The following is a 287543-nucleotide window of genomic DNA, read 5'->3' as shown; positions in this document are numbered from 1 at the left end:
TTCATATTATTGATTTACGGTTTGCCCTCTTCTGCACAGAGGCTCTGGGAACTTAAGAGAGGAAAAATACTTTAAAATATTTTAAAACATTACCAGCCGGAGTAGTTCTCAATCCAGTGTGTGTGTGTGTGTGTGTGTGTGTGTGTGTGTGTGTGTGTATTGCTTCATCCCTTTTCCTAGGTCCAGCAGAAGTGTGTGTCAACTTCTTATCATGACCAGTTGTCACCTCAGTTTAAATAGGAAGCCTGGTTGCCGGAGCTGTGGAGGAAGCAGTCTGGGAACAGCATGAACCATAAGATATTCTCTCTCCCTTCTCAACCAGTCCCTCCATCACCTGCTTTGAAAGGAAGTAATGGCTCCTGCCTAGGAGGCTTCTCCTCTCTCCCACGCTTTTTTGGGCAGGCAGGTTGATGCTATTCCTGGACTGGGCCTCCAAGTGTTGGAAGTGTGGGGGCAATCTTATTCCCTTCTGGTATCTCACCTGAAACCCAAAAAATGTCCTAAATTTCAAAGGTGAGGGTGATAGGAAATTCCAAAACCACGGATCACAGGGGTCTTGATATGTACCCTCTATAAAACTCCAGCAGATTATTTACTAGGCCTGTAAAAACTTCATATTGTATCTTAGCATCCCCTAAAATCTTTTCCTAGAGAGTTACGAAGGCTCATGCCGTGTGCAGAACTTCAATAAAGTCTGTTGAAACAAACAAACATAATTATGGAAGGGCCCCGGATTCCTGCTGTTGGAGTTTAGGGAAAGGTAGAGAATGGGGAGTCTGGGCCAGGCCTGACAGTGCTGCCTGCGAAGGTGATGCCCAGGAAGGGTCAGGCCAGGCAGTAAGGGCTAGACACAGCCTGCATCATGAAGTAGGTAATGGAGGAGGAAGAGTGTTCAGTGCAGGGCCTGAGATGGGGGACCTAGCACCCCATAGACAGGTGCAGACCAGAGCAGAACGCTCACAGGTGTTGCCAGGGGGTACTTGCAGCTCCTAGGCGGGAAGTGGAAATGACCAGAAACCAGTAGAATCTTCTCAAAGTAAGTCATGACAAGTTAACCTGGTTTCTTTTGTTGTCAGGGTTACTAGATTGTTGAAACAGCAACATGCTACAGGTACAGGGTTTCTGAAATTCAGCAAGACATCTGACCGGGTCTGTCCTGGAGTCTTCATGGAGGAGTGTGTGGTATCAGCGACGTATGGGACAATGAAATCAAAAGAGATTTGACCAAGGGCAACTCAAAGGGCATCTTCAATGGACTGCCACCCTGTCTTCCTCCCACTGCTGGTCATTTTTATTGCCAGCTCACACCAGGCTCTTGAGAGCATGCTGATTGGATGACACAGCACTGGGAGGGATAGGTCAGAGGCCACCCGACAGACTCAGCAGTCAAGAGGGTCTCCCTGGGAGGGAGCGATGGGCCAAGTGATGGTACATAATAGAAAGTCAAACTCCTGATCTTAGTTTCCAGAAACCACTTCACACGAATATTCTGTTTTGCTGCCCAAAGTATGTGACTATGTTTTTTGTCTTGTTTTAAAGATTTTATTTATTTATTCATGAGAGACACACAAAGAGAGGCAGAGACGCAGGCAGGCTCCCTGCAGGGAACCTGATGCAGGACTCGATCCCTGGACCCTAGGATCACAACCTAAGCTGAAAGCAGACGCCCAACCACTGAGGCACCCAGGTGTCCCAGTATGTGGCTATGTTAACTGAAATTTACTTTCTTTCTAAATGAATAACATTTTTGTTTGTTTGTTTCATGCTGGATAACTAAAATAAATTAATTTTACTGTAAAAAGAAAAAACAGAAAAGGCTGAACTTTTACAAACACAGGAGGAGGAAGAAGTGCTTAACAGTACAATGCATGGGAAAGATTGATGAGTTGGAAGAGGCCTGGCCACCATCATCACTGGCCACATTAATGGAGGTAAGGAGTTCAGAGGAGGGGAGGAGATAGCCCCACTGCATTTTGTCATGAAAACTCAGTTACTTGGGAGATACCCAGACACATGTAGACAAGTGACAAAAATGCTAAGGCAGGAACTTCAAACCACATACCAAAAGGAGCATTTGAAGGAAGTGGGAATGTTAAGATCAAGAAAGAAGATTTGGAGGAGCATCTGATAAGTATCTTTAAACAATTGCATTGTCTTTATGTGAAAGAAAAATTGGCCTTTTTTTTCTACCTCCGGGTAGAAATTAGAGGGAGGTATATTCTAGTTAGAACCCTGCAACCATTCAGTGAGGACAAGTTTTTTTTGTTTTTGTTTTAGTTTTTTCTTAAGATTATATTTATCTATTCATGAGAGACACACAGAGAGAGAGACACAGGCAGAGGGAGAAGCAGGCTCCCTATGGGGAGCCCAATGTGGGACTTGATCCCAGGACCCCAGGATCACACCCTGAACCCATGGCAGATGCTCAACCACTGAGACACCCAGGTGTCCCTGAGGACAAGTGTTTAAAGGTTTTTAAAGACAGCTGAGGGAGAGGGAGGGAGACGTTTCTAGAGGGCTGCGGAGACTCCCCTGGGCCAATGTTGGGCAAATACAGCCTTCAGCAAGAGGCAAGTATGCATGCCAGTTCCTGAACACTCTAGCAGCCACATAGGCCACTCCTCTCTCTAGGGGGAAATTGTGCCTACTGAACACCTCTTCATCTTAATGAAAAATAGCTACTAAGAAGGCAAACATTTATCAAAACCAATGCCATGGATCAGAGCACTGTTCCTGCTGATTGCCAGGGTTAAAGACAAAGGAAAAGGAAAGAAGAAAGTCGTTGTCATTGCAAAGATGCTGAAGTGGCCTCTGCTGCTTGTGGGGCTGGTGTCACAGTTCCGGTTCGATGCTAGGAAGGGCCGTGAAGTTTTTCGTGGAGCTCACAGATGACCAGCCAGACAGCAGGAAAATGCATCTGTGTCCCCATTGTGGAAACTTGAGCAGATTGGTCTGACCCCTGGAACAGCAAGCACGACAGCAACCAAAACAAAAAGGAAAACAAAGTGTAGCCTAAGAGCTTACAGTCTTCATTCCCTGGAGGTGTGGTGGTGGGGCGGTGCCAGCGGTGGTGGCAGAATGACAAAAGCCCCAGATGAGACACAAAGAACTGAGGAAGAAAGGAGCCCGGATCCCAGGGCCTGTCTAGAAGTGAGGGACACAGAGCAAGACTGCTGACTTTGGGAGGACTGGCCTGGACTTGATTTTGAGGGAGAGGCCTCAGCACTGGGATTTTCTCTGGGAAGTGTGATATAAATTCCCCCCTCACAGTCCCCTTCAAACAACCTTCCGTGAAGCCTTGCATTATTTCAAATGGATTTGGAGAGGGGTGGCTGCTAAAATGTATGGAGCATTTAGCGCCTCTCATCGATTGTCTCATTGAATCCTGTGAATCTGATACTAGTATCAACCTCGTGTTACAGGAGAAAAACGAGACTCTCAGAGAGGTTAGTACACTTGCCCAAGATCCCACAACTAGTTTGAATGGTAAAGCCAGTTGGAATATTGGATATCTGACTCCAAGGCCTGAACTCCTTGCACAAATACCTCTGGGAGAAAAACATTTCAGGGTTGCTTGAAATGTCCCACAATAGGAAAATCTTTGGCTTTGAACAAAGACCAAAGGGGTCAAAGTCTGAAAAAGGTAAAAAACACAGACTATGAAATATTTATTCGCTAAGGTTATTCTAGGATGTAATTCTTCAATTCGTTCTATACAACTGTCTTAATGTTTCCTGTTTCTTTAAAGCTTCATTACCTGATTAGACAAAATTAAAATAAATAGATACATACAAATAAAAAAGGCAGCCAAGTTGGAGTATGAGAATATGCACAGGAAACAGTGCTCCTAGACAGACATGAGATTCATGTGATTTAGGGACCAAGCTGGGAGCCTGTATAAACAATTCTGATACTGAGAATGTGAGGACACATGTGGCTCTCCAAATGGATCCCTTACAAACCTCAAGGATTTGCTTTAATTCGTGCTGTTTAAAAAGACACTGGTTGCCCAGAGAAATGAAAAGCATGTGTTGAAACAAAAATCTGCACATGACGTTCACAGCAGCTTTATTTGTAATTCCAGCTTTCCCAACGGAGCTGGAATCAGTCCAGATGTCCTTCAGTGGGCGAATGGTTAGATAAACTGTGGCACATCCACACTATGGAATATTCCTCAGCAATAAAAAGGAACAAACTTGAGGCGTGTGGGTGGCTCAGTTAGTTAAGCGGCCAACTCTGGATTTCAGCTCAGGTCATGATCCCGGGGTCCTGGCTCTGCTAAGTGTTACAAGATTGATTCAATGCCCACATTGATTGTTCGGAGAGCTCCCCCCCGCTCCCACAGCCATCAGAGCTGCTGCCAACAACAGGTTTCTTGCCGCCGTAGCTTCACAGTCAATTCTCAAACAGAAGACTGAGATGATGTTATTCCTTTTGCAGAAGCTCTCAACATAGAGAGAACATAGCAATTTGGAAAACAAGGCTTGTTTCTTGAATTCAAGAAAAATCATGACCCAATCTATCAATTTTTCCCTGGTACAGTCTGCCAGAATGCTCTGAGAAGATTCTTTGTCTGTTCCTACCACGTGTCTGGGTGAGAGGAAAGGAAGGGTGGAGAGGGGCCAGCGTACAAACAGGCTCAGCAGGGAGTCTGCTTGAGGAGTCTCTCTCCCTCTCCCTCCACCCGTCCCCCAAGTGCTCTCACATGCTCCCTCTCTCTCTCTCTCTCTCTCTAAAAAATAAGTAAACTCCTTAAAAAAAAAAGGAACAAACTATTTGCAACAAATTGAACAACTCTCTAGGAAAATATGCTGAGTGAAAAAAGCCAATTCCCCAAAACAGGATTCTACTTCCATTAACATTTTTAAAGTAACAAAATTTTATAAATGGAGGACAGATCAGCAGTTTCCAGAGATTGGGGACGGGTGCCAAGAAGGAAGTGGGTATAGCTATGAAAGGTTAATAAGAGAGATCCCTGTTGTGCCAGAACTGTATCTGGACTGTGATGGCAGATACATGAACCTACACAGGTGATGAAGCTCAGACACAAAGTACAGGTAAAAATGGGGAGAGTAAATAAGATCACAGGTCGTATCAATGCCAATGTCCTGGTTGTGCTAATACACCATAGTTTTGCAAAATGTTACCGTTGGGGGAAACCAGGCAAATGTACAGGAATCTCTCTATATTGTTTGTTATGAATGCATGTGAATCTACAGTGTCATCAATCAAAATTTCCGTTTTTAAAAAATGGACTAGTTCCCTGTCACTGAAGGATTCAAGCTCTTGTTAACAGTTCTAACACAGTTGATGTTGGGGGATTACTGCATTGGGTGGCCCCTGTGGCCTGCAACCCTGCAACTCTCCTGAGGTTCTATGGGGAGTGAGACCCTTCAGGGTGGTGACAGGGAAGCTGACCGTTATGTGAAAAGTCTTCTATTTCTGCTGGTCACAGGCACAGAGTGAATCAGGGAGAACCAGAATGCCTTCCACAAAGAGAATCAGATTCTCTTGTTCCAAGAGGAAGAGGTGATCTGAACTGCTCTGAAGGCATTTGGCAACGCCATCTGCTTCTCCCTAACTCTGGGGCTCTCCTGGGATCTAGGAGTTCAGGCCATTCCACTGACAAAAATGAACATGAATTTTCATACTGCTACTAAAAAAATTAAAAAAAAAAAAGTAAAAATCCTCCCCCAGGGTGACAAGGAGCAAACATGCTCCAAATAGAGGGACATTCTAGGTGGAAAGTGGACAGAAACATTTTGAGACCTAGGAAAGATGTTGGATGTTCAAGGAGGTAAAGGAGGATTTTTGAACATTATTCTAGAGATGCATTGAAATGCCCTAGCTCCTAAGTGGAACATTTCCCTCTCAGATAATTTCACGATCAGTTGCACCAGAAAATTATCCTCATATGCACCTCTGGAACAGTGCAATGGAATACTGTGACCTGTCCTTAGTCCCCATTTCCTCCATAGGATGAGGCCAAAGAGCCACTCCTTAGGCTGGCTTGCAGAGACAGTCCCTAAGGTTGGCTGTGACTTACCTGTGCAGCCAGACAGGGGCCTGCTGAGCCTGGTAGTGTCTCAGGACTTCCTGGCCCAAGGAGTCTCCTTCACTGTCTCTGGGATCCCCACTCACCGCTTGCCCTGTGTCCTCACATCCAGGACCTGATACCGTGTGTGTGATGGCAGGCCCAGGGTGCTCTGACCCAGGCACCAGCTTCTAAAGAGTGGCCTGAGTGCTGGACCAACCCCGGCGGAGCCAGCTCTCACCAGGCCCCAGTGGACACCTCCTGAAACTCCTGTGAATGAGCAAGTGACTGATGCTGACACAGTGTGCCTGCCCCCTGAATACCAACCCCAGGGCATTTGCATGTCTCCCCCACCCCACTCTATCTGCAGGTGCCCTCCAGCTGCAAGCCTCACCCTCCAAGAATAGATTTCTCTTGCCTGGGTGGTGTCCACATGCGTGCAAGAGGCTCTGCCCACACAAAGGGACTTGGAGTTCAAGTTTTCAGCTGCTGAACACAATACTACCTGCAACTGCCTGAAAATCCATTTTCAAAACGCAGCTAGGAAAGCTGAAGGAAGGGGAAAAGCAGGGCCCCAGTTCAGCCCCGGAGGCTGCATTGTTCTCTGGCCGCCGCTTACCCAGAAGGCCCCCACAACCCCTGGGGAATCGAATGGGATTGTTTTCCCAAGATCCAGCTCTTCAGGTGTGAGATGCAGTTCTTGGACAACAGCTACTGTGGCATTTCTGCAACAGGAAAGAGGAAGGAACTTCGGAACTGTGAGCCATGGCATCAACAATGTGCGCCCCCAACCAGCCGTCAGCGGAGAGGAAAGAGCTCAGTTTCCATAGTGATAAATCACGAGGAAGCCGGTGAGGGATGGGCCGCAAGAGGATTTTTCCCTTCCCCTGGTTCCCTGCAAACACATTCCCAACGCCAGAGTTGGTTAGATGCCTGGCGCCTCTCCAAGCTGAGCCTCCAGAACTACACAGGTAGAGGAGGAAAGAGGAGGTCTCCGCCAGAGGGAAATCCACACCCCAAACCCCTCTGCTACTGAGAGCTCCAGGGAAGGGGTTTGGGCTTTTCTTACAGGCGTTACATGGGTCACAGGTAGCTGGACCAGTCAGCAGGCCCAGCACTGCATCACATCTGGATGGCCACGGGCTATCTTTTTTTTTTTTTTTTAAAATTCATGAGAGACACAGAAAGAGGCAGAGACATAGGCAGAGGGAGAAGCAGGCTCCCTGTAGGGAGCCCGATGTGGGACTTGATCCCAGGACCCTGGGATCATGACCTAAGCCAAAGGCAGACGCTCTACCACTGAGCCACCCAGGTTCCCACCTGTGCCACCTTTAAAGCCCTTCAGTATGTGCCACCTCCATTATTCTGTTTCATTGCCTTGCATTATGGCCCACAGGATGCCATGCTCAGTTATGCAAGCCCCCAGCACAATTACTATCAGCCTTTTTATCACAAAAGAACAAGCCCGGTGAGGGAGGGAGATGGGCCAGAGACAACACATCAAGTTAAAACAGCAGCTGAAACGGAGTGTCCTGTTTCTGGCTTTTGGCTGAATTTCAGCTGTATTTGTATTATGCTCATGTAAACATTTGCTATGTTTTTATCAATATGTAGAGTTGTGCAACTATCACCACAATCTGGTTGTCGAACGTTTCCATAACCCCCAAAGTTTCCTCTTGTCCATTTTCAGCCAATCCCTGGTCCCTCCCCAGGCAATCACTGGTCTTCATTCTGGCTCTACAGATTTAATGGAGGCTGTTTTTAAGTGACGGGACTCAGCTGCTCCGCCACTTAGTTTAAAACCTAAATCTTGGCACAAAGAGTTTGGTTTCATTTTTCAAGTGAAACCATCGGAGAGACTGGCTGCCCAGCATGGGGTTTGGTTTGTCTTTTGTCATCTGAGCAGTCTGTGGGTTGCAGGTGTATGTGTTATTCGAATCTGTTAGTGTTTGCAGATTGTATGGGCAATGCAGCTCTCATTAGGCTGAGGGCCTCTTAGCCCAGCACTGAGAGTGGAGATACCTTCCAGGTGTAGCCAGGGTAGGGCAGGAGGTTGGGAAGGGCTCTCAGGCAATCGGCAGGGGCCATGCAAGGACACTGCCTGCGGCACTGGCGATATGCTGGTCTTTGGCCACCTGGACCCAATCTTGGAGTTATCTGACTGAAATATTACACGTCAAGGTGCCTAACACTGTGCCTGGTGCATAAACAGTGGCTGGAAAACAGCCTTACGTGAATTCAGAGTTCATTTGACATAATGGCATCTTCATCTGAGGATATGCATGAAAGATGGTCTTGCTTTAAGAAAGTTAATTCTTGGGGCACCTGGGTGGCTCAGTGGCTGAACGTCTGCCTTTGGCTCAGGTCGTGATCCTGGCATCCTGGGATCAAGTCCTGCATTGGGCTCCTCACAGGGAGCCTGCTCCTCTCTCTGTGTGTCTCTAGTGAATAAATAAATAATCTTTTTAAAAAAGAAAAAGTTAATTATTTAACAGCTAACATTTACTGAGCACTAATTGTATGCCAACATTTTCAAAGTGCTTTATTTTGTGTTAACATTTAATCATCACAAACACTACCAGGCATATACTATTATCCTCCCTAACTTGGATTTGAGGAAGTGGAGGCTCAGAGAACTTAAGTAAATCCCCCAAGGTCACACAGCTAGTCTGGGCCTAGAAGAGTCTTTTTTTTTTTTTTTACCACTATTACGTTGTCCACTATATGTATAGTAAGTTCTGGGAGAGCCTAGAAAGCCAGGGATCTGAACCACGGAGAAGGAAGGGTCAGGCATCTCTAGGAGGGAGTCAGCTGATCAAAGAATCAGGAAACAGCATTCCAAGTAGAGCGAATAGCGTATGCAAAGGTAAGAGGCCAGAGAACATGGCACGATGAAGAGTGACTAATGAGGCTTAGGACAAATGAAATTTCAAAAAAAAAACTGGAGTTTTCCTCGGGGAAAATAGTCTGATTTTGGCAACAGAAAGAGTCTCAGATAAGAGTCCTGAAGATCTTAAATTTAAATTTCAGGCAAGTAACAAATAATATCTTTAGTGTAAGTATGCCCCACATATTGCATGGGACATACTTACACTAAAAAAAATTGCTGTTTATCTGGAATACAGATTTAACTAGGCATCCCATATTTTATCTGGCAATCCTAACTAAAAGTCATTGAAACTGAAATGTACACTTCTAAATGGCTGAATTATACAGTATGTAAATTATCCTTCATCATAAATTTAGCACAGTGCCCAGAATAACATTATTGCCTAATGAAAAATAAAACTTTTCCTTCTGCACAACCTCTCCATTCTCTCCACATCGCTCCTGGCAAAATACAATTATAAAAACCACCAGGAACTCATAGAAGTCACCAGTGTAGATTTAAATAGTTGCCACAGGTTCATTTTCCTGGGGCTTAGGGGCTTCAGAGGGCCAGAATTCAAGGTCAGAAACACCACAAGGCAAAACAGGGAGTTTGGAGTGCCCCTGGGTGTCTCATTGGTTAAGCATCTGCCTTCAGCTCAGGTCATGATCCTGGGGGTCCTAGGATGGAGTCCTATGTTGGACTTCCCCAACAAAGCAGGGAGTCTGCTTTTCTCTCTGCTGCTCTCCCTGCTTATGCCCTCTCTCTCTTTCAAATAAATTAAATATTTAAATAAAATTTTTTTAAAAAGTGGAGTTTGGACCAGGCTTCTGCTTGCTGGGTGCTCCAAATGCCAAAATCACTCCCAACCCTTGCTAATTGCTGCCCAGAAACCAATTCTTATGGGCTGGGAAGGCACTGAATGCCCTACACAGGCTGGGCAGGGGGCTACCAAAATGAGTATGCACTTTCCTGCTTTTAAGGAGGTACCATCTTTTTTTTTTTTTTTTTTTTTTTTTTTTAGGAGGTACCGTCTTAAGAATTGCATGCCTAGCCCACATCCGCACATGCCTAGCCAACACACACACACACACACACTCACACATCAGCATCACGAAGAGAAAGATTCCTCCTCTGTCCCTTCTATGGGGAAGAAACTTTTTCCTCCAACAAACTTCCTCCACTTCCATACACTTTCCTGTATCTGTGGAGTTTGCTGATAGAATTGCATTTTGTAATCAATGAGAGAATATTACTTTTTTAGAATTAGCATAGTGGTACTCCCCATGGTAAACACAAAACCACCTGCTGGTAGGTCAGGCTTCAAGCCAAATTCTGACCAACCGTCAAAATTATAATCTGTTCTTTAAATTCACCGCTTCTGAGATCTGCAAATGGACTTTTTTCTGGAATGAAAAGGACTTCTCAACGTTCCACTCTGTACTCTTTACTTTCAGGGTTCCATTTCAGTCCTAGAGGATTTCACAAAAACTGCCCCCCAAACAGTGGATACTTCAGTGACAATTTGTACTTTTATAGACCTAGGTATTCTGTTGTTTAGCTCATCAACTCTATAAACAGGGCGATTTGGGCATTTTGAGTAGCAGAGTGAAGCTCTGTGGACATTATCACCGTTAGCCCAAAGGTAAACCTAGACCAAGGGGTTCCCAGCTTGAGGGTTCTCAGGGTGAGCGGCCGGCGGGTCAGAGGAAGATTCCAAGTGGCTGCCTACGATGATGAAGCAGCACACGTTGAATAAGATAATAGTAACTGGCCTTTATGGTAGTGAGCTAAGTGGTCTTACATGCACTATGGCTCACCCCTGTGTCAGCACAGCTACAGGAACTCGCCCACCATGCCACAGTTGATCAGGGGCCGACCTCAGGGCCTTTGTTCTTACCGCCCAATTCAAATTCCTCCTGCTTTTAGCTGGAGCTACATCAACTTAGCAAGGGTGTCCCTTGTCCATTAGGAACTTTAATCAATCAAATCCCTACACACATATATAGCAAAGAGAAAAATCATTAACTACTTAATTAATGCCATTTGGGTAACATTATCCCGGTAATGAGATTGGTGAAATAAAAATAATGGAAGGGTTGTTGATGGTAAAAAAGGTAGGAATCCCAGCCTGCTCAGAATTAACAGAAAGTTCCAAAGTAGCAAACAGCATTTTGCATTTCTGATGATCAGTGTACCAATGGTGAATTTTTACAGGACTCAGGGAGAGTAACTTTGACTATTTTTCTTCTAATGACTAAATTCTTTTACTAAGCATTCATTTCATTTACCCCACGGGCTTGAAGTCGTAGGGCATTTCTGAAGGGAGATTTAACTGGTAGCCCCCCACCCCCATGACTTAAAAGAAAAGCAAGCAGTAATAAAACCAGTTCTTAGAGGCAGAAAGTTAATGAGGGCCACCTGTCCATCCCCCGCCCATTTAAAACTACAGAAATTTGACAATGGCGCCATCTAATGGAAGATTAGGTTAGACACAAAAATCATTTATTTTTACTTTGAAATTTATCAGTAACAGCTTCTCCTAAGGCCCCTCTGTATCAGCTTTGGACACCCCCGTTGCTTATTTCACTTTTGATTATTATTTATAGTAAAAACATATAGTTGATGCAAAAAATTATATAAAATACGTAGCGTAAAAATAGTATATAGAGGAGCCTTGCTGGCTCAGTTGGAGGAGCATGAGGCCCTTGATCTCTGGGTGGTGATTTGGAGCCCCCGCTCCGTGGCATACAGAGATTAGTTAAATAAAAAATTTTAAGAAGTATATAAAAACGTGTTCAAAATAAAACTCCCAGGGATGCCTGGGTGGCTTAGAGGTTGAACGTCTGCTTTTGGCTCAGGTCATAATCCTGGGGTCCTGGGATCGAGTCCCACATCGGGCTCCCTGCAGGGAGCCTGCTTCTCCCTCTGCCTATGTCTCTGCCTCTCTATGTCTCTCATGAACAAATGAATAAACTCTTAAAAAAAAAAAAAACTCCGGGGATCCCTGGGTGGCGCAGCGGTTTGGCGCCTGCCTTTGGCCCAGGGCGCAATCCTGGAGACCCGGGATCGAGTCCCACGTCGGGCTCCCGGTGCATGGAGCCTGCTTCTCCCTCTGCCTGTGTCTCTGCCTCTCTCTCTCTCTGTGTGACTATCATAAATAAATAAATAAATTAAAAAAAAAAAACAAAAACCTCCAAGACATAGTATTCTATGCATAAACTGAATAAATATAAACACAAATACAGAGATATGTATATATATGTATATATAGTACTATAAATATGATAATTTGTTATATATTTGTGCAGCATGCTTTTTTGCACCTTTTGCCCATCATGAAAATATTTCCATTTATCTAGAACTACATTTGAAACAATTTTTTAAAAAGATTTTATTTATCTGTTTATTTATTTATTTAGAGATTTGGGGGAAAAGAAGGGAGAAAGAATCTCAAGCAGACTCTGTGTAGAGCAGGGAGCCCAGCTGAGGGCTTGCAATCTCTTGACCTTGAGATCCTGACCTGAGCTGAAATCAAGAGCTGGATGGATGTTCAGCCAACTGAGCCACCCAGGTGCCCCTAGAATTACCTCATTTTTAAAAAATGTCTCCAAAGAATCTCATCGTGTATGGGAATTCTTTTTGGGATAATAAAAATATTCTAAAGTTAGATTGTGGTGATGGTTTCAGAGCTTTGTGATTATACTAAAAACCACCTACAAATTAAATTAATTAATCAAATTACTAATTAAATTATAATACTTTTAACTTTATGGTATGTATATCTCAATAAAACTAATAAAAAAACAAGATGTCAAAAAATATAGCATTGTAAGAAATGCTTGTGATTTAAACTAGTTTCTAATCAATGAGCACACAAGTATTTGCAGTTTTTCATGATTACCAGCAAAACTTCCAGGGATGCCCTGTGCCTATCTTTGCACACTTACAGATCTAGAGGGAAAATTCTAGGTCTATATGACAGAGCTCTGGATGTAGGGATTCTGATGTTAGCTGGTATGGTAGGAGCCACTTCAAATTTCTTCCAAGAATATAAATATTTTAATACAGGCTAAAGTAAGTTCTCCGTTGAGGGCAGGCCTATATTCCCCAGTGATCGTAGGTAGGGGAGGAGGGAGATGTGGTTTAGTCTTCTCATGACAATCTCCCATAGCTAGGTATAACTAGGCATCCTGGTTAGTATCCCAGATCTGCCTCTACCGGCTGGAGACTTAGCTCTGTCTGTTCCTGAATAGTTTTTCCCTCTATAAAACAGAACAGCTCACAGGATTATCATCCAAATGCAGGGAGCTGGCCCATCTTATATACCGTTGGCATGCTAGATCCTTCCCGTTGGTTCTCGACAGACTCTAAATGTGCAGCAAACTCAAGAGAGGGAGGACAGACCCTGGTGGGTTCAGGCACATGATGCAGCTCCTGAGTGGTGAACCCCACAAGTGGGAGAGGTCACCAGCCCAGTCCAGGCCTGGATGCCAAAGCTCACTTATACATAGCTGTGAATAGATGGAGTGAGTCCCAAGAAGACTCAGAAGGAGGGCAAGGCTAGCAGCTGGCCTTGTGAATGGACCTTATCTCCCCAGAATTCTCAGCAGTCCCTTCCCTCAGAGGGGCTAGGGGGTCAGCTGACATCACTCCAGGGCCCAGAGATGAAGCTGCCTCCTCAGCAGAGCCCTGGATACTGGAGAACTGGACAACAGGCAAAATTACTAGAGTGTCTTCCTGACCCTGCCTCTACAAGGAATATAAAGCCTCCTTCTTATAGAGACACCAGGATGATTGAATCTTAACTTATTACATCTGCAAAGACCTCACTTCCAAATAAGCCCATTTTCTAAGGTTCTGGATGGATATGAAATCTGAGGAGCACTATTCAAACAAATACAAATCATGGAAACAAATAAGAAATGAAATAAATGAATTACAGTCCAGAATATCTGCTATAGGGGCCCAATCAGAAGCGCTCCCAATGTCTTTTTATACCATACAAGAAAAGCACAAAATAAAGTAAATTATTTCTATTTCTGCAATGAAAGATAATTAGATTATCATAACAAAAATATGAATAGCACTCAGAGGTTGTGAATAAATGAGGCTCAGAAGTTACAGTGTGAAAAGCTGAAAATAAACCCTCTTACAATGTTGGTGGGAATGTGAAATGGTGCAGCCACTCTGGAAAACTGTGTAGAGGTTCCTCAAAGAGTTAAAAATAGACCTGCCCTACGACCCAGCAATTGCACTGCTGGGGATTTATCCCAAAGATACAGATGCAATGAAACGCCGGGACACCTGCACCCCGATGTTTATAGCAGCAATGTCCACAATAGCCAAACTGTGGAAGGAGCCTCGGTGTCCATCGAAAAATGAATGGATAAGGAAGATGTGGTTTATGTATACAATGGAATATTACTCAGCCATTAGAAACGACAAATACCCACCATTTGCTTCAGCGTGGATGGAACTGGATGGTATTATGCTGAGTGAAGTAAGTCAATTGGAGAAGGACAAACATTATATGGGCTCATTCATTTGGGGAATATAAAAAATAATGAAAGGGAATAGAAGGGAAGGGAAAAGAAATGGGTAGGAAATATCAGAAAGGGAGACAGAACATAGACTCCTAACTCTGGGAAACGAACTAGGGGTGGTGGAAGGGGAGGTGGGTAGGGGTGGGGGTGACTGGGTGGGGGGCACTGAGGTGGGCACTTGACAGGATGAGCACTGGGTGTTATTCTGTATGTTGGCAAATTGAACACCAATAAAAAATAAATTTATTATTAAAAAAAAGAAAAGCTGAAAATACTAAATATATTTAATCAGAATGGCAATCATATGCTGACAAAGTTCACCGCTTTAATAAATTCCACACTCTCAGTGAGCAAAATAATGAAAAGAATACCTTAAATCTGTCTCACACAGATATTTGAAATAATAAAAATTCTGGAAATTTTCTTTTTTTTTAAAGATTTTTATTTATTCATGAGAGAGGGAGAGAGACAGACAGACAGACACAGGCAGAGGGAGAAGCAGGCTTCATGCAGGAAGCCTGGTATGGAACTTGATCCCGCCCTGAGCCAAAGGCAGACGCTCAACTGCTCAGCCACTCAGGCATCGCAAAATTCTGAAAATTTTCAAATCAAAATTGTATCTATAAAGCAAGTGAGGATATTCACAAAATGCTATCAGAATTTTTAACACAATTTAATGTGTAGTTTTAAGTAATTATTTTTAGACATAAAATTAATAACATTTCAGCAAAGAATAAAAAACATGGGCGTATCACTGTGACCCATTATCAATGGCCCTGCTTGTAAAATGTAACTATTGAAATAAGAAAATGAAAAAAAAAAAAGAAATAAGAAAATGAATTTTGGAAAATTTCTAAATTAAGGCAATAAAATTTCTGTTATTTTTCCCAAAGCTCCAACTATTTCCATGATGTATATTTTTAGATTTCTTAAAATGTAAAATTCAAGATTTTGAAAGTAGTTTGTTGGTTTTGTTCATCTCTTAAAGGGGAAGGAACCACAATTCTATATCCAGATTTTATTGTCAGTGCTTAAGAAATACGATTTCAAGGTTGTTTCATGAAAACTTTACTGGACTTTGTACAACATAGGAGCATTAGAGCAGGATACAGAGGAAACCTGGCAAATCTGACCAAGATTTTAGAATGTGTCAAGTGTCTCTTGACTCTTTAGTTTGGTGGTAGGTATGGGCTGTTGGGCAGGCCCAGTTCCCCTACCCAGACTGGGTAGAGTGGCTCATTATCTCTAGAGGACAGCCTGTCTAGACAGACACCTGGCTGGTTCTATGCCTGTGAGCCAGGGGTGTAAAAATCCAGCTCTCTTGTCAAAAGAAGGATCAAACCCAGTGATACAACTCATACCCCATCCCTCCCTGTGGCAGCCCTTGTCCTACCCTACTTCCATCTGTCACTCTCTCAATTCACATACACATGAATCCTATCTCACACTCTGTTGCTCAGAAACCTAACCCAGGGCAGGTGAGTGGTGTCTAACTCTTCCGAGTCATTTCTGGGTGATGTCATTAAAGATGTGAATCACACTGATCACTTAACTTGTGTGCCTGATGAACTTTGTTTTTTACCACTTTTCATCAAAAAAACATCATCTCAATACTTGGGAATGAACATCATGAAGACTTGGAAGACTCCTGGCCCCTGTGGAGGCTGGTAGCACTATAGCATCAGAGACAGTTTTGAAATTATGGAGTCTTGCATGTTCATTTTATTAATTTTTTAAAGATTTTATTTATTTATTCACGAGAAACACAGAGAGAAGGCAGAGCTTTAAGCAGAAGGAGAAGGAAGGAGCCCGAGTGGGGACTTGATCCTGGGACTCCGGGATCATGTCTTGAGCCGAAGGCAGATGCTCAACCACTGAGCCGCCCAAGGGACACCACATGTCCCTTGCATGTTCATTTTAATGGAGATGGCAAAATCTTTGGAAAATGAGACATTGTGAGGAGCTTCATTCCTAATGATATTCTAACAGAGATATTACTTTTAGATTTACAAGATGAATTTGATGAAAGACAAGGAGAAGATACTAGAAGAATGAAGAAACATGGCACACCACTCATAACAAAACAAAATAAAGAATCAATTCCAAGAGAAAAAGTGCAGTATTTTAAAAATAATTATTATATGAAAATGCACTTGCTATCTGGGGGCAGAAGTGAAAATAAATGAATTCTAAAGTCACTTACATTTATTGAATCCCATTACTTTACCAAATGGTATTTGTAAAGTTCTACGGAAGGATAAATATTACACCAATGGATTAAATGACTTTTGTGATTTAGAAATATAAGATAATAGAAATATTGGATTTAAAAAAATTACAAAAATCATGATTAGGGCTAGGATATTTTAAAACTTAAAATTATTATTGCTTACCAGAGGTTGAAGATTTAACGCCATGAACAATATTCTTGATGTGAAGAGAAATTCTCTATTTATTTGAGACTACACGTTATCCAATGGCCATCTATTTCAAGGAATTTGTTGGAAAAGTTCAGTTCAAAATTTTGGAAATTACGGGAATGATTTGATTAACAATTTGCATACAAACGTGTATGGCTTAGTTTACTTAGAGATAAAACAGGGGTGGTGGTGGGATATAGTTTAAAATTTTTGATCTGTTAATTGAGTTATGTATTTACATTATTCTGCTGGTTGTTTTTTTGTTTTGTTTTGTTGTTTTTTGTTTTTGTGTGGGTTTTGTTTTGTTTTGTCTTTTGGTTGTTAAATATTTTTAATACCTCTGCATACCTCATAGAGATTTTATAAGGATTAAATGAGATTATCAGTGTAAAGCTCTTAGCCAACAGAAAGGAATATAACTAACTTTATTCTTAGTAAACGTAACAGGTCCATGGATAAACTTCTTTTTTTTTCCATTTGAGACTTCACTCTTGATTTATTCTGTAACCTTCGACAAATTACTTTCTTTTTCTGGTGTCTCGCTAAAGCCCTCCTAGCAACTAGTGTTTGCTGGCAGCTGTAAGTAGCACTTCCTCTGCTCTGGTTTTCTCTGCTCTCTTTGTGTCCAAGCTGTGGTCTGCAAATTTCCTGACCCAGCTGAATTTCACATGGGGAAAATGCCCCAGACACATCAGCTTTTCTGAAAGTCCCCCCTTAATCACCCCCCACCTTGTTCCTTCTGGGCATTAAAGTTCCCCAGGGCTAGCCCCGCCGCCCTACCCAGGCAAGGATGCAGAAGATGTTGGTGAGAAAGTGGCAAAGCAGCAATGCCTACAAAACTTCCAATTTCCTCTGGCAAAAATTCTGATATTAAGGATCACTCCCCCGGAGATTCAACTTGTGAGGTTCTTTCCCTCCCACTCTTTAGTGAGAGAAATTATCACCAATATCATATTCTCATGTGAAAAATCACTGACAATCACTGAGGGTTGTGCTTTTTAGAAGAGTAGGTGCTGAAACAGTAACCTTTACTGTCAGAAGGGAAGAAAGGCCTTCTAGGCACTAATAGTTACCCAATGATTTGCCTCTAGACAGTGGTGGCCGAGTGGCAGACCGTGGCTTTGCTCAGTCCCCCAGCGGTGGCCAGGTATGGACCTAGAATGACTGACCTCCAGAGGATGAGATCTAGAGAGCCCAAGCAAGGAGTAATTCTGTGAGTGAATACAGGAGTTTGGACAATGTCCCAGAAGAATATGTACCTGGGCAGGGAATTGGCTTCTCCGCAGAGAGGATAGCTGTCCACAGGAAAGTGCAAGACCTATAGGGTAGGCCAACAGAAATCATTACCAAAGTGACCTGGCTAGGTCATAGCTCCTTCCACTTGGGAAGCCCCTCAACACTTTCCATTTTCCACTTCAGACTGGTGACACTGGAATATGTGGCTTTACTTCTGCATACATATCACAGAGCCAGGGGAATTCTAGATTGAGTAGAAGTGAATCACAAGCCCCTCTGGATTGTGATGTAGAGACTCTGATACTGCTAGGCCCTTCTTATAATTCAGAGCCCCTGGTTTTATCTCTATTAAGTGTGGAGTGGGGCCTAGGAATCGGCATGTAACAGGCATTTCTGATGCCTTGTTTGTGTATATCTACTCCAGACAGTCAGTATTTGCTTCCCAAAACTAAACCAAACTTCCACTAAATTCTTTTTGATATAGGCCGAATCCAGAGAGAGATGATCAGAGACATCTGATTCACAAAGACAATATCACAGTCAAATTTTTCCTTCTTCTTCCCACTGTCCAGCTTTCCAGACAGCCAGAGTTAGGGCAACCTATCACATCTCTCTCTTTTTGTATAAGAACTCATTGAGGGAACACAGGTTGGTCAAACCACCCAGTCATATTGTTTTAAGCTTGTCCCAGCAACTCTAATTTCTTTAACTTGGCCAAAAAAGAGGAAGTCCCTGAATGACTCACCACCCTGGGGCCACCACGCCTCCTTTGCCCCCCTCTCTGATTTCTTCTGACAGAATGTGGAGTCATTTGAATAAACTGTTCTTTTGGGGCTTCTTTTCTTCTCCCACATGTAAGGCTTATTTACCATTTTGAAGCTTGCATCTCCAAACCAACGTGATGTGGAAAAGGAGTTTTCTCGCGTTCCTTTTCTCTCTTTCACTTCAAAAAGCTGCTCTGGATTGTGAGACAAGAGGAATAAACAGTAAGTTTCATTTACTTCCTTCTCTCTTTTACGGAAACCATTTTCACCGACACAGTGGGGATGGTCAACTTTCAACACGACTGTTCATGAATAAGTCTTTCTATGCTTTTAGATGAGCAACCAGAGTCAAGTCTTCTCAAAAACCTACAGTTTAAAATGATGAGATGTGAAGCAGGGAGTTGAAGCCTCTTTCCTGAGATTTGAAAATAAATATTGAGATTGTTTTTACAAAGAAATATTTTTCTTTCTTTCTAGGTTGTTTTTTAAAGATTTATTTATGTATTTTAGAGAGAGTGTGTGTGTGAACAGGGAGAGGGGCAGAAGGAGAGGGAGAGAGAAAATCTCAAGTAGACTCCCCACTGGAGCACAGAGCCGGATGTGGGGCTCCATCCCAGAACCTGGAGATCATGACCTGAGCCAAAATCAAGAGTTGTCAAGGTTAACCAACTGAACCAGCCAGGTGTCCCTGCTGTTGTTGTTTCTTTTAATGTAGAAAATCAACACGTAATCATTGTAAAATAATTCAAGCAACAAAATAAAAATATATACTGAGAGGCAGTTTATCATCATAGAGCTAGACCAGCCAGGGTCATGGTCCTAACCCTGGTTCTACCATTTTCCAGCAGGAAGCCTGGGTGCATGATGCAACCACTTAATCTCTTTCCTTTGTGATGTTGGGAAAATAAAAGCACCTAGGGGAGGGTTCTTGTCAGGACTGAGTGAGACAAGCCATGTCCCTCAGTACAGTGTTTGGTGTATGGTGAGCCGTCAATAAATGCTAGGCCAGGTTGTTGTTACTATACGAAATATGAAAGTGCTGTGATACCCTACAGTTCTCTTCCACTTCCAGAAGCAACCACTATTAACAGTCATTCATTCTCTGTTCAGTACCATAGTAAACAAACCCTTCATGACTTGTCCTTTTTTTAGATAACAATAATCACAGACATCCTTGTAAGCAGTAGATGTAGACTTGGCTCCTTTTTCATGGTGCTTGGTAATATGACTCAGCCATAGTTGATGTAACCATCCCCCTTACTGATTGTTCCATTTTTTTCTTTGTAATGTAAACAACACTGCAATAAACATCATCGTACAAAACATCCTTTGCGGACTCATGAGAGGATGAGAGCATCTCTGGAGATTAAAATCCTAGAGGTGAAATTGCCAGGTCAAAGGCCATGTACATCTGAATTGCTAGGTTGCCCTCCCAACACTCTGAACCCGTCACCATGACTACTCACATAAGCAAGTGTTTCCCATGCCTCTCCAACAGCAGAGACAATCCATTTGTAAATGTGTCCCAATCTGATGAATAAAGACCAGTATCTCAGTGTCGTTGTAATTTGTAGTTGTCTCATTACTTGTGAGGTTGAGCATCTTTTTCATGTTTATTAGTCATGAACACTCAGTTCCACAGAGAGGAAATGGAAGAGAGGAGACTGTGTCTTGAAGCTAAGTTATGTAACACTGAAAAAATGTTAGTGGAAAGGGAGGTATCCATGGCATTTCTGAGGGGCTTAAGCCCCTTCTCCACCCAAGTCATCCCTTGGCCCTCACATATTTAATGGCTCTCTGCATTCATTCTTCTGGGAATTACCTATTCATATTATTTATCCATTTATTTGTCTTTTTCTTATTCATTTGCCATTGACTTACATGTATAAAAAGAATCCTTCACTTTCATTTATGTGTTAAGTATTTCTTTTTAGGCTGTCACTTGTCTTAATTTTGCCATAGGGAAACTTTATATTTTAGTCAGTTTTTCAATGTTTTTGTTGTGCCTTTAAATTTTTGTGCCTTACTTGGAAGAACTTTTCCCCTCAGATGATATAATAACTTTTTATTTTAAGATTTTATTTATTTACTCATGAGAGACACACAGAGAGAGGCAGAGACACAGGCAGAGGGAGAAGCAGGCTCCCTGCAAGGAGCCCGATGTGGGACTCTATTCAAGATCCCGGAATCATGCCCTGGGCTAAAGGCAGATACTCAACCACTGAGCCATCCAGGCATCCCTATTTTCTAATATTCTCTTAATTCTTTACTAATTTTATTCTTTTTACATTAGTTTTTCTGATGAGTGTTATTTTTCCCTTGGCATTTTAAAATAATAAAATACAAATACACAAGCACTCAAAGACTACTGGGTAGTGTCAAAAGGGCTCAGGAGGGGTGCCTGGTTGGCTCAGTTGGTAGAGCATAGGACTCTTGATCTCAGGGGTGGTGAGTTGAGCACCACATTGAGCATAGAGCCTACTTAAAAACAAACAAACCCTCTGCTTCTCCCCCTGCTCGCTCATGCTCTCTTCCTTCTCAAATAAATAAATAAAATCTTAAAACGAGCAAAAACAAAGCAAAAAAAGGTCTCAGGAGTTGGTTTAGAGTTGTTTCCCATGGTCAAAAAATGGCACAATAAAAATAATAATTGCAATGGATTGAAATACATTAAATATGTTTAAACTATGAGTTTATAATGATTCTTAAACAAAAAATAACAATAATGAAAGAAGAACATCCCACTGTTACAAGATGCTAAGACACCAACTCATTATTTTCAGAACTGGTCAATAAATGGAGTGATCCAAGCATTTATCCTGCCTTTTCTATGTAAATCATATCTCAGTATAACCAAAAAGTTGATGGGGCAAGCTTCTCTTTATAGAATTATTTCAGATAATAAATGAAAAAAGAGGGATAGAGTTAGTCTAAAACCATTTTGCAACCTCTAATGAAATAATGCTTCCAAGTGATTATTGTCAAAGCCAACTAAGAAACAAAAAGAGAGATGATCAGACATTATATACCTCCTAATGGAAGTACACTCTACCACCATGCATTCTTGCTAAATAAAAGCTAATCTGGATTTTATTAAGCCTTTGGGCAGGGGACAGAGGAACATGGTAAAGGATACCATGGCATTGTGATCAACAAAATCCAGATCGTGGAAAATGCTATAGAACAAACAGCTTGCCATTTTCAACAAATAAATTGCAGGGGGAGAAAAAGAAAAGAGAAATGGAAATGTCTATAGATTTAAAAAGATGTAAGAAAAAGAAAATAAAAGGGACCCCTGGGTGGCTCAGTTGTGGACCTTTGGCGCAGGGCATGATCCTGGAGTCCCGGGATGGAGTCCCACATCGGGTTCCCTGCATGGAGCCTGCCTCTCCCTCTGCCTGTGTCTCTGCCTCTCTCTGTGTACCTCTCATGAATAAATAAATAAAATGTTAAAAAAACAGACGTAAGAAATATATCAACTAATTACAGTGGGTCATTTTGAATCCAAAACAATGACAACAGCAGACAATTAGGGAAATTTGAACACTAACTAGATGTTTGATGATATTTTAAAAGTGTTATTAATTTTTAGTGGGATAATAGTACTGTTATGTTTACGTCAAAAAAGTCCTTATCTTTTAGAGATATGAACCATCAATTAATATTTCTAAGTCAGAATAGCAAGTGTTAAAAGAGCGCACTTCACTAAATTGTACATCTGAAAGTAATGTGTCAATTAACTGGAATTTAAAAAAATTTTTACTTATTTATTTGAGAGAACAAGTGCATGTGTATGAGAGAGGGTGGGGAGAAAGAGAAGCAGGCTCCCCCCTGAGCAGGGAGCCTGACGTGTGGCTTGATCCCAGGACCGTAGGATCATGACCTGAGCCAGAGGCAGACACTTAACCAACTGAGCCACCCAGGTACCCCAACTAACTGGAATTTAAATTTTAAAAAAGAAAGAAAAAAAATCAGAGTGTCCACTTCAAGTTCTCACTGGCAGAAGAGGTGACAAGCATGAGAGAGCTTGTCAGGGCCCCCCATGCATCACTGGGAGGAGCTCTGGTATTTGCCAAGGCTTCCTCACACACTCGTAAGCCTAGCTGTACAGGCAAGGTAGAGACCAGTGTCTCTACCACCTTGACCCACAAAATGTGGCTGGATCACCAGTTAGTTATTAAGGGACATTAACAAAGACTTTTTCTTGTGTTACTGTTTTCCAGAACTCCTTTCTCCAAGTTTGGACTCAGAAACAAAAGCAGTAAGGAGAGGTCAAAATGTATCACTAATTTGTTCCAATCAGAACAAATCACTAGAGATCACTTATTTTTTGTTTCGGAATGAGAAACACCTGAGAACCCAGAATGGAAAAGGTGAACCCATGATTTTTAACCTAAGCATCTCAGAAGCCCATGAGTTGGGCCCCTACAAATGCAAAGCTCAAATTTCTAACTGTTCAATTAGCAAGTACAGTCGTGAGTTCAACTTCATATTTGTTGGTAAGTAGAGCACTCATTCTTGGGGGATCCCTGTGATTTACCGGATTCTTTCCTGTTCTACAATGGTCTCTCTGCTCCCCTACAAATACTCACTCAAGAGCCTGGAAAGTATGTCACTGAGATCATTATTCTTAATAATTCTATTTTACTTTCTCTTCTAAAGACTACTTTTAAATGATTAATAGAAGATTTATCTAAACAATAATACATAGAGTCAGCATTGCCAGACTTAACATGAAACATTAAATGTTCGATCCAATTTTCCTTCCTGAATAAGCTTTGGGTTTTATTTTCCTACCCTTGTCAGTTTTGAAAACATAATACCAGAAGAAGAGGGGCCCACTTTCAAACAGAGCTCCTAAGAGTGAGGTCCTGGGAGTGAGTTTGAAATTGGGATAGATATTTGCTGATCTTGTACAGGTCTACAAATCAAGGCAGGATCTTCACTGAGCCCTCTGTAGCTGGGGTTGTTGTACTGAAGCAAGTACTCTCATTTAAGCTGGGATCATGTGACCAACTGCTCAGCTTGTGTCTTCCAGGCTTGCAGAGATATGCTGTATTCAGCTGAATGGAGGATAGTGGGTAGAGTGGCCAAATGCAATGGCTTGTAATTGGGGGAATGACATCTTGGCAATCCCTCATACCTCTTCCAAAGACTTCTAGCTATTTCAGATAATAATAGCCTGATTGCCTTAGACCAAAAGTCTTATCTGAACAATTTGGGAAATTGTTGAGATCTTTTCTAGATGTTTTACTCTAGGATTCCCATCATGTAGGCAAAAATTACTTTTTCTCTGAAGATTCAGGAAGTCTTAGAATCAGTACTGGACACTGTGGCAAGGGCCTTCAAAGCCCCAGGTCTTTCCCACCTTCTCCCCTTTACAGTGACCATCCATCGGGTACCGCATCAGCCAGCACATCTTATAACTGCTATATTTTTCTTTCCTATCTTTCCACCCTAAGCCTCTCACAACCTAGCATTAATGGTCTCATTTATAAAGATGACCTTGATAATGGATTCCTGGGAGAAGGAGAGAGGGTTTCCAGCTAATATGTGTGACTTGTACCTGGAGGTTTCTAAACATAGGAGCTCTGACTTACTGATCAAATCCTTGAGTGATCTTTAGGTCTGCATTCTCAAGCACTAGTGGCTAGACCACTAGCCACATGTGGTTAATTACATTTAAATCCAAATTAATTAAAATTAAATGAAATAAAAAGCTCACTTCTTAGTCTTATTAGTCTTATTTCAAGTATTCAATACAGCCAGCCATATTAGACAATGCAGACAGAACATTTCCATCATTACAAAAAGCTCTATTGGACATCACTGCTCTAGCTCAATGCTTTTTAGCTTATTAGGTTATAACCATCTTAATAATCAATGATAGTGATGGGTACTTTCCCTGAGAAACATTCATGAGATTACATGCAAATTTCTGCACACGGCTTTAGGAGATCCAAGTTAAAACCAACCATCATAGGACAGTTTTGAACACAAACTGAATAGAAGCCATATTGTAAAAGAAGTGCGAAGAGGGGAGAAAACACCTGTAAACATGGTCTTGGGATGTTGTGCATAATGTGAGGGCAGTCCCCCAGCTGATAATATTCTCTGGTGGTCAGTGTAGGCCACCAGACCGGACTGGGCAGTGGTATTGCAGAAAGAGAAATGGGATGAGCATGGGGGAACCTGTGTACCATCAGCTTCCTGTGAAACTTTGGTTATTCCCTTTCATTACACCTTTGATATACCACCAGTCCTCAATTGTTAAATATGAATTGAGAAGATAGGCAGTACAATGCTAACATTGGTTTTAACTCTGATTGAGTCTCAGTCTATTGTGTGCAGAATGGGGTGAGGAGAGTAGTCACTCACTTTGCAGGGAAAGCATCCAAATGCCCTTCAAATTACTGAGATTCAGCATGAGAAAGGATGGCAAATCCCACCACTGGTGTGGGTTTCCTCCATTTGAATAACAGGGGCCTACACTTCGGCAAGGAATAAACCCTTACAGGGCTTATTTTAGATGACTTATGAACTTGATGGCTGAAGCTTCAAATTAGCTGATTAATAAACCTCAAGTCTTCATTTCCTGAGCTTCTGTCCCACAGATATGTATAAAATTGTCCCACATCCTGCCTTCCAAGTAAATGCACACATTTCCTGCAATTTGTTACAGTAATCGCACTGTCCTGTAGAACTTTTTTTTTTTTTTAAGATTGTATTTATTTATTCACGAGAGACAGAGAGTGAGAGGCAGAGACACAGATAGAGGGAGAAGCAGGCTCCATGCAGGGAGCCTGACATGGGACTCGATTCTGGGTCTCCAGGATCAGGCCTTGGACTGAAGGCGGCACTAAACCACTGAGCCACCTGGGTTGCCCGAACTGTTTTGATGGATTATAAAACTGTTTTCTCTTCATTTAGATCAGATTAGTAGATATCTATTGAGTGCTTACCCAGATGCAAGTAATTTGTTGGGCGTTGCTGGGGTTTCAATGATGCCTAAGACATGTTCTTGTCCCCAACTCAATAGGGATATAAACCATGAACACAAATTCATTAATCATTGATTCACTCATCAAATATTTAATGATATCTCAAATGTGCCAAGCTCTGGGATATACATTAATTTCTGCCCTGGTGGAGCTTCCAGTCTAGTTGGGGAGATACAAAACCCAAGTACCCAAACAAATTCGTAATCACAAACTATGGTGATTGTTATGAAGGAAAAGTAAAATGGCACAGTGATGAAGAGAAGCAGAGGACGGTGAAGCAATCTACTTAGATAGGGTAGTTAGGGATGGCTTTACAAAGGGATGACATTTAACTAGAGTCCTGAAGAATGAGAAGGAATTAGCCATGTGAAGAAACAGGGAAAGAGGGCTCTAGTCAAAGGACAATAGCCTGTGCAAGGGTTCCAACTTGGGAAAGATCTTGGCTGATTGGGATGGACCTAAAAAAGGAGGCTGGTATGGCTGAAAATCAGATGAGGGGAGTGTGACCTCAGGTGAGAAGGGAGAGGGAAGGGAACAAGTCAGGGCCTGGCACCCAGTTTATCGTCTTCAAAGTTATTCCATTCTAGGTGAGGCAGGGCAAGAGTAGGAGTTGGGGATTGGTTGAGAGGCTTTTGCAGTCATCCAGGAGACAAACAATGGTGAGGATGGACAATGGAGATGTAAGTGGATTCAAAGTGTATTTTGGAGGAAGAAACTGTAGGACTTGTTAGATTATTAGATTTGATTTGGGTTCACAGGTTAGTGAAGGTGAAGAAGGAATCAAGAATGACTTCCAGATATCTAATATGATCAGCCGATGGGAAGTGGTGCATTTACTGAGATGGGGAAAACTGGAAGAACGAGGAGTTGGGGAAAATGAAAATTGTTTAATGGGTATAAGGTTTTGGGTATGCAATATGAGTAAGTTCTCCAGATCTTGCGGTACAACATTTTGCTGTACATAGTTAATAACACTGTATTGAGCACTTAAAAATTTAAGAAAGTAGATCTCATGTTAACTCTTCTTACCATAGTAAAATAAGTGAATGGATGGATGGATGAATGAATGAATATGTGAATAAAAACATTTTTTAAACAATTGGATTTTAGTATATGTTTATCTACCTATTGATTTTTCAGTAATTAGCAGATTAGCTAGAGTTCAGTTTCAAACAGGTTACATTTGAGAGGACCATAGACATCCAAGTGGATCAGATAATAAAAGGATGGGAAGCAGAAGAGGAAGTACTTCAGCCTAGAGGATTTAGGAAAGGTCTTCTGGGAAAGGTGACAGCTGAATGAGTCTTCACGGATTCCTTGAAATTTGTAAAAATATAACTGGTTTAGTGAAGAGTAGCAACTCTCTTACTCCAATCACTATGATGCTATGATCCCCTTGGCCAGTCCTTTTACAAACTCTCAGGAAAGTTTACATTTTTCCAGTCAATTGAGATATCAATCCTTGGTCTAGTTTGGATCATGTCATCTCAGAGAAGAGTCCATGTTTCCTCAAGTATGTTTCAACTGCTCTTTCCTGAAAATTACGGGATGTAGACTTCAGTTCCATAGGAAGAATGAATTATTGGTGCTGTTGGTGCTCTTCCCCAAGTTGCGTTCCAAGGCCACCATCACTGTTCCCAAAGTTGTTCTCTGAGGCCACTGTTGCCAGGTACTGCTCTGTCAAGGATGCTGCCCCAGGGATTCCTGCTCAAGGGAGGGATGGAATAAGGAGATTCTAAATTATTTTCTTTGATTTTACTTATACTTTGGTCCCTGTATTTCATTGTTTCTGTGCCAACCTGATATTGTTTAAAGAAAAAATCTGCTTGGGAGTTGGCCCAAGCCAACTGGATCTGCTGTTTACTAGCTGAGTGACCTTGGACTAATTTCTTAACCTCTGAATCACAGTTCATTCACTGGTGGAATGGGCATGGTACTACCTTCCTTGTAGTACAGTTGTGATGTGAAATGAGGTAATGTGAATAGCAAGCCTGGTACATGATGGATACTCAACAATTATCCTTCCTTTCCTATAATACTGCTTTATTAATAAAATATATATATTTTTTTATTTGAGAGAGAATGAGTGAGAGAGAGAAAGCACAGAAGTGGGGGGGCGGGCAGAGGGAGAGGGAGAAGCAGAGTCCCCATTGAACAGGGAGCCTAACATGGGCCTCGATCCCAGAACCCCAGGATCATGATCTGAGCCGAAGGCAGAGGTTTAACCAACTGAGCCACCCAGGTGTCCCTATTAATGAATTATAAAGTAAATAATATAGCTGGGTTCTCCCACAAAATAGGATATGATTTGACAGAGTCTAGCAGACCCAAAGACTGCCTTCTGAAAAGTTCCCTTGAACCTATTTACCAGGGTTACTTCCTGCTTGTGGGAAGAAGTAAAAGATAACTGTAGAGATGAATTCTATAAATAAAAATATAGTTAGAAGAGATGATATTTTTAGATTTGATTTAAAAAACCCACTGTAGCCTTATAAAGATTAGAAATAAAAGCACCTCTCAACTTCATACTTGGAACTAGATCTTTGAAAAAACTATACTCATTCTCAGCAACAGATTGAGACTTCTGATGAAAGACAAGTTTGTGCTCTGATTCCTCAAAGCAGAGAGACAGCCTCCACCCTCTGGCATTCTCAGCACCTGGCTTGTGCCACACTGAGTGGAGCTAACCACATATCATCAGTCTTTCTCACCGGGATGCCAGCTTCTTGACTTTTCAAGAAGGGGTGTCATTCATCTTTGGGTCCACAGTCGGGAACAGAACAGGGGTTCAATCCATTTTGTGGACTGCGTGAGTGAATCCAATTTGCTTATCCCTTTAACACACACTTTCATTTTTCTAGACCCAGTGATCACACCAGTGCTGAACGTTAATGTTGTTAAAATAGAAACAGACCGACATATAACACTACGTTGTATCTCCTTCAATGGCTCTCTGCCCATCACTTATACTTTCTTTGAGAAAAATATTGCCATATCACCAGCTATTCCCAAGTATGTAAGGGAGCCTGCTGAATTCAACGTAACCAAGAACAGTGCTGGAGAAATGGAGGAGTATAGGTGCAAAGCTAAAAACGAGTTGCCTGATCACACAAGATACAGTCAGCCAATCCTCATCAATCCCCAAACAGGTAAGGGCTATGGGAGCTCTTTCCACAGGATCTGGATTTGCTTCCAGAAACTGCAGCTACTCCTCCCATCCCTCTTTCCTTGCTGGCCATCTGCATCCAAATTCCTTTCTTTTGGGAGGTTCTACACCAACTCTGATTGGGGGTTTCTTTCTGCCATGAAAAGGAAGAAGACAAGCCTAGAAACTAGGTCAGAAGGGGATCTTGTATGGAGACTTCCCCACTTGACCGTGCTTCCTGCTTGATCTTCCACTGGCCAGGTTCTAAGCAATCATATCAGAATTCACATTTCTCTCAGAGTTGCCGGGATTTGATTCTCTCTTGCTTTTCCGTTGATTTCTAACACCTCTGCTTGCCTGCTTGACTGTTTACCGCCCACTGCTAAGGGTTGGTGAGTGTAGACCGCCAGGACCACCCTTGGGGTGAGAAGGGCTCCTGTCCTAGTCCTGTGTTTTAGAGGGCATTGCTCTGGTGCTTCTTGGCCATGCATCTTCCCATAGGCTGAGGAGTCCAGCATATTCTCATGTCCCCACCTGGACCTTGTCCCACTTTCCTAAACCATATGCTGGGTACCTGGACCTGAATTTCCCACCCAATCAGATCAGAACCCCCTTCCAGGGCCTACACAAGTCTCATTCCCAGCTTATCCTCCCAAGGTTGTACTACAGAAAGGAAGTGAGCATCCCTGGACCCAAGTAAAGGGGCTGTTTGTGGGGGGGGCATGGACAACATTTGTACATACAGCCTAGAGGGTCCATGTGCACGTGAGACCTCTAGGCTGCATAAGAAGGGCCTTACGAAAGGACACTTGTTGAGGTAGAAGGATAGAACAAAAAAGAGGTTAGCTAAAGCAGTAGGCATGCTTGGGTTTGGACACTTCACCCACCCTTATCTTCTGAAGAATAGAGCCCATGCCCTGGCGATCAGTAAGTTCTAACAAATGAGGCAGCCTGTTGAACTCAGGCCCCAGAATCAAGCTTTTGCCTACAATCACAGCTCTTCCACTTACTAGCTGTGTGACTGTAGGAAAGTCATTTAACCCCCCTGAGCCTTACTTTACTCATTTGTAAAATGAGAGTAGTATCAAGGAGATAAATTAGGCAATGCATGGAAAGTACCTAACACAGTGACCGGTGTGCAGTTAATAATGAATGGTGGCTATTTAGGCAACATAAACTATGTCAGAATGACTCAGGGCTTTGCCCAATAAATAAGTGACTGTTCTGAGCCTTATGACCCTAACGATGCCACCAGGAATCAGTCTGTCAAATACTCCGCTGTTTTTCTCTTCCTTGTATGACTCCTTGTGGAAGATGTACTTGGTCATGACTTCCAGAACTTCACTGACTCACAATTTAACTCTCAAGAGTTGCAGCTGCCTATAGGAATCTGGGGACCGGGGTGCACAGTACATTAGCTAGCTTCAAAGACAGTGGTAGTCACCTTTTCCAGAACATTCCATAGCTCATTGTCATTGGAAAAGAAAGCTGTGTGGTGACCAGTGAATGCCATCTTCTTCTAGGTGGATACAGCTGTCCTTTCTGCCTGCAGCTACTACTTCCAGGGTTATTGCTGGTGGTAATCATAATAATCCCAATTCTGGCATTTTGGATACGACCAAAGTACAAAGCAAGTAAGTTCTTTAGTGGCTTTCTCATTATTTGCCATGATGTTGGGTACAGAAAGCAGGAGAGAAGATGAAGAGGAAGGGAAAGGAAATACAACATTGGATACAAGGAAAACAAAGAACGAAGGAAATGATGCAAAGGGGGAAGGTAAATGAAGCAGACTTCCTGCACAGCTCACGCCTAGGCTGGTTCTCACTTCTCTGGTGGAAGCCCTTCTTGTTTAGATCACTTGGAGGTATGTGACCTGTGTGGTCACACAGGGGGCCCTCACTAAGAAGAGCCCTATACTAGGTTTCATTCTCTGTTGTCATTGTCTTGAAATTCTGAATCCTTTTTTTTTTTTTTTACTCTTTTTAAAATTATTTATTTATTATTTTTTAAGATTTTGTTTATTTATTTATTCATGAGAGACAGAGAGAGTGAGAGGCAGAGACACGGGCAGAGGGAGAAGCAGGCTCCATGCAGGGAGCCGACACGGGACTCGATTCCAGGTCTCAGGATCAGGCCCTGGGCTGAAGGCGGCTCTAAACCACTGAGCCACCCAGACTGCCCTAAATTATTTTTTAAATTTTAAAATATACATACCAATAAAATTTGCCATCTTAACCATTGTTAAGTATACAGTTTCATGGCATTAAGTGCATTGTCATCGCCATCATCCATGCACAGAACTTTTCTCATCTTGCAAAACTGAAACTTTGTCCCCATTAAGCTCTCCCCATTGAGCCCCCCACCGTCCCAGCCCCTGGCAACCACCACCCTCCTTTCTGTCTCTATGAATTTGGCTACTCTGGGGACCTCGTACAATGGGCTCATACGATATCTCTCCTTTTGTGACTGGCTCATCTCACTCAGCAGAAATGTCCTGGAGATTCATCCATGTTGTGCATCTGTCAAAATCTCCATCATTTCTCAAGCTGAAGAATATTCCGTTAATGACAGATATGTAGATACAGATAAATATATACACTAAGTTTATCCATTCATCTGTCAATGGGCCCTTGGGTTGCTTCCACCTTTTGGCTGCTGTGAATACTGCTGCTACGAACATGGGTGCAGAGATCTTCATAATTTTTTAACAAGAGGCCCTGCATTCTTGCTGTGCACTGGGCCCTGCAAATAAGGTAGTGGGTTCTGACTGCCAGCTGCGCAAAGGCAAGAGCTTTTTGCCTTGTATTTGTCAGCATCCTAGCTCTGCCACTCTGAGGAAGCTCAACAAGAGTTTTATTGCTCTATGCCTCACCTTCAGTCCTGCATCAAGCCCCAGTCACTGTTTCTCGCTATATTCACCTCTTATGACCACTTCTACTTAAAATTTCAAAATGGCCTTTTCGGGGGATCCCTGGGTGGCTCAGCAGTTTAGTGCCTGCCTTTGGCCCAGGTCACAATCCTGGAGTCCCGGGATCGAGTCCCACGTCAGGCTCCCGGCATGGAGCTTGCTTCTCCCTCCTCCTGTGTCTCTGCTTCTCTCTCTCTCTGTCATAAATAAATAAATAAATAAATCTTTTAAAAATGGCCTTTTCATTTGGCATGGAAGTAATAGACGAATATCAAGATACGCACAAAGAACAGTGTGTCTAAGCACCAGCACCCAGCAGTGAGCTGAGGGGCGTCAGGCAGGCTCCTTCACTTACCTGAGCCTCAGCATTCTGACCTGTAGAATGGGGAGACACTGTCACAACTAGGGTGAGAACCAAGTGATACTTGTTAGCCTCCTGTGCCTGAAGTCAGAAACTCAGTTGACATAAAACTTGAAAATAGATGTCAAAATGTATACACTTTATACATTTTTAAAAACCTATCTTTCCTTCCTACAAAAAGTCTTGCAAAAGCAGAATTAGTATTCTTGATTACTGGCCAGGGCTAAATAGAACTCAGCTGGGTAATTTATGATGTCTTGCAGATATTACAAAGCTTTTTATAGGCTGTTCTTTTCAGTGAAGGAAAGAAAATGTGTCTCTGGCCACCTCAAGTGTAATCTGATAAGAGGATGTTCCTTGCAGACCCAAGAAATTAAATCAGATGGGCTTCTGGCTTGGAGGAGTGGGTGCTATGGATTCCTTTCTGAGTCCATGGTTTTCCTTCAATAGACAGCAGTGTAGGCTATTGGAGCAAGTGATTCTTTGTTTCATGTCTTTGGGGGATTCTGCTCCTTAGCAGAGGAAATGAGAAAAATGTGGCTGAATTGGTTTAATTTAATAATTATGCATCAATTAATGTAGGAAAAGCTATGAGAGATAAGGCACCCAGAGACAATGGAAATACGGCCATGGAAGTTGGAATATATGCAAATATCTGTGCAAATCAAGCAGGTAAGAGAACTTTATTGGGTATTTTGATTGGTTTGGTTGGTTGGTTTCAGGTTTTTGTCTTTTTTATTTAAGGTTGTACAGATACATGGGTTAAAAAAAATGAAAAGGAACAGAATACAATGTCTTTCCCTCACCACCTGACGTCAATCCCACTTTACAGGGGCAACCAACCAGTTTTTAAAATATCTCCCATAGATACTCTATGTGGATGCTAGCAACTAAACAAAGGGTTAGCAGATCATTCTATGCCTTGATTTTTTTTCATTTAACAACATACCTTGGAGATTTTTTTTAATGTCAGTTTGGAATGGTCCACACTGTATTCCAGAGCCTCTGCCCTCTTCATGCAGGCATCATACACTGCTTTATGGTAAATAGACTCAAGGTCTTGGTAACAATAAGAACAAGCCCAACACTGCCTGAGGGCTGGCCCTGTTCCATGGTGCTAAGCAATTTGCCTGCCTTGTCTATGCAAACACCACTAAGTCCTAATTTATGTTGTTCCCATTTTACAGGTCAGGAACCTGTGCCAGGCTTGGAACCACGGCAGTGTGTTCCCACAGCCCAAGAAGGTCAGTGTTCCCTGCTAAGTCCAGAGGTTGCACATCATTTTGAGGGTGGCTGGCTAAACCACTATCCCCAAGTGATCAGAGATTCAGATTATAGGACCAATAACTCTGTTCTTTATCTTTCACCCCAGGAATCAGACACCCCCAGGAGATCCATTATGCTACTCCCATGTTCCAGGAGGTGGCACCAAGAGTTCATGGTGAGCCACAGTTTGGGAAAGAGATAGTATCAAAATGAGACCACAGTCTTTGTAAGGCCACCATACTCTGGGGCTTTAGATGCCCAAGGATGGGGTAGATGGGGACGTCATGCACACCCCCAGAAAACCAATAGCAACCAATACCACAGCTCCTAACAAATCTCATCAAGAGATGGGTGGGTAGGGAGTAGGGAAGAATGTGACACTGAGAGTATCATATAAAAAATCCAAAGAGAAGGAAGGATGCAGGGGTACTTTAAACCATTTTCAAGAATAATTTATTTTTATAGTACAGGAAAAAACACTTAATACATGGTTCTGTCAGACCATCCCGCTACTAAAATGAGGGGTTTTTGGGGGAGGAGAGGGTGCTTTTAGAGTCTCTATGGATATATGTTCTAATTTTACTGAATTATTTTCTCTTTTATATTTCAGAAGCCTGTAACGACCATAAAACTGGCTATCTTTATTCTGATCTCATCTTGTGAAATCTAAGTTGTGAAATAAGATACATCTCAGTGTTAGATCCTTTTTATAAAGCTGATTTACATGAAGCAAATGTGATCAATACTTAAAAATACCTCACTGGTGACCTAAAATGAATTACTATTTTTCATGATTAGCACTATTCCTTTGGCCTATTTGTGTACATCCAATCCTGTCATCAGACAACAGTTTTGTCAGGTGGGATCCTGACTGGTGACAGTTTTTAAATGCTTCTGCTATTTTTAGGTATGGACCATTCTCCCCATTGCCATATCATTTAAAGAGTAATTGCTAGACCACTGTGCTCTTGATAAGTGCATCCTAGAAGCAGTATAGTGATCATCTTTCCAGTGTCCCCACCACCATGCCCACTGAAGGTTCAGAAGAAAAAATCATGTCTAAATTCTAAAACAAAAATTGGTAACTTTGAAAATGTGTCTGAAGAGTCCCTGTAGTTACCATAAGAGTAAAGTGAGATTACTCACTGAGTACACATTTATTATCCATTACCATTTCAATTTGCTCTCAGATTTTGGAAGGCTGCAAAAATATTTACATTGATTTTCATGGATGTTCTCAGTCTTTAATACTTAGCTAATGTCAAAGGCATGCCTTTATGTGCTACATTTCCTATCAGCGTTCTGTAGAGAGGACAGTGTTCTGTGGAAGAAAGGAGAATAGATGACTTTGCCCATCTGAACAAATCACCACAAACTGGTGGCTTAAAACAATAGAGATTTATTTTGTCATAGTTCTGGGGCCCAGAAATCCAAAATCAAGATGTCAGCAGAGCTGTGGTCCCTCTGAAGACATTAGGGGAGAATCCTTGCTTGTCTCTTTCAATTTCTTATGTTTCCTGGTGTTCCTTGGCTTATGGCAACATCTCTCCAATCTCTGCCTCTGTCTTCATATGGCCTCCTCTTCCTTTTCTTTCTTTCTCCTTTCTTTCTTTTCTTTTCTTTCTTTCTTTCTTTCTTTCTTTCTTTCTTTCTTTCTTTCTTTCTTTCTTTCTTTTTTTTAAGATTTTATTTATTTATTCATGAGAGACAGAGAGAGAGAGAGGCAGAGACACAGGCAGAGGGAGAAGCAGGCTCCATGCAGGGAGCCCAACGTGGGACCTGATCCTGGGACTCCAGGATCACGCCCTGGGCTGAAGGCAGGTGCCAAACTGCTGAAGCTACCCAGGGACCCCCCCTCTTCCTTTTCTTTTATTTTTTTAGATTTTTAAAATTTATTTGGGGGAGTGGAAAGAGCACAGAGGGAGAAGCAGACTCCCCACTGAGCAGGGAGCCTGATGCAGGGCTCCGTCCCAGGACCCTGAGATCATGACCTGAGCCAAAGGCAAACATCCAACTGACTGAGCCACCCAGGCACCCCTCTTTGCCTTTCTTTTATAAGGACGCTGGTTATTGGATTTATGATCCTTCCTCCCCCCACAGGATGACCTACCTCATCTTGAGATCCTTACTTATATCTACAAAGACCTTTTGTTCTTTTTAAAGATTTTATTTAGGGATCCCTGGGTGGCTCAGCGGTTTGGCGCCTGCCTTTGGCCCAGAAGGCGATCCTGGAGACCCGGGATCGAATCCCACGTCGGGCTCCCGGTGCATGGAGCCTGCTTCTCCCTCTGCCTGTGTCTCTTTCTCTCTCTCTCTCTGTGTGTGACTATCATAAATAAATAAAAAATAAATAAATAAAGATTTTATTTATGTATTTGAGAGAGAGAGAGCTGAGGGAGGGGCAGAGGGAGAGCAAGAGAAAGAATCCTCAAGCAGACTCCCTACTGAGCACAAGGCTGACACAGGGCTGGACTCTGAGATCATGACCTGAGTGGAAATCAAGAGTCAGCCATTTAACCAACTGAGCAACCCAGGTGCCCCTGCAAAGACCTTTATTCAAATAAGGTGACATTCACAGTTTGTAAGAGTTAGGACATGGACTTAGTTTTTAATTAATTAATCAATTAATTAATTAATTTTTAAAGATTGTATTTATTTATTCATGATAGACATAGAGAGAGAGAGAGAGAGAGGCAGACACAGGTAGAGGGAGAAGCAGGCTCCATGCTGGGAGCCCAACGTGGGACTCGATCCTGGGACTTCAGGATCATCCTGGGCCAAAGGCAGGCGCTAAACCCCTGAGCCACCTAGGGATTCCCCGCCCCCCCCCCTTTTTTTTAAGATTTTATTTATTTATTCATGAGAGACAGAGAGAGAGATTGGCAGAGACACAGGCAGAGGGAGAAGCAGGCTCCATGCAGGGAGCCAGACGTGGGACTTGATCCTCAGACTAAGGATCACACCCTGGGCCACAGGCAGCACTAAACCGCTGAGCCACCTGGGCTGCCCTGGACTTTCCTTTTTGGGGAGCCACCATTCAGACCACCTCAGAGGTCAAATTGTATCTAGTTTAAATCTCTCATCCTAGGAGTTATTAGTAAAGTCCAATAAAAGCAAAGAGGCATTTGAAGGGCTCTAGACAAACAAAACAACTTGGCCAAAACTTTTCTGCTCTGCTCTTCTTCTGGGGGTTGCCTGAACCGGTCTTAATTGTTCCCAACAGTGGATCTCTAACTAGAAAAATCATAGCTACTGATTAGACACTAACTATATAATATCCTACAAGGGCAATATTTGTTTCTTAGATTCAGATGGGTTAAGTAATTTTACAAGGTCACTCATAGCTTAGTAGTAGTGGTTGAACTGGGAGTTAAATCCTAGCAAAGATCAGCAGAAGCACTGGCCATGGGAATGCCTCTTTAGGGTGGGAAGGGATACAACGCACACAGATCCAGATTAATTTGAGGATTTTGTTGCCATAAAGCAGCATTCATGAGCATAATTTCTGCCCTTTCTCTGCTGACATTTTTTTAAAGACTTTTAAAAATTTGAGAGAGAGGGACGCCTGGGTGGCTCAGCAATTGAGTGTCTGCTTTCAGCTCAGGGCATGATCCCGGGTGCAGGGATCAAGTCCCGTATCAGGCTTCCTGTGAGGAGCCTGCTTCTCCCTCTATGTCTCTGCCATTCTCTCTGTGTCTCTCATGAATAAATAAATAAAATTTTTTAAAAAAAATTGAGAGACAGCACCAGCAGGGGCATGGGGCAGAGGGAGAAGCTCTCCCCACTGAGCAGTGAGTACAATGCAGGGCTTGATTTCAGGACCCCAGGATCATGATCATCTGAGCTGAAGGCAGATGCTTAACTGACTGAGCCACCTAGGCACCCTCCGTTGACATTTTTATTTGGGAGGGAATCAGTGTGTCATAGAGATTAAAAAAGTAAGGGTTCCAGAGTCAGACAGACTGAGCATAATTTAGGCTCAGTTATGTCTTAATTGTGTGACTCTGGATAAGTTAAGTGTTTCAGTTTTTTTTCTTTTGGGGGGCAGAGAAAGGGGGGTAAATAATAACTGCATTATAGGGCTGCCATGAGAATTAACTCAGGTAATCAATGTAAAGGTCTTGGAACAGGGCCAGGTACATAATAATTCAAAAAAGGCTAGTTATTTGAGGTATGATACTTACATTGAGGCATACGAATTGGCTGCTCCCCTTAAAAATCTTTAAGTCTTTGAGGCCATAAAGTTGGTAACTTGGTCACCATTGGCTGCTTCTTCTGTCTTGAATTCCCTCCTGAAGCAGAGCCTGAAACAAGGACTTAGATGCAGGTAGCCTATATGGCAGGTGACCTCAGACAGCAGGAGTTGGGGGCAGGGCCGTGAAACAAGAGGAAAAGTCAACACAGGGTTGGGGAGGGGCTAGCAAGCTCCAGACCATAATGGTAATTGGATTTGATCCAGTTAAGACCTTCTGAAGTTTTAAAGTCCAGAAATGCCTCTAAGTTTCACAGCATGCCCTGAATCAATAGCCTTTCATTTTCTCCTTGCAAAGCTTTTAAAGCAGTTAGTAGAAGCCAACCAACTCCACAATCCATATAATTACCATTGCCCCATGCCTTTGAAAGTGCTAAAGCCACTGCATACTCAGCCTCCTTCCCCACTGTAGGGGAAGGTCTTAGTAATTGTAAAGTAATTGTGAAGCTATGGCTGTAGTGGTTATCACCACCCTCCTCACTACCCCTTAGAACATCGCCTGTTGCTATCCATCCAAGCAGTAATTCCATTTCCCAGGGCTGCTTTCTAAGGTCTTCTGATACCCTGTCTTATCCTGGGCTAGCCCTGAAAGCAAAGCCTGACATAAGGCCTTCAGTGCAAATAATTTATCTGAGAAGTGACCTGCGGGAACAAGTGTAAGGGACTGAAGGAAGAGCCAGTACCAGGGCATACTGTTGAGTTGGGCCCTTCTATGGGCAACTGGGGCTTGATCCCACTTGGAACCTTCGGAGCAATGAGAAAATGTCTCTCCAAACTGTCCTTGAGGACCTCTCCATTGGCTTCCACCCCTATTGACTGAGGGTTGTCCCAGGAGGTGATGCCTCCCCCACTTCTAGGCTGTGTATATGGACATTCCACATGGGCTTCCACTGGCATCTTACTGCAAAGCACCAGGACAGAAAATGAGTGGCATGTGTTGTACACTTGAAACAAGAAGTTGTCAACACAAAGTGAGTGAAGTCTCAGAGGCAGCTGGAATCAGAGGTGAGGCTCAGGGGATGTGACACAAGATACAGAGGTGGCGGGTACTCCATCTCCCAAGAATTCCTTTGTAACGACAATAATAACTGCCACACGTGGAGCACGTACCAGGGTCCAGGTGCTGTTAAGTGCCTTGTGTACTTAGGCTCACTCCTCACCCAGCTGCAACTTCCTGTGGCTTCCCATTCTACTTTATCCCCTACACAGACGGTCAGGCTTTTGGATGGAATTGTTCAGGAAGGGAAGAGGAGGAAAAGATTTACTGAGTTTTCATTTCAATAGCTACATTTTTTTTTTCATGTCTGTTTAAGCTTCACTTTGGTTCTTTTTCAAATCCATATATTCTTTGTTTTTTGTTGTTGTGAAATAGAGCACATGTTATGTGAAAATGTGTAAAAATAGATATGTGCTGTGTAATAAGTTAGACCAAGAGAACACTGCCAGCCACCCGGGAGGCCCTCTGCATGCCTCTTCCTACTCAAAACCCTCCCTTCCCTACCTTCACTACTCATTTATGGGAATTAATTCTTTGCTTTTCTTTATTGCATTCCTGAACCACCAAGTATGCATATGAACATTGTATTTTTGCCTGTTTTTGAGTTTAATATAAATGGAATCATAGAGCATTTATTCTTGTGTTGGGCTTTTTTTGCTCAACATTTTATTTGTGAGATTTATCCACGTTGGTGCATGTAGTTGTAATTATGTATTCCATTACTAAATAGCATTCCATTGTTTGAATATACCATAATTTATCTATTTTATGGCTGACAGATATTTGGGCTGTTGCCAGTTTGGGGCTATTACAAATAATGTGGCTATGACCACTCTTCAGCTAAGAACATGTCTGCTGCTTCCCAAGTGCATGCAATTATGTTGAATATGTGTAGGAATACAATGGGTCATGGGGTTTATCCTCAATCTAAGTAGATGATGCCATGATATTTTCCTAAGTGGTCCTATCCCCTTTTCATTCCCTTGAGCAGTATGAGAGCTTCCATTCCCCTACATCTTCAACACTAGCACTGTCATTTTAATTTAACAATTCTTGTGGGCATATCATGATATCTCATTGTGATTTTATTTTTTTTTTATTTTTTATTTTTTTAAATTTTTTTTTATTTATTTATGATAGTCACAGAGAGAGAGAGAGAGAGAGAGAGAGAGGCAGAGACACAGGCAGAGGGAGAAGCAGGCTCCATGCACCGGGAGCCCGATGTGGGATTCGATCCCGGGTCTCCAGGATCGCGCCCTGGGCCAAAGGCAGGCGCTAAACCGCTGCGCCACCCAGGGATCCCGTGATTTTATTTTTTAAAAAGATTTTATTTGTTCATGAGACACACAGAGAGAGAGAGAGGGAGGGGGAGAGAGAGAGAGAGAGAGAGAGAGAGAGAGAGAGGCAGAGACACAGGCAGAGGGAGAAGCAGGCTCCATGCAGGGAGCCCGACGTGGGACTTGGTCCCAGGTCTCCAGGATCACACCCTGGGCCGAAGGCAGGCGCCAAACCGCTGAGCCACCAGGGGTGCCCTCATTGTGGTTTTAATTTGCATTTCCCTGAGACTAGCAAGGTTGAACACATTTTTCTATTTATAGATCACTTGGATTTATTTTTTAAATATTTTTTAAGATTTATTTATTCACGAGACACACACACAGAGAGAGAGAGAGAGAGGCATAGGCAGAGGGAGAAGCGGGCTCTCTGCAGGGAGCCTGAAGTGGGACTCGATCCCAGGACTCCAGGATCATGCCCTGGGCTGAAGGCGGTCGCCAAACTGCTGAGCCACCCAGGGATCCCCAACCATACTCTTTTAAATAAGTTTTGATAACTGGAAAAGGAAAATTTCCCAACTTGTTCTTTTTAAGAATGTCTTGGCTATTCTTGACCTTTTTGCATTTCCAATTAAGTTTTAGAGTCAGCTTTTAAACAAAAAAAAGACTCAGCTTTTCATTTTTTTAAAGGAAAAAAAACCGCTGAATCTTATAGGGACTTTGATTGATATTGCATTAAATTTATAGATCAATGGGGGGGGAACTATTAACATTTTTAGAATAATGGGTCTTCCAAATTACAAATATCTCACTGTGTATGTCTTAATTCTCTCGAGTGTTTTATCATTTCCTGCATAAACATCTTATATATCTTCTGTTAGATTTCTAGGTACTTGATATTTTGATGCTATGATAAGTTGTGTTTTTATTTTATGTTGCTGATATATAGACACAATCAATATTATTGAGCTTGATTGTGTATCCCTTAGCAACTTCACTAAACTCTCTTCAACTTTAATAATTTACCTGTAGATTTTCTTACAATCTGGAGACCAGTAAGCTACTGCCGTTACTGTTACCATTGTTGCCTCTGTCACCATAGCCTCAGGCTCAGAAACTGGAGGTCAGACACGGAGTGTGGAACTCTACCACCTTAGTTACTTGCTTCTCATGACAATCACTAACTCTGTTGTACTTTCTAAATCCCATGCACACGCATCCAATTGGAAGATATTCACCACCATACCTACCCTGGCAGTAAGGGAATGGTAATGTTTTTAGGTCTCCGACGCCGCCAAGTAGAAGAAGGGTTATGATGAGTTTGAGAGAGAGCCACTCAATATATCTTCCACATTAGCCAAAATTTCAATCAAGATTGAGGGTGAACTAAAGATGTTTTAAGACAAAGACTGAGAAGGAGGTTTTTCCATCATGTTTTCACTGAAAGAACTACACAATGTACTTGAACAAGAAAACTGAACACAGGGACACCTGGGTGGCTAAGTGGTTGAGTGTCTGCCTTTGGCTCAGGATGTGATCCTCGGGTCCTGGGATTGAGTCCTGCATCAGGCTCCCTGCAGGAAGTCTGCTTCTCCCTCTGCCTGTGTCTCTCATGTATAAATAAATAAAATCTTCAAGAAAAGAAAAAAGAAAAGTGAACACAGATAAAGAGTAGAGGATTCAAGAAGCATATAGAAAACATAAATGACAGAAAGCAGGGGGAGAGGGAGAGAGGTGTGTGTGAGGTTTAGAAACATTATAAAGCTACCATGATGTTTAAAGTGTGATATTGGCATACATAGTACTGAACAAGTAGAACAGTGGAATGGAATAAAAAGTCTAGATATAAATCTAAACACACATGGGAATTCAGTATATGAAAAAATATGGCATTTTAAGTCAGTGGGGAAAAGATGGATCATTCAACATACTGTAAAAACTTGAGAATCACAATAAAAATTTGGACCCCCTACTTCATTCTCTACAACAAAATAAAGTCAGATAGATCAAATATTAAAATACCCAAAAATGAAGCCATAGAAGTGCCAGAAGAAAACAGGAGGAATTTAAAAATAATCTTTAAGAGGGGAAGACTTTTCTAGGTATGACTCACAATTCAGAAGACATAAAGGATTCTTTAATTATATGACTCATTTAAAAATTACATTTAAAAATCATAAGCTAAGCCAAGAGCATAACTAGGGCAAATATTTTGAACCCACCATCTCAGATAAAGTTTGAAGTTCCATAAGCTATTATAAATTATTGGGGAAAAAACTCCCACCAATAATCCAAGAGAAAATTGGGAAAAGATGGTACCTGCAGGGTTAACACCGGAGCAGCACAAAAGCCTTGTTGGGATGACCAGCTGTCCCTTCTAACTGCCTTTTCTCAGTGATGCTTCTCAGGAAGGATATAAAGGGGAGACCTAACCAGAGGAATGATCAACAGTAGTTCTGTGATGCCTGAAGTTCAGTTTCCTTCTCTCTCCTTCCCACCCTCGAGGGACATGGACTATGCCCTTGACCTTTCCCCAATACTATCTACCAGAGGTTGTTAACTGATTTGCAGGTTATAAAAATTAGCCACCTAAGGACTACAATGATCTCCAAGCATGCCTCCTTGGCGCCTCAAACATCCCATTGGGAAGGACGCAGACGAAGGGCCAGAGCAGAATGCTCGAAGACAGGGCCCAGTACAGGGGGTTCCTCTTGCAGGCCTAAGAAGGGTACTGCCGTCTGCTTGTCCTGGCCACCATCACCTGTCAGCGTTCCTTAACAGGTCTCCCTGCTTCTCTTCTGCTCTTCTACATTCCATTCTACAGCGATCCTTTCAAAATAACAGTATGTCCTTTATTTATTTAAGCCATCCCCTCCTGCCTCAGTGGCTTCCAGAAGACTTGCTATGGCTGCCATGGCTCCAAGTGATGTGGGTCCTGACCCTGTCTGATCCCATCCACTACTCATCTCACCTCTGCTCACTTACTCCAGCATCCTCTGGCCTCTTTTCTGCTCCTCGATCACTCCACACCTTTTCCATCCTAATGATCTTGGCACTCGCTAGTCCCTCCCCCCAGGATGTGCTACCCCAGATCTTCACACATCTGGGTCCTTTGCATCATTCAGCCTGTTTGAAGGTCACATACTCTGAGCTTCTTTGACCACTTATGCAAAGTACATGATCTAGCACATAATTCTATTACCTACAACACTATCTGAAATTACCTGTTATTGTCCATGTGCCTACCTGCTTAGTGGCTGTCCCCACCTGTCTACTAGAAAGGCCTCTTCTATCTTGTTCATCACTACATCCCCAATACCTACAGTCCCTGTGAGTTAGGTGCTCAAAAAGCCTTTTTGAATGAATAAAATGAACAAATAGATAACACATATAATAACAGGCCAGGAGAAGTACACTATCTGAGAGAAAACTCTCCCATGCTTCCTTACAGGAAGATGTGCTATAACAGCAAACAAAAGCCTTCAAAAAAAAAAAAAAAAAAAAAAAAAAAAGGCCTTTAAGAACACTCTTACAGCAGGGACACCCGGGTAGCTCAGTAAGTTAAGCCTCCGACTCTTGGTTTCTGCTCATCATCTCAGGCTTGTGAGATCAAGCCTTGCAGCGGGCTCTGCACTCAGTGCTGAGTCTGCTTGGGATTCTTTTTCCTTCTTTCTCTGCCCTCTTCCACTTGTACACATGCCCACATCTCTCTCTCAAATAAATAAACTTAAAAAAAAAAAAAGAACACTCTTATGGCTAAATCAATAATGAGTTTCATAGAACTATTTCTAATGACATCTTTCAATATATATTGGAGTCATTTAATACCTAAGAAGGGTATTTGGTAAGAAACTTTATTAAAAACAACCTGGATTGAAAAAAAATAACAATAAAAACTGGATTGGAGGGAAAATCTATCAAAACCATACCACCCAGGCATGCAGCTCTCTGATAAATTTAATGGCGATTATTCCTGGGTGAACATCAGAAATCACCTGTAAGTTTCAAAAATATACTTGTGTGAGCCCCACTGTCAGAGACTGTTACCAGTAAATAGGGCTCAAGTATATTTAAAAAGTTCCACAGGATTGGGGTGCCTGGGTGGCTCAGTCATTTGAACAACCAACTTGATTTTGGCTTAGCTCTTGATCTCAGGGGGCTAAGATTGAGCCCTGTGCTGTGCTCTGCACTCAGCAGGGAGTCTGCCTGAGATTCTCTCTCCCTCCCTCCGGAGGATTCTGCTCCTCCCAGGGAGAGGATTCTGCTCCTCTCCGGCTTGTATGCTCTTTCTCAAATAAATAATCTTTATTTATTTTTTTTTAAAAGATTTTATTTATTTATTCATGATAGACACAGAGAGAGAGAGAGGCAGAGACACAGGCAGAGGGAAAAGCAGGCTCCATGCACCGGGAGCCCAACGTGGGATTCGATCCCGTGTCTCCAGGATCGTGCCCTGGGTCAAAGGCAGGCGCTAAACCGCTGCGCCACCCAGGGATCCCTCAAATAAATAATCTTTAAAAACAAAAAAAAACAAGCGCTAGAGGAGATTCCGATGTAGAACTCCAGCTAGATACATCTAATCTGGATAAACCTCCATAAGTATCACTGACCTCACCTGCAGTGTCAACATTCCAAGTTGCTAAATACTGCAGATGCCTTAGCAGTTACTGCGGATACAATCTGCAGTCAGACCAGGAATACAATCCTTCCATGAAGGCTGAGGCTTCTAAGAAGACAAGGTACCTAAATAAAAGTAGCCGTGGGCAGGACTGGGGTTTTCTTTAGAAAAATGCTTTAAAGGGCACCTGGGTGGCTCAGTTGGTTGAAAGTCTGCCTTTTGTTCGGGTCATGATCCCGGAGTCCTGGGATCAAGCCCCACGTTGGGAGTCCCTGCTCAGCAGGGAGTCTGCTTCTGCCTCTGCCCCCACCCTACTCTTGCTCACTCTCTTTCTCACAAATAAATAAATATTTTTAAAAAATGAGTTCACTTTTTAAAAAAAGAGAAAAATGCTTTAAAACTTTAAATATTGAGCCCCAAACTCCAAAAATGAAATTTAAATTTTTAGAAAGATTTTATTTGAAAGTGAGAGAACATATGTGAGTGGTAGCAGGGAAAAGGGAGAGGGACAAGCAGATTCCCTGCTGAGTGCAGAGCTGGATGTGGGGATCAATCTCGCCACCCTGAGGTCATGACCTGACCTGAAATGAAGAGCAGGCTGCTTAACTAACTGACTGAGCCACCCAGGTACCTCTGAAATGTAAACTTTTAAGTAGACATACAGTGGTCATACTGGTCCGGCAATTCTGAGACTGCCATAATGAAGATGAGATCAAGCAAATGAGCAGTTGTGGGGCATGGCTTTCTAATTTTATCATCACCCTCAGTATTCTTGAGAACTGGGGTTTTGGAATGAGAAGAAATACAGATACATGATAAAAGAGATTCAGTAAAAACCCTGCAGTCCTAAAAAGGCAGGAGGGGACATTTTTTGGGTGACAAGAAATGTTCTCTATTGTCACTGTGGTGGTTACACATTTGTAAAAACTCATCATTTATACATTTAAAGTAAGTAAATATATTGAAATAAATTTTATCTCGACAAAGCTAATTAACACACACACACACACTGCAGTCTTGAATTTGAATATAAAGTATTGGTGTGGATTCATGACTTTTTTAATTCAGGGGGAAATACACAAACACACTTACGTATTTGCTAGTACTGAACACTGAAAAGGCCTAGAAACAAAGATCACCTTCTAACAATGAGCAGCCCCAGTACCCAGATACAGCTTCCAAATACTGTTTTCCATTAAAAGGAACCAGGGCTTCTTAGAGAAACTCTGAAATATATATCTCTGTGTAAGACATTAGATACAAAGGAAGCTATCAAAGACTACTAAGTTGTCAAAAGGACTCCAAGCCAACTCTAAGAGGCTCCCACTGGCTAAAGATAGGACAATTTGAACATCAAAGAGAACAACTTCAAATCTGCATTTATCCTACCTCTCTCATACCTCTATGCAAGTAATAGATGTTTTTCTTCACAGAAGTATTCTAGTTAATGAAGAATCAGAATATCACCGTTTTGTCAGCTCTAACGAACTGACTGACCTAAGCACTGATCAATGATTGCTAGCATCCCCAAAGAAAACCTACCAGGCATTACTCCACCTGATGGGAGAATACAACAACCTAAGAAAAATCTTGTTTCCCAGAATTAAACTTGAAACTGATCAAGGCTTTGGATTCAACTTCCAAATCCATAGGAAATTATATATAGAGAGAAACAGGTTAAACCATCATGGGGATGCAATAAGCAAAATCCAAAGAGTGACAAACACTGTAATAAACAGCCCAATTTCTTAAAAAAAAAAGAGAGCGAGCTTGAGATTAAAAGACCTAACCATCAACTTCAAACAATTTTAAGAAATTATGAGACAACTGAAAAGATATCTGATTATTAAATAATTGGTTTTTAAAAACTTTTTATCATGAAAATTTTCAAACACACACAAAATACAATGGACCATCATGTACCCATCACCCAGCTTCAACAACTCAGAAATACTATTGTTTTTTAATCTATATTTTACCATTTTTATTTTATTTTTTAAAAGATTTGATTTATTTATTCATGAGACACACACAGAGAGGGAGAGACATAGGCAGAGGGAGAAGCAGGCTACCGCAGAGAGCCTGATGAGGGACTCAGTCACAGGACCCTGGGATCACAACCTGGGTCAAAAGCAGATGCTCAACTACTGAGCCACCAGGTTCCCCTATTTCACCACTTTTAAACTAGAGAATTTTAAGGCAAGTCTCAGATATCATATAATTTCACTCCAAAATATTTAAGTATATGTCTATCAGATTTTTTTTTAAAAGGCCCTAATGCCATTATCACACATCCAAGGAAATTGTCAATAATTCCTTAATATCACCAAGTGTTAATTTTTAGGAATGATAAAGGTTAACAAAAGACACTTAACTGAAACACTTACACATGAAATGAGAGCTGCAATCTGCCTCAAACTGATGGAAGGATGAGGCAAGATGTTCACAGGTGATAGTTACCGGTGCTTGGTGAAAGCACTTAAAGAGTTAATTATACTATTCTTCGTATGTTTGGAATTTTTGTCAGGTAATGACAGTATAATTAACACAAACATAACCAGGTCATAAAAGTTCAAAGATTTCCTTCAAATATATCTATTAGAACCAGATACAAAAGAGACTATAGTATTAGATTATGCCACCTAACATTTATTTTTTCTTGCTGTTCAGAAATCAATAAATGTCCTAATTTTTTAAAGTTTAGTTTTAGGTTAACCTTCAACATTTGACAGTATACATGTGGCAGATTTTTAAAAAATATTTTATTTATTTATTTGACAGAGAGAGAGCACAAGTAGGGGGACAGCAGGCAGAGGGAGAAGCAGGCTCCCTGCTTAGCAGGGACTTGATCCCAGGATTCTGGGATCATAACCTGAGCCAAAAGCAGATTCTTAACCAACTGAGCCACCCAGGTGCCCCATGCGTGTGGCAGATTCTATAAAGATTCCTTCTTTCCTGATAATAAAAGAGAGGATAAGAGACTATCAAAACCCTAAAGCTTAAGTTGTGTTTGATCCAAATAAATCATATTCTCATTCCCTTAGGCAGTGATTGGCCTTGGGATGACTAGGTGACCCAGTTCTGACCAATGAAATATAAACGAGCCTTCTGATTGGGATGTCTCGGAAAGTTTTTACTTTCCCAATTAAAAAGGGGAAGTAGGGATCCCTGGGTGGCTCAGCAGTTTAGTACCTGCCTTCGGCCCAGGGTGTGATCCTGGAGTCCTGGGATCGAGTCCCACATCAAGCTCCCTGCATGGAGCCTGCTTCTCCCTCTGCCTGTGTCTCTGCTTCTCTCTGTCTCTCATGAATAACTAAATAAAATCTTTTTAAAAATAAAATAAAGCAAAATAAAACAAATAAAAAGGGGAAGAATTTTGGCTGGTTAGCTCTTTGACTTTCTTCCTAACTAGAATGTGGACAAGTCTAGAAATACAGCAGCCACCTTGTGACCACAAAGCAGCAAGCATAAAAATTAAAGCCAACACACTAAAGATGGTAGAACAGACAGGCATCAAGAGCCTGGGTCCCTAACTCTAGAGGAAACAATTATACCAGCTCTGGGCAGTCTACCCCTAGACTTCTTATAATGAGAAAAACAAACTACAATTTGCTTAATCCAGTATGATGGAATTTTTGTTTCTCTGGCTGAACATATTTCTGATAGAATGGAATCCATTAAGAAATATAAGTAATAAAAACTTAATTAAAAGCACCAAAAATGTCCATAAGAGTAAAGGGGCTAAGAACAAATTTAACATAAGACAGTCAAATTAGGAAAGGAGAATATTTATTACACAAATATTTAAAGCTATACATTCTTAGCTGATGATATGTACTTGATTAAAAAGCCTTTTACTTTGGATATATGCATCATTTCCTTCATTGTGGTATCTCTATTTCTCAGATGTATTAACCCATTCTCCAAAGTAGTTTCAGTAATCAAAACTGTGAACAGGATACTCATTTCATCATATCTAAGGAAAAAAGTAGTTAAACAAAATACATGAGCACAATTATAAATTCACCATATTACCAGCTTTAATTACTTTAGAATCCAGCCACTTTCCAGAGTCAGAAAACTCAAAAGCAGGGCTTGAGAGCTGGACCAAAAAACACGTTTTTAAAGTTTTTGAACCATATTCAAAATAAACTTTTCAGAAAGTTTCTCTCTTATTGTAATACATAAAAAGTCATAAAAGAAAATAAAATCCAAGAAATAAACACTGGTACCTCAACACATTATTTGGGGTGAAATTAGGGATGAACCTCAGATTCTTGGTTTTGGCTCAAGTCATGATCTCAGGATCATGTGATCGAGCCTATGATGTGCTCAACACTCAGTGTGGAGTCTGAGATTTTCTCCCTCTCCCTCTTTGCCTGTGTATGCGGACCCTCTCTCTTTCTCAAATAAGTAAATAAAAAATGTTTTAAAAAATCCTCTTAAAAAAAAAAACATAGTAAGTGTGCTTAATAAATATTTCATTAAAGATACACTGGGACCACAAAGTCTTTACCATTCAAAAAACAACTGTAACTTGATAATGTTCACTCAATTATCCTTTAATGACTCAAAAGATAAGATTCTAGAACTAAGAGGACTGGAGAGTTCAAGCACCACCATCCCTTTGTTTTATATACAATGAAACCATTAATTGCTTTATCTATAGAAACCTATTTTTCCTCTTATATCATCTGAAAGGTGTATTTTAACAAGTTACTAGAGAAGAGAAAAACATAAAGCTTCCCAACTTTTCACCCAAAAGACAGATATTAAACACAACATTGTGTTTAGTAATATAATGTTACTAAAGATAACAAAATAAGCCCAAAGGAGGGAAGAATTGATTACTTATAAAATGGAAGTTAATGAAATAGCAGGGGGCAAGACTGGAGACAGAGCAATCAGGAGATTATTCCAAGAATACAACCAAAAGGGATGCCTGGGTGGCTCAGTTGTTGAGCATCTGCCTTCGGCTCAGGGCATGATCAGGGGTTTCAGGATCGAGTCCCACACTGGGCTCCCCATGGGGAGAGCCTGCTTCTCCCTTTGTCTATGTCTCTGCCTCTCTCTGTGTGTCTCTCATGAATAAATAAATATATGAATCTTAAAAAAAAAAAAAAAAAAAAAAACAAACAATCCAGCCAAAGGACACTGGTGACTTTAACATGGGTAGTGCAGCGAGGATGGAGAAAGATAGATCTGATACTATTTAGGAGACAGGGTTGAATTAGTTATCAACTGGAGGTGAAGAAGAAGGAGTTAAGAATGATAAATACAGGTAGCAGTATGGAGCACTAGATGAACAGAAGTGCTCATCATTGAAACTACTGCTCTGTTCTTTGTCGGGGATGGAATTATCTTCCACTCAGCCTTAGAATGAACCAAGCACCGGCAAGGAAAAGGCACTCCACTCGTTTTCCCTCAATCCTGATTCCATAAACGCATCCAATATACCAATTGTATCCCTGATAAAATGAGAAACTCAGGTACACATACCACATAACATTAAGTCTTGAAGTTGCATATAATATGTACTTAGATATACTAATGAATATTGTTCCCTGCTGTAGCAATTAACTAGAGGCATATGGTTCTGTAAACGGGAAAGTTAGGAATAATTTTAGACTGTATTTTACATATATATATATAAAATATATATATATATACACTTAGAAGAGTATTTAGAAGAAATTTCCGTTACTCTTGGTTCTGTAAACGGGAAAGTTAGGAATAATTTTAGACTGTATTTTACATATATATATATATATATATATTTTATGTATATATATATATAAAATATATATATATACTTAGAAGAGTATTTAGAAGAAATTTCCGTTACTCCTAAAGAGTATTTAGAAGAAATTTCCGTTACTCCTAAAGATCAAAAACTCTGATCACATATCTTAGTGACAAGAAAGACAATTCTTACTTTGAATAAAGTTGTTCCAATGAGGACTGCACAGTTTCCATATAACCAGGCCACACAGAAATACCATTTTCTAGTAATTCATTAAATAACCCTTGACAAACCTGAGGAAAAAATATACACAATTCAAATATGAAGGAAGTAAAAGTAGCTAGAATGATTACCCTGTTTTTGTGAAACCACAAACCACTTTTTTCAGTCCTTAAAATGGGGCATAAATTCTTTTACCAATGTGGCAATATTGTTTACAATTCATATACTGTACACTTGTAAATTGCATACTTCCACTGAAAATGAAGAAATCCAGCACCTCAAAGCTGAATACTAAATGCAAATCTTCCCTAAGAGAAAATTTTATAACAAATACAAGAATTATCATCATCATTGCCATTCAAAACATCAACAAAACCAAAACAGATTCTGTCAGAGAAAAACCTACAAGGATCTTGGGGAGGCGGCCAGAACCCCAGGGGGAAAAGTGGAAATTAAAATTAAATCACTACCTTCCCTTCCACTGAGTGCACTTCCTTCCCAAGGAAGGAAGCTGGGTGAATCTTGTTAGTGTCCTCACTCAGGTACTGGGTGGGTCTGAGTCACCTGGACCCAGCATGACTGCTGAGGGGGTTTCTGGAAAGAAACTAAAACCACTCTCCTGGCTTTTCTCAAGAATGTTTAATTAGACCAGACAGGTTAGAAGAACCAAAATAAGGTATAGATCTGGAACCTGTGCTTATACCAGGAAGTATCAAAGGTGTTAATTAAACATGTAAGTGGGCAAGAAATAATTCACTAGACATCTGTACAAATATTCAATTACCAAAACTATGCATAGTCATTTGAAAAATGCAACTATGACTAAGCCTAACTTTAACAGCAAAACCCACTGAACTGTATGCAGCTTCTTTTATATATTTCAAATTATCTATAATAAGCCATACTATTTATCCGCAGCTATTTAAATTTTTAAAAAAGCAAATGAATCAAAATACAAATTTAAATGGCAAGCTACTAATTTATTTGAAATAATGGTTATAATTAAAATCATGACACTAAAACTCATTTACCCACCTGTCTTAGTTCCACTGTTGGGCCTCTTCCCACATCCAAAGCAACCTTAACAGGGGCTAAACAAGGGTGAAGTTTAAGTACCTAAAGCAATTTAAAGAGGGAAAAAAAAGGACAGCACATTTTGTTTAAATCTAACACAAGTACTTTAACAAACACGGAGATTCTAAAATAGATTTTGTGTGAAAATGGAAGCTAGCTGAGGTCATAAAAAATCATGTAATGATGTATTCAGCTGGCTATATCAAGCTGCTCATTGATTTCTCCACTTAAATGTTCTGGAGAGATAAGTTCAGTTGATATTTTCTTGTTTTCTGACAACTCCATTTTCCCTCAATCAAAATGTCCCTTTCTGGTATTACTGCCTTCCCCACCCAGCCCCAACTGTGGGGCTTATCATTTAAACTTTCTCTTACCAAAACCTACCACTCTTCTTATTCATCCATCCACTCAACAAACATTTGAATGGCTCCTTGTTTTAGGTACTAGGGACAAATGGTAGGGATAATAGAAAATAAACAAGTAAGTAATATATTTGAATGTGGGAAGTACTAAAAAAGAAGTGGGGGGAGGAGAAGATAGGAAGTGCTGGCAAGGGCTGGGTTGGAGAAGGCTGTTTGCAATTTTAAATAAGGTGGGTCACCTCTCGGAGGTGACATTTGAGTGAAGTCTTTATAAAGGTGGTTGTGGATCCTGGAAAAAGAGCATTTCAGGCAAAGGGGAGAACAAATGACAAAGTTCTGAGCTGGAAGACACTGGCATGTTCTAGAAACAGCAAGTGGTCTGTGCAGGTGGAGGAGGAGGTCAGAAGGGTTTTGTAAAAAACACTTTAGGGGCTTTGCCTTTTCCTCTAAATGAACTGAGGAGCTTAGTGGAATGTTCTGAGTACAAAAAGTAACATGTACCTTTTAAAAGGGCCACTCAGTGCTAGTGGGGAGGGAGGAGAAGTGGTAAGAAATGGTCGAATTCAGGATATATTTTGAAGACAGAATCAAATGGCTTTTGCTGATGGTTTGGGTACAGGGTATAAGAGAAAGAAAAGATCCCTCATTTGCTATATATCCTATAAATCCCAAGCCTTAGAACAATTCTATAATGTGACTTTCTTTATAGGAATATCAGGCTAAATGAACACAGTGTAATAAATCATTCAGTTATTTAAAGTGGTATTACAAACTCAAGGTTTCCAATCCCAGTTGAGTACTCAACATGTCGAAACTTTTGATCTGGGGCAGCTCTCTTTCACATTTAAGGGAAATATTAATAAATTCTTGCCACTTAAACCCCTACTTCTCCATGTTTTAAGCTAATAATCTTGCCTTCTAATTTTCTAAGAAAATAGAGGGTATGAGGAAAACTTCCTTCAAAGGCTAACCAGCCCTGGTAGCCTATTTATTATCTATAGCATCATTTCTCTCCTCCCTGGTTTTTCAAATAACTCCTTTTCAAGACCAATCCCTCCACTGGTGTTCCTGATTCTGTCTTGACCCCTGTTTCTTCCAAAATCTTGCTCCATTAGTCATTTACTTTCTTTGCTATAGCTTCAATCCCTCTTCCCTCTTGATTTTGAGCCCATAAAAATGTTGACCCAGGCCCATAGATAGCTCCTGTGATCTAGTGACTTGGGGTCAGACTAGAAGCAGAGAGGTCAATACTACAAGTCTTCTAGTCTGACATATTCCCATTCAACACTCTAATACAAATGGAAGCCACCAAGGGAAAAAGGCTCAGGGGCTAAGAATCAGAGATTGTTCTCTCTCTACCTGTCTCACAGGATCAAACAGAAATGCCTCTGGGATTACCCAATAGGAATGCCTTGTTCTATTCTGTGAGAACATGCTTATTACTCCTGCGGCCAGATTCTAAAACTGAAAAATGGTAAAATAACTTGCATTAAAAGAAATTTATTATTCACAGTTTGGATTAAAAACCAAGCACACTAACATATGAAGGAAAAACATATATTTTTAGTTTCCCAAGTTTATCTCTGAAATATTAAAAGCACCTTTCTATGAAGATTCTTCTTTCTTGTAAAGGAGTTCTCCGTTAGCTGGAAAGAATCATAGAGGTAAGCCAGCACACCTCGGTCTAGATTGCCATTAATAGATAAAACATATGGAACTACATTTTTCCGTCCATCTCGGCCCTTTACAGAAAAGCAGAAAAAAATAATCATTTAGCAGAGCTATCTCACTATAGATTTACAGAATCAGAACACAAACTTACTAATTCATTTTACAAAGCATCCACTCCAGGCCAAGCCTATGCTAGGCACTGGACTCACAAAGATGGTTATGACATGTTCGCTGCTCTCGGGGAGATCAGGGTTTAGAACAGTGAGTCTCAACTGGCGAAGTATTAGAATTGCCTTGAATTTTAAAACATAAAGGTTTCATGCCTAGGCTCCACTCTCAGAGACTCTGAACTACCTGGACAGGAGTGGGACCTTATTATCACTATTTTTCCAATGCTCCCTAGGTGGGCACTGGAAGTATTATAATAAAGATGATAATATTATATAAAGTTTGGCAGGGCCCTTAGAGAAAAAAATTAGTATGCTTAGGGATAGGAATTTGGAGTATAGTCTCTGGAAATGTAGTTTTTATAATAAGCAAACATCTATTAAAAATCTGGTTTGGAGGGATGCCTGGGTGGCTCAGTGGTGGAGTGTCTGCCTTCGGCTCAGGGCAGGATCCCGGAATTCTGAGATTGAGTCCTGCGTTGGGCTCCCTGCATGTAGCCTGCTTCTCCTCTCTCTGCCTATGTATCTGCCTCTCTCTGTGTCTCTCATGAATAAATAAATAAAATCTAAAAAAAAAAAAAAGATCTGGAGTATTTACTTTAAGGCTATAATTAAGAATGTAAAATATACCATAATGTATGATATAAATCAGGGATTGATAAAGAGACTTTCAAACTGAAGAATCATGTTGAATTTTTTTCAGTGTCAATTCTAAAAATTTAACAGGTTTTGCATATAAACAGTTCTACTTTGATTTTTCTTTTTTTTTTTTTTACCATTATCACTGCCATCTGTAATTCTCTAATACTTAAAAAAAAACGTTAATCCTCAGCTTCTACTAATTAGCCACAGTCTTCATTAATACATATGTATTGGCATTTTAAACCCATTTTAATGACCTATAGTACTATAGATTAATGTAAATTTGTCCTCAAAAGGCAGTACACCTAAAATAAGACATTATCAGAGAGTGAGACAAACCATAAGAGATTCTTAACTATAAGAAACAAACTGAGGGTTGCTGGAGGAGAGGTGGATGGGGGGGCGGTAACTGGGTGATGGGCATTAAGGATGGCACTTGATGTAATGAGCACTGGGTGTTATGTGCAATTGATGAATCACTAAACTCTACCTCTGAAACTAATAATACACTATAAGTTAATTAACTAATTTTAAACTTTAAAAAAGGCAGTACATTTCCTGAAATCTGGGATTCTATCTAACTTTATTACTTGATGTCTTTCACACATTTATAGAACTGATTTTTTTTTTTTTTTTAAATTCATGAGAGACACAGAGAAAGAGACAGAGACACAGGCAGAGGGAGAAGCAGGCTCCATGCAGGAAGCCTGATGTGGGACTTGATCCCAGGACTCTGGGATCATGCCCTAGGCTGAAGGCAGGTGCTAAACTCCTGAGCCACCCAGGCTTCCCTATAGAACTGATATTTAATATAACACTGAGGCACTGCAAGCTTCTGCGGTGCCATCTGAATAAAAAAAAAAAAAAAACCCTGAATAATATTGAAATATTAAGACTTTATTTTACTTTTTTAAAGACTTTTTTTTATTCATGAGACAGAGAGGCAGAGACATAGGCAGAGGGAGAAGCAGGCTCCCTGCATGGAGCCTGATGTGGGACTCAATTCCAGGACCCCAGGATCATGACCCTAGCTGAAGGCAGGTGCTCAACCACTGAGCCATTCAGGCGTTTGTTTTTTATTTTTAAGATTTTATTTTTAAGTAATATCTACACCCAACATGGGGCTTGAACTCACAACTCTGAGATCAAGAGTTGCATGCTCTACAGACTGAGCCAGCCAGGTGTCCCTACTGTTTTCTAATTCTTTCAATGTTGGATATCCAAGGATGCTGAGGTATCCAATGGCAAATTCTCTTAGCTAGAATATCTGATTTCTCATACCATCCAGAATGAATTTCTTTCTATCCTAACTCTGTTCTTTAGACTTTACAGATCTGCTTCACCATTCTCTAAAAATAAAGAATATATTTAGATATTAACTGTAAAACTTACTAAAAACTAATACAAAATAGCCTAAGAAGTCTTTCAAAAAAGTATACTAAATGGCAGAAATTCTATTATTTTATAACATGGTCAACTAATGAACAATTTTGAGAACTATGGAAATGGAAAAGCAACAACTAAATGGAGTAAAACTGCAAAATAAAGCTTTTCATTGAGATAGTGAAAGTTACCACAATAATGAACAAAATAAGAGACTAGTAACAGTCACGACAAAGAGATCATCTTTAAATTCCTACTCATAAGATTAGGGTGCCTGGCTGACTCAGTGAGAAGAGTGTGGGATTCTTCATTGCTGCATCCTGAGTTCAAACCCCACACTGGGTGTAGAGAGTACTAAAAATAAATAAATGAGCTTAAAAAATAAATTCTTAGTCACAAGATTGGCTTTTAACTATGATAATGATTATTTAACTAAAATGACTATGATAACCAAGTTTCATATGAGCTGAATATCCCAAAATGAAATGTGATGGTGTTGGGGTAATGGGAAAATATTCATAAATAACTTTAAAATTTTTCATGGTCTTATTTATATTTTAAAATTAATCTAATTATGTGAGAACTACTATGTTTTCATTATTACATTTTCAAGTTTCAAGTGCCTTTTTTTCACTAAGGCTCTATTAGTCACCAAGTAGCACATAAAACTCCACCTGTGGCCAGTCAGAAACTCTAAACATTCAAATCTGGAATTGCTCAAGAATGGGTCAGTAAAGAGGACTCAGCCACAATTCTATACATCCACAGGGCTTCTAAAACTTTGCATCCATGGGGTACCCTGAGAAACATTACAGCCATTTACACAGTACTCTGTGGGATGAAAAGGCAAGCTTCCTCCTCTAAAAAAATTATATCACCTATTTAAATTTTTGAAAACTCTATTTAGGAAGTAAATGAAGCACTTCTTCCCTTTAGTCAGGCCTGAGTTTTTGGTCAGCTGGCTAGTACATCCAACCTGGGTTGATCCAAAGCCAAACTTTTGGTCAGTGGGACTGGTAAAGGGGATACTGAGGTTCAAGACCAGGCTTTCTAACATTCCCCCTTCTCTATGATCTGGTCAGAGCACCTAGTGAGGGGGTCTATAAAGAGAGGGGGCAGCAGAATGTCCAAGTCAAGTTCTCTAATTAGTCTTTCTTCCTTCCTCCCCCTGGTTCAAACACTTATCTAGAGTGTCTGGTGGGTGGGACAAAGGGTGTATCAGGGCTGATCTTTGTGTAAGAATGGTAGGGAGTTTGGTTACATATAAGAAATGAAAAACCAATACACTGAGGATACTGGGAGCCAGGTTTCTCACTGTCACAGGAAAGAATTGTAAATTTGGAAAGAGAAAAAGCTAGAATAAACCCTGTGGCAGTAGACTAGAACTTGAAGAATGGTATGAACTCCTAGTTTTTAATAATAGGTAAATATAAACACAATTACAGAACTCAGTATGTAAACATATATGTAACATAATTGCCTCCAAAGATTTCCTAGCTGTGTCCAGTTAGGGCTCAGAAGCAATGATACCCATGTACAAGAACACCTAGTAGCAAAATCTCAAGATTTTTTTTTTTTTTTTTTTTAATTTTTATTTATTTTATGATAGTCACAGAGAGAGAGAGAGAGAGGCAGAGACACAGGCAGAGGGAGAGGGAGAAGCAGGCTCCATGCACCGGGAGCCTGACGTGGGATTCGATCCCGGGTCTCCAGGATCGCGCCCTGGGCCAAAGGCAGGCGCTAAACCACTGCGCCACCCAGGGATCCCGATTTTTTTTTTTTTTTAAAGATTTTATTTATTTATTCATGAGAGACACATACACAGAGAGAGAGAGACAGGGAGAAAGAGAGGCAGAGACACAGGCGGGGGAGAAGTATGCTCCCTGCGAGGAGTCTGATGAGGAATTTGATCCTAGGACCCCAGGATCATGGTCTAAGTGAAAGGCAGATGCTCAACCACTGAGCCACCCAGGTGTCCCAAAATCTAAGATTTTTTTTTTAATTTAAAGATTTATTTATTCATGGGAAACACACACACACACACACACACACACACACACACACACACACACACACAAAGAGGTGCAGAGAGAGAAGCAGGCTCCATGCAGGGAGCCTAATGTGGGGATTGGAAACTGGGACTCCAGGATCACATCCTGGGTTGAAGGCTGGCGCTAAACCGCTGAGCCACCCAGGGATCCCCCTCAAATCTAAGATCTTAAATACATTTTCCTCCAATAAAAACTAAGGTTCCTTAGAGAAATGGCTGATTCCACAGCTAGGCCAAGAAACAAGATGATCCTGGGACAGTTTGTTGCTACAAAAAGTAAGGAAGTACTCAGACAATGAAGGAGATATGTCAAAAGGACACTGGCCAAGTCCAGGACAATTTTAGCATCAAAATAAAGAATGCTAGTAACAGATTATAACCTTTTGAGAAAAACAGGAATCTGTGGGCACACAGAAAGAGAGGAGGAAAAAACTTGACCCCATAGTATTCCATATTTATTTGTTGATAAATAAATTCAAAAGAAATAATGAAGTGGGACACCTGCCTGGGGCTCAGCAGTTGGGTGGCTGCCTTCAGCTCAGGTCGCGATCCCAGGATCCAGGTTCCAGGATCCAAGATCGAGTCCTGCATTGGGCTCCTGCAAAGAGCCTGCTTCTCCCTCTGCCTACGTCTCTGCCTTTCTTTCTCTGTCTCCATGAATAAATAAATACATCTTAAAAAAAATAAAATAAAATTAATAATAATTTTAAAAATGACCCCATTTGGCAACTCTCATAATAATCACTGATTTGCACAAGAATCAGCAATGTATGCTGCAACTGGTAGGTCAAAATGTATCTGCCCACAAGAGACTTATTAATTACTCACTAATTAATAAGTACAAAATATCTGTCAGCTTTATGTTGGAGAAACCTGGCAGCACTATCATAACCAGAAGATAAAAGTTAACATCACCAGTAACAAATTTAGTATCATATGCCTTGTGATATGATGCACTGAGAAGACAACAGCACCTTTCTGTGGTATTCTTAGGAAAAAAAATACATAAATCACAAGGAAATACGGAAGAAACTCAAACTGAGGGACACTCTACAAAGTAACTACAAAAGCCTCTATCCTTTAAAAATGTCAAGGTCATAGGATGTCTGGCTGGGTCAGTCCGTAGAGCATGTGACTCTTCAATTCAGGGTTATAAGTCTGAGCCTCATATTGGGTGTAGAGATTAGTTACAAATAAAATCTTATAAAAAAAAAATGCCAAAGTCATGAAAGACCAAAAGGAATTGTTCAGTTGAAGGAGACTAAAGAGACAGGACAACTGCATGAAATCCTAAATTGGATACTGGACCTATCAAAGGGCCTTATTAGGATAATTGGTCACATCTGAAGGATTACATAATTAGATGATAATAATGGATTATTAGTACATTCTCGATTTTGACGGCTGTGTTGTGGTTATGTAGGTGAGTGTCCTTGCACCTCAAAAATACAGACTGCACTTTTAAGAGGTCATGGGGCTCCGTGTTTGCAACTTTTTCTCAAATGGTTTCATAAATGATCAGAGAATCTGGGTAAAGGATATACAGGAGCTCAAAGCAAAACATACGTGTAATTGAGACTCATTTCCAGGATACATGTGTAAAAGTTCATGGTCTCCTAGATTCCATAGGGTCTCTATTGGCTCCTTTCCCCAGGGGAAATTGTAGTAAAGCTGGTTTCCTTTTCGTCCCTCTTCATCCTGACAATCGCTGCTGCTGAAGTTAGATGGACTCACGGCAAACTGGAAAAGAAAGTTTATTAGTTTATTAAAATAAAAGTTAAAAAGTTGCCAAAGACTTTTTATGCGGCAACTCAATGAAACTGGTTAGGTCCCAAATAAAAATTATGAAGTTCAGTTAAATATGAGTGAATATATTGCTAAAAATACTGTTTTTAGTCTGAAAGACCTACAGAGAAAAACTGTTAGTGTGATCTAGCCTTTTTGTGGTCAGTTAAAAAGAGTGGAAGGTGACCATAAACTAAATAGGACAGAGAGGAAAGTGTATACTCATCATTACTGTCCTCTAAGAAGAGTGTGATTATTTGTAATTATTCCACTTAGTTGAAGTGGGCATTTGGGGATTTTAAGAATTGGGAGAAAGGTAAGACAATGGTGAGCCACAAATGCCTACTCTTTCCTCTTCAGCATGTACTAATACTTGATGATAAGTCACAGAACCATTTTGATAAATATACAGAGTTTGTGGAGGCAGGGAGCAAAAGCTGAAGCTGTAAGGGTGTGCAAGGGTCAAACTCCACACCAGCCAGGAATGCCAGGTGAGGGTACCTCAAATGCAAAGGCTTATCAACAAAAGCTTCTGAGCAGAGTGACATCAACAGATTATCTTTACTAAAGTAACTTTTTATATGAAACAATGAAAATCATTACAAAGAGGCTTTTATGTGTGTTAACTGATTTGTTAGAACTGCCTCTTACAAAAAAAATAATCACATCAAATAAAATTTCATTTTATTATAGAAAGTATTATCTCTGTCACACTAAGACATTTTACCTATTATTAAGTTAAGGGTACCTTTCTCCACCACAGGAGTCGATGACGTAACCAGAAATCAAGCCACTGGCCTGCAGTTCTTGCTGAAGTAAACCAAACCAGTGAAGCCTCAGTCTTCTCACCGATTCTTTGGATATCAGAAAGATCAGATTGTTACTTAGTTGAAGATTACATAACCTATCCCAAAGTGAAAGTGACTGGTTCTTGATTACTTAAATACGAGATCAAGTTATCTGCCAATTTTTGTACCTTTTAACACCATCAGGTGTCTGCTTAGTATCAGAAACAGGATGAAAACATACTCCAATCTGAGCAAGGCCGTAAGGTAGCCTCTTGTTTACCAGATCCAGGCAACTAACATAGTGCTCCAAAGCACCTGTCAAAAGATAAATTTGTCATTGTATAAATCTATTCTATATACCCAAGTCATAAGGGTCAGTTTATAAACAAATTAATAATAACACTAACACAGCAGTACAAGTAGCATGGAACTATTAAGGCAGATATTGATTACTACTGAGTTTCCCCCCAACTTCTTTTTTTTTTAAGATTTTATTTATTTATTTATTTATTTATTTATTTATTTGAGACAGAGAGAAAGAGAGAGAGAGAGGCAGAGACACACGCAGAGAGAGAAGCAGGCTCCATGAAGGGAGCTCAACATGGGACTTGATCCCAGGTCTCCAGGATCATGCCCTGGGCTGAAGGCAGCACTAAACCGCTGAGCCACCCGGGCTGCCCTCCCTCCAACTTCTTAATTTTTCAAATCTATGAGAAAGTTGATAGTATAACAGTGTAAATAAACACAATAAACTCTTCAGCTAGATTCACCAATTGTCAACACTCTGCCATTTTCTTGTTTATCCCAAAACATTTCAGTATGTGTCTAAAATTATTCTCTGTATATCATTATTATACCATAAAACTAATCATAATACCATAATTTCATCTACCATATGGTCAATATTCTATTTTCTCCAATTGTCACTCAAAATGCCATTTATTGCTATTCTCTTTTTCCCTAATTAAGCCTCCTGCTCTGCATTTTGATTGGGCCTTTTTAATCTCTTTTAACCTGGAACATTTCCCCTTACTCCTTCCTTTTCTAACTTTGTTTTTAATGAAATATTGGCTTTTTAAAAAGATTTTATTTATTTATTTACTCATGAGAGACACAGAGAGAGGTAGAGAGATAGACAGATGGAGAAGCAGGCTCCTCGCAGGGAGCCTGATGCGGGACTCAATCCCCCAACCCAGATCATGCCCTGAGCCAAAGGCAGATGCTCAACCGATGACCCACCCAGGCGTCCCTGAAATGGACTTCTGAGTCCAGACCAGTCACAGTCAAGATTTAGCTGATTGTTTCATTGATTTGGGTAAATCATTTTTAGCAGAAATAAATACTACATAGTTGATGTATATGTCTTCTTGTATTTTAACAGGAAGAATACAATATCAAATTATCTCATATTAATGAAATCAAATTTGATTACCTGGTTAGGTAGCAAATATCCATTCCCCAACAATATCCTGCTCAACAATCTTCCATCAAACATTTTAGAATCCACTGATGTTCCTGCTTGAATCAATTATTATACTGGACATTACAAAATCATAAAACGGTGATTTTTCTGTGTTCCTTCTACATTTATTATGTAGTTTCTGTAAAAATATAAACTTTCTCCACCTCCTTCCCCTACCAGCAGCTCAACTATTTAGTTTTTTGATTGACACTATAATTTTTTTTAACGTGTTAAGATCCATTACCATTAATATTTAATATTCAGTCTGTCTCAAATTTAGCCAGTGGGAGTCTTCTTCAAGCCAGCATCTGCGTCCTTTTGACATGACCCAGCTAGTCTTCAAGTAATTCTTTGCTTTCTAGCACCATAAAATGTCCCAAACTCACCTTGTACTTCCATGCCCCAGACCTGGGATGAGACATTTCTCCAAGCACTGGTTCATTTTAGAAATCAAAAACTGTGTACTAAGTGTGTTCACTGCTATTGACTGTCATTACTTCTAGGCCCTTTCAATGAAGAAAGTTAAGAAATAATATTTTTTAAAATATGAGGTCATACTGACATTGCTGATTCAAATTTAACATTACAAAGTTTATCCTTATCTTATTTTTATATCTCTTTTTTTCTTATAGTGAAAAATTTTGGTTCCTAATAACATTATTCATCTATTTGCTTTATCCTATAACATATGAAATAGCTTCAGAATTATAATTCCAATATTTCTATTTGGAATAAATCTTAGTTCTTTATGAACTTGAATTATATCCCACTAAATGACAGCACTGTGTTTAAGTTACTTGAGATTTCCACTTCTGGTAGTAAGTATAGATCAGAAAGATAAGAAAAGCTGGTCAAGAAACTTAAAAAAACACCTGCTTAGAGACTAAGCTATCAAGGCAGTGAGGACTTGAAGGTCCAAAACATGGAGAGAAGGGAGGAGCAGAGAGGTGAACCCAACATTTAGTGTCTCTTTTTCTAATTCTCAAGTAGCAGAGCTGAGAAGTTGAAAATGCTGAGCAAAGCTTCCTGACATCTTAGGGGACTGGGAAGTACAAAAATTGTAGTTCCTAGCTCCTCAAGGAGGGGCGGCTCTGGTAAACACCCCAGTCTTTCACTAGGGACACTCAAGGGCTACACTTGTAGAAGCGATGAAAATACTGAAGACTAATCTCCAATAAATTTAATCCCAGATTGTATTAAGAAAATATGCTCCCACTCTATGGGGCACCTGGGTGGCTCAGTCAGTTAAGTGTCTGACTTCAGCTCAGGTCACAATCTCAGAGTCCTGGGATCAAATCCTGAATCTGGCTCCCAGATCATCAGGGAGTTTGCTTGTCTTTTTCCTTCTGCCCCTCCCCGTTTGTGTGTGCGCTCTCAAAAAAATAAATATATTTTTTAAAAAAGATATGCTCCCACTCTGGCTGCCTGCCAAAAGCAAAGTAATTCCTCCCAGAAAGAAGGAAACATCACCTAGAAGCTCAATTTACCTCTACAATTTATACACAAATTACACAGAATATCAGGAGTAAAGTCCAAAGGACCAAAGGTCCAGAGAAAAACAAACAGTAGAAACAGAAATACCTGAGTTATTAGATGCAGACTTTAGGAAAAATGTGATTGTGTTCAAGAAAGTTGATGACAAAAAAAAAATAATAAAAATAAAAAAAGTTAAAAAATTAAAAAAAAAAGTTGATGACAAGATGAGTGAAAGATCTAACATATGTAATTTGTCACAGAAGGACAGGAGAGGGGATCCCTGGGTGGCGCAGCGGTTTGGCGCCTGCCTTTGGCCCAGGGCGCGATCCTGGAGACCCAGGATCGATTCCCACGTCGGGCTCCCAGTGCATGGAGCCTGCTTCTCTCTCTGCCTGTGTCTCTGCCTCTCTTTCTCTCTCTGTGACTATCATAAATAAATAAAAATTAAAAAAAAAAATCTTAGAAGGACAGGAGAGAATGGAGCAATAACAATATCTGGAAATATAATGACTAAGATTTTTAAACAACTATTCATAAGTAGAGGCTACCAAAGTAGTTCAGGCATGAAAAAAAAAGAGCAAGGAGTCTGGGAATAGGAAAAAGTCGCAAATTGGGTAACTCTAAGCTAAAAACACTATAGTCAACTAAAGGATTCTGCAAAATAAGTGGTTTTAACATTTCTGAAAGGAAAGAAAATGTCTGGTGTATCAATAGATGTTTTGATGAATGGATATCTAAGCAAGCTAAATTTCATCTTCCTAATAGGGAAAAGATTGATTTGCTTTAGACATGGTAACAAGCAGTGATTTAACTTGCCCAAAATACAGACATTATGGAATAATTAAAGTAGTACAAATCAAAACTCACAAATATTCACCAGTTTGCTTTAGTTTGCTGTATCTTATTAAGGAAGTCTTTAAAAAGCTATAATGTGGGTACTAATTTTCAGAGAACCATGGACATTGGATAAATTACTTGGTAGTGCCACTTAGTTAAAATATAGTAAGGATGGCATTTTGCAAAGATGAGATGCTGTGGCAGCAAGTCTGTCTTGTAAAGAACTTGAATCCCCACCCCCACCCCCAAATCTCTGCAATCATGTTCTATTTGACTAAAGGCAAATAAATGGTGGGGGCGCCTGGCTGGCTCAGCCAGATACAGCAAGCAGCTCTTGATCTCAGGGTTGTGAGTTCCAGGCCCACGTTGAGGGCAGAGATTACAAAATAAACTTTAGAGGCAAATGATACCCCAGAAATTTCTGTGTGTTTACTCAAGAATCAGTTACAAAGCTTGATTAGTCCTATTATTTTTTAGTCAACTCAAATACCACTTAAAGGGCTCTTCAAACAGTGTAGATCGGTTTTCTGTAGGAAAAACTGGGAAAGGCCGATTTATTTTGCTCCAGAAAAACGAGCTCTTGATAAGTCTGTTGTGTGTAAAATTAAAGAATAACTGTGGAAGTATTTACAAACACTTTGGTAATGACGAACAAATGATTCAAGGGACTTAATTTACCGCTAATTCTAGGGCTGCTCAATTGAACTCTAGGGTTGCCCCATAAAATTGAGAGCATCACCTGGTCTTTCAGCCAGATAGTTTAAGAAACTGTAACTATTCCATAGGCCAGTTTTCTCTCCGGTAGAAACACTATCAATATACCCAACTACTTCAAAGAGGAGACCCGATAATTGCCTTTCCACGTGAATATAGGGCCAGTTGCAAATCGCGAAATCTCCAAGACTGCCTTTCCACCCCATCAATTTTGAAGCATGAAAAGCATGAATTTTGTAGCATACCGTGAAGAAGGTTCTCCCGTAGTTTCCCAGAAGTTTTTAATAAGTTCTCAAGAAATGCTACTAGCTGTTCCTTACTCAGCTCTTTGTCTTGCAAGATTTCACGTAGAGTTTCTGCTGAAACTAACCTGAAGGCACTGTCCCCGGGCAGCGTAGGGCCAGGCTCGTGATGGAGGGCATCCACCGGGAAGACCTGCTCCCTGACCACCACCACCGAGGACCACCATTCTGCTGCCAGGTTCTTCCGCAACTCTATGCCCAAGGGGCCAAAGCCGGAGTGGCACCCGTTCAGAAGAGAATGTTGGCTAAGCTGCCGCTTGCTGCCGCTGAAGAAATGCCTTCTCCGACAGATCTCTACCAGCTCCTGGCTCCCCTCACCGGACTCGGGGGCTTCGGGCGGCTCGCTCCCCCCGGGCGGCTCTGCGTGCGACCTCAGGGGCACTCCGAGGGAGCCGCTCCCTTCCACCGACAGCTCGGGCGGCCCTCCGTCCACTCGACCCCCAAACCCAGACAACAGGCACCTGCAGACTTTCCGGCAGGCCCTGACCGCCGCACCAGAACGCATCGTCCGCGGGCTTCAACAGCGGTCTCCTCTTAGCTGGTTCATCCCGGCAAACAGCCGCAAACGTGAGGCTGGCGGCCAACGGCGCAGGCGCGACGGAAGTGAGCGTGAGCGCAGCCGGCCACGCCCACGGAAGCGCGTCACGGCGCTGCGGCTGAAGCCGCGGGGGCCCGGCCAAGTCGCTAGGGCCGACGCAGACCCCCTATCGTTTCTTGCCTCCATTAAGCCCGGCCCCTCCCGTCTTTAGCACCCGCAGAGGTCATCCTCCCCTACTTTTTATCATCACGCTGTGTACTAGGAGTCGTTTTTGCTTCACACTTCGGCGTTCTCCACCCTTCATGTTGGTTCAGAGACCCAGGCCTTAGTTCTCTGTAAACGCTGCTGCTATGGTTCTGCTCACAGGAGTGATGGAGGTGTGGCGGCGAACGGGGATGGGCTTTCCATAGTGGGGGGTAGTTCGGTCAGTGCTGCCTGCACCCCCCCCCCCCCCCGAACATTTTGAGAGGAACCCAGCCCTCCAGGTGAACGTGGAGGCATACTGATAGCTCTGAAGACAAGCTCTCTACCAGAGAACCTTTCTACAAGTCCTTCAAAACATTCAAAACGTGATTAAGACAGATCCAGGATTACCTGAACAGGCACTTACGATCTCTTTTCCTTCCCACACTTGGAGCCCTCAGGAATTGCCCAAATAGTGCAAAAGTGGCACAGCCCACAAGAGAAAACTGTTGTTCCCAAAGCCCAGGATTCTTACTTCTAGCTTCCCTTAAAGTGTAGTTAGGGTAACCATTAAAGATTATCGCAGATGAGAGAACAAGCTACTGGATTCTACTAAAGTAACAAAGGACAGTTAAAGAAAGGAAGATGCAGCCTAGCAGACATAGTTAAAATTTATCATTACACGTGTATGTTGCAAGACAGGCTCAGAAAAAGCACACGTGCAGAAACTTTTTAAAAAAATTCAGTATTGGTGGGAAACAATTTTGTTAAAAATTTCTATTTAAAGCTCTACTTAAATTCTATTAAAAGCTGGACTCTATCATCGTGTTTTCCAATCAGGAAACACACCAGGGAAGAGGCCTATACACAAATAAATAAAAGCGAGAATGGGGAGAAAAATCACATTTATTAGTTCAGACAACCACAGGCTGGACACAACACACATGCTAAAAAGTGGACTGTCTTAAAACTTACTTCAAAGGTAAATAGGTAAATGTTTTCCACAGCCCCACAATCATTTCAGTAAGTGTTTACAAATTAAAAGGCCGTTAGACATTAAACAGTAAAATATGTAATAAATACTCCAACCTACCCCAAAAGCTTCTTATAAGTTAAAAGTCATAATGAATTTGACTAACCATGCTATTGAAAACTTTTCAGTCACTAGAGGCTGAATCAGTTTTCAATGTATTAGTCCTAAAAATACCACCTCCCCTGTCCCCCAACCCCAAGCAAACTCTAGTAAGATTTTACATTTTAGAGATAAGGCATTGACACCAATTAAAGCCTGTTTAATAATCAGAATTTAAATGAAGTCTCATAAAGACCTCTCCTCTCCTGACAAAAAGGAACATATATACCAGACTCTCTGGGAAGACATTCAGACCTATTTCTAGTCATTATTGAAATGAGGTGTTAGAAAGATCGGTGAGCCAAAGTTAAATCTAAAATAATCCATCGTCCCCTGACCTTTCTAGCAATAAAAACCCATGTTGACCTAAGACGACTTGTATAAGTCACTGTGCTTTTGGTTATGTTGCTTCCTCTTGGTTCATCATTCATTTACTTTCACGGGGTTTTGTTTGAATATGAATAGACCCTCCAGTTTTTAAACTCCTCTAGAGTTCCCTGAATTATGGTAAAGACATTCATGATTCCCAGTGTCAACTACAGTTAAATGTCCCAAGAGCCTGAAGACTACAATCTGTATAAATTTAAAGTCTTAGCTTTGTTCACCATTTTGCTAATTCACATTAGAGCCAAGAGCAAGACTATAAACTGTTCTGAAAAATCAAGTTATTTGGAGCTTTTCAAATATAAAATTTTGCGAAGAAATAAAGTCATCCACGTTGTTCTCACACTAAGCAGTTTGAGGGTGGGGCTATACAGTTGATTATGTCCTATTTTAATCTCACTTCCCCATTCTGCTAATAAATAGGCTATTAAATGACTCACCTGATGAGGTACTGGCAGAAAGCCTTAATACAACTTAGCCTACAATTGTAAATTTACTTAATCTCATTTAATTCTTGCAATATAAATAGATCATTTTTAAGAAGGGCCTTCTGTTCTCCCCACTTCCCAAACCTAAATCATAGAAAGGAGCAGTTAATTTAGTTTTTATGGTTAAAAAAAAAAAATCAAACCAGACCATCTAAGCAAAGTTTTACATGACATTATAGATGTAAAATAAAGTACAATTTCCACTTAATTCAGTCTTCAAATATTTTTTATTGGAAGGCCATGCGTTGCCTTCATTTATTGTATTTCAAATCACTGTACATTTACTTTTGTGAAAACACTGCCTGCATTTTCTAGTACAAAAAAAACCTAAAAATTGTTTCAGGAATGTAGAGAAATATCCAACTTAAATAGCGAAAAAGTGCACCATAATTACTGCTGCACTGCAGTCATTTCTGCATTTCCCATGTTTCTTAAATAACTATCTTGTCTGATAACACACAATATAAAGAGCAATTATGAAAAACAGACATTTACATATACTTCTAAAGTCTTATTGAGAATATCCTGTTGGCATTGGATAACCAATCATAGGCGCAGCTGCAGTAGCAGGATATGCATATGCCTGTTGGTTCATACCATTGTGCATATTGGGAACATTACTTCCATATTGCTGAGTGCTATCGTAACCATTCTGGTAAGTCCCTGTTGGATTACCAGTCCTAAAACTGGTCTGTATACCAGCAGACACAAAATTACTTCCAAAGCTCCCATTGGTGTAATTTGCAGCACTGTAAACACCATTCTGAGTTTTTGCCCCAAAATCTCTCTTAAGCAGACTAGAGTAACCTCTGTCATAATTTTCCCTGTCTCTAAAGGTATTAAAGCCACCCCTTTTGCCCGCAGAGTATCTGTCCCGACGGTCATCCTTCATGCCTCCTCTACCCCTGGAACGACCTGTCAAAAAAAAAAAAAAAAAAAAAAAAAGAATTGCAAGCTGATTATTTCCACAGCACAAATCATTACTAGTACAGAAAAAATTAGAAAGAAGCTCTATTCAAAGTTTAAAGTGTTTTCTCAGTTTCATATGAAGATTTTACTCACCTGCCAATCCCATTTAATGGATTTGCAGACAATCATGTGACCCCAAATCACCAACATTTCTTAATGAAGGTTAGTCTTACCTGAACCTCTGTCTTCGACCAACTGAAGCAACTTTGGATTAATTGCTTGATTAGCTTCACGAAGCACAGAGATAAGGTCGCTCACTTGCTTTATGTTATTAGGTGTAAAGAAAGTGTATGCTGTGCCTGTTTTGGTACTGCGAGCAGTTCTTCCAATTCGATGAATATAATCCTCTGAGGAGTTAGGGTAGTCATAATTGATGACAAATTTCACATCTTCCACATCTGTAAGGTGTTGCAGTGTGGCAAAATAGCAATGTACGGAGTTTTGCACACCACAACAGCCAGACCAAAAATAAAAAGTTAGACAATTGTATTCCCAAGAAGGTACGGGCTGCAAAAAATACAGTTAAAATGGTTATCCATTCCCTGTAGGAATACCATTGAGGTTGGAAGGAAAAAAAAAAAAAAGCACACACCATCTACCTGTCTCATTGCCCACCCAATGACAGAGCACCTAACAAAAGGACGTGTATTCTCTAACATATTCCCAAACCAGCAAGTCCCCTTACAGATCATCAAGTGACATCTGAATGCTTCTGCGCAGTAGGGCCACTTAAAGGTTCACAGCAACCTCTTCATGTGCTCATTTTGAGGACCTTTAAACAAAAATGTACATGGTCCTTTGCATTACACACTCATCAGAAGTTCAAAATTCTGGCCACACTGCTTGTCTTGCCAAGACCTTACAACCGCAGCTGCAAGAAAAACATACCTGTCCCCCAAAAGTTGTTTTTATGCACTGTGTCTCGTCTAGGCAAGCGCTTCCAAGAAGCCAGGATTCACTTGAGAATGTGTCTCTCTCTGGCAGGTCTCGACATGACGACTACTGTGTAGGTGAGGGAGGAACTTTCAAAGCACTGCTTTCTTTTCCCACTGACTAAGTGTGAGAAGTTGCTCCTGCTCTAGATCTCATGTGCCAGTACTCACCAATTTGTAAAAGGCTTAGTACCTTTTAAAGCTGCTCTCTCCATTTCAAACTTGAACAAAAATTTCATTGAACATTGAAGTTTGGAAATATTTCTTCAACATTTCAGCAAACTCACTGAAACTCAAAGACCCACAGATCACAGTAAACAGTTTGAAACAATGCTGTACCATGGCAGTCATGCAAAGCATGGGACAGAAGAAATACCACGGCAGTGAACTGTGAGGATAACTTCCATTTTTTTCCCCCGGAGAGAACAGTTTACGGGGCAGAGGTGGTATGTTCTGCCTTTTGAAGATTACTGGCACACTTTCAGCTTTTCACCTCTCTAATCGACTGGAAGCAGCCAGCCGATCACTAGTCCTCCATCCCCCTCGAGTCCTCCGATTGTCATGCCTAGGCCTTGCCACAAAGACTGCACCTTTATATGAAAAAAACTTAGAAAAAATGCAGAGGTTAAAGAAAGCAATAAACTTTCTTTAAAAAAATTATATGGAGATCTTCTGGGAAACCAAGCCACGAATTCGAGTTTTTACTAACCTAGCCCTCTGGAGGCCACATCTGTAGCAATCAGAATAGGAGCTTTTCCATGTTTGAATTCTGTGAAAAAGAAACGATCATCAATAATCTGAGAACTCCAGGTTCTGAGGGAAAAAATTTTTCATCTGACTTACCATTTAGAACCCAGTCACGTTCCTGTTGACTCTTGTCACCATGGATACCCATGGCGGGCCACCTACATTCAAGAAAAATTTTGTCAGTAGGCTTTGCATTTAAAGCCTGATAGGTTTTACTTTACTGCCTATCTAGTCACTAATTCCTTTAACTTCACCTGACCCATGCAGTTTTATTTATACCAGGTAAACTTATCTATGACATTCAAATCCACTTGCCCCTTCCCTTAAATTCAGCTCTCATATACTTGCTTTAATGGAAAAAACTCACATACCCGTCTCTCCTCATTTTTCTAGTAAGCTCATCACATCTTCTTTTGGTTTCAACAAAAACAATGGTTTTATTCTCCTTCTCACTCATGATCTCTTCCATTAGACGAATAAGTCTTGGAGGAAAAAAAATAGTGAATTTTAAAAGAAGTCCATGATTATGGCCACACATTTATAGTCACTCAAGAACTATCTTCAATTTACATGGCTATGAATGAAAAAACACCTGCTTGAACACTTATCAAGCAATTCTACCTTTGGTCCTTAAACCACAAAACAGGTTCCTCTCCTAAAAGAAATGTTACCGATAACCAATTTTGTGAATGAAGGAAATATTGCTAAGATTGACAGGATTTTAAAAGAACACGTTCACATTCTACCCTATGTAAGTTTCTTAACTTCTAAATTTGTACACTGAACTTTTAGTTCTATAAAAAACTTACTTTTCATCCTTTTCTACGTCATGACATACATCCACAATCTGAAGAATGTTGTGATTTGCACTCAGTTCCAGTGCACCAATGTTTATATGAATGTAGTCTTTCAGGAAATCTTCAGCAAGCTGTCTTACTTCTTTTGGCCAAGTTGCACTCCACATTAGGGTTTGCCTATCAGGCTAAAGAATGTTGGATTTTAAAAAAGCATTGTATTCTAAATAAATTTAGAGCCCCGTTTCAAAATAAAACATTTTTAGGGGTACTTACTCTTATCTGATCCACAATCTTCCTTATTTGGGGTTCAAAGCCCATATCAAGCATTCTATCTGCTTCATCAAGGACAAGGTAGGTGGTTCTTCTCAGATTGGTTTTCCCACACTCTAAAAAATCAATCAGTCTTCCAGGTGTTGCAATACAGATTTCCACACCTTCAGTTAAACATATAAATATAAATAGAACTGTAACATCTAGACTTTCTAACACCAACAAAAAGAAGAAAAAGTATTTTTGTTACATGCCTCTCTCCAAATCACGAATCTGTGGTCCCTTAGGAGCACCACCATAGATGCAAGTGGACTTCAATCGACATGCTCTACAGTATTCAGCAGCGACTTGCTGTACCTGTTGGGCCAGTTCCCGAGTTGGTGCCAGCACCAAGCACTAAGAGAAACAGAAAGTGGAATAGGTTTTTGCAAAGTCCTGGATCCTAGTTTTAAACTTATGAGCATTTACTGGCATTACTTCAGCAGCTAATGGATTTTGCTGTCCAATATTCCAGGATAATCAAGGCAACTTTGTCTCCAGTTAAATTACATAACACAACTGATGTCTCTATGTGAAACTACCAGAATTGGTTTTGCTACATATTCTGCAACTCTCTTTATTGTACTCACACAAAAATTAAGAAAAAATACACACATATATACTTACAATAGGCCCATCACCTCTCTCTAGGAATGGCTGATGATTGATATGGACGATAGCAGGCAGCAAATACTATTTGGGGTGGGGGAACAAAACAAAAGTTAAATTAAAAAGCTTCTAATTTCCTTATATCACTAATCCATTTTCTCTAACATAATCACATATTAAAACTCAAAAATTCTTCCACACTTACAGACAATGTTTTCCCGGATCCAGTCTGTGCTACTCCAACCATATCCAAACCACTTAGAGCAACGGGCCATCCCTGAGCTTGAATTGCAGTGGGTTCAGTAAAATTCTGTCTTGCAATCACATCCATTACATTTGCTGTAATTAGCAACAGTAATTCAGTAAATTTAGTGAAGCTAAGAAAAAGGGTGAAATTAATAAAGGGGGGGGAGTGAGTGCTCTGAACTAGCACTTACCAGGGAAGTTTGCTTCATAAAAATTCAGAACTGGCTTTGGGCAGTTGTGACCTCTAACCGTAATTTCCTTACTCCTTCTGTATGTCTCCACCTCTTGCTATAAAACAAATTTTAATAACCTACTAAGTACCATAACAACCTTCACCAATATGCAGTCAGCAGGCCTTAAGTTTATCAAGGATTAGCAAACTGTAACGGGCCATTTAAAATCTATATCCACATATAGAAAACCTACAGAGCACAAGATCCATCTATTGTAGTTATATTTAACCACTCTAAACAGAAAAATTCAAAGATACCACTTGCCAAAGCACCTCCTCTTCCTCGACTATCAGAAAATATGAGTTTTCCAAGGCCTCTGTTCAAATTTCTGTTTACTAAAAGTCACTGTTGAGTTACAGCCCAAGGAAGCCCTGTGAAATTACTCACTGCTGTGCGCCTAGCCAAATCAGGGTGTTCTTGATAAAAATTCTTCTCAAATTTGGGCAGCTCATCAAGATTCCACTTCTTTTTGACTAATTTCTCCCCAGGGTTTCCAAACTTCTTTCCAGATAGGGGCCCTGCCCTACTTCCCCCAAATCGAGGTGCACCAAACCTGAAATTAAAACAAAAAAGTTATATTTTCAACTACCTACTAAGACGTTTACATACAGACTATTTATTGTCCCTTGACACACAGTACAGATAAATGAAAGACTTTTCGAGGTTTAAGACTTAGCACTGTCCTTAGTGATGGGTCATGCTCTCAAAAGCCACAATTAGCACCATCTCTCTCACTTTCCGTTGTCCCAAATACACACTATTGAAGCCAAATCAACAGCCCGGGATTTATCAGGTCGGAAATTGGCTGCCCAAACGCCCCATGTTCAGATTACAAGGATAGACAACAGCTTGTGGCTCCTAGTCTTTCCCGTGAGCTTAGGCATTAAATGTCTGGGGGAGAGACAATACAAGGGAGGTGCTTAACAGCAATGTTATTATCAGCTCTTTCCAAGCCAAGCAGCTTTGGTTCTAAGGAATAATGGGACAGCACCAACGAGAACAGAACAAGGACGGTGGTCTCAGAGACATTTATGCAAGCCCATCGAATTGGGGGGATCCCCCCGGAGGGCTCCTCATCAAGATAGCAAAATTATATAACGCAAAGAAAAAGAGGAGGAGGAGCTGGCAACTACCGGGGGAGGAGTCCCGGACCGGGCGGCGTTCCCGCTGGGGCGGCGCTTCCCCCTTTGTCTCGCATTTCTCTCTGCGCCACATTTTCTCGACGCTGCCATTTTGAGCTCCTCCGCCGGGCGGGGTAACAAAGGCGCCGCCGCCATGTCCGACGCCGGCATTTTGTACCCGCGGCTCAGCCACATGGCCGATTCCCGCGGTGCCGGCCGCCCTCCTGCTCCCGCGCCATCAATGGCTCGTGAGGCGACCCCTTCGATTACCACAGAACTCCCGGGGCCCCTACAACACTTCCCGAAAAGATGCACCGAACAGCGGTGACTTCGTTCTCCTGAAAGCGTCGCGCTTTCCAACCATTGAAATACACTCCCCCGAATTCTCCCCAACAGCTGCTCAGTCGGCGGGGGCGGGGGCTTCGGCGCCTCCCCCATCCCCCCACCAACAAAAGGCGAGCTTGAGGACCGTTAACAGGGAAACATCCCTCTGTCAGTTCCGGACAAATATCAAAATGGCGCAAGCCTTCGATTCGTAAAGGTTAAATATAGCAGGAAAAAGCCGACTGTCCATCGCCCCCGCCCGCCGCCTCCTTCATCGGCCTCCCATCCCCCACTGCCGGGCCTGACAAGTCCGTTCCCACACTCACCCTCGATCCCGGCCGCGGTCTCGGTCACTCGAATAACCCGACATGGCGTCAATGGTTGCGGTTGGCGGGGAACGAAGTAAAGAGAATCGGGTGCGACGAGTCGCTGCAGGTGGCTTTGGCGATGGCAAAGCCTTGCGGGGGCGGCAGCGGCAGCGGGGCGGCGATGACAGGGGCCGGAGCTGCTCGACAAGAGACCGGTGGAAATGAATGAGGTGCCGGCCGCGTCCCGGCAGCCGGTTTTATAGCCTGGACCGCCTCCTCCGCCGCGGAGAATGCTGGGAGCCGCTCTATGACCTAATCACCCCGCCCCTGCGCAGAGGCCGCAACGCCCGCCGGCGTTCCGGGATCCGCCATGTTCTCGCCCCACCCCCACCCTCCGGTTCCCTCAGAGTCGCCGGCTTGGGGCCCCTTTCACGGCTGGGCCCACCCGCACTGAGACGCCTTAGCCTACTCTGTGTTCTTCACCTTTTTCTCGTCTTTCCACACCTCAAGGAAGCCACCCCGCCCTTTCCCAGGTCTAGCCCTGCCGACAAAATGGCCAGCACAGACCAACCCACTCAGCCCACTTGGAGATGTTTACGTCTCCGAAGAGCCTTCACGCCCCTAACCAAGTGAGACGGGAAGGCGGAGCCTGACATTGTCACGTGACTGCTCCCGCCCATCGGGTAAACGGACCGCACTACTTCTCCACTTGGCGTCGGCGGAGGAATACGAAACGAAATAGCTCGCCGGAAGTGCCGTACTATTGCCCCCGGGAGGCCGGCCAGGGCCGCTGGGTGACCCGGCCTGTCAAATCCACCCACCTGAGAATCCCTCAGCGGGATCTTGCCCGCGGAGAATGGTACCTAGAGCCCACAAACCGCCGCCTGGGCGCGTGCTGCGAAAGGAAGTCCTCCCGTGATGACCAATCAGCAGCAAGAAGCCGTTTTAACGTCCCTCCCTCTTTCACCCCCTGCCCTTTCGTTTCGTTCTCCCCCCACCTCGGCGTTGCGTCTGCGCTGTGCGGCCCTTCCCGGACGCCGTCCGCCTCGCGCCCAGCTGGAAGTCCGGCAGCGACCTGCCTCCGTGACATGGCCGGCTCAGAGGCTGGTGAGTCTCGGCCCGGAGCCCGGGTGTGTGTGGACTGAAACCCTTTAAGTCCGCCGGACGCTCCTAGGCCTTTTATCTCGAATCCTCCGGCTGGACTCCCTGGGTCTGGGCTGCCGGCGGGGCTGGTGACAGACACCCAGTCGTAGTCGGCGGTTCCGTGGGTTTCTTGGCCCCGCTCTGGGTCCCCCTCCTAGAGGCCATCTAGCGAGATCTTGGGGTGTGGAGAGAAGAACCCCGTGGCGAGGCCCGCAGCACGCCCGCAACCTGGCTGCAAAAAGGGCAGTCGGAAAGCTGCTTCCCGGGACTCGTGTTTCTCTGGGGCATCCAGCCACTGTCAGCGCGCTCTCTGCCTCTTGGATTGTGGGGACTGAGGCCGTTACCTCCATGTGCATTGAAGTTTTGAGGGGAACGGCACTCTAAAGATCTGCTGATGCTCCTGCCACAGTAGGATAGTGGCGGATTTTTCTCTTCAGTGCCCTCTGGAGTTACCTGCATTGTCTAGCAACCGCTTTTGAAAACCGAGTGGGTTGGGTTGTCCGGGACGCTTTTCTTTTCATCCTTTCCTCAGGACAGCGTTCAAACCAGCTCGTGGTTTGGTCAGCTGTGAGAAGTGGGCACGGGGACAGGGAGATAACGTGCCTTGAACGCGCTCAGTTCGTCAAATACGAAGTAGAAGGACTTCTTAACCACCTTAAATTGTATCAGGGAGCAAATAGGTCAGGCTTTAGAAATTACCTTTGTTGGAGAAAGTCGTGAAATAATCTTGCTAATTCCGACCGTATCTGGGGGTGGGGTGCGGTGGCACACAGGAAACTTCCAACAGTGTTGGTCATGTGCTAGTTCTGAATTTAGGGATGTCTTTGTGTATTGCCTGTATTTTACTTCTTATTCATTGACTTTATTTTTTTTTATAAGATTTTATTTATTTATTTGAGTGAGAGCATGAGCAAGGGGAAAAGCAGACTCCCCGGTGAGCAGGGAGCCAGACTTGGGGGCTCCATCCTGCGGGGATCATGACCTGAGCTGAAGGCAAAGGCTTAAACCGATCGAGCCACCCAGGCGCCTCCATTAAATGTAATTTTTTTAAAGAACTAAAACAAATGTTGCAGTGTTGGGGTCATTACTTCAGTTTTTTAACAGCCTGAATTAATCACCACCTTTTGGGGCACCAGAGAAATTCTGACTTGCACAAAATAATTGGGTAGAAACATGACTAATGCTATTGGGAATTTGAAGCAGCATCCATTAATTAGTTTCTGCTAATCTCAGACAATCGTTAACAAACTGTCTCGTTTATGACATCTATTCCTGTTTACTTTTAAGTATGTTAAAAAACAGCTATGTATGGCTTGTAAAATAAGAAAAGGTAAAATAACAAGGTTTTAGTTTGCAACAGTAAAAATTGGATTTGCATTATAGGTTTGACTGCATTGAAATTCCAGCACTCTGGAAGTCATCCCAAGAAATTAAATATGTTTTCAAAAATCATGCCTCAGAGGGTCTTTGACCTTCTATAATCAGATATTTTATCTTCTACATCATTTGGTGTTTATCTTTGTGGGGATTGACTTTCTAGTGTTATTTAAGGCTGATCTTTTCCTTTCCTGACAGAGTGGATAACTATTGCCAATAACCTTCTTTTGAAATGTCATATACACCTGAGGATACGAGAACTAGAAGATTGTGATGCTAATGTTTTTATTGCTCTTTACCAATCTATTTTGGGAGAAAAGGTACCAGGTAAGGGTACTAAGAAGTGGGAGTAATAGTGACTATATCTTAGGCCAGGAGTTTTGAGTGCCCTCAGTTAGATCCTATAGTATTTATAAAATCTTAAATTTTTTCCTTTGTTTATATCTTATTTCTAACTGTTACATTTGTTACCTTAATACCTTCCTGAGAGCCACACATAGTAACAACCTTGGTCAAATAGGGTTGAGTGGTCTTGGTCATTACTGTTTAATTATGCCTAATACCTTACCTACAGAAAGTCACACCTTTTCTGTAAATGTACCTAAAATTGAGTGGAACTTGGAAAACTATTGGGTCCTGTTGCTTAACCAATATTACAAATATGAGTTGATGTTTGTACTGCATCCCTGGTTGAGTAGCTCAGAGTCTTTAAGATTCCTCTACTATCTCTGTTTGTTTATGAAGCTCATAACCATTAAGTACTAAAACTGTGTAGTCTCTCTTCTTTTCCCATTGTTACCATGAGTTAGTGCCCTCATCACTTGGAATAATGGAGATGGCCTCTAGCTGGTATCTTTGTTGCTAGTCTTAACCTTATTTTGACTGCAAGGGCATATAGTTATCAGAGCAGTCTTTTAAAATACTTCTTTCATCCTTCCCCCCAAAATTCATCTCTCTCAATACCAGAGGAGAAACTCTCAAAGTTGATGTTAAAATCTTTCCTCACTCTGGTCTATACTGACCTTTTAAATCATTATATCAATAATTCCTACTAGGCTGCTTTGACAAGACTTACAAGAACTCTCCTTTTGTACCTTTTGTGGGTTTTTTTCCTCTCATGGAAAGCTCACCATGATTATGGGTTAGAGTCTCACTTTATGTATTGTTTCCCTTATTAGAGTATTAGCATCCCCTTGAATTTAGGGGTCTCTTTTTCTATGGTATAGTGCTTATGGTACATATATATGTTAAGTATTCAGCCAATAAAGATGCTCTGTAGGATTCAGGCTCTGTTAGCTTTATCTGTACTTTATAGCCTGTTCTGTTTGGGTAGAGCTTGCTTTTGTAGCAGTTAACTGGACTCAGAAGCCTGGTCAGAGACCATTATAATTTGGACCCCCAGATGAAAAATTTTGTAGCTTTTTTTTTTTTTTTCTTCCCTACAGACCTCATAGCTATTCCTAGGAGTCAAGAGGATGAAGCTCACAATGTACAAGCGGTAATTGATTCACTGGCCTTGGATTACCTGCAAGTCAGCTTGTCTCACATAACAGGTTGGTATATACTTAACCATCAGATAATTTTGTATTTTACTAAAATAATTTGTTAGGTAGAATCCTATAGATTGTATAGGTAACCAGATGAGTAAGCTTATGAAATAAACCAAATGACAACACTGAGCCAAGACAATTGATCAGTAGAATTAGGGCAGCCATCCTTGAGAGCTTTTTCAGCAAGTCAGACATTGAGTTTTTGATGGACTTGGGTCTGAGATATAAGTATCCTAGCTGGTAGTTTGAAGTATGTTTTTTGTTTTGTTGTTTTTTTAAGTACGCTCCACACCTAATGTTTGGCTTGAACTCATGACCCTGAGATCCAGAGTCAACTGAGCCATCCAGGTGCCCTGTTATTTAGTTATTTTAAACCTAACATGCTGCTTGTTTATGACAGCTAAAAATTAGCAACATCTAAATGTCCACTGAATAGGGACAGGTTAAATAAATTATAAAAAAAAAAAAGATTAAAAAATAAAAATAAATAAATAAATTATGATAGCAAAAACAAAACAAACAAAAAATTATGATAACTCCCTACAGGGTATTTGCCACTGTAGAAGATTTTTGATAGTGCTCATTATGTACAATGTTACATGTTAGTGCAACAGTCTCCAATATATATAATGTCAGAAATATGTGCACTTGATAATAATATGCAGTGTGGTGCTACTTGTAGGAAACGAAGGTGAGGAGAATAAATAGTTGATTGTTTGCAGAAGAACTCTTTCAAAGCATGTGCAAGAAACCTGTAATACTGATTGCCTCCAATAAGAGGAACTTCAGCGCTGCAGGATGAAGATGGGATGAGATTTCATTATACACCTTTTGCACTTTCGAATTTTATTTTTTTATTTTATTTCATTTTTGAGAGAGAATGTGTGTGTGCAAATGTGAGGAAGAGGCAGAGAGAGAAGGAGAGAGAATCTTAAGCATTGTGGGTGTAGGGCTCAATCTCAAAACCCTGAGATCATGACCTGGGCCAAAATCAAGAGTCAGATGCTTAACTGACTGAGCCACCCAGGCGTCCCACCCTTGATGAATTTTAAACCTCATGAATATATTGTCTATTCAAAATTAATAAAGTGAAACTGTGAACCTTTTTCCAATATAAACTATATCATGCTTGTATTCTAAAGCCAACTTACCAAATATATTTATAAATCTCTATATTTTAGATAGCAAGAAAATGAGGATTATTCCAGTAAATTAATTTCAAGTAAAGAAGACAGGGAATCTGTGCACTTGAAACTACATTTGCATCACTAAGAGAAGGCTTACACTACACTATTGGTTTGTTCTTTGGCAGTTAAGACAGAAAAATATTAATCAGGATAAGTCATTTGCGTCTCTCAATTTAATATTGACAAATTTTACTGAAAATTGTCTTAAGTTTTTGAGTGGAGTTTTGGGTGAGTAAATGTGGTAAATTAGTTTGGAGATAATTCACTTTAAAGGTGATCCCAGGAATTCCCTGTTCTTCAACTTAGAATTGCTTTATCACTCGAATATGGCAAGTTTTGGCATTTGTGCTTTTTAAATCTATAGCAAGGTTGTATCTACGTATACAACTTTTTAATGAAGAGCTACTCCTGACAACTCACACCCACCCCATGAAAAGTTGCAAAACTACTTACCTCTTCTGGTATACTGCAAAGCAGCTTTTTAGTTCTTGTTTTCTGTTTAAAGCAATCATGAAGCACTGCATTCTGGCGGGCAGTCTTAGTTGCTGGGTTGGCAGAGGATGCTCCCCATCCTGGCAACTGAGAAGTTCTGAGTATGCCCTTGGGGTATACTTGTGTATCTTGTTAAGCCAGAAAAACATAAGGCTTAAGAACAAGATTTCTGTTTGCTTTAAACAGAAAAAAATTGACAAATGTTGTCCATCTGTACTAGTAGTGTAGAACATCACATTTTTGGTTTAGGCTTGTTTTGCATCATGAATGAAGTTTTGAATGGCTAGATTCTGTCAAATATCATATTTCCATTTTGCCTCTCCCTTACCGATTTGAACTTATGAGAATACAAGCATGATCTCCCAGAGGACAACCCAGGTGGAGGTGTCTTGAGTTAAATTCTGTCCATACCTGATGTTGATTAGAGTCCATTTTACGTGACAGTAAGCGTGCCAAGTTTCCAGGCTTTTACTAACCCATTTCTTGTCAATATTTCAATTTAGCATTTATTAAAAACTTATTATGGGGTGCACTTGGGTGGCTTAGTTGGTTGAAGTCTCTGCGTTCGGCTCAGGTCTTGGTCCTGGGGTCCTGGGATCAACCCCGCATCAGGCAGCCCCCAGGGGGCTCTCTGCTCAGTGGGAAGTCTGCTTGTCTCTCTCCCTCTGCCCCTCCTCACTGTTCATGCTTTCTCTCTCTCTCTCTCAAATACTTAAATAAAACCTTGAAAGAAAATTTATTATGGGCCAGGTATTGTGCTAGGGATTGTATAAAGTGGATATGGTGGGAAATTGGACTGGAGAAGTTGGGGGTAAGGTGAGACTAAAAAGGGTTTTATAGGAATGCCTGGGTAGCTCAGCGGTTGAGCGCCTCTGTTTGGCCCAGGGCTTGATCCTGGAGTCCCAGGATAGAGTCCTACCCACGTCGGGCTCCCTGCATGGAGTCTGCTTCTCTCTCTGTGTGTGTCTCATGAGTAAATAAATAAAATCTTTAAAAAAGGGGGGGGGGGTATATACATGGACAGTTTTTTAAAGAAAATTTTACTGAAGTATAGTTGAAATACAAAGTTATATTGGTTTCAGGTGCACAACATAGTGATTCCACAGTTCTGTATATTGTACGGTGCTCACTGTGATTAGAGTAGTTATCATCTGTCACCATTCAATGCTTATTACAATATTACTAACATTATTCCCTATGCCTTATTTTTTTATATCTGTGACTTATTTTATAATTGGAAGTTATACAAAGTTATACAAATTGAAAGTTTGTATTCATGGACTCATGGACAGTTTTTTTTTTTTTTTTTTTTAAGATTTATTTATTTATTCATGATAGAGAGGTGCAGAAACACAGGCAGAGGGAGAAGCAGACTCCATGCCGGGAACCTGACGCGGGACTGGATCCTGGGACTCCAGGATCGCACCCTGGGCCAAAGCCAGGCGCTAAACCGCTGAGCCACCCAGGGATCCCCGTCATGGACAGTTTTTAATTAAGAAAATGGCGTGATCCAAACAAAATGAATAGGAGTTAACAGAAAAAAATGAAGAACTCCTGATGAAAGTAACAAGTTGTTTTTTGTTTTTAAGATTTTATTTATTTGAGAGAAAGAGCAAGTAAGAGAGCACGAGGAGAGTAAGGGGCAGAAGGAGAAACAGACTCCCCATTGAACAGGGAGCCTGACACAGGGCTCAAACCCCAGGATCATGACTGAGCCAAAGGCAGACCCTTAACTGACTGAGCCACTCAGGCACCTTAGTTTTTGTTTTATTACGCTACTGCTATTATCTTTAGAACAAGCCATTGTCTAGAAGTAGTATCCCACTGTGTTCTCCACTGCCATTTTTTTCAGTAGCCTAATAAAGTTCTGCTTTAGATGCTTTATATTTTGGTATAAGTTTTACCTAGGGTGTGTTTCCTTAAGTCCATTTACTTTGTTTCTTGATAAAGGATGGAATGTGCCAATTAATTATCAAACATTATATTCAAGGCTGCTTCCTTTGATTATTCAGACATAATCAGGCATCAGAAAATTCATGTTTTTAGTATTTATAATATTGTTTTTTCTGAGGTAGTTTATAATTCTTTTATCTTGAACAGTATTTACATGGTGATATCTTCATTTCAAAATTATGGGGCTCTCAATTTCTTGGTTAATATTTTTAACTCTTTATTTTGTGTTTAGGAGAAAATATAGTGAAAGGAGATAGTGAATCTATTAAGAATCTGCTAGAAATATTTGATGGATTGCTGGAGTATCTTACAGAAAATATCAGTGAGACATCTCTTGAGAAAAGTAAGTTTGAAAATAGAAATTTGATTTTGTTAAAAAATTTGGTTTATATTCTATATCATGTCCCTTTTTGCCTGTTTTTGTTCATGGGAATTAGAATCACTAATGCATATTCCTGGTAAATTTAATCATATTAAATCACAATTCTTACTGTTCTAAGTGGTTGAAAACTATCCTAGACTGTTACCATGTCCTTTGTCAACTTGGATGTTGCTTATAAATTATTTTAAAGCTAATCTAAAAAAAAAAAGCTAATCTAGAATAGCTAAATTCTGGCTAAAATTTGTCTGTTGTCCTATTATTGCATGAAATTTCTTACTCTATAATTTTCCTCTGCCAGAACTGCCATTTTTGTTATAATTTGGATATTGCTAAAACATTAGCAGGAAGAATTGCTGTGTTTTTTTATCTTCAACCTACATTTAGGTTTGTGACAGCCTGAACATTTTATTTTAGTCTTTGAGTAACCCAGTTTCCCAAATTGTAACAATTCATTGTGTAAAAGTTTTATTTTACGGTTTTTCATAATTATAAAGATAATATCGCCATATTTTATGAAAGGTTTATGGTTATTTAAGTGGATCAACAGTATTTAAGAGCTATTTATAATCTTTGACTCAGTTTATCTTGTTTCTAGGGATTTATCCTAAGGAAGGTAATATAAAAGGAAGGTGCTTAAAAGTCTTCATTGCAGTGTTATTGCAAAGAAGAAAAACCCGTCTTTGAGATTTGAGATGGGTTGAGTAAATAAATAGTGCTGTGTGTTATGATTGGAGTAGTATATGGCCCATATAAGAATGGTTTTACTATTTTAAGGTTATCCAACAAATTTTTAGCAGAAGTAACAAATTCTAATATAAATGAAGAGAAAAATTTCGGTAGGTTTACTCTTCCTATTTCTCTCCCTGTTGATGGTGAAATGTATGCTGTGATTATAACATTTGAAATTAACTCTAAACTCTTTTTTTTTTTAAACTCTGACTCTTTAGTGATAGTTTTCTACCTTTTATCATTGTTGTTGAAAAAATTTAAAAATATATAAGTATGACCTGGAAGGAAAAATTGCCACACAAGGTATTTTTTATTTTAAAAACTTGAGTGCTTGAGTGGTGGGATGCCTGGGTGGCTCAGTGGTTGAGCGCCTGCCTTCCAGCTCAGGGAGTGATCCTGTAGAGGGATCGAGTCTCATGTTGGGTTCCCTGCATGGAGCTTGCTTCTCCCTCTGCCTGTGTCTCTGTCTCTAATGAATAAATAAGTGAAATCTTTAAAGAAAATAAATAAATAAATAAAAAATAAAAACTTCAGTGTTTTGAATGTGAAGTATTTTGAATGTTTAATATATGTTAAATATATGCTGAAAATAGAATCCTCTGGGAGGATTCAAAATTGCATGCCATGTTTATTGCTCTCAAGGAAGCCTATACTCAAGTCAGGAAGACAGCTGTAAATACATACAGTAGTCCCCTCAGATGTGCAGTTTTACGTTCTGTAGTTTGAGTTACTCACAGTCAACTTCTATCCAGAAGCAGATGATCCTTCTGACGTTTTTGTCAGAAGGTCATAATAACCTAATGCTGTGTTGCAGTGCCCATTTCATTTACCTCACTTCATCTTATCACATAGGTATTTTATCTTCCCACATCATCATGAGAAGGGTGAGCATAAGACAATAAGATATTTTGACAGACCACATTTTGGTAACTTTTGTGCCAATTTATTGTAACAGCTTTATTTTATTATTAGCTGTTTTTGATCTTAATGTATCTTAGAAGCTAAACTTTATCGTAGGTATGTATGTACAGGAAAAAGTGTATAGTGTTTGGTACTATCTGTGGTTTCAGGCATTCTTTGTGAGCCTTGGAATATCCTCCTTGGATAAGTGGGGACTATCGTACAATAAAAACATTATAGAATTAAGGGAGAGTGAGACATGTGAAACCTAATTCAAGGCTACCAGTAGGTATTTTGATGCTTTGTAGCTCTTTAGTCATTTTAGCAGCAAGATTAAGAGGTAGAAAATTACCATTAGGTGGAGATTGATTAATTTGAAATTTTACACTGACAGCAGCAGTTTTTACTCTTGCAGGGACCATAGTGGTTTGGCCATGGATAGGGCCGTGGGGATGGAGAGAGGAACACAGAACTGAGAAGTACTTATATGTGAGTCTGGTAATAGTGAAATGCTGAGGTAGGGGGTAAGGAGGGATCTTTTGAGGGGAGGTCAGTAGAATGTGGTGAGTTTAGGGCTGCTAGAAGGGAGTTGCACAGATGGGATCTCCCTGTGTGGTAGTACCTGAGGTGGACAGTATTTTCTAAAGTCTGATTCTCCAAGTTGCTATGGCAAAATTACCTAGAGCTGAGCAGATTCTTCAAAATGCCAGTTAATAACGGGAAGTAAATATTTATTATTGTTAGGCACATCAGGTATGTATTGAAGCTCTTTCCTGGTACCTGAGCTAGCATTGTCATTTACTTAAACTGAAGGACAAGAGATTTGAAAGCAGAACTTGAGTCAGTGCTGCGTTCTGCCCCTCATTGTTTGAAGCTCTTGAAGCTTCAGTTTTCTCATCTGAAATTCTTTCATGGCTGTAGTGAAGGTCAAATTAGGTATGCATAAACAGCTTAGCACCAAGCCTAGCTGAGAGTAAACGCACAGTGAATGTTAACTCATGTTATTAAAATGTTGTTTGTTGAATACAGAAATAGAAAAAAATGAAGGTGGATGTTTGAACAGGGAATCTCTAGAAATGGGAATGGGAATATCCAGAGGTATAAATATGAATCATAGAAGGTTCACCCACATACCTCCTGAAGTCACTTTGCTAGCGAGGTGCTGTCACTAGTGAAACTATATTCCTCTGATATGTGGGGTAGAATGTGATCATCTGAAGGAAAATTCCATCCAAGCCTTGATGTAGTCTGATTCTTAGGTAGGCTAGGAGAGTGATAGTCTTGGAACTTGAGGTAGGCTGACACGGTCATGTGAGGCTAAAACCACAGCCTCATCCTCTTGCTTCAGACATCCTTTACAGGTAGGGAGGTTCTAAACAACGGAAAAGGACCTACCACTTAGCTTAAAAAATAAAACATTGCTAATACAAGTAGACACTGCTTTTCAAGCAACAGTTTTGTTTGTTATTCAGTACGTGCTCATCACAAGTGATGATTTGGTTCTTTGTACTTTCAAGTTCACAAGAGCCCAGTTTACCAGGAGAGGATGAGGTGCCTTACTATTCTTCCTTCTACCTACCCCTGTATCAAAATAGCATTATTAATTTTGGGGTTTTTTGGTATTGTGTTTATCTATTCTAAACAGGTGAAACTGGACAGAGTTTTAAAGAATCCCATCTAAGAGAACCTTTGGAAGAGCCAGAAAGTACTAAGGAATCCAAGTCATCATGGAAAAAGGTTTCTTTTGGGAGGTAGTGCTCAATGTCTATGAATTTAATCGAAGCAAATTATGCTATTTTCTTCTACCAAGAATTGAAATGGCACACAGTATACCAGAATGGAAGCAAAAACTAGTGTGAAAACTTTAATATTTTCTCATATTTTAAACCCCCTGAGGGAGGTTTAAGAGCCTTGAGCTATATGTAATATTTAATTTTCAGTATTAAGCACCTACTTACTTTTAAATGTTTTCCCTTGGTTATCAAAATAGTTTGTATTCCTTACAGAAAACTTGAAAGTACAGAGAATAGAAACCAGTAGAAAACAATGAGCTCTATCATTTTGACTAAATAAGTACTTATTTGATGTTTTGTTATACGTTAGTATTATTCTTTTGAGGTTTTTTTAGATTTAGTCATATTGTTTATGTAATTTTGTTTTCTGCATTTTAAAATTTTACACATCAGTAGCCTTCAAGTTGTTAAACTCTTTGTAGTAATTTTTAATTACTGTATAGCAGACCATTCATATGTGTGCTTTTAATTGGCTAAACCACTCCTCTAAGGTGGAGGTGGCTATTCCTGTTTTTTTGTTTTTTTTTTTTAAACATCCTACATTTGATGGTAGTTCTAACTAGAGGTTGAATATGATGCTATGGCTTTGTTTTAAATGTCTGATTCTCCATTTTTTCATGGAGTTTGTCATGATTTGAAAAACCCAGGCAGTGCTTTCCTATTCAGGTATAGTACATCGTGGAAAACATGTCTTAAGGGAGATCACCATACGATGACTTTCTTGACTTTATTTTTATTTTCATTAGATTTCTTTTTTTAAGTGCAAAAGTGAAACAACACAAGGTATTAATGCAAAATTAATACCCTACCCAGACTCTACTCCTACATCCCTAGAGTATCCAGTGTTTATTGTTCTGTGTGTATTTTCCAATGCATTTAATCCCTGACACTTTCCACACAGTTATTTCCACCATACATACATCAGTCAAAACAGATAAGTAGCAAGTGAAAAGCAACAGAAGGGAGTGGAGTGTCTTGCCCTTTTTCTGCATATTGCAATTAGTCTCATTATCCATAGGTAGGCTGTTTGAAGCAACTCTTGGGGTCCTTCTTGGTAGGGGCCCTCTGTGGTTAGGCCAGGTCCTAAATAAGTAAGGGAACTCTTTCAGGTGCTCCTTGTCATCAGAAGCTTTGGGCCCCTCTTGGGATGGAGATGAAACAGAATCCACCGGTGAAATAATTCGACTTGGAGATACCGCACACACTTTTTCTCTAAGAAGTAATGGTAAGTAGTTAGATACCAGTTAGTTATTCAACATCTAACTATAAAAATATACTTAGGAATGTTTTATAGTTGAGAAGAACATAGAAAGCTATAACTTGACATTAGAATTGAATTTGTAAGAGTATACCGCCATTATCCTAAATATGAACAGTTAACCTGAAATCAGTCAAGGAGGAGTCACAGGCACAATGCAAGCAGGTAGATGCAAGTTTGTCTTGTAATATATGGGACTTGATACTCTGGGAAGAGAATTCTGGATGCAACTTAATCATCCACTTACACTCAGGTTACTCCTTAAGTGTAGCTTCCTTAACTGGGTGACTTCCTCTTTTCGTGGTTTCAACCAAGAAGCCTGTATATCATCCAGTGGCAATTTTTCTGCCAGGTGTCAGGCCACGTTTCTAATAGTCTGCTGCTTATATACAGTAAGCCTAAGTATCTTTCAGACCCATTTTGAGCATCCCATCTTGCTGTCCTCCGACATCTTACTCCCTGTCCTCCCTACCTTGGTTGCCATGCTCTTTTCTGGCATCCTATTGTTTCTTCTGCTGGGGTATTCTTCCTTCCTTTCTATTCCTGGCAAATTTACACTACAAAGCCCAGCCTCCCCCATGTGCCTCAGGCTCTAAGGCTCTGTATTTCTACAGTGTGGCCCTCTCACCTTATTTTGGTAATAGCATTCTCACATTGCATAGAAATTTTGAGTATGTCATGAGTTTCAGGGACAGTAGCCACCGTACTCATTCAGCACATGTTTAATGTTTTCCCTGTGCCAAGCAGTGGTGTTACAGTGGTAAACACAATAGACACAAATTCCTTCCCTTGTAGAGCTTACGTTCTACTTGTGGAGGCAGCCAATAAGACAAATAAGTGAAATATATAGTAAAATTATTCATATTCATCTTCGTATTCCAAAGCTTTGCAAAACACCAGGCCCGCAATAAGTTGTGGGGGTTTTTTAATGGAAGAACAGGAATGCTAGAGAGGAATTAAGTGTATTAAATTGGGAATCCAGTGACCAAGTTCTTATCCAGACTCTGCTACTAGCTGTGTGACTTTGTCAGGGCCCTTATCTTTCCTGAGCTTCAGTTTCTTAATGTGTGAAATCAGAGAATTCCACAAAACCATCTCTGAAATCTCTCTCTCAGCATTAATACTTTGATTGCAAAGAATAGACGCTGAATTCCAGTGTTCAAAGAACCTAAGTCTGGCAGATTAGACAGTAGACCAAAGACATGTACTTGTTATTGGGAGGAGCAAAGTAATGTGATGACCAAAGTCAAGTGTAGGTAATACTGTTTCTTGAAGGAAAGAGAGTAGGATTAACAGAAGGTGGAAGAAATGGTGATTTTAAAGATGGTGTTCTGTGATAGCAATTGCCATGTAGAAAGGTTGCTTCTGTAAAAAGTGAATTATTTTCAGATTTTAACTATTCAGATTATAATACAATTAAGGCAAAAGAAAAAAGATTGAGAGAAAAGCTAGGCTAAGGTCTTTGGATTTAATGTCATAAAGGACTATGGTAACTTCCTTTTATATTTGGATTTAAGTCTACAGATTAACTGTCATCATATACATTTACGGGCATCTAATTTAGGCTTTGATTCCTGGGCTGTTGCGATAATTGACATGTAACATTGTTAGTTTGAGATGTACAACCTGATGATTTTATGTTTACATATATTGTGAAATGATCATCACAGAAGTCTAGTTAATGTTTGTCACCATTTATAGTTGAAATTTTTTTTGCTTGTGATAACTTTTAAGATCTATCCTCTTTGTAGATTTATAGTCCCATGACTTATTTAACTGGAAATTTGTGCCATTTGACCATCTTCATCCATTTTTTCTACCCAGGGCCACCCCCTTTTCTTAATGAAATGTTACATACATTTATTATATAGATATTTAGTGAATTTTATTAATGCTTACAGTAGACAAGTTTTAGAACATATTTAGCAATATGTCCTAAAACAATCTCGAAATTATGAGGTAAGATTTGAGTGTATCTCTTTCAGTCTGACAGAAGTTCCATATGGTAACTAAGCATGAGATTTTAAGAGAAATTTCATCAAAAATGAAGAGCATATGAGTTACTTGATCATCAAGAAAAATTAAGCCCAGGTAAAACTGAATTAGCCTCGAGTCAAACTGATGACAAATTCAGTTTGGGTAGTAGAGAAATTGTGGATGGACCATATTATGAATTTTGAACATTAGATCTTAGATGCTCTTCATGTAATTAGGAAGTTATATAGGGAGATTCACATATTTTAAACATTTTGATCTGAAAATGGCCATATTGTACTGGATTATAGAAAAGGAAAGCACAAAAAGATGTATTTGCTGGTTTTAAGAAGACCTCAATCAGCATCAGAAATGTTGAAATACACAGTATCTTGGAATAAATTGCGTGGAGTTTGGGGTCTGTGCAACATGAATCTTTCTGTTTGTAGTGATTGTCAGTTGACCATTTGGTAACAGTGGGTTTTTGGGGTGCATTCTCAGACCTTCCAAGTAAGGAATACATTTATGGTGAAGTTTTTCATTAAATTGGAGAAAGGTAAATAGTCATTTGGAGAGGGGGTTCTTAAGTCCATTCTGTTTGTGGGAAGTTTGTGTACTGTAGATTTCTAAAGGAGCAAAGTGGATATTCCCTCAATTTCAGAAAAATTTACTGTAGCTTTCTATGTAATCTTATAAAGCTGATTTAAAATAATAAGCATTTAAAAATTAGACAAAACAATTTGACCTGTAAGCTTTTTTATTATGGTATCAGCCAAGATTCCTAGCTCAGAGAAAGGCAAATACCAAAGAATTTCACTTATATATGGAATCTAAAAAATAAAGCAAATGAAAACAAAAAGAAGTAGACCAGAGAACTGATGGTTTCCATACTGGAGAAGGTGGGGGGAATAGGTAAAAAAGAAATAGATACAGAGAACTGATGGTTTCCATACAGGAGAAAGTGGGGGGAATAGGTAAAATGGGCAGAGTAGAGTGGGAGGTATATAGCCTTCCAGTTATGGAATGAGTAAGTCACAGGAATGAAAGGTACAAGAAATATAGTCAACAGTATTAAAATAACATACAATGACAGATGGTAGCTATGCTTATGATGAGCATAGCATAACATACAGAGTTGCCAAATTACTATGTTGTACACTTGAAACAAGTATTATATTGTGTGTCAACTGTACCTCAATTAAAAATTACTTAGTTTGATTACACTTTATGAGATCACATAAGATGCACATTAGCATATCTGTAAGGAAAGAAATTAAAATGTTAACAGTGGTTTCTTTAGGTCAGAGGTTGGCAAACTATGGCACAAGATCCAAATGACTCACCAATTATTTTGTTGATGGTTTCCTTCTCTGTGCAGAAGATTCTTGTAGTCCTAATAGTTTATTTTTGCTTTTGTTTCCCTTGCCTGAGGAGACATATCAGAAAAATGTTGCTAAGGCTAATGTAGAGATTACTGCCTGTGTTTTCTTCTAAAAGTTTTATGGTTTCATGTCTCACATTTAGTTATTTAATCCATTTTTAGGTAATTTTTGTGTATGGTGTCAGGTACTCCAGTTTCATTCTTTTGGAATGTAGCTGTCCACTTTTCCTACCACCAATTATTGAAGGGACCAGTTTTTCCTCATATTCTCACTTCTTTGTTGGATATTAATTAATTGACCATATAAACTAGTTTTTTTTTCTGGACTCTCTATTCTGTTATTTTGATCTGTGTCTCTATTTCTGTGGCACTTCTTTTTCTAAAGCAAAGTAATATGATGTGAACCTTTGCTTTTAATTTGAATAAGTGGAAAAAATTTGTATAATTGGTTCTGGGCTATAGAACTAGAGCTTCCTCTCTGATCATTATTAATAGTAATGGGAAGTTTGGGCAATCAGACCAACATAGTTCAATGATCATGTCATTCCTGGGATTTTTAGCCTCTGGGTAAAAAAATTATTGGTTTTTAGTATAACATTCAGCAAATAAAAAAAAAAATTCTACACGTAATGCTTTCTTCTCTAGGTGCCGATGGCCCCAGTGAAATGCAGTCCAAAAAAGCCTTAACCATGTCACGTGAAGAAATGCACCCTCCCTCATCTAGTTTTTTGTCCAAGAGCAGGACATCCTTTACTGAAGACAGTGAGTAGTAATGCATTGTTAGACTATTGCTATGAGTTAGAGACAATAGTTCCTGAGATAGTTTCTGTTGCTATTAGCCTTTTTAGGCTTTTGTTGCTCTATACTTGCTGTGATTCTTTTTGGTTTTACATGATCATATTTGTAAATGTTTGGTAATGAATTATGAGCTCTGATTTCATAAAATGGCTTTTGGTCATATGTTTTGCATCCATATTCTTCTCTTAAAGACTTTAGGATAATTAGAATCTCTAATACACATACTAGTATTATCAGTTGATGGTTTTCAAATTATTAGGGAATGATAAAATATAGTCATTTGAAAAATACTCTCATTTCTTACTGTTCTCTCTGGGATTTTAGTTAGTATTATGTAAATCATTGTTATGGCTACCTAGTTTTATAACCTGTGGATAAACCATCATTTTTATGTGGCTATCCTCCACTCATTTAGGTTTTTAGTATCTATAGGTATGTATACATAATAAATGATATATTTTTTAGAGTTTCACCTTAATGTCCACTTTATTTTTGATAACTAGTGGAAATTCCTTCTGTGGATGTGATTCCAAGTGCTAGGAAGCTCGGGGAGCCTATTCGATCAGCTATTCCTTTGCATCCACCCTACCACCCTTCAGAGCCTAGAGCACCCTGTCCCATAGGAAAAGAATACTTGCGTTCAAGTCACATCTCCCCTGCCATGAATTCTACTGGAGAGAGCACAGCATTTTCTGTGGTAAGTGGAAAAGCTTGCTTTTGAGTAGGTAGAAGTCCATAAATTTTTATTTTTTTAATTTTTATTTTTTTTTAATTTTTATTTATGATAGTCACAGAGAGAGAGAGAGAGAGAGAGGCAGAGACACAGGCAGAGGGAGAAGCAGGCTCCATGCACCGGGAGCCCGACGTGGGATTCGATCCCGGGTCTCCAGGATCACGCCCTGGGCCAAAGGCAGGTGCCAAACCGCTGCGCCACTCAGGGATCCCGAAGTCCATAAATTTAAAGAGGTCTACTAGAATAGTAATCAAGGATACTCCACTAATGAGCACTATATTTCTCAAGCCTTACCTCTGCGTATACCTACATGTTCTTACTTTAAGACAGTAGGGATAAATGTATAAAAAGGAAAATAGTATTAGGTGTTTATTTTGTGTCATGCATAGTTCTAGGTTTTTGCAGGTATTGAATAATATACTACTCACAACAGCTATGGAACAGGTATGATTTTTATTTCCCATGGGAAAGCTGTTACAAAGAGATTAAATATCTAAGTTCAGGTACACAGCAACTGTAGAGTCAGGATTTAAACTCAGTATTCTAGTTTCAGAACCCATATTCTGTGTCCTTAGTTAAATCACTTAAACTTTTATAAGGAAGTATGAAAAACCATACACCCATATTCCTATTATCCAGTGTGAACTGCTGTTAATACCTTGGCCTATTTGCTTCCACTCTTTGGAAAAGAAAAAAAACAAAAAACAAAACCTTTTTGTAAAGTTATCCTGTCCCTATCCTCCTAGAAATGAACAGCTAGGGATATATGCAAAAGGTGAATTTTTAAACAATGATACATTCTCATTATTAAAAATTCAAACAGTGCATAAAAAGTGCAAGGATGAAATAAGTATCATTAGCATTAGGTGGCCATCATTTTTCTAAACATTCTGTACACCTGTTCAGATAGAGTGGGTGGATAGATAAAAGGGATCATAAGATAATGGTTACATTTGGAGGAGTTTTAGGGGAGGATGGTAGAAGGGCTTCTGAGTTGTTGATAATATTCTATTTCCTAACCTGAGTGGCATTTAAGTGTGAATGCTCATTTTGAAATAATTCTTGAACAGGACACTTCAATAAAAAGTTTTTAAAAATACAATTGTATTATAGTTGTTTTTTACTAAAAAGTGTTTAATTTTACTTTGGTAGAAGAAAAAGATAAGTGAAATTGAAGAGATTCTTAAATGTCAAATGTTTCTTCATAAGATTAACTCTGAGATTAAGAAATAAATTGTTTAATGAGGCACCTGGGTGGCTTACTCAGTTGGGTGTCCAACTCTTGAGTTCATCTCAGGTCATCTTGGAGTCCTGGGATCAAGCCCTACATGGGGCTCTACACTCAGTGGGGAGTCTGCTTGGGGACTTCTCTCCCTCTCCTTTCCCTCCTCCTCCCCTGTGTACTTGCAAGCACACGCACATGCTTGCTTGCTCTCTCTGAAAGAAATAAACCTTTAAAAAAGAAATCAATTGTTAAAAACATTGAGAGTATATATTCGTATTTTGGAAGGCATTATCTTTAAGTATTTCAATTACAGACAGTTTTTATTGACTCTTTTTTCAGTAAGATTTTATTTATTTGACATAAAGTGAGCATGTGCGGGGACAGAGGGAGAAGGAGAAAGCGTGATAAGCAGACTCCATGCCCAATGTGGAGCTTGATGCAGGGCTCAATCTCATGACCCTGAGATCATCATGATCTGAGCAAAAATCAAGAGTCAGACTAGACTCTTAACTGACTGAGCCACCCAGGTACCCTGACAAATGTGTTTTTTTAAAAGTCAAACGGGGATCCCTGGGTGGCGCAGCAGTTTGGCGCCTGCCTTTGGCCCAGGGCGCGATCCTGGAGACCCGGGATCGAATCCCACATCGGGCTCCCGGTGCATGGAGCCTGCTTCTCCCTCTGCCTGTGTCTCTGCCTCTCTCTCTCTGTGTGACTATCATAAATAAATTTTAAAAATTAAAAAAAAAAAAAAAAAAAGAGGTCAAACGGGTGCTCAGCTGGCTCAGTCAGAAGAGCATGTGACTCTTGATCTTGAGCCCACATTGGGTCTAGAGATTACTTAAATAAATTAAAAACTTAAAAAAAAGTAAAACATGGTGAATAAAAGGACTGAACTTTGTCCCACAGGTTCTCCCCTTTCCTCCCATCCAAAATGTTTTTATGTGCCATCTTTGTAGCTTTTTCAAATCAATTCTTTTGTTTTTAATAGGAATCAGATAATAGAGTTGTCTTAACTTCTAAGTCACCTGAAGATAGCAAACAGGAAATTTGTTCAGCTCAGATCCAAGGCCCTCGGACAAGGAAGCTTCCCAAAGGAAAAAGGTAACCTTACTTATTGCAGTGTTTTCAGTCTGTTTGCAAAGGGATTTGAAGAAGAGTATATTCTCCAAACTGAGCTATGAAGACCAGTATGAAATCTTTGTTACAGCATGCATTACACAGCACATTTGGCTACTTAAATGTCATGTGGTCATTTTATTACAGATATGACAGCAGACCTACAGTCTCATCCTGGGATTCAACCTTCTCCCAGAGGCCAGGAAAGAGGTTAACAGAACAAGAGTTATATGCAGTTTCTGAGAAACTCTCTCAACGGCTCTCTGAACTAGATTGGGCAAGTCTTGTTTTTTATATCTATAGCGAGACTGCCATAGTTGGTGAGTATTTAAGTGATCTTTCAATTAAAGATAAAAGCTAAGTAAGCTAATGTACTAAAATTAGTTGTGTCTTAGTTACTGTGAAAATGTTCCATATATCAGGCAGGTAGGACACAAGATGAGAAGTCATCTCTTGGCCTTTCATGGTATAACCAAATTTGGTACAGGTTTATCCTGATTTTTATTGAATTCTGATGAAAATAATCATTCTACTTGATTACATTAAAACTTTTATTTTTAGATACATCTAAGACAGATTTGGTATAAATTCGATCTCTTGATTTCAACTCCCAGAATCCAGTATTAACAGTTGAGGGGTATCATTGAATAAATGTATTAAGTCCTTATGTGATTTACTCTAAAGTCTATTGAAACTGAATATTCCAATAGCAGTGATACACACCCTTCAGAAACTAAACATACATAAGCATTCAAATGTTCTTAGTGCCTAATTAGGAGAAGAAGCTTTCTAAAGATTCTGTCTGCTGTTTCCAATGTGCATTCTGCTAAAATCAATGAAAGGTGTTGTATTTTCTCAATAGATGTTAAAAAGTGCCCTGGGTGATCGAATTAAAGAAAAGACTGACTATAAAGAAGATGATATTGGAAATGAAGAGATGGAGAGTGGGAAGGATGAGACACTGTCTCAGCACAGTGACAGCATCATGGAGTGTGGGTCAAAGAAGCGAAGACCAGGTACCTCCCCAGAGAAGCCAGGATAAGGATGTTCCAGGGACCCATTTAGGACTTCCATTTGTCTATGACTGGATTTCTCATTTTAAATATTTCAAAGATATATAGAAGGATCAAAAATAATAATACCTGCGTCTTCACCATCTAAAAGCATATGCTAATAATTATACATACTTTACACTTTTTGCATTTAAAAATAAGAGTTGAAGTCTCCTCTTTCCTCGCCACAGTCTATTTTTCCCCTCCTTCAAAGAAACAACTCTCAAAGTTTGTATCTTCATATCCTTGTTTTTATTTTTTTATTTTATTAAGATAGAATTGACATAAAACATTGTGTTCATTGAAGGTGTACCGTATAATGATTTGGTATATATTGCAAAATGATTATCACAAGAAGTTTAGTTAACATTTATCACTTCACATAGGTCCACATTTTTTTTCTTAAAACTTGTAAAATGGGATTTTTTGCAACTTTCAGGTAACTAAAGTCACCATACTGGATGTTATATTCTCAGAACTTACTTATCTTATAACTGGAAGTTTGTACCTTTTGACCAGCTTCACACCCACCTCTGGCAACCACCAATGTGTTCTCTGTATTTTTTAGTTTGTTTTTAGATTCTACACGTATATGAGGTCATACATTATTTGTCTTTCTCTGTCTGAATTATTTCACTTAGCATAATGCCCTCAAGGCCTATCCATGTTGTTACAGATGGCAGGATTTCCTTTTTTTTTCCCCCTATGGCTGAATCATATTCTTTTATGTATGTTTTTTTCTTTATCCATTTATCTGTACATAGGTGGGCACTTAGGTTGTTTCTGTATCTTGGCTATTGTAAATAATGCTGCAGTCAACATGGAGGGTACATGTATCTTTTTGAGGTAGTGATTTCTTTACTTCTGGGTATAATTGCTGGGTCATGTGGTATTTTTAATTTTGATTTAATGAAAAGGCGGTGTACCAAATGGGAGAAAATATTCACAAATCAGATATCTGATATAGAATTAATATCCAAAATATATAAAGAATTCCTACAACGCAATAGCAAAAAAAAAAAATTCCAATTAAAAAATGGGCATCTTTACATTCCTGTAATCTCACTTCATTATGGTGTGTGATCCTTTTACTATACGATTGGATTCAGGAGAGCTTAAGTGGCTCAGTTGGTTAAATATCTGACTCTTGGTTTTGGCTCAGGTGATGATCTCAGGGTTTTGAGATCGAGGCCCACACCCACAATGCTTAAGATTCTCTCTCCTAATTTTGGCCTTTTGTTCTTTTTTCCTGGTTCCCTCAAGGAATAAGATTAGGTGGTTTGAGATCTTTTTTCTCTTTTTTTTCTCCCAATTGAGATATGTTGACATACAGCACTGTGTATATGTACTGTACGATGACTGGATTGACATATCTTGTGAAATGATTATGACAATTAGTTGACACCCATCATCTCCTATAGATCAAGGAAAAAAAGGGTTTTTTTGCCTTTGTGTTGAGAACTCTATAACTTTCATATATACCATACAGTGGACCTAACTTGTTATTGTGTTGTACATTATATTACCAGTACTAATTTATCTCATAACTGAAAGTTTATACCTTTTGACCACTTTCATCAAATTCCTCCCGCCGCCTCTTGCCTCTGTTAACCAGAAATCTGATCTTTTTTCCTATGAGTTTGCACCCCCACACACACCTTTTTTAAAGATTCCACATGTAAGTGGTTTCTTTTTTTCCTTATAGATCTACATATAAGTGAGGTCATACAGTAATTCAGGGTCCATCCGTGTTTTCACAAATGACAGGATTTTCTTACTTTTTAGGGCTAAATAATTCATCCATCATTGGACACTTAACATTTCCATGTCTTGGCTACTGTAGATACTGCTGTGAACATAGGGTAGCAGATAATCTGTTCCACAGTTTTTTGTTTTCTGTGGATATATTCCAACAGATGAAATTGCTGTATCATATGGTAAATTCTGTTTTTAATTTTTTGAGGAACTTCGATAGTGTTTTCTATGGTAGTTGTACCAATTTACGTTTCCTCCAACAGTGCACAAGGGTTCCCTTTATTCCGTATCCTCTCCAATGCTTGTTGTCTTTTGATGGTAGCCATTCTAACAGACACAGAATGATATTTCATTATAGTTTTAATTTGCATTTCTGTAATGATTAGTGATATTGAGCACTTCCTCATGTTCCTGTTGGCCATTTGTAGATCTTCTTTGGGAAAATGTCTGTTCAGTTTCCATGCCCATTTTTTTTTAAATTTTATTTATTTATGATAGTCATCACACAGAGAGAGAGAGAGAGAGAGAGGCAGAGACACAGGCAGAGGGAGAAGCAGGCTCCATGCACCGGGAGACCGATGTGGGATTCGATCCCGAGTCTCCAGGATCGCGCCCTGGGCCAAAGGCAGGCGCCAAACCGCTGCGCCACCCAGGGATCCCATCCATGCCCATTTTTAAATTTGTTTGTTTCTTTGCTATCAAGTTGCAGTTCTTTATATAGTTTGGATATTAACCCTTTGTCCGATCTCTAATTTGCAAATATTTTTTTCTCATTCCAGAAGCTTTTCATTTTGATATAATCCCACTTAACTGTTCTTTATTTAGGTGTCATGTATCTTTTTTGTTTTCTCATGTATTCATTTATCACTTTGAGCTTCCATCTTAGAACTGCTCTTGCTATATCCCATAGGTAGTTTTGTTTGTTTTAAACGGGTTTTGTTTTGTTTATTTTAGAGAGCAAGCTTGTGCAGTGGGGGGGGGTGGGGGCAGGGGCAGTGGGAGAGGGAGAATCCCATGCAGGCTCCACAGCCAGCACAGAGCCCTATGCAGGGCTTGATCCTGAGATCCTGAGATCATGACCTGAGCTGAAATCAAGAGTTGGATGCTTAACTAAGACATCACATAGTTTTGATATATTTCCTTTTCCATCTGAAGATTTTTTAAATTTCTCATTTGATTTCTTCTTTGACCTGCTAGTTGTTCCATAGCATATTGTTTAATCTCCATATATTTGTGAATTTTCCAGTTTTCTTGTAATTGCTTTCTAGTTTCATAACATACCAAGTGTCAGAAAAGATGCTTTATATGATTTCAATCTTAACTTTATTATGACTTATTTGGTGTCCTAGCATATGCTTGGTCCTGTAGAACGTTCCTGTATGCTTGAGAAGAATGTATATTCTGGTACTTTGGGATGGAGTGTTCTGTAAATGTCTATAAACGTCTGTTAAATGTTGTATTGCTATTTGTCCTTTGTATTTTAGGTTTGTTAATATTCACTTTACATATTTACATGCTCCTGTGTTTGGTGCATAAATACTTAGAAATGTTTATACTCTCTATGAATTCATCCCCTTATTGTTATATAATGATTTTGTCTCTTGTTACAGTCTGTCTTGAAGTCTGTTTTATCTGATAGAAGCATAGCTACTACAGCTTTCTTTTGGTTTCCATTTGTGTGAAATATCTTCTTTCACTTTGTGTGTGTCCTTAAGGCTTAAGTGAGTCCTGTATAGTCAGCATGTAGCTGTGTCTGTTTTGCTTTGTTATCCATTCAGCCACGCTCTGTCTTTTGATTGGAAAATTCAGTCCATTTACATTAGAAGTAATTATTGCTAGGTGTCGACTTAGTGTTGCCATTTTGTTCTGTGGCTGTTTTCTATTTCTGTTCTTTTGCTCTCTTTGTGATTTGATGATTTTGCTCTAGACTTCTTATCTGTAGTGTATCTATTATAGGTTTTCATATTATGGTTACCTAAAGCCTATATAAGACATCTTGTAGTACTCAATTTTAAGTTGATAACAACTTAAATTAGAACACATACTAAAGTTCTGTGTTTTTACTTTTCCTGCTCCCATACTTTGTTCTTGATGTCGTAATTTACATATTTTTGTGTATTCATTAACAAATTATTGTAGTTATTTTTGCTACTTTTGTCTTTTAACCTTCATGCTAGATTTATATGTGATTTACCCACCACTGTTACAACATTAGACTTTTCTGAATTTATATATTTACCTTTACCAGTGAGATTTATATTTTCATATGCTTTCCTATTACTAAATACCACCCTTTTATTTAAAGGAGCCTCCTTAAAATTTCTTGTAAGGCTGTTCTAGTGTTAATGAACTGCTTCAACTTTTGCTTGTGTGGAAAACTATTTCTCCAGTTCCAAAGGACAATTTTGCTGAGTAAAAGTTTTGGTTGGCAGTTTTTCTCTTTCAGCACTTTAAAAAAAAAAGATTTGTATGTATGTATGTATGAGAGATACAGAGAGAGAGAGAGGGAGGCAGAGACACAGGCAGAGGGAGAAAGAAGCAGGCTCCATTCAGGGAGCCCAACGTGGGACTAGATCCCGGGACTCCAGGATCAGGCCCTGGGCTGAAGGCGGCGCTGAACCGCTGAGCCGCTGAGCCACCAGGGCTGCCCTCTTTCAGCACTTTGAATAGATATTACTCCCTTCAGGCCTGCAAAGCTTCTTCTGGAAAATCTCAGGAGTGGTATGGAGGTTCCCTTGTATATAACAAGTTTTCTCTTATTGCTTTAAAGGTTCTCTCAAATTAAATTTGGTAATTTAGTTATAATGTGTCTTAGTATGAGGTCTTTGGATTTATCTTATTTGAAAGTTTCTGGGCTTCCTGGGTTTGGATGTCTCTTTCCTTTGTCCAGGTTAGGGGAGTTTCCAGCCATTGCTTTGAATTGGCTTTCTCTTTTTCTCTCTCTACTGGGACCCCTATAGTGTGAATATTGGTCTTACTTGATTGTGTCCCACAAATCCCTTGAGCTATCTTCAATCTTTTTTATTCATTTTTCTTTTTGCTCCTCTGTTTGGGTAAGTTCTACTGTCCTGTCGTTAAGTTTGCTAATCCTTTCTTCTGCTTTAGCTAGTTTGCTTTTGAACCCCTGTATTGAATTTTTCAATTTAGTTAGTATGTTTTTAAATTATATAACTTCTGTCTGGTACTTTTGTTTATTTTCTCTTTGTTGAAATTCTCACTTTGTACACACATTGTTCTCCTGATCTTGGTGAGCATCTTTATGACCACTGTTTTTAAGTCTCCATCAGGTCTAAAGCCCTTTTTTCTGTTTCACTAAGATTTATTTGAGGTTATCTCTCTTTTTTTTTTTTTTTAAGAACATACTCTTCTTTTTTCTTCATTTTCCTGTCTGTGTTGGTCTCTGTGCACCAGGTAAAACAGTCACCTCTCCCAGTCTTGAAGGAGTAGTCTTATGTAGGAGATCAGTCTTAACATTAAAGCATGTTCCTAGCTCTTGGGTGTCTCAAAACTTTGTGATTATCCTAACTACCTTGTTTGTTCTTAATGGCTCCCAGGAGATGAGGGTGTGCCAAGGCCCCTTTCAATGTAGGTTTTTTTCTCATTCACCTGAGGTATAGGAGTCATTCAGCTAGTTTCCAGATTCCCTTCTGAGGGAATTATTCAATATGTAGCTGTAGATTCAGAGCATCTATGGGAGGAGGTACATTCAGGTGCCTTTATATTGCCATGTTAAACTGGAACCTTCTCATTCCTGTTTTTATACTGGTAACAGCTCTTACTTACTGTTATTTTACGACTTTTTTCTGTTAGTATTGTTTTGAAAATCTGAGTTTATGCAATATACTCCATTTGTATAAATGGAATCCATTGCATGGATGGACTATAGATTGCAAAATCGTAGTTATGAAAAGTAGAAACCTGTAACGTGTAAAAATTTCTCTAGAATCTTGGGGCTTAGTTGTAGAGCACAGGACTCTTGATCTTAGCATTGTGAGTTCAAGCCCCATGTAGAGGGTAGCGTTTACTTAAAAAAAAAAAAAAAAAAAAAAAAAAGGTTTCCCTAGGATCTATATCTAGTAGAATTACTTTTTACTCCAAAAATACTCTTTTCTCTTGATCATTTCATCTTTCTTCCCTTAAACTTTCCAAGGTAATCTCAAAGTAAGCCTCACCTAGTTACCTACATGTTTCCCTTACTTAAGATACACATACGTACCGTACCCAATTTTGAAAATTCATTTTAAGTTAAAATGTTCTTTTCATTGGCTCTTTGATGAAAAGAGTACATTATGAACATAGTAAGATGTCATAAAAACATCATGTAAATGGTGCAGGTCAGTTTTTCTTAATATCTTTTCTTTTTTTTAAGATTTATTTATTTTAAGAGAGAGTAAGCAAGAGGAGGAAGAGAGACTCTCAAGCAGACTCCTCCCTGTATCAATAGGCCTATCTCACAATCCTGAGATTCTGACTTGAGCCAAAACCAAGAGTCGGATGCCCAGCTGACTAAGCCACCCAGGCACCCCAATATCTTATTTATTTTTTTAATTAAGTAATCTCAGTGCCCAACACACAGCTCAAACATGACCCTGAAATCAGGAGTTGCATGCTCCTCCAACTGAGCCTGTCAGGTACCCCCTTAATATCTTACATTTAAACTGATTTGAAAGATTTGAATTAAAAGAGTGAAAAAAAAAAAAAGCTGAGTGAAATTTGAATTCCCTGGGAAGGTTTATTTATAAACATGTCAAACTAATTTCCTTAACCTTAGACTTTCTCATTTTTCTGAAAAGGCATGGAGTCTACCTCTATACAACTAGCAGATGCCCAAGTAAAACTAAAAACACTGTAACATAAAAACATTTGTGATTTGTTAGATTTCTTAAGTATTGTGGAGTTAGGGCTAACTTAACTACATAAGGAAAAATTGGGACTACTTAGAAAATGATGAAGTACATTAACTTTTTCTTCTAAGCATGCTGCTTTATAAGGGTAAGATGTATATATATATACTTAACATTTTCTTTCTCTACCACCACTTCCTTCCACTTAATTCCACATGTTGCTTTCTTTTCAACCCAAAGTTGAAAATAGAACCTAAGTACTTTTTTGAGACTCTATACATTTGTGTGTATTTGTTTACTTGGTCTCACTAAACATACAAATAAACACAAATTAGTTATAGGAGAGAACATGTTTAGCACATTCACAGTCATTCTTTTTGGATTAGGTAAAAACCATTTGATTTCCAACTTAGTATTTCTGGCTATATAGGAACTAATGGTACATGTTTCTTCTATGTTGTAGGAATTCCCACGCGTAGAACACCACCCTGCAGATCTCATTCACTCTCTCCTTCTCCAGTTAACAAAAACACACAATTCCATATGGAGAAAAAACGGCAGCGAAAGCCAAAAGAAACAGATATCCGCCAATTCCAAGCAAAGGTACATCCCATCTTTGACTACAATTGGGTAGCAGGCAATACAGTTTACCCTCAACCAAATATTATAGTGACTGTGCATTTATGTCATTAAAGCCCTAAAATGCGTTTAATATTCTTGAACTGAGTGGATGATAGGAAATTATGTGACACAGCTTTTATGTGCCTCCCTCTCCTCCACCCCTGCCTTTAGGGAACATGAAACTTGGGATATTCTAAGAAAACTAACCTTGTTAAATATAACCCAGTACTCTAGTGGGTTTAGAAGTAGATCCATATGGGTTGATATTTCAGAGAGGATGAGAATTTGAGGTGGATTAAAAGTGATAGGCCAGTTGAGTTATAGATAGGATTAAAGTGCCCAAGACAGAAATGAACAGAGGTGGTTAGGATTCAACATGGAGAATGTATGATTACCAAGAAAGGCTTTCTGCTGTGGAATAGGGATTTTGATACACAGCATAAATTTAGAACACTTAAATTATTTGCTACAGTATAGTTTGTGATAGTGAAAAACTGAAATTCAGATGTTTTATAATAACATGTAACTTCAATTCAGCATGTAACTTTCATTCAAGGGACTGTCAAAATAACAAAACTTGAAAATAAAGAAATGCATTATGTAAAATTTTATGCTCCAATTACATGTCTGTTAAATAATGTATATTTATGATAGTGGGGCCTGAAAGGACCTTAAAAAAAAAATGACTCAAATGGCAGAATTTTAGGTTAATTTTTTTCCCTACATTTTCATTTCGTATATGTTTTTAATAACTATAATGTCATATGGCTTTTTCTGCTTCTAGGCAATAACTGAAGCATTTGAAAGGGAACTAAGAAGAAATAAAGTTCAGGAGAATATTGGATCTCTAGGAATAAATGAGGAGAAGGAAACAGTGGGTAAAAGTCTCTACTGTAATAAATGCAATTTGATCAGATCAGTGGAAAGTACAGAGATGATCTTTTTAAAAGGAAAAAGGAATCAACAGGCCTTAATCATTATCTCCTTAGTATTTCATCTCATGATGCAGGAGTTTCTCTTATTTTATAGAGTAGCCACGTTGCTAAAATGTGGCAAGACATGGTACCAAAGGACACCAGCACTTTTCCTTCTTACCCAAGACTTCATCGGTTTTTAAGGGGTTCTGTTTAGCAGTTGACCAGAGGTTTAAAAGATAGTTGAGGCTGACAGGTTAAAGGGGAATGAGGAGAAATCTCATCTGTTCTGTGCCTGGGTAGAAGCAGCCCAAAGCAGACATGTCTATTGCCTTTTAAAAGGATGGTTACAGAAAGTAAGTGAAAACAGCAAAAATGCTTGTGCTGGAATGTTCATGAACAAAACAGGATATAAAATACAGTATGGTTACAACTAAACATGATTTAAGAATTTTTTTAATCTACATGGAAAAAGTTGTCAAAGAAGCCAGTACATCAAAACATTATTAGTGGTTGTATTGAGGATGTGGGACTATGGTGACTCTGAAACTCAAAAAAGATTCAGTGCTTTTTCAAATTCCAAGGGTTGCCAGAAACCAAAAGATGCTTTTAACTTAGAGTAGATAAACACTAACCAGATTTTAGAAATTTGAAGTAAAGTGTTTGGTTGGGGATTAGTTAGCTATTTTTGTCAATATGTAATATTTAAGATAATATATTAAAGAGTTATTCGATTTCTCTCATTTCTGTTCTTTGTCTGCTTCTAAGGAAAAAATATACAGAGAAGCTGTTCATAAAGGAACTCCAAAACACAGTCAGCCCTGGAAGACTTACTCCAGAAAAACCACAACTCCAAGTCCAAGAGGTGGCTTGCCAAAGCCAAATAAAGCAGTTCCAAGTAAGAACCACAAAATTGTACTTTATGGAAAACTGGCATACTTTGAAAGTGTGTGCTACATTCCAAGGACACAGCACTGAAAACTTAACATCCACCAGTGAGCTGGAGAAAGTTCCCCTTTTATCACTGCCATATGCTAGATTTCTATAAAGAGAGATAAAACTGTTAAGGCATTTATTTAAAACTCTAAATACCTTCAGGAGGCCTGTATATTGGTACCAGAGGCACAATAAGGTACTACCTGCTGCTCCAGCTTTTGCTTCAATCTGCTCACTCACACTAGTTGCCTTTTCTTTGTTTCTGGGAAGTTGGTAGAACCCAAGGGATGCTCCAAAGCAAGCAGATGTCCTGTCCAGCTCTTGTTATGTTGACAGTTGGTGCCAGTGAGTGTTAGAGTCCAGTTACAAGGAAAACGAGATCATGTGAAATGCCAGGGTTCCATTTCAAACACTGCTGGCCTTCTAATTACATCCCATCAGAGAGAGTTTGCCTCCTGGTAGGGCTGAGAAGTGTGTTTGACCACACACACACACACAGCGTCCACCTCAGTCGCTGAGTCAGCTGAGTTGTTAGGATGGACTTCACAAGAACAGCATGTCATCAGTCAGAACTGTTGAGTGTTATTTTCATCCTTACTGGTAGTACTCCGATCAAAGAAGGAGTGCAAAAGTTAATGATGTACTTTTAGATTTATTCTTTTCAGGACCAGAACTGCATCACTTAGATAAGCTTTGCTCTATCAGGAAGATAGAATGAGAGTTCTTATTAAACGCCATCAGAAACTGTCTCAGATTGAGGAGGTTTTTTTGTTTTTTTGTTTTGACCTTACAGTGAAAGTGAATGAACACAGTCTCCTGCCCCTTATGCTGGAGCAGTTTCCATTTCTCTATGTTTCTGGCCAAACACTAAGCAAAATGTGGAAAGAGCAAATTACACAGATTGAACAGCTCAGAAAAGATGCATATAGAGAAAATAGATCAAAGAAGAAACTCCAGGATGAAGTAAGTTAACTGTCAATTACAAGCTTAGGAATATAAATCAGGAGAAGAGCTTATCCTTCAGAATCTGTTGAATAGCATTATTAACGTTCTTCCTTTCTGTCCCTTTTAAAGATAGAAGCAGCCTTAAAAAGGCATGACCTCCTTACTGCACTTGTCAAGAAAGAATATGAACACAACAAGAGATTGGTATGTTAAGAGCAAGTTGTGTTAATAATTTTGAATTTGTAAGTTGTGTTAATGACTTGTATTTATATAGCTGGGTAACAGTCCCAGAGACTTTTGCCTTTAACAGGTGCCTATGGAAGCATCTAGAGCTGTAACCAAAACTGATGAGGGGCAAAGGTGCTTACATATACAGCTTCATTTGGTCGAGTAACATAATGGGAGATGTTTTCTTTGAGATGCTAACTTATGGTTGGTCCCACTGTAATCAGCAAGAGGCAGGGTTGAGATTTTAATTCAGGTCTGTCTCTACTTCCACAGCAACTTCGAGGTACCAAGTGGTTGTAAGCTAATGCTTTTTGTCTGCTCTGATCTTCTTAGATCATAAGTATAGAGCTGAGCTAGTTTATCATCATCCCTTCTAATTTGGATTGAGAATTGTACATAGCACATCTTCTCCTCAGTATAATGAAGAGGACAGAAGTCAAAGACGGTGTTAGAAGAGATTTTAAGACTCTTGGTTGAGATAAGCAGTAAGAACTATATTCCTAAGCAGTTCCAGAGAAAGAGGAGGAAGCCATTTGAAAACTATTAGGGAAAAAAAAAGTATCAGTCTGAACAGCTTGTTGAGGGCTTTATGTACATGACCAGATTTCACTCTCAGTACTTTATAAGATATTGTCTAATTTCCTTCGTTTTGACATAAATACCCTTGGTGGAACTACAGCTTTGCTTGAAAGTCGGAATGCCTTTTTTTCTACTCCTGTTAAGCTGGCATCTGAGTGTGGCTTTGGTGACCCTGTCGGGGACATGTGAAGATGAGATCTTCAAATTCCACCAAGATCACCTGTAGCAGTGGGGGCTTGTTGGGGCAGCCCTTTGGACTGGCGATGAACCTACCAAAGGCTAGAAGGCTTCTGGGAGCCGACAGTTTTATAGAGTCTATGCCCAGGTGATAGGCCACTGGCCCTGCATGCCTGGCTACTCCTTGAAGATCTTGTGACGGTGACTGGCGCAGCTAAGAATGCCAAAATCTGTCTTGTTCTTACCTCTTTTTCCCTTTCCCAGCAAGACTTCAAGGACCGCATTCATAAGCAAAAGCTGACACAGTCAAAGATAAAAGAAAATAGGCAGCAGATTGTCCGTGCCCGGAAATACTACGATGATTACAGAGTTCAGTTGCGTGCAAAAATGATGAGAATGAGGACACGGGAAGAAATGGTAAATACAGCTTTTTATCCAATCCTGTCAGATGGATGAATTCTATCTGTTAGCTTTCAGGACTACTTTGCAATTCCTTCCCAATTTGAATCCAAAATCCAAATGCAAGACCTAAGATGCATCCTATGAGAGTTTTGACTTGTCCGTGCCTCATTTTATTATCTGCATGGTACTCAGTCTACTCTGTCTCCAGTGCTTTCATCTGAATGTGAGGCCTTAGTTCCTCTGACCTCCTGCACTTGTTCCCCAGTACAACTGCTTCAAGGGGTTTGGGAGTTTGTTAGAAGGGACAGGGACTTAAGATGTGACTGGATGACCTGGATTCCACATAAAATTGAGAAAGGAGTGTGGGACAGATGCGCTGTGAAGTATTTCTCCAAGGTATTTGTTGTCTCATCCTAATCAGGCTGAAATGCTTAATCTTTTGGGATTCCAAACTGGCAGTAAATTTCATCTCTAGAATAAAACATTAAGGTAATTAGTTAATTGGGCCACTGCTATCATCCATCCTCATTTCTAGACCATACTACTACTACTGAGGCTTTGTGAGGTGAAGTTACTTGACTAAGGTAATACTGATGAATGCATGGCTCTAAGGAAAACCAGCATATCCAAATCCTTTGAATAATTTGTTTTCCTCTGGCCCAGTTCGATGATAACCACCTCACCCTTAGTTGTGCACATGTATAAATGCACCATTTGTTTCTTCTCTGGCCGCGGTTCTTCCTCTGTATACGTGGCTCCTTGAGAACTGTTTTCTGAAAGCATTAGAGAATTTGAGGATACAGGAAAGGATGCTGAATGCCACTGGTCATTAAGGAAGTACAAAATCAAAACCACAGTGGGAAACCACTCACTAAAATTGCTGAAATAAAAGACAGGTGTTGGCAAAGATAAGGAGAAGTTACAACCCTCATGCAGGGCTCGCAAAATGATGCAACCACTTTAGATCACAGTCTGGCAGTTCGTCAAAAGGTTACCATCGCTACCCTATGATTCCGTAATTTCACTGCTAGGTATATATCCATACAACCTATGTACAATTATCTGTAGCAGCATTATTTATAATACATAAAAAGAGGAAAAAACCCAAAGGCCTGTCAACTGATGAATGGATAAACAAAATGTGATATACCCATACAGTGGAATATTACGTGGCAATAAGAAGGAATGAAGTATTGATACTTGCTACAATATAGATGAAACTTGAAAACATGCTAAGTGAAAGAAACCAAATACAAAAGGCCACATATTTTATGATTACATGAAATATACAGAATAGGCAAATTTACAGACCTAGTATATTAGTGGTTGCAGTAGGTGGGATGAGGTAGATGGGAGAGTGGCTGCTAATGAGTATAGGGGCTTCTTTCTGAAATGATGATGGTTGCACAACTTTGAATATACAAAAATCTATTGAATTATACCTCTTAAAAGGGTGAATTTTATGGTATGTGGATTATATCTCAGGCTGATACTGAAGACTTTGTGAAATAGAATCAGTATAGTTGGACAAAATGTTTATATTCTTCCATGAAAGTTCAGCATAACTTTATTTTTCTAACTAAACAGATATTTAAGAAATTGTTTGAAGAAGGTTTACAGATTCAGAAGCAGAGATTACGAGACTTAAGAAACTATGCCAAAGAAAAGCGAGCTGAACAAAAGAGACAGCACCAGAATGAACTGGACTCAATGGAGAACTACTATAAAGACCAGGTAGGCTCACTGTTGCTGGTTCACATTCTAATGTGCTTAATCCTTACCACCGGCAGCTTAGTCTGTTATTAACTCAGAACCTGTCACTATATAGGTTAGCCTGATGATTCACAGTAAGCTAGCAGCACAGACTCTTTATATTGCCCTATTTCTATTAAAGGTTTTTGGGACGCCTGGGTGGTTCAGCAGTTGAGTGTCTGCCTTTGGCTCAGGGCGTGATCCTGGAGTCCTGGGATTGCATGTCCCACCTCAGGCTTCCTGCATCGAGCCTGCTTTTCCCTCTGTCTCACTCACTCTGTGTCTCTCATGAATAAATAAATAAAATCTTAAAAAAAAAAAAAAGATTTTTAAGTCTGTGAACATTATATATAAGAATTACTAAATTTGGGCTACAGATAAACATTTGTTTTCCTCTCTGTACAGTTTTCATTGCTGGCAGAAGCCATATCACAAGAACGCCAGGAACTCAAAGCCAGAGAGAAATCCCAGGCCCAGGTAATAATTAACAGGAGAGAAATAATCAATTTACATATTTAAGAAGTAGAAAACAACTGTACTACAATTCAAAACACTTATCCTATGGTTAACCCTATACACAGGATTTATCCTGTTAATTTTATCTGTTAAGTCTCTGTAAGAGCTCGTAAAATTACAGAAGCTTGAGGAGTTGAAAGAGGGAGGGGGAGCAAAAATAGGCAAGGGCCGGACAAATGTGAATCACAGGATGATGTGAATTCTCTTTTAGACATTGTATAAGGTGAAGAGGGAGCTGAGATTGAAGATGGAGAAGGAAATTCAGCAGCTGCAGCACATGATAACCCAGAATGATGACGATGCTTTCTTCCGGGAATTGGAAGCTGAGCGCTTCAGATCTCGGCTTCATATGGCTTCTTTTCAGTACAGTAAAAATCCTTTCCCATAAGGCCAGATTTTATAAGTGAAGTTTCTGAGAGGACTTTACTAGGCTAGAGCTAGAACTGAGCCAGTAAATAAACCAGGAGACTCCTTTCTAAATGCCTTACTTATATATTAATTCCAATACTTTATGAAATTTTTAAAATAAAAATCATTTTCTTAAAGTATACCATTTTGGATTTATGGCTTAAAAGGGGGACTGAAGGCACACGTTCTTCATTAGTCATAGTTGCACTAAAGTAATTAACAAGCCTATTGCTATAGTTCAGTAAAAACAATAAAAATCTCTAATACGGAAAAGCACTAGGAGTGTGGGCTTGTCAGAGGTGGGGACTGGGGTTAAACCTGTGAGATACTGTGTAGATGTGTGTAGATTTTTCATCTGGTGGCTGGAAGATAAGAATTTGTGTATATGGCTTGTTAGTTGGCAGAGGACAGGCAAAGGGTGGAAGGCCAAAAAGTATGGGCCTCAGGGAGCACTAGTGCTTGCAGGTGGGAAGAGGTACAGTGGACTTTGAACCATGCAAGGTACACCAACCCTATTTTTGGTATGGAGCAATAGGAGAGGGGAAAAAACCCCAAAACCCAGCAGGGTATGGTACCTTCCATGGAGAAGGAGGCTTCAGCTTTAGTGAAGGCCAGGAGCTGGGAGGAGGCTTCAGAGCAGTTGAGGATAATGGAACTTTGTTGATCAAAGGCAGGGAATGGCACAGGGCACCAGGAAAGGACCAAAGGGGAGAAGAGAGGTTCCCATTAGGGCATGTAGAGAGTAGCGTGGTGATGAGCATATGAACAGGTTTCATCTGGCATTTCAAGCCATTCAGACTATATTACCCAGCAGATTTGATTGACACGATCAATTTCTTCTTGTCTTAAACTAAAACGTGCCTTTACCTGAGTGTCTCAGTGGTTGAGCATCTGCCTTTGGCTCATGTGATCCTGGGATTGAGTCCTGCATCGGGCTCCCCACAGGGAGCCTGCTTCTCCCTCTGCCTATGTCTCTGCCTCTCTCTCATATACGAATAAAATCGTTAAAGAAAACAAACAACTTTGTCCTCTGGAGGAGAGCGGGGGAGGCAAACCATAAGAGACTCTTAATGATAGAGAACAAACTGAGGATTGCTAGAGGGGGATGGGCTAAATGGGTGATGGATATTCAGGAGGGCACGTGATTGATATAAGGAGCACTGGGTATTATATGTAAGTGAAGAATCACTGAATTCTACTCCTGAAACCAATATTACACTTATATGTCAACTAACTAGAATATAAATTAAAATATGGAAGAAAAATAAAACTTTGCTGAAGAACAAAGCTGGAAGCATCGTGCTCCCTGATTTCAAACTGTATGACAAAGCTATAATAATCAAAACAGTAGGGTATTGGCATAGAAATACACAGATCAGTGGAATATGATGGAGAGTCCAGAAATAAACCCACAGATATGTGGTCAATTAGTTTATAACAAGTGAGCTAAGAATATACAATAGGGAAAGGACAGTCTCTTCAATGGTATCAGGAAAGCAAGACAGTCACATGCAAAAGATGACACCGAACCATTGTCCTATACACAAAAATTAACTCCAAATGGATTAAAGATAAAGAGTTGAATGTAAGGTCCGGGACCATAAAGCTCCTAGAAGAAAACATGAGAGGTAAGCTTCTTGACATTGGTCTTGGTGATGATGTTTTTGCATTTCACATCAAAAGCAAAAATCAAGTGGGACTACATCACACTAAAACACTTCTGCCTAACAAAGGAAACCAACAAAATGAAAGGCAACCTATTGAATGGGGATAAAAGATTAGCAAATGAGATACTAACAAGGGATTAATATCCAAAATATATTAAGAATTCATACAATTCATACGCCTACGTGACTCAGTTGGTTAAGCATCCAACTTTATTTTGGCACAGGCCATAATCTCAAGGTCAGGAGATTGAGCCCCGCATCAGGCTCTATGCTGGGTGTGGAGCCTAAGATCCTCTCTCCCTCAAAAAACAGAACTCAGCTAAAAAAACAAAAAACAAAACAAAAAAAACCCTATCTAATTAAAAAATAGGCATAGAAGACACATCTATAAAGGCAAGGGAGGGGCGCCTGGGTGCCTCCATTGGTTAAGCATCTGCCTTCAGCTCCAGTCAGGATCCCGAGTCCTGGGATCAAACCCCACCCACATCAGGCTCCTTGATCAGCAGGGAGCCTGCTTCTCCCTCTCCCCTCTGCCTGCTGCTTCCCCTGCTTGTGCTCCTTCTGTGTCATATAAAGTCTTTTAAAGAAAAAATAAAGGCAAGGGAAATAAAAGTAATAATGAACTATTGGGACTTCATCAGGATAAAAGGCTGCACAGCAAAGGAAACCAAATGGGAGACAGTAATTGCAAATGATATATCAGATAAAGGGCTAGTATCCAAGATCCATAAAGAACTTAAAAACACCCAAAAGACAGTCAAGAAACGGGCAGAAAACATGAATGGACATTTCTCCAAAGGTGACATACACATGGCCAACAAGCACATGAGAAAGTGCTCCACATCACGTGTCATTAGGGAAATACAAATCAAAAGCACAATGAGATACCACCTCACACCCGTGAGAATGGATAAAATTAAGACAGGAAAGAACAAATGGTGAGGATGTGGAGAAAGGGGAACCCTCTTGCACTGTTGGTGGGAATGCAGGCTGGTGCAGCCACTCTGGAAAACTGTGGAGGTTCCTCAAGAAGTTAAAAATAGAGCTACTGTACAACTCGGCAATTGCACTACTGGGTATTTACCCCAAGGATACAGAGGTAGTGAAACAACAGGACACCTGCACCCCAGTGTTCATAGCAACAATGTCCACAATAGCCAACCTGTGGAAGGAGCCACAATGTCCTTTGACAGATAAAGATGTGACACACACACACACACACACACACACACACACACACACACACAATGGACTATTACTCAGCCATCAGAAAGGATGGGGATGGAACTGGAGGGTATTATGCTGAGTGAAATAAGCCAATCGGAGAAAGGCAGTTATCATTTGGTCTCACTCATGTGGGAATATAAGAAATTCACTATTTTGAAAGCAATAAAGGAAGGGGGGAAACTGAGTGGTGAAAAATTACAGAGGAAGACAAACCATGAGAGACTCCTGATTCTGGGAAACAGCTGCAGAAGGGGAGGTGGGTGGAGGGATGGGGTATGTGGGTGGTGAGGATAAAGGAAGGCACACAATGAGATGAGCTCTGGGTGTAAATGTTGGCAAACTGAATTTAAAAAAGAAAAAGGAAATAACAGAACTGAACAGACGTTTTTACAAAGATGACACACAACCAACAGGTCCATGAAAAGGTGCTCAACATCACTAATCAGGGAACTGTGAATCAAAACCACCTCATGCCTGTTAGAATGGCTATTACCAAAAAGAAATGTTGTGGATAAAAGGGAACCCTTGTCCACTGTTTGTGGAAATGTAAAACAGGCTATTCACAAAGGAAAACAATATGGAGGTTCCTCAAAAAATTCAAAATAGACGGGGCACCTGCTGGGTGGCTCAATTAAGTGTCTAACTTGGTTTTGGCTCAGGTCATGATCTCAGAGTCCTGGGATCAAGCCCCACATGGGACTCCATGTTCAGTGGGGAGTCTGCTTGAGGATTCTCTCTCCCTCTGCCCCTCCTTGCCTGCACTCTCTAAAATATAAATCTTTTAAAAAAAATTTTTTTTAGATAGTTAACTGTCTCAGCAATTCCACTTCTGGGTATTTATCGGAAGAAAATGAAAACACTAACTGGAAAAGATATATGCACCCCCATGTTCACTGCAGCATTATTTACAATAGCCAAATATGGAAAACAATGGTGTTTATATACAATGCAGCATAATTCAGCCATAAAGAAAAAAAAGAACTATAAAGGTGTTACACTAAGTGAAGTATGTCCAAGAAAGACAAATACTATTATCTCATATGTGGAATGAGAAACAAAATGGATAGAGAAAAGATTGGTGGTTGCCAGAAAGGGGTGGGGGGAGCTGACAGCAAAATGAGTGAAAGGGGCCAAAAGGTACAACTTTCAATTATAAATTAAAGAAGTCACAGGGATATAATGTACAGCACGGTGACTCTAGTTCATACTATATTGCATATTGAAAAATGCTAACAGAGTAGATCTTAAAAGTTCTCATCACAAGAAAAAAAATTGTAACTATATATGGTGATTGATGTTACACTAAACCTTATGTGGTAATCAATCTGCAACATACACGAATACCAAATCATTAAGTTGTACAACTGAGACTAATCTTGTTATACCTCAATTTTTAAAAAGAACTTGGCCCTTCTGGTCTCGATGGTTCTCCCCTTCTTGCCATGCCAGCATCATCTCTGGGAGAAGTGAGTGGTCTGAAAGGTTGAGTCTGATGTGCATCTCCATCCTCAAGCCCAGTTCCTGGGCTAAAAGTCAGAACACTTCATGAACATTCGGGTGGGCAGGAGAAATATCTTAGAAGGGTCCCTCACCCACCCCAAGGACTGCTACAGTTGCCTCCCCACTTCCTTCACTTACAAAACCCTAGAAGGGAGACAGAAGTGGGATTGACAGCTCATATTAAAGACATTGTTAACCTAGATAGATCATAGCCCAAATAGCCACAGAAGTATGCTAACCAGCAACAGTTGAGCAGATCACCGTGGAATTGTAGCCAACTGTACAACAAACACAAACACAAGAGAGAAGCTGTATCTCTAGCAATAAGTACAGAGCCTGACACACAGGAATACAGTTGCTATTTGTTGAATGAACAACAACCAAAAAAAGTCATAGGGAAAAGACCTAATAAAATGTAACTTCAAAATCTGGCTTGTCAGGATACCTGGCTGGCTCCATCAGTGGAGTATGTGACCCTTGATTTTGGGGTTTTGAGTTCAAGCCCCACACTGGGTATAGAAACTACTTAAAATACGTTGGGGTGCCTGGGTGGTACAGTCAGTTAAGTGTCCAACTCTTGGTTTCGGCTCAGGTCATGATCGCAGCATCATGAGATCGAGCCCTGCACTGGGCTCCACACACAGGATGGTGTCTGCTTGGGATTTTTTATACATCTCTGTCTGCCCCTCCCCCTCCACTCTTGCTTGTTCTCAAATCAATCTTTAAAACAAATTTTAAAATCTTTAATAAATTAAAATCGGGCTTGTCTAGTTTGCTAAGAGTGTAAATGTAGGAATACAACCCTTTTTTCTGTATAATTACCTTTATCCTGTTACAAAGCTCTCGTTCGTGGTATATATCCTAACTATAAGCTTCTCGGGTTGACAATACAAATAAAGGGACGCCCGGGGGGCTCAGCGGTTGAGCGTCTACCTTCAGCGCAGGGTGTGATCCCGGAGTCCCAGGATTGAGTCCCGCGTTGGGCTCCCTGCATGGAGCCCGCTTTTCCCTCTGCCTGTGTGTCTCGGCCTCTTTCTCTGTGTCTCTCATGAATAAATAAATAATCTTAAAAAAAAAAAAAGACAATACAAATGAGTGCAATGGATACCCAAGGTTAACCTTCATCACGATGAAGAGACATACCTTTTCGGTTGTCACAGAATAAAAAGAAAAACATAACACACGTCAAATCAAACTTTTGCATAGCTCATAGATTATAAAAATACTAAAATCCTTAATATACTAGCGCTACGACTTTTATATAATAACCAGTAAAAATGGCAAGGTAAGACAAAGCAAAAAAATTTTCAAAAGGATATAAAAAAAACGGACACCATGCCCAGTCTTTGAACTTTACCACTACTACTTGCGCTGCATTTCCCCAACATTCCTTCCTGTGTGGCCTATGCTACAGGGAGCCTCACACAGGCTGTGCCGTGGATGAGAAAACACCGTAGCCATTCCTTTTTTCCACCCATATATTTAGCTGGACTTTGATCCACTATCATTTACAGAGTTGTAAATCACGGCCCTTAAAGTCGGTTTCTCGGAAAAATGTAATTGGTTTCTCCTTTTGAGGATTTTACTGCTTTAACACCAAGGTAGCAAAAAAGGCCCCTACCACAGCTCTGCCCCCCAGAGCCCTGACAGACACGGTTCTGGGACTGGAACACTTCCCCAGGGAGCCCAGGGCGGCCTCGGCAATCCATCCCACACAGCCCCCAGCAGCCACTGCCAGCCCACCTGCCCAGCAAGCACCCTCCTTCCCGCTCTGCCTGCGGACAGGAAGGGGGGTCTGAGCTCTCTGGAGCCCTGCAGTGTGACAAAGACAACAACCAAGGAAGGCACGCGAATCTTCTTAAACTTCTCTCGTGATGGTTCCTAAGCTGTCACTCTTTATCAAGCCAATCGTGAAGGTTTTTCAAAACAATTCATTGTAAACTCAGTATTCTTTAAAAACTTTGATGCTGTGACAGTGCAAACAGCATTCATTTTATTGCTCAACTTCGGCATGGGCACATACATAGTTATTTTTTAAAAACCATTTATACAGATGTTATTGATAAAGCTCATGTAACAACCGAGTGAAAATACAAAGAATATCAAAGCTAAAACACTCTGTAATAAATACAAATACAATGAAAATGATAAAACTTTGTTTTTAAAGTCAGTTTGAGAGAAAGAAGAATATTACATGAAGTGAACTAATTACATCTAGAAACAAAACAACTCAGCATTTGGTACAATCATCACCCTAACTTAACGTTAGGTGCCACGTGTGGCACCCACCGGCTGCGTGCTACCGCTTAAAAACAGAAGCAGGAGGAGCTGCTCTATCAAACTGTACAGATGACTGAAATAATCTCTAATCCCCAACAATGCAACCAGTTCAACACACTGGAAGTTCAAAGCAGACTTAGTGTTGTAAAATAAAGCGAATTACATTGTATTTAAAAGAAAGGAGTTTTGTGCTCTGAACGTAAATGCTACCAAAAAAAGAAGAAGAAGGAGACTCGGTAAAAATAAAACCCATTCAGGGCAACAAACTATGTGCAAAACAGAATGTACACTATACACAGCACTATTTAAAAATTCTTTACATCAAGAAATTAGACCCTCTAAAACAAAACTCACCTCTGTACTGCATATGAGCTCTACAAAGTAATCACTGTTCATAATTAAGCACTCATGATGGAGAGGCACTGTATGGAAACGTGACATCACATATCTGGAATAACACAACTAGGGGCAGGGAGCAGAAAAACCCAGCTAAGAGGGATGTGTGGAAATAAATATTCACATTACACATGAGGGGCGAGTCTCAGATTTAATGACACAGTGGGGGTTTAGTTTGCTTAGCACCTGTTTGGAAGTAATCAGGTAACGTAATTTTGAAAAATGAAATCTAAATCATGTCTTTATAAATCATGTTGGTGATACCATAGACTGCTAGGGTAGATTTCTTTTAAAGCTCTATTAAGTCATCATTATAAAGTTAAAAAGGCACTCAAAAGCGATGGTACTAGCCTGCTTTACTGTACGTTATGATAGTAGCATTTACTCCTGCATCCATTGGTTAGGACTTCTCTAATGTGTTCAGCATGGACTTCGTTTTTGGAAGATTGTAACAGTAGGCACAATCACACTGCACTAGTGCTTTAATATAACATACAAGAGATGAGTCTGCAGCCGATAAGGTACTACCGTGAAAGCTGACAACTGATGGAGTTTAGAAACCTTTTCTGTACATTTCAAGATGTTCTCGAGTGCTACTAAGACACAAGGTGTCTGGGAAGGAAAAGGTCAGTGGAAGCACGTTACCACCGCACAGGACTACGACTAGCTTGCATGTAGCGGTCCAATTTGGCTGAATGAAATAAATTCAAATGCTTCGAAACTACACAAGCAGTTCTCAACTCTTTTTTTCTAAACAGCAAAATTTCTGCTTCTTTTATCCCCGCCCGCCTCCACCTCCCACCTCTGGGAAAACTTACTTGGAATTCCAATACATAAAAGAGAGGACTTGGGAACTGCTCCTGTACAAGGGGTTGAGAGTGGGGAGTTAGAGGCTCCAACTCAAATACCAACCAGGCCCCTCCTCTCCCTCCATCCCCTTCTCTCTTAAACCACTACTTCTGAGGCACCTCAGAGGAACCCCTTGGTTCGTGAACACAGACTGAAAACCAATCCATCAGATGAAAGAACACAAAGGGCCTATTCACTTGATAATTAAGCTGCAACATTTCCAAGGAGCTATCTCATCAAAATTTGCCCTTCTTGATTCACATCTGTGTAAGAAAAAATATATATAGTGCAGATTTCTGATAGTTGGATTTTAAAAGCCACCCATGACTTCAGATTTTTTCAATCCTTTACTCCAGAATTTTGGTTACCTTCTGGATCATGCAACATGCCACACACCTTGAAAGCTCAATCTGGGTATTTCAAAATCAGACACTGATCAACACCCAGGGAACTGGGATTCCCTTACCTCCAAAACAGAATTCTTCCGTTCTAAAGTAATTTATACCATAGATTCAGAATCACTATTTCTCCAGTAATCCTACCCCCTCCTCACCCCTACCTTCATTTTGTTAGGTAAAAACAGGGGTTTTCTAAGCTGGCTGAATAAAATTTTTCCTTTGTCATAATTTTAGCTGATTAAAATATTGAGCAGCTAAACAAAGATTGTGGATGGTTTACTTGATAGAAAGCTAGACCATAATTAAAATATAAATTAGGTGCACTTGTCATAGGAGACTTTGGTTTACAGAAATAGTATATATATTAAAGATACGCTGACCCAGCAAAAGAATGAAAATCCCATCCCATCCAACAATCTGAGGACCTATAAAAATGCAGTATTTCCATTTAAGATGAAGTAAATCCCAAATACCTGATCATACTGATTCAAGATTAAAAAATTAGGATTTTTTTAAAAGTCTCTTAAAAAAAGGAGCCCCTGAATGCATCTTACTGTATCAAATAAGCTAAGTTTAGACTAAATGGTTGCATTAGGAATCTGACAACCAAAATTATGTGGCTGTATTCCAGGAAGTTCGTGCTTGAAAAATATACAAAAGACTTACTTAGGCTAGTTTGAAACATATAATGCTTTTAAAATATAATGCTTTGCTATAGAAAAATGTAATTAAACATGTAAATGGCTTAATTGTTTTTTAAAGATAATGATTCCTTTAGCCAATTGTTTACAAAGGTAGAATAATTCAAAATAATTTTATTTATTTTTCTTTTACAAAGAGCAAGTACAGGAGCTGTTCAAAATCATGTATTCAATCAAAATGAAATGTGACGTGTACCGACTGCTGAAGTTGTCTTGATGTTTGAGAGACTTGAAATCTGTGGAGCAATTTGAATAGATTACCTTTTATAAAAATAGTAGTAGTCTTTAAGTGTAGAATACTGCCTAACTCTGGAAATGTAGGAAAAGTCAGCATTCTTTAGGTTCAAGATATTAATTTTAAATAGCAGCTGAGTGTGGCCTCATGGCAAAGCATAAAGACCTCTTTTTTTTCCTTGAAAAGGAATTTCAAAATTGTCCTTTCCCCTCACAGTGTCCTAAAAATCTTTTGAGGGGGGGGGGGGGGGAGGCATTTTCCTGTATTTCAGCATTCCGCGAAACTTTGCTGAAAGGAGGCTGTCGGTCGGGGTATAAATAGAGTCCTGGGTAAATCCTTGAAGTCCGTCATTCCACAGCAAACCCACATGTTTCTTCAATGGCTGTTAGCAGCTTTTCATATAACTTTTCATAGCTTTCATAGGGCGGAATGTCTATTCGATTGAAGCTGTAAATGAGCAAATCAGATTGACACAGTTCATTCAGAATAAGCAAACTGGTCTAGCAAGTGTATACTAATACAGTCACATCACATTTCATGACACACAGAAAATTAAAAGAAAAAGTTGTACTCCTCTAAAGTAGAGACTGCCACTTTCAGGCTTTCCTACCAATTTCTGCATAATCTCAAATTCAAATCGGTTTAAACCTAACACCTACGTACATGGAATGCAGGGGAAAAGCTTCAAAAACAACTTACCAAGTGTGGGCTTTCGGCAGGTTGTTAGTACAAGCATCAATCTGGTGTATGGTGAAGAGTCGTGGGCCTGCAGCGCCTGCAAAAGAAGTCAATGTGGGTCACGTCACTGTAGGTGTGTGTGTGAGTCTCCAAAATCTCAGAATAAAACTGATACGTAAACCACAAGGCCTAAGATGGAACCACTGGTGACTCCACATAAGCTGCCAAGGGCAGGAGAAAAAGAATCTGGGTCTTGAAAAATGAAATTGACCTTGGATAACACTGGATTCCTTAATATGCTAGCATATCAATTTGAGAAAAGGCCCAGGATTGGAATCCTTTGCCAACTTCTTCTATTAAAAAATCAATGTGCCAAATGTATGAGAAGAAAAGTAAATGGATAAATTCAAGATCAAATATATATATACACACATTCAAAAAGATGACAACCTAAATGCAAATTTAGATTTCATGCCTCAAACCTGGCCGAGAGCAAAAGATTAGCAGTCCATGGAATAAATTCCAGTTAACATAAGACACCCCATAAAAGTGTATGTAGAAATATAGCTTCACTTTACGCTTCTGGGTAGTCTGCTAACAAGTTCTCCAAGTAAGGAATTAAGCACAACTCCAAGGATGCCTTCCCTGTCCGTGGACTTCCAACACGTGTGCTGCGGGCAACGCTGTCCTGTCTGGCTGTGTAGGTCTTCAGATGTGACTGGTGGCAGCAGCCTTGCAAATGAAGAGCTTCAGAGGGAAAGGAAGCAAGTGCCACCCAGCGAAGCGCCACAATCCTTAGAGATATTGCCAACTCGCCCCCAAATTAAATAGCTATGCCGCAGAAAATAAGTCTTAAAAATGGAGTATGTTTGGAAATAAATGGTCTGACACTGTGCAATAATGACCAAACAAATGGCTTCCACAATGCAGGCTGCCTCCAAGAAAAGAATACAAAAGTAGAGGGAAGAGGCGTCCCAAGTGGGTTTTGGCTCTGCCAGGTTGAGGTGTGGAAGTGGAAGCAGACAGGCTTTCCCTACTGGAATGCGCCACACAAGTTAAAAGCCAGGTGACCAGAAAAGAAAAGGCAGAGACCACTGCCTACGGTCTCTAACGTACAGCACTCACTACAGGCACAGAGGCCCCAGGGAAAAGGTTCTTGGGAGGGGAACAAAGGAGAGGAAGGAGAAGAAGGTATCAAGATAAGGAGAGTCAGATATGGAAGAGAATGAAGAGAATCTGCTTAGAAGCCTGTGGTTTGTAAACTATATAAACCAAACATTGACGCCCTCCACCAGTGCTCTGATGCCATGTCGCGTTCCTCTGGCTTTTCTACCTTGTAAAGCTTTGAAGCCCTGCAGAGGCACTCTAGATGATCCTGTCACAAACTGAAGTAACCGTGCTCTTCGCTCTTCATCAAAAAACTCCACAGCCTTCCAGAACCACTTGACGACATTGCTGTCTGGTGTGCAGTGTTTTAATCGGGTGTTTACCTTCCAGTCGTTAACATCTATCTTTCCAAGTCCACAAATAATGAGCTGTTAAAATATTGCACAAATAATGAGCCAATGGAAATCCAAAGTTAAGCCCCAAATCCCTCAAACAGAACTTTAGATTTGTAGTGGTGGCTCTCATATGATGGTTCTTAATCAAAGATACAAATCAGAATCATCTAGAAAGCTTTTCAAAACATACACACCATCAGGTCCTATGTTCAGACTTCTGATTCTGTGGGTCTGGGGTGATATTAGGGATCTGTATTTAAAAGGATCCATGGGTGGTATCTACTTCCTGCAGGTTCCCTATCCAGAGTCTGAGAACCACCAGTGTGGAGAACATGACAGGATGAAAGTCTCGTATTTTCATAGAATTCTAAATTATGTTTAATGGACAGAAAATAGACTCAGAGTAAATACAGTGCCTTCCTTAATACCTGTATCATACTGGTATATCTGGTATATCATATCATGTATATACTGGTATATCATACTGGGTTTCAACACTTACGAGCTTTAGGATTTGGGCAATTGAGTCCATCCGCCTTGGCCAGCAGTTTCCACTGCTGTAATACTGTGTTAACACCTACTTTACTATATACCCTGTGCAAGAACCATACTGCTCAGGAACTCAAGAAATGGGTGCTGGATAAGCAAGAACAATCCATTTGATAATCTTTAAGTTACAGCAAAATACAAAATACAGAACTGCTCTGAGAGAGAGCTCTGCTGGACATCCTGATGCAAGGTCAGCATAGATGAGCCATATCAAAATCACTTGGATACTATTAATATATGTCTTTAGGGTCCAAGACTAATTCATCTAAGTATTTATAACAGTGAATTATAACAGTGTGTAGTATTAAAGCATAACATAACTGCAAACATAACTGCGAATCCCACATTTTGGAATTAGTTCTATTAATCCCATATAACACTAAAATAAATTATGTATTTTCATAAAAAAATTAATTTCATTACCAATAGAAACTACATAATAAACCCTAATCATATTGCATAAAATCTTCACCAAAGCTTCAATAGAGTTCTGGAAAGATTACTGAATCACAGCTAGGCTCAACAGGGAGGTAGGTATCCAAATAGGATTATGGAAGTATTTATAACACAAAAGATACCTCCTCAGTTCTTTTCTCCAGAGGAGTGGTAATTGTAAGGTGAAATTTCTCACTCATTTCAACCATTACTGCCATTCCTGGCCACTTCCACTGGCCATTTCACTACTGAATAGTTCAAACACAAAAGGAATGGGGTTAGGGAGTCAAGCCAATCTATTTAGATCCCCTAACAGGTCTATTAATAGATTTAATTAGAAAGGACACTGAAGGGGAATCTGGCTGGCTCAGTCAGAAGTCCTATGACTCTCAATCTTGGGGTTGTGAGTTCAAGGCCCATGCTGGGTGTAGAAACTACTTAAATAAATTTTTAAAAATTTAATTTTTTAAAAAAATTTATTCATTTGAGAGAGAGTACACAACGGCGGCAGGGTGGGGGAGCCAGAAGCAGATTCCCTGTTGAGCAGGGAGCCTAATGCAGGCTTGATCCCAGAATGTGGAGATTATGACCTGAGTAGAAAGCAGATGCTTAACCAACTGAGGCCACCCAGGTGCCCCAATAAATATTTTTTTAAAAAAAGAAAGGACACCGAGGTTAATGAATTTTAATCAATTTTTACATTTATTTGTAGATTTCAAATATTTATGCTACTCCTAGCCACGAATTAAATTTGGGGCCTTCAGTAGAATAAAAACCTCATTATTTTTTCAAAGTAGTTCAGATGTATTTGTATAAAAGTCTTAATTATAAAACCAGTTCAGATGTATTTGTTTAAAAGTCTTAATTATAAAACCTCATTATTTTTTCAAAGTAGTTCAGATGTATTTGTTTAAAAGTCTTAATTATAAAACCAGACTAAAGGTGTTTTAACAACCAGCTTTAAAAGAAAACAAAAAAATGGTTAACTGTTTATTACTGCTATTGGTAACGAATATTTCCAAAGAGAAGAAAGATGTTTAGATACACTTTATCCTAAATGTTTTAATTATTTCTCTATGATCTTGTTTATCAAATGCTGTCTTGCAAAGCTTAGTGTAAATCCAATTGAACCTAAGCTTTTCATTCAAAAAATTTCAATATGGTGGAGACAAAGTGATGGCATTTAATTATATCAATGACCACTGAATTAGGAAAAAAAAAATAACCACTTAATTAGGGAATAGAAAACATGTACATATAGAAGAATGTACACCTAAGACATGAAATCTGTTGAAAATAAGAAAAGAAAATATGGAAACATAAGAGTGTTCACAATATGAGAGAGATGGCTTACTTGTAGAAAATCCAAAGCATAAATAAAAAGCTTTTCCAAAGCAGGAAAGACCTTTCCTGTGAATAAGAATTCTTAAGCACTGTACCATAAAACTTCAAAAGCACCAGCAATATGACTTTCCTCTAAAACGCAGTTAACAGAAAATTCCCAACCTTCCCTGTGACACTAAATGATGTCATGACATTAACATACTGACCTCTAACTCCTTCTCATCAAATGTCTTCAGCAGATGCTGTGGAATTACTTCATTAAATCCTTTCTGCAGAGCCAGGAATTGCGCCTCAATGCCTCGTAAAAATCTCCAGTTCACATAGAGCCTGTAAACATTGGGCAGGGATTTCACACAATCAAATAGATTCAGATTTGGTGACTATTACGAATCTCTACTTGAGCAACAGTACACCTTGTGAGCACCTAGCATTAAGAGTTTAGTCTAGAGTCTAGGCTGCCTGGGGGGCTCAGTCAGTTTGGGGTGCAGCTCTTGGTTTCTGCCCAGGTCCTAATCTCATAGGTCATGAGATCAGGCTCCACATCAGGCCCTGCACTCAGCTCAGAGTCTGCTTGTGATTCTCTCCCTCTTCCTCTCCTCCCCACCACCCACACCAGCCACTCTGCAACCCCCAACCCTGCTCTCTCCCTCTCAAACAAATAAGTAAAATCTTTAAAAAAAAATTAATCTACAGTCTAAAGGAATCTCAGATTCCTGAGGGTACTGGACCTGGACCTGAGAGATAGTTCATTATAAATGAAAAAGTGGAAACCTTCCACTAACAAAAGCAGCATAAATAAAGCAACTCTGCAAATCAGAGAAACTCCTAGTACACTGGAAGGCAGCTAGAAATTAGTTGGGTCTGAAGTTAAAATCTGTACGAAACGTCTTTCTGAACTTTTAGCATACATGCCACCAATCAGAAAGAAAGAGGCCATTCAACCAAAACAGACTATTTTTATGGTTGCACTTCAAAGTATTATCTGAATGTGTGGGGTATTTTGTTTATATTTTGCGGGTGGTATGTAGGGAAAGAGGAAGTAAAGACACTCTTTAAATCCAAAATGAGAACAGTAAAAGCCAATAGTAAACACTTTTTGATTAAATACTCATTGTTCCCTGGAGGCCTTAAAAAAAACTGGAAGATCTAAAAAAAAAAAAAAAAACAAAAAACTAGAAGATCTAATTCTACCAACAAAAAGTATACCAGACTACATCTAACATGTAGCTTTACTTATATTTTTGACTTGGACTTATAACCAAATTGCCTTTTAAAAAAATCTATCTACCTGGGAAAACTCCTCCATCTCAAAAATCTCAGAACTATTCACCTTCCAAATATGTCAACATTTCTACTTCCAAACCTAGGGAAACAATTCTCTATTTTAAGAAGCTACTTAAGATTAGATCCTTTGGTGGACCTCATTTTTATTTAAGAGGACAGCAAAATTGTGCATCTACAAAAGTTTTTCTAATTTTTTTCTGTCAAAACTGTATCTGGTAGGAGATATGACTTTGTGCTAAAAACATGCTTGAGTCCCAGCAAGTGGGGTCTAAGAACTCAGCAGTCCATGCTAGATCCCAAAGTGACACACTACTGAATGACATTCAGGAAATTCCCATCCATTCTTTTATTCGCCAATTAGAAATGTAATAACATGCACGTTTTCTATGTAAAGAAAAATCAAACAGTAAATGTAGAGACAGAATAAAAACTGAAAGCCCATTCTATTACCCTCCCCTCCCTGTCTGCATCCAGGTCCTGCACTCACACTCCCTCATCCTAGCCAAACACCTTATTGGTATGTAGTCTTCCTGGACATCTTCCGAATAATTATAAAATAACACAGACTTTGTTTCCCATAATGTCTAAAACTTGCCTTAAAAAAAAAAAAAGCATATCTACTTATTTTAAGTAATTTCTATACCCAATCTGTAGCTCAAACTCATGACCCTGAGATCAAGAATCACATGTTCTTCCAACTGAGCCAGCCAGGTGCCCCTAAAACTTGCTTTTTAAATCTAACAACTTATATAGTCTCTTTCTTTTAAACATCCATCCATATAATATTCTGTTGAGTGTATGTATGTATGTAAATTGTTCTCCTCTAATATACTTCATTAGTTTCCAGTTGTTTTTACAAGCAGTATTTAAGTGAACATCCTTATTTATATTTAACTACCATGTGTTTCCACAGAATAGATTCCTAAAAAACAGGGCTGCTGGTTGAAAGGCATGTGCATATTCATTTTGGGAGCTGTTATCAAATTGCTTTCCAAAAAAGCTATTCCAGGGTTCACTCCCATGAACAGTCTGTGAGACTGATGGGCCTCAATGTGTCAACCAGGAAAACTTAAGCCAGTAAGACTTAGAGACATAATCTACACAAAAAGAACAGTGTGCACATTTCTGTGTACATGTGGCAAAGTTCAAACACCTACATTAGATTACCATAGTTTTATGTTTCAAAGAACTTTAGTTCACATAGGCCAAATGATCTAACCCAGTATTTCAAAACTCCTCAATCATCAGGTGATTATATAAAATTTGAAGAACATTTCTTATATTTATCCCTTAAACTCACTATTTATAAACAAAATGACTGCTGGAAACACAGCATGTAGTGTTCTGTACAGCTAGCTGTGGCAGTTCTACTACAACTAGCCCCATGCACCCTGTTTCTTGGTATTCATGCCTTTAAACAGTTCCCCCCACACACGCTGAGCCTGGGCTGGTTTGTGACTCCCTTTAACAGAAGAACATAGCAGAGTTGATCCAGCCAGTTCCAGGCTTAGGCCTTAAAAAGATTTGACAACTTCTGCTTTTGTGCTCTGAGAAACCAGCTGCTCCTAAGAAGTCTGGCTATCTTGCTGGGGAGACAGACACCACGAGGAGAATTCTGAGAGGCCTCAGACTTGACATGGAGATAACCAGGGAGCCTAAACCAACAGTGAGAACAAGATCCCAGATGGTGACCCAGTGACCATTCCAGCCAGCTTCCAGCCACCGTAGCCATCCTAGCTGAGGGCTCAGGTATTTGAATGAAAAGGCCATCCTGGGGTCAGTCCCAGCGAACACCACATGGAGGAACCCTATGCTATCCCTACTGTTCTCTACCCAAATTACCTGTAGAATTGAGAGATAAAATAAAACAGTGGTTGTTTTTAAAGCCACTAAATTCTGCAGAAGCCTATTTTGTAGCAATAAGCAACACTACCTAAATATATCAGTGTTTTTCTGTATTGTCATTCGAGAGCATTAAAATAATTCTCAGGCTTGAAAACACAGAAGTGTTTACCTGACATATTCTTTTTTATTTTCTTCAGTAACAGGGATACTCTTGCCATTTGGTTTAAGTTCATGCTGAATAATTTCACCATATGCGTTATGTTCGACACAGAAAGTATGGTCCAAAACACCTGTAATATCATTCTCACTAGAAAGGAAAAGAGAGAAAGATATTAAACTGGAAAATCTAAAATATGGATCCTACAGATGTCTTAATTGGTGAGACAAATAAAATTAAGATAGTTTCATGACATCACAAATATAAGATCAGATTCCTTTTGCCAGTCCTTATGCTACCATATATCCTAGTTTTGGGGCAGAAAGGTCAAAAAGCTTTAACCTTCATAAACACAGGAAACATTTCACTTCCTGAGTAATGACAAAGTCCCCTGCCAAAGCTGGGCTTTACATAGGGAAAACTTCAGTTATGTTTGGCTTTTAGGTAAGAAGCCCTATTTGAATCTGGGTACCCCCATGCAACCAAATACCTGAGTGTCCCATGGGAAAGCTACCTGTGTATTTGAAAACTAAGTATGGCCAATGTATATTCTTAAGTAAATGGCCTCTGACAAAACACAACTGATTCTTCTAGGTATCTTTTTTAAAGTATGGTTTCAACAATCACTACTGCAGCAGGAATTTGCTATTCTCACACATGCAGGATTGGAACAGAACTTCTATCATGTGGAGGAAATCATTATTATGTGGTACCTTTAAAAACAGAAATATACTTGTTCTCCACCCCCCTCTTTAAAATAGTACTTTGGGGCACCGAGGCGGCTCAGTCGGTTAGGTGTCTGCCTTAGGCTCAGGTCATGATCACCAAAGTCATGTGACAGAGCCCCTCATTAAGCTCTCTGCTCAGCAGGGAGTCTGTTTCTTCCTCTGCCCCTCCCCCTGCTTGTGCTTTCTCTAGTTCTCTCAAATAAATAAAATCTTTTTAAAAAATAAAACTAAAGTTAAGTAATAGCACTCTAGGGAAGTTGAAATATACAGGAAAGCAGTAGAAAGCAAAAGTCTTTTGCAATTCTAAAACTCAATCTCTCTCAATATTTTCTGCACATCATTTTTTTAAAAAAAAGTACATCCATTTTGAAACATGTATCTTTTTTTAAGGTTCAGATTCTAATTATAATGAACAGACACAAGACTCAATACATACAGTATCCACACTAAACTGTTATGAAGATCTGGATCAACTAACTCCATGTCATCCAAAGTAATTGACTTCCCAAGCAACTGTTTATAAAAAGGCAATGTGAAACCACCATCAATATAATGTCCATGAAACACAGCCATTCCCATTATTCGTCCAACAAAGTGGAAATATGATAAATGTTCCTGAAATTGAGAAAAGTTTACATAAATAGTCAAGTTAAATGATATGCATTTATGAATATGAATTAAGCAACATTCATCTTTTTTATAAGTATCAATTTATACTCTACAACTTATTTAAGTGGAACAGATTATCACACCAAAGGTCAGAATCAATGGGGAGAGTTGTCTATAGGGCATGTTCAAAATTCTCTCCATTGCTAAAATATCACACCAGGGACAATGTACTCCCAGAGTACAGTCACTTTGTAAAAATTAGAAATTAAGTCCAAACTATACTCCCACTGTAGCTTCACGAAACCACTCACAGATCTCATTCTCTTCCTCTCCTTTTGTCACGTGCTGAGCACGTTATGATCCTGACTCCATTATGGAAAAAAAGCTTTCAATCCTAAACCTCCCTATTTCCTTGATCTAACCAGAAACTAATCTTCAGAACACCACAGACTTAAAAGTACAGATTTCATGTCTAACTTGGACTAGAGTCCTAGTTCTGCCACTTACTAGCCAGGCCTATTTGGACAAATTACTTAACCCCTATAGGACTCATTTTCCACATCTGAAAAAATGAGGGTAATAACAGTATCTCAAATAGGTCTCTGTAAGGAATAAAATGAGATGATGAAGCTCATGGTACTAGACGGGCATACGGTAGTAATGGGCTCCCCAAGCAGAACCTCACCTAAAAATCTTCCCTTTATAAAATCCCCCCCCCCAAAAAAAAAATAAAATAAAATTTCCCTGCAGTGAACCTAACATTTCTACCATGTATGAATATATTTGGTCTCTAATTATAAACTATAAAGATAGCTGCATTTTAAACTTTTTTTTTTACTTCTCTAATTAATAAGCAATCTTTAAGCTCATCTTAAACCTCCCTTTTATAGAAGAAAATATTTAGAAAAGACAAGTAAAACAAAAAACTCACCCATAATCTAATACCCAGAGATAACCTCTATCAGTATTATAGTGTAGAGTCTTTCAATGTTTACACATATATGTATTTACCAAAATTGTATCATCTTATTTTGCAACCTTTTCACTTAATGTATCATGAACACCATCTTTACATGTCATTAACTACTGTCCCACAGGGTCATTTTAATGGCCATATAATATGCCCTTGTATGGAAGGCTAAAAACAAATTAATAACAGCTACTAACTTTTGTCGAGTGATCAATAACATATAATAGGGTTAACAATGTACAACGCTATGCTAAACACTTACTGTGCAGGGTCCCATCCCTTCTGAGGTTCAAACTATGTTTATTATTATTAATAATGATAAAATTGAGGCTTAATCATAAAGCTAGTAAGTAAAAGGACCAGGTTATATGATTTCATGTCTTTCTAATTCCAGAATCTATGCTCTTAACCATTAATATAATTGTGCTTCGTATCATAATCTATTCAACCCATCTCTTATAAAAAATGTTTCCAATTAGGGCTACTTTAAACAATGATGTAGTAAACATCCCTGTGCACAAATTACTGCACAAATTTGTAACCATTTAGATATTTAGTAAGTATTTAGAAAATATTCTAAAAGCGGACTTGTGAAGAAGTTATGACTAGGCTAAGGACACTAATCCTGTATCATAAACTACACATTGACATTTCAATATGAAAAGCATTACAGGTCACAAGTTCATTCACATCATAACCACCAATCTTACCGGATTAACTGCAGAATCAGGATTGATCTGCAAAGTATAGATATCATCTCTTGAATACTGGAAGAGGCCATAGTAAGGATTCAACATTTCATGTGACAAGAGATATAACCACTCCCTAGAAAGCAAAATAGGACACAGAAATTTTTTTATTAATATTTTTCATTAAGATATGCTATTAATCATTTTAGCAAGGAATTTTTTTTGAAGATTATATTTATTTATTCATGAGCAATACAGAAAGAGAGAGAGGCAGAGACATAGGCAGAGGGAGAAGCAGGCTCCATGCAGGGAACCCGATGTGGGACTTGATCCTGGGACTCCAGGATCACACCCTAGGCCAAAGGCAGGCGCTAAACTGCTGAGCCATCCAGGGATCCCCACAAGGAATTTTTTAAATAAAAGAAAGTAGTTCTATAACATAATATTGGAAAAATCTACCATGCACCAAAAAGCAAATGAAATCTCTTGTTTTGTTATACTGGAATCACTCAATGTGGGGCAACTTTATGACATTTCAGTATCAGAAAGTATAAAGGTATTATCCAGAAGCACCAACCATTCATTAGATGCCACAGCCTAGTGATCTGTTACCTATTTAATTACTAAATAAATTTCTAATCCAGGATAAATATAAAATGAGGGGAAGGGTATGGTTTTGTTTCAAAACATCCACATGATCTATATTATCCTGGTCCATTCCTCTAATGGCCAATTTATACTGGTTTATACCGATACATAATATAGCATTAATTTTCTTTCACCTTTGGAGAAGGCTCTGTTTTGTTGTTGGTATTGTTTAGTAAGGAAATTATCCCATTTCATCATCTTTTTTGTGAAGACCTTAAAATATACCACAATAAAAGTAGTAAGTGGTCAGAGACCACAAGGCATTTGGTATAGGTAGGAACACAAGAGCAAGTCTCTATTTGGGGGGTTAGGTTCCATAATTGGTTTCAAGTGTACATCAGTATTTTTAAAAACCACATAATAAATAGTACTCTCACCTTAAACTTATGAAATCCTTTATGTTTTCCAAAGTATGAAAGATAACTTGTTATTCATCTTGGTAAAATAAAATCACTAGTTTAGGACTTAAAGAGATATAATTCTAGTCTCAATTCTTATCATTCTTCCACCAGGAAAGGTATTTAAGTATGCTCTGATATAACGGATTAAACAGACTGAATAGTGTTTTTAGGAAATGCAGTGAAACACTACTGACTAGTAATCAAAGAAAAATGTTTCAAAATTCTGTAAGTGACACAGTCTAAGTCAAATCACTACCATTTATGTAATACTGGAAAAACTCTAGAGATTAAAAAAGGATGTGAGGAAGGCCTACATGTAAGCGAGTTTGCCAACACACTTAACGCTCACCTAACATGTCTTCTATACTTTGTAAAGCATTTTTTTCTTTAAAGATTTTACTTATTTGAGAGAGACAGAGACACCAACAGAGATAGCAAGAGAGAGCACACAGGGAGGAGAGGGAGAGGCAGGCTTGATCAAGCAGACTTGATCACAGGACCCTGGGATCATGACGTGAGCCGAAGGCAGACACTTAACAGACTGAGCCACCTAAGCACCCCTTTTATGTATTATTTTAAAGGAAAATCCAAATTTTTGTTTTGTTTTGCCAAGTATTTAGAACACACATGTAAGCAGATCCCAGCTACTTGAGGGGTCTGCTATGCAACAGAGAACAGAAAATGCCTTTCATTGTCACATCCCATCCCAATCTGCCCATACCCTGACAGTAGTGAGGTTAAGAAATAAACAAGGGACGCCTGGGTGGCTCAGCGGTTCAGCATCTGCCTTCGGCTCAGGTCGTGATCCCGGTATCCAGGATTGAGTCCTACATCAGGCTCCCTGCATGGAGCCTGCTTCTCCCTCTGCCTATGTATGTCTCTGCCTCTCTCTCTCTCTGTCTCTCATGAATAAATAAATCTTATTTATTTATTCCCAGGACTCCAGGATCATGCCCTGAGCTGAAGGCAGACACTTAACCGCTGAGCCACCCAGGCGTCCCTAAATAAATAAAATCTTAAAACAAAACAAAACAAAACAAAACAAAAACTGGCTTATTTAAATGTACATATAATTACAGCATTTAGATTCCATCAACAGATAATTAACAAGTTTTTCCCAAGACATATTCAAATCTAGTTATGAGTAAGTCATAAGAATTCCACAGAAACTATCAAGTCCTCAGTATGATGTGCATGTGATCAATTCTAAAATTCCAAACTAAAAAAACTGTCCATTTATAGCTAAAAAGGCCACAGAATAAAAAGAAGTCTACAGGTGAAACAAGTTAATGCTAACTAATACTTATGGGACTTGGTGGAAACACAAATTTAATTTAGGCTGGATTTAGATTAGGGATGGCAGAAATATCATGATGGTCCTTAGGACGTTTCAGTACAGAAGCTGTAATGTTTCTGCTACATCTACATAAAGTAAATTTTCACACCTTGTAAAATAAATGTCTGTATGAATGTAGCATATACATTACAGCTTCCTTATTGAAACATCTTAAAGACCATGTATAATACATACGTATGTACACACACATACTTATGTGCACACACGAACGTTACTTTAATAAGGTTAAAAAGCACGGCAATGAAAGTAAAGGAAAACAGCATTTAGTTTAGAATACATGTCATTAAACTCTCCAGACGGTTGCTAACACTGCAAAGCAGAGGGAATAACATACGGAAGGAGAGAGATGGAGAGCAGGGTGTGTGGGACCCACCACAGCCCAGGTAGGGCTGCAACTAGTTTTCAGAGGAAGTCTCGCTGGGCTGTATCATCCATGAGGGAGTTCTCTATTACTCCATGCACCATGAACATATCTATTAGGACACCTCTATATCGCAAAAATTAGGGAATGTTACACTAGAAAATAAGTATCAGTGAGAAGGTTACCAGAGGAAGTATCTTAAACTTATAAATATAACCATATGTCATTCACTATTTACTCATGAGCAAATCTTTACCTGGCAACCCCTCCATAGTCGAGGCCTTCTTCTCCACGAAATTTTATCATTAATCGCTTCCACAGATCTTTTGGTCTCATTTTCATGACCTGCCGATAGGATTCCTTAAAAAAAAATTAACACAGTATTGTTACTAGGTGCTTTAAACTTGTTATTTAAACTTTCCCTTGCATCCCACCTACAAAGCATACATTTATTGAAAGGAGATGAAATTTGTTCACCAAATCAATGGATAAACTCCAAGTGTTTGAAACCTCATGGAACTTATAAAGACAAGATAGATATAGCTTAGTACTACTGAAATTAATTCATTTGATAAATACTGTATTACCAGCCTCAGTGCAAAACTCCATATTTAACTTCTATCAACCATGGCAATAACTACACTCACATTAAAAATGGAATTTGATAAAAGTACCGAATTTTTAAAAGCTGGTTAACCTAATTCTAGGCAGAAAGTAAAGATGAAAAAAATAAAGTTCAAAAGAACATTAGTAATCATTAATGTGATCTCCATTAAAGCAGTATCTTCATATTATTTTAAAATACAAATGACTGACTTACAAACAACGTCAGAACTGTCCCAAGAGAAAAAAGTTCATCCTTTAGGAAAAGGCTGATCAAATCCCCAAACATCTTTTACCCACGAATCCTCTGATGAGTGAGAAACCCCTGCCTTGGACCCTGTTCACTTATTAGGGAAGAACTTTGCAGGTGACAGTAGGGCTAAAAAATCCAAAGATAAAAGAATATACTAAAAAGGAAGATTTTCAATAAATTAAGGAAGTAGTCCATAAAGAAACAAAACCATTTTGTTTTTTTTTTTTTAAAGAATTAGAAAATAAGGGATGGCTATTTGTAGTCTTTTAAAACTCATTAACAGTGCAGGGGCACCTGGCTGGCGATGGAGCATGCAACTCTTGATCTCAGCATTGCGAGGCCAAGCCCCACACTGGGCACAGATTTTACTTTAAAATATTTATACACACACACACACACTAAAATTCATTAACAAATAATATTTGCAATGCAGAGACCAAGCTGAACCAACTGGAATATTTCACATTTTTCATTTCATTTAAATATTTATCTTCTAGATTAAATATCTGATATTGTCTTTACTCCCCATAATTAAAAAAGAAATTAATGAAACCTCCCATTCTAGAGAGAGAGGAATTCCAGAAAGTATTCTTAGAAAACAGTGTAACACTGAAAGTTAACTTTTCTATATTTAAAAATAAGACTTGTAAGTTTACCTCAAAAATCTCTTCCCTGGAAACCTCAATGCGGCAATGGCCAGCCTGAGGCTGCTGTTGGGAAAGTTCTTGCCGCAAAATTTTTAGTTTCTGAACCAGGTCTCGCTTGTACCGCGGGACTGTCAGACACTCGGCATCATCAGGGCAGAACGGTACCACTTGCTGTTGCTGTTGGTCTTTCAACTGGTTCTGCCGACTAAAAGTAAACAGGAATGTTATTTTAAATAAGAGACTGCAGTTGTACATTTAAAAGAGCATCATACTATAAAGCAAATCTACCCAAAATTTTCAGGCTTTATAATATTCTTGGCTTGACATTTTTGATGACAATTAACTAGCTTCAAAGTTTATTTCTCAGGATCTACACAAATTTATGAAATTGGATAACAGAGTTTTATCCATTCTTCTTTATACAGCTGCTGAGAACAAATTTCTCAAATACCATCTTTGTTTCTTTCTGCATAGTTGACCATCACTCATTTTAAAATTTAGACATATGTCAAATCCTGTGCCTGTTATCTGGAGTCAGTCTCTCTGGAAGAGACGCACAGCTTGAGCTGGTAGTTTGGCAGAGCCCCTTTTCCTATATGCGCTAAAGTCTAGACCACAAGAATGTGGAAGGTCACGTGTAAGTTACTGGCACAGAGAAATGAACACATTACAAACACGTCTAAATGCCTTATTAAATGGCTACTTTTCTTTTTATTGTAGTAAAATATGCAAAACATAAAATTTACCATTTTAACCTTTATCTAATATATATAGTCAGTGGCATTAAGTACATTCTCACTTTTGTGCTAAAGTGACTTCTAAGTGGGTACATATATGGTTTACCACAAATACATGAAAATAATCTCTCAAGTACAGCAGAAATATTCTTTTGAAAAGGCACATTGCCTACAGATATTTTTATTCTCTTGGCAAAAATACTGTAAGTTACAAGTAAGAATTTTTTTAAAGAACCTTATGATATAATAAACTACTTAATTCCAAAAAACTAGAAATAAAAAATCCAAAATTCACTATTGATGCCCTTGCAGACACTGAATCATTTTGGAGTTTAATTTTACACACAACAGACAGGAGCACAATCCTGTCACCTAAAAACAAAGGGCAATGGTAGCTTTGATAAATAAAAATAACTTTAAGATTTCTAACAAATCACACCAAACTTATTTTACATACAGTGATTCTTACATAAACCAGACCAGATTTTATTCCTAAAACACATAACTACCCAGAGAAAATACAGCTTCCATGAAAATTACAAATCACTATTTACTATTCTCATAAACATTAAAGATGTTTTTTATATACACATAACAGAGTATTATATTAAAGATACTCCCTAATCAGCTGTATAATCCTATGCCCAAAAAACCCCCAAAACAAAACAAAACAAAGACCAACTTGGGTATACCTCATACTACACACAAAAATGTAATTCAAAATCAGAGACCTCAATGTAAAACTGAAAGCCATTAAACTTCTGAAACACAAATGACAATTTTCATGGCCTGTGTTAGCCTGATTTTTTAGATATGACATCAAAAACACAATTCACAAAAGAACAAATGGATAAATTAAACTTCATCAAAATTTCAAAAAATACTGTTAAGAAAACAAAAAGATAAGTAATGGACTAGGTGAAAATCTTTCTGAGGCATATGTCTAATATTTTGGACTCTAAAATATTTAAAGAATGCTAAAAACTCAAAAATTAAATAAATGAACTCAATTTTTTAAAAAGAGGGCAAAATATTTCACCAAATAAGATACACAGATGGCAAAAAAGCATACAAAAAGATGCACAATGTCATTAGTTGGTAGATAAATTCAAATTAAAACTACAATGTGATACCACTATATACCTATTAGAGGGTCTAAATTTAATAAGGTTATACCAAATGTTAGCAAGGATGTGGAACAACTATAACACTCATACACACCTGGGAGGAATGTCAAATGGTACAATCACTTTGAAAAACCACCTGCCAGTTTTTTTCAAGTTAAACATAAGTCTATCATATGATGTAGTTATTCTACTCGTAGATGCTCATTTATCTAAGAAAAGTGAAAGCATATGAACATATAAAGACTTATACATAAACATCCATAATAGTTCTGTTATAACCAAAAACTGGGAATAATCCAAATGTTCATCAATAAGTAAATGGGTAATTTGTGGTATATCCATATAATGGAATACCACCCAGCAAAGAAAATAAATGACCTATACAAACGAGAGATGAATCTCAAATAGTTATGCTGGGTAAAAGAAAACAAAGAAGACCACATACTGCAGAAATGCATTCGTCTAACACTCTAGAAAATGCAAACTAATATATAGTGACAGAAAGCAGATCAGTGGTTAGCTAAAGACGGGGTATGTTTTGGACTGAATTGTGTCCAAAAAGATATGCTTAAGTCTTAACCCTCGGTGGGAAGTGACCTCATTTAGAAAGAGTCTTTGGGGGATCCCTGGGTGGCGCAGCGGTTTAGCGCCTGCCTTTGGCCCAGGGCGCGATCCTGGAGACCCGGGATCGAATCCCACGTCGGGCTCCCAGTGCATGGAGCCTGCTTCTCCCTCTGCCTATGTCTCTGCCCCTCTCTCTCTCTCTCTCTCTGTGACTACCATAAATAAATAAAAATTTTAAAAAAATACAATAGAAAGAGTCTTTGCAGAGGTTCTAAGGGGAGAACATACTGCATTAGGGTGGCCCTAAACGCAATAAACTGGTATCCTTATAAAAAGAGGGAAATTTGGATTTATACATACAAAAAGGGGTGGAAAAAGAAATAAACTTTGGCACTGTCTTCTGTTCCTAACACAGAATTCCTAAAATCCCCAAAGTTTCCAGAGTGACAGAGATGATAGAAGTGTCCCTTTGTTCTAATATTTGATCTTTGCCTCTGGTTTGACACAGCGCTCCTAAATCCCTTAGAATTTCCTGGGTATAGGGGCATTTTTTGCTTTAATGAGGTGACTCTTGGTGGGGTCCTAGATATTTATGGAGCTGGTTGCTAGAAAAAAAAAAGCTTGATTAGAACCCTGGAACTTCCACAGCCCCAAACTCCCAACCTCTGAGTAGGGGAGAAAGTTGGAGACTGAGTTAATAGGAGATGGATATCTCCACAAAACCCCCAAAATAGGGATCCTTGGGTGGCGCAGCGGTTTAGCGCCTGCCTTTGACCCAGGGCGCGATCCTGGAGACCCGGGATCGAGTCCCACGTTGGGCTCCCCGTGCGTGGAGCCTGCTTCTCCCTCTGCTTGTGTCTCTGCCTCTCTCTCTCTGTGTCTATCATGAATAAATAAAATCTTTAAAAAAAAAAAAAACAAAAACAAAATGATGAGCTTCCAGGTTGGTGAATGCACTGGGAGGGTGAAGCACCTAGAGAGGGCCTGGAAGCTCTAGGCGCTCCCATTCCCACACTTTGCCCTATGCAACTCTTCCATGTGACTGTTCAAGTTGTATCCTTTAAAATAAACTAGTAATGGCAAATAAAGTATTTCCTTGAGTTCTGGAACCGTTTTAGCAAATTACTCAACCCAAAGAGGGAGTCATAGGAACTCCCCAATATACAGCCAGTCAATAAGAAGTACAGAATATTTGGGATTGGCATCTGAGATGGTGATGGTCTTGTGATACTAAGCCCTTAACCTGTGGGGTCTGATGCTAACTGCAAGGTAGTGTCAGACCTGAATTCAACTGCTGCACACTCAGTTGTTACCTAGAGATCTAGAGAATTGGTAGGCTTGAGGGGAAAACCCACACACACGTGGTCATATGATTTATGTATATAAACAGATCACAGAAGACCACATGAAGACAAAGATGGAGATGATGTGTCTGTAAGCCAAGGAACAGCAAGTTTTTCCAGCACCCAGCAGAAGCTAGGAGAGGGGCATGGAATGGATTCTCCTTCAGAGCCTCCAGAAGGAACCAATTCTGCTGACAACTTAATTCTAAACTTCTAGCCTCCAGAACTGCGAAAAAACAAATTTCTGTTGTTTTAAACCACCCAGTGTATGACAATTTGTCACAACAGCTCTAGGAAACTAATACAGGTGGAAGCCCTAAAGGAGGAGGGGGGTTAACAAAGAAGCACAAGGAAATCTAGGGGAAGGATGGATTACGTTCATTTTCTACATTGCAGTGATGGTTTCACAGATGTATAATATGTCAAAACTTAAATTGTACACTTTAAACATGCACAGTTTATTGTACGTCACTTACACTTCAATAAAGGTAATTTAAAAAAAAAACCCTCTGGGATGGCTTCAACTATCCTGGAGCTATTTATGATGCACTAACAGAAAAATAAAAAATATCTACCCTATAAAACATCCTGTCTCGTCAAGTGTGCTACAGTGTACCTTTCCTTAATACTTCAGGACAGGTTCCTACTTAAGCACAGTGGATTAAAATACTCGTGTATCAGAGCAAAACAAGTTATATATTCTTATGTAAAATTTTGTCCAACAAAAGTAACTTATAATTGAAGAGAGCAGACATTCTAATGCATTACAAATGGCATCTTTAGTCTTCTCTTGTTCAGGCTTGCACTTTAACATGTATTATTTCAGAAACTTACTTTAAAACTAAATGCAAGTTAGCAGAGAGCCGAGGATCTGTAAACTGTGTTGTTCTGTTGTTATGGTCAACGAAATAAACTCTGCCTGTAGCTGTATTACGGATCTCCCATCCAGGAGGCAATGGACCAAGCTCTTCACAATTGATGTTGCTAAGATCCCTGCAAAAACAAATATAAAATAAAAAATACCTCATTGCTGGGCCTGCTGAGCCAGGCAAGTGTAAATGACACAGAACAATTCCATGAAGTCTGAGAAAATGTATTGTTTCAGAAACCTGAGATGTTCAGCTAGAATCTTTAATTCCCAATGGTTTAACAAACTTGCATATTCAAAACTCAATTCATAAATGGCTCAGGAACTCATCACATAGCCTACATTTTTAGTAAGTTCATTCCTGGGCTTTAACGTAATACAGATTTTAAATTAATATAAAAGCAATCACAACATTTGCCAATATAAGCTGCTTCAATACTTGTCTGACAAAATACTGCTTTACAAATGTCAGTGACATAAGGAATGAAATGTTTTCTAAAATTTCCCTTCAATTATTACTTTCATTATTATACCGTAAGATTTGTGTAAATAAATGTTCATTCCATATTAAATTTCCCAACAAAGCGAACTGGAAATGTTATTGAATTTAGAGACCCTGAAAATAATCACAGTATATTTTTTAAAGGAAAACTGCTCCATTTTGAATTTTGAAACCTACAGAGCTGGTAGATGAAAAACGCTTTTAAGACACCTAAAGAAGAATGCTCTAAGGCTTACTGCTACAGCAAAAAAAGCAAAAAGACTTTTAATGGATCAAAGACCATTGTTATTGTATTATACATTCTTAAAACACTATTATATATAGGTAAGATTAACAGGACCTTAAAGAATTAAATAAAAACATGTCTAATGTAAACTTAAACTATAACAGATAATTGTAATGATTAATCTCATCAAAATCATGTCTTAAAAGTTCAACTAGAAAAAGATTTTTCCTGAAATAACCTCTTCTTTGTCATGGTAAAGCATAATGATGGACACATATAAGCACCCAGATTTGCTGAAACAATGATCTGACTTCTGCTTATAGGTGCTCCAAGAGACTCTTCTGCTACAGATCAACTAAAGCTTAGAAAATATACTGCTAGCCTCAAAAGAGGTGAGACAAAAAGTTCCAAGCATCTTCCTCAAATTAAAAAAAAAAAAAAAAAAAAAAAAGTGACTGGAGCTGGAGCTGGTACTGATGGCAGGCAGGCAGAGGGGTAGGGCTGCCAGGGAGTAGTTGTTAACTGGGAAACTCAGCCCCAGGCCAGCAGCAAGTTTGGAAAAGGAAATCTGGAACTTCCCCACTAAGCTGAGAATTCAAAGGGAAGATGAAATGATTCCAGGAAAACTTCCTCAATTCCCCTTTAGGTCCACAGAATTCCAACCAATTAAGATCAAACAAATTCACAAAGATCACCACACACTCCAGAAAGAAAGGTCATGATGGACGACTGAGAGTGAGTGGAAACTGTAAACCACAGAATTAGATCCCTAAGTACTGTCAGAGATCAAACAGAACAGCTCTGATAGGCAACCTTTACAAAGGTTGGGGGGGGGGAGGGGAGTAAGAATTACAAAGACAAACTATCAATGAGAGATTATTAAGAATGAACAGATGGATTTTTTAAATGGAACTTTTAGAAATGAAAAGTGATTACTGAAATCAAAGAATAATTCTTCTGATATAATACAGTTTGGTTTTATATAATTTTATTTAGAATTTTATAAATCTATTCATATGTGAGAGAGCTCTAAAGAATGGGTTAAAAGAGCAGAAAACTGGAAGCCATCTTTATATCCAATTGGGAAATAAAGAAAAATGGAATGTTATACACAGCCATAAAAGTACAGATTTGTACCACAAGACAACATACTTAGCATGAAATACAACAAATAATAAGGCCTTAATCACGACTTTTAAAGATAAATACAAAAGATGGTAAAATGGGACTTCTCACATAAATCTTACTGTGTATCTTTAAACAAAAGTGTCTGAGTTACACTATTTTATAAATGTCTTTGAACAGTAATATTTTAATATAATCTAAATATTCATGGTCTGCTTTGATAAAAGATCCTCCATAGAAAAGGCATATTTCCTTAATGGAAAACAAAAGATATGGTACATATTTTTATAGTAACAATTTGGAACACAGAGACTAAAGAAAAATCTAGAGCACTATTTTATAAAGTCATTATTCAACACTCAACATAAAATATTCTTAAACCTTTATAGAAACCCTTTACTCATTAATAAAAAACTGACATGTTTCCTTAGGAACATCCTTAGGAATAAGAAACATCACCAACAGTGGTGCCAAAATCTCTCTCAATTTCAACTTCTGACACCAATTCATATACTATTCTTTCAACAGATAACTCAGGATAAAATTTTCACTATTGTAAATCATTTAGTTTCAAAAAAATCACTTTTGTTCTATAGATTTCCTGGCCAATAATTAAAGTATTTTATAGAAAAGCTCATTATTGACCTACAATTTGATAAACAGAATCCAAAACACCTTTTCATAATTTATGTAACAAAACTCTTGTTTCTAAAAGTTAGGCCCTTGGATTTTTTTCAGTGACCTTATTAATAAAACAAAAATTTCCTCCCCACTACTTTTTAAACAGTTTATATTATCAAGACACAGAAACAGCAACCTTGATACAATAACTAATGATAGCACATTCCTTGGTTGCCACCCTCAAAAGATTCTAATTAGGCTATATCACAAAGTAAAACATTTACATTATAATAGCTTCATTTATAAATATCAGTTAGCCCTTCAATAATACAGGTTTAAAGGGTGCAGGTCCACTTATATGCAGATTTTTTAGAGAGATGCTTACTACAAATATGTTTTTCCTTTCTTTGGATTTCCTGAACGTTTTTTTTCTGTAGCTTACGTTATTATAAGAATACATATATAATACATATAACATTACAAAGTATATGTTAATCATTTATGTTATTGATAAGAATAAGGTCAACAATGGGCTATTAGCAAAGTTTTGGGGGAATCAAAAGTTATACAAAGATTTTTGAATGTGCGGGTGGTCAGTGCCCCTAACCCCTGTATTGTTCAAGGGTCAACTGTAAATACAGAGTATCAAAGCAATCCAAGATCAGCTAGTTACATCTGTTTTTGATTCAAACGCAAGACTTTTGACAAGTAGAGCTCTTGAGTATAAGCTTTAGGTAGAAAAAGATCTCTTCACCCTCCATGGGTCTTTTTTACAGAGGAAGAGAATGGTGCAGTTAGAATATAAAATATGTTCAACTCACAAAGGTAAAAATATACAGCTTATCAAGTGGATTTAGAATTTAGAATTCGCTCTTTTTTGTAGCTCAACTTCAAATGAGGTAGCTTCAAATGAACTACTTGACTTTATATCTGTTCGTTAGAAAATAACTCCAAAGAGCTAAATAGTGTTTTGAAAAAGTTATTGATACTAAAATGTATCAAAAATTATGCTAAATTACTAAATTGATTTATGTGTCATTCCATCTTCAAGTTAAAAGATAACTCACATTTGGATTAGTAAATGCATTCAATAATGCCTACAGTTTAAATGTACAGGTTCTGGTATTTAAAAGAAATTTAATTCATGCGACACCACGACCAAGTTTACTCAAAGGGTGCCAAAGCTGGTTCAGTATTTGGAAACTGATCAACGTAATCTGTCATATTAACAGCATAAAAAGGAAAAATCACATGACAGTACCAGCTGATGTAAAAAAACAAGTGACAAAAGTCTTAAGTAAATAAATAAAATTTAATTAGGTTATTTCTTTTTTATATTAAAATGAAACTGTATTAAACAATACATAATAGAACATTGACTACTCTCATATTAGTTAAAATAAATCTATCTTTTTAAAGAAAGCCTAACCAGAAATAAAAATATCAATTTACTACCCTTTAAAAAGAACAGGGAGGAGATGTATGTTTTGTGAGGTTTTGTATGTTCTTCTCCACGTCAGTTTTCAAACTCCTAAAAGACCCATTTTTTCACCCTGATTTTTTTTTTCTTAAGGGTGAGAAGGTAGAAGGACTGGGGGCTTTTGGGGGGCAGGGCACTGGGATGGGACTACAGAGGAATAGGAAGGCCTTTCCACTGTCAACTGAAATGCCTATCACAAAGAGCCTAACTTTCACACAAACCATTATAAGTTGAAGATTAAATAATCAAAGAAATCCTAGGTAAAATAGGTATCCAGCGGTGTGGAGAGTATGTGGATATGTTCTTACCTAGGCACTCTTGGATCATGCCATGTGCTCACACCAGTCTGAGTATGTAAGAAATACACCTGACCTTGTTGTGTTGTCCTCTGTTCTGTAAAATTAAGAAACACTAATAATAAAAACATATTCAGAATGTCCAAATCAAAGACAGCTATAGACACTAGGATGATATTATATCAATAGTTAAACTCTCCAAATTACCAGTCTATTGTATTACCAAAAAAATGCTTATAAATCTTTTTTTTTTTTCAACTCAATACATTTTCTCCTGGAAACAATCTTACAAATGGTGATGAGGGTCAGAGGCTGGCTATCTAACAGCCAACTATATTTACAAGATGGCTCAAATACTAAACATGTTGCTATGGAAAACAGAAAACAAGATTGTCACAGTACCAGTATTGCAACAAAAGAAACATGAAGAAATGATCTTTTATTTGTCTTAAAGTGGAGCCTGAGGGGAACAAAAGAAAGCTCAGAGGAAGAGGCTAACCAACTATAGGGAGATTCTGCAGGGAGTTGCAAAAACTTTCAAAGGGTTTGCAGGCTGGTAATGCTTGTTTAGTATGCCTAATTTTATACCAAAACTTAAGTTTTTTCTTGAGAGAGGTGTTTTCTCAAGACTACCATATTTAGACTCAGAGGCAAAAAAGATGGAATATGTCATTAAAAGGGGAGACACTCTATACTCAAAAATAGACAAAGATGCAAAAATAAGCAAGTTAGAAAGAGGAAGAACAGAGAAAAAGCATGCATTCTGGGGAGAAAAAGGTCAAAGGCGACATTAACTCCAAGCCCCTGGGAAGAGAGTAAGAAAGCCAGGGCAAAGGGAAGGAATCTGTGGAAAAGTTTCTTCAGTGGTAGTTTTTAATCTTTATTTATTTGTGTTTTTAAGCAACAGAACCACCTGTCTTTAAACAAAATCTAATGAAAAATTCCAATATAAAAAACGATACTATTGCTAATATTTATTACTATAAACCTACTTATAAACCTATAATAAAATCTATTTAAACTTAAGCTTCTTAAAATTATAAACATAAAAATGTTTAAAGTTGGTGACATATGACAGCTGCAATAATTTCAGCCTTGGTAGCCACATTACTCCTAGGTTTTGGTTGTACAAAATTTGTTTTTAATTCAAATCACACAAATATTGTAAAAATATAACCACTCCCACTCCAAACATCTTGCCTTATAATCTCAATTAAAGAGAAATGACAGGGCAGCCCCAGTGGCTCAGCAGTTTGTTACCGCCTTCAGCCCAGGGTGGGATCCTGGAGACCCAGGATCGAGTCCCATGTCGGGCTCCCTGCATGGAGCCTGCTTTTCTCCCTCTGCCTGCATCTCTGCTTCTCTGCCTCTCTCTCTCTCTTTCACTCTCTCTCTCTCTCTCTCTCATGAATGAATAAATAAAATCTTTAAAAAAAGAGAGAGAGAAATGACAGAAAATACTTTATTCTAAGGTCTGAACACTAATAATAACAAGCAAAGTTTACTAAGTGCTTCCTGTGCCAGAAACTATCAGGCATTTTACATGAAATCATCATTCCTCTCTTGCAACAAACCTCCACAGTTGGGACTACTAATTTCCCCATTTTATGGAAGATAAAAAATTGAGGCTCACAGAAATTAAATAATGTGCCCAATGTCACACAACTAATATGTGGTAAAGCCAGGATATAAACCCAGGTCTATTTCCCACGGCCATGCTCTCATCACTGTGCTACGTAAGTTAACCTGTGCAGTATAGCACAGTTAATGGACAAACTGGGTTTTTTTAAATTAAAGAGTTAAAATATATTTTAAAAATAAAGCTAGAATCATGCATTTGCAGAACAGTTTAAAACATATTGTAGAGGAAAAATAAAACAAGTTGGATCAGGTGATTCCCAACGCTGGTCATTAGGTGTCACCATCAGCCCAGACATGGTTTATCTACAGGCTGTTGGGAGGACAAGGATATAATTATTTTGATATACTTTTAGCAAGAAAGGAGAAGACAGCTGAGTTCCTAGTATCTACAAGAATACTCCCAGGTTATGACTAATTCAGAAAGTTCTATATCCAACTAGAAGTCATCTTCCGCATGAAATTCTACAATTTGGGAAATTATGTTAGATTATAAAAATTTTATACAGAGAAGTGACTAAGTCATTTACAACAATAACCCAAATCATGTAGATAATCCAAAATTATAGACAATACAAAGATATAAATACCATCAGAAACATACTTTTGAAGTTATTTCTAAATATGTAGGTCTAGAAAATTTTACACTGCAGGTTTGACTTCAGATTACCATTATCAATAACAGTACCATCTTACCTTCATAGAATGTATTATTTGCAAGTAACCTCACATTGTCACATATGCTCTTCATGATACCTCTGAGACAAGGAGAGGTATCATTCATCTCATTTCATTATAAAAGAGCAAAAGGGCTGAGATTAAATGACTAGCCCAAGTCAACTGTTGGTTAGGTAGTCCTCTACCACTTCACAGGTTTTCCAAGGTTGGGAGATTTTACACATTTACTTTCATGCAGAATCCTAAACCCAGATTAATAACTTCTTTAAAGCTGATTTTCTGGCTTTCTTAGTAAATTGAAACCAGTAAACCATACTCTATTTTTCCTCTGCTAGTCATACCATAGCCTTCCGGTAGGTCTGGAGGAGTATGTAGATGAGTCCTGCTCATGTAATTTCTATGTCGTTGTGACCGGACTCTCCTCTCGGCCAGTCTGGGATCTGAAGACTGTCCACATGTTGCACCATTTGTTCCACTAATTGGAGTGTTCTCATCAACAAAGCAGCTAAGAGGTCTGCCGGGACTAGAATATTCAGATGCTGGTCTATTTAAAAGTAACAAGGAAAAAAAGTTACTCAACCAAGATCTCAGAGGTAGAGTTCTCCAGACAATGTATGTACCATAGGGACAGTCACAAGATGGAATGATCAATACAAATATAATGATTTCAAGAATTCTGAATAAAAGCAATCCTGATGCCTCTAAATACCAAACTCATGTTAATAGGCAGACTATCAATTATGTATTGAAATCATTTTGTACTGATTTGAATTACATTTTATACAAAGTCCAGAGATACTTGTAGATGTGAGTACTACTTTACAAAGCACTACTTGACTTAGCCTCAGCCCACCTCTCAGACCTGACTTTCTACCTTTCTCCCTCTCCATTTCTCCCACACTGATTCTCTTGCGTTCCTTGAACCTGCCTTGAACCAAGACTGTTTTACCTTCAGGGCTGGAAAGGAGCTCTTCTTCCCACCCAGAATGCTTTCTTTTCCTATTCTTCCTAGGCCAGGCTCCTTTTTGTCATTCAAATCATAACTTAAGCTTAAATGTCTGAGAGGTCTCCTGACCTTCAAGTCTAAGGCAGTCACTAGGCATTTGATAAGTCCATCACCTTACTTTCTCAGCCCAGCAATTATTATTATTTTTTAATCTGAACCCTTGGTTTGTTTTCCCTTACTAGAATATTCTTTGAGAAAAGAAAGTCTACCTAGTTTCTTTCCCACTATATACATATATGTGTGTGTGTATCCCCTGCACTTAGTACTTGGCATATATATAAAAGTAGCTCAATAAATATTTATTGAATGAATAAAGAAGATAGTGTGACTCTTCAAAGAACTTCTGGTATATGGTAGGGCATCCAAAATATAAGAGGATAATCAAGAATTAATTTTTAACTAACATTTACAACCACAATCAACTTTATACACATGGAAATTAAGTCAGTTTCATTAGTTAAATGAGTTAGGAGGAAATGGGACTTCACTAAAGCACTGACACAAGTACATATTTATTTACGCTCAGATGCAATAAAAATGGGTTGACTACAATAAAATCCTTGGCAGTTTAATATTAGAAATACAACTCTCAAGTAAGTATTTTTTAAAATAGCAACATGAGCTAAGCTTTTACCTGAGGATTGTAATATAACACAGAAAACTGTGACTTAATGAGTTAAGCAACGAATCCCCAATAAATAAAAGTAGGTATAGCTTAGAGAAGTATTTGATGTTCTGTGTCTGGTACAAGTCCTGCTCAGGAAAAGGAGAGAGGTGGGGGAGAGGTGAGGGAGAGAGGGGAAGAACAAACAGAGTAAAGGCAGCAGTTTTTTTTTAACTTTAAAAAAAAAAGGAAATTCAGTCACTTATCCTATTCAGTTTCAGTTACTGTGAAAGACACAGTTACTTTTTTTTTTTAATTATTATTCATGAAAGACACAGAGAGAGAAGCAGAGACACAGGCAAAGAGAGAAGCAGGGAGAACAATGTGGGACTTGATCCCAGGACTCTGGGATCACACCCTGAGCCAAAGGCAGATGCTCAACCGCTGAGCCACCCAGGTGTCCCATCAGTTACTTAAAACGTACTTTCAGGAGGCCTGGGTGGCTCAGTCGGTTAAGCATTTGACTCTTGATTTTGACTCAGGTCATGATCTCAGGGTCATGAGATTGAGCCCCAAGTCTGGCTCCATACTGAACATGGGGCTTGCTTGAAATTCTCTCTCCCTCTTCTTCTGTCCCTCCACCCCCATCTCTGCCACGTGCACACCCTGACTCTCTCACATAAATAAATAAACATTTTTTTAAAAAAAGTACTTCCTTGGAGTTTCCAAAAATTATCTTGTATTGTGTCTTTACACATTAAGCTCTGTGAAGGCCCTTCTCCCTTGCTCACTGTTATAGCATAAATGCTGAGCATTGTAACTGGCATATGACGATTTGGTGAAATGAATGAATGACGATTTGGTTACCACTACTCTAACACTTTTCATTATCTTCCCCTTATCTGGTTAAATTTGAACATTCTTCAAGATTTAGTTCAGAAATTCTCCTCTTTCAGAGTTTTCCTTTGCAAGTTCTAACAACCTGCTGCCTCCTACTCAAAATTAGGTGCCTGCCGTATGGTCTCAGAATATCTGGTTCTTATCTTGATCACAGACCTTATTAGATGTAATATAATAATATAATCATATCCCAACATGACTGAACAAATGAAGATTCAGTATATATAGTTTGTTACAGCCATTCAATAACGGACTCAAAAAAATTTTTAAGAGTCCCATAAATAAGAGGACTTTTCAATTTATTCAGTTAACTCATTTAATAAATATTTATTAAGTACCATCACAGGCCCTAGAGCTACAATAACAGGATGACCTGCTAAACAATCTTTATTGAAAATTACTTTTGGAAATAATAATGGCACTTGCTGTAAGATCTACTGATCTTGAGCAGTATAAACCAAGAAAGGAAATCTGGTAAAGCTGACAGATAAACAGAAAGTGATGACTTCAGGAAGGCAAAAAGCACAGACCCTGGGAAGATATTTGTATGTTCTTACCGTGTTGGGCGTTCCCATTGCGTAGTTCTTGTTATGTGGTTTAGATACTGGATTCTTCCAGAGGCAGTTCGCCTTTCTTCCCAGCTTAAATAAAAATTGAGAGATAAGGCATTAATAAGAAGGTGGATACAGAATGTTTTTAGTGCAATAACTGGGTCAGGAAGACATCTGCTGTTATAAATCAGGAATGACAAACTGAAAAATCAATATACAGAATACTGGAACTATTTTCAACTTATTTTAAAACTGTACAATGTATTTTTCTGGAATTCTGAAGCTTCTAAAATATTTACACTGAGGTATGACTAATATTTTCCATCAGTCAAACTCAGAATTCTTCAATAATGTCAACACTCATAAATAATACTAATTTCTCCAGTATTTAGTGGGGAAAAAAAGCCATACCAAAAATAAAAATTACACCTAATTTTAAAAATTAACATAAAAGTATGTAAAAGTTCTTTAAAGCTTTTAGCCTACTCAAATTATTTTTTTCTCAAAAGAATGGTACTTCCTCAGTAACTTTTTAATGCATGTAACAAAATAAGCAAATGACCATAGAAATGTGGTAATGTTAGTATTTCCATCAAAACCCTGGCAGAGGTTTAGGAGCCATAAAGAATAGGAAATAAAGATATGCTAAGAGGTTTTCTTGCCCTGTGATAACAATTAAAGCACAAAATGTAGTGTTTAGCAATTAATTTATAATAAGACTATATATTATAAAACATAGACCGAATTGGTATTTTTAAAGGAGGTGATATAAAAACAAATGGAGGGGGGGGAGTACAATAAAGCAAAGCCTTACATTGTTGTAATCTCTTAATACTGATCAGTTCTTTCATACTAAAGTTCCCCTTCAAAATTACCATAATCTACTTCATATCCATAAAAGTTAACATATATATAAGGAGCTAAAGTGGTCTATAAGTAAACTTAAACTATGGCGATTTTTAAGAGTTTAAACAAAATGAGCAAATACCTTGGGTTGGATGTAAAATTTAGTATCAAAAATAATTTAAGTAAAAATTCAACCAATTATATACTTTAAATAATTTATTATATATAAACTACACCTCACTGGTGTTAAACATACTTTGAAAGTTAAAAATAAAGTCAGAAAAATGTCAGCATTAGTATCAAACAAAGATACAGAGCAGTGATCAAAAGCATGAGCTTTGGAATCAAGGCTTATTAAGTCTATGTTCCAGCTCTCCCATTCACTATGTGGCCTTCAAGGCAAGTTTACTTAACTCCTCTGAGTCCCAGTGTTTTTAATCTATGAAATGAATGAGGGTGACAACAGTAGCAGCAGAAGTAATAATAGCAGCTAATTATTTATTAAGCACCTACTAAATACAAAACACTGTGCTAAGTGCTTTACATGAATGATTTCATTTAATCCTCAAAATGGTGTATGGTATGTATACTATTATCACCATCCTCTTCTATAAGTAAATATAAACCAATGCTTGCAAAAGTTAAATAAACTGATTAAATTCATTAAGCTTGTAAATAGAATAGTAAGGATTGGAACGCAGATGGTCTAATTCCAGAATCATAGCCATGTAAATGAAATGATCTAATGTATCACATAAAGTACTTATAAAAGTACCTGACACACACATGCTCAATAAATGTTAAAATTTTTACTACGCAAATCTCTGTCCCATTCCTCTAAACAGAATAATGTCTCCGATTCAGCACTTATATGCCTGGTTTTGAATAATTTAATCAAATAAAAAAGTTGTTATTTTAAGTACATAATATTTACAGGAAAGTTATATTTGTCAAGCAATTTGATTGTCTCTTAAGTCAAAACTCTTAAAAACCAAATTTACCACATCTACTTCATGGCTTCTTTTATAAATTTGTCTTGACAAGATTCCTCAATAATTTTCCAAGTACAAGGAAAATCTAGATTTTAGAACTGATCAGTAAATTTTTAAAGTTAAGAATACAATAAACACCAACTTATCTGTCACTATTTGAAGGATACTATCAACTATTTCTCTAATGATTTGGCTTTATTAATGGCTTACCCATCTGGCAAATCATTATCAAATAAACGACTGCAGTCCACAACTTGTCCTCCTGTGCCTATTCGGTCTCTGGACTGAAGACTTACTATAAGACAATAAAAAAAATTACTAAGAGTCATAAAACTAGAAAAATTTCTTACAATTTAAAAAATATATCTTTAAAAGACATCTAGCTTACCTTAATACTTTAGAATAAACTCTTTAGCTTCTAATAAATTCTGTAACTTCTTTCTCCATGAGATTTTCCCTTTAGGAGTGACATTAGAGTTTTATGTTTTTCTACCCTTTATTGTACTTATGGAGGGGAGTTTAAATCCTTTTTGTTTGTTGTAATGGGGCAAGCAAGGCCTCTACTACACTTAAAAGAGGCATAACGCATCAAAGGTATATATTCACATATAGAGGGACTGGAAAGGTTCACATTAATTTGGGTTTAATTCTTGACCCATCTTTAAAAAAAGAGACTCTTGAGTGGCACAGCTGGCTAAGCATACAACTCTTGGTTTGGACTCAGGTTGTGATCTCAGGGTCATGAGACCGAGACCCTGGAAAGTCAGCTTGAGATTCCCTCTCCCCCTCCCTCTGCACCCCCTGCTTGTAACTTGCTCTCTCTCTCTCTCTCTCTCTCTCTCTCTCTCTCTCGCTCTTTCTCTAAAGTAAATAAATCCTTAAAAATAAAAACTAGGGGCACCTGGACAGCTCAGTCAATTAGGCATCAGCCTTCAGCTCAGGTCATGATCCCAGTGTCCTAGGATAGAGTGCCGCACTGGCCTCCCTGCTCCACAGGGAGCTAGCTTCTCCCTCTCCCTCTGTCTGCCACTCCCCCCTGCTTGTGCACTCTACCAAATAAATAAATAAAATCTTTGGGGATCCCTGGGTGGCGCAGCGGTTTAGCGCCACCTTTGGCCCAGGGCACAATCCTGGAGACCCGGAATCGAGTCCCGCGTCCAGCTCCCTGCGTGGAGCCTGCTTCTCCTCTGCCTGTGTCTCTGCCACGCTCTCTCTCTCTCTCTCTCTCTCTATGTCTATCGTGAAAAAATAAATAAAATCTTAAAAATAAATAAATAAATAAAATCTTTAAAATTAAATAAGTTAAAATTAAAAAAACAAAAACAGTAGATTTTGGCAATAGAGCAATAGATTCCATGAGTTAAAACATTCATCATCCAGTGTAGTGTAAAACTACCACTATAAATTTGGAAGCAAGAGATGTAAACTCTAGAACCAGGCTCTAGTTTGGCACAATGATCTTGGACAAAACACTTAACATTCTTAAAGTTTAGGCTAATTGATATGCCTGAAATTCTTTGCTGCTCTAATATTTTTAAATTCTATTTTTGGCAATTCTTCCAAAAGATAAAATAGAAACGGGCAAATGTGACTATAATCCAACTTCTTAATCAAAAAGTTTAACACATTACTTCTTTATATGAACTTCATTTATAGGTCACATGGTACCATAACTCTCCTCAGTGAGTATCAACAAAATGTTCTATGAAAACTGTACTAGAAACAGTATTTACCAGTTTTTATACAGAAAAGCTACATGAAATGCTTACCCAGATATAATCACTATAAAAACTATGTATTTTCTCATTAGCTTTGTTCAGAATAATATTAAGGCTCAAAATGAAGGATTTTATGAGCTTCAACTCCAGACTGCTGTATTACAAAACACCTAAGCAATTTTTAAGTGGGTTTGTATTTTTAAATGGCCTAATCCTAGTAATATATAAAATGAGTCACAGAAATACTATGTTTATAAGAACCTTTTCCAAAGCTTTAAACATCAGAAATAATCTAAATATTCAGCAATAATGGACTGGCTAATTTATTTGCCCACCATGGACTGCCACACAACATTAAAAATGCTATAGAACTTTATCCATGAACAACAACAACAAAAGATGTGCAAGACAGATTAAAACAGGTAACTTAAATTCTGCACAGTGTAATATCATTTTAAAAAACAACAACAGGGATGCCTGGGTGGCTCAGCAGTCTGGTACCTGCCTTCGGCCCAGGGTGTGATCCTGGAGTCCCAGGACAGAGTCCCACACATCGGGCTCCCTGCATGAAGCCTGCTTCTCCCTCTCCCTGTGTCTCTGCCTCTCTCTCTCTCTGGGTCTCTCATGAATAAATAAATAAAATCTTAAAAAAAAAAAACCACCACCACAACAAAATACATCATTTTAAAAAACAGAAAAGGTATATATATCAAGGTAATGACAATGATGGCATATTATAGGTGCTCCTTATGTTCTCTGCCTACAGTTTTATTTGATTTGATCTTAACAACAACAACAACAACAAAAAAAACCTCACAAGAATTGAGTAACAGTTTCAAATGTAAGGGAAAAGATTTATAATCCTGAATCAGTCGTCACAATTTGGGAGATTTTTCTTTAAGATAATACTCCAAAAAGAGGATAAAATTAAGTGCCCAAAAATGCTTACAAGTTTCAATGTTATAATAGCAACAAAATAACATTAAAGTCCAGTGATTAAGTTATGATATATTGATAAAATTCATCCTTTAAAATCATTAATTATAAACACTAATAATGGTTACAGTAAGTGCAACAAGTTTTATATTCACTGAACCAAAATCATAAAAAATATATATACACATAAGTGTATATAAAATTATTAGAAAGGGATAAATATTTTTTAAAGTTAGTATTTTAACCTTCTTTTCTCCATTTTCCAAAAGGGTGTTATATAAATCTATGTATGATTATTTGTAAAGATCTAATTCAGCAAAAACTAGAACTTATTCTGGGTTGGTTTTTCTTAACTTACTCCTTTTTTTTTTTTAATTTTTATTTATTTATGATAGGCACACAGTGAGAGAGAGAGAGAGGCAGAGACACAGGCAGAGGGAGAAGCAGGCTCCACGCACCGGGAGCCTGACGTGAGATTTGATCCTGGGTCTCCAGGATCGCGCCCTGGGCCAAAGGCAGGCGCTAAACCACTGCGCCACCCAGGGATCCCCTTACTCCATTTTTAAATGGCAGGATCATAACATATAATGTTTGAGTCCAACATATCTCTACTATGAAAACCAATTCACACAAAGGTTTCAAATTTAAACACACACATTTTAAAGTAAAATATTCCTTTTTTATACAGTATACTCCACAGGTTTATTTTTTAATTGCTGACAAAAAAAGTCTGCTATTTTTATAAATGCCAATTTATACATCTACTGCAACTATTTTGTTACTACTGGACATTAGTTGGCAAACGTTACATAGCATACCAAATCAAATAAAGTAAGAACAATCACATTTAAGTCTTACATGACAGCATTTACGTTTGAGTTTTTTACTCCCTTCTCAATCTATGAATGACAGGAATTCTTAATAAGGCTGTAGTGTATATAGTTCCCTGTGATAACTGTAGCAGGGCTTTGTTATGTTGCTACTCTGGCAATTCACTATGAATCCAATTCATTCTCTTGGAAAATGAAGCCCTTCAAAAGTAACTTCAGTAACTAGAATCTGATAGGTTCATAATGCAATCAACTAATCCTAAATTCTGCTCTAGAGAGAAGTGGTAAGGTTCCAATTATGTTTTCTTCTTTAAGAAGCCTCAAAGGTGCCCATCTCAGTGCCTACCACACTATATATCTTGATTAAAGTTCAATCCATCAATTCTTCAGTCTCAGGAAATTTTATATAAAACCCTTCCTCTGAGTCTATTCAAGATAGTACACTAAGTGCCTTATGAGTAAGATAACAACTTCTCCCTTTCTCCAGTGTTCTACTATCATGCCTCATATCCTTTTCAATTTGCACAGATTATTTTAAAACTGTAAAACATTAAACAAAGTTCAACAGAATATTCTACTCAAAAACCAGTTTAAGAATTATTTTTAGAAAACTTTCACATAACCTATAAATTCTGTCTTTAAAAGAATGCCTAAACATTAGGAGCCTCTTTTTTATTTTTTACCATTATTTATGGTTCAAGGTTTTTATTTTTAAATTAAAGTAGCCTACAACCTGGATCCAGTTGGAAACATTTTACAGGACACATTTAACTCAAGCCAACACAATAAAGCTATAGTTAATGTACTAAGATTTAAAAGATATTTAGAGTTTAGGTCAGTCTGAATGATGCCAAAATTTCATGTGACTTTAAATTCCACATAATTTTAAACTCCACACTTACCTACTATCTGTCCTCTAACCGTATCATTGTCATTTGGCCCAAGTTTGCACAGATCCAACCTCTGATCTATTTCAAATCAACAAAAAAAGCAATTAAAAATAAGCTGGTATCAGAGCTTCCAACAACTATAGGTGATGGTAAACTTGCATAATCCAATGGCAATCAGGCGTATCATTTAAATAATTAATAATGTTTTAAAGATGAAACAAATGCTTAAAATCTCTAAGTGAATTTATAATTATATAAATGTTTCAACAAAATTGTGATAAATTCAGATTTCAAAAACCATAAGGCACTGGCATATACACTGCCAACATGCAATTACTTTTTCTCCAAAGGTTTCAGACCACTTTGAGTCTTGGCTTGTCACTTAATAGTTGTTGTTCTTAAGCAATTTTTCCCTGAGTCTTGATTTTCTAACATATAATTGAGGTACCTACTTAATATTTTAAGGATCAAATTAGGTAATTATGTAAAACTTTTAGCACAGTACCTGGCATATAAATGTTAGCTATTACCACTGTTATATTTTATCTAACCATTTAAATGACTTCCACACACACAAAGTAAGTATTAATAAGAAGCTGAGTCAGTTCTGCTACTCATTTAGGGGCAACTCATTTATTCTTTCATGCCTTATCAATAGAACAGGCCTAACACTGACCTGGCCAGTTACAGTAAGGAACAGTGTCACCCACAGCACACTGCTTTTACTCTGATTATAGCACTTAAAACTAAATTCTTGTACAGCTATATGCCATGTGTCTATTTAAAGAAGTTGTAAATTGGTAAAAGGGGGAGACCATACATTAGTCTTTGTATTCTCCACTCCAAACTGTAAAACACTGTATCAGCATGCTCAATAAATGTTTGATGAATTAAATATTAATCAAAAAGGTCAAGTAAATCAATGCAATGAAACACAGGCAGCTGAAAGAAAAATCTGTGTCCCAAAAACTACAGTGCCTAGCTATCTAGCCAAAAATAGACATTTTTCTCTTTGCAAAATAAATGGACACTGTGAAATCCACTATCTAGTGGACTTCTGCAAAGTAATTCCTTCTCTCTTATTCAATCTCTCTAAATGCTGCCTCCTCCCTTTGCCAGCAGGCTCTTGCCCTTGCTTTTCAAAGGAAAGGATCCATTCCTTTTCACCTTTATACCACCAGGGCTCTGTGCCAGTACCTGGCACATGAAAGATTCAATAAATGTTGGCTAAATTAAAGCAGAGATAAGGTAGTACATGTGGCCTGTAAGTCTTCAGTTTGCCTGCTGGGTTGGGTAATAAAACAGTTCGTTTGTATATGCTAGAACTTTACCAATCCTAACATCCTCTATTTCCTGTTGGGTGACCCTATCAACTCAGAAATACAAGAAATTCTCAGATGCCTTTAATTTCCTCCAACTCAGAACTTTTGGCATAATTTTCTCCCTTTTTCTTAACAATATTTATATATCTAGACTGTGATATCATACTACATCAAAGGGATCATCTCTGGGGCAGTCCAGGTGGCTCAGCGGTTTAGCGCCGCCTTCAGCCCAGGGCCTGATCCTGGAGACCTGGGATTGAGTCCCATGTCGGGCTCCCTGCATGGAGCCTACTTCCCCCTCTGCCTGTGTCTCTGCCTCTCTCTCTCTCTCATGAATAAATAAATAAAATCCTTTTTTTAAAAAAAGGATCATCTATTAATATATCTAATATTCAAAGCTAAACTTGCTCTTTATTTTATCAATTTCTTTAAGCTAGATACTATGTGAATTTTTTGTTTAGCAGACTCATCCAGGCTAAAATCCCATAACAATGCATGACTAGCAATATTTTTTATGTTATATAAAAATGAATTCTGGGGGGGCACCTGCTGGCTCAGTGGTTGAGCATCTGTCTTTGGCTCAGGTCGTGATCCCAGGGTCCTAGGATCGAGTCCCACACTGGGCTCTCCCACGGGGAGCCTGCTTCTCCCTCTGCCTATGTCTCTGCCTCTCTCTCTGTCTGTCACAAATAAATAAATAAAATCTTAAAAAAAAAAAAAGAATTCTGGGGATGCCTGGGTGGTTCAATGGTTGAGCATCTGCCTTCGGCTCAGGGGGTGATCCGGAGTCTCGGGATTGAGTCCCACATCGGGTTCCCCACAGGGAGCCTGCCTCTGTCTCTGCCTTTCTCTCTGTATTTCTCATGAATAAATAAATAAAATCTTAAAAAAAAAAAAAAAGAATCCTGTGAAAACAACAAAAAATTTTGTTGAAAAAGACATTTTCATCTATGTCCCAATGAAAATAACCACCCAAAAGATGCTTTGTCATCTAATTTCATGAATTATGCATATGCTAATTAAACTTGTCAATCCAATATGGAAATCATTTCTCATGTCTTGAGACCTTGGCCTGATCTTCTAAGCGCCCAGGCTGGTGGAAAACTAAGCTATAATTAAGTAGTTAATACAGCTGTCTTATACTCAATGCCTTACCTTTCCAGAATGTTTAATTTTTTTCACAGTTTTATATATCACTCTTTATGTATCACTCTAATAATTCCCCTTTAACTGCCACCTTAAACACTCCAATCACCTAAATAAAATTTACTTTATCTCCTAAATCCACCAAAACCAGAGAAGGGTGCTAAGAAATTAAAAAAGGCATACATATTCTGACACCCTTCTTTTTACCCTTGGATATCAAATCTATCCTAACACTTATAAATTCACTGCATACTAAGCATCAGCTCTGATTCGGTTCAAGTTTCACATATTTTAAATGTTTCATTCTTTTTATAAAGTCCATAAAATAAATTTAACCAAGAATTTTTACCAATGTTTCCAACATACACAGGAAGTTAAGTTCCTGGATTCCCTGTCTCCCCCCAAAACACACACACACACACACACACAAAATATATATATATATATATTTTTTTTTTAATTTTAAAAAGCACTCCTATCTACTCACAACCAGTGTCTTTGAGGCGGTTGATGGCATTGGAAAGAAGTCGAACACAACCAAGAAATCCAGCACCTTGTTTTTTATGGATCTTCTTGTGATTCCACACACTGATGGTGACTGAATCAGATTTTCCAATATACCTAAAACACAACATGATTGAATGAGTGATGTGACAACTATAAGCAGTTAGTATAACATTTTTCTTTAGCTTTTGTAATCTAAAGTCACAAATACTTCAGAGTATGGCTAAATACTACAAAATATTTTTTGAGTTCAATCAATCCCACAGGATTGAATTTAAATTTTTAAAAAATCTTAAAAGTAAAATCTAAAAGTTATTTTTATTATATCCTTCATCACATCTGCCACTCTCAGTCTGGGTAACAATTTTTGTTAGTAAAAAAACTATTTTAGTAGCTAGTGTCAAATAACACCAAGGGAGTTTCCAATATTTCTTTCCAAGAACAAAAATCTCGCATGAACCTTTATCACAGTCACATTTTAAAAACATTTCAAAGACGTAACCTATTATCTCAGAAAATACTCGCTTAGTTTTCAAGGGGCATTGTCAAGGCTGACAGACCAAAAATCTGACATACCTGTTATGTTTTAAAATGCGGCAGAACAAAGGCTGATTGTAACGCTTTTCCCCTGCTTCTTCCCTGTATGCAGGCCTTGAGCGAGCAGGACTCTTGCAGATTTCACTTCACTGCCTGCAGACAAGCAGAGCAGGGAAAAGCGTTACTACACTTGTCTGTGCATACACCTGCAAGTATGTAAAAGCTCTACCACAGCCAATTGTTCACATGGTGCCATCCCATGCAAAAATATAATAAAATAAATAATTATATCAGTAGAACCCTAACTAAATTTCATTGTCTCTAAGTGGTCAAATTTTTGGTCCAGCAACCTTGATCTTAAAGTACTTTGTCATTGAGTAAAGCAGTAGTATCAGAAAATTCACCTAGTATATAAAAAAGCCAAAACCACTTAAGTGAGAACTAAAACTTAACTGAGGAACAGGGAAGCCACACTTGGGATCCCGCTCTGCTTAAAGCATGCCACCCCCCTGGACTTTTAATTATGCAAGCTAATACATTCCCTTCTTAAAAATTAAGCCAATTTGAATTTCATTGCTCTTGCCTGCAAATGAAAAACTCTGAGCTAAAATATCCAGCACGCATGCACTAATTTTTAAATAGACCTAACAGACCTAACTTGGCAAGTATCTACTGCATGATATGTCAAAATTCTAGAATCAGAATCAATTATTAAACAGCTAAATCACCCCAAGCCAAGCACTAAAAGAAAAAAATCACATTAAATCCATTTTCCAGCTGGTAAGCTTGATATACAAGTATGATAAAATACTGATTCCCTCATGCCTAGAAGAGTCCACCACTGTGTAAGCATCCTTTCAGGAGGCTGGCTGTCAAGACCCAGAGACCTTAAGAACATACACTGAAAACAGAGGAGGTTCTGTCAGTTTGTGTCCTTGAACAACTGAGACAGTGAATCGTCTCCCTGCCAAATGGAACTTTTATACAAAATCATTACTGTGACTGTATGAAGCTACTAAAAATCTGAGGTTGCCTATTATATCAGTTAGTCTGCTCTAATCAATACAGGGGGCAAAATCATAAAGGGCCTTGTCAACCATGGTATGACCTTTAGTCCACGTGAGGCTGGAAATCAATGGGAGATGTGCAGCAGGAATAACAAGATTTGAAATATGTTTTAATGAGATTGCCCCAGCTGCTGTGTTGAGAAAGACCATAGGAACAAGGCTAGAAAAGCAAGGAGTCAAAGGAGGGGTCAGCAAACCAACTCTGTGAGCCAAATACAGCAAAGCATAGGATACAGTGCGATTTCATTTTTTTCAAGTACATTTTTCAAGTACATTTCAAGTACATTTTTAAGTTTTAAGGCCATATTATAAATATTTAGAAAGTCTACATCTCTTCATTCACATTTCCACATTACCATTACATTAGCATCACATTCACATTACCACTTTTCTAACATAAAGTCATCATTTCTATTTGCTGGATTCCACATACAAATAATGATGATTCAACAGGGATTCTAGCCCATACCATTGGAGAGGCCCCTCCTCCTATATCCCACTGACCTGGCCACCCAGGAATCTCACTCAAATCACCTATTAGCACATTAGAATCATACCAAGCTCCGGTCTATAACTTGCACAGAATCCCTGACAAACCAACAAGTTTAGGTATAGATACCCTCTCTCCCAGGTACAACATGAAGCAGCTACTGAAGATGAAACCTCCACCCATGCCAAAGATTTGTCACTGCCGGTCTGCCAGGGAGGAATGTAGAGGCTACTTTTGGGCAACAGGCTTAAGCAATGGAAACGTGAGTAAGGTCAAAGGGGCCACAGTGACTACTGAGCTGAATGCAAATAGGCTCAGCAAGAAACCCACCTCAAAATATCCATAGGCCTTAGTTGACCAATGGGCTGCTTACAACTGGCACAGTTACCAAAAAAAGAAAAATTGATCTGTTCCCAGACCTCTTCACCCCCCTGTTAATAACTACAGCCCCATACCATTGCCTCTTGGCAGAGTCTCTCCTTTGCTATCCTGCCCACTGCTCCCTCACAGAGTATTCAGTAAACTTCTGTCTCCTTTGTTCTGCCTTGGGTGAATCCTCTCAATGCCTGTGCCAGTGGCCTCTACCCCATCAGGTCACCCAACACTCCAGTGTTGGAACTAGTCTCCTGGACATCCTTGCCTCCCTCTAAGCCATTCTTCCCACTATAGCCCAAGCACCCACTCTTGTATATAAACATGATTATAGCATCTCCCCCACTTAAAACCCTTTCATAGCTCTCCACTCCTTTCAAGAGAGGATTCAAACTTACTAGTAGGCTTTCAAGGACCTTCATGAGCTGGCTCCTTCTTGCTTCTTTTTGCTTGTCCTATGCCATACTCCCTGTACATGAACTCACTAATGTTGCCCCTCCAAAGTGTTTCAGAGTCATGATCCCTTTCACATCTGGGTCTTCACACAGGCTGCTTTTGCTTAGAGTTGTCCCACTTTTCCTTTTTCAAATTAACTCCTACTTAAGGTCTAAGTCTAAATGCCATTTTTTCTAGGAAGCCGTCCTTAACTCCTAAATTCATATAAAGAAATTCTGCATATTTTTAGAGAACCTTACACGTCCCCATATTCTTATCTCACTGTTTATAATTCCTATTCACTTGTGTTGATAACCTGTTTCATTCTTCCTATCAGTCTTCTAATGTAGGCCTTACTGCTGTCATCAATGGAAACTGATGCACAAGGGGTTAAATACTGAGCTAATGCTCACACAAGCAAGCTGTGGAGGAGGCAAGTCAAGTACTTCCACTTCTATCACCTACTTTTTGGTTCCTATTTATCTGCCTACCAACTTGTAGTTATTGAGCCATAGCACTGAGGGGCATACACAAAAGCCTTATTCTGAGTTATCTCTAGGTATCTCAGTGTTTCAGTAGTAGAAACATGACATTTGTTCACATGTGATTTATAAAGTCAAATTTAAGTACTGACCAAAATCCAAGCCGAGCTAGGTACTTTAGGGTAGTTCTAGCACTAATTGTCTAGAAGTAAGTAGGTGAGATGTCAAGCATAAAGGTTTGATAGGAGATCTAAAACTCATTTTTGTAGGTAAGTCAAATGGAACACTTTGAAAAAAAAACTGAAACTGAAGAAGGGTGAAGTCTAAAGCTTAAAAGGCCAAAGACTTAAAACTCAGGATATCAGGGTAGCTAACATGTTTATAACATGAGAAAATGCTGACAAAATGGTAGTGGTGTAGAAAGCAGGTGATAACAGAATTAACAACCTGGAGAAAACAAATCTACACCTGATTTCAGGGAGAGACAAATAAGAAACAAGACTATTACTGCTATCAAATCCCTGAAATATTTCTGAACTTGTAAGCCTGTGACAGTGATAGTGGGGCTGAAACAAAGATTGGTGAAAGTACTAAAAGGAATGGAAAGCCCTCCTGAATCCCCTCCCTGATCCAATTCATCCTCAATCCTGGCAGAGACCTAAGGTTTATTCTCTGAAAAGGATCTAGAGGATCTGTCTATCTCTGAGGGATACTAGACACAGCTGAGGAAGGAGATAGAAGTCCATAACAAAAGCAGAGATATTAAGAAGAGGTTAATATGGTCAATAGAGACACTCCTAGCATCCTTACACTATTTAGCATTGGGAACATTAGCATCCAAGAATACATATAGTACCCAAGAGGGAAAAAGGAGAATTCTGTGCAATGAAATTGTCACAGTCACACCTGATACCCTCCTGAGTGGACCAGCTCTACCCATGGGAACAGAATTTCCAATCAACACCAAAGTGCCTCCCCTTAAATATAAAAAGATAGAAATCCAAATCAAACTAACAGAAAAAAAAGGAACTCTAATAATGAGAGGCAACAGAAGAGAACTCATTTCTCTTATTAGAGAAGATATTGTATCCAAGAAATACGAAGAAATTATGAAAAAAAGATATTCAAAAAGCAAAGTGATCTTGGAAGCTAAAAATGTGAAAGTAGAAATTACAATAAAAGGTATGTTGTTAAACTAAGTTGGGGAAACAGCCCAGATATTTCATCACAGTTTTTAATTTTTTATTAAAACAAAAATGGTTTATTAAAACAGAAAGGGCACCTGGGTAGTTCAGTCAGTTAAGTGTCTGAATTTGGCTCAGGTCATATCTTAAGGTCCTGGGATCAAGGCCTGTGTCAGGCTCTTGCTCAGTGGGGAGTCTGCCTGTCCCTTTCCCTCTGCCCCTCTCCCTATTTGTTCTCTCTTTTCTCTCTCTCTCTTTTCTCTCTCTCTCTCTCTCTCTCCAATAAATAAAGAAAATCTTTAAAAAGAGAAAATATGAGAGAAAAAAAGGGCAACTAAATGATGATGAATTCATAAGGGATAACATCCAATATAACAGGAACATCCAAAAGTTCCAGAAAAGGAAAAAGAGAGAAAAATAGAGGGGAAATCAACCATAAATACATAAAGACAGGGGGGCACCTGGTTGGCTCAGTCAGTGGAATATGCAACTCTTGATATCAGGGTTGTAAGCTCAAGTCCTGTGTTGGGTGTAGAGATTAAAAATATGATATTTTAATTACTTACTAAATAAATAAAAATTTTCCTATAACTAAAAAGTATCCACAAGCAGGAATTTCTCTGATATCAGCCATAACATCTTTCTAGATAGGTCTCCAGAGGCAAGGGAAACAAAAGCAAAACTAAACTATTGGAAGTACATCAAAATAAAAAGCTTCTACACAGAAAACAACAAACAGAACTAAAAGACAACCTACTGAATGGGAAAAGATATCTGCAAATGACATACCCAGCAGAGTTAATATCCTATATAAAGAACTTACACAACCCACACCAAAAAAAAAACATAATCCAATTAAAAAACACACAGAAGATAGGAACAGACATATCTCAAAGACATACAGATGGCCAAAAGACACATAAAAAGATGCTCAACATAACTCATCATCAGGGAAATACAAATAAAAACCACAATAAGATATCACTCCACATCTGTCAGAATGGCTAAATCAAAAACTCAAGAAACAAGTGTTGGTGAGGATGAGGAGAAAAAGGAACCCTCGTGCACTGTTGGTGTGAATGCAAAATGGATCAGCCACTATGGAAAACAGTATGTAAGTTCTTCATAAATTTAAAAACAGAGGGGCACCTGGATGGCTCAGTCAGTTAAGCATCCAACTCCTGATTTCGGTTTGGGTTGTGATCTCAGGGTCATAAGATTAAACCCCATGTTCAGCTCTGCCCTCAGCATGGAGTCAGCTTGAGATTCTCACTCTCCCTCTGTCCCTCCCCCAGCACTCGCTTCGCTCTCTCTCTCTCTCAAAAAAAAAAAAAAAAAAAAAAAAAGAACTATCCTACAATCTAGTAATCACACTACTAGGTATTTATCCAAAGTATGCAAAAATACTAATTCAAAGGGATATGTACCCTGTATTTATTGCAGCATTATTTACAATAGCCAAATTATGGAAACAGCTCAAGGATCCATTGAGACATGAATGGATAAAGAATGGAATATTATTCAACCATAAAAAAGAATGAAATCTTACCATTTATGACAACATAGATGGATCTAGAGAGTATAATGCTACAAAATAACTAAGAAAAAGATAAATATCATATCATTTCGGGTAGCCCAGGTGGCTCAGCGGTTTAGCACCACCTTCAGCCCAGGGTGTGATCCTGGAGACCCCGGATCGAGTCCCACGTCAGGCTCCCTACATGGAGCCTGCTTCTCCCTCTGCCTGTGTCTCCGTCTCTCTCTCTCTCTCTCTCTCTCTCTCTCTCTGTGTGTCTCTCATGAATAAATAAAATCTTTAAAAAAATATCGTATCATTTCACTCATATGTGGAATTTAAGAAACAAATGAATAAAGGGGGAAAAAAAGAAAGAGAAACCAAAAAACAGATTTTTAATTACAGATAGTTACCATAGGGGAAGTGGGGGGGATGACAGGGATGGGACAGGTGAAAAAGATAAAGGAGATTAAGAGTACACTTATCTTTTTTTGGAGAGAATATAAGAGTGATTGGGACTGGGGGGTAGGGAGCGATTGAGAAGGAGAGAGAATCTTAGGCAAACTCCATGCCCAGTACAGAGCCAATGCAGGACTCCATCTCATGACCCTGGGATCATGACCTGAGCTGAAATAAAAAGTTGAACACAACCTACTGAGACACACAGGTGCCCCAAAAGTACACCTATCTTGATGAACACTAAGATATGGAATTGCTGAATCACTATATCGTACACTTGAAACTAGTATAACACTGTACATTATACTGGAATTAAAATTTTTTAAAAGAGTTTATTACCCAGATTAAAAGTTCCCAATACAAGGCAGCCTGGGTGGCTCAGCGGTTTAGCACTGCCTTCCACCCAGGGTGTGATCCTGGAGACTCGGGATCGAGTCCCACGTCGGGCTCCCTGCATGGAGCCTGCTTCTCCCTCTGCCTGTGTCTCTGCCTCTCTCTCTCTCTCTCTCTCTCTCTCTCTCTCTGTCTCCCATGAATAAATAAATAAAATCTTAAAAAAAAAAGTTCCCAATACATATCTAGTACTATGTAACATATATACCAAGACCATCATCAAAAATTTAGTATCAGACACAAAGAGAATACCCTGCAATCTTCCAGTGGAAAACAATAATCTAGAAGACCAAATTCAGATGCCATTAGCAATACTCTAAAACTGCACTGTTCAAAAGGGCAGCCACCAGCCACATGGAGCTATTGAGTACTGGAGGCTAGGCCAAATTCAGGCACTCCATAAGTGCAAAACAAACTCCTCTAAGATCTCAAAGACTTAGCTTAAAAATGTTTTTTTTTAATCTATTATTTATTTTAAAATAATTATTATATTGATTTTATGTTGAAATAAGGGTATTTTAGATATACTGAACTAGATAAAATATATTTATTGAGCCTAATCCTTTTTATTAGCTTTTTAAAATACGGTTCTAGCAAATTTAAAATTACAGACAGCTCCATTTGCGGCCCACACTGTATTTCTACTCAGCAGTGCTGATAACCTGTAAGACATGGAGCATTGTATTCACAATTTGGAAAGAAAGTGATGTCTTACCTAGAAGTTTATACTCAAACTATCAATCAAGTGAGAAGACAAAGTATAATTTCAGATAAGATCTCAAAGAATTTTCCCTATCTCTGTACTCTTTCTCAATGAAAGATAGACTTCACCAAAACAAGGAATATAGTCATTGAAGCTAGAAGAGACAAAGGAAATTCCCAATGTAATGATAAAGGCAAGTTTCCAGACAACCGTGTGGCAGGTCTTAGACCAGCTTAGACTACCAAACCAGACTGGAGGAATAGGACAAAGATTTTAGGAGGGATATCTCCAAGAAGAAAATAAAGCCAGTGAAAGAGCTCATGTGGTTGAATATATGCAGAAATGTTCAGTCCTGTAGGAGAGTTTGGGAATTAATTAATAAGACAGACAGAAAACTAAGCAAATGACAAAGTAAGATAGTTAAAACCACAGAAAAACAAAAGTTGTCAAGAAAGGAAATGTAATCATTGCACACTACATGACTCAGTTATGAATAGTTACATGATCATAATGTAAATATAGAACAATTATTTAACCAGGAAGGTTCATATAACTATACTGGAGGGTTCGGAGAAAGAAGGGCCATGTGGGTATTGTGGGAGTAAGGATGAGAGAGATCAGTTATAAAAGCTAAATTTTCGGGATCCCTGGGTGGCGCAGCGGTTTAGCGCCTGCCTTTGGCCCAGGGCGCGATCCTGGAGACCCGGGATCGAATCCCACGTCGGGCTCCCGGTGCATGGAGCCTGCTTCTCCCTCTGCCTATGTCTCTGCCCCTCTCTCTCTCTCTCTCTCTCTCTGTGACTATCATAAATAAATAAAAATTTAAAAAAAAATAAAAATAAAAATAAAAGCTAAATTTTCTTGTAGGGTAGGAAATGTAAAACTAATACCTAAAGCTGAAAGTACATATACACTAAATCTCTCTCTGCATTCCTCCTCCCTCTTTCAATCCATACACAAAGAGAGATGTATAAAATAAGCATGATATCTAGAAACAAAAGAAAATACCAGAACTGTCAATGTTACTCAAAGTAGTTACCTTGAGAATGGGAATCAGGAATAAGATGGGGCAGCACACTGCATTTTCCCATTAAAAGCCTTATAGTATTATGAGCCTTTTTAGGAAGTTACATATACTACTGTAATTAAAATAAAACTGGAGTGCAGCCCAGGGGCTCAGCAGTTTAGCACCGCCTTCAGTCTAGGGCGTGATCTGGGAGATCCAGGATCGAGTCTCACATCAGGCTCCCTGCATGGAGCCTGCTTCTCCCCTCTGCCTGTGTCTCTGCCTCTCTCTCTCTCTGTGTCTCTCTCATGAATAAATAAAATCTTTTGAAAAATAAAATAAAACTGGAAGAAAGAAACCATCCCTACAAAAGCAAAGAGAGTGCCTATGAGTGCGCCCCAATTATGACTTCTATTTTTATACTCATAGTCATTTATATTCATAATTTGCCAAAAGTTAATACCTTTATTTAACTGAAAAAAGATGGGGTGTGGTTGCTGTATACTGCATATACATTTTGTTCTCCACAGGCTTATTAAGGGCATTTCATCTTTCAAAACCAGCTACCACCAAGCCAAAGTACCTTCCCATTAGGTTTTATATCCCTTCATGAAGACCAAATTATACCCCAGATCAAACTCTGATCATTTTCAGTGATTCTTTTCAAAGACTATATAAAATAATATTGATTCTATGTTTCATTTCAAATGAATCATTTAAACCTACAGGTCATAATGCTGATTCCATTTTGGATCAAGTGTATTCTTCACAGTATCTGTAGAATGGCATTGCCCAGATCCATCAACCACCACCTTAGCAAATGGATCAGGAAGTCCTGTGAAAAAAGGGAAGAATTTTTTTTTTTAATTAAAGAATATTCTGACATGGAAAATAGAAGATTAATTGTATAAAGCTTACCATTTGCTACAAGATTATCTCATTCTTCATGAAAAGTTTAACATTTAGCTATAAATGAAAGTGGCCCATTTTAAACTAAAATTAAAGTTAATTCTAGAGGTGCCTGGGTGGCTCAGTCAGTTAAGCACGGCTTTCAGCTCAGGTCATGATCCCAGAGTCCTGGGATCAAGCTCCATATCACCTCCTTGCTCAGCTGGGAGCCTGCTTCTCCCTCTTCCTGTGCTGCTCCCCCTGCTTGTGCTCACACTCTCTCTCTCTCAAATAAATAAATCTTTTTTTAATGCCATGGAGGAGAGGGGAGCCTGAGAATAAACAAGTGTTTGTACTGATTATAAAGAATACACTTTTAATACTATGTCAGGCACTAAGTACTTTACAAATATTAAATCTCTTATTCTTCACAATAATCCAATGGGGTAAATACTACTATAATCTCTACTTTGCTGATGAGGAAACTAAGGCACAAAGAGGTTAATTAACTAGTCTAAGGACAAACAACAGCACATGACAGAGCCAGGTTCTAAAGTTTGGATTTTTTTTTTTTTTTAAAGTTTGGATTTTTAAACCCATGCATGTATAATCTCATTCTTGATTTCATGCTTTACCCACTATGCTATGTTATACCTCTCATTTACTATGCAGTTCAACAATGAGTACAAGTAAAAGCTTAGAAAAACAGGCAAACAGTTGGAATTTGAACAGTAAATCAAGACCTTTTTTTGGGTGGGGGGAGACAGGATTCATTTGGGCTTTAAAGGACAAACAGGAAGATTGCTGAGAAAAGTATGACAACATTGACAATATCTGAAGGGCTCTCAGTCGTCTAACCAAATCATCGACGCTAAGGAGTAAAAGTAAATACTGCTGGTAAGTGAGATTAAAAGTCAGAAAATGACTTAAGTAGGTAACAGGGAGCCACTTTAGGTTCCGAAGCATGGCTGTAAATGCATGGTTCTATTTTCCACTAGTGGTATTCAGGGTGGACTGGGAGAAGGAAAGGTAGGTACAGAGACTACCTATAAAGCTGCTGTAAGTTTCATTCAGCAGGATATAAGAAGAGTAAATTGAGTAGACCCTGCACGAGGGAAATCACATGAAAAGGAAAGTGACAGTGAAGTAAGCTACTCTGAAAAATCTAATATGAGTTTACATGAAACTAGAGTCAAAAATGACACTACAGGGGCACCTGGGTGGCTCAGTGGTTGACTGTCTGCCTTCGGCTCAGGGCATGATCCCGGGGTCCTGGGATCGAGTCCCCCGTTGGGCTCCACACAGGGACCTGCCTCTGCCTATGTCTCTGCCTCCCTCTGTGTCTCTCATGGATAAATAAATAAAATCTTTTTTAAAAAATATGACACTACAGTTTTCAGCCCTAAGTAACAATGAGAAGATTGGTCCTTTCGGGGGGGAAAAAAGTTAGAAGGTAGAACTAAATAAAATGTTAAAGAGACAAAAATGAGAATTTAGATATTAGACATATTGAGATAGCAAATAGACAGCTAAAAGTACCAGAACAAAATGTTGGTAAGTGTTGGTAACTGAAGAAATTTTACAGCTTGATATCTACACTAACTTTTTTTTAAGTCAAGATACCAATGTGCCAAGACTCAAGGCCAGGCAGAAATTGCATCATCAGTTCCCCAATTCTATAATTCCGTGCTCTGTCAACTTCAAATAAGAGAAGACTAAAATTTACAAGTGTTAAGCATTTAAGAAGATATTTGGAAGTTAGGGTATTGATGTATTTAACTATATTCTTGAAATTTATTGCTATTCATGTTATTTCAATAATACCTAATCATTTTTAAATATGTTTAATGGAAAAGTACTTTTCATACTTCAATAACATTGTTATTGATATCAAACAATAACATTAAGTATTTTTAATACTTAATGCCTTCAATAACATTAAGTATATTTTCCTGGGAGGAATCCATTCTTTCCTGTTCTTTTGAGTCTACAATCTCAACAAACATATAAATGTATATTTGCACGCAAAAACAAAAAACAAAAAATTGCACTACTAGCTTTCCTTTTAGATGTTTAACTAGTTACAGAATTAAGGACTAAGGAAAACAACTTTTTCACGCAAAACCACTAGGCACGGAGACACCTGGGTGGCTCAGTGGTTGGGCGCCTGCCTTCAGCTCAGGTTGTGATCCTCGAGTCCTGGGATTGAGTCCCACATCGGGCTCCCTACAGGGAGCCTGCTTCTCCCTCTACCTGTGTCTCTGCCTCTCTCTCTCTCTCTGTCTCTCATGAATAAATAAGTAAATCTTAAAAAAAAAAAAAAAAAAAAAAAACACTAGGCATGGCTTCCAAATGCTTAGGTATGAAACTCTCAGTCCCAACCTCCTAAGTTTCTCTTCTGTTAAATAATACAAAATACAAGCTCTCTACCCTAACAACAACAACAAAAATACCTAAATTTCAACTTACCTGATTATATTATTCTACAAACATTTAACTTGAGAGCCAGGTTACTGTGATGTGGTCAAAAACTATCAGTTTTCTGAAGTGAGTGAGACCTCTAGTGGTAAATATAAAGTGGCTAAGGTGTTTTCTGTATTTTAAAAATTTTCTCAATTATCTCCATCATTTGAGTCATAAAAAAAAGCTAAAGCTCAGGACTTTCTCACTACACAAATGCACTTGAGCTGCAAATAATAATGAAACAAAATTTCAACTTAGAAGTATACTACCTTCCAGAGAAAACAAAGTTGTTGTTGTTAACAAAAAAACAAAAAAACAGGGCTTGAACACATGACTGTGAGATCAAGATCTGAGATCAAGAGTCTATAATACTTAACCAAGTGAGCCACCTAGGGACCCCTAAAGCTTTATTTTTGATTGGTGGAAGAAAAAAAATCTTTATACCATTATCTTGGTTCTGAGTGACTTCAATTTGGCCCGTATTTACTGCATCTTACCACAAATCTTTTATTTAAATGTTGCATAAAAGAGAAAAAATATATATATTGATGAAAACATTCTCTAAAAACAGATAATGCATAAACAGATATGTGACAAAATTACTGGTAGAATCTCGATGGTGGATATTCACTACAAAACTTTCTACATGTTCCCATATGTTTAGACATTTTTCCCTCTAAAATTCTGGGGCAAGGGGAAGTGACTTATTTTTTAAAGCTAGTAAGTATCCAAACAATTCTAAAAAGTGAGTTAGCAAAACTTCTCAGCAATGGTAGATACCCAGAATAAATAGTATTATCTCAAATTATACAAGTTATTCTACAAGACAACACTTGGCAGTGTATTTTTTCCTGTAATTAAATATATACACAATATATTTCATAAGCCTATAGTCGTGCTTGATATTAAAATTTACTTTTCTCATTCAACATGATTTAAACCTCACTACAAGTAAACACTTTATATTTTGGTATCAATGATAATTGCATTCTGATCAATAATCAGACACTCTAACTCAAATTTCATTAAGAGATTTAGAAGTCAACGTGGATGGAACTGGAGGGTATTATGCTGAGTGAAATAAGTCAATTGGAGAAGGACAAACATTATATGGTCTCATTCATTTGGGGAATATAAGTAATAGTGAAAGGGAATAGAAGGGAAGGGAGAAGAAATGGGTAGGAAATATCAGAAAGGGAGACAGAAAATAAAAATTAAAAAAAAAAAAAGATTTTAAAAAAGGGATCCCTGGATGGTGCAGCAGTTTAGCGCCTGCCTTTGGCCCAGGGCACAATCCTGGAGACCCCGGATCGAATCCCACGTCGGGCTCCCGCTGCATGGAGCCTGCTTCTCCCTCTGCCTATGTCTCTGCCTCTCTCTCTCTCTCTCTCTGTGATGACTATTATAAAATAAATAAAAATTAAAAAAAAAAAAAAGATTTTAAGAAAGGGAGACAGAACATGAAGACTCCTAACTCTGGGAAACGAACTAGGGGTGGTGGAAGGGGAGGATGGCAGGGGGTGGGGGTGAATGGGTGACGGGCACTGAGGGGGGGGCACTTGATGGGATGAGCATTGGGTGTTATTCTGTATGTTGGCAAATTGAACACCAATAAAAAATAAATTTATTATTAAAAAAAAGAGATCCTTCAACTTATAAACAGACCAAAGACAGATGTAAACCTACTACAGCAGAGGTTGTTCCCACTGTGAACCCGGGAGATAGTCCATCCCTGGCTGAGTGCCTTCTGAAGGCCTCAGGATTGGCTTTCCTGTTTCCCTTTCCAGAGCCATCAAGTGTTTCTTCCATTCTGGCTTTAAAGATAATCACATAGTTTCCCCTAATTTATCTTATCTCTAGAGCAAACTCAAAACTCTTAATAATTTTTATTAATTTTTATTCCTACACCAGTGGAAAAAAAAGAGTTTCTTCTCTTTTTCCCCACCTACAACTTCAGGGCAGATAAAGATTATAGTAGTTCTAATAACTGGCTCTCTGAGCTCTACCAAAAATTAAAGTAGATTCCTCTAGATTTCCTAGGAAAACTGAGACAAGGATATCTGGATATTTTACTGGAGAAGCTGTGTCTTGGGACTCTGGAGGAAAGAACGAACTCGGGAAGGAAGGCTGAGAGACAAAAATGCAAGATTTTATCTTTAAAACCAGAGCAGATGTCTTGGAGAGTACAGAAGCACAGTAAGGGTATGCACTTCTCATTTGCCTCCCTTTTTCCTTGTCACCTGCCTATCTGATCCCATTTGCAACTCTGCAGTACTACTGATATAAATCCTACCTCAAATCAACCTTTAAGAAGGGTAAAAAAAGTATATACATTGATTACTAGGGTTATTCATGATAGGGATGAGATAAATAGTTCAGCAAAAGCCTGTGGAGATAATACTTGGTGGAAGCATGGAAAAAGACCAGTGGCCTCTGCTTTGCTGGGTCATGCAGTAGAGTGGAGAGCACATGGTACATAAATTGGACACTGTTAAAACTTTAACTATGTCCCAAATTATCCTATTTAACTCCCTTCCCATATAAGCACAGACAACAGAAAATTTTCTAATTATATAGGTTTATAAGATGTTATTTTATAAACTTTTTAATTCTGGTTTTCTCTAGAAATTCTAGACGAAAATTTCAAGTGAAATGAACTTAAGTAAGATTTTAAAATGCATCAAGCGCTTATTACTTCTTTTAATCAAAGCCTGAAAATTAAGTAATATCATACTAAATTAGCACTCACAGCTAGTTTTTGCTGGCTGGTAGAACTTGAAGTTTTGAATCTAATGAATATTCTCAAATTATAACTTCAAATATTTTACATATAAAATTCTGTTGGCTTAGAGTTCTTTACTAAAAATTGTATCATTTTTACTCAATTATTTATATAGATATATATTTTTTACTCAATAATTTAAAGTCATTATGAGATATCTTACAGGGTAAAAGATTCTAAACACACGTGAGGGGTTCTTCCCAATCCTCCTTCACAAAATTTAATCCTAAATAAAGCCACAAAAAATTTCTGACAACTTATTGGCAAAGAGACTGCAAATATGGGAACCAAATGTCTGCTTTGGAATCTGAGACATAAGAGTATCTATGATCGAATGTGGCAGAGATTTCTTTCCTACACTCTGGAAATTCCAAGCAGGCTGAATGACTTCTCTACTTTCCAAGGAATCATAACTGCCTGAATAAAATTTCCTATAAAATGTTAGAAAAGAAAAAAAAGTTTTTACAAAATAATCTCTACCTTTTCTAGAAATCTAGGAGTAGTACATGCACACCTTCAATATTCTTTAAACACATATACACATTCACACACACATTTCACACAAATATGTGTAAGAGGTGGATATGAGTAAAGGGACTAAAGCTAAAAAGGCACAAAATCCAAAAAAAAAAAAAGTGTTGCCAAAAGGCTCTGAACCAAAGCATTCATAAAACAGTACTGAGTATGTTTTTGAATAGAGAATTCACTAAGCCAGACAATCCTGAAAATGTTATCCAAAAAGTCTACACACTACATACAAGATTTAAAGTTAATTTACTTACGGAAAAAATCCTTTTTCACCAAGTTTTTTGCACAGAGTACTGTAAAGGAAACAAAAAAATACATGAAAAGAATTAAAATGGTTAAGGCTGCATTGTCAAAAGGTTCATTTTAAAACACTGAAAACACCAGTGAATAATTAAACACTAACTACAGCAAAGTTTGAAGTATGATCACAAATTTTTAATAAAGACTAGCAAAAGACAGCTGAACTGGTAGTTGCAACTTCAACAATGATCACCAGTAACAGCTGAGGGCCAGAAAGTTTATAAATCTGGTATTCTAATAAGGATTGACTTCCAATCAATCTTCTATCAAAATTCACCTGAAAGTAGCTCAGTGAAAAGAAGAAAACAGTTCTAAGGAGGAAATATGTAATTTCAGATTGACATATATGCTTTTTAAATGAAATAATTTTGTACTGAAGAACATAAATAAGATATAGCTTTCTTGATATAGATGAGAGTTTTTAAAAAGAAACATTGTTATTTACTCTCCATCCAACTCCACAGAAATTTTACAAGCGATAAATTACCTTCTCCTAAATCACCAGCTCAATGACAAGATAGATTAACTGTATCTACCAAAAATTGAAAGTTAATATATTGAGCTAGGTACCCCAAATCCACATCCTCTGAATTACCCTGCATTAAATTATTACTTTTATGGTGATGCACAACCTTGTGAATGTATTAAAACCACTGAATTGCAAACTCTAAAGCGGTGAATTTTATAGTATGTGTATGTCAATTAAAAGTTAGTGCTTTTAGTTAGTATAGTATAGTATGTCAATTAAAAGTTAGTGCTTATGTAGAGCTGTAAACTTTAATTCAAACTTGTTACAAGAGAAGGGAAAATATCAAGTTCCATATACTTATGATTTATAAAAAATCTGTAAATGTAATGTTTGGTTAATTTCTACCACTTCTACTCAGTTTATATAGTCTGTTCAATTAATTACAACTATTTAAAATTTAGTGCATAAAATTCATTTAACATAACAAACCTCAGCAGTAAGTCTAAATATAATCACTATAAAAGTTCAAATAAAAATCATTTTGAAGACAGATGCCATTGCAAATTAATAAAATTATTAAGTAAGCACAAGATACTGATTTACTAGTCAGTTTCTTAAGCCTTATCTTAGAAAGTTTTATTTTTAACAACATAAACCCTCAATCATGAAAACTAAGGGCCATAAGTAATAGTACTAAATCACAAACTGGATTTAGAAGAACTTCTCCCTAAACCTTCCTTATCAACCATATAAGCTGAATAGAATACTCAGGATCAATACACATACAATACATACATGAATCCAAATTATAATCTTCAGTATTGGTGACATGATGTTTTTTGAACCACCATCCTACAATCCCAGAATTGAAATGATTTGACATTCTACTTTAGAGAAACAGAAAATATATCTGAATTCTCCAACTTCCTATTTATACCTGTACTAATTATTGTTTTTTTTAAGGAAGTATAGTTAACATACAGTGTTATCTTCGTTTCAGGTGGACAATATAACGATTCAACAACTCTATACGTTACTCTCAGTGATCCTCACGATCATTCTTAATTCCCTTCGTCTATTTCATATTTCACTCTTTCCCCACTGACCTTTCTCTCTGACCACCACCAATTTGCTCTCTGTTAAGAATCTGTTTCAGTTCTTTTTTCCTATGTTTATTCATTTCTTGAATTCCACATAAGTGAAATCATATAGTATTTACCTTTCTCTGACTTATTTCATTTAGCATTAAACCTTCTAGGTCCATCCATGTTGTTGCAAGATCAACATTCTTTTATATGGCTGAGATCTCATTCTTTTATATGGCTGAGTAATATTCCTTGTACATCTTTATCCATTCATCTATCAATGGGCACTTGGGTTCCGCCTCCCTACCTTGGCTATTGTAAATAGTGCTGCAATAAATATAGGAGTGCATATATCTTTTCAAATTAGTGTTTCCATTTTCTTTGGGTAAATAACCCAGTAGTGGAACATATGGATCATATGATAAGTCTATTTTTCCTCCACATCCTCACCCACACTTGTTATTTCTCGCCCTATGATTCTAGCCATTCTGACAGGTATGAGGTGGTATCTCATTATGGTTTTTATTTACATTTCCCTGATGGTTAGTGATGTTGAACATCTTTTCATTATCTATTGGCCACCTGCATGTCTTCTTTGGAAATATGTCAGATCCTCTGCCCATTTTTTAATAGGATTATTTGTGGGTTTTGCACATTGAATTGTATAAGTTTTTTTTTAAAGATTTATTTATCCATGAAAGACACAGGGAGAGGCAGAGACATAGGCAGAGGGAGAAGCAGACTTCCCACAGGGAGCCTGATGTGGGACTCAATCCTGGATCCTGTGAACTAAAGGCAGATGCTCAACCACTGAGCCACCCAGTCATCCCTGAATTGTATAAGTTATTTATATATTTTGGATATTAACTCCTTATCGAATGTATCATTTGCAAATATTTTCTCCCATTCAGTAGGTTGCCTTTTTGTTTTGTTGGTTTCCATTGCTGTGCAAAAGCTTTTTATTTTGGTATGCTCCGAATAATCTAACTTTGCTTTTGATTCCCTTGCCTGAAGAAACATATCTAGAAAAATGTTTCCACAGTCAAAATGTTTCCACAGTAATGCCAAAATTATTGCCTGTTTTCTTCTAGAAGTTTTACAGTTTCTGGTCTCACATTTAGATCTTTAATCCATTTTATTTTTGTGAATGGCATTAGAAAATGATCTACATTCATTCCTTTGCATGTGGCTGTCCAATTTTCCCAGCACCATTTGTTGAAGAGACTGTCCTTTTCCCACCATATATCCTTGCCTATTTGGTCATAGATTAGTTGACCATGTCAGTGTGAGTTTATTTCTGGGCTTTCTATTCTTTTCCACTGATCTATGTGTCTATCTTGTGCCAGTACCATACTGTTTTCATTTCTACAGCTTTGTGGTATATTTATCTTGAAATTTGGAACTGTGATACCCCTCTAGTATTGTTCATCTTTCTCAAGATTGCTTTGACTATTCAGGGTCTTTTGTGGTTCCACACAAATTTTAGTATTATTTGTTTTAGTTCTGTGGGAAATGTTGTTAGTATTTTAATAGGGATTGCACAAAACCTATAGACTGTTTTGGGTAGTATGGTCATTTTAATAATATTGGTTCTTATAATGTATGAACATGGAATATCTTTCCATTTGTTTGTACCATCTTCAATTTCTTCTATTAATGTTTTATATTTTCTGGAGTACAGGCCTTTCATCTCCTTGGTTAAGTTTATTCACAAATATTTTATTCTTTTTGGTGCAATTATAAATATTGCTCTATTAATTTCTCTTTCTCCTACCTCATCGTTAGTGTATAGAAATGCAACAGGTTTCGGTATATTGATTTTTTATTCTCCAACTTGACTGAATTCATTTTTCAGTTCTAATAGTTTTTGACGGAGTCCATAGGGTTTTCTATATATAGTATCAGCCATGTCATCTGAAATAGTCAAAGTTTTACTTTTTCTTTACCAATTTGGATGCCTTTTATTTCTTTTTCTTGTGATTGCTGCAGCTAGGACCTCCAGTGCTATGCTGAATAAAAGTGGTGAGAGTAGACATCTTTGTCTTATTCCTGATCTTAGAGGAAAAGCTCTTAATTTCCCCCCCTCAGGACCAGATGGACCTAACAGATATATACAGAACATTCCATCTCAATAAGCATTATTTTTGAGTGCACATGGAACATTGTCCAGGATCCAGGATAGATCACAGGTTAGGCCACAGAACAAGTCTCAATAAATTCAAAAAAGACTGAAATCATATGCATTTTTTCCTACCACTACAGAAATCAGTCACAAGAAAAAACCTGGAAAGAACACAAATATACAGAGGCTAAATAGCATACTACTAAACAATGAACAGGTGGACCAAGAAAACAAAGAGGAAATAAAAAAATACATGGAGGCAAATGAAAGTGAAAACACAATGGCCCAAAATCTCTGGGATGCAGCAAAAGCTGTTCTAAGAGGGAAGTTTATAGCAATTTAGGCTTAGCTCAAGAAAAATAAACAACCTAACCTTACATGTAACAGAGCTAGAAAAAGAAGAACAAAGCCTGTTGAAAGAAGGAAATAAAAGTTTAGAGCAGAAATCAACAAAATAGAAACTAAAAAAGACAAAAGCTCAATGAAACTGGGAGCTAATTCTTTGAAAAAATAAAATTTTATTTTATCTGGATAAAACTTTAACCAGATTCATCAAGAAAAAGAGAGAACTCAAATAAAATCAGAAATTATGAAAAAGAGACAACCAACACCACAGAAATACAAGGGATTATGAGAATATTATGAAAAATGTTATGCCAACAAATTGGGACAACCCAGAAGAAATGAATAAATTCCTAGAAACATAGAACCTTCCAAAACTGAATCCGGAAGAAACAGAAAATTTGAACAGACCAAGTACTCATAAAATTGATAATAATCAAAATAATCAAATTTTGATAATAATCAAAAAGCTTTCAACAAACAGAAATTCAGGACCAGATGGCTTCACAAGTGAATTCTACCAAACATTTAAAGAAGAGTTAATAGCTGTTCTCAAACTATTCCAAAAAACAGAAGGAAAGTTTCCAAATTCATTCTACAAGGCTGGCATTATAAAAGACAAAAACAAACAATATAGGCCAATATCTCTGATACTGATACATGTAAAAATTGTCAACATAGTATTAGCAAACCCAATCCAAAAATACATTTTAAAAAATCATTCACCATGATCAAGCTGTATTTACCCCAGGGATGCCAGGGGCAGTTCAATATTCACAAATCAATCAATGCAATTAATCGTATTAACAAGAAAGAGGATAAAAAAACATACAATCATCTCAATAGATGCAAAAAAAGTATCTGACAAAGTACAACATCCATTCATGCATGATAAAAACTCTGAACAACATAAATTTAGAGTGACTCCATTTCTTCATTTCCCACTAATGCCTTAACCTTAATTCATTATAATTTGGCTTCTTCTCATCATTGCCCCTACATGGCTTCTCCAAAGCACCAGGGATATTAATTACTAAATCCATCTAATGGGCATCTTTCCTTTTTTAAAAAATTTTATTTATTCATTCATGAGAGACACACAGAGAGAGAGAGAGGCAGAGACACAGGCAGAGGGAGAAGCAGGCTCCATGCAGGGAGCCCGACATGGGACCTGATCCCGTATCTCCAGGATCACATCCCGGGCTGAAGGCAGCGCTAAACCACTGAGCCACTGGGGCTGCCCAAACATCTTTCATTCTTTATCACACTTGACCCCTGAGGAGCATTTGCCGTTACTCCCTCTTCTGGAACCCCTCTTTTCTTTTTGGTTTTTGTTCAACACCACATTCACCTGGTTTTATACCAGGCATAAAATGCACTCTAAATCTTCTTTGCCAGATCTATACTCCCCATCCATGGAAATTGGAGTTCTTCAGGATTTTTGGCCTAGAACCTCTTCTTTTACTCTATAACCTGAGGAGTACAGAAGCCCATCTTTGCAAACTTTGTAATGTAAACTACTATATGCATTTATATTTTTCTGGGGAAAGAACATACATTTTTTCTTAGAAGAAAATTCATAGCTTAACAGACTGAAAAAGCCCCCCTCCACTCTCAAAAAATAAATTTGAAGAGCTACATTTCATACGTTCTCCCTGGCTTTTATCATTCTGGTGACACCTAAATATTAAGACTCAATCTTAACTCTCCTGAACTTCAGATCCACACAGGGAAATTAAATATGCCCCCAAAATAAAATCGCCATCTCCTCCTCCCCCAAAAACTGCTATTCCAGTTTACTTTCTTTCAATAAACAACCCCACTTTCAAGTCTACTGATCCGGTCAAAAACCTCCACAGCAATCTTCACTACTCTTCCCCGACCTCACCTCCTGGCAAATACCAATTCTAATCAATTCTGCCTTTGAATCAGCCTCCCAATCAGTCCCCTGCCTCAAGCCTCAACCCACCCACTCCAGTCAATTCTCCACAATGGATCCAAAGTGATGTTTTTACAAATACAATTAAGTCCTTCCACGTATTTCCCCTCCTCCTAATAACATTCCAAAATATCCTTAAAAACATTCCTCAGAACTATCCTTCGACCTGTGCTCAGGATCTCCTAGCCATCCTACCACTTTGGAAGTCCTCTACTGATCTGCATTTTTAAAACATTCCCAAGGTTGTTGAGCCCAAACTTTATATTAGTTTACTTACAATGCCCTTCAGGCTCTGACTCCTGCTTACCTCTCTGACCTCATCTTTCATTACCATCTCTCCTCTCCGAGCCCCCAAGTCCAAGATCCAACTACACTAAACTTCTACTTTGTCCAACATACCCCACCTCTCACCCACAGAGATTCATGTGCCATTCCTCTGCCTGAAACATTTTTCCCAGGCTTCTCCTACTCATCTCAAAAGGGAAAGAAACTCTTTCAGAACATGTTTCTCTCAACCCTCCACCCATCTCTATTTTCACAGAAGCCCATACCTATCACATGCACTCATCATACTTCACTGTAACTGCTTAAGTTTAGAATAATGCTTGTAACTATGGGAGTGGTAAACACAATGGAGCATAAGTCAGGTCTGTCTCATTTGTTTGTATCTCTCTCCAGCACAAGCACACATTGCACCAGGCAATTTGATGGGTGCTCAATAAATATTTGTTGAATGAATGAAACAGATTCCACAATTACCTAAAATAATTTCATTGAAAGGGGGACTTTTTTTTTTAAGATTTTATTTATTTATTCATGAGAGACAGAGAGAGAGAGGCAGAGACATAGGCAGAGGGAGAAGCAGGCTCCCTCTGGGGAGCCTGATGTGAGACTCAATCCCAGGACCTTCAGATCACAATCGGAGCCAAAGGCAGATGCTCAACTGCTGAGCCATTCAGGCATCCCAAAAGGAGGACTTTTTATATTATATGACAGATAAACAATCCTCAAGTAATTATAATTTTAAATTATGAAATTTTATTTTTATTATTTCCCTTTATTTAAAACATACTCATCAGATCATATTTGACAATTTTCTTTTAAAAATCACTAATAAGATGTTAATACATGATTAAGTTTCAAAGAGCAATTGAAAAATCAAAATCAAAATAACAACTTTAAAATCAGATACAAAGTTTATAAAAAGAAACTGAATTTTAGTAATCCAGAGCCTAGGAAGACAGTACCAAGGTCCTAGAAGAAACAAGATTAACTTAAAACATAAATATCAAGATTGGCCAGAAGTTCAGTTGGTTAGGTGTCTGACTTTGGATCAGGTCAAAATGATCTTTGAGGTCCTGGGATCAGGCCTTGCTTCTGGGCTCCCTGCTCAGCAAGAAATCAGTTTCTCCCTCTCTCTCTTTGCTCCTCCCCTCACCCGTTCTCTCTTTCTTTCTCAAATAAATTAATCTTTTTTTAAAAAAAGATCAGATTGTTAACCTTAACACTAGATCTCAACAAATTCAGCCAGTTTTTGCTTCAACTATTTAATACCCTAGAAGCAAAAATGTACATTTGTAAATTTTAAAAGACTGTTAAACATGATTTGAGATTTGGTAATATTCTTTATTTGCATAGCTAAATAATTTTCATAGCTAGAAGCCTGTACTGTACAGTTCTTTTTCTCAGGAATGTATTTGGGTACTAGAACCACAGCCTACTGCTCTTTCCATCTCCAGTACCAATTGTAAGGCCTCAGTAAATGCTCAATGATTTAGTGAATTTCAACAAGACAAACTCCTATTTGTCACCACAACAAATTCTCAACCAAGGAGGTATGTATCAGAATCTCCTGGGGAATGTATGCACAATACTATAATGTAATTTTATGTTGATAACATAACTTTACATTTGTATTTGTATGAATTTATATTTGTAAATCTATCGTGTTTTTTTTTTCCAAAGGTTTTATTTATTTAATAGAGAGAGAGAGAGAGAGAGAAAGAGAGAAAGAGAGACAGAGGCAGAGGCAGAGGGAGAAGCAGGCTCCAAGCAGGGAGCCGACATGGGACTCGATCCCAGGTCTCCAGGATCACGCCCTGGGCTGTAGGCGGCGCTAAACCGCTGAGCCACCCAGGCTGCCCAAATCTATCGTTTTTTTAAAACAAACCATAGAAAGCTGAGCCAGATATTTAGCAGTCATGTAGCAGTTTTGATTAATGCTAACTATAAATGTGCCATTACACAAGCATAGTATCATTACTTCAGAATCCATTTGGGACCGTGTCTCATGCAGCCTGGAGATTTGCACTAGACTGATTTTACTAGATTACTTTGATCATGTTACTATCCCCTTCTCAAATTCCTTCAAAGCATTTTCCCAAACCCATCCTGTTCTACCTATTCTGCTCACCACTTCTGCAGATAGATGGTTTAAATGCGTAGAGGAGATGATCAAAGTAAAGATGAGTCTTTTTGATATGCTGGTAACTCTATTTCACAGGAAAGCAGATGTGATTATCTTGAGATACTTTTTTTTTTTTTTAAAGATTTTATTTATTTATTCATGAGGGACACAAAGAGGAATAAGCAGGCTCCATGCAGGGAGCCTGATGTGGGACTTGATCCCAGGTCTCCAGGATCAAGCCCTGGTCTGAAGGCAGGCGACAAACCGCTGAGCCAACCAGGGATTCCCTGTCTTGAGATACTTAATAAGAAGGCAGCACTTCCTGTAACATTCACTCTTTCAATATTTTTTAAGCACCTACTTTGTGCCAAGTGCTATGACAGATTCTGCAGATACGAAGATAAGTAAGACCCTCAGAGCTTGCAGGTCAGATATAATTCAAATACACCATCAATGACTTTTTTTAGCTGTTTCAGGAAATGATTTTAAATTTTGTAAAAATCTCCTTTAGTATATTTCATTTGAGGCAACCAATTTGAGGTGAGTGGAGAATACAATTTGCAGAAGTGCAGATGCGATCAATATTACTGTTTCAGTCAATAATTTCTTTTTATGGTTGGATAGGAGTCTTCTATAGGCAACACACCATGTAGTAACATCAGAGTAAATCCCAGCTGTAGAAACAGAATGGTATTGCTGTTCTTACTGAGTTGTACTCATAATGAATGGCTGTCTATGCTTAATCTGAATAAAACTCCCAACTGTTCAGTATCTTCTTGCCAAAATTTCCCCTTCCTCCTCCAGATTGGAGTTGCATTCCAATTACACTGCTGATTGGAATGAGACTGCTTGAGAGAAAGAAAAAAAACCACTCAGACATCTCGTCTTCTGTCTCCCCATGAAAACAGATTTTATAATACTGTTCCTGCAACTCAAAAGTTGTATAGACTATTTTTGAAAAGAGTAGATTTTTTTCTGGATTTTCTTTGAACTTGTATTATCATTGTAAAATAAAACTGAAGTTCAGGAAAACATTACTATACATATTCCAACAAGATGGCCTAGTGCTTTAAAAATGTCTACTAATATGTACCCTTCCTGATTGCTGGCACATGACAGTAATCTAGATCTTTCTGCTCTAAGAAACAACCACCACCCTCAACTCCTACACATGGAATGAAAATGAAATTTAAGCTCTATAGAAAACTCATACACAAATTTTAGAAGTATATATTTTAGTTATTGTTGCTTGAAAAAGGAGCACTACACAAAGATTCACATTCAAAAGCATTATTACAAAATGTTGCAGTGAGCAGAAGTATCAGCTACAATCCTCTGTGCATAATAATAATGAAACAGTTGAGGATGACAAGTAGCATGTCGAAATATTATTACACATTCATTAAAATTATGTAAACATATTTATTGACAAGAAAATATTTAACCACTAAGTATAAAAGTCCATTTACAAACAGTACATTTAATAAAATGTAATTTTAGTAAGAAGATTGGCTAACACTTATTGAATACTATGTACAAATGTATGCCAACTACTCTGTGAAGTAAGTGGTATTATTACCTACATTTTAGAGATGAAGAAATGGAGATTCAGACATAAAGACTTGCCAGAGATTACAGTGTAAGTACTAGAGTTGAGATTCTAACTCAGACTAATTATAGAATCCAATCTTTTAACCAACATATATAAAGAGAAACAGAGTGTTTCAGCTTAGTTCTTCCTATATAAAGGAACCTATGCTGGTTAAAGCAATTATTGGTATAATACAAATTCACAAAATGGTCAATGGAAACCTAGGATGCAAAAGGGTCTTCTACAAAAAATTAGTAATTTCTTCTTTCAATAGATGTAACGGTTTACCTCTACAGTCATATGCTTTTTAACGAAGTATCTTGCCACAGTTCCATTTTTTTAAAAGATTTTATTTATTGATTGATGACAGACACATAGAGAGAGAGGCAGAGACACAGGCAGAGGGAGAAGCAGGCTCCATGCAGGGGATCTGACGTGGGACTCAATCCCCAGTCTCCAGGATCACACCCCCAGGCCGAAGGTGGCGCTAAACCACTGAGCCACCAGGGCTGCCTGCCATAGTGCCATTTAATCAAGAAATTTTAGGCAATCTGTTTTATGCATGTTATATAACAAACTGGGCCCACTAAGTTTAACTTAATATATTTAGTACCAGGCAGGCAGTTAATTAAATTAGCATATTAGAGGACATGTTAAAAGATACAGGTTCTACCACAATGAGGTAAATATTTTTGTTAAAGATTTTACTTATTTATTTGAGAGATAGAGACAGCACAAGTGGGGGCTGCAGAGGGAGAGGGACAAGCAGACTCCCCGCCCTGCGCAGGGAGCTCTACGTGGGGCTCAGTCTCAGGATCCTGGGATGACGACCTGAGCCAAAGGCAGACTCTTAACTGAATGAGCCACCCGGGCTCCCCTGAGGTAAATATTCTTACCAAAAATAACCAAAAACCCAAACTACCAACATTTAAATATCTCACCAAAGGCAAAATGGGTTCTCAAGTTAACCAATTAAAAGTGACCTTTCTAGCTCACTCATACCAAACAACTTTTAAGTAACTATAGCTTTTTTACCTTAAAATATGAAGATTTTTCAAAAAATTTTCCCAAAGAAGCATATTTTAACTAAATAATACTGAAACAAGATTAGGGTGTACAAATAAGCTTTTAAAAAAAATTTTTTTAAGATTTATTTATTTATTTATGATAGAGAAAGAGAGAGGCAGAGACACAGGAGGAGGGAGAAGCAGGCTCCATGCCGGGAGCCCGACGGGGGACTTGATCCCGGGACTCCAGGATCGCGCCCTGGGCCAAACGCAGGCGCTAAACCGCTGAGCCACCCAGGGATCCCCAGCTTTTAAAAATTTAACTACAGGTTTGTTCACTCATTCAATACAATGATTCATTTTGACATAATAAATGCAGATATATTATTTGTTTTAGCCACACTTGTAAACATCTGCCTTATAGTAAGGTAATTTTAAAATGAAACTTCTCTTACAAGCACAGTAATCAAATTCTGGTATAAGTTCACATGTTAAAAAATAAGTAATGTTCAGCTAAAGCCAAGCAGCACATTCAGCATGAAATAAATGTAAAGCATGTAGTCTAGGTACCTGGCAGGTAACAGACACACAACAGAAGGTATCATTGTAAGAAACTCTCTGAAAACATTTCAGCTATGTATCTTGAATCATTATTTCCATAAATTCTCTTCTCCAAATTGGGGGTGAGAATACATAAAAATACTGTCTCCTCTTATTTTTTTTTTAAACTTTTATTTATTTATGATAGGCACACAGTGAGAGAGAGAGAGGCAGAGACACAGGCAGAGGGGGAAGCAGGCTCCATGCACCGGGAGCCCGACGTGGGATTCGATCCCGGGTCCCCAGGATCGTGCCCTGGGCCAAAGGCAGGCGCCAAACCGCTGCGCCACCCAGGGATCCCTGTCTCCTCTTATAAAGACAGTAAAAAAACTATGACCTCCTATGCTGTCTGCAGACTGAACACTCACCTGGCTTGTGTTATTGGAGATACAGCCACTGCCTCCTCTCTACTAAACACCTTCATTCAGATGGACAGAACTCATAACTGAGGGCTGCTCAAAGTAACTGATATGTCTAAATTTAAATTTAACCACATGATAATTTACTTCTTCATCAGAAAACCAAGAAGAAAACATTATAAAATATAAGTACATAGGTGCAATGAAGCCTGAACACTTATTCTATATGTCAGGGAAAAGTTGTATCACTTTTTGGCCACTCCCGAGTTTCTCTCATTTACTTTTTCTAGAGACACTCAGAGAGACAGCAAAGTATAGTGTTAAACTATAAGCACTATAGGAGTTTGAATCTGGTGCTATTACTTATTAACTTCTGACCTCAAACAACCACTTAATGCCTCTTTACCTCACATCTTACCTATAAAAATAAGGATACCTGGAGCCACCCTGAAGTGGTGCTTTTTTTTTTTAAGATTTTATTTACTTATTTGAAAGAGAGAAAAGCAGAGGGAGAGGGAGAAGCAGGGAGCCCTCAGCCCTGCTGAGCAGGGAGCCCCATGCATGGCTTGATCCCAGTACTCTGGGATCATGACCTGAGCCTAAAGCAGCTACTTAACCAACTGAGCCACCCAGGCACCCCTCAAGTGGTGTTTTAAAGATTAAATAAATTGAATTTTTTTTAATTTTTATTTATTTATGATAGTCACACACACACACACACACACACACACACACACACACACAGAGAGAGGCAGAGACATAGGCAGAGGGAGAAGCAGGCTCCATGCACCGGGAGCCCGATGTGGGATTCGATCCCAGGTCTCCAGGATCGTGCCCTGGGCCAAAGGCAGGCACCAAACTGCTGCGCCACCCAGGGATCCCTAAAGATTAAATAAATTGAAACACAAAAAGCATTTGGAACAGCACCTAGTATACAGCAAGTGCTCAGTACATATTAGCTATTATTGTCCCTTCTACTCTAAACTTTCTAATAAAATTAAGCCACCAAGTTGCAAGCATCTTAAAAAGCAAGAAAGGGGAAAAAAATTTAAAAAGCAAGAAAGGAGTCTTCTCATAACCTGGTGAAGAATCTTAGTTGGGTTGCTGTAACAAATCCCATACAGTAGGTAATGTAAACATTTATTTTGCACAGTTCTGAAGGCCAGGAAGTCCAATATCAAGGTGCCAAGAGATCTTATGTCTGGAGAGGGCTGTCTTCCTGTTTTGCAGACAGCCACCTTCTTGTTGTAGGGTCACATGGCCAACAAAGGAATCATCTTTCTTGAGCCTCTTTAAGGGCACTAATCCCAATTCATGAGGGCTCCATCCTTATAACTTCATTACCATGCCCCACCTTTAAATACCCCCAAATTGGGAATTACAGCTTCAATATATAAAATTTGGGAGGGGGGGCACACACACAAACATGCAATCAGTAACAAAGTTTATGTACTTAAAAATAAATAAGTAAATAGTGGTAAGTGAGTCTCAATACATATGTCTAGTGTCACTCTTCTCTCAAGCTCCGAGCCCACATTTCAAATGCCTATCCCATATACCCACATGAATACCTCACCAGCACTTCCAATTGTATTTATTCAAAATTGAATCAAACAGCTTTTCTCCAGAACCAGCTGTTCTTCTTTCTGACCTTCCTAGTTCTGTGAATTATACCACATGTTTCCAATCATCTAGAAAGCAAATGTCTCTTATCTCTCCTCTCCCTGACCATTTCACATCTAATGCAGTTGCCAGATTGTATCCGGTATCATATACATATCTCTGCCTATTTCCCATTTTCAGTGTTCACCTTTAAACACTGTATCTAGAGTACTTTATAATGGGCCCAAAAAACTTCCACACAGGGTCTCCTGCTTCTTACAAAAGTTTGGGAGTTGTGTTCTAATATCCATAGAAAAGGAGACTACAACCAAGAGTTATGGCTTGCCCTATACTGTCGTCTAGTAAATGAGCTTACTGGGCATTCTGAATCCAGGCTCTATTCTCTTTTTCTATAGATTCCTTACTCAGAAGGCCATCAATGATCCCAGTCTTCTCTCTCCTTAACCCCTAGACTGAAAATATCAGCCTCTTTGTCCCCTGAAATAAGTCCAGAACTTTTCTGCCTTTGTCTTCAAAATATTCCTCCCACCTCAAGTTATTATTCTAACCACCTACCCTCAAAATCTTATCCATTCAAATCTCAACTTCATGTGAAACCTTTTCTGATTTCCTTTCTCACTATCTGATTTTCTCTCTCCCTTCCTATGAACTTCCAAAAACACTTTGACTCTGTTTGTATGTCCCTTCTCACTAATAAGCTTGTATTAAAGTTATTCACATGAGATCTTACCTGTCCTTCAATGCCCTGCTAACCTATACATCTCTTAATGACAAAGCCATGACTTACTTTCATCCCTCCTAGAGTTTATTAGACATGTGCTATCTTATAATATGCACTCAAATACTTGTTGAAATCAATGAAAATCCTCAGAAAGCCAATGACAAACTATAAGCATGACCAAACTAAAGGGTAAATAATAAAATTCATTCTTTGCTTCGTTTAACCTAGCAAGTCTTTTTGTTGTTCAAATCAGGGTGGCTTTCTCAACTATTTGTAAGCACTCTGCTTATCTTAGGACCCAACTACCTATTGAAGCCCTTCCTTAAAAACAGATCTCACTAAGAGGCACATGGCTGGCTAAATTAGTAGAACATGTGTCTTTTGATCTCCGAGTTGTGAGTTCAAACCCACATGGATATAGAGATACTTAAAAATCTAAAAAACAACAACAACAAAAAACAGATCTCACTGAGCCTTCTTTCATACACAATAAAAAGGTGTACTATCACCTTTTATTATCACCAATTATATTAACCTTATTTCTACAACAGTGCAAACAGGATAAGCTCTCAGGTATTCTGCATCCTCCCAGCCTCTAAAAACCGTAGCCACTTAAATATCTGATAATCTACTCTAATAGAGCAGAGTGTCAAAGATATTAGTTTCCCAAACCAACTCCATTTGTAAATATAAACCAGTAGCACAAATAGGAAAGAAGACTGAAACTGTAAAAAAGCATTGTGATTTATGATAATACTTCTTTATAACTTCATGCTTTTGAGTTATTTCCTGGGTTGATAGGGAATTACTAAGTTTAATAAACTTATTTTATAATAATTTTGATTTACAGAAAAGTTACAAAGATAGTGGGTGTTCCCATATACTCCATAACCATGTATTCTATTATTCATAACATCTTACATTAGTATGGTACATCTGTCACATAATTAATAAACCAATATATGTTATTATTAACTAAAGTTCATATTTTATTCAGATTTCCTTAGTTTTCACATAATGTCTTTGATCTGTTCCAAGATCCCACTGAGGAAGCCATATTACATTTAGTCATCATGTCTCCTCAGGTTCCTCTTGGCTCTGATAGTTTCTCAGATTTTGCAATTGTTTCTCGGACTGATTATTAATGGCCTTGACAGTTTAGAGGAATACTGGTCAGGTATTTTGTAGAATGCCCCTTAAATGAATCTGTCTGATTTCTCATGATTATTCTGAGTTTATGAGTCACTGAGAGGAAGACCACAAAGGTAAAGGTGCCATTCTCATGATATCATGTCAAAGGTGACTTATCACTGTTGATATTAACCTTGACCTGGCTGAAGTAGTGCTTGTAGGATTTCTCAACTCTATAGGTACTCTTCTATCCTCCCTTCCATACTGTACTCTTTGGAAGGAAGTCACTATGTGCAGCCCACACTTAAGAACTGGGGAGTTATTTCTCCCCTCCTTAACTGTGGAGGGAGTTATGTGGAATGTCCACATAAATTATTTGGAATTCTGCATGGGAGAGTTGTCTATCCTTTTCCAATTATCTATTTATTCAATCATTTATTTATACCAGTATGGACTCACAAATATTTATTTTATACTTTGGATTATAATCCAATATTACTTTACTCTGTTGCTCAAACTGTTCCAGCTTTGGCTATTGGAAGCTCTCCTAGTTGGTTCCTGTGTTCCTTTGACATAGGCACATAATTGTGGGGAAAAAGGGCATACTTGCATACTTTCTGACACTAGAAAATGCTCCAGGTTCTTGGATATTCCCTGCCCCTGTCCTAGAATCAGTCATTTCTCCAAGGAGCCCAGGGAATTATAGTTTTAAACATCCATAAAGAACCACATTTTTCAAACATAAACAATTAAGCCAATTAATCCCTCAGTTACTAAGGTCTTTCCCCACTAGAATATTAAACTCCATGAGGTCAAGAACTTAATTTTGATCTCCACTGCACCCCCATAGTCTAGAAAATCATGCAAAGTACATCTTCAAAAATTACCACAAATACTGAAGTCTTACAGATTCTGAAGCTCCACAGGAGGGCTCAAGATTGTGTCATAACATAACCTGCCATTCCAATGGAATCTGCCTAGATGCGTCATGTTTAGACTCCTGTTCTAACATCACTATGGCTAATTTGCTGCATTGTTTTACGGTAAACAAAAGGCTTCCTTTTTCCACTGTTCCTCCCTCTTATTCCACTGCAAGCCAAAAGTTTAAGTATTTCCCAGTAAACTTTCCAGCGCAAAGGACTAATGCATCACATTTCCTAGATTCTTTCTATAATGGCATATTGCCATTTACATTACCCTCTCCAAGTTCTATTCAACAGATCATTTTTAACTTTGTAGAGTTTAAATGAAAGGCATAATGCCAAATCCTTTCCAACAGTGGCAAAAGAATTACTGACAAAGAAAGTGCCAAAAATCTGATACTTGTTTATACACAATGCCCCCTCAGTTAGTATATATGTAAAACAAAGCATCTAAAACCTACCAATATCTTCTTATAAATCTTTATGTGTAATACACAAAGTTTTATAGATTTATAAATATAGTATGCAGAAAGAAAAAAGCATAAACTAAACATATACTGTCTCATTTACATTTGATTATAAGGTGAAGACATGCTCCCATAGCCTATTCAAACACATACTAAAATAAGCCAAGATTATAATGGGATGATTCTACTACGCAACTTTATAGTATAACAATGTATTCACTAAAATTCAATATTCACAAATATCACAATATTCACTAAATAATTTGTGATGGCTTTTTTTTTTTTTTTTTTTTGATGGCTTGTTTTTTAAAGAGAGTTACAATAAGGAAAAAGAAACCTACTCACTACTGACAAAAAGGCAAGTCAGGTATCCCTATTTCAAACTTAACAGGTATCAAAATGCTGTGTTACATTACTCTCAATAAAATGTAATCTATAGCTACAGCATAAACCGGAGAGTTATCCATCCATGGCTGTATCTGTAGCGTGATCTTGACCCACTGGCCATAGGTGACTGGATGAGCAGCCAGTCAGATCCCCTCTCCTGTGAAACTAGCACTAGGAGTCAGAGCCACTAAAATTAGGAAGCACTTAGAGAGTGCTTTAGAGAGAGTTCTAAATGGCCCTAATAGGCCACTGGGATTAGCTATTTCAGTTCCTGAGGCTTTCCATTTCCTGGATCCTGTCTCGCCTAAAGTCAGGCTGCACTTTCCCATCTGGGTGCCAAAACTATATCCTTGCAATAATGTCTCCTTTTACTTTAGTCTGAATGGGTGGTTTTCCTGTTACTTACAACCAAAAATGTTTTAAGATAAAGGTAATCCACAGGGCTTAACAAAGTACTGTCACAGACCAAAATTCACTTCACCTAAAATCATTAACATTTATCATCAAGATGTTTTCAAATATTAGTTCTAATCTTAAATCTCAACAGAAACAAAACTTGTGTTCAAAAAACTATCAGACAAGAACATATAAACATGCTTATAATACCGAATTTTGTATTCAACCAGTATCTCTATTCTGTAACAGATCATCAAATTAACATTAGTATAGATTGTTACAGACTATGAGCCAACATACAGAAAACTACAGTAGTCCCTATTTAACTGCAGGGGATACATTTCCAAGACTCTCAGTGGATGCCTGAAATGGTAGACAGTCCCCACCCTGTATATAAAAGGTTTTTTCTTTTACACACATATCTATGATAGAGTTTATCAATTACACACAGTAAGAAATTAACAATAATAGAATTATAACAATAAGCTGGGACACCTGGGTGGCTCAGCAGTTGAGCATCTGCCTCTGGCTCAGGGCATGATCCTGGAGTCCCAGGATCGAGTCCCATATTGGTCTCCCTGCATGGAGGCTGCTTCTCCCTCTGCTGTGTCTCTGCCTGCCTCTCTTTCTCTCTTTCTCTCTCTCTCTCTCTCTCTCTCATGAATAAATAAATAAAATATTTTTTAAAATAATAAGCTAATAAAAGTTATATGGATGTGTTCTCTCTCAAAATATCTTATTGTACTGTACTCACCCTTCTTGTGATAATGTGTGATAAAATGTCTACATGACGAGGTGAGGTGAATCATGTAGGCATTGTGAAATGGTGTTAGGATACTACTGACCTTCTGATGATGGGTCAGAGAGAGGATTATCTGCTTTCAGACTGCACCTGACACTGCAAATACTGCAGTAGACTCCTTTGCCCTGTTACTGTATTTGTTTGAGTATATCTACTCTATCACCTTAAAGTTATGTTTCTCAAATTGTAGCATGCATCACATCGACTGGAGTGCTTATTAAAAATAGATAGGGAATGGGCAGCACAGGTGCACCTTCAGAGTTTCTAATTCAGTTGGTCTGGAATAGAGTCCCAAGACTAAGTTCCCAGGTATGCTGATGCTGTTCATCTCTAAACCACACTTTGAGAACCACAGAAAGTAATGGTTCTTAACTTCCAGGGGATGAAATGGTGGTGGTAAAGAGCCACGATGAAATTCTGATAAAAACTACGTACTTATACACACACACACACACATACACACACTTTAAAGGGTTTATGGAAATTCAGAAGGTCATCCATGTCCTCTTCTAAATAATTCTGGGTTAGAATCTCATTAAAAATAATAACAAAGGATCTTATACACTATTTTTCAAGTACAGTTTTAAGTTTTACCTAATGTTTTTTCACATTCATCTTGGGTTTGTGGGGGTTTTTTGTTTTGTTTTTTTTTAAGAGCCAGACTTAGGGCACCTCGGTGGCTCAGTTGGTTAAGCTGCCTTCTGCTCAATCTTGATCCCAGGGTCCTGGGATGGAGCCCCCACATCAAGCTCCCTGCTTAGTGGGGAGCCTGCTTCTCCCTCTCCTTCTGCCCCTCCCCCTGCTTGTGCTCTCTTTCTCTGTCAAATAAAAAAATAAAATCCTAAAAAAAAAAAAAAAAGCCAGGCTTTTTCATTCAAATTACTAATTAACATCAAGAAGATTCTGTTTGGAAAAACTGACAACAACTGTACCCTGCTACAGAAGAACAGACAAAGTTTTATCTTCAAAACAGACAAAATCTGTATCTAGATTTAATTACAAAGAAAAAAACCATTTAGGAAGAACAGATTAAGATCTTAATTATCACATGAAAGACATACCTGCATTCCCTTAAAAAAAAAAAAAACAACTCTAGATTAGAACTAATGGACACATTTCTTGCTATGAGGAGTCACTTTGTTGTCCACTGAAACCTGTACATAAAATTCACTGTATCTGGACAAAACGTAGAAACTCATTCTCTGAAAGCTCTCTGGGCCACTAGAAAAATTCAGACCTGTAAGCACTTTTACATAATGACCTAAATGTCATTTATCGTGCAAAGGCAGAATTTTTAGGATTTTTGTTTCAAAAAGTTATTAGGTTTTTGTATCCTCAAGAGCATCTACTGTTGCAACTAAAATGTGACAGGCCTTGTAATAAAATCTGTAAAAAAATAAAGTAAAAATCTGTAAAAAAAAAAAAAAAGTTTCACTATATGTAGTTTGTAAACCTTTATTTCTACAATTGAAAAATCTCACATAATGTTTTATTTTTAGTAAAGTGTTTTTATAGAAATTAAGGTATAAAATTTTGATATAGTTGGAAAATAAGTATACTACAGACTGAATGTTTGTGTCCTTCCAAAATTCGTATGTTGAAGCTTAATCCCCAGGGTACGAAATTTGGAAGTGATTTGGTCAACTCACCTTGAAACTGACCAAAGCCACAGAGAGGCCCCTTGTAGGAATTTCAGCTGAGAGTTCCAGCTAAAGTCTCAGCTGACAGCCAGCTGAACCACCAGTGACTATTAGTGAATCTTCAGATAACATAGGTCCCAGCCTTTGAGCCACCCCAGCTGATGCTGAGTAGAAGAAAAACAAATTGAATCTGTCATGCCCTGAACAAATTGCAGTTTCTCAAGTAAAATAAATGTCACTGTTTTAAGTCACTAAGTTTTGGGGTGGTTTATTGAACATCAACAGATAATTAGATGAATTAAGAACAGATTAAGACCCATTAAAGCTGGTATTTTTTTGTACTAGACCACATTTCAAAGTATATAGCTAAAGAACCATACCCAGACCTAACACTCATCCCCCTCATATACAAAAAACTACTAAACTCTTGATAAACCCTGACCAGGCCACTTAGCCTGTTGATGCCAATGAAGCAAATGGGTGACATATTCCTAAACTCACACATTTTATGTACAAAACAGAGGAAGCTAGACACAATTCTGTACCACACTTATGCTACAGACTATCTCCAGCTAGTCCAGCGCTTACCACAAACCCACATATCACCAGCCAGTCAACAACACTCAAAGATTTCCCTCTTCTAATATGAAATAAAGATAATTCATGGTCTTCTGGCAAAAAAAAAAAAAAAAAAAAAAAAAAAAGACACCTACCCACTCCATTTCTCCTGCCCTGAACTTCATCCTTGAGAGCCTCCCTAAACTCTGGGCTGGATCAGGTTCCATGCTTGGCAATAGAACTTTTTCACTTAGTGTTCAATCTTTGCTCTATAAGAGTTGTTATGCTTTCTTTAACAGTTTGGAGGTCCCACAGAGATCATATGATTGAGCTACCCAGTGAAGCTGACAGACCACCGATACTTAAAAACCTATTGAGCCCTAGATTTAGCAGCGTTTTGGCACCTTCTGATAATGATTCAGATGATTTCAGCTCTGAGTTTGTTCTGTTCTGTCCCGCAACTTTTTGCTTATTCTGGCTCCAAGCCATCTGGTTTCTCAAGGGTAGAGATGGAGAGGAAATTTGGTCTCTTTCTTGAATGACACAAAGAGAGGGGATCTATTCTGTATATGTCTTTTGTCAGTCCACCTCTGTCTTGTTTAAGGGATTCCTCAGAAACTCATGGTCTGGGCCAGATTCAAGGACCACAGGTACTAGACTACTGGCTCCCTCTCAACTGCCTACATAGTCTGTGTATACATTTGTCTACCACAAAGCAAAGGAATATCTTTTTATATCTGTTGCGGGGACTATCAGTTCAAAGAATCAAGTATATGTTTATTCATTATAGTCTAAGTTCATATACATTTCTGATAATATGGTATAATTATACCATGGATAGTTTATAATTGCAGCAGCCACTTTGAGGAACTCATGATTTCAGTAATGACTTATACTTATGCAATACCTTAGAACCAAAGGAGGCAAAACCCCCAAGACAATAGTCCACTTTCTTAAACTGGTACATCAAGACATTTAAACACCTCAAAAACATAACTAACTGCTTTGAAGGACTCCCTGGCAAAAGCTAAAGAAAAGGTAGCTTATTCTCAGTGCCTAACTACCTGCCTCCAACGCTTAGCCTTTATCCAGTGTTCTAGAATCCTAATGATCTGATTCTTCAGATGAAGACCTCATACTTTTTTCAGTTTATCATCATTGGTTTCCTTAACATCCTCCTCCCTTAAATAGGAAGGTCCTATCTCCTCCCTTGTTACTGAGCACACACAGACTAAGGAACAGACAATCATGCAATTTCCATTAAGAACTTAACACTCTTCAAAAGAAGGTCATGCTGTTATTTTTTAAATTTCAGTACCCGAGGGAATCCCCAAACCCACTAAGAACTTTAGGTTCTTTTTTCTTTTTCTTTTCTTTTTTTTTTTTTAAGATTTTATCTATTTATTTGACACAAAGAGAGAGAGAAGCACACAAGCAGGGGGAGCGGCAGGCAGAGGGAGAAAGAGAAACAGGCTCCCCGTATTGCAGGGAGCCAGTTCCCAGGATCCTGGGATCATGACCTAAGCCTAAGTCAGACACTTAACTGACTGAGCTACTCAGGCACCCTGAGCCTAAGGTTCTCTGAGGAATTTGGAATATTTTAGACACGTATATTCCCAAGCCTTCCAGAACTTCACAAGCTTATACAGACTACTAATTTCCTCAATAGAATGTCAAATTAAAAAAAAAAAAAAAAAAAAAAAAAAAGGCAGGATCCTAATGCAGATCAGATATCCCAAATCAGAAGAAAGTTTAAAGAATGCTAAAGATATAGAAAAGGGCCTCTGGCCATCCCAGAAGCCTTTCTTACCAAGGTAGACCGGACCAAAATCTAAAATTGCAAGCAAAGGGATCCCTGGGTGGCGCAGTGGTTTAGCGCCTGCCTTTGGCCCAGGGCGCAATCCTGGGGACCTGGGATCGAGTCCCACATCGGGCTCCCGGTGCATGGAGCCTGCTTCTCCCTCTGCCTCTGTCTCTGCCTCTCTCTCTCTCTCTCTCTCTCTCTCTCTCTGTGTGTGACTATCATAAGTAAATAAAAATTAAAAAAAATAATAATAAAATAAAATTGCAAGCAAAATCACTCATAATCAGAAGATTTTAGAAATTTTAGGGAATATTTTCATATGGACCTAGAACCAGACCACCATATGGTCTTCTCAGCCCTGTAACAGTTTAAACCGAAAATAACCAGATTGGCAGATTATTTAGGTGAATTACAACAGAATATTATCAAAAAACTCTAAAACAATGAAAAGGGGAGGGGAGGCCCACATGTCCCTTCAAATTAAACAACTTACTCAAAGTCCAACCTTCCCTCCTACGACAGATAAAGAACTGTCCTCAGGGAGATACAGCATGTATGAAAAGTTCAGATACTAGAAAATTGTACCTTAAAAAACAAGAAAGGAATCCAACAATCAAGTTAGAGATACAGAACAGACATGCCTCTGAGAATCTCTATAATACCCTATTATAGGGCAGCCCGGGTGGCTCAGCGGTTTAGCGCTGCCTTCAGCCCAGGGCGTGATCCTGGAGACCCAGGATCGAGTCCCACGTCGGGCTCCCTTCGTGGAGCCTGCTTCACCCTCTGCCTGTGTCTCCGCCTCTCTCTCTCCCTCACCCTCTCTCTCTCATGAATAAATAAAATCTTTAAAAAAAAAAAAAAACCTATTATATTCTCTGCTCTTACCAGACAAGATGAAGATAATACTCCGTTCAAGAACAGACCTAGAAATTCCTAGTGGGCATAGCATCTTCTGTTTCTACTTTAAATTCCTTTCTACTCTCCTTCATCGTACTAAAAAAATAACAGTGATGGTATCACAAATAACGCTATTATTCTCAGTCTCCCAACTTTTACCAATTTCAATTAGCCCATTAGTATGACCTCTGCTCTCCATAATTTGCTAGGTTGAGGCTTGTTCTGTAGATAGCATTAAGTTAAATGCTTTGCAGAAGACATAGATTTAGCAATCCCAAATGAAAATTGTGCACAAAACAGCCCTAGACCCCTTTGTTGTCTTGTGCCTACTGGCCTCTCCTAATCCACTGTTAGATCAGATACTTGTACTCTTTGAACTAAAATTTTCACTTACATATGGTGCTGATCCCATTAAGAGTTCAAACTGATCCTTACAAAACTCTCAGTTACTCCAATATTTAAATCTGAAGTGATTATCAAGAACAAATCTCATATTGACCCTTTATTAGAACAAAGATATGTTGTCTTTTGTAATACTCACCTTGAGAAAACTAACAGAAATGACTACAGATTTGTTAAAGATCTCAGGGCATCAATGGAATTGTGATCCTTAAAATTACAGCTTTTTTTTTTAAGATTTTATTTATTTATTTATTCATAGAGACGAGAGAGAGAGAGAGAGGCAGAGACACAGGCAGAGGGAGAAGCAGGCATTATACAGAGAGCCTGACATGGGACTCGACCCCTGGTCTCCAGGATCACGCCCTGGGCTGCAGGCGGCGCTAAACCGCTGCACCACCGGGGCTGCCCAAAATCACAGTAGCTCTTGATGAAACACCTAACTTTCCTCAATTCCTTCCATAAGTAATCTAACAGCACTGTTCACACCAGAAGCCTATTGCTTATCTTGCTAAGATATACTATCCCTGTTTGCACTGGGTGGCACTTTATGCATTCGATGGATCCCACATGCTACCCAATTCTTTTTACTTCTAAGCAACATTCGACATTTTTGTCAACCATCTGATCTCTTATGAAATCCTTTTTTGCTCACTTTTTAAATCACCCTTCACCTCTGTTCAGAATTTATTCTTGCAACATCAACTTCTCCTCAGATAAAGGGGAACTAACTACCCGATTGCTTAGCAATAACTCAAAAATTAATTATGCCCGGCTCTGATCCTACAGATACCCACTTTTGTCAATTCTGATTTAATACTGTTTGTGGAATGACTTATCTTAAAAGTGACAAAGGCAATCCCCATGCAAGATATGCTGCTACCACTGAACATGGAGGCACTAAAGTAGATCCACTGCTTAGAGAAACATAGGGAACCCCCTCTGTTCCTGTCAAATGATCAAGGAATTCATTTCATTGGAAGGAATTCATTTCATTTCAAGGAATTCAATTCAAACAGAAACTCTGTAACGTATTTCTCTTAACACAGAAACTCCACTGCTCATGTTATCCCTAACCTTCAGAAACTCTTCATTCTTCCTAGCCTAAAGTTTTGCCACTAAAATCAATGGCCACGCAATTATTCTCTCAGAGCTCATACAGACTTTCTCCCTATGAAATCATTACAATGTACCCAACTCGACTGGGCCACAAATCCACTAAAAACTTATTCTGTACTCTTACATGCAAATCTAGCTAAATACCTTGAGACACTAACTTTAGATACTCAGTCTTACCCCCAATAAGTGTAAGTGATCTTTTCTCTGGAAAGGACCTCACCTAAAGGGACCATTTCAAGTCTTCCTGTCAACAGTTACAGCAGTCAAGTCTCAAGGTGTGGATGTATGCGTTTATGTGTACCAGTGAAAACAAAGCTACCAATCCAGACCAGTGGATTTATGAAAATAACTTCAGAAACAGAGGACTCCAAAAAACACACAACTTGCCCCAGAACCACAGATCAAGCTGATGACTGCACATACAGACAACTTCTGAACAAGATACTAGAGCAAAACTGTGATTGGTTCTTTTTTTAAAAAAATGATTGTTCCAGTGTTTTTCTGGGATTTTTTTTTTTTTTTTGAAATCTTATTTATTTATTCATGAAAGACACAGAGAGAGGCAGAGACATAGGCAGAGGGAGAAGCAGGCTCCTGACAGGGTGGCCTGATGTGGGACTTGATCCCAGGACGCCGGGATCATGACTTGAGCCAAAGGCAGATGCTCAACCACTGAGCCACCCAGGTGCCCCTTTTCTGGGGATTTAAATCAAGTACCAAGTAATCATTGTGTTCTCTTGGCATAGTGAGAATAAGTTTAACTATGTTAAACTTGTACAATCAAACCATATTGTTTATAGGTTATCCTATGCATTGGCAGCTAGCTAGCTATACACCATAATCTCAAGACAGGAACATCCATATCCATATACATTCAAGACATGTACACAGATCACTTCTGGCCAGTTCATGGCTTATCTGACCAACAAATCCTATGTCACCAGCCTACCAACAGCACTCTGCTTTCCTAATATGAAACAGAGATTGTCTCATAGTCTTTGGGTTTAAAAGGTCTTCATTTTTCACTCCTCAAATGCTGTCTTCCAGAAGCATGTGTATCGAATCATCAGTTGTGGGGTCCCTGGGTGGCTCAGTTGGTTAAGCATTCAACTAGATTTCGGTTCAGGTCATGATTTCAGGCTTGTGAAATGGAACCCTCTGTTGGGTTCCATGCTGGGTTGTGGATGGAGCCTGCTTAAGATTCTCCCTCTGTCCCTCTCCTCTCCCACCCCTACCCTTCCTGCTCTCTCTTAGCAACAATGACAACAATATCAAGCAGAAAAGGAAGATTTAAAATCCAAATTCTTCTCACTTCAAATTCATACTCTTCACTACATTTTGCTGTTTACTTATGGATGAAATCTAAAGAGAAAATAGCTCCCTTCATCTACTGTGGCAACTTCATCCCACTCCAAAACATGATTATAAATTGTAAAGAGTACTAAGAACCCTTAAGACAAGTTAGAGCAATTTTCACTACACTAAAATTAAAGGGACAACCAGACCAGAGTAAGCCACAGGTTTTCTAAATAGATAAAATTTTCAGAGGAACCAAGCGATGTCCTGAGAAAGAATCTTGAAGACTGGGCCTGATCCCAGGTCAGAATCTTAAAGAAGACTTTTTAAGTTACACAGCAGGAGAAAGAAAGAAAGAGAAAGAAAGAGAAAGAAAGAGAAAGAAGAGAAAGAAGAGAAAGAAGAGAAAGAAGAGAAAGAAGAGAAAGAAGAGAAGAAAGAAAGAAAGAAAGAAAGAAAGAAAGAAAGAAGAGGCTAGAAAGAATGCCAAATAATCTTAAGAGGCTAAGAAAAGCAACATTAATAGAATTTTTAAAACAACATAGCACAAGGAGACAGAAAGCAAACAGAAAAACAGAACTAAGAAAACAGGCCAGGAAAAAAAATCATGATAATAAATAGGTAAACTATTCAGAACCAAAGCAAGCCTATTCAGAAACCTCCTACATGAAGAGCCTAGAAGAGCCACCAAAGAAGGCTACCTTGAGACCACAGTTTGACCTGAAATCTACAGGAAATGAATTTAGTGACTTGACTGCAAGAAAAATACTTATCCCAAAACATAGGCTCCTGGTGGAGAAAATAAAGGCTTACACACAGAAGATGTAGAAAAAAAAAAAAAAAACAAACTATAAAAACAATAACCCTAAGTGTTAGCAAGGTTTAGAAGAATGACCTGGGAAATCATGAAAAGATTCCTGGAAGGAGCTATTTAATATTTCAAACAAGTTTCAAGCTGAGAGACATGAAACTACTTGTATTTCAACTATATGTCAACTGAGCCCAGAAATACTCCCATAATATGCATGAAGATTAGCTAATAAACCTGAGCTCAGTGAACAGGGTGGTTTTACCTTACAAAAGGAGACAATGAATGATAGGAAAGACTAGCCATGTGAAGTGACTAGAGGAAATAATCATCTGCTTTCATCCCTAGGTTGTGAAACATAAAGTTAATGCAGATTAAGTGGTTACCAAACATCCTAGAAGAATTTTGTTGTTTTATTTTGTTTTTAACAAGAGACTTCCAAAGTTATGGCTGCATCAATCCAGTAGAAAACCACTTCATTTGAGAGATTATCAGTCAATTGGGAATTTCTAAAATTATATGATCCTGCTTAAATTAAATGCCACAAAAGAAAGGGAACCTGTTACTCTGCAAGCAGGCAGACAGCTAATCTGCCAAAACACAAGGAGTTAGCTCTTGCCACCACACCCAAACTGGTACAACAGGTTGGTGTAAGCATTAAGGCAGGAGAACTATCTGTTAATACCAACAGACCTAAAAATTTCTATTTAAAGGCTCTAGGACAACCACACAGGGAGACAAAATAAATGACAGTCCATCCAGAGTTGAAACAAATTTACCCCAAATGGGTTTTTTACTCTGTCCTTAAAAAACTATAAGAATTACCCAGAGTTTGCCTCTCAGTAGCTGAACTGATGAGCAACCTGCTTTTACAAATAAGCTCCAGCTAAGAGCTTTCCTTGGTTAGGACTGAAGAGAAACCCTGAGGCCCTGCTTTCACCAGCATTCAACTAGCTCTAGGATATCCTTAAAATTAACTCCTAGTAAAGTGAATTTGCAAGGCTAAGAAAGCTAAAACAGAAAAGTCTCCATTCGTTTCATCAATGAGGGCACCAGTCTTCTTCACCAAGAACAATTTTGGAAGATGCTGAGTAAAGACTGGACTAATCCATAATGAAAGTGGAAATGTGAATAGTAATGAGAACAGACTATTGTCATCTAAAACTCAAACTTGAAAAGAATACAGGAATTAAAGGAAATGGGCTGAAGACTTTTTAATATGAGAGGCACATGTGGATATTTAAATTCTGAAAGAAGTGTAAAAGGATACTTGACACGGCAAGTTTCAGATCCCAAAAGGAAAATTAACTGGCCTTGACGAATGAGGAACATACTTCGACAGGTCTTCTTCAAGCTCCTGGAGGAAACCAGCTCCTCAACCTACTCTTTCAGGAGACAAAATATATTTAACCAATGCCCACCCCTACCCCCGACTGACAACAACAACAACAACAACAACAAAACAGCTTAATGTGACAAGATTCCTAAATTCTACTTTTGAACTAATTTTCATATCCTCTTTATTGGGTGTAAGAAGTATTTACACAATAACTATTATTCACTGAGTGTTTACTACTTCTCAGGCACTGGGTTAATAAGCACTTACATGGATTAGCTCTTTAAATTCTCTGGATTTAGGGCAGCCCTGGTGGCTCAGCGGTTTAGTGCCGCCTTCAGCCCAGGGCCTGATCCTGGAGACTAGGGATCGAGTCCCACGTTGGGCTTACTGCATGGAGCCTGCTTTTCCCTCTGCTTGTGTCTCTGCCCACCCCCCTCTCTCAGTAATAAATAAAATACTTAAGAAAAAAATAAATTATCTGGATTGATACTTCTCCCTCTGCCTGTGTCCCTGCCTCTCTCTCTCTCTCTGTCTCACGAATAAATAAAATCTTTTTAAAAAATAAAAAATAAAAAAATAAATATTTTATTTATTTATTCGTGAGAGACATAGGCAGAGGGAGAAGCAGGCTCCATGCAGGGAGCCCGATGTGGGACTCGATCCTGGGTCTCCAGGATCACGCCCTGGGCTGAAGGGCAGGTGCTAAACCACTGAGCCACCCAGGTGTCCCAAGAATTTCTTAATACAGGTTTCCTCCACTATCTGAAAGTTTGCTTTAAACCACTTCGTTTTTAGGATAGAGCTATATCAGTACCCATTTTCACTTAACCAAAAGAAATCTGAAGAGGATTTTTGATTTTACAAAATGTTAATTATTTCTTTGCTATACACAATTTCAGCTTACAAAAGATTTCATAGCAATGCTCTACTTTTGGTTAAGCAGAGGAAACCTGTACTTGGCAACAGAGGTACATGGTATTTATTATTACAATAAAAGGTAGAATCCCTAATGAGAGATTCCTCTATAACCAGGGTTTTGGGAGTTGATCAGAATTCCTTAAAACCAGAGGGAACAACAGCTTCAAAGAGAAAGTGCAGTATAAAAACAGAAGCAGAGGCAAGAAACACCCTTCCCACTGACTCCTCCACACCCACTCCAGTATCATTCCATCCCAGGTGAAGTGTTTGTATTAGCTCGTAAAAATATATTACAGTCATTTATATAAAACCCTTAGCACATATTTACCAAACAAAGTAAGAATAACCATTAACTGTGTCATATTCACTATATGGCAAGTAAGTCTAAATTCCAGGACTCAACTATCTTCCTTGGTTTGTTGTTCACATAACATGTGTGATTTCACAACTTCAATTAATTAGAGGCATCACAAGGGTTGGGGAGACAGGCGCCTGAGAGGCTCAGTTGGTTAAGCATCTCCCTTCTGCTCAGGTCAGGATTCTAGGGTCTTGGAATCAAGTTCCACATCAGGCTCCCTGCTCGGCAGGGGGTCTACTTCTCCCTCTGCCCACCCCCCCCCCAACATGCTTTCTCTCACACTCACAAATAAATAACAAGTAAAGGCATCATGAGTATCAGTAAAATTCTCACCTCTATAATTCTAAGGTTTCAATAGTATGCTTAAAACACTGCATACAGCTCTCAGTACTATACTTTAGAGTAACTTAAGAACATAGGCAACTACCAAGAGATTAGGAAAAAAAATTAATTTTATATTCTCCAATCAAAGATGGAAAAACAGAAAATGCAAACACTTCAGCTGATAAAAACTGCTCCCCTCAAAAAAAAAAAGATTAAAAAACCCTATAACAAACACTCCAAGTTGAATTAAATATGCTCAAACAAGAGTTCAGAGATGTATAAAAACAAAGAACAAAATGGAAGAAGGAAACAGAGAGGAGGAAAAGAATCTGGAAGAGGAAGAGGAGGATAAAGGCAACAAACTCAGGCCAGAAACTGAAGAAAGATAAAACCACCACAGAATGAAAAAAAATCACAAAGTGTCCATGGGAAAACAATCAAATGAAGAGCTAAAAATTAGGGTCACTGAAGGGAGGCCTGGGTGGCTCAGCGGTTGAGCATCTGCCTTTGGTCCTGGGATCAAGTCCCACAGCAGGCTCCCTGCGAGGAGCCTGCTCCTCTCTCTGCCTGTGTCTCTGCCTCTCTCTGTGTGTCTCTCATGAATAAATAAATAAAATCTTTAGGGCAGCCCCAGTGGTGCAGCGGTTTAGTGCCGCCTACAACCTAGGGTGTGATCCTGGAGACCCTGGATCAAGTCCCACGTCAGGCTCTCTGCATGGTGCCTGCTTCTCCCTCTACCTGTGTCTCTGCCTCTCTCTCTCTCTCTCTCTATCTCTGTGTCTCTATGAATAAAAATATAAATAATCTTTAAAAATAAATAAAGAAATAAAATCTTTAAAAAAACAAAGGTAAAAAAATTAAAAATTAAAAAAATAAAAATAAAAAATAAAAATAAATTTAAAATTAAATTAAAAAATAAAAAATAAAAAAACAAAAACGGTCACTGAAGAAAGGCAGGAAGACAACCGAGAGAATAAAAAGGCGATAAAAGGAGGCAGAGAGAAAGAGACTGAAATGGAAGAGAGAAAAATATGGTTAATACACATACATATAATCAAGTGTCGCCAAGGAGGAAAAATAGAATAAAAAAGATGTTTACGTCTAGTATTTAAAGTCACAGTACAAAATAACTTTCCAGAAATAAGAGAAAGTAAATCTACATACTGAAAAGGGCCCATCGTATACCAGGGAAAACAGACTCATACAATAAACTCAGGAGACCTATCCCAAGTAAAACCAGACTTTAAAGACAAAGAGAAATCCTCAGTGCTTCCAGGTAAGATCGAATTAGTACCCATGAAAACAGGCTGGTATCAAACTTCTCAACAACACACATAGCAAGGCAACTGTGGAGAAGCATTTTCAAGAAATTCAAGGAAAAAAGTACAAGCCAAAGGTTTCACATCAAGCAAAATGATCTTTCAAGCATCAAGATTTTTAAAATAGTTGTTTTCAAATGTACAAGAACTCAAGAAGTATTCTATCCATAGACCCTTCTTGAGGAGTTTCACTGTAATATGAGCCTCACCCAAGTAAAAATAACTAAGGCAACTTAAGTAAAAGACTGGTGGTGAGTATTTTATTGTATCTACTTAAAGAATTACAGGAGCTCCTGGATGGCTCAGTTGGTGGCCTGGGTGGCCTACGGTTCTGGGATCAAGTACCACATTGGTCTCTCTGCTGGGCAGGAACCTTTTTTCTCCTCTCCCTCTACCCCTCCCACCCCTGCTCGTGCTCTCTCTTAAATAAATATAATCTTTAAAAAATAAATAAATAAAAATAAAGAATTACAAAGAAGACAGGAACATATGTAAAAGCACACTATACAAATATTGCATGTTCTGACAGATATTATATATAATAACCTGATAAAAGTGGATATTAAGCACACATACACATAGAACCATAATAAAAACTTATCGTATATTAGGATCACTCTCCTGAAAAAAATCAGAATGTTTATATATTTTTTTTAAAGATTTTTTTATGTTAGAGCAAGCACATGAGCAGGGAGATGGGAGGGGGAGAAAATCCCAAGCAGAGTGAGAAGTGAAGAGCCACATGTGGGGTTCAACCTCAGCACCTAGAGTTCATGGACCTGAGCAGAAACCAAGAGTTAGATGCTTAACCAACTGACTGAGCCACCGAGGCATCCTCAGTGTGTTTATAAAGTAGAAATATTATGAACACTCTCTGAAAAACAAATGTAACCAATGAAATCCCTTATTATTGATTAAGAATGTTTCATTCAGTGGGGCACCTGGATGGTTCAGCTGCTTAAGGATCTTACACTTGATTTTGGCTCGGGTCATCATCTCAGGGTCATGAGATCAAGCCCCATGCTGGGCTCTGTGCTGAGCTTAGAGTTTGCTTGGGACTCTTTCTCTCATTGCTTCTGCCCCTCCTCCCGATTGCTTGCTCTCAAAAAAAATAAAATTAAAAAAAAGTTTCATTCATCATCGTTAAAATACTGCCCCTATGTTAATTTATGAATTCAATGATATCCCAATAAAAATATGAGCAACTTTTTTCTGGAAAAATAGATACCTAACTACATATAGAAAATATCACAATAGCTAGGGAAACACAGAAAAGGAAAAGCTAGGGGGGAGAAGAGAGTAGTCCTACCAGATACTGAAACAAACTACAAAGCCTTTATAATTAAAACCACTAAGAAAAACAGTGATCAGTGTTGGTGCATTAACAGACTGATGGATTAGAATAGAAAGTCCAAAAACAGACCCAATTCCTTCACTATTTTATCATGATATATTTGATATACATCCCTTATATTTAAAAAATGAGTTATTTGGGATATGAACAAATGAAACATCTGTTTACATAATTTTTGTCACTGAAGCTGTAACTGATCTCCAGAAAGAAGAGACAAGCCTCATTCATCTTTCCATCCACCTATATAGCAGCAATACCACATTCAGGCTTTATTTTGACAAAGCAGGCAACAAAATGAATGAATGAATATACATAGGCAATGAAGATAATTTACCTCAGAATCAACTGAGAACTACAAATTCACCAATTACTATGAATACCAACATGAAAGTTTTTTTGCCAAGGAAGTGTAATGACATCCTAAAGTAATCTCAGAAATTATTTGCAGCTTGCTCTGTTTAACAGTAAAAATGACCGTCCTAGACAGAAAAAGGCTCTTTGGTGCTTTATTCCCGAATGAGGCAAAATTTTAAGGGTTTATTAAAAGTAAATGAAAAACTTCAAACTTTTAAGGGCAGTAGCAGCAGTATGTTTATCATATTTAAATTTAAAAATTAGTTCAGTGCAACTTGCTGGGTCCTTTATTCTACTCTTAAATGCGGTGGTCATTATACAGGATATTGTCTCTAGCCCTAGGTTTTTGTTTTGTTTTGTTTTTAAGATTTTATTTATTTGTTCATGTGAGGCAGAGAGAGGCAGAGACATAGGCAGAGGGAGAAGCAGGCTCCCTGTAGAAGCCAGATGCGGGACTCAATCCCTGAGGCCTATGATCACACATTGAGCCAAAGACAGATGCTCAACTGCTGAGCCACACAGGCACCCCTAACCCTAGGTTTTTATGCCATTTCTGCTTGTTGGTTTTTTTTTTTTTTTTTTTTTAAGATTTACTTACTTGTTTGAGAGAGAGAGCGTGGGAGGGACAGAGGAGAGGGATAAACTTTAAACAAAGAAATTTTTTTAAGATTTTATTTATTTATTCATGAGAGAGAGAGAGAGAGAGGCAGAGACACAGGCAGTAAGATCCCCTTTCTTGATCTGTGTGCTGGTTATACAAGTCTCTTTAGTTTGTGAACATAATTGAACCGTATGCTTATGATACCTGATTTTTCTGTATGTATGTTACATGTTGATAATAATTATTTTTAAAAAGATTTTATTGATTTATTCACGAGAGACACAGAGAGAGAGATAGAGAGGCAGAGACACAGGCAGAGGGAGAAGCAGGCTCCATGCAGGGAGCCTGACGTGGGACTCCATCCCGGGTCTCCAGGATCAAGCCCTGGGTTGAAGGCGGCGCTTAAACCGCTGAGCCACCTGGGCTGCCCTAAAATATTTTATTTAAATTCAATTTGCCAACTATAGTTTAACACCCAGTGCTCATCGAGAAGGATAAACTTAAGTACACACTCTGTGCTGAGCCCAACTCAGAGCTCCATTTTGTGACCCTGAGATCAGAACCTGGGCTGAAACCAAGAGTTGGTCACTCAACTCTCGGCACCACTCAGGCATCTCTGCATTTGTAATTTTATGTCTTCCCAATTCTTATATTTGTTCTTGTCTTGTAAATACTGTACATTATTTCCAATACAATGATGAATAAAAGCAGTAATACTGGACTTTCTGAACTTATCCCTAATCCTTCGTGATCATGGTATCTCCCCTGCCAGGTAAGTATACTTCTACCATTTGATCATTCAGTATGATTTTTCTCTTATTTTAGTAGATAATCATCAAGTTAAGAAAGTTTCTTCTAAGCTTAATTTTCTAAGCATTTTTAACATAAGTGGGTGTTAAAATCTGCTCCCACATCAATTATGATGAGAATATGCTTTTCCCATTTTATTCTATTAATAGGTGATCAGTTAGCATGTTTTCTATAGTTAACCCTGCATTTAGGAAAATTCGTCGAGATAAATTTTTTGTCATTATTTTTTAGTTTTAATTATTCCATATTTTGGAAGGCATTAGACACTGCTAGAATCATTTACTAATCACTTTTTCAGGACAGAATTTCCTCCAGAGTACCCTTACAGAACATATGCTCAAAACCGTTAAAGAGGGGCGCCTGAATGGCTCAGTCAGTTAAGTGTCGGCCTTCTGCTCAGGTCATGATCTCAGGGTCCTGAGACTGAGCCCCACGTCCTGATTCTGCCCCTGCTTGTGCTCTCTCTCATTCTGTCAAATAAATAAATAAAATCTTTATAATTAAAAAAACTGAAGATACCACAAATTCTATTTGTATATATGCTTAGAATCAATCTCTTGTTCAAGTACCATAATTATGTGCTTATTAAAACATCAAAAAATGAGACTTCAGTCCAAAGTGATACAAGATTTCACATCTTGTTTATTTTCTGTAAAAAAAATTTTTTTTAGGCTCTTATTTCTCAGGAAAATTATCAATTCTAGAAGAAACCAAACTGTGTGGGGGAAAAAAGAAGCTTAAAGAAAAAAAAGCTATCTAGAAAGTACTGCCTTAAAAGTTAAGTCATTTTGGTATCACCAGACATAATCTAACTATTTAAATTGCTGTCCTTATTATTTAAAATTAGGAACAGAAGGAGGCCCGTATGCAACTTTATACTTAGAAGTATGATTTTTAAGTGTCCATGTTATATAATAGCAAGAAAATAAAATGAGTTTTTATCAAACTTTTCTTAAGCTAAAATCTGGCATACTAATTAGGTCAGTTTTATAATGCCAGACTTGATCTTTATACAGTATTAAATATGAAATCTTATTACAACAATCAACCATTTAAAAACTTCTATATGGTAAAAGTTACCATGAAGTTTTAAAAGAAATGAAATGAAATACAGTGTAACAAAGAATTAATATCCAAAACACACAAAGAGTTTCTACAAATCGGGACTCCTGGGTGGCTCAGCAGTTAAGCACCTGCCTTCGGCTCACGGTGTAATCCTGGAGTCCCGGGATTGAGTCCCACATCAGGCTCCCTGCTTCTGTCTCTACCTCTCTCTGTGTCTCTCATGAATAAATAAAATCTTAAAAAAAAGAGCTTCTACAAATCAAGTAGAAAAAACTAATAGGAAAATAGTTAAAACAATATAAACATGAAATTTGCAGAAGTAGAAATGGCAAATAAAAATATGAAAATATGATTACCACAACTAAGAATCAAGAAATTAAAATAAAACAAATATCACAGTAACATTTTAACCCACCAAACCGGCAAAATTTAAAAGATCTGTTAAAACTCAGTATTTTTCAGGGTTGTAAACATATTTTTTTTAACATGCATAGTCACTAATGTAAATTCATACATCCTTTTTAGAGAGTAATTTTGCAGTATCTAACAATATTTAAAATTCAGTTACCCTACTCAGCAATTCTAGAAATATTCTGTAGACATACTAAAATATGAACCAAAAGATACACACACACAAAATGCTCACTGGGCCACTACTTATTAGAGCTGAAAAGAGACAATCCAAATACTGAGCAAAGACAAGAGTCTTCTATTTTTAATCACCGTATAGTATTTTTATACTATCTATACTATGGTTTAAATAGAATAACTTCGAGACAGTGAAAAAGTCATAGAACACTTGTACAATGTGATTCAATTTCCATGTTTTATTAAGAAAAAACCATGTGACTGCATACAAGTCAAATGCATAGTAAATCTAGAAAACATACACAATGAACTAGGGACAGCAATTATCTCTGGGGAAGAAAGAAGAGGTTCAAAGGCAAACTTACACTTTTTACTGTATACACTTCCACGCTGTATAAAATTTCTAGTGAGAATGTAGACTTATAATACTTGTATAATTAAACAATGAAAATTAAAAGGTTTAATGTTTACTACTTCCTGGGTCTCTAAATAATTTAGATTTCAAAAATTTATAGAGAATATGTTTGTAGTTTTTAAAAAGGATGAGTCAAGATTATTTTTAATCTAAACTTTTTTATTATAGTTGACATATAACATTAGTTTTCTAAATTATCATATATGTAAAAAACTGTTTTCTACTTTTGTTCCCTGAATAGTTTTAAAGCCTCTGAATTGAACACAAACTGCCAAATTCCACTTCAAAAGCAGACTATGTTAACAATTTTATTTCATATTAACACTTGTCTGTTACAAAACCAGTCATACAGTCTAAGAACCTTTGTTAAAGGTTCTTATGTACTTATGTTTTTATATCATTTATGTATTCATGTTCAAATGCTTCAAGATGATTGTTCTAATAAGTACATGAGAGGTACTGATTTTTCTGTGATATTTTTTCTGTGATTTTAAGAAAAAGAATCACTAGGCAAAAATACAGACACAAGAATACATAATATTATTAAACTCAATTGCCATTAGCATATAATTCTCAAACATATATGCACATATCCCCTCCAAGATAAAAGATAATTATATTAAGTTATACTAGGTAGCAACTATAAAGGACACATTATAAGCTGTCAACACAAAATAAGAGCTGTCTAAAATCATCCCATCAAAGTCAAATTTCAAACACAGAAAAAGATACTCTTGTCACAAATCCCTATAGAACTATTCAAGTAGATAAGCTTTTGATTATTTACACAGAGGAAAATATAAATTATAGAATATTATAGATTATATTTATAGAAAATATAAATTATAGAAAAGGGCATCACATTGTATAAGTGCCCCCCCAAAAAAAGGCTACCTGAACCTATTTCCTTAAAATATAACCTAATCTAAAGCTAAAAATTCCATATTTGTGTTTGTCATACAAATGTTTCAGAAACGTGTTCTGAGAAATGGTTTAAAATTGTTCATTAGTAAACAACAATAAAAATAACCCCTCTAAGTCCTTTTACCAATTGTCAAATATTTCATGCCAGACAGAAGTATCTCAGCACTATTTTTTTTTTTTTAAGATTTTGTTTATTTATTCACGAGAGACAGAGAGAGGGAGGCAGAGACACAGGCAGAGGGAGAAGTAGGCTCCATGCAGGGAGCCTGATGTGGGACTCGATCTGGGTCCCCAGGATCATGCCCTGGGCTGAAGGTGGCGCTAAACCACTGAGCCACCCATGCTGTCCTCAGCACTACTTTTTAAAATGAGAAACATTATACATACATTATGAAAGGATTCTGGAAGTACAGATTAGACATATTTCCTGCCCTTAAGAATTTTATATTCTAGTTGGGAAACCATGACTAAGAAACATAAAACAATTACTATCAAATTAGTGCTAAACTGAACTATCAAAATACATCAGCATAAAAGGCAGTCAAAAATAGGAAAATCCAATTAACAAAATTATCACCGTATAGTATTTATACTGTGTGTGGAAAATAAACCCTATAACAATGTTCTATCATCTAGCAAGGCAGTTAAGACACACAAGCACAATAGAAAACATTGTAAGAAGTGCCTTAAGTACAAGCAAAGAATTCTGAGATTTCAGAGAAAAGAACTCTAACTACCTTCTCAATTATCTGAAGAAGCTGTACAAGAGAGGTACAATTGTAACCAAACTCTAGAGATGAGTATGATTTTTAATCAACAGAGATGAGACTTGAGATAATCCAGGAGGAAGAGAGAAAAAGACAAAATTTTAAAATGGAGGGGGCAAGATATAGGAGAGGGTAGAAGGAACATTCCAAGTTCTCTAAAACCTAGGTTAAATGAAGGGAAAAAAGTTAAGGCTTAAAAGGTAGACTGGGTTAAATAGCTTGAAGAACAGACTAAGAAGTCTGGATCTTGGCCGGCCTGGGTGGCTCAGCGGTTTGGGACTACCCTGGTCCAGGGCGTGATCCTGGAGACCCGGGATCAAGTCCCACGTCAGGCTCCCTGCATGGAGCCTGCTTCTCCCTTGGCCTGTGTCTCCGCCTCTGTGTGTGTGTGTGTGTGTGTGTCCCTCATGAGTTAATAAATGGAATCTTAAAAAAAAAAAAAAAAAAAAAAAAGGAAGAAGAAGTCTGGATCTTATCCTGTCAACAATAGGGAAAAACTAAAGAAATACTTTCTGAGCAGGAAAAAGACATGATCAAAGTGAAGCTCTAGGTAAGATTAATCGGATAGTAATGCCCAGAATGGACTGCAGGACAAAGGACTCAATGCAGAGAAACCATTTGTTTGTTAACTACAGCAACAATCTCAGTCTGATGTAATAAAGACTGACTTATGGTGGTGGAATGAGAAAGAATGAAAAAGGAAGGGATGGGTCTAGAGAGATTCCAAAGCAGAAAAGGCAGGGCTTGACAGGGTTGGGAGGAATGGGGAATTAGTTATAAATACAAAATGTCTCCCTTGTTTGGAAATGTTTATTAACTTCTGACTACTTACTGGATAAACCCAGACTCCTTAGTTTATCATTTAAGTCCCTGTACAATCTGACCTCAGGTGTTCCTTTTCTTCCCCTCTATACCCTACTCCACACATATAAGTTGGCATTTTATATCCTTTGCTTTTGCTCATGCTGCTTTCTCTAGCAGAAGATTAAAACACCATGAGTCCAGAGATGGGCTGAGAACACTGGAATTACTTGGACTGAGAGTAGGACAGAAGAGGTTCCCAAAAGGAAGAGTAGGATAAGTTACTAAGAGAAGGGAACTAAACTGCAAGTATCATCCACTTCAGCAGTAGGCAATTTACAAAGTAGGTAAAACTGGTAACAGAGTATTACATCTGGGGGAGCCACTTTAAGAAAGTAGGGAGTGGATGGAAATTAATCCTTTCTTGTATAATCTTTTGTACAAGCTAAATTTCCTAAGTATATACATTTAGCTCACTTTTAAATTTTTTTTAAATCATGCACAAAATATACAAAAATCAGGTAACAACTCACCTCCGGTCACAATAGCAGAACAAGTCATCTTCTTCACAGTTCAAGCTAAATAACTACCTCACAGCAACTCTGATCTTTCCCTTCTCATTATATATCAAAATTTAAAACTTTTAAAGAGAAAAAGGTGAGCAACCCTGTCAGGACCCTTCTCTCTTGAGAGCTTTTTGTATATCCTTGTTTAATAAAATTCTATTGCTTTATTCAAAAGAGGAAGGAAGGAAGGAAGGAAGGAAGGAAGGAAGGAAGGAAGGAAGGAAGGAAGGGAGGGAGGGAGGGAGGGAGGGAGGGAGGGAGGGAGGGAGGGAGGGAGGGAGGGAGGGAGGGAGGGAGGGAGGAAGACTGTCCTTGACTGACTATCAATATAAATCTATTTTTAAACTTAGTAATTTTCCTATTAAAGCACATTTCTGAACAGACTACAAGAAAATGTTTCAAATAATTCCAAAATGTATGGTAATCTCTGGGTAGTACCTTATTTTCTTAGCACTTTATAGTAATTTTCAAAACTTCTAAAATTACTTTGTAATCAGTGTTTCTTAAATAATATAATATACTGACAATAATTTCATCTTTTAAAATACATCCTAAGAGTGCCTCAGTGGCTCAGTCAGTTAAGCATTCAACTCTTGATTTCAGCTCAGGCAAAATCTCAGGGTGGAGCCTGAGCCCTGTGCTGGGCTCTGAACTCAGCAGAGGAGTCAGCTCAAGATTCTCTCCCTCTCCCACTGCCCATCTCCGTCACTAGTGAGCACACACGTGCATGTGCATGTCCACACTCTCAAATAGAGAAATCTTTTTAAAAAATACATTCTAACAAACTTAAACTCAGGTTTTATTATTTAATAAGTAAGCTTTGAATTCTCCTTGTAGGTTTGATACAGATTGCATAAAATAAGTCCCTTCCCAAGCAGGTTTAAGCCTAATAAGACATAGCATTAGACTCAGTAGTTGCTCCAGGGTATGTCACAGATACACTAGTGCTTAAATTCTATCCCCAAAATTAACTAAAAGCTTAGGAATATGTAATGTGTGTCCAATTCAATTTCCTACATTACTTAAGGCTTCAATGCTAAAATGCATTCAGACTGATGTTCAAACCAAAGAAAGCAAGATCCTGAAACAGTCATTAAGATACTACTAACTAGGGCAGAAGAGATCTACATTTTAGAAAAAATTCCAATAAAGAAACTAAGTTGCCCCTATACACTCATTCCTGAGCAATTCCAAAAAATGCATATTTATGAAATGTGAGAGAGATGCAGACTTCCCCCTTTAAGACTGTTTCCAGAATTATTTTTTTCACAATATTTTTCTTCTAAAACAGAAGTGTAAAATTTTATTTTCCATAATGCTCAGGACTATTTGAAATGTCTATTTTAGGTGAGTCACATTTTTTAACTTTAAGGTGTTTTAACACAGTGTATCACTCAAGTGAAACCCACATCAGTTCTTAGGTTCATCTTAATCATTAAATACATTGTTCAAGAAATTTAAAATTGATCACACAACAAAAGCTACACTAATTCAGGACTCTGTAGAAAAAAATAAAACTGTTAAGGATAACAGAAGAATGCACATCAAAACAGTAGTCAGGAGACCACTGCTCAGTAAGTCATTTAACCTCTCTGAGATACTTTTTTTTTTTTTTTTTTAATAATATGAAACTGGACCTGATGCCAGGGGGAAAAAAAAAGTTTCCACATATACAATTTTACATATAACCCAAGGGATTTACAGTGCTCACCAGGAACCAATCCACAGACTGCTTAAAGATCTACATATCCCAGGTTAAGGTAATCGCTTGGTTCTCAACCAGCTTTAAAACTTGAGTGTTTCTATTAGCAAGTATTTTAGCAATAAAGCCATAATGTAATTGACAAAAAAAAAAAAAAAAAGAAAACAGTTCTGATAGTAAAAGTGATCAACTTGACTAATAAAAAAAGACTTTCAAGGACACCTTGGGTGGCGCATCTGACTCACTCATGCATGCCGTCTCTCTCTCTCTAACAAATAAATCGGTTTAAAGTTTAAAAAAAGACTTTCAAACTCAAAATTTTTTAAACATACCATCTCTTTCACCTACAAAATTGTTAAAATTCTAAAATTTTAAAAAAATCGCTAAAAAGGTGATCATGTTCGCGGCTTGCAATGCATTTTCCCAAGTCTGGCTTTGGTCATTTATAGACAAATGTCCCGGTACAGACCATCTCTCTAGAAAAAAAATACACAAGATGTTGCTTGCATAAAGTTTCAAAGCAGAGTCTCCTACCCTACACTTTAGGTTTACAGCTCTAGGACTTTCCTTTGCCTCCCTCTGCCTTTCCCTTTGTGTACTAGAGTACAATCCCCTGTTTCTTTCTCTTTCATAGTATGCTCCCTCATTTTGGTGGTCATATCTTTTAATCTCAAGAAGGGATACGTGGACAGATTTTTTTGAGATCTGGCATGTAAAATACCTTTATTCTGCCTTCAAACTTGATGGAACAAATGGTTGGGTTCTAGGCTACACATCATCTTCCCTCAGAATACTGAATATTGCTCAACTCTTTTCCCAGTTCTGATAGTGTTGTTGAGATGTCAGTGCCATTTTTAATTCTTCATGTGAAATTAAAAGCTTAAGAACTGAGTGGTGAGACCCTCCCTTCCCCTACTGGCAACTGATACTTTCACACTGTAGGGTGTCTGGCAGGGTGACCAAGCTGTTTCACTGAGAGACTTGGTATTTGTGTTTTCTCTGGAGCTGTCCAATCTTTTCCAGAAAAGACTTCTCCATAAAGGATAAAAGATATAACTGGCTGCTAGTGTTCCTGAAGCTGAGCAGTGCAAGGGGGCTGGGAGTTTCCCTGTTTAAGATGTTGCCAGTCCCCTCATTTTCAGGTGAGCATTTCTCCTCACCTTCCACAGTGTCAGGTATCCCTGGGACAGAAGCCAGTTTGGTTAACTTCCTCTGCAAATAAGACACTTTTTGTGAGGGCTGAGGAAAAACAGTCACCTGGCTGCCTGGGATGAAGTATATACAGAACCGTTTATAGACTAAACTATTTCCCATTTGCAGCCTCACATCTCACCTGCAGCCTCAGAGATAGACAATGCCTCCAATTTCTGAGCCTTTTCTAGACCTCTGTGAAATGAACTAGCTGGAATACTGCAAGAAATTGGGTATACCTGCCTGCAGATACTTTATATTCTATTTTCTCAGCTAAATTACCTACTCCAACCACCTTTCATCTTCCTGAAATTCTTTCACATCACTTAGCTATTGTTTCCTCTTCTGTTTTTTGGGGGTTTTTGTTTTGTTTTGTTTTGTTTGTTCTTGTAGGTGTATGCTGTTTTTATCTCTTTACTCTCACAAAATGAGGTTTTGGGATAGAACAGAAATAAACATTTGTTCAATCCCTCAAGCTTAAAAAGACAATAGTGCTTGAAGGATTATTTGATGCTAATATATATACTAGGGTGCATCTAGGTTCTGTGAAGCCCAGAGTTTACAGTTTGAGGGTCCCACTTTATGTATATAAAATCAGGTATGAGAACAAATAGTCAATTTAGAGTGGGAAAATCATAAATTTTAACAAGCTGACAAATACCACATCATAAAAGCAGAAAAAAACTATTTTTGTTAATTGACACAACCTTATGATACCTTTTTTCCTAGTTTTCTGGCTGCATATTCTTTTTCTCTTCCCATATGGCATATTTTGCAATTTGTTTTACTGAGATAAGAGTTGCATAACATGAAATTCACATTTTAAACTGCAATCCAGTTTTTTTGGTATATTTCTAATGCTGTACAACCACCGCTGCTATCTAATCCCAGAACATTTCTATCACTGCACAAAGAAACTCCATACCTAAGCAATCATTAATCTACTTTATGTCTCTATAGATTTACCAACTGGAATCATACAATATGTGACCCTTTATGTCTGGCTTCTTTCACATAGCCTATTTTTAAGGTTCATTGATATTGTAGCATATGTTAGTACTTCATTACCTTTTAGGGATGAATGATATCCCATTGTATAGATATACCGAATTTTATCTATTAATCAATTAAAAGACATTTGGGTTGTTTCCATACAACTACTTTAGCTACTACAAATAACGTTGCTATGAACAGTCATGTATAAATTTTTGTGTGAACCTAAGTTTTCATTGATCTTATATACCTAGGAATGGAACTGCTGAGTTAAATGGTAATTACATGTTGAACTTTTTGAGAAACTGCTAAACTTTTTGCCACAGAAGCTGAATGGCTGAACCACTTTCGATTCCCATCAACAGTATATGAGAATCCTTGCCAATGGGGCACAAAAGTTTTAATTTTAATGAGTCCAACTTGTTCTTCCTGTGGTTACCTGTGCTTTTTGATGTCATTTAAGAAATCATTTCCTATTCATGGTCTTGTGTTTCCATCTAAAAGTTTTCATGGTTTTAGCTATTAAACTAGGTCATTAATCCACTTTTAATTTTTATATATACTATGAGGTAGTAGTTTGACTTCATTCTTTTCCATGTGGATATCCAGTTGTTTCCAACATCATTTGTTGAAAAGAGTAACCTCACACTGAATGGTCTTGGCACCCGTGTCAAAGATCAACAGACCACGGGTATAGGGGTTTATTTTTGGACTCTTGATTCTATTCCATTGATCTGTCAACCCTTAAGCTAGCATCATACTTTCTCACGAGTTTTATAATGGTGTCATTTCTATAGAGACAACAAAAGAAGAATTCAGTCCTTCCTCTAGTGTACTTGAACATATTTTTCTTGTTGATGGCTTCAAAAAGTTTCTTCTAGCACAGGTTCATTAATGGTAATGTCATGTAAACTTTTAGGATTTGTGGCCAAACTTGGGAAAACTCTTAACAAGTCTTTTTCATGTGAAGCTTTAAGATTTGGAAGAATTTTCACAGACTGGCTTTTGGCATCAAACCTTGCTTTTCCTTCACTAACCACATACGTCAGGTGCCAGATACCAAGGGACACATTCCTATCACTGTACCATTTCTAGGTCTGCACATTTATGTCACAAGGCCAGGTAAGTTAACATAAGAATGTGCAATACTCCTAGAAACTATCCCTATACTGGGATGACTAATAACACCCTGATAATACATGAATAGGCTATGAAACAAATAAACATATCCTGCTAAAACCCAATTAAATGTATTCCCAATGTCAGTTTCCAGATAACCAGATACCCAAAATGCCTACAGCCATTCCAGTACCACCAAGGTGGGGACAAGTGTAATAGAGGGGAAGTCGGTGAAAAAAGAGACAGCTATCTTAACTGATTGTGGTTAGGGTATCATACATTAGCAAATTCTTTCTAACTATGTGACAATGTACAAGAAATGTTGTTTCTTGATCTGGATGCTGGTTATATAGGTGTGTTAAGTTTGTGAGAAGCCTTAAGGTGCACACTTACAATCTTTGCACTTTTCCATGTATATAGTATATACCAATAAAAGATTATCTAAAGTGACCATGTGAACTCACTGCCAGGGTCCCTCCCAGGCCCTAAAATAAAATCCTGAAAGTTAAGCTTCATAGCTTCGTTAGTTTTATGAATTTCACAGCTTCATGAGTTTTCCAGTAAACTCACCCCTGTATATAGCAAATTATATATGATAAAATATGATTTCTAGTACCACCTTGGAGACTTGGGTCTTGCAAACTCACCGTGGAACGGAGAAAGACACACATGATGTCCCTAAGCAAGATACTCACCTAAAATGGGAAAGAGGTTGGTCTATAAACTCTAAGACACCTTTCTTTCTTTTTTTTTTTTTTTTAAGATTTTATCTATTCATTCATGAGAGACACAGAGAGAGAGAGAGAGAGAGAGGCAGAGACACAGGCAGAGGGAGAAGCAGGCTCCATGCAGGAAGCCCGACGTAGGACTCAATCCCAGGTCCCCAGGATCACGCCCCGGACCGAAGGCAGCGCCAAACCACTGAGCCACCCGGGCTACCCTAAGACACCTTTCTAACAATCATTCTTTCAAGAAATATTTACAGAGTATATCCCAAATGTGTATTTATTATTACCCTTGGTGAATAAAACACATAGACCCTGCCTGCAGGAGCTCCCAAACTAGCAGAGATGAAAGATAATGAGCAACATTAGGTAAAATCTAAGAAAATTTAAGTATTGATTTTAAGTAATAATAATGTATCATTTAAACCACAAGTGACTCTTAATGACAAAGAACAAACTGAGGGTTGATGGAGGGAGGTGAGTGGGGGATTGTCTACATGGGTGATGGGTACTGAAGAGGGCATTTGTCATGATAAGCCCTGGGTGTTGTATGTAAGTGATCAATCACTGAATCCTACTCCAGAAACCAATACTGCACAATATGTTAACTAACAAAATTTAAATTAAAACAATAATAGTGATGTATCATTATTATTTTTTGGTAAAAAAAAAAAAAAAAGGCGGGGGGCAGCCCAGGTGGCACAGCAGTTTAGTACTGCCTGCACCCTGGAGTATGATCCTGGAGACCCAGGATCGAGTCCCACGTCAGACTCCCTGCATGGAGCCTGCTTCTCCCTCTGCCTGTGTCTCTGACTCTCTGTGTCTTTATGAATAAATAAATTAAAAAAAAAAAACAAGATAAAGATGATCCCTGCCTCCCCACTCTGCCAAAAAAATACACATACAGTCCCTAAGATGGGAAAAAGATTGACCTTTTCAAGAAATTAAAACAAAATCAATGTGACTATAACATAATGTGCAAAGGAAAGACAACAGGGGCCAGATTATACAGGATCTTGTACAAATAATGTCTACTTCATTCAAAGCATAATGGAAAGCCAATGGATATTTTTTTAAAGATTTTACTTATTTATTCATGAGAGATACAGAGAGAGAGGCAAGAGACACAGGCAGAGAGAGAAGCAGGCTCCTCACCAGGAGCCCAATGTGGGACTCGATCCCAGGACCCCAGGATCACGACCTGAGCCAAAAGCAGATATTCAATCACTGAGCCACCCAGGTGCCCCTCCATTGGAGAATTTGAAGCAAGGAAGCAAAATTGCCCAATTCACTTTTTCTTTAAATGGCTGTAAATTCTTCGTCACTTTTTCCATTAAGAGATGAGATCCATGTTCTTTTCCCTTGAATCTAGAAGAGCTTGTAATGAACTAACTGGCTTGTAATCAATAAAATGGGGCACAGACTTACTTCCTAGACCACTCCAGAAAAGAGGATATGTAGCTTTCACCTTGTTCCTTGGACAACTGCTGGTGCCCTGAGCCAGTCATACTAGCAGTGTAACTGCCCTAGAACTGCCATAAACTAGTCTATTCAGTGCAGAGAGGCGACAGAGAGGCTTTCCAATGACCTGAAGAGAGATAAATGTCCAGCCTGCCCCCAGCTATTCCAGCTTCAGACATCATCTGAATAAAACATATGACAGACTGAGCCAAAACCACCCATCCCAAACTCCTGACCCAAAGAAACCATGAGAGATAATAAAATTATCATTTGTGTTTTAGGCTTCTAGGTTTTGCAGTAATTTTTTATGCAGCAATTTTAACAAGGTTTTATAGCAAATATAGTAATTAATCCAATTAATTAGGGAGAAAGAATTTGTTTGGCAAACAATAAGGAAGGATTTTCCTGATAGAGACCAGCTTTCAAATATTTAAGAGATTTGAAAAAGCTATGTCATAACCCATAGAAAGTCTAATGAGTAAGGCATATATATCTTGCTGAAGTTAACATAGTTAGCTTTCCAGCCTCTACAGATTTTTGCCCTGCATCATGATTCTCCTATAACAAGTGAAAGTGCATAAATATACTTATCAGGCCACTAAGCAGCCAACTCAGAGTCTTGCATTATAATCCTTTTAAATATAGTAACTATCTCTTAGGACTAAATCAATCACTGGCCTCTCTTCAACTAAAAGGAGTGAGCCAATTACTGCAGAAGCATCAAAACTGCCAAACAAAGCAAAAACTATTAGATTTACTCTCTTTTGAACTAGGAATCACCACACATTACCACTAAGTAGGACAGACCTTTTAATTTATGTATCTCATCCAGCTTTCTAAAACTTTTATTCATTTAAGTAACAAAATCTAATGAGCACCATGGGTATGCAAATATGAATAAAAGTTAGTTTATAGCTACAAAGGAGTTCACAGTGCTATGAGGAACACATTAATACAACCAATGACTCTTAAGTCAATACGAAATACAGTACAATGAAGTGTGCTAAAGTATTGTAGGAGTATAAACAAGGCTATACTGGATGTTCTCTATTTGCTCTCCAAATCCATTCTCCATCCTTCACCCAATGCTTAGTGTCCTAGGAGAATGACTTTTATGAACTACACAACCTAGGTTCCCTGGCCTTCTGGCTTCAAACTGCAAACTGGGTTCAGTAAATAAGAAGCAACAGCAAGGGTCTCTCCGGGTTCCTAGAACTACTCTCTTCCTTTGCTTTGGTCCAAAGATGGTGCTAGTCCCTTGATGCTGCACTACTCCTTGGTATATTCCCCTAACCTTGTCCATTCATTGTAAGTGGTCCCTTCATGACATTCTCTTTCACCTATGGTGAGAATGTTACCTGTTTTTTATCAGGACTCTAACTGCTAGAGAGGGGTACCTAACTAAGCCTGGGCAAATCTGAGAAGATTTCTCAAAAGAAATAATGCTTCAGTTATGTCTTCATAAGTGAGAAGATTAGGCAAGAAGACTAGATAAGGAACGAAAGTTAAGGAAACAGCACTGTCAAGAATCTGGGAGTTATGAGAAAATATGAAAAGCATAAGAAAAGGTAAGGAGTTCAAAGTGGGAATGGGGGTTATAGTTTAACAGAGACTTGAGACATACCAACCAAACAATGCACAGACCTTTCCTGCCTCCTGATTAAAACCAATTAGTCAATAAAGAGGTAGGGAAGAAGGAGGAAAAGAGGTAGAAATGCATCTCTTCATAAAATGAGTGAAGTGTTCTTATTTTCAACTGAGTAAATATTATTTAAATATTTATTATAAATATTCTATTCCTATTTTTTTATTTGTATAAACCTAAGTGCTAAGAAAATTTCTTCATGTAAATAAGTAGATGAAAATGAAACGATTCACATTATAGCAAATGCCATAAAATTATTTTAATCCTTCAAGCTATATACAAAAAAAAAGCCCCACAATAATCTATTATGATTTTTTTAACTTTCTGGAAAATAATGGCATTTCCTTGACATCTCTATTTTTTATGAAAACTATCTTTAATGATCAGCTAACCACTTGATCGAGTCCTTCAATTTTGTTGAATATTAAGGACCAGAAAACACCTGACTTATAAAAAGATGTTAATCAGTCACTGGAGTCATTGTCTTCTCAACAACCTAATCAATACTCTGATTTGTCTCTTTCATGCCATGGAAATCTTCTCACCACAGGACAATGTATTATTTGGAATGGACAAGAGATGTACCTTTTTTCTGTAAAGTAGAAGAAAATGTGAAAGACTGATCAATTTCAGAATCTGAAAATTGAGCTCCCTTAAAAATATCCACAGGCTTTCTCATTCTTTTATTCATCCTCATTGTGTGTACCATTAACTCTAGCACTGATTGCCTGGTTACTTCATCAAGTCTTTTCTTCCTGTATACTGCAAGTTCCCCAAAAGCAAGATCAAGGTCCAAACCTCTTCTTGAAATGCCAGTGACTACATCTCAGTGTTAGGTGCATGTAAAACTCTCAACAAATATTCACTAAATGGAGTATATAAATATTTTGTCACCATTCCAAGTCTTCTTTCTAATTAAAGAAGACATACTTAAGAGTAACCAAACTGGGGCACCTGGGTGACTCAGTCAGTTAAGTATCTGCTAAGCACGGCTCAAGGCATGATCCTAGGATTGAGGCCCACATCAAGCTCCCTGCTCAGTGGGGAGTCTTCTTCTCCCTCTCCCTCAGCCCCTACCTCCTGTCCAAGCACATGCTCACGCTATCTCCCTGTCTCTCGAATACATAAATAAATAAATAAAATCTTAAAAAAAAAAGGTAACCAAATTGAAAATCAGACGTAATTTGAAATGTCATCAACAATCCTATTTTAAAGTACCAAAAATATTGATTTCCTATCTAAGCTTTCTTACCTCTAAAATAAAAAAAAAAAATTCAAAACTAGAAAATAGAAAAGTAAAATAGAAGGTTTCATATTTCTTTTTCTTTTTGTAAAGTAAGCTGTACATCCAACGTGGGGCTCAAACTCACAACCCCAAGATCAACATTCACATGCTCCACTGACCGAGCCAGCCAGGCACCTCCAGAAGGATTCATAATTTATTAAAAAGGACTTCTGATTCAACTAGCCTCGTTTCTATAGAAATGGAATAATACTGCCAATTGTTTCCTCAAAAATCTATTGCTATTCTCTTTGTAAGATTTAAGAAAAAAAAATCATCAGATAAAGATTCTCATTTCACTTTCATTGGTTCAGAATACTTATAAAGCTGGGTTCTGAATAGATTATATATAAGAACACTTTAAAACTGTAAAGCTCTGAAAAATTAATTATCTCCCTAACACTGACAGACTAGTTATACATCTGAATTTTCTTAGGTGATGCTACAAAAACAGATCTTTTTGTAGTGAATATCACACTGATCTTTACTTTGTTAAGAAGTAAATTTTGGGGGTGCCTGACTGGCTCAGTTGGAAGAGCATGTGACTCATGATCTCTGGGTTGTAAGCTCAAGCCTCATTTTGGATGCAAAAATTAATTAAAATCTTTTTTCTTCCTTTTTTTTTTTTTTATAGAGAGGGAGGAGAGTGGGTGAGAGGGAGAGAGAGAGATCTTAAGTAGGCTCCACACCCTTGATCTCACAACCCTGAGATCATGATCCAAGCTGAAACTAAGACACTTAGCTGACTGAGCCACCAGGTGCCCTAAAAATAAAATATAAAGAAAGAGTAAATTTTGCAGAATATGGTAAAAGAGTTCTATTCATGAAGTCAAATATTAACTTGAATGAATACTTCAGTCTCTCTTTATAACTTCTGTCAAAATTACTAAGATAAAATGTCAGTTAATTCAATAAGGACATCACAGAGATCCTATTATTTGTTTCAAGTGAAGTCCTAAAGACCATGTAAACTTTCTTCAATTTCCTCATTTTTTTTTTGACATTTATTTGCCTTAGAGAGAAAGACAGAGACAGAGCAAGAGAGAGAGCACACAGGAGAGTGCAGGGGCAAAGGGCAGAGGGAGAGAAAGAATCCCAAGCAGACTCCCCATTGACTACAGAACCCGATGCTGCAGGGCTTGATCTCACCATTCTGAGATCATGATCTAAGCCAAAATCACGAGTTGGAGGCTTAATCTACTGAGTCACCCAAGCGCCCCCTCAATCATTCTTTAATTCACAAATACTTACTGAACACATACTATGTATTGAGTACTACCTTATGGTATTTTGAATGTATCACATGTATCAAATGGCATCTCACTTTTCTTAAAATTTTTTCTCATCCTTCTTCCTTTACCAAATTCCCAAATTTCAATAATAAAAAGATTCAATCTTATAGTATTAAATTCACATGATTCTGAATAATCTGACCAATCATAAGTTTTTTTCTTCACTAGAGAAAGTTATATTTAAAGCCAGTTGACATAAGATCATATACAAAAATGAGAGAACTCATGAACCATATGATCCTCTCAATAGATGCAGAGAAAACATTTGACAAAATACAGCATCCATTCCTAAACAAAACTCTTCAGAGTGTAGGGATAGAGGGAACATTCCTCAGCATCTTAAAAGCCATCTATCATGGCAAATATCATTCTCAATGGGGAAACACTGAGATCCTTTCCCCTAAGATCAGGAACACGACAGGAATGTCCACTCTCACCACTGCTATTCAACATAGTACTAGAAGTCCTAGCCTCAGCAATCAGACAACAAAAAGAAATAAAAGGCATTCAAATTGGCAAAGGAGGAGTCAAACTCTCCCTCTTCGCAGGTGACATGATACTGTACATAGAAAACCCAAAAGACTCCACCCCAAGATTGCTAGAACTCATACAGCAATTCGGCAATGTGGCAGGATACAAAATCAATGTCCAGAAATCAGTGGCATTTCTATACACTAACAATGAGACTGAAGAAAGAGAAATTAAGAAGTCAATCCCATTTACAATTGCACCCAAAAGCATAAGATACCTAGAAATAAATCTAACCAAAAAGGTAAAGGATCTATACCCTAAAAATTACAGAGCACTTCTGAAAGAAACTGAGGAAGACACAAAGAGATGGAAAACTATTCCATGCTCATGGATTAGAAGAATTAATATTGTGAAAATGTCAATCAATGCTACCCAGGGCAATTTACACATTCAATGCAATCCCTATAAAAATACCATGGACTTTCTTCAGAGAGTTGAAACAAATAAGATTTGTGTGGAATCAGAAAAGACCCCGAATAGCCAGGGGAATACTGAAAAAGAAAACCAGAGCCGGGGGCATCACAATGCCAGATTTCAAGTTGTACTATAAAGCTGTGATCATCAGGACTGTGGTACTGGCATAAAAACAGACACATAGATCAATGGAACAGAATAGAGAACCCAGAAATGGACCCTCAACTCCATGGTCAACTAATATTCGACAAGCAGGAAAGACTATCCACTGGAAAAAAGACAATCTCTTCAGTAAATGGTGCTGGGAAAATTGGACAAGCCACATGCAGGAGAATGAAACTAGACTATTCTCTTACACCATACACAAAGATAAACTCAAAATGGATGAAAGATCTAAATGTGAGACAAGAATCCATCAAAATCCTAGAGGAGAACACGGGCAACACCCTTTTTGAACTTGGCCACAGCAAATTCTTGCAAGATACATCTATGAAGGCAAGGGAAACGAAAGCAAAAATGAACTATTGAGACTTAATCAAGATAAAAAGCTTCTGCACTGCAAAAGAAGTCAACAAAACTAAAAGACAACCTACAGAAAGGGAGAAGGTATTTGCAAATGACGTATCAGAAAAAGGGCTAGTATCCAAGATCTATAAAGAACTTATTAAACTCAACAGCAAAGAAACAAACAATCCAATCATGAAATGGGCAAAAGACATGAACAGAAATTCACCAAAGACATACACATGGCCAACAAGCACATGAGAAAATACTCCGCATCACTGGCCATCAGGGAAATACAAATCGAAACCACAATGAGATACCACCTCACAACAGTGAGAATGGTGAAAATTAACATAACAGGACAGGAAACAACAAATGTTGGAGAGGATGTGGAGAAAAGGGAACCCTCTTGCACTGTTGGTGGGAATGTGAACTGGTACAGTCACTCTGGAAAACTGTGTGGAGGTTCCTCAAAGAGTTAAAAACAGAGTTACCCTACGAACTAGCAATTGTACTACTGGAGATTTACCCCAAAGACACAGATGCAGTGAAACGGCAGGACACCTACACCCCAATGTTTATAGCAGCAATGTCCACAATAGCCAAACTGTGGAAGGAGCCTCAGTGTCCATCAAGGGATGAGTGGATAAAGAAGATGTGGTCTATGTATACAGTGGAATATTACTCAGCCATGAGAAATGACAAATACCCATCATTTGCTTCAACGTGGATAGAACTGGAGGGTATTATGTTGAGTGAAGTAAGTCTATTGGAGAAGGACAAACATTATATGGTCTCATTCATTCGGGAAATATAAAAAATAGTGAAAGTGATTATAGGGGAAAGGAGAGAAAATGAGTGGGAAATATCAGAGAGGGTGATAGAACATGAAAGACTCCTAACTCTGGGAAACGAACAACGGGGGTGGAAGGGGAGGTGGGCGGGGGGGGGGGGATGGGGTGACTAGGTGACAGGCACTGAGGGGGGCACTTGATGGGATGAGCACTGGGTATTATACTATATGTTGGCAAATCGAACTCCAATAAAAAAAATACAAAAAAATTTTTAAATGAACAAATTAACTACTTATGTTTGCAATTCTAATAAAAAGAATTTTGTATCTACTCCTATAACACGTGTAGCATATAGTTTATGTAATAAAGTTTATCCTAAAATATGGATTTTGATTAAAAGCCAGTGTCACCTTTAAGAGGTTCTAATTCTCCAACTCCATTTATTTCAAGTACACTCATTTAGACTTTTAGTTTTCAGTTTTACAGGTCTTAACTCACTCCTGACATCTACCTGTGCAAAAATATCCCCACCTACTGACAAGAGGTGAGACTACGGGCTATTCTTGAAAGTGCCAGCAAGCTAGAGGGAAATGTATTAAGTCATGAAAGACTGTATTTGGATCCATTTTCACCACCTCCAACACCCTGAGCTAGTCAAACTATTCTCCAAAGCTCTTCTATTTTTTACCAAAAGTAAGAAGGAGGAGAGAGAAATGCAGTTAATGTGTTTGCTAAATAAGTTAATAATGAAAATTGTAACACAATAGCTAATCTAACTATATGAATGAATTCTTTATGATACACTGTGTATCCCAAGGTATGCAAAACATTTGTGCCTATTTTATAAGATATGATATTAAACAGATACCTATATTAACCTTTATTAATGTTGTTCTTGCTCCTGTCAATAAAAGCATATAATTGGTTATGACTAACATTCAGAAGTCTTTGATCAAAAATTACAAAATACATTAACATAATACTTTACAACTTGATCAGTATTTTTCACACATATTATTTCTTATCCAGCAGTATCTTAAATAATACTGTCATTCTGGGGGCAGCCCCGGTGGCTCAGTGGTTTAGCGCCACTTTCAGCCCAAGGTGTGATCCTGAAGACCCGGGATCGAGTCCCGCGTCAGGCTCCCTGCATGGAGCCTGCTTCTCCCTCAGCCTGTGTCTCTGCCTCTCTCTGTGTGTGTGTCTCTCATGAATAAATAAAATATTAAAAAAAAAAATACTGTCATTCTGGGACACTTGGGTGGCTCAGTGGTTCACAGTCTGTCTTCGGCTCAAGGTGTAATCCCGGGGTCTTGGGATCAAGTCCTGCATCAGGCTCCCCACAGGGAGCCTGCTTCTCCCTCTGCTTATGTCTCTACCTCTCTTTCTCTGTGTCTCTCATGAATAAATAAATTATTTAAAAAAAGATTAATAAAAATACTGTCATTTTAAGCATGCACTCAAAACTAAAAGCACAGGCACCAAGAAAGTAAGTGATATGCTTCAAAGGACAAAGCTTACCTGTGGCCTAACTAGGATGTGGACCTAAATTTTCTGCCTGCAAGTTCTATACTCTTTCCATAACATCCCAATTGCCTTCTCCCTAATTAAATCTTAGGGGGTAAATCTTACACAGGAAATAAGATCTACCTTATGGATGTCTGTTTTGTGACAATTCCTAGGAATGTATTAGGGTCAAATAAAAAAGTCTGCTTAGGGGGTGCCTGGGTGGCTTGGTTGGTTAGCAACTGACTCTTGGTTTCAGCTCAGATGGTGATCTCAGGATCATGAGATCAAACCCCATGTCCAGACCCCCATGGGGCTGGCTCTATGCTTGGTGTGGAATCTGCTTGAAATTTTCTCTCTCCCTTTGCTTCTGCCCCTACCCCTGCTCAGGCTCACATGGACCCTCTCTCCCAAAATATATATTTTTTTTAATCTTAAAAAAAAAACGTCTCGGGTGCTTGGGTGGCACAGTTAAGCATCTGACTCTTAGTTGGTTCAGGTCATGATCTCAGGATCAAGCCCCATTATCAGGCTATACACTCAACATAAAGTCTGTGTGAGATTCATTTCGCTCTCTCTCTCTCTCCCCTCTACCCCTCCCACTCATGCCGTCTCTCTAATAAATAAAGTCTGCTCAGATTTTAATGAAATTGACTTTCTTCCTTTGTCTTATAGAAAATACATGCTCATAATCCGACCAAAAAATACCCATAATCCAACACACATTTAACAATTACAGTATATCCTTTCCTTTCTATTGCCACATTTTACATATGTTTATTCTTTTTATCCCACCTTTTCCCAAAAACGATCTGAGGGGGCTGACAGGCAAACCTTATTAATTCATACCTGTTGCATCCACTTTCATCAGTAAGAGATAAAAATAATAAAATTATTAAAGGTTCATTAATAGTAGAGCCTGGGTGGCTCTGTCAACTAAGCATCTGCCTTCAGCTCAGGTCATGATCCCACGGTCCTAGGATGGAGGCCCACATCGGGCTCCCTGCTCTACAGGGAGCCTACTGTTCTCTCTCCCTCTGTCTGCTTCTCCCTCTCCCTCTGCCTGCAGCTCTCCCTACTTGTACTCTCTGTCACAGAAACAAATAAAATCTTAAAAACAAAAAAGTCTGTAATAGAAATTTTCAGAAGAAAAATACAGACCCCAATCTAGGTTTATTCTGATTTCCTATATTTCCAATCATGGTAATATATAATAAAATTAATCACTGTCTGGCAAATGTCAAGAAATTGATAAATATTTATTTGTTGAATAAATGAAATAATCACTCCAAAGCATTACAAGATTCTAAATCATTACAGGATCCAGAAATTAAAGACTCACTTATGCTTATTAAACTGTTATTAAAATGTTTATGAAAAGCTTTTTAATCACTGTTTGAAATCAGAAGACTTATGTTAAAGCTATAGTCACCAAGAAAGTGTGGCTTATAAATGATAAACTTATAAACAATCGAATTATAGCTAAAGGAACAGAACAAAGTCCAGAAATAGAACTAACCATATGTGTATTTTCAACTGACTTTCAGCCAAGGTGCCAAAACAATGCAACGGAAGAAACAAAAGCATGTGAACAAATGATGCTAAAAAAGTCAGATATCCACACGGGGAAGAAGAAGAAGAAAAAAATATTGACCTTTATCTTTCACACTGTATTAAAAAATTAACTTTAGAAGAGTCCCAGATGGGGGCATCTGGGTGGCTCAGTTGGTTAAGTGTCTGCCTTCAGCTTGGATCGGTATCTCAGTATCTCAGGGTCCTGGGATGAAACCCCGAGACCCTACAGAGAAGTGTGCTTCTCCCTCTACCTCTGCAGTTCCCCTTGCTTGTGCACACACAGGTACTCTTGGGCTCTCTCAAATAAATAAATATATGACTCTTTTTTTAAAGAGTCATAGATGTAAATGTAAAAGCTAAAACTATAACACAGAAAACATAGGAGAAAGCTTTTAGAATTGTGGATTTAAAAAAATGTCTTAGGGGATGACTGGGTGGCTCAGTGGTTGAGCATCTGCCTTTGGCTCGGGCTGTGGTCCCAGGGTCCTGGGATGGAATCCCACATCAGCTCCCCATAGGGAGCCTGCTTCTCCCTCTGCCTACATCTCTGCCTCTCTCTCTCACGAATAAATAAATAAAATCTTTTAAAAAAAGGAAAAGAAAAGATGTCTTAGGACATAAAAAGTATGAATCATAAACGAAAGACTGATGAACTGGGCTAAATAGAAATTCAAAACTTCTGCTTTTTGAAACACTACTGGGGAGGAAAGCCCCAAATTAGAAGAAAATATTTGCAAAACACATATCTGATAAAGGACTTATATCCACAATACAAAAAGAAATCTCAAAACTTGATAATAAAAAAATAATTCAAATTATGAGCAGAATATTTCAGCATTCACCAAAGACACACAGATGGCAAGTAAGCCCACGAAAAGATGCTTATCACTGTAGGTCAATAAGGGAATTAAAACTAAAGCTTCAGTGAAATATCTCTACACCAATTAGAATGGCTAATATAAAAGATGAGAAGAGCAAGTGTTCAAGTTTCAAGTATTAGCTAGGACTGGGAGCAACTGGAACTCTTGCTGGTAGAAACGCAGAACGGTACAACTTTGAAAAACACTTTAGCAGATTTTTAAAAAATCAAACACATATTTACATATTTACTATATGATCCAACAATCTAATTATTTACCCAAGAGAAATAAAAAAAACATGTTCACACAAAGAGAGGTCTATACTCGAATGTTCACAGCAGTTTTATTTGTAAGGGCCAAAAACTAGAAAGAACAAATGTCTGTGGATATTTGTGAATGGATAAAGAAAATGGGGCATATGTGCAAAATGCAACATTCCTCAGAAATAAGGAGGAACAAACAACTGAAATACAAGATAGATCTCAAAAGCACTATGCTAAGAGAAGAAGTCTGGCCCAGAAGACTACAAAACGCACAATTCCATTTACATAAAATTCTAGAAAAGGCAAAACCATAGTAACAAAGTAAAGTGGTGGTTGCCAAGGACTGGAGATGGGAGGAGACTGTCTATGAAAGGGCATGAAGAAACTTTCTGGGAAAAAAGAAACTTTGTGCAATCATCGATATAGTAATTCCTACCTCACATTTAAGGTATTAGATTCATTATTACCTTATTATTACCATTTTACCTTAAAACTTGAAAAAATTAATTAAATAAAACTTAAGTTTTGTTTTTATGTCGGCTGTCAATTTTTTTTTTTTTCTGTCAATTTTTAGTAAGAAACCAAACTGCTAAACTTAAGATATATGTCAATACGGGATCCCTGGTTGGCTCAGCGGTTTAGCGCCTGCCTTCGGCCCAGGGCCTGATCCTGGAGATCCAGGATCGAATCCCACATCGGGCTCCCTGCAAGGAGCCTGCTTCTCCCTCTGCCTGTGTCTCTGCCTCTCTCTCTCTCTCTCTGTGTGTCTGATGAATAAATAAATAAAACCTTTAAAAAACAAAAAGATATATGTCAATACTTAATATATCAAATATGGTTTTTTTTAAAAGTAGTTTATGCCTTCAGAAGTTATTCTAAAACAAACTAATATGAAATTCCTCATTTTGTTCAACTAATTATGCATTAGTGGAAAAATCCAAAAGAAAGAAATTCTTTAAATATAAACATTTAACTGTAAAAAAAAAAAAAAGCCAAATACTGATACCTGGAAAACTAGCATCAAGTGAAATACTAACAGGATTACCATTCAACAAAATTGCTCAATCAAGCAAAAATACCTACTGCTGCATTCCTGAATACAAGCAATAACTTACAAAATACAATGAAAATATCACAAATATAAATTAGCTGGAATTATATCACAACATAGAAAATTACTGAACTACAAACAAAAGCTTAAATAAAAGTAAAAACATAGTGTGCTTCTAGGAGGGAGAACTAAAAACACTTAAATGCTTTTTCCCCAAAGTAAGGTTAATTCTAATTACAACCCCAAGGAAATTTCTTCTGAAACTTAACAAGTTTAGTATTTGTATGGAAGAGCAAATAAGTGAAGATAGCATAAAAAATTTCCATCACAATGAGCATATTAAACCAAATTATAAAGCTACCATAATGAAAAGAGTATGGCACTGAACAAGAGATAATCTGACTCTATTATAACTAATTTAACATAACAAAAAATATCCCATCACTGTGGAAAGAATGGGTTAATCAATAATGATGAGATGACTAAACAGAAACTGGGAGATAAATATCTTCCTAAACCATTTTTAAGAAGCACTAAAATAAAATGTACTTAAACATCTACTAAGCCTCTTAAAGAAAAAGGTCTTCCAAGTAACAGAATAAGAAAAACAAAAGTTTAACAGATTTGACTCCTAAAATAACAAATTTCTGATGTCCAAAAATGGTCAAAATTAAGAGTCAAATAACAGATTGGGGAAAACATTTGTAGCAAATCTAACAACAGATTAACATTTTTAATTCTCAGGCAGATCAATAAGAAAAAACATGAACGTCCTAACAGGTAAGTAGGACAAGGCCAAATAAGTCAACTAAAAGAAAAAAAATAGGAAAATATTCAACTTCACAATGTTGAAAAACTATATTTCTATGGAATTAGGAAAAAAATGTAAAAACAAGAGCCAATGCTTGTAACAGGATAGTAAGAAGGTACATTTATTTATTTACTGCTGCCCTATATATACGCACAATTCTTATAGGAAGCAGCCTGAGGAAGAATTAATAAAGAACTTAGAAAAGATCCACACTCCATAACATAATAGCACTTTTTTTTTTTTTTAAGATGTATTTATTTTAGAGAGAGACCATGTGAGCAAGGAGAGGGACAGCAAGAAAAAGACTCCTCAAGCAGACTTAAGACTGAGCGCAGAGCCTGACTCTGGGCCTCTACGCCTGGCTTGATCCCAGGACTTTTAAGATCATGACCTCTGCCAAAATCAAGAGTTGGAGGCTTAACAGACTGAGCCACCCAGGTGCCCCCACAAGAGCACTCTTTCTGTGGAAATATCCTAGAAAAATAATCCTTTTTAAAAAGTTATCCATATTAAGATGTTTACAGCAATTATCTGCAATTAAAATTTTAGAAGTAAAAGTTGTAACAAGAAAAAAAAAAGTAACAATAATAGTTGTTATGTAGTATCCCCTTAACTGGTTATCCTAAAATCAATCTTTGGGGGCACACCTGCGTGGCTCAGTCAGTTGAGCATCTGCCTTGGGCTCAGATCATGATCCTAGAGTGTTGGGATAGAGCCCCATGTCCAGTATCCTGCTCAGCAGGGAGGCTGCTTCTCCCTCTCCCTCTGCGCGCCCTCTCTCTCTCTCTCTCTCTCCCTCCCTCTCAAATAAATAAAATCCTTGAAAAGAAAAATCAGTCTTCACAGTTCCCACCCCAGTCTATCCTCCCCACTGCCCCAAGATAATGTTTCTAAATATCAAAGCTTAAAATCCTTCAATGGTTCCCCCACCTTAAAAAAAAAAAAAAAAAAAAAAGAAAATCTGGGATCCCTGGGTGGCTCAGCAGTTTGGCGCTTGCCTTTGTCCCAGAGCTCGATCCTGGAGTCCCGGGATCGAGTCCCGCATCGGGCTCCCTGCATGGAGCCTGCTTGTGTCTCTGCCTCTCTCTCTCTCTCTATCATGAATAAATAAATAAAATCTTTTAAAAAAAAAAAAATCAAACACCTTGGCAAAATATAGTAAGTTCCAAATTGGGTTGGTCCCTGTCTATAGACTCATCTCTTGCCACTCATACTTAGTGCTTTAGCCACAAAGAACACATATAGAACTACAGAGAATTACTTCTTTGTCTCCAGCATCCATTCAATAAAATGCCAAAAACTCTTAATCCATGCCGAAACAAAGATTCTGGCTCCTTAGAGCTTACAGCATAGAAACAACAAATATCCTTCATTGAGTTAGATCTGATACCAGAGGAAGAGCCTCTTCGTCACAGAGGAAAGGCCTACTCAGGTCAAGGAAAGTTCTAGGGATAAGGGTAAGCCTTGAGTTGAACCTTAAAAGATGACCGTGAATCTCAAGGGCCAAGGGTAATTCCAAATACATGGGATATATTTATTTTATTTTTCCACACAAAATCTTAGACATTGTAACAAGCTTTCTAGACAGACAATTTAGGATTCCAACATGTACTTACTACCTCTTAGAGCTATTGCAGATTAAAAGTGATAACAGATATAAACTTAAGACAGTGTCTGGCACTTAATAAGCATTCAATACATGTCAGTCCATACAGAAACACACAACAGTGCTGATTACAACAGTGTATTTCAAGGGTCCAGCATTCTTAGAATAAAAGTAACAGTAAAAAAAAATGAGAGTAAAAAAGAGAAAAAGCAGTAAGAATGGAGTTAAATGACTTATCACCATATAGCCAGCGTCAAAGTTCTCTCTATACACCATGATATTCTTTTACTACACATTACAACAGACAGTAATTTATATTCATAATGATACTAAATCATAAATAAAACATTAAGTTCTGTTAAATATGGTCTATTTGGAAAAAGTAGGATATTGTACATCTTTAAAAGCCTTCACAATCTGGGCAGCCGCGGTGGCGCAGTGGTTTAGCACCGCCTGCAGCCCAGGGTGTGATCCTGGAGACCCAGGATCGAGTCACGTCAGGCTCCCTGCATGGAGCCTGCTTCTCCCTCTGCCTGTGTCTCGCCTCTCTCTCTCTCTCTCTCTCTGAATAAATAAATAAATAAATCTTTAAAAAAAAAAAAAAAAGCCTTCACAATCTATAAAAGACATCAAAAATGGCTACAATAAAAAATCTTGTGTGCCTAAAGTGTGGCCTTTGTTTACCTTGAAAATTGAGTTACATGCTAAATATGCTAAATGATAAACAAAATAAGTGACATGGTAGAATATGATAGTTACAGTTCAACCAATAGGGAAAAAAAAAGTAGAATCCGTGATTTTAATACATACACACACCCTTTTCTCAGCCATGAAAACCAAACTACATGCAGCACCTAGGCAGGTTCCACAGCATGTCTGAGTGTTAGACTAGAACAGACAAGAGGAAGGAGCTTAAGCCACATTAGCTTCCTCCTCAAAAACCAAGCAAATAAAATGAATTGGGGACATTCAAATCACTAACACCCCTACTTAGAAGCCCGTGAGATATAATCAAATTGTAATTTTTAAAGGCTTGAATCCAAAAAAATAAAAATAAAAATAAAAAAATAAAGCCTTGAATCCATAAAATACACAGTAAAAACAATACTAAGATACCAGCATATCTAAAGTGAGACTTTTATGTATTTTTTAAATATTTTATTTATTTATTCATGAGAGACAGAGAGAGAGAGAGAGAGGCAGAGACACAGCCAGAGGGAGAAGCAGGCTCCATGCAGGGAACCTGACATGGGACTCGATCCCGCGTCTCCAGGATCAGGCCCTGGGCTGAAGGCAGCGCTAAACCACTGAGCCACCCGGGCTGCCCTAAAGTGAGACTTTTAAAGTTGATTTTCCTTTAGCTATAGACAAGGTTAACCTCATTACTGCCAAGGGTTTTATAAATTAATACATGAAGAACAGCATACAAAAACATTTAGGTTACAAAAAGGCCTGCAATAAATGTTCTAGAGAAGTAATCTTTCTCCATATCCAAGAAATTTAAATATTAGAAATCCCTGGGTGGCTTAGTGGTTTAGTGCCTGCCTTCGGCCCAGGGCGTGATCCTGGAGACCCGGGATCGAGTCCCACACATCGGGCTCCCTGCATGGAGCCTGCTTCTTCCTCTGCCTGTGTCTCTGCCTCTCTCTCTCTCAATCGGTGTCTCTCATGAATAAATAAATAAAATTTAAAAAAAAAAGAAATTATACTAAACTGCTTTTTCAAGATTTTGGTTTTCAAAAACAACAAGGATATAAAAAATTTACCCCAATTTTTTACTGTAACCAAATTCAAAGGATGTTTTCTATCCAAAGCATTGTAAGAAAAGCTTATATCAGATATTCATAAGTACAATGAATACAAATTTTATATTTTATAATCAATTTCCTATAGAAATAACAGTTGAAATTGATAGCTTTACCATACAGCCGCTTTTAATGATTGTTAATGTGTCATTAAGAACAACCAAAGTACTTGATGGACCAAATCAGATTTTAACTACCAATGGCCTGAGGAATCTCAAATGTGGGATTAAATTAACCCTACCTCCTTAGCATCAAAAACACCAAACAGTTCACTAGGTAAGTGTGGGCTAAGGAATAATACATGGAAAAGTCTAATAATATTTGTCGTGGGCAGAGATCTCATGGCTCAAATATTTCTTCTCCAGCCTGTGTGTATGTGTGACTGTATGTGTGTGTGTCATCACGTAAAAACTGTTTATACCTTTCAGTAAAGGGACAACTCTATGTTAAAGATAGAATTGACTACAGTTCATAAAGCACCATGGAATCAAAGACATTTTATATAAACTTAAAATACTAGTATGATACTGACTTAAGGCAAAGAACAATAATTTTAAAGCATCTTACAGCCCAAGTGTATTGTAAACCAAATAAAAATTCACTGTGGGATGTGTCTTTTTTTTTTTTTTTTAAGTAATTTTCCTTATTATGGAACCCGGATCTAAATGAACTGTTAAACACTTAGTCTAAAGGTATGCCAAACATTTCTTAAGGTCTTAACAAAGAATCAACTTTTTTTTTTTTTTTCAAACAAAACGAGGCCTAGGTTAAATATTTTATTTGGCTTCTCAAGATGGACTGAAAAGTTGGGCACCAGCTCCAGACCAATTCCTGGACGCACATCAAACACAGCCCTGTCATTTATCCAGTCAGTCAAAACAATCTTTTCCATCTAACCCTTTAATGTTTATGTCCTAAAAAGCTGCTAATTGAATCCAGCTCTTGAAATCTATTTGTTAAAATCTATACCATCTAATTTGTAAATGGACAAAAATGAGAAAATATAAGTTAACTTTCCTGGCAAAACAGAATCCACCAAATATAACCAAAAAGGAGAGGGCAATGTTTTTAATATCTGAATAGCTTTTTCTTAAAATATGACAGAGACAAATTCTCAATGGTTTTCAAAAACTGAGAGTACCTCAAACTGCTTTTACAATTAAGGGGACACAGTGTATTTAATATTCCACAGAAAAATCTAAAAATACAAAATCACTCTATAAATTTAGCCCAGTGTTCCCTCTCCCCCCCCAAAAAAAAGAGGTGTCATCTTTTCTCCTAAGTTTACTCATGGATTTTTATAATGTATTATAGACTGTAAGGAAACCACAAATAAACACATTAAGATCTTTTAAAAATTTCAAACTCATTATATCTAAAAAAGAAAAAAAAACCTCCGAAATACCTGTTTTCTCCTTCATTTTCTCATGATGCACATAGCCTAGAAGGAAGTAAATGGTCAACAGCCTATTTCTGAGGTTTTTTGAACACCTAGAATCACAGGTTCTTTCTGTGATCACCACCACGGGACTGATTCCAGAGAAGAGCATCAGTAGATAAACCCTAAAGCAACAAAGATCCCTTATAAAGGTTTCCAAAGGAAACTGAATGGGGGCAACGGTAGTGGGGGGGGGAGGGGATCCCTAACCCAGGTTTTCCATTAAGAACCACTCAGTTCATGATTCTTTGCAATTTTTCCCTAGAGAAAGTAAAACTGTCGTACAAGTCATATATTTTTAAAATCGCAGCCAATTTACAGTCAGACTAAATTCTCAAATACCAAATTCACTGCAAGTTTTAATCTGCAAAGTTCAGCCAGTGGACTGGGATGTGACACACAAGCATTCAATTACAAAATTAGTCCATATAAATCTCAATGTCTAGTGTAGGCAAACATAATTACAGTTTATTCTCACACGCGCGTGCACACACATACACACACACACACAACCTCTAAGGAAAACCATTTTTCTCACCACACATCCAAACATCGACGCGGATAATACTGAATGGTGAAACTGGGAGAGCGACAGTGATTTCAATTCCACTTTTCAAACCAAAAGTAATCTGTCCTTAAGATGAGGTGACACGACCATGTAAGAACACCAAAAAACGGCACTGTGTCAGCAAAATGTACCTGTAACGTTAAAGATTTAATGCACTCTGAATCAGAAACATTTTGCAAGAGAGAAAGAAGCCTTCTACCTAGGAACCCCTCCATACATTCTTTTCCATTTAGAAAAGGAAAGGGGAGGAGGGGAGAAGAGACAAAACTTCCCTTGCAAATTTGTATGAGCACATACTTCGAAACGTACCCTCAAAAAAAAAAAAAGTGTGTTCTTAGAGCAGGTCTGGAGTTAGCAGTGAGACACAAGTTCTGCGGCCTACAAGGAACAACCCAAAACATGCTACCCTACAATCAAACACTTCCAAAACACAGAGTGTACAATGAGCCAGAGTCGGCGGAGCAGGCGGACACACCGGAAAAAAAAAAAAAAAAAAAAAAAAAATCCACCTCGGTCTCCTCCCCCTTCCCAAGGACTTGCGTTTCAGGTGTGTGGCACCGGCCGCAGCGGCCGGCGGCGGAGAGTGAAGGTCTTGCAGGCGGGCACAGTGGGCGAACAAGTTACCAGGGAACACACACTCTCTCTCACACACACACACACACACACACACACACACACCCTCCCGTTAAGCGCTCCATCTTTAAGGAGTGTTTACTGCGCGCAGTCAGCGGCCGGATTCAACAATCCCCGCCACGGGAGCTCGTCGCCCCCTCGACGACCCCACCTGGGCGGCAGCCCCGCGGAGAGCCGTGCTCCTCGGCCAGCGCGCGCCGACCTCCAGTCAGCCCGCGCGTCCCACCGGGCAGCCCGCCCCTCAACAAAAGACCCCGACACCGGTCGGCTCGCTCCCGAACCTCCCGAGCGGGGCGAGCCCGTTGCCACTCCTCTCCCTGAACTAGGCCTTCCCCCGTCCCCGACCCCCGGCTCACCATTGATCACGACCCTGGCCCTTCCCAAGGCCACAGGCACCCCCCGCCGGCTCGCCCGCCCCGCGGCCGCCCCCCTCGGCTCCCCTCACCTGTCAGGCGCAGCTTGACGGGCCCGTTCCTCCGGCCCCCGGGGTTAGACATGTCCCCGGCGGCGGGGGCGGCGGGGCGGCGGCGGCGGCGGCGGCGGCGGCGGCGGCGGCGGCGGCGGCGGCGGCGGGGCTGCGGCCGCGGCGCGGGGCCCGGGGCCGGCGGGCGGGCGGGGCGGGGGCGACGGCGAGGCGCGGCGGAGTCACCACAGCGGCCGGGGCTGGGGCCCGAGCAGCCGGCGCCGCGGCCGCCACGGCCGGAGGGTCCCGGATGTGCCGAGCGTCGTCGCCATGAGCCGCGGAGGGAGCGGGACGCCGAGCTCCCCCCTCCTCCCACTTCTCCTTCCTCGGCCCGGGCCGCACAACAAAGCGGCAGCCGCGGCCGGCCGCGCCGCCTCCGCCCGCGCCCGCGCCCCCGCCGCCCGCCCGCGGCCGCCTCCGCCCGTCCCTCCCCTCGGCTCGGCGAGGCCCAGGAGGAGCCGCCGGCGCTGCTCGGCCGAGGCGGGCGGCGCTCGGCGGCGCCGGAGCAGGACTCGGGGCTCGGCCGCTTCCTCCTCCACCCGCCCTCTTGTCTGAGGGAACCGGGTCCTGGGGCCGCCGCCGCCACTCGTCGGCTCCGGGGGGCGGGGAGGAGACGGGAGGCGGGGCCGGCGGGGCGGGGCCTGGCGGGCGGGCGGGCGCGCGCTGGGTGCCCGGGGCGCGGGGGCGCGAGGGCGCGGGGCGCGGGGCGCGGGGCCCGGGCGGGCCTGGACGCAGGCGGGGAAGGGCGGAGAAGGGCGGGGGAGCTCGCCGCCGCCGCCGAGGGTCCCACGCGGAACTTGGTGGAGACAGCCGGCGAAAGGAAGAAAGTGGCGGCGCCGAGCTCGGTGGCACCAGGAGGGGCTTGGTGTCCAGCCCACTGAAGGCAGAGCTTTTGTCCGTGCGACGCCGACTGCACCTCTTCGATGCCCACTGCGTGCACGGCGCTCTAGGGGGCTGGAGCGAGCGAGGTTGGAACCGAGCCCCCTGCCCTCGGGGAATTCAGCGTCGCTGGGGTGAGGGAAGAGCCACGATTCCCACACCAGGCGCCCCTGCAACCCCCCTGCGGTGTTGTGCTCCTAGTATCCCGGCTGCCACCTCCATCCTGGACTCACCTGGTGGACGAGATCAGGTTACCTGCCCGCTGCGGCTCTTTTTCCAGCTGCATCTCGGAGGATAGGCGATTGATAATAATACCTTAAAGGATTATTATCAAGATAAGCCTTGGAGAGCAGTGTTTGAAAAGCTTTTCATACAGAACTGTATCTCGTTATCTCGGGAAGAAAAAAAGAGATAGAAAATGAAATAAAAATAAGTGTACCTTGCCATTTGACCCTGTAATTGCACTCTTGGGAATTTTTTTTTATACATATATATTAAGACAGAAGATGTTTCTTTGAAAAGTTCGGTTAATAACAAAAGGGGGAATGAGGGAACAGCCTAATGGTGAACTGTATTACATCATCCGCATCGATTTTTATGCAGCCATTTAAATGGCAATTATGAAGATCATATAATATGGAAGAGTTTACAAATAAAGTTTAAAAGCACATCAAAAAGTCGTATGGGGATCCCTGGGTGGCGCAGCGGTTTGGCGCCTGCCTTTGGCCCAGGGCGCGATCCTGGAGACCCGGGATCGAATCCCACATCGGGCTCCCGGTGCATGGAGCCTGCTTCTCCCTCTGCTTTTCTCTCTCTCTCTCTCTCTCTCTCTCTCTATGACTATCATAAATAAATTTAAAAAAAATTTAAAAAAGTCGTATGCATGCAAAAAGATCTAGGACAATGAAAACTAAGAATAACAATGGGGGGATTTTTTTATGTGCTTTGTTAGTTTTGCTGAAGGCTGTTATTAATGCCATTTTAAATGTTTAATAAAATCTAATACGTTTTAATGCTAATTCAGTGTCAGCCATTACTTTTAATTTATCAGTAATGTCTCTTCATTCTCCAGACGAAGTTACCTCCAAGAGCATCTCATCAGCCTGCCTCCCACCCTACAATTAAAGTACTCCAAAATTTCATAAAGTTCTACGAGTTAGGCTAGAAATTCAAAGGACGGTGCTAGAAATGCATTCAAATTCAAATACTGATTGCCTACTATGTGCAAAGCAGTGAATAAGTTCCCTTAGAAATGATTCTTTGTACTACAGGAGCTCTGAAGGTAACCTGACCAATTTGAACAACGGCTGCTAACACAATTTAAAAGACTGGAGGGACAATGGCAAGAAAATTAGCAAATTGACAGATACGTACACATTTGCCTTACTCTTATGGCACACACTTTGTCCCCAACCACGCACTAACATAATTTGTAGCTTTGTATTAAGCAATAGAAGTTAGGATTTGAGAACAGTGTTGGGGGAGCTGGGGAGACTACCTGTTGAGAAGTTTAAAGCAGTACCTTCAAATATGTAAGAGACGGTGTGGGGAAAATGTATAGCTGCTTAACATGCAGAGGAGGACTCTGTTTAGGCTTGCCTATGTATAGGTTTAAATCTCCTTTAAAACAAAAGATTCAGATAAGAATAACACTTTAAAATCATTCATACAGTTAAGGGGAGCTAAACTTCCATTAGGTTAAATTTCAGCATTACATGTATAGCATTGCTTCATCAGGGCAACACTTTTAGACATTAGCTTGAGAAAAAGGCAGGAAAAACAATCCTTAGGGAATTCACCCTTTTCTTTCTTCCTAAAATAGAAATCCACTTCCAATATAAATCATACCTATATATATCTATAGCGGGCATGGGAATTGCAGAAAATCTTTTCAAAGCTTTTCTATTCCCTTATGACTTCTAATTTGCCTTCGGTAAAATTGTGCACCTTTTATCAAATCATTATTGCAGGCATCTGCCTCAAGTTTACTAACTTCATACTATTTCATACTAATAAGTCTTTTTCCATAAATGCCACTTAGTAGAAACTTCCAATGAAAATCCTGTAACAACAACTCATTAAATAGCATTTTGGAGCAAAAGTTTTAAACTTTTTTATTAACATATTTTAATCACTGAAACTTGCACTCTTTATGATGGTATCCCAGACCAGAGGTGAAAATCTACACATGGTTATAAGAATATTTAAAACCTTTTGTTTAAAACATGTTTCTGTTTTCCAAGGCTAATGTTAAATTTGATGTGACTTTGCAAGAAAATGCTTACCATCTGTAGTTGGTATTTTTCTTCTGCTCCAGCCATTAATATATTTTTTACATAGAAGAGTTGTCTCCAGTAATAAAAAATCTGTCCGAGGTAAGGTTATGTTAATAATGGAACTCCTGTGAAGCTATTTTTGTAGTGTGAATTTCAAATTTAATACAGTTTATGCACCATGGAAAAAAGCAAACATCAGGCACTCAGCAGTTTCTGCCACTGCTTAAAATTCAACTTTCTTTTAATGTTTAAAATATCATGAATTTAATTTAATGTAATACTTAGTTCTAGCTCCCTTCAAATCAGCTTATCACTAATGAAGCGGCTAAGCAGAACCCCCATGTACTCACAGTTGTTAACCTGACCCTCTCTTCCCCTATCTCCACTCATTTCCTCTCTGCCTCTGCCTGTCCTAGGTTCTCTAAGTTAGGTTTATGAAAAACCCACAAGTGCAGTCCTGTTCTGACATAGTTTAGAATTAGGTCACATTCCAAGCTGTTCTCTATGACCCCTCCCCTGACCCCCTCCCAGCAGACCCGGCTCCCACCGATGGAAACTGAGGTCACACCTGGGGCCTGTGTTTCTCCAGGTGGAGGCCACTCACCTCACTCTTGCCTACAATGGTAGTCCCTACCCTTTTCCTCTTCTGAAGGAATCTGCCCCCCATCTACTGCTCTAGCATTATGTTCAATGCTCATCCCCCAGAAATCCTAACTCAATAGATTCCGGTGGGGCTCATGAATTTACATTTCTAATGCTACTGATGGAGAGAACCCACTGTGAGAACTTACTGCCTGACATCAGGGATGAGCCTTGGTGGCCCTGTTTGTACTGGGTGAGCTTGGCCTCCTGGCTATGGAATGACTTCACCAATAGGCCAATCAGATTTTCTGTCCTTGGAACATGAAATGGGAACAGTGGGGGACTAAGCATGTGGTGTGTGGCTGGGTTAGAGGTGGTAGGGCTAGGTGCTGAGAAAGACATTTTAAAGTTCAAGTAGATAAATAAAAGAGGAAATGAGTGTGTAGAAAGAGCCTAACAAAGCAGACAAACCAAAGTGAGAATAAGTGGTTTCATAACCCTGAAGAGGGAGACAAAGAGAATGATTGTCTAACAGAATTCCGGCCTGTACTCCTGGCCCACAAATGACTTCTTACAATTCATTTCCAACGGATCTTGCTGTGCAGAACAACCACCCCACCCGTAGTTAAGCAAGTTTAAGTGGGTCTCTGTCCCTTGTGTTCACTTTGTGTCCACACCTTTCCCTCGTCGGACTGTCCTAAACTCTTCTCCACATATCCTTGATTATCTGCTTTGCTTCTGCCAAGGTTCTTCCCCAGAAATGAGTCTTACCTACAACCCAGCCTGTGGCTTGGATCCTACCCCTGAGGGGTAACACTTCTAGAACCTAGAGCAGGGGATCTCTGGGTGGCGCAGCGGTTTGGCGCCTGCCTTTGGCCCAGGGCGCCATCCTGGAGACCTGGGATCGAATCCCACGTCGGGCTCCCAGTGCATGGAGCCTGCTTCTCCCTCTGCCTGTGTCTCTGCCCCTCTCTTTCTCTGTGTGACTATCATAAATAAATAAAAATTTTAAAAAAATAGAACCTAGAGCACTCTAATACCTATGGCTATCATGCACTTGAAAGGTGGCTAGTGATGTGCTGCACATATGAAATGCACTTTGGATTTTGGAGACTTAGTATGGGGAGAAAAAGGGAAGCAAAATGTCTTAATATTTTTTATACCAATGACATTGAAATGATAATATTTTGGATCTATTGGGTTAAATAAAATATAGTTAATTTCCCTATTTCTTTTTACTTTTATGACTACTAGAAAATCGAAAACCACAAATATGACTCTCTCTGTACTTCTATTGACCAGTGATGATCTAGAGGGTGATGACCATCCCATTCATCTACCTCCAGAATATTTGCCACCACCTGGATTCCCCACCACTCTGCTCAGCACCTGACTTTCCCCACAGCACTTTTTTTTAGATTTTATCTTAACCATCCAGGTTTCCAACCAATTTCTATAGCTAGATCAGTTTCAACAGCAACTATCTCACTCTTGGGGGTATGGGAAGATCTGTTGCCAGGATCCTTTTCCTGCCCTTACCCCAGGTACCTGGTTTTGATTCAAACTGACTGTTGTGCATTGTACTAAGTCTTAAGATTGAACAGATCTTGTAAAGCAGATTCATGTGTCCAGGAGAGACGTAGACTAGATGCCCCTCGTTATGGATTGAATTATTCGCCTCAGAAGATACATTGAAGTCCTCAACTCCACCCCCATATTTGTGAATATAATCTTATTTGTAAATACAGTCTTTGAAGATGTAATCAAGTTAAGATGAGGCCATGCAGGTGGGTCCTAATTCAATATGCCTGTTGTCCTTCTAAGATGAGAAAAATGCCATATGAAGACAGAGACACACAGGAAGAATGTCATGTGACAACAGAGGCAGAGATTGGAGTGTGTAGCTACAAGCCAAGGAATGTCAAGGGTTGCTGGTCATTACCAGAGGCTAGGAAAAAGCAAGGAAGTACTCTACCCTGAGTCTCAGAGAGCTCAAAGGGCATGGCCTTGCTAACACTTTAACATTGGAAATGTGAGAGAATACCTTTCTGTTGTTTTCAGCCACCAAGTTTGTGATACTTTGTCACAGGAGCCCTAGGAAACTAATATAACCGCTAAGTCCCCTCTACGCCCAATTATGTTATGTGCAATACAGGTAAAAAGGCACATTACACAGCTGATTTTCATTATTTGTTGCATCTACAATATTGTACTTTTTAAAAAATAGAAAATCCTGTAAATCAAGGCCATTTTTATGCACCCATTTTCAAACATCTTAAGTATACAGACTGCCCTGTTATATTGTAAATTCTGAGTTAAAAGAGAATGTAATTTGAAGAGATTGCATATTTTCCAAGGCCAATTTGGTGATTTAAGCATGGAAGTATTACAATTAAATGTTTGAAAAGTTATCTGTGCATGGTTTGCTGTAAGCTGATCTCATGAAGCAATACATCTTTTGGGGATGAGGTAGCAGCCCCAACCCCGGGGGAAAGGGAGCGGGCGCATCACACGACTGCAACTACTTTGGACAACTGAGCAACATGAGCAGGCTCAAAAAAAAAGTCATATCCAATCATCTTCAAAATAAAAACTGTAGTAGCTACAACACAATTCTCCAAGGGCGGGATGGGAGGAGGAGATGTGGAAATATTTGTATGATGCAGTCTTTATGGGTAATGCAGAGAATATGGGCCAGAATGAGATCAACATGGCTCATAAGCCAATGGGTCAATGTCAACCATTGCTTATAAACCTTCAATGACGGCTCGTTGCCTCTCGACTCCAAACAGCTTTAGTGACATAAAGGAATGCTCATGATATAAATACATAAACTTTAAAACAGCAGAAAACATATATGTGAGGAATGATCCTAGTTCCAACTTTTAAATAAACATATATTCATTCATTCAAAATGATATTTACTAGGCATATACTAGCTGCCGAGCACTGTTCTTAGATTTTGTAATCTAGGAAAGGAAGAAAAACAACACATAAAATGCAAAGGGTAAAAAGAAATTATCTGTTGCTTTCTAGGGAACATTTTTTTTCATTAAAGATTTATTTTTTTACTTACGTGAAAGGGAGAGAGCGCAAGTGGGGGGCTGGGGAGACAGTATAGGCAGAGGGAGAAGGAGAGAGAAATTCAGGTAGACTCCAGGCTGAGTGCAGAGCCTGATACAGGGCCCCATCTCACCACCCTGAGATCAGACCAGAGCCAATACCAAGAGTCAGATGTTTTAACCAACTTCACCACCCAGGTGCCCCTCTAGAGAGCATTTTCAATGCTTAGGTCAAATCAATCACTGTGATTCTCCCAAGTTTTACTGAAAATGTCGAGAAAGATGTTTACCTCTTTCCCACTAGACATGAATTAGAAAGGATAGGCACCAATGGGCCATATGATGGCCCTCAATGTCAGACACTATCTGAGACTGGAGTCAATACAGAGGAAGAGGGGCCAAGAGATGGAGAGAATGGAATCTGATCCTGATGATCCCATTTGAGCTCCTGTATCCTGAAGCCATCGTGCAGCTTGGGTCAGGTTTGCAGTCACTTGCCTGTAAAAGTCCTAACCGATACATCCAGTGAAGCAGAATCTCTGTGGTGAAAGCTGCAATCTGCATTGGTAATTAGGTCCCCATGTGAATAATCATTGAGGAGGTGAAGACCTGATTGCAGAACACAAGCCAACTTTATTTACAAAAGCAGGCAGTAGGCTAGATTTGTCCCACTAGCCATAGTGCCAACCCCTGCTCTGGATCTACAGCCAGAAGTAAAGAGAACAGTACCACACTTGGGAGGGTCAGTAGAACTCAGTAAAGTGTTTTTTCAATATCTGTGACATGTGAAACCATTTAATAGTTGAGGGAAAGAAGCCAATACAATTATAGCAAGAGCTAATATTTATGGAAGGCTTACAATGAGCTAGATGCTGTGCTAAGGGGTATCTCACTTAGGATGCTTTGGTTAGCAAAAAACAGAAAACCTGACTCAAACAAACTTAAATGACATAGAGAATTTGTATTTCACACAACAAGCATCTCTGAGATTGGGGTGATTCCATAATTGGAGTTCTAGTGTCTAGTGATATTGTTCAAGGACACAGGTTCTTCCTATCTGGTGCCTCTGCCTTCCTCGGGGTTTTGGCTTTACTTTTTAAAATTTACTCATATATTCCTCTGAGACAGAGAGTATGAGCAAGGGATGGAGGACAGAGAGAAGCAGGTTCCCCATTGAGCAGGGAGCCTGACTACATGGGGCTCCATCCCAGGATCCAGGATCAAGACCTGAGCTAAAGGCAGATGCTTAACTGACTGACCACCCAGGTGCCTCTGGCTTTTACTTTTAAGTAACTCCCTCCACAACCACAAGATGGCTACTATAGTCCCAGGCCTCATATCCAGACCAAATAATCCTTAGAAGAAACAAGTCATCTCTGCCTGCTTCTTAAAAGCGAATAAATAGGGCCTCCTGGCTGGTTCAATTGGAAGAACATGTGACTCTTGATCTCAGGGTTTTGAGTTTGAGTCCCACGTGGGGTATAGAGATTTAAGTAAATTAACTTAAAAAAGAAAGTGAAGAAATATTTCCCCAAAATCCCTCTACCCCAGCATCTTCTCTCTCATTTCTCATTGGTCAAAATTTGATCATATGCCCACATTTAAACTAATCATTGGAGGGGATCCCTGGATGGCTCAGCAGTTTGGCGCCTGCCTTCAGCCCAGGGTGTAATCCTGGAGTCCCGGGGTCGAGTCCCCCATCGGGCTCCCTACATGGGGCCTGTGTCTCTGCCTCTCAGTCTCTCTCTCATGAATAAATAAATAAAATCTTTAAGTAAATAAATAAATAAACTAATCATTGGTAAGGACAATGGAATTTCCAAGATTAGTTGAGATGAATTAGGAATCACCTCCTCATCTATGTTGAGAGTGTATGAATAACTGAATGAAATCAGGCTTCTGTTAGGAGGTATGAGAACCAGGAAAGGATATTGGATATGTAACCACATGTGATATTATTAGGTAATATTTTTTTCCATGTTTTACACATTATGAGAAAATAAAGTTCAGAGGGAGGAAAGTGACTTGCCCAAGATCGTGCAGCAAGTAAGTGGAAGAAACTGGATTCAGACCTAGGTCTGCAAAAACAGGCCCAAGACCTCAACCACCACACTAAGTTGCTATGGCAGAGCTGAGGATGTCAGGGGAGAACAGGATAGCTCCAAAGATTACTTCAGAATCAAGTAAAACAGAGCTAGTTATTAAATTTGTGATATGACCAGACCTCTCTAGCAGGGTGTACCACTTAATTTTTGCTGTGTAACAAACAATCTCATAATTCAGTGTGTAAAACCACAGTCATTTATTTCACTCACAATTATATGGGTCAGCAACTTGGGCTAGGTTTCTGGTCTCAGCCAGACTCACTCATGCATCTTTGGTCAAATGCCAATTGGCTAGCAGATCAGCTAGGACCTGGCTAGTCTAAGATGGACTCAAGTGAGATAGCTTGCCTTTGTTCCAGGTGGTCTCTCATTCTCCAGCAGGCCAGCCCGAGCTTGTTTACTTGGAGACTGATCAGTGTGCCAAGAGTGGAGAGTGGAAATATGGAAGGCCTCTTAAGTGCTAGCTCAGATTCAGGAAGAGTTGCTTTTTTTTAGCAGGGACTGAGATGAAAAAAAGATTTTCTTTCCATATTCTGCAGAAGAATTAAAGCTATAACCTTCTCATGCAACAATATTATGCCCCATTCCCATATTTGTAGCTCAGGGAGTGCTCAATAGTTAGGCCTATTTCATGGCTGACATGACCTAGGCTCCCGAAGGAAAAGAACTCTTCAACACAGCTGACAGATGATGTAAGAGGTAGAACATGGTTTTGGTACAGAAAGAAAAGCAGCACCATGGTCAATGGCTTGAGGCTAGTATAAGACAACATGAGAGCATCTGAAAACCAAATATTTAAGCTCAAAGACAAAATTACATACAGTACATTTGTATCCCTGCCAAAACATATACCATATAACAATCAAGAGACCAGAGCCATATTTTCTACTTATCCTGGTAAAGTAAATATAAACTATACATTCATTTATCAAACATTTATTATGCCAAGTCCTGTCAAACTTGAATAGAATTCTTAATTTTTTAAGTTACTGTCTTTAAAAATAGCCTTTAGAATGACTTATGTTATCTTTAAAAGGACCAAAGGGGTTTACCCTCAAGGTCAGAATTTCCTTATTTGTGAAATTATTAAAACATGTGATCTAACCCATCTGAAAACACTGATGTCTTTTTTTCTGAATTCATTCACTGCTGTCATTAGCAGCTTAAATCTATGACTGTTTGTAGGCATTTAAAACATTCTGGAATTAATTTCTAAGGAAAGGCAGTGAGCACAAGTAAGTTGTATTTCATCTTATGAACCCATTCAGAAATTTACAGTCTTTAGATATGAACTTACACAGCATGAAGTTTGGCCCACAGCATTTCTGAAAGTGGAATTTGGCTCATGTGAATTCTCATAGCAAAAGAGAGATTGCCAAAACAAGCAGCTTTCTCTAAATACAGGTGAAATAATATTCTTACAGAGTAAATCCTCACAATGTGAAAAAATACAGAGTAAGTTCACAGAACGTTCTCTGAAATAGTTTTCCATAGAACTGAACCCATGGAAAGTGCTTTAACCAATCAAGGCTGAAGGGAATTCCTCTAAACCAAGGTGAAATCTGCCCACCCACCCCATGGTAGAGTTGCCTAAATGGAGGTCTGTTGGATTGAAGTATCTCAACTTTAACAAGCTCAAGAAGAAGCACGGATATACAAAACAGTAGAAAATGTTCATGAATATTAATATAGAAAATATGTGGAATATAGAAATATAGAAAATAAAAACAAAAGCTGTCTAATATACTGTGTAATGTTCATTGTTAATTTTCTTGTTGAAAATAGGTTTCTTTTTTTGAAAATAGCAGTTTCTAATGCACCATTTGTGATTACATTACAGCTAAGTAATCTATAATACATTCAATTAATACAATGCCATAAAAGTAAAAACACCAAATAGGTAAACTATATTAATACATTGCAACGTATATTTGTAATAAAGTTAAGTAGGTTTTTTAATTTTATTTTTAATTTGTTAGATTTTATTTATTTATTCATAGAGAGAGAGAGAGAGAGAGAGAGAGAGAGGCCGAGACACAGGCAGAGAGAGAAGCAGGCTCCATGCAGGGAGCCCGATGCAGGACTCGATCCAGGGTCTCCAGGATCACACCCCAGGCTGCAGGCGGCGCTAAACCGCCGCGCCACCGGGGCTGCCCTAAGTGGTTTTTTAAACGAATTTATTTACTTATTCATGAGAGACACAGAGATGCAGTAAGAGGGAGTAACAGGCCCCATGCAGAGAACCCGATGTGGGACTCGATCCCGGGTCTACAGGATCATGCCCTGGGCTGAAGGCAGTGCTAAACCATTAGCCACTCAGGCTGCTCCTTAAGTTAAGTTTAAAAAATATTTAAGAACTTGAAGGAGGCATCATCAAGGAGCACATGCTAACAGTGAGATTAAGAACACATGATTTAGTGTAGTGATCCTGTTTAGAATAAAAAGTTTATATTCCAGCAAGACATTTTTAACTCATATTATCTAACCATAGGGAGAGGTTAAGTAAATTATGCTACATTCTTATTATGGAATATATTCAACCATTAAAATGATATTGTAGAAATATATTCATTACATATAAGATACATAGCATATATAATATATAAATATCAAGTATTGTTAATATGTATATTTTTGACATAGGAAATGCTTCTAATATATTGTCAAGTGGAAAAGAACTTTATAATATAGTATTACTGGCAGGGCAGGGGGAGGGGGAGGAGGCTGGGGGGTGTGGGGGAGGGGGCCCCCAGGGGGGTGCAGGTAGGGGGGGCTGATGAGAGAGGGAGGGGTGGGGGGGGAGGGAGGAGGCCCCCCAGGGGGTGTGGGGGAGGGTTTTTTTTTTAAATATCTAATTTAAAATTATAAAAAAAGAGATAATATAGTATTACTGTGTAACTTCATTTCTTTTTTTTTTTTTTTTTAGAGATGGAGGAGGGGAGGGGCAAAGCGAGAGGGAGAGAATCTTAAGCAGGCTCCACACCCAGCATAGAGCCCAATATGGGGCTCCATCTCATGACCATGAGATCATGACTTGAGCCAAAATCAAGAGTCAGCTACTTAACTGATTGAGCCACCCAGACACCCCTGTGTAACTTCATTTCTTAACAAAAAATGTAATTTATATACAGATTTAAATATCTTAAAAGAAACATACCAAATTGTAACCTGAGGCTATTTCTAGAGAATGGGAATTTCTATTTCTTCTTCTTTTGCATATTTGTATTTTCCACTTTTTTCTAACATTGAATATCTATTACTCAGTAATAAAACAGTTTAAGTACTGAGTTTTAAGATAAAAATATTCAAATAAAAAAGAATGAAAGAAATGTCAACAATGGGTGCCAGTAGATGATGCCGTCAAACAGGACTTTCATTTTCTTCTTTCATGTTTTCTGAAATTTCCACAAAGAACATTTATTAAAATCATATGCCATATACTATTAATATTACATGTTACTAGCGCATCTTATATATCACCCCATATGGGATGGATAAGCAGGGGAAAGGAAATAGTTCCACAGTCAGGTGAAAGGTCACTTGAATAAACTAAAAGTAAAAATTTCTGCATTATCATCAACTTCTGTAGATTTTTTTTTCAGAAATGTCTGATTGTCAAATGAGAGGTTCCAAAATGAAGCTGAAAAGATATAATTTGTAAATATCAGTGACACCTTTCTCTCCTTCCAAATGGTGGTGGGAATCTCTGACTCAACACCGCCCCCTTCCTGTGGTCTCAGCTGCTTTTCTCTGAGACCAGGACAGCCTTATGCCAAATTCAAGTGAGAAAACCAGAGTTTAACAAGAGTCCTGTGGATTACTTAGTCTCAAGTAGAAGTTGAGGAAGATGTGAACCAACAGCAGCCCCTGTAGAAATGACTTCAGGCTCTGAGCTGACAACGGGCTCAGCATGAGTCATTTCAGCGACATGGGCTCTTAGCTGAATTCATAGCTGGATTCTGTTGGAGAAGAAGGTCATGATGGTTCCCCCGCTACCCGCAGCCCAGCAGCCTACACTATCAGCCATACTTTCCGTTCTGGGAACTGTGCTGTAAAAGGGACAAAGGAAAGAGGAATCAAGACCCTGAGGGACTTTAAGTCATGTCCCAGGTGGAATATTTGGAAAAGCTGAGAAAGAAGACTCAGAGGAACACACTGCCCTAAAATACCTGAAAAGTCTCCACCTTTAAGGTCAATTCACCTTGTTCTCCAGTTTTGCAGGGAGGAGCTGGGACTAGAAGTCCATGGAGACAGAACTCAAGACAGGAGGAAGGCTTTATGAAATTCCAAGTGGCAGAAGATACGCTGTCCTTGGAACTGCTCTTCTAAGTGTGGTCTGGAGAACCACAGCATGGACTTCAGGGGAACCCACTAGAAAATGTACTGGGTCTCAGGGCCAACCCAGACCCGCTGAATCGGAGCCTGAAGTTCCAAAAGCTGCCCAGGCGACTCAAATGCAGTTCACGTTGTAGGTTGTGCTGGTCCAGACTGTCCATCTGGGGAGGCAATAGTGCCCTGTTCCTCTGGAGAGAAATCCAAGGCTGGACTACCCTCATTTAGGACACTATAGAGAACTCAAAAACTGAAAGATGGTCTAAGAAAGACGGATGAGTAAGAGTGTTTGTTGAAGCATAGTGTGAATTAGAAAATTTAAAAACCTGAATCTGGTAAAAATTACAATAAAATATTATGCAGCCATTAAAAATGATATTTTAGATGAACGTTTAAGGAATGTATAGATGTTCAGAATACACTAGGGGAACTAAATTGTAAAATTCAATATGCACAATGTGAGACCATATTTTTAACATTCACTTAAAAATAATTATGAATAAAAAATAATTATGAAAAATCTAAAAATACAATTAAAATGTTATCTAGCCAGGGGAGACTGCTTTTTAAAATGCTTATTAGAGAAGTAATTGTTGCTCATTACAAAATCTGGAAAATGGTAAACAGTACAAGGGAGAAACTAAAAATAATGTATTAGCTACCAGCCAAAGATAACCATTGTTATCATTCTGGTATATTTTTTTTATTCCCTATTCTATACAGATTTATGTGTTTTTGAATAATACTGTTTTGGATTATAAAAATAATACATGTTTAGTGTAGAAAATTTGTAAAATCAGAGGCACCTCAGTGGTTGAGTCGGTCAAGCATCCAACTCCTGATTTTGGCTCAGGTCATGATCTCAGGGTCATGGAATCAAGCCTTGTATTGAGCTCCACACTCAGCAGGGAGTCTGCTTGTCCCTCTTCCTCTGCTCCTCCTTTCTCTCTCTCTCTCTTTCTCCCCCCTAAATAAATAAATAAATCTTCAAAAAAAAAAAAAAAAAGAACATCTTGAAAATCAGAAAAGTATAACAGAGAAAATTTTAAATATTTGGATATAATGACTAGTCTTTCTTTCTTTCTTTCTTCCTTTCTTTCAAGATTTTATTTATTTATTCATGAGTGACACAGAGAGACAGAGGCAGAGACACAGGCAGAGGCAGGCTTGCTGCAAGAGGCCGGATATGGGACTCGATCCCAGATCCTGGGATCATGCCCTGAGCGAAAGGCAGACAGACACTCAACCATTGAGCCACCCAGGCATCCCTAATATTTCTTTCTTTAAAAAACATTTATTTGAGAGAGCACAAGCTAGGAAGGGAGTGTGGACAGAGGAAGAGGGGACAAGCAGACCCTAAGATCATGACCTGAGCAGAAATCAAGAGTCAGACTCTTTTTAAAAAAAAAAAAAATTTCATTTATTTATTCATGAGAGACACAGAGCGAGAGACAGGCAGAGGGAGAAGCAGACTCCATGCAGGGAGCCAGATGTGGGACTTGATCCCGGGGCCTCTAGGATCACAACCTGGGCCAAAGGTGGCGCTAAATTGCTGAGCCACCTGGGCTGCCCCAAGAGTCAGACTCTTAACCAATTCAGCCACTCAGGCAGCCCTGCAACTACTAATATTTCTATCCAATTTGTGTTTTACTGCATCAATATAAAAATTGTTTTAAACAAGTTGGGATCGTGTTGTAAAATCAATTTTATATCCAGATTTTTCACTTATCATGAGACTGTTTACATATTGTTAAATATTTGAGCACAATTGGGTGGCTAGAGAGTATTTTATGCTGTAAATATCCTTGATTTATTGCTCATTCTAATAGTGATGAAAATTAGGTTGTTTCCAGGTTTTCACTTAGTTTAGATGTGTTAGAAGTATTCTTATTCAAAAATATCGGGCTATTTTATTAGTTGTACAAGTGGGATCATCTTGAGGTCAAAGGGCATGAACACTTTCTAGGTACAATCTTGTTTTGGAAAACTGAAACTATCTCACCACACATCCACCAGCCTTTCTTTTCGTAGAAACTAACAGGATAGACTGACAAATTCTGTGGACTTAGAGATTTTCTTAGAAGTGATTTTTTTCCTCAAAGACGTACATAATCATTTTCTTCCATTTCTGTTTGCTTATTCTGATACACTACTTTGTCATGGATCGATTTTGGAAATTTATATTTCTCTAGAAAAAAATTTTCACTTCATCAATAATTAAAGATTTACTAGAATTGAGTTCAACATGATATGTTTTAATTTTTTAAGGGGTTTCTTCCCATCTGATATATTCTCTTCCTCATTTCTAGTTCTAGTTTTTATGGGTTTTGAGGTTGTTTTGTTTTGTTTTACTTAATTAGATAACCAGATTATTTTAGTGTTTCAAAGAATCAGCCTTTCATTTATTTGCCAATTCAACGTTATTTCTGACTCTTATTCTTCTTTATTAATTCCATCAGAGAATAACTTCCCAATAAAAGTAATTACAAAATAATAAAGTAATTACAAAAGGAAAAAAATATGGATCTGACCCTATAAAATTATTTTTTGAAGTTATGCATTACCAAGAAAAATTAACGTAAGAGTAAAAGAAACAGACTGTACTCTGTCTCCAAATGTGATTAGGAAAGCTTTAATATTTTTTATTATGTAGGTAACAAATAAATTCACAAGGAAAAAACCCAATAACCCAAAAGATTCATGGGCAAGGGTACTTGCACATACAGCTCATAAAGAAAAAATTTTTAATTTCAAACAAATCTTTAAGTTATTCAAATATTAAAATATTTCTCATTAATTAAATCAGGAAAAAATCACAACAAAGAAACAACCTCATATTGGTCAGGGTTTCATAGTACTCATTGCCTTTTTTTTTCATAGTAGCTTTATTGAGGTATAATTCACATACAGTACAATTCATCCTTTTCAAGTTACAATTCAGTGGTTTTTTAGCATATTTGGAGTTATACAACCATATCATTTTCTAATTTCAGAACATTTTCATCACCCCAGAAAGAAACACTACACCCATTGGCAGTCACTTCCCCTCCCCCCGCCCCCTAGCCATAGACGACCACCAATCTACCTTTTTCCTCTACAGATTTGCTTATTATGGACATTTCAAATAAATGGATGTACAAGAGGTGCCTGGGTGGCTCAACAGTTAAGTGTCTGGTTTTGGCTCAGGTCATAATCATGGGGTCCTGGGATCCAGCCCCATGACAGCCCTCTGCTCAGTGGGGAGTCTGCTTTTCCCTCTCCCTCTGCTCCTACCCCTTGCTTGTGCTCTAACCTCTCTCTCTCTCTCTGCCTTTCTCTCTCTCTCACTCTCAAATAAATAAAACCTTTTTAAAAATGGATGTACAATATGTGGTCTTTTATGACTGGCTTCTTTCACTGAGCATAATACTTTCAAGGTTCATCCACGTTGTAGCATGTGTCAGCATTTTAATCCTTCTCATTGTTGAATAACATTTCATTATAAGGATATGCCACATTTTTGTCTATACATTCATCATTTGTGAACATTTAAATGTTTCCACTCTTCGCTGATTATGAACATTAATGTGTAAGTCTTCATATGGAATAACCTATTGTCCTTTACATGACTGGAAATACATAAATTGGATGTAACCCTTTGACAAAGTCATATGTAAAATGTCCATACCTTTTAACTCCATAGCCCTTCTCAGAGTCAGATTTAAGCGACTAAATCATATACCATATAAATAAATAATATACAATAATATGCAATGTGGGAAATCATTAAGTAGAAATAGTAGAAATCACTAAGCGGAAAGTTGATAATCATTATATTATTTAAACACCAATTTGGGGTGGCCTAGGTGGCTCAGTGGTTGAGCGACTGCCTTTGGCTCAGGGTGTGATCCCGCAGTCCCAGGATCAAGTCCCGCATTGGGCTCCTTGCATGGAGCCTGCTTCTCCCTCTGCTTATGTCTCTGCCTCTCTCTCTCTCTCTATGTCTCTCATAAATAGATAAATAAAATCTTAAAAAAAATAAACATTACCAATTTGTCATGCTTCTCCAGCATCAGGTACAAAATTAAGAACTTGGTTTCCTTAAAATTGAAATGACTGGAGACATATTGCTATCTTTTCTCCTGAGAGGCTTTTCCAAAGAGAAAAATCAATCACCTTCCAAAGGGAACCCATCTCTGTCATGGTTCTGGGGCAGCTGTCCCACGAGGTCACAGTTGGAAGGGGGCTGTTGGACACTTGGCATAGGCTGGCCACTCTTCCTCATTTCTGCAGGTCTGGGTTCCAACCCCAGCACCTCCCTGGCCCACCCTGGTGACTTCCTTCTCCAGCCCCCATGTCCTTCAGAAACTCCGTGAGATTCTAATACCACTAAGCCTCATAAAGGGCAGAGTTTCCCACCCCTCCCCACCAACTTTCGAGCTCTACCCTCTAAGGAGTTTGGGTGGAGTGGCCTCCCATTCCACATTCTGGAAGCCTCTTTGCCTTACGTCTACCTAACCAGTAGAGCAAGTCCCTCGAGGGGGTCTTTCTAAAGATCAGCCCCACTGCTGGAAACTTCAATTTTTAATTTGAAAAAAATGTATGTTATTTATTTTTCTGTGAATAGGCAATAAATTCCACTAAAAAAAATAAAAAATACAAAGGGGGTATACAGTGAAAAGGCATTCTCCAATCCTATCTCCACTTAGGGACAATATTAGAGACAAGCCAGTATTACATTATAGAAACTGATAACATGTAATCTTTTTTCATACCTTGCTTTCTTTAATTATCATCCATATCAGTGTACAATTGGATATATTGCTAATTTATTTAATCAATCCCTTATTAGGTTGTTTTCAATCTTTTGTTAATCAACCAACAATGCAGCAAACACCCTTGTAAGGGTCACATTGTTCTGTACCCAAATTCCAATGTGTAGAGGAGGGTTTTCCTCCCATGCCACCGAGCAATGGTTAGATACCAGGTGGGTATCCTACAATTCAATTCAATTCTGATACTATCCAGCAGCCCTGGTGGTGCAGCGGTTTGGTGCCGCCTGCAGCCTGGGGTGTGATCCTGGAGACTCGGGATCAGGTCCCACATCGGGCTCCCTGCATGGAGCCTGCTTCCCCCTCTCCCTGTGTCTCTGCCTCTCTGTGTGTGTGTGTGTCTATGAATAAATAAATAAAATCTTAAAAAAAAATTCTGATACTATCTACCTGGAGATAGCATCAGAGCCCACAGGTTAAAGGCTCAGTCGCACAAGACTACCCATCCTTTCAGATGTCAGTCCAAGTCCAGGTTGATACCTGTGCTTCTGATAACTGGTTATAGAACCATCCTTAGACTTAATTAATTTGCTAGAGTGGCTCACAGAACTCAGAGAAACATTTTACTCACTAGATCACCAGGTTATCATAAAGGGATAGAAATCAGGAACAGCCAGATGGAAGAGGTGTATGGGGCAAGAGGATGGGGAAAGAGCGTGGGGCTCCTGTGCCTCTTTCAGGTGTGCCACTCTCCCCAATCTCCAAGTGTTCACCAACCCAGAAGCTCTCCAAACCCTTTCCTTTTGAGTTCCTATGCAGGATTCACTGTAAAAGCATAACTGATGAAATCATTGGCCATGAGTAATGGAACTCAATCTCCAGCTCCTCTCTAGCCCCTGGTGCAGGAGATCACATGCAATGGAACTGAAAAATCTAAACTTCCAATCACATGGTGGGGTCTCCAGGCAGCCAGCCTCTATTCTTAGGTGTCACCCAAAAAGACACCCCACTGACATAACAAAAGATACCTTTCCCTCTCTCATTACTTAGGAAATTCCATGGGTTTTAGGAGCTCTGTGCGAAAACCTGGACCAAGACCAAATGTATATTTCTTCTTTTTTTTTTTTTTTTAAGATGTATTTATTTATTTCTCGCAGAGAGAGACAGAGTGAGAGAGAGAGTGTGCGCAAACAGTGGGAGGGGCATTGGGGGGAGAAAGAGAGAGAATGCTGGAGCAGACTCCCCACTGAATGCAGAGCCCAACACAGGGCCCAACCCCAGGAACTTGAGATCATGACCTGAGTCAAAATCAAAGGCTGGCTGCTTACCCACTTGAGCCACCCAGTCCCCTCCAAGTGTGTATTTCTTATTATAAATCACAATATCACAAAGGGGCATCATTACTCACAATAAATCAATGAATTAAATGGTAACCACACTTTAAATTTTAGTAGGTATCACTAATTCACTCTCCATAGAAATTTAGTAACTCATCCAATCACAGTGAGCTGGGATTCAAGCCCAGGCTCCTTAAGCCTGAGTGCAGGCTCTTTATCACGAAGCTGAACTACATTTTCAGCCTTTCCCAAATAGAAAAATCAAGACTGTTATGAACGGGGTAGTTTTTCTATGAATTGGTCCTACGATGGGAAAAAGTGAACATTTTTTTCATATATCTGAGGATGATTTGTGTTTCCTTTCTGTAAATTATCTATACATAGTTTTTTGCCCATTTTTCCATTATTGGCTTGCTTCCTCACCAGTTTGTGGGAAATCTTAATACATTAGGGAGATTAGTCCTTTCTATATTAGGCATTAAATATACTTCCCAGTTTGTCATTTGTTTTTTGACTGCATGTATAATGGTCTCTGCCATGAAGAAATTAGATTTTTATGTAATCATATTTATCCACTTTTTATTTTATGGATTCTGGACTTCATTTCATACTTGGACAAAATTTCCACTTACGAAATAATAAAAAATTCTCCACTGGATTTTTCAAGTACTTTTACAGTTTTTTCCTTCCTTTCTTTCTTGCTTTCTTACTTTCTTGCTTTCTCTCTTTCTTTCTCTTTCTTGACATCTAAATACTGAGGTGCATTTGGAATTTATCCTAGTTAAAAAGTGGATCCAAGTTTTCCCCTTTCCCCCACCTCAGATGGCTACTCAGTTATCCCCAACACTATTTTTTTAATTATCTATATTTTCCCATTAATTTTACACCCTTTTAGTAAATTTTACTGGCAACATTCAAATGATAACTTTTTCTAGTTAAAAAGAAATACTAGGTGTAGACACCCTACTTTATTGCCCCTCCCCACTACATTTATGAATCAATACCAGAAACATTTTAAATATTTGGCAACAGAGACCAACAATAGTATCCTGGCTAAAGTGTATTCTTGTAAATCTCCCCAATGGAATAGTGTACAACCTTTAAAGCAGTGGTTATAAAGATTATGTCAAAACTCAGGGGAAATGCTTCTGATGCAAATATCAAGTGAAAAAGGAAGGACATAAACTTTATGCAAACCAAGAAGATGACCACAGTCTGAAAACATGCATAACAAAGAATCACATGAGCAGTACACCAGAATCATAACATTGTTTTGTTGGGGTGAGAGACGAGAGATTTCCCTCACCTTTTTTTCCCCAGGATTTTCTGTAAAGTGGTGGTATCAAGTATAATTTTCAAATTTACTTTTTTAATGATGGCAGATTGTCCAGCTGGGTTTTGCTCCTCTGTGCCAGGAGACCTCACTAAAATGATAGCAAAGAAATAAGAAAGATGACAAACCTACAAAGGCCAAAAAAAAAGGAAGAAAAAGATCTCATGGTTGAAAACTCCAACACGTTTTTTGGAGAGGGTGTGCTGATGAAGGAGTGGTAACAGACACCACAGAGTTGTGAAGGAAGCGACCAGAGGCATTGGGTGGGGTGGTGATTAAAGTAAAACATGTCACTTGTGGACAGGACTCCAGACTCCCCTCCTGGGAGACATCGCTGACTCACTGTGTGTGCCCTGAAGCCAAGACACTTAGAAGTGCTCTTGCCTCTTTTCTCCCAACTAAACAAGGAACGCTGTGTTTAACATCTCCAGCTTCCACTTGGGGCTGTGGGGAGGTTAATTACTGTTTGAAAAGGTATGTGAACTGGTGGGATAAAAGACCCAACAGGCAGTAGGAGGGTTATTACCAGTCACATAACCCTTTGAATCCTGTGATCCTCTCATGCGCCCAGGAGACCAGCACATTGGGTTCACAGCTGGGCAGCTACAGGTGCAACTCAATGCAAGCTTTGGCCAACTGCTCACATCACTTTAAGAACAGGGCAGAGATGGTCACTGGTAAAGGTATGAATGAGTGTGAAACCCCTAGTTGGGACACCAGCCCAAGATACATCCTTGGGCAGCTACATCCTATAGAACCAGTGATGTGTCCTCCTTGGTTCCCTCCCCCAGTACCCATGTTCCTCCCCAGATTTGGAGCCCTGCCTTCAGCTCTCATCTAGAACCCTTCATTGCCCTGCCTTGTTGCTTACTCAGCAAGGCAAATCCAGTCTCCACACACTGGGAGCTCTGATGTCCTAGAGATGCTGCTCAGAATGCAATGGTCTTGTCAAGATGTAGAAATGTGGTACAATTTAGTGAGCTCCAAAAAACTGATGGTGTTGGCAGTTACGTCTACTCAGGAGGGACACGGACACACACACACCTGATTTCAAGAACTTGCTGATAGGTTTGGATCTAGTCTCTTTTCTACGGCTTGGAAACACATGGGGCTAAAAATGTTCATTCATTCATTCAATTAAGTATCTTCATTCTTTCTTTGAGGGAGTAAATTTCTTTTTTTTTTTAATTAAAAAATTTTATTTATTTATTCATGAGAGAGAGAGAGAGAGAGGGAGAGAGAGAGAAACATAGGCAGAGGGAGAAGCAGGATCCTTGCAGGGAGCCCGATGTGGCACTTGATCCCAGGACTCCAAGATCACATCCTGGGTTGAAGACAGGTGCTTAACCACTGAGCCACCCAGGAGTTCTGAGGGAGTAGATTTCTAAGCTCAGAAATGTTGCTTTAAAGACCACAATAGTGGCTCAGTCCAGTGGGCCTCCGACTCTTAGTTCCAGCTCTGGTGGTGGTCCGGGGGTCGTGGGATTGAGCCCCGGGGTTGTGATCTATGTTCAGTGTGGAGTCTGCTTGTCCTTCTCCCTCTGCTCCTCTACCCCCCTCCCCCGGTACTGTTTCTCTCTCAAATAAATAAATAAGTGAAATCTTTTTAAAAAATAAATAAATAGGGCAGCCCGGGTGGCTCAGCGGTTTAGCACCACCTTCAGCCCAGGGCCTGATCCTGGAGACCCAGGATAGAGTCCCACGTCAGGCCCCCTGCATGGAGCCTGCTTCTCCCTCTGCCTGTGTCTCTGCCTCTCTCTCTCTCTGTGACTATCATGAATAAATAAATAAATAAAATCTTAAAAATAAATAAATAAATAAATAAAAAATAAAATCTTTAAAATAAGTAAGTAAGTAAATAAATAAATACAGAAAACAATAATCACTAGCTGCAAGTTCATTCTATAGGCCAGTCCCTGCCCTACATCCTATGAAAATACACAACTCCTACCTCAGAGCTAGCTAGACTATTATACTGCTTTTAAAGATCTGAGCCACTCTTTTCTCCATGAGAACAGCAATAACATCTGTCTTATTTGTTGCTGTCTATTGCATTCATTCCTCCAGTAAATCTTTACTGAGCACCTACTATATGCCAGGCCCCAATGTAGGCAATGGAGATGCAACAGAAAAGCACATATGTATTCTCGTGGACCTTAGATTCTAGTGAGAGACAGACAGTAAGTCAATGAACAAACAAGCACATAATATGTAAAACAGTGATACATATTTGGACAAGATTAAGAAGACCAAGGGGACAGGAATGGTGGAGGATATTATTTCACATAGGTTCATAAGGGGAGATTTCTCTGATAAGAGGAGGTTCAGGCAGAGACTTGAATTAATTAGGTGAGGGAGTGAGCTACCTGGATATCTGGGGGCAGATAGAGCTGTAAGTACAAAATCCTCAAGGGAGGAACAACCAACAGTGGTGTATCAGTGAAGTGTAATAAGTAAAGTGTTGTAAGAGTGGAGTGAGCAGAGTTGGGGTTCAGCCAGAAATGGGGGGGTGGGGCAGAGGGAGTGCCATTATCACATGGGGCTTTTCTGATGAGGACTTTGTATAAGATTTTTATGGAAATATAACACATGTAGAGAAAAGTACACAAATCATAAATGTACAACTCAGCTAATTTTCTCCAACTGGCCCCACCCATTGTAACCACCACCCTGACTAGGCTGTAGAATATTGCCAATGGAGCACCTGGGTGGCTCAGTTAGTTGAGCGTCTTACTCCTGATTTGGGTGGTGATCTCAGGGTTGTGGGATCCAGCCCCAATTTGGGCTCCGCACTCAGCATGGAGTCTGTTTGTCCCTCTCCCTATGCTCCTCTCCCCACTGTCTCTTCTCTCTCTCTTTCAAATAAATAAAATCTTTAAAAAAGGGCAGCCCAGGTGGCTCAGTGGTTTAGCACTGCCTACAGCCCAGGGTGTGATCCTGGAGACCCAGGATGGAGTCCCACATCGGGCTCCCTGCATGGAGCCTGCTTCTCCCTCTGCCTGTGTCTCTGCCTCTCTCTCTGTGTGTGTTTCTCATGAATAAATAAATAAAATCTTTTAAAAAAAATCTTAAAAAAAAAAGAACATTGCCAGCAACCCTGAAGCCTCTCTCATGCCCCCTTTGTCCTTATCCTCCCAAAGATGACCATTATTCCAACTTCTGTTACTGTAGATTCATTTGCCTGGTTTTGAACTTCATGCAAATGGATTCATACAGTATTAGTCTTTGGTGTCTGGCTTTATTTGCTCAATATTTTATTTGTGCATTTGTCCATGTTGCTATGCATGATCATGGTTCAATTTTTTCATTAATGGGTAGTATTGCACTGTATGTAAATATATCACAATTTGTCTCTCCAATCTCCATTTTAAAAAAAAATTTTATCTATTTATTCAAGAGAGACACAGAGACACAGTCAGAGGGAGAAGCAGGCCCCATGTAGGGAGCCCGATGTGGGACTCGATCCGGGGACTCCAGGATCACTCCCTGGGCTGAAGGCAAACGCTTAACAGCTGAGCCACCCAGGCGTCCCTCTAACCTATCATTGATCAACCTTTGGACCGTTTCCAGTTTGGGGGATATTTCAAATAGTACTGCTACGAGCACGTCATTTGTATCTTTTAGAACCGATAAATATGCATTTCAGTTGAGTAAGTATTGAGCTGTGGGATTCCCAGGCAGTTTTTGCTTTGATGGATACTACCAAACGGTCTTCAAACTCTGCTTTTTAATCTGAATGAAAAGGGAAATCATTTGAAGGTGTAATTTGACCACATCTTTGGAAATTTTTAAAGATTACATTTTTTAAATGTTCACATATGAAATAAAACCCAACTGACCAGTGCCAGTATTACAACCATGAGTCCAAATTTGTATCTCTAGCCAGGATCTCAACACATGGATGTCCACTGAGCATCTCAAACTTTTTATGGCCCCAACCTATAAAAAGCCCTGGGTCAGCCCCTCCTGCAAGGGTCCCTTTCTTAATTAATAGTAGATCCATTGTTCCATTTACTTGGGCTGAAAACATTGGTGTTGCCCTTTTTTTTTCTTATATTTTTTTATGCACCATATCCTGTCTGTCAGGCTATTTCCTGTGAGCTCTGTCTTCAGAATATTCTGGAGTCCCTGCTCAGCACACCAGTCTCTACCTGTCTAGGCCACCATTATCTCTCCCCTAGAGTCGTACAGTTTCCTCCTTGGTGATCTCCTGCCTTCCACATCCTGCCCTCACCTTCTTCAGGCTAGTACTATCCATGCAGGTTCACAAGAAAATCCTGTTGGAACATAAATTAGATCCTGTCACTTCACTAGTAAAACTCTCCTATGGCTTCCTATGTCACAGGGTGAATGCCAAAGTCCATATCACCACTCACAGGCTGCAGCATGGAATGGTTCCCTTTAGCCCGACTTCAACTCCTGTGCTTCTCTCCTTCTCACTCCTCTCCAGCCACTCTGGCCTTTCCCCTGTTCACCAGGCAGTCCAGGCACACTCCCACCCCACGTCCTTTGCACTTGCTCTTCCCTGCCTACAGTGCTATTTCCTCCACTGCTGTCTCTCTTGCCTCCTTCAAGTCTTATTTCAGGATTCCCTTTCCCAGCAAGGACTTCTCTAGTCACCTTGTTGAACATTTCACACTTCCCTTCATACCCAACGTCTCATATTTGCTTTCCCAGCTTTGTTTTCTCCACTTCGTATTTATCACTATCTCACATGCCATAATTTTTTATCTTGTTTATCAGTGGTCCCTCCCAGTGGAATGTAACTGCTATGAGGACATTGATTTTTGTGTTTCATTTACCTCTGCAGCCCAGCCCCATCTAGAATGGGGCTTGGCACACAGCAGGTAATCCATAAATATTTATTGTGTGAATGAGCGAATGGATGGATGGGTCCTTGCCCTAGATCCTTTCCAGATTACCTGTGCCTGAGGAGCTGGTGATGAATCAGCAGTGGTTTCTAAGCACCTCCAATAAGTTGGAGTTGCCAATAGAAACATGCTCCTTCTGTACGCTCCCTTCCTGGCGTGCAGGGACCTGGGAAAAGCGGAGATGCTGATTGATATCTCTGACTGGGAAGGAAGATGGGATTAGGTACTAGAAATTAGAGGAAGGATGTCTCCGCCCGTCTGCTCCCAGAAGCAGAGGCTGCGATCTGCCTGGCAAGTTGCCTGCTCTCAGAAACAGGATGTGTCCAGAGAGGAAGTGACTGCAGACATGGTTCAGGGGAAAATGCCCTGTGCCTGAGACAGAACACTTGAGGCTAGTCATTCTGGAGCCTTCCAAGGGTCCATTCCTGGGGGATGAGTAAATTCCGCTCCACAGTCTTGTAGTGACTCACTCTCTATCTTGGGGAATTCACAGCCCGTCCGTCCCTAAGACAGGGCTAACAGGTGTTTCCTCCTTTGGGGTTCTCAGCTTGGGTGATGGAGAGGTGATGCTCATGCCAAGTCAACAGTCAGCTCGGGTGGGCTAGAAGATTAACCTGCTTCTGTGCCAGTGTCTCCCTGGGGATGATGTGGGTGAGAAAGTGAGCACTGGCAAGGTAGCATGTCTCGGCGCTGCATCTGCCACCACGGGGAGGAAAAACCCAGTGCCAGAGAGAGAAAAGAACACCTGGCTTTAAGGCTCTGCAGGAACTGTCATAGGGAGCAGCTTTTTAGCAAATCATTTTTACCAATCTTGTCTTCCTTGATTTGAGATCAGAGATTACATGGTCCAGAAGGCCAGCGCCCAGAGGTCTCCAGGAAACCTGCTTTTTGTACCTTCCCTGGGAATGGACAAGGAAGCAAGTGAGCCTGCCTAAGCCCTGGGACCTCACACTCAGGCGCCCAGCAGAGGGATCTCCCAGCTCCGTTAAGGTGGTCTAGGTTCCAGACCACGGAGGTTGTGGCCTGAAATCTTACTTTGCAGCCAGAATAGAGAGAGAGAGAAATAGTTCCTACAGACTCTTCACAGGAGCTCTGCCTTGGTGGGCTCAAAAGTTTGGCCTCTGCATTTTGGCCAAAGGGCATGAATGTCATAAAACCCATGCCAGGAAACTTTTGATGGAAAGCAACTTGGCTGTTTAAGAAAAGAACCACAGACACAGTGCTCGGCATGGAAATGGGCAGATGCACCAATTCAAGTTCCCAGAAGAACAGAAAAAGCAAGAAAATTCTCCCAACACACTGTGTGACCACAGCAATCTCCAGACAAACTCCGGGCCTTATGTTTATGGGGGAAATGCAGTGAGCAATTCAAAGCTTGGAATGTTATTATGAGCATTATGATTATTATAATAAAAGCTGCAGTATTTTCTTCCTTCTTTCTGAAAACCAAAACAAGCGTCTTTAAGCTTGTCTTTGATAAGAGGTTAAAGATAGCAGGAGGTGCCACCCGGGCAGGCTGCTTCTAACTTATTTATTTACAGATAAAGAGCACAGATGGTACAAAGCATTCTCCTACCTGCTTTTTGTGCTTAAGGAATGGATTGTGAGCATCTCTTCATGTCAATGTGTATATATCTACATCCTTCCATATATTTCCTGTAAACTAAGAAACCAAGAGGTCTTCCCTGATGGAAGGAATGGAGTAACCTTGAGGACAGTCTGAAGGTGAGCCCCAAGCAGGCATCCACACTGCTCAATGCTCTGCCAACTATTCCCCCAGGAGGAGCCACCTTTTGGCTGGCTCGAGCCCCTCCCCACTACAACTTCCCCTCACCCTGCTCCGAACTCACTCACGAACTCACTTTTTCCTTTCTAGAGGCTGGAAATGGAAAGCAAAGAAACCATTCTCTGTGGTAGAGTGAATAGCCCTCCTGATTTGCCTGAGAGTGAACTTTTTTTAAAAAAAAAGAAAAAGATTTTATTTATCTATTCATGAAAGCCCAATGCGGGACTCGATCCCAGGACCCTGGGATCATGACCTGAGCCAAAGGCAGATCCTCAACCACTGAGCCACCCAGGCATCCCAAGAGTGAGGGTTTTCCCACGGCATAGGACTTTGAGTTTGAAAACTGGGACAGTCCCAGGAAAACCAGGATGGTTGGTCACCCTATTCCCAGAATCATGGTGTTGGTAGGGGGAAGGGAGCTAAATCCTGGCTGAGTTGCTGGAGATCCCCTTCTCACAGTTTCACAAAGGTCAAGCTGGAAGTTTCTGGAATGCATACTTACAGACATTCTCATCGACTGGGCCTGCTTAGGTTCCATGCCTACCCTGGAAACAATTGCCAGGACAGGGAATGGGTGCCTGGGAGGCATAGAACTATCCGCCAGGAAAGGAGTCTGGCTCAAGATAACTGACTGCTTCCCACTCAGCACAGCCATCGCATGTCTGAAGCCAGCCACAACCTCTCCCTAGATTCTTTGATTTTTCATCAAATGAGGTGGCTGCCAGGCCCTTCTCCACCCCCGGTCTGTGGGACGTGGGTCCTAGTATCCTCAAAGGAACAGGATTGGGAGCGAGATGGACCCTTGAGTGAAAGAAGCTGTTCATAGGCAGGCGGGATTTGGCTAGGCTAGGGGAGACACCATTCGTGGCTATAAAAGTCAGGAGGCAGGATAAACTTAGGTTTAAGCAGTATGTCAGGAACACTTTCAAATAATATGTTCCATTTTTTTGGAAGTCAGCCTTTTAACGCCTTTCCACATATAATGCCTGTACATTTTTTTAAAAAAAGGTTTTATTTATTTATTTATTTATTTATTTATTTATTTATTTATTTATTTATTTATTTGAGAGAGAAAGAGAGTGAGTAGGGGAGACTCAAAGGAGGGAGGGGGAAAGAGAAAGACTCTTCAAGCAGATTCCCCATGGAGCATGGAGCCTGACACAGGGCTCAATCTCATGACCCTAAGATCACGATTCTGAGATCATAGCCTGAGCCAAAATTAAAAGTCAGACATTTAACTGGCTGAGCCTTCCAGGTGCCCCAGAATGCCTCTACATTTAAACCAGTGAATCTAATTACTAATCTGGAGAATACACAGTAAGTACACAACTTTCCCTGTTTCCAGAACTTCTGGACATTCTGTGGTACATCTATTGTACTTTTTTTTTTTCCATCTTAACAGACTCAATAATTTCAATTTAAAGATACTTCATCTGGGGGACGCCTGGGTGGCTCAGGCTGTTAAACATCTGTCTTCAGCTCAGGTCATGATCCCAGGGTCCTGGGACCAAAATCAGCATCAGGCTCCCTGCTCAGCAGGGAGTCTGCTTTCTTCCTCTTCCTCTACCTCTTCTCCAGCTTTTGCATACTCTCTCTCTCTCTCTCTGTGTGTCTCAAATAAATATAAATAAATAAAAAATAAAGGTATTTCATCTGAAAACATAACGAGCTTATTATTTGAAAATGTAAGTAGCATACACTTTAAAAAATAAGTAATTGAATAAATGAATGAAGGAGGACAAAATATAAATCTCCCATGCAGAAAAATTCCAAATAATCTATGAACATACTCCACCCTCAAGGCTCCCTGGTACTTAACCCTTACCCATTGGTTGTGCATAGTGACTTCTTTCCCAAAAAGCACAGCTGAAAAGTGAGAGAAAAGAGATGCTTGATAGTGGAGAAACCTGACTAGCATGACCTCACCCAGGTGATTTTATTTATTTATTTTTAAGATTGATTTAATTTGTTTATTTATTTGAGAGAGAGAGAGAGAGAGAGAGAGAGAGCATGAGCAGGGAGCGCGGCAGAGGGAGAGAGAGAAGCAGGCTCCCTGCCAATGCGGGGCTCCATCCCAGGACCTCAGGATCATGACCCCAGCCAAAGACAGATACTTAACCGACTGAGCCACCCAGGCACCCCAGCCAGGTGACTTTAAAAGAAAAGAGTTTCCCGTGTTTCCTGACTTCGCCAACACCTTATGCAACTGTGGGGAAGTAGTTTGGCCCTCAAGTCAACCAGCTCTGGGTTCCAATCTTACCTCCCTGTGTTGGCGGGGCGGTCACTTAACCTCACTGAGGCTCAGATTCCTTGTCTGTAAGTGGGAGGAGGATTAGAATACAGTGACAGGGGATCCCTGGGTGGCTCAGCGGTTTAGTGCCTGCCTTTGGCCCACGGTGCGATCCTGGAGTCCCTGGATTGAGTCCCATGTCGGGCTCCCGGCATGAAGCCTACTTCTCCCTCCTCCTGTGTCTCTGCCTCTCTCTCTCTCTCTCTCTCTCTCTCTATCATAAATCAATCAATCAATCAATCAATCAATCTTAAAAAAAAAAAAGAATACGGTGACATATGTCAGCCCTTAGTGAAACTGAGTGCTTGAAAGATGTCTGAGTATACTTGGAAGCAGCTCCCAGGTGCCAGAATAGAGCACAGGGGCTGGCTCAGCAGAGGGTCATCCTGCACCACTGCCCCAGACAGGCGGTTCCCTTCATGCTCTCAGATCCACCCATCCATTCATTCATTCTCTGCTAAAGGCAGCAAGGTCAAGAGCCTTTCAGACGCTCCTGCTCAGTCCAGCTAGAGGTGGTTTGCACAAAGGTCTGCTAGGACCCAGAGGGGACACTTTGTAGAACACAATATTCATGCCAGCATCTCAGACCACAAACCCCAAGAGTCTGAATTCTGAGTGTGGAGACACTCAGGAAGTCTGAAGGGTCCTCTCATCCGCAGGGGCCCAGCTCAGCTCTCAGGAATGGTGTGCATCAAAAGGCAGGAAGACCTTGCAAGTCTGTCCCATCAAGCCACCAGACGCTGGTTACCTTTATGTGGTTGCACAAAAGGTCGAGTTCTCCAGGAGGAGTGAGGTGATCTGTGACCTTCGGAGCTGGGGTGAACCGAGGCCTGAGAAGCAAGGCTACCACAGGAAGTGGGGATCCTCCTGCTGAGAGAGGGACTTGGAGCCGGAGCCGGAGCCGGGGCCTCTGCTCCCTCAGGGAGTAAGTGGTATTTTTGTTCTTGTTTCCTTTCTTCTTTTTCTCCCTCATACATTCCCCAAGGAAGTATTAAAAATGTACTGCAAACCCCAGAACAGACAAGAGTGGGCAACCTTCCTTTAAAACCTGACATGTCGAAGGCCCAGTCCTGGCCAGTCGCCCTCCTCCTGCCGGCTGTGCCTGAGTGCTGGCTGAGGGGCCCAGGGCACCAGCTCCCTGTCCCGGGCTTCCTGGGGACGGGGAGAGAGAGGTAGAGCCAGGCCATCAAGTCAGGCTTAGTCATAATTGCCCGTCTGGAGTTCTCTGCGAAGAAAGAAAGAATCTCTCAGTGGGCTGAAGGAGAATCTTTGTAGATGGAGGGAGAGGTAACAGCAGGTTCGCCAGGGATGGCTGCAGCCTTTCTGAAAGGCCACTATAGGTAAAAATTCACTGGTGGTCCCAGGATGCCTGCTTAGGACAGAAGCAACCCAAAACATGAAAGAAAGGACAAGAGAGGGACACCTGGGTGGCTCAGTGGTTGAGAGTCTGCCTTTTTTTTTTTTTTAAGACTTTATTTATTCATTCGTGAGAGAGAGAGAGAGAGAGAGAGAGAGAGAGAGAGAGGCAGAGACACAGGCAGGGGGAGAAGCAGGCTCCATGCTGGGAGCCCGACGTGGGACTCAATCTCAGGTCTCCAGGATTAGACCTTGGGCTGAAGGCGGCACAAAACCACTGAGCCACCCAGGGATCCCGAGCGTCTGCCTTTGGCTCAGGTCGTGATCCTGGGGTCCTGGGATTGAGTCCCACATCAGGCTCCCCACAGGGAACCTGCTTCTCCCTCTGCCTATGTCTCTGCCTCTCTCTGTGTGTCTCTCATCAATAAATAAAATCTTTTTTAAAAAAGAAAGAACAAGAGAGCAGAACATGAGGAGGGACAGGGAGGCAGAGAAGGAGACCCAAGGCCACCATAGGGACAGAGGGCAGGGCCTGCTCAGGGCTACTGACGCTGCTAGAAGCTTGAGTAATCACGGCTCATTGCATCTCCATAGCATTTTACAGATAAGAAAACTGAGACCCATGAGGGACCACAGGCTGAATCAGATTTGAAGCTAGGACTGTCTGACTCCAGCGTCCAGGCTTTTCTACAAATCTGTGCTCCGTCAGGAGCTGCCTCAGAGCTGCAGGCTGCCTGCTTCAGGTCCACGTTTGATCCAGACCTGCTTTTCGTTACTTGTGATTTAAAAAATAACCATCACACAAAAAAACATTTTAAGTAATAAAGTCGACATATATTGACAGGGTATATATCAAGTAGGAGCCAAAGAAACAGCAGCTTAAACGAGTGAAGTTTCCAAAGTCTCTCTGTTAGCAGTCATTAGTTGTCAGGGATTCTGGCTCTTTCTCTCTTGTTGCTGCCCCTTCCCGAGGGGATGGCCTGAGGTGGTTCAAGCCCACTGTGTTCCCATTCCCGGCAGCAGAAAGGGAAGGGAGGGGAGGCGGGGCATACCTTTCCTAAGGGCACCGCCTGGGGCTTGAACACATCATTTCACCTCACATTTTATAGACCAGACTGTAGTCATAAAAGCCACATCTAGGGGCAAATGGATGACAGATGAGTCTGAAATACCGCTGGGCAGCCAGGGAGGCCCAGCATGAAGGGCGTCTCCTGCTCCAAGCAACTGGCTTCATTACCCCAGCATACCCTGCAAAAGTATGACTTTCTAGGGGCACCTGGCTGGCTCAGTCCGAGGAGCATGTGACTCTTGGGGTTGTGAGTTCGAGCCTTGCATTTGGCTCAGGCATTACTTAAAAAAAAAAAAAAATCAAAAGTATGTATGTATTATGTGCAAAAGTTGGGCTTTTGCACTCCCTGCGGGGAGCCTGATATGGGACTTGGTCTCAGGACCCCAGGATCACAACCTTGAGCCAAAGGCAGACACTCAGCCACTGAGCCACCCAGGCGCCCCAGCACAAGGACATTTCTTCCAAAACTAATTGCAACTGGGGAAACCCTTCCTTTAATTGGCTAGAAAATAAACAACAGATTTAAACATCTTAACAATATATTTGCCTAATGAATTCATCAAGGAATAAAAACGAAATTAAAATAATCAAGGGGGAGGAACCTGGGTGGCTCAGTTGGTTAAGCATCTGCCTTTGGCTTGGGTCATGACCCTGGAGTCCTGGGATCCAGCCCTGCACTGGGCTCCCTGTTCAGTGGAGAGTCTGCTTCTCCTCCTCCCTTTACCCCTCCCCCTCCTTGTGCACGCATGCATACTCTCTCTCTCAAATAAATAAATAAAATCTTGTAAAAAAAAAAAAAATCTTGTAAAAAATTTTTAAAAATTAAATATCAAGTAAGATTTATCACTGGAATTCAAGGATTGTTAAACATCAAAATGATAATAATAGCCTGGCTGGACATTTGCCCCCTCCAAATCCACTCTTCACCTCTCCCCATCCTGCTCTCTGTCCTTGGATCTTGTCTTCCAAGGATCATGTTAGTGGGCCTTCTCCCTCTGGCTTCTGATAGGCCCAGCCAGTGGGGGTGCCAAGAGAAGACAGGAGGAGGGGAGGAGGGCACAGATGGGGCCCTGACTCCTCCAGCAGCCTGAGGGGAAGCTGCATCTGTTCCCTGAAGGTCATGGCTCCTATCAGACCTCTCCATCCCTGGACTTCAGTGATCATTACTACCCTTTCCCTTTCAGGCCCAGGCATGGCAAAGAAAGCATTCCTCTATTACCAGCTTTGGCATTCTATGCTATTCCTTGCTGTTTTCCTCACCTTCCTCTCATTAAACTCTCTTCAAATCGCCCAGTTGGCATGTGCCACCTGTTCCCTGCTAGTAGTGGGGACCAGGAGTGGCCCAGTGCCAAAGGCAGCCCCTCAGATGGAATCCTGAGATTAGACTGCTCATATATTTGAGGAGAGCAACCATAATTTCCTTGAAGGGAATGATGGGCATGGAATGTGTCCCGTGAAATCAGCGGCATTATAATCACTCAACTTACGGGCAGTAGCAGGGACGAGAGGCAGCTGGTGGATAAGGCACCAGGATTTGCAGTGACTCGGGCCCTTAGTTACTAGAACAATTTTGCTCGTTTCACTGATCGTGGTCACTTGACTTCTTCTGGCAGTCCTGAGGAGGACACACCGGGAAAAGGAAAAATTGAAAGTCATGGTGGTCGAACTAAAAATGCAGTGGTCAGTGAGAAAGGCTTGGTGGTAGCTTTGAAGAAGCCCTCATCTTCTGTCCTTGCAGATAGATGTAGCTGAAGACAGAGCCCACGGCCTCACTGTACATGTAGCAGAAACCTTGAACTCTCAAATTCCCTGAACCTCCCCTGCCAGCTCAGGTGGTCCTTCCCTTTCTGGAGGGGCTTGACTTTTCACTGCCCTAGAGGCTCTAGTGACTACTCAGGACAGCTGCTTCACAGAGGGGATGCCAAATCTCCTCCTCAATCTCCCAGGCTCGAAAGGAGAGTTAGATCCCAACACATCTGATGGGGAAGTTCAAGTCCTCTGCCAGAAGGGATAGTCTATACACAGAAAGAGTTGCAGGACTAAGGGCACCTGGTTGGCTCAGTTGGTTAAACATTTACCTTCATTTGGCCCAAGTCATGATCCCAAAATTCTGGGATCAAGTCCCACACTAGGTTCCCTGCTCAGTGGGAAGTCTGTTTCTCCTTCTCCCTCTCCCTCTGCCTCTCTCCCCAGCTTGTGCGCTCTCTCTCTCTCTCTCTCAAATAAATGCAATATTAAAAAAAAAAAAAAAGAGTTGCAGAACCTTGCCAATTCAAATCAAGAGTCTTGGGAGCATATATGGAAATGGATTCTACACATCATAGCCCAAGGAGGGTAAATACAAGGCTTCCTTGGGCTGAATTTGCTGACATGAATATACTCACTCAGGTTTGGGCTTTGGAGTTAGGCATGAATAATCTCCTACAATGGCTAATTCAGACTGGATTTAATAGCGACCTAAAGTTAATGAGGTTGAGATGCCAAAAAATCCCTGGCATGTTAAGTGTAGAGGAAGGAGTCTGAAAGCCCAAAGGAATAGGAATGTTCAATGCTCAAGTGAATCGATTATATGTGACCTCTCAGCCACTCCCAGCCATATCTCCCTTCCTTCACCCTAAGGCCTGGAGGACATTCTTTTCATCAAGATGTTAACAAATGCATTGTGACAGGGGCACCACTGTCTTTCAGGAGCTCTGTGGTGACTATCATTGTAGGCTGGAGATGAGGTCTGGGAAACTACAAAGAAATTAGCCAAAAAAAAAAAAAAAAGAAAGAAAGAAAGTAGCCAAATCCCAGAAGGGTAGAGGTCACGTGGGTGTTTGTCAGATATCACATGGCACAATTTCTTCATAAACAGCAGAGGGGAATGGGAATCAGGGTGTACTGCCAGTGATAGCCAACTGATCACAGGGTTCCTGGGAATTAAGTAGATAAGCCACCTCTTAAGGTGCCACTTGACATAAGGAGGAAAAATTCCAGGTCGGGGTGGGAGGGAGTGGGGGGGGCATGGCAGGAACTCAAGTGAAAGGATTACTTAAAAATAAAATCCTTAAAAAATAAAAAAAAAATAAATTTAAAAAACCAGTCTTTCCTTTATCTTGCAACTTTCGTTGCCATGATAGGGATTCATGATTTCCTTTGCAGTTCCCAGACCTACCAGGTCACAGACCAAAGTCCCATTGACTGAGGGAGAAGCAGTCACATTATACTGTGAATCTTTCCCCAAACCCTCCTAGAGGGTCTCAGGGCCACTTACCAGAGTGGCTGTGCACTGGGGAAGAGGAAACACCCAGACTTTCTAGGGGTTGTTAAATACTGGCTCTAAATTCTAAATTGATGTCTCTGGAGACCCTAAATACCACTGTGGTCTATTGAGTTTATGGAGACCAGGTGCAAATGGAATCATGACCCAAGTCTAGTATCCCGTGATTATTTCCCTAGTCCTTGAATGTATTACAGGAAGACATACACTTAGCGTGGTAGGTCTACCTACCTACCACAAAGATGTCTATAGTCTAATCCCCAGAACCTGAGAATATGTTGCAGATCATGGCAGAGGAGAATCAAGGTGGCAGATGGAATGAAGCCCACTAATCAGATTATCTTAAAATAGGGAGATTATCCTAGACAACGTGGTCCCAACGTAATCACAAGGGTCCCTAAATGTGGAAAAGAGAGGCAGAAGATTCAATGTCAGAGTAATGTGATGGGACAAAGACTTGCCAAGCCATTGCTGGCTTTGAAGATGACGAGGCCACAAGCTAAATAATGCACATGGTCTCTAGGAGCTAGAAGAGGCAAGAAGTGGATTTCCCCAGGGAAGGCTGGCTGTTGGTAGAGCATGTAAATCTTGGTCTCAGGATTGTGAGGTCGAGCCCTATGTTGGGTGTAGAGATTACTTGAAAATAAAATCCCAAATAAATAAATAAATAAATAAATAAATAAACAAACCAATCTTTCCTTTAAAAAAATAAAAGAAAAAGAAAAAAAGTGGGTTTCCCCGAGAGCCTCCAGAAAGAAATTCAGCCCTATTGACACCTTGATTTGAGCTCAGTGAGATGAGACCATGTTACTTCTGACCTCCAAAACCCTAAGATAACAAATATATGTTGTTTTAAGCCACATAATTTGTTACTGTTTGTTACAGCAGCCACAGAATAACACACCCGGTAAGGGACAGAATCCCCACAGCGGTGCTCTGACCCAGGCAGTGAGGGTCTTAGCGTAAGAAAGGCCAAGTAGACGGGTCTCCTGGGTGGCTCAGCGCTTGAGCGGCTGCCTTTGGCTGCGGCAGGATCACGGTCCCGGGATCGAGTCCCACGTCGGGCTCCTTGTGAGGAGTCTGCTTCTCCCTCTGCCTGCGTCTCTGCCTCTCTCTGTGTCTCTCATGAATAAATAAAATCTAAAAAAAAGGAATGGCCAAGTAGAAGTTGTGGAATATTCCCTGTTCCCAATGGCCCCCCTCCAAGATGTCAAGCCAAAACCAGCTCTACACCCTAAAGAAAGTGCAGTAATTAGAGGCACCAGCAAAGACCTGAAAGATGCAGGGACAGCCATTCCTACCCCATGCCCACAGAGCATGCCTGTGTGAGTGGCATAAGCCCCCTGTGGTCACAGAGAATGTCAGGAGACTAATTAAGCAGGTGCCAGTTGCGCCCACCAGAGCTGCAATGCTAGGCACCTAATACACAGCTACTCACCAGAAAAACACTTAAAAAAAACTGAAGTAGGGACACCTGGGTGGCTCAGTGGTTAAGTGCATCTGCTTTCAGCTCAGGGTAAGATTCTGGAGTCCTGGGATGGAGTCCCACGTCAGGCTCCTTGCATGGAGCCTGCTTCTCCTTCTGCCTATGTCTCTGCCTCTCTCTTTCATGTCTCTAATGAATAAATAAATAAAATCTTTGATTAAAAAAATCTTTAAAAAAAGTATAGTATAGTGTAGAAGTATAGAAGTATAATTGACATGCAATGTTATATTAGTTTCAGATGTACAACATAGTAGTTCGACACTTCTACACATAGCTCAGTGCTCACCACCACAAGTACGGTCACCATCTGTCACCATACAACATTATTACATTATTGGCTCTATTCCCCATGCTGTAGTTTTCATCTCTCTGACATAATTACTTTATAACTGAAAATTTATACTTCTTTCTTTTTAGGAATGGAGGGGCAAAAGGAGAGGGAGAGAGAATCTTAAGCTGGGCATGGAGCCTGACTCAGGGCTCGATCTCAGGACCCTGAGATCATGACCTGAACCGAAATCAAGAGTCAGGCACTTAACTGATTGCACCACCCAGGCACCCCTGTAAGTTTATACTTCTTATTTGCCTTCACCAGTGTCACCATCTCCCCACGCCCCTTTGTCCTCTGGCCACCACCACTCTGTTCTCTGTATTTATGACTCTGTTTCTGGGTGGTTTTGTTTTGTTGTTTGCAAAAAAATGTTTTTCCTCATACCCATCAGTGAAGAAACTTAGAAGCTGGGGTCAATACAAATGATCTTTACTGTTTTGCCTTAGGACTCCATCAGCTATCTTTCTCCCATCTTGATCTTGTCCAGGAGGCTTTAATTACCTTGATAACCCATAGAATATCATGCTGGTCCATTATATTGATGAGATGTACATAGTATTCACCCCAGATATCTCAGTAAGTCACACGCCTCTAAGAGGGTGGGAGAGAAACCCCATGACTTTCAAAGCCTGCCATATTGTGAAGTTTTTAGGATCCAACAGTTTGGGGCATACTAGAACATCTCTTCCAAGGTAAGGGACAAGTTGTTGTGTTATGCATTGCCCACCATGAAGCAAAAGGTGCACGCCTGGTGAGCGGGACTTCCGAATTTTGGAGATGGCATGTACCACAAGTGGGCATGCTACTCTGGGTGACCTACAAAGCTGCTGTGATGGGGCCTGGAAGGGCTCCGTGATAGTCCAGGCCACCATTCAGGCTGCCCTGCCTTGGGGCGTTTTGACCTAGCACGCCTAATGCAACCAGAAGTATCTCTGGCCAACACAGATACTCTAAGGAGTGCTGACAAGGCCCAACAAAAGAATGATAAGTTGGAGAAGGTCACGCCCTCATCTACTAATAAATTGTTCTCCATTTGAACAGTAGGTCCTGTTTTGTTACTGGACCCGAGTACAGTGTGAACACTTCACCACAGGACACAAAGTGACATGCATAGCAGCTTTCCTGCATCCTCTTACAAAATGCAGTTGGTATATCTGGATCCAGGCCTGAGAGGGTCCAGAAGTCAGAAGTAAACTATATAAGCCGATGACAAAGAGCTCCTACTGCTCTTCCATCTCTCCCTCTACCCATACCTGGAGACTCAAGGCAATTTCCTTATGACCAGTTAACAGAAGAGGAAGAAGAACCAGTAGGCCTGGCTTCTGGCTGAGTCAGTACAGCATGCTGACTTCAGCAGGAAGCAGATGACTACTGTGCTGCATCCCACCCAAGCATGGCCCCGAACAACAGTGGTGAGGGAAAATCTCAGTGGGCAGAATTTCAGATCAAACATGTGGTTGTCCTCTTTGTGTGGAATCGAATACGGCCTGTGGTATGAATCCACGCTGATTCACTGGCAGTGGCTAACGGGTTGGCTGGCTGGTCAGGGGCTTGGAAAGAACAAGACTGGAAAATTGGTGACAAGGAGATTCTGGAGGGAAGAGAGACGTGTTCGACCCTTTGGAATGGGCCTAGAGTGTGAAGACATTCATGTGCCACATGTATGCCCAACAATGCCCATATATAAGCCCATAAATGAGGTAGACAGGATGACTCATACTGTGGATATCGTTTGGGCTCTTTCTCCGAGCATCCCAATGCTTCCTCAATAGCCCACAGCCAAAGTGGCCATGGCAGCTGGACTGGAGTCCATGCACGGACTCAACAACTAGTCTTCCCCTTACCTGGGCTGATCTCTCTACTGCCACTGCCAAAGGCCCTTTCTGCAAACAGAGGTCAAAACTTACTTTCCAACAAGGCATCATTTCCAGGGTGGAGGGACCAGCCAGCCACTTGGGAACATGTTAATTATATGGGACTCATGGACAGGGCTGTGCTTTGTCCTCACAGGAACAGATGCATATTTCAGGTTCAGGTGATCTTCCCTGCTTGTAGTGCTTCTGCCAGTACCATCATTTGGGGATCTACAGAATAGCTTATCCATCACTGTCTATTCCACACAATGGCATCTCCAGCCAAAGGACCCTTGTAAAGCAAAAGAAGCATAATGGGGGCTCACATTCACAGAATTCACTGGTCTTAACACATGTCCCACCACTCAGAAGCAATTGGCTTGAAGGAAGGTGGAATGGCCTGCTGAAGGCTTAGTTACAGGGCCAACTAGGAGACAACGCCTATGGGGTCAGAGTGTTGGCCTACAGGATGCATTTTATAGCTTTAAAAAGCTACCCGATGACTATAGTTAACACTGCTGTGTAGTATATTTGAAAGTTGTTTAAAAAGTAGATCCAGTTGGTTAAACATCTGCTTTTGGCTCAGGTCATGATCTCTGGGTCCTGGGATCGAGCCCCAAATCTTTCAAATGAATATATTTTTTTATAATTTTATTTATTTATTTGAGAGAGAGAGAAAGAAATACGAGTGGGAGTAGAGAGAGGCAGAGGGAGAGAGAAGTAGACTCCCTGCTGAGCCAGGAGCTCCATGCAGGGCTCAATCCCAGGACCTCAGGATCATGACCTGAGTCAAAGGCAGATGCTTAACTGACTGAGCCACCCAAGTACCCCTTAAATGAATAAAATCTTCAAAAAAATTAATTAAAAAAAGATCCAAAGAGTTCTCATCACTAGAAAAAAACTTTTGCCTTTTTTTTGGTATCTATGAGATGATGGATGTTAATACACTTACTGAGGTAGTGAGTTTGCAATGTATAAGTCAAGTCATTATTGTGTACACCTTAAATGTATACAGTTCAACATTAGCTCTAAGATACTTAAGCATAAATCTTTTTTTAATTTTTTTTATTTTTTAATTTTTTTTTTCTTAAGCATAAATCTAACAAAATGCATTCATCACCTCTATGGAGAAAAAAATCTCCAACCATTATTGAAGGACATAAGACCTATATTTAGAACTGGAGAAATATAATCTGTTCAGAGACAAGAAGACTAAAAATTGTAAAGATGCCATTTTCCCCCCAAAAAATTTATAATCTACAATGCAACTTCAACAAAAATTCAAATAGGTTTTTTTAAAAGATTTTATTTATTTATTCTTGAGAGAGAGAAGGAGAGACAGAGCCAGAGACACAGGCAGAGGGAGAAGCAGGCTCCATGCACCAGGAGCCAGACGTGGGATTCGATCCCAGGTCTCCAGGATCGCACCCTGGGCCAAAGGCAGGCGCCAAACCGCTGCGCCACCCAGGAATCCCCAAATAGGTTTTTTTTTAAAGACTTTATTTATTTATTTGAGAGAGAGAGCACTCAAGCAGGAGGAGCAGCAGAGGCAGAGGGAGAAGCAGGCTCCCTGCTTAGCAAGGAGCCCGCTGCAGGGCTCCATCCCAGCACTCCGGGATCATGACCTGAGCCGAAGGCAGATGCCTAACCAACCGAGCCATCCAGGCACCCCCGAAAATAGGTTTTCTTATTAAATTTGATCAAAAACTAAAGGTAAGAAATATCCAGAGAACAATGTAGCAGTATTTGCCCTTCTACATACTGTCATACTATTATGATTAAGACAGCATGGTATGTGTGCTGGGAGAAACAGAGATTAAGGGAACAGAACAGAGAGGCCAGAAACTACCCATGTCATATGAAAACAATATATGGCAGTGGGGACATTACAATCAGTGTGTGTAGGGGGAAGGTAGCTGGACTATTCAAAAGTGATGCTAGCAGAATTAGTTACCCACATGGAGAAAATAGTTAGATCCTTACTTCATAGTAAACACAAAAATAAATTCTAGATGGATTGGAGACCTAAATGTGGAAGCAAAACTTGAAAACTTTTAGAAAAAAAAAATAGGGAGGATTATTTTTATAGCATGGAATAGAAGATTTCTCAAATAAGACACAAATAGGAGAAACTATAAATTTTTTTAAAAAGCCCTCTGTACCAAAAGAAAGAAAATAAGAAAGGAAAATAAAAGACTGTATTCACAGAGGAAAAAAAGCCACAGACTTTAAGATTCATTTTCAGAAGATATAAAGAACTCCTATAAACTCAAGAAGAAATGACAAACAACCCAAGTGGAAAATGGGCAAAGGATTCTAACAGGAAACCCAGAGAATGGCCAAAAGCATGTGGGAAGAGTCCCCAAACTCATTAACAGGGAAATGCAGATTGAAACAACCCTGAGAGACCACTTTACATCCTTCAGGTTGGCAAGAATTTAAAAGACTGGCGATGTCAAGCATTGGCAAAAGATGTACAGAAATGGGAACTCACATGCAGTGCTGGCAAGAGTATAAATTGGTGCGACCACTTTGAAGAACATAGCTAGTAAAATCCATGGTGAACAAATCCTTCAATCCAGCAATCTACTTGTGGCTATACACCATTAGCAAGCTCTCACAAACTTGCCCAAGGAGGCATAAACAAGAATGCACATTGCCACTCTGTCTGTAAGAGCAAAAAGCTGCAAACAACTTAAATATCCATCACTAGGAGACTGATAAATAAATTGCAGCAGAATTGTACAATGCAATACCATGCAGGAGCTTCGGGAAAAAATAAAAAAAGAACTAGAGCTATATGTATCACTAGGGAAAAAAATTCAAAAACATAAACTTGAAAGCATGGTAAAGCATAATATATACATGTAATTTAAAGAGTTAAGGATCCCTGGGTGACGCAGCGGTTTGGCGCCTGCCTTTGGCCCAGGACGCGATCCTGGAGACCCGGGATCGAATCCCACGTCGGGCTCCCGGTGCATGGAACCTGCTTCTCCCTCTGCCTGTGTCTCTGCCTCTCTCTCTCTCTGTGACTATCATAAAAAAAAAAAAAAAGAGTCTCTTATGCTTTAAAAAAAAAACCATTAAAAATAAATTTAAAAAAATAAATAAAATAAAAATAAAGAGTTAATAAATAACCCAAACAACAACTCTAGATATTATTTGTGGATGCCATATATGTTGTAAAATTATGAAGACATCCTAAATATTCAGGAGAGTAGTTACCTCTAGAGAAGGGAACAAGATTGGTGAGAATTACATAGCAGGAGTAATGGTGGTGAACTCTATCTGTTATGCCTCATTTCTTTAAAAGTGAGCAAAAACTCAGAAGCAAATATAGCAAAATATCAAAAGTTGCTCAAATAAGGGGCGCCTATGTGCTCAGTCAGTTGAGTGGCTGACTCTTGATTTCAGCACAGGTCGTGATCTCAGGGTCCTGAGATCGAGTCCCATGTCAGGATCTGTGTTAGACATGTCCTTCTCCCTCTGCTCCTCCCCCTGTTCTCTCTTGAATAAATAAATGAAATATTTAAAAAAAACATATGTCAGGGTGCCTGGGTGGCTTAGATGGTTGGGCGGCTGCCTTCAGCTCAGGTCATGATCTCTGGGTCCTGGGATCGAGCCCCATGTCCACTCGTGGCTCAGCGGGAAGTCTGCTTCTCCCTCTCCCCCTGCTCATGCGCTCTCTCTCTGTATTTCTCTGTCTCAAATGAATAAAAAAAAAATCTTTAAAAAATAATATGTCCACATAAAAACCCATACACACACAAAAAAATAATAAAAAATAAAAAAACCCGTACACAAATGTTCATAGCAGCATTATTCATGATAGTCAAAAAAGCAGAGATAGCCCAAGTTTCCATCAACCAATGACTGGATAAACAAAATATGGGCAGCCCGGGTGACTCAGCGGTTTAGCGCCGCCTTCAGCCCAGGGCCTGATCCTGGAGACCCTGGATGGAGTCCCACGTCAGGCTCCCTGCATGGAGCCTGCTTCTCCCTCTGCCTGTGTCTCTGCCTCTCTCTCTCCCTCTCTATGTGTCTGTCATAAATAAATAAATAAAATCTTTTAAAAAAATGATATATCCACGTAATATTATTTGGCAATAAAAATGAATCAAGTGCTCCTAACTGCTACAGCGTGGGTGAACCTAGAGAGCATTATGTAGGTGAAAGAAACCAGACACAAAAGTTCATGTATTACATGATCCCATTTATATAAAATATACAGAATAGATAAATCCATAGACACAGAAGGCAGATGAGTGGCTGCCTATGGCTGGGGAGGAGGGGGAAATGGGGAGAGCCTGCTGGTGGGTATGCTGTTTCTTTTTGGAGTGGCGCAATGTTCTGATATCAGGGGTGCTGATTGCAAAACTCTGAATATACTACAAGTACTGAATCATACACTTTTAAAGGGTCAGTTTTATGGTACATGAATTATACTTAATTAAACACACACACACATGCGTGCACACACACGCACACACACTCTGAAGAGCCTACTTTGGAGGTTGTGGCCTGCTCTGTCCCTCCCCCAGGCTCTCCCTGGAGGAGGTTCAGGACAGCATATGGGAGTATGACTTGGAGGTTGCTCCAATGCTTGTCCTCCCACGATGACCATGAGGAAATGAAGCTGGAGGCCTGTGTCAGAAATCCAGTTTTACAGGCAGCAGTATGGCATCAAGAGTGTTTAGCACTTTATCCCGTAGCCAAGCAAAACATACGCTTGATTGCAGAGAACAAATGAGCTCTGCAGTGAATGTGAAGCTTTTAAAGGCTCCTTCGTGTTTCAGACCTGCATAATTGCCTCGAATTTACTTGTAAGGCGGCCATAGTCGTGTCCCAATAACCAGTCTTTTGCTGTGCAATCATTTCTGCTCCTTTTGCAGACAGATATGAATACAGTTGTATTTCAAATAACTAAAATATTTGTAAATAAAAATAGATGTATTTTATCCATTCATTCATTTATTCATGTTCCTAACAAACAGACACATCTAACAAATGAGCCCCTACTACTTGCAGGCCCTGTTCTAGGCAGTGGGAGGACAAGAAGTACAAAATAGAATAAAGCCCCTACTCTATTGGAGGTTACGTTCCAGTCAGGGAGACCAAAAATGAGCATATAGCATGTAAGGCAGTTGGTGGTAAAAGCTATGTTGACAAAGGGAGCCGGTTGAGTGGATCGGTATCTGGACAGCAGTAGGACATTCATGCCAGGTGGGGGGAGGGAGGGGGGGCACCCAGTAACAAGCTCTGCATACACCAAACACACATACATATCCACAGGTGGGAACAAGCTCAGGGGGTGTTGAGCCATAGCAAAGAGGCTAGTGTGGCCAAAGCAGAATGAAAGAGGAAGATGGAGCTGGGGAAGACGCTAGGTGCCAGCCAAGGTGCCAACATCCAGATTGGGATAAATACAAATTGTGTTGGGAGGTCCATATAGGGTTCCAGGTGGGGAAACCATAGGTTCTGCTTTGTATTAAGAGGCCTGCTGTGGGGGCGCCTGGGTGGCTGACTCAGTTGGATGTCTGCCTTCAGCTCAGATCATGAACTCACGGTCCTAGGATGGAGCCCGACATGGGGCTCCCTGCTCAGTGAGGAGTCTGCTTCTCCCACCCCCTCTGTGTTTTCTCTCTCTCTGTCTCCCTTCTCTCTGTCTCAAATAAATAAATAAAATCTTTTAAAAATGAGGCCCCTGTCCAGGGACTGGGGTACAGTGGAACACAGGAATGGAGAATGGAGACACAGCCTTCCATGTATAAGTAGACACGAAGATCAGATGGGTCACTCTCAGTGTAGTTCCATCCAAAGAACATCGAACTTTCAATTCTTTCTTACAGGTTGGATATGTTATAATGGGTATGCATTAATTTGGAACTTAGGATAAAGATGTTTTAAAAGATCGAGCCCCATGTTAGGCTCTGTGCTGGACATGAAGCCTATTTAAGATTCTCTCTCTCCCTCTCCCTTTGGCCCTTCTACCTTCCTCTCCCCACCCCCAACTCTAACATTCTCTTAAAAAAAAAAAAAAAAAAAGGATAACCATTCGTTTGGAATCCTTGTCCACTGCTAGAGGGAATATAAAATGGTGCAGTCACTATGCAAACAGTATGGTGGTTCCTCAGAAACTGAAGCAGAGACTCACCATATGATCCAGCAATCCCAGTGCTAGGTATACACCCCAAAGAACTGAAAGCAGGGATTCAAACAGATACTTGTACACCAATGTCTACAGCAGCATTGTTTACACTGGCCCAAAGGTGGAAACCCATATCTGTCAAAAGATGAGTGGATTAGGGGGGGCCTGGCTGGCTCAGTCAATGGAGCATGTGACTCTTGATCTTAGAGTTGTAGGTTCAAGCCCCACGTTAGGCGTAGAGATTAGTTAAAAATAAAATCCTAAAAAAAGAGAGAGATGAGTGGATTTAAAAAAATATGAATGGGGAATCCCTGGGTGGCTCAGCGGTTTGGGGCCTGCCTTTGGCCCAGGACGCGATCCTGGAGTCCCGGGATTGAGTCCCACATCGGGCTCCCGGCATGGAGCCTGCTTCTCTCTCTGCCTGTGTCTCTGCCCCTCTCTCTCTCTCTGTGTATCATGAATGAATGAATGAATGAATGAATGAATGAATATAAATAAATCTTAAAACCAAAGATGAATGGATAAACAAAATGTGGTGTATCTATACAGTGGAATATTACTCAGCCTTAAAAAGCAATGAAATTCTGACACATGCTGCAACGTGGATGAAACCAGAAAGCACTATGCTAAGTGGAATGAGCCAGATACAACAGGACAAATATTACAATTCCACTTGTATGAGGTACCTAGGATAGGCAAATTCACAGAGACAAAAAATATAATTGAGATCACCATGAGCTAGGGCAGCAGAATGAGGAGTTAGTGTTTAATGGATAGAGATTTTCTATTTAGGATGATAAAAAAAAAGTTCTGGAAATAGTGGTGATTCATAATACTGTGAAAGCACTTAATACAAATGAATTATATACTTAAAATAGTTTAGATGGTAGATTTTACATTGTGTATATTAACTACAATAAAAAAATTCTGGGGGCATCTGGCTGGCTCAGTTGGTGGAACACATGACTCTTGATCTCTGGGTCATGAGTTTGAGACCCATGTTGAGTGTAGCGATTAAAAATTTTTTTTTAGTGCTCGCTTCAGCAGCACATATACTAAAATTGGAACAATACAGAGAAGAAAAAATCTTTTTTTAATTTTTTTCTAAAAATAAAAAGAAGGAGTAGAAGGAGAAAAAGAAAGAGGAGGAGAGGAAGAAGAAAAGCACTTAGGAGCACTAGGAGACAAGTTCTCTTTCCCAAAATTTATCAGAGAAGGGTGACATTTAAAGATGGCAGGGAGAAATCCATATGAATGCCATCTAGAAGGCAGACACTAGGGATAAAAATGCTTTTAGGAGATAATGAAATCATATATCTAAAACTTTATTTATTTTTTTAATTTTTATTTATTTATGATAGTCACACACAGAGAGAGAGAGAGAGAGAGAGAGAGAGGCAGAGACACAGGCAGAGGGAGAAGCAGGCTCCATGCACCGGGAGCCCGACGTGGGACTCAATCCCGGGTCTCCAGGATCGCGCCCTGGGCCAAAGGCAGGCGCCAAACCGCTGCGCCACCCAGGGATCCCTAAAACTTTATTTTTTAAAAAATGCCTGTGGTATGTCTAGACAGCACTGTCCAGTAGTAACACAATGTGAGACATGTGTAACTCACATTACCAATAGTCACATTAAAAAAAAAACTCAAAAATCCAAAAACTGGGGCACTAGGGTAGTCAGAGTGTCCAACTTTTGATTTTGGCTCAGGTCATGATCTCGGGGTCCTGGGATCGAGCCCTGCAGCTACAGGCTCAACATACAGCAAAGAGTCTGCTTAGGGCTCTCCCTCTGCCTCTGCCTCTCCCCCCACTCGCTCACTCGCACATGTGTGTACGCTCTCTCTCTCTCTCTCAATGAATAAATAAATCTTTAAAAAAAACAGGACTCATTTTTACAAAAATTTTTTAACCCAATATATCCAAAATATCATCTCATTTTGTAAAAACTATTAAAAATCATTAGTAAGTAGGACGCCTGCGTGGCTCAGTCAGTTAAGCATCTGCCTTCAGCTCATCATGATCTCACAGGCCTGGGATGGAGCCCTGCGTAGGGCTTCCTGCTCAGCGGGGAGTCTGCTTCTCCCTCTGCTTCTGCCCCTCTGCCCTACTTATGCTCTCTCTCTCTCTCTCTCTCTCTCGTGATCTCTCAAATAAATAAATAAAATCTTTTTAAAAAATCCTTCATAAGTTATTCTATATTCATTATTATTTCATGCTAAGTCATCAGAAGCTGTTGCATATTTTCCACTGGTAGCACATCTCAGCTCGGACTAGCCACATTTCAAGGCTCAGTGGCCACACATGGCTCATGGTTTTTGTGCTGGTCTGCTCTGGGCTAGAATGAGGGTGAGGCCCTGAACCAGCACTCAGACTGTTGGCTGCCTGGCCCAGCAACATCACTTACAGCCATGGGACCTATGGAAAGTGCCTCGGTAGTTATGAATCTTGGTCCTACTCCTGGGAAAGATAACATAGGGATGATAGTTCACCTGCTTATACAATAAAGGTTACTGGTAGACTCCAGCATGATAACATAAACTAGAAAGGTTCATTCAGTTATGATGTCTGATTGAGTCTACTCAATACTAAAATGCAATGTGTTAAAATTGTAGTGCTAGGTGAGGTGCCTGGGTGGCACAGTCAGTTAGGTGTCCAAGTCTTGATTTCAGCTCAAGTAGGGAGCTCAGGGTCATGAGCTCAAGCCTCTCGTTGGGCTCCATGCTCAGTGGAGAGTCTGAGATTCTCTCTCTCTCTCTCTCTCTCTGTCCCTCCTCCTGTGCACTCAATCTCTCTCTCTCGAAAATAAATAAGTAAATCTTTACAATTGCAGTGCTAGATAATAACAATCATAGACGGCTCAGTGGTTGAGAGTCTGTCTTCAGTACAAGTCATGATCCTGGAGTCCCAGGATCAAGTCCTACATCAGGCTCCCTGCAGGGACCCTGCTTCTCCCTCTGCCTGTGTCTCTGCCTCTCTCTGTGTCTCTCATGAATCAACAAATATTTTTAAAAAAATACTTCTGACCATGTTAACTCTAGGGGAGGTGTGTGGGGAGGGTGGACGGAGAAGGTCATGGGTATTAAGCATCAGTAAATGATTCCATAGAAGTCTTCTCCAGGAAAAAAAAAAAAAAAAAAAAAGCCTCAAAACCACCTGTCACTGACTTATGTGTATATAGAGCCCAAGGGACACATGGTCATAATTGCTATGCAAGTAGATTTTCTCGCAGGCTATAAGATGATATTTCTCAAAGGAAGGAGCTCAGAGTTTCCTTGTTTATGAATTTATCTTTATTTTATTGAAAAGCTTCGGCAGTTTCCTGACGGTGCACACTGAGCCGGCCTGGAAGCCTCAGGCCCCAGCCGGGTTGACCACGAGCCAGGCCCAGAGTAAGCTTCGTCCCACGCTTCCTGTCGAGTCCGGCAGCCTGAGTTTCCTGGTGACCCTTCCCTGCACCCAGCCGATTCAAAGGCCTGGCAAGACCCAGTGCCAGCCAAGAAAATCTGAGGCAGCCAGGTTTGTTATTTCAAATTTCTAACCCTGCAGACCCCTGTATTTGGCTAATAAATATGAAAGTTAAAACAAGGATGCCTGTGACAGCCACGATTAGAATTCAGCGGGGGTGGGGTGCC

The 287543-nt window shown here is 39.3% G+C and overlaps 5 protein-coding genes across 15 annotated transcripts; 2 read left to right on the top strand and 3 right to left on the bottom strand.

Annotated features, from left to right (window-relative positions):
- Positions 1–18841: 18841 nt before the first annotated feature.
- MILR1 (mast cell immunoglobulin like receptor 1) lies at positions 18842–34347 on the top strand. 2 transcript variants are annotated; one of them, XM_072781131.1, is made up of 8 exons: positions 18847–19091; positions 23093–23368; positions 28732–29019; positions 30539–30649; positions 32867–32956; positions 33472–33528; positions 33657–33725; positions 34161–34347. In XM_072781131.1, exons 1-8 carry the CDS (start codon positions 19007–19009, stop codon positions 34211–34213), a joined length of 1029 nt encoding a protein of 342 aa, XP_072637232.1. In that variant the 5' UTR covers positions 18847–19006; the 3' UTR covers positions 34214–34347. The 2 variants fall into 2 exon arrangements, with proteins under 2 accessions (XP_072637233.1, XP_072637232.1); XM_072781132.1 differs by lacking the exon at positions 23093–23368 and having other exon boundaries at positions 18842–19091.
- On the bottom strand, positions 25946–65986 carry POLG2 (DNA polymerase gamma 2, accessory subunit). Of its 7 annotated transcripts, none has more exons than XM_072781124.1 (10): positions 65313–65986; positions 60767–60893; positions 60539–60644; positions 59572–59745; positions 53694–53834; positions 51692–51772; positions 50627–50727; positions 38913–39020; positions 37735–37854; positions 25946–27574 (listed from the first exon to the last, which is right to left on the bottom strand). In XM_072781124.1, exons 1-9 carry the CDS (start codon positions 65872–65874, stop codon positions 37773–37775), a joined length of 1482 nt encoding a protein of 493 aa, XP_072637225.1. In that variant the 5' UTR covers positions 65875–65986; the 3' UTR covers positions 25946–27574; positions 37735–37772. The 7 variants fall into 7 exon arrangements, with proteins under 7 accessions (XP_072637225.1, XP_072637229.1, XP_072637231.1 ...); XM_072781126.1 differs by lacking the exon at positions 25946–27574 and adding an exon at positions 34523–34871; XM_072781128.1 differs by lacking the exon at positions 38913–39020 and having other exon boundaries at positions 65313–65985.
- A 2316-nt stretch (positions 65987–68302) lies between these two features.
- Positions 68303–75655, bottom strand: DDX5 (DEAD-box helicase 5). Of its 3 annotated transcripts, none has more exons than XM_072781121.1 (14): positions 75511–75655; positions 74708–74886; positions 73324–73489; positions 72895–72991; positions 72663–72796; positions 72476–72541; positions 72064–72205; positions 71813–71973; positions 71552–71724; positions 71114–71224; positions 70839–70900; positions 70705–70764; positions 69237–69461; positions 68303–69009 (listed from the first exon to the last, which is right to left on the bottom strand). In XM_072781121.1, the coding sequence occupies exons 2-14, from the start codon at positions 74749–74751 to the stop codon at positions 68606–68608; spliced, it is 1845 nt and encodes a 614-aa protein (XP_072637222.1). In that variant the 5' UTR covers positions 74752–74886; positions 75511–75655; the 3' UTR covers positions 68303–68605. The 3 variants fall into 3 exon arrangements, with proteins under 3 accessions (XP_072637222.1, XP_072637223.1, XP_072637221.1); XM_072781122.1 differs by lacking the exon at positions 75511–75655 and adding an exon at positions 75173–75349; XM_072781120.1 differs by lacking the exon at positions 75511–75655 and having other exon boundaries at positions 74708–74952.
- Positions 75076–109949, top strand: CEP95 (centrosomal protein 95). 2 transcript variants are annotated; one of them, XM_072781117.1, is made up of 20 exons: positions 75076–75796; positions 77408–77536; positions 78655–78762; positions 82624–82734; positions 86048–86153; positions 87305–87420; positions 91454–91570; positions 92110–92303; positions 94553–94665; positions 94828–94957; positions 95543–95696; positions 102795–102934; positions 103737–103826; positions 104635–104764; positions 105596–105765; positions 105877–105951; positions 106996–107148; positions 108721–108867; positions 109291–109362; positions 109613–109949. In XM_072781117.1, exons 1-20 carry the CDS (start codon positions 75778–75780, stop codon positions 109787–109789), a joined length of 2451 nt encoding a protein of 816 aa, XP_072637218.1. In that variant the 5' UTR covers positions 75076–75777; the 3' UTR covers positions 109790–109949. The 2 variants fall into 2 exon arrangements, with proteins under 2 accessions (XP_072637218.1, XP_072637219.1); XM_072781118.1 differs by lacking the exon at positions 77408–77536.
- Positions 109950–116151: 6202 nt separating this feature from the next.
- SMURF2 (SMAD specific E3 ubiquitin protein ligase 2) lies at positions 116152–239413 on the bottom strand. Its single transcript, XM_072781119.1, has 19 exons — positions 238787–239413; positions 173132–173170; positions 166943–167051; positions 157556–157689; positions 154613–154678; positions 150437–150521; positions 148395–148478; positions 145669–145871; positions 143024–143108; positions 138728–138886; positions 134132–134327; positions 132876–132979; positions 129874–129988; positions 128021–128199; positions 126869–127006; positions 123777–123897; positions 121074–121275; positions 119762–119837; positions 116152–119509 (listed from the first exon to the last, which is right to left on the bottom strand). The coding sequence occupies exons 1-19, from the start codon at positions 238836–238838 to the stop codon at positions 119410–119412; spliced, it is 2247 nt and encodes a 748-aa protein (XP_072637220.1). The 5' UTR covers positions 238839–239413; the 3' UTR covers positions 116152–119409.
- Between the last annotated feature and the right edge of the window lie 48130 nt (positions 239414–287543).

This window comes from Canis lupus, chromosome 16 (assembly GCF_048164855.1).
Source record: "Canis lupus baileyi chromosome 16, mCanLup2.hap1, whole genome shotgun sequence".
In the NCBI taxonomy this organism is placed as follows: domain Eukaryota; kingdom Metazoa; phylum Chordata; class Mammalia; order Carnivora; family Canidae; genus Canis; species Canis lupus.
Note: the sequence above shows the minus strand (reverse complement) of the source record. Positions and strands in the feature narration are given on the sequence as shown.

Excerpts from the sequence above, each read along its gene's own strand:
- POLG2 (XM_072781123.1), bottom strand. The coding sequence starts at position 65,874 with ATGCGTTCTGGTGCGGCGGTCAGGGCCTGCCGGAAAGTCTGCAGGTGC. Across the intron at positions 60,894-65,312 it reads ACGGGAGAACCTTCTTCACG|GTGCTTTGGAGCACTATGTT; the intron begins GTATGCTACAAA and ends ATCTTTTGACAG. Across the intron at positions 51,773-53,693 it reads AGAAGAATCTTCATAGAAAG|GTACTTAAACTTCACCCTTG; the intron begins GTGCTTTTAATA and ends AAATTGCTTTAG.
- MILR1 (XM_072781131.1), top strand. The coding sequence starts at position 19,007 with ATGTGGAAAAGGAGTTTTCTCGCGTTCCTTTTCTCTCTTTCACTTCAA. Across the intron at positions 19,092-23,092 it reads TGAGACAAGAGGAATAAACA|AACTCCTTTCTCCAAGTTTG; the intron begins GTAAGTTTCATT and ends ACTGTTTTCCAG. Across the intron at positions 29,020-30,538 it reads CCTCATCAATCCCCAAACAG|GTGGATACAGCTGTCCTTTC; the intron begins GTAAGGGCTATG and ends ATCTTCTTCTAG.
- DDX5 (XM_072781121.1), bottom strand. The coding sequence starts at position 74,751 with ATGTCGGGTTATTCGAGTGACCGAGACCGCGGCCGGGATCGAGG. Across the intron at positions 71,225-71,551 it reads GACGTAGAAAAGGATGAAAA|ACTTATTCGTCTAATGGAAG; the intron begins GTAAGTTTTTTA and ends TTTTCCTCCAAG. Across the intron at positions 69,462-70,704 it reads TGTGGCCTCCAGAGGGCTAG|ATGTGGAAGATGTGAAATTT; the intron begins GTTAGTAAAAAC and ends AACACCTTACAG.
- SMURF2 (XM_072781119.1), bottom strand. The coding sequence starts at position 238,838 with ATGTCTAACCCCGGGGGCCGGAGGAACGGGCCCGTCAAGCTGCGCCTG. Across the intron at positions 129,989-132,875 it reads GACTATGGAGGGGTTGCCAG|GGAGTGGTTATATCTCTTGT; the intron begins GTAAAGATTTGC and ends TTTGCTTTCTAG. Across the intron at positions 119,510-119,761 it reads CTGCCGAAAGCCCACACTTG|CTTCAATCGAATAGACATTC; the intron begins GTAAGTTGTTTT and ends GCTCATTTACAG.
- CEP95 (XM_072781117.1), top strand. Across the intron at positions 82,735-86,047 it reads TGAGACATCTCTTGAGAAAA|GTGAAACTGGACAGAGTTTT; the intron begins GTAAGTTTGAAA and ends TATTCTAAACAG. Across the intron at positions 94,958-95,542 it reads GGCTCTCTGAACTAGATTGG|ATGTTAAAAAGTGCCCTGGG; the intron begins GCAAGTCTTGTT and ends TTTTCTCAATAG.